At 42.1% G+C, this 288358-nt stretch overlaps 2 protein-coding genes across 3 annotated transcripts in view; both read right to left on the bottom strand.

Moving 5' to 3' along the window:
* LOC126175793 (NADH dehydrogenase [ubiquinone] 1 alpha subcomplex subunit 6) overlaps window positions 1–5406 on the bottom strand; it is a 6471-nt gene extending 1065 nt beyond the window's left edge. Inside the window, exons 1-2 of the mRNA XM_049922777.1 lie at window positions 5246–5406; window positions 4973–5088 (exon numbers count right to left, since the gene is read on the bottom strand). Of these exons, the coding sequence (XP_049778734.1) occupies window positions 4973–5088; window positions 5246–5375 (246 nt within the window). The 5' untranslated portion in view covers window positions 5376–5406. The remainder of the gene's footprint in view (window positions 1–4972; window positions 5089–5245) is intronic.
* Window positions 5407–89650: 84244 nt separating this feature from the next.
* LOC126175765 (DNA oxidative demethylase ALKBH2-like) lies at window positions 89651–249715 on the bottom strand. Of its 2 annotated transcripts, none has more exons than XM_049922737.1 (5): window positions 249588–249715; window positions 141207–141408; window positions 123988–124130; window positions 102898–103061; window positions 89651–90051 (listed from the first exon to the last, which is right to left on the bottom strand). In XM_049922737.1, the coding sequence occupies exons 1-5, from the start codon at window positions 249653–249655 to the stop codon at window positions 89870–89872; spliced, it is 759 nt and encodes a 252-aa protein (XP_049778694.1). In that variant the 5' UTR covers window positions 249656–249715; the 3' UTR covers window positions 89651–89869. The 2 variants fall into 2 exon arrangements, with proteins under 2 accessions (XP_049778694.1, XP_049778703.1); XM_049922746.1 differs by lacking the exon at window positions 249588–249715 and adding an exon at window positions 236000–236101.
* Between the last annotated feature and the right edge of the window lie 38643 nt (window positions 249716–288358).

The raw sequence follows: 288358 nt of genomic DNA, 5'->3' as shown, positions 1-288358 counted from the left end.
ACCAGGAATGTGGGGAGAACATGATAGGGCTGCTAGGTGCAGACTCTGAACAGTGTGTTGGATGTTGGAGGGGCAGATGGAGGGGTGGGGTAGGGTGGGGGGGGGGGGGAGGAGAGTTCAGTTCAGAAAAGTGGGTGTTTGTAGGAAGGGTCCAGGTGGTGTAGCCTAGCCATTCATGTTCATCACATCCATAGTGAGAACAGTTCAAATATGTCAAGGGTCTCTATGAGGCCTTCACAGACCAAAATTACTTTCCCTAACTTGTCCAGAAACAGATCCCTGTGCTTTGTCTCTCCAGTCTGCTACCATCTATCCATACCTGCCATCCAGCTACAGAAGAATATATCTTTAAACTCAGTAGCACGCAGTGCTGCAGCAGCTGACCACATTTTTCATCATACCTTGATGTGAGGAATGTTCTACCCACTACCTTCCCCACCCCTTTCCAGAGTGGTAATTTGATGATCACTGACTGTATGATATCCTTGTCCATCCCTACTCCTAACCTTTTGCCTCATATCCCAGCAACACACCCATATGCAAGACCTGTCCTCCCACCACCACCACCACACCACCACCACCACCACCACCTACCCCATTAAAGGCCGCAGTATTTGTGAAAGCAGCCAATTGATCTAAGCCATAACCACTGCGCTGCTTTCTACATGTGCAAGACAACTAAGAAGCTCTGTCCACACGAAAGGCCCCTGCCAAATAGTAGCCAAGAGACAGCTGGACCACACTGTTGCTGGACACACTGCCCAACATGAAGTGTTTCACTTCAGTGACTGCTTTACAGCCTGCACCACATGGATCCTTTCTACCAACACCAGCTTTTTCTCAATTGTGCAGTTGGTAACTCTCTCTACAACAAATTCTTCATTCCTGTAACACCCTGGCCTCAGTCTACACTCAGTCCTCCAGCTACCTATTCCCTTTACCTGCTCCCATTCCAGCACTAGACATGCCTCCATCCTGCCAATGCAACCAAGAGCCTTCTTCCAAATCTCTCATTTCCCCCCACCCAATACAGCACCCAGACTCTACACCTAGAAGCAGCCATATCCTGTGCCCAACATGTCCCTGCAAACTCGCAGGCAGCACACCACCTTCCCCCACCACTAGCAAGCTATCGTTCCCCTCCTCCTTATCCCCATAATGATATACTGTTTACATCATCAGACAGTTCCAGCCCACAGTCAGGCCAGATTGGGTGCACGGAGTGGCCATGCATGTGCATTTTTTCCTGAAGAAGGCCTTTTGACCCAGAAGCTTAAATGTTTAGTAGTCTTTACAGTGCTTGTCTGCAACTCAATGCCTCTTCTATGCAGGGAGTAATAATCTATCCTTTTCATTAAGCTGTTATTACATCATGGACTTAGATTTTTCCAGAAAATATAATGCTTATTACACAGCAAATTAGAATTGAAGGTAAGAAAATGACTGGTTAAATGCTTCATGATTTTCAGTAGGGCTGAGACTGTAGCATTCATTCAAGATGTGGATTTGGAGGAGAATGGAGAAAAGAAAATGGGCAGATAAAAATGAACAGCATAGTGCTGACAAGGGTAAACGAACAAGAAAGTCTCTTAAATTTAGTTAAGAAAATGAAAGCAGATTGTGTGTGACACATACTGCAGGGAACACTATTTCCAACAGTTACAGAAGGTACAGTGAAATGATGGAATAAAACTGGAAGGACAAGAATAAAAATGCTATATGGAATGAAAAGGGGGAAGATACCAGACTACAAAGCAGTTAACCTGAAACACCATCAGATGGAGACATTAATGGTGTCAGGAACCTATCAATAGGCAGAACACCTGATAATAATGCAGTGCTAAATACATTGTTTATTGCATTTCAATAATTCATGGCTGCTGACAAATTTCAGCGAGGTGAGAAGTGACACTGATAATGGATTTCACAAGTTCATGTTCAGGTCTCTCACCATTCCTCTTGATGTATGAGCATCATAAATTCATAAAATTAGTGCACTACAGACAAATGGAGTGGTAATGGTGTTGGCTCCTCTACTGCAAATCCTACATCCATTCACTTTCCATTGAGTTATGGGACAGTTATTTAGGTTTTCCCCATTTTTCTCTGTCTTGGTGGTGTGCACCAGCTTTGTGGGGAGCCGAGACCAAGCCACTGTAATACTTTACAATCCATTACTATGCTGTGCTTCCATTTGCTTTGTTGGCTTTCAATTCTTTTCTCTTAGAGGGAGAAGAGAGGCACATAGAGGAGGGGTCTCAAATTATGAATTCTGGGCAATTAAATTGTATTTGGTCACTAAATTAACTCCTCAACAAGTCTTCCCATTGATGTTGCAATGGAACTCATCATAATTGCCAGGATTTGCAGGGAAGCCACTGCCACTTCCCCCTCATCTGTTTTGTTCGTCTGTTTGGAGAACCGTAAAAGCTCAAGCCTGCAATGGCTTAAAAGCTTTAGTAACCAATGCTTAACTGTTTATCATTCCATTCACCTCATTAGTTAAGTATTTGCTATAAATATATACACAGCAAATAATTGCTGTGTATTATGCAAATGACAGCACCACTGGGTGAATAATTGTTACTGCATCTTTGGGTATATTTGAAAAATAACTACTAAAAACATACATAAAATTATGGGTAAGTGAAGAATAAGTGTGTCTGCATATGCTTCAAAAATGCATTCATTCAATTAGTTTGAGTAGAGTACTACGATTGGTTCTTATATGAACTTATTCACTTTGCATACACAATGACTTAAATATCGTGCCAGCAACTTGTGGAGATCTGGCAATTTTACAAAAATATTATGCAAGAAACAGAATGGCTTACGTGGAAAAATTTGGTGAGCTAGGTACTAATCACAGAAGCCTTCTATTCAGGGCTGGTTCAAGAACATTTTTCTACACAGTCAACATTGATCTGCATGTGCACAACTATAACAGCTTGATTGAAGACTATCAAAACTGAAAATAATAATAATAATAATAATATGTATGTATGTGTGTGTGTGTGTGTGTGTGTACATTAGCAAAACATGTACAATGAAGAGGATGATTAAACTATTTAACATCTACTGCTGGATAAAGGTATCCTCCAAGAAAAAGGCTTCCTCCGAACTCCATGCAATTCAGTGTGCAGCTGTATGCACCCATATTGCTCCTGTACCTTTTCTATCATTTAACTACCTTCAATGGGTTATGTCTTTTTGTATCTCTTGGAACCCAACTTAGTCCAGTATCCATTCATTTTTCTGGCTACATTTCCATTTCATTTTCAGGGTAGTCACAATTTCATTGTTCATTCCAGTCTACTTCCTGGCCAATTTGTTTGTGCCTGGCATATACATCCACCATTGTTCACGCAGTCCCTTCAACACCTCTAAATACTACTGCTTGTCAGTTCTATGATTTTGTTAAATCTCAACTTTCTCCTCACTGTGTCAGTTTCATTATTTTAGTCTTATTTTATTGATTTTTGACCTCACTTTCAACAGGCTTTATCAAGATGAGCCTGTAACTGCAATTTCTTTACTTGAAGTGAATAATGCAGTCAGCAAAATGAACATTTATTCCTTCTTAGTTTTCTCTAAGCATTTGAAAACTACCTCAAAGGCCCTGTAGGAAAGAGGTATGTGTTCTTCAGCTGACTAAAGGAAAAAATCTTTACATTTAATGCTCTGTTAAACATGCCATCTGAGACAGAGCACATGCTCAGGATGTGGACAGAAACTTCAATGACTAATTTAAAAAAACCCAGGCTTGCTCCTTAAGAAAAAAAATATAGGCTAGGCACAAATTAAGTATTATTAAGACAGGGAAACAAATGAAACTGGGAACAGACTACAGTGAAAATGTAATTATGGTTGCAATAAAAATAAACGGAGGTTCACAAGGTATATGAAATGGATAACACATGGGTGAGGAAGTACTCTGCTGGACTCTTAGGGCATAAGAATGACGAGCACAACCTAACAGAAGGTGAGCCAAATGGGTTTAAAACACGCAGAGCAGTATGAATTGGTATAGCTGAAGAATATGTAGAGGAACCTAAGTAGCCAACAGTGAATGAAAGGATTAACGATTAATATTTAAAGGGAAAAAGTCCCTCTAGGTTTTGCACACGGTCACACGATTAAAAAAAAAAAAGAACAGAGCCAAAAATCTTGTGAATGTCGCAATTACCTGCTGTTTTTCTTCTTGATGAAAACAGTTTTCTTCAACCAAATGACAAAAATCAGAGTTATGGTAACATAAAATGGCCAAGACAGAAATGTTATGAACTTCACAGCAATCTGATTCTAATAATGTCAAAGGTATTTCTAACAACACAAAACCCCTCTAGAAAAACTTCAATGGCACAAAAAGCACGTTATCACAATAGAAATAGTTCCTGTTACTCAAAGCACAAAACTTAGCAATTACACATGTCCTTTTTTGTAGCTGGAGGGGATGGGGGAGTGGTGTTAGAGTATATGGTGGCCTTTACAGAAACTATTTTGTTTTGCTTAAATTTATTTGACAAGATTTTTGGAGAAATACTTCCGATCAAAACCAGACAGCTGAGCAAACAGTATACCACTCCATAATTGCTCTTTGTATTCACACGGCTTTTGAGGGCGCCCTAGCTGTCTGAATTTCTCTAAGGTAAATAACGCAATGAAATACAATAGTTATGTGAATTGAGCACATCCCCCTACTGCCATTCTTGTGTAGGTAGGCTGATTTGACAGGCATTAAGTATTCAAAAATGCAATGAACTGATCACCTTCCAAGCTAGAAGCAAATGGTCATTATGAGAGTTTGACAGTGACTGTGAAGTACCAAACACTTCTGTGAAGTGAGTAGGTTCTCCCAAATCAGGGTTGCTGACTTTTAACATCAATTAATCTACCTGTGTAATCAATTTCTTTTGTAGTTCTTGCGATAATGTGTTATACTAGCACTATGAGAGAATACATACGTCAGTACCTTAATGACGAGCATGTCTATCACACGGATGTCGGTAACATGTCTATTTTTCTCAAATTCCTCTCTTAATTTAGCCCTGCACTGCGCAACAGACTTGGGAATATCGTAGTCCATAACTGGAAGGATAAATACATACGTAAATGCGTGCGCAAATTATATAAAAACAGTGGCACAACACGGAAATACCAATTTATGAAGGCTTCTCAAAATTTATTGAAATATGTTGCAGTCAATTAAATGACAAGCTAATGAACTTATGGTTCCGCAACTCACCGACGTAAGGGATTTGTCTGTACCATGCTTTATATAAATTCAACACTCTTTTCCGTGCTTCTGTTCTGTCAACAGACAATATAGGCCTAACTTGCCTAGCAGCAGACTTCACCGCCTCCCGTGCCGCCATACTGTGACTGGCTGACTGCCTATTCAAGGGTATTAACTATTAAGTATTAACAAACATGAAACGAAATTTACATCGAAATTCGAGAGTATCGATGTAGGGAGTGTTTAAAGTTGAGTGGAACTAAACAATAAACTCTTTCGAATTTTTTAGGCGGCAAAAATTTTGCTTTTCGTTCATAGAATATTTATTTGGCTGTTCTCGCCACGAGTATGATTCTAAAGGCCCGATCACACGCAACGAACTGTCTGCGCAAATGTCTGCGCACATCACATTTGCGCAGACAGATCGTTGCATGTGGACAGAAGATTTGCACCAACCTGAGGTTTGTGCAAACCTGGAAGTTGGAGGTTTGAGCGAAACCCCTCAAATCTGTGGGTTCAAACCACATCTGCGCAGAAAAGTTGGAGCGTGTGGACAGGAGATCGCCGCAAATCTGGCGCGAAACAGCTGCTTGCTCAGTCTAGTGTTTGCATTTGTGCGCACAGGGCATTAAAATGGCTGATACCCGTCAGTGTTCTCGAGAGTTTGTAAGTGAATTCATTGAAATATATAGAAACCGCTCATGTTTGTGGAAGATTAAACTAAAGAATATAGTGACCGAGACAAAAAGACAGCAGCATACAATGCTCTAATTGAAAAATTGCGGGTATCATTTCACTCGACTCTTGTTTCGATATTGCAGCTGAAAATTCCAAGTCCTTGTAGCTCCTTCCTGTTGCTAGGAATCTTAATGTTACCGCCAGCCGTTCAAGAGGAGAAATTGCCCTTCTCTATACAATTATTTTTTCTCATAATATGAGGGGTTACAAGCTTTAAGAGATAATTATAAGTTTCGACATCCATCCACAAATAATTTCGCCAGTCGTTAGGTTAGCCCTGCAACTCTCGCAGTAAATTTACGTGAGAAAACTGCTTTCGCTTTAGCAGACACTGTCTGCACCATTTTGACCGCTTTCTCTGTTTCCTGCAGTTGGTCTGAATGTTTTTTGCAACACAAGTTGCGAACACAGACCACAACAGAACTTCCTCCAATTTCTATATTTCAAAATAACTGAATAAAATTTTTGACGTTTACGGGGAGTGTAGTCGCTTGCCACTGATATTTCTTTTCTACACCGACAGATAGCGGGCGAGTAGTAGGTTGGGGTTTGTGTCGTGTGAACACACCACATTTGCAGCGATCTTTTGCGCCGATGTCAGCGCAGACAGATCGTTGCGTGTGGACCGGGCTTAATTCAACAACAGCATTGCCCACAGTTCCAAATTATTCACTTTTAATGAAAGGCACTCAAACAGATTTATGCTCTCTCATGGGTATACCTACTACATCATACTGGTAGTTTATATTTAGTCTAGAAGACGAATAGCCACTTCTATCAGGGCCGGCTGTACAATCGCTGATAGCAGGCGTTTTAAGCTCTGTTCTCGTAAAAGCGCGAGAAAAGCATTATACGAACCCGGAAGAACACCTAACCGGAGAATAAAGTCGGGATAACTTACGCGACGATTTCTGGCCGGTTAGCGAACATAAATGGGGACTAAATTTTCAAGATGGCAGGAATAGTGACAGATGTAGACAGCGATTGACTAGATTTTGGATGAACTGTTCATGAGAATGAGAACGAGAAAGGTGAAGAAAATGAAGCAAATTCCGAATTTATGTCAATATTTCGCTTATCATAGAATGCTGTATTTCATCTTTTCAATCTTGTACGTGAGAAACTGGAGCATATGACAGGTGAGACTGTTTGTCTGTTTTCTTAAGTAATACAGTTTATTTGCAATAATCTGCGTTTGATTTCAGTATTTTCGTGTTATGTGACATTAGAATGACGATTCGTGCAAAAAAGAATCTTGTTTATCTTACGTGTGTTACAAATGCTGTAATAGTGGAAACGACTGTGTCGCAGTGTTTAGCAGTGCCTTATCAGACTGAACCAAATCGAGAAACACGCTAGTTGTGTGTACTGTTTGTGTTAAGAGGTTTTTGTTTTAGGCAAAGCATCTATTTTTCATATTGCAAAACATTTTGATAAAACGGTAGTTTCCCAGTTTCACTCAGCCACATTACGTCAAAAGCAGAAAATATTGTTTAATGGGAATGCCACTGTCTGTAAGCCCAACAGCAGTGTCAGAACAACTTTCCACTTTTGTGAAAATATCAGGATCACAGGCCCATTAATGCTTCAGAGCAACACCATTGTCTTCCACCTACCATTATTCACTGAAAAAACACAGTAAGATGAAGAACAAAGTTAGCATAGCCCCCCCCCCCCCTCTCTCTCTCTTCTCTCTCTCTCTCTCTCTCTCTCTGTTTTTTAAAGGTGATGTTTCTCCAGGTATATAATATAGCTGTGGTGTTTCTCAGTTATTATTATTATCCCCATAAGCCTACCAGTATTTATCACAAATTATAATAGCTATATATGTATATTATCAGGGCAGAAAAGGAGTCTAGTTATTGAATCTGCATAGTTGTACAATGTGGAAGGAGTGCCTGGAATGGTGTGTTTTTAACTTTCCTTGAATATCAAATTATTTTCAGTGTCCTTTATGTCAAACTGTAGCTAGTTGAAGATAACTTAAACTGAAATATCTTATATTGGGATTAAAGAAGTGTCCGATTACACCCATCTTTTTTTACCCATGGCGTCAACAAACACGAAAATACGTTTAAATAAGACAATAACATCTCCCTCCAAAAATATAGTCAAATCAATGGGACAACCATGGGAAATTTTGGTGTTTTAGTGAGGGGACAAGCTAACTATAATAGTAAACAAAACACACCACAATACCAAAACACACAAAATTACGAAAAAAAAATCTAAAGGAATTGGACACTTCCCTTGACCTATATAGCTCAACTGCAGCCGACGATACCATAACACCAACACCAGCAAAAACTACAAATATTGGAATCAGACATTTCCCTTGACCACAGCTGACGAAACCAAAACACCAATATCTGCATATAAAACTATGGAAACTGGAATAGGCCATTTCCCTTTACCTGTATAGGTCAACCATAACTACTGATACTGAAAAACCAACACCTACAACTACAAAAAACAAAACCAAAACCACAACACCTCAAAAATCCAAAAGTATAACATAATTACATAAATTAAAAAACATTCAATACACAATATATACACAAAACATTACAACTCGAAAAAAATAGACCCAAAAAACAATTACTTACCACCAACAAATTTCGCCGCTGCGAACACACACACACACACACACACACACACACACACACACACACACATTCACTCAGAGGTCGCCATCAAACACAACAAGACGACATCTGCAAACACAACCAACTCATAAACTCCACGTCCTAATGACGTCACACACCACAACACCTTTACGTCATGGGTCAAAGCAGACTGGTGGAATTGTACTCCTCCATTTCCCCTTATATTGTACTTGTATGAAGTGCCATTGCTCAGAAATTAATGGCGTATTATAATGGTTTAATGTAACAAAAAGTTTGATAGTGCATTAATGCCCTGAGTTTACTCAGCCATATCCTTATCAGAAAATTTTGTTAACTCTTATCTCCCACTGGGACAACAACCTTCCATCTTTTAGTGAGTGCTTCAGAGCAACCAAACAAATCGTCCACCACCTAACATTATTCCCATCTTTCTTTCTTTTGTTGTTGTCTTGTCCCACAGTTGCGCAGGGTCGGCATGGTTAGGATGGAGTTGGCAAGGTTAATTTTAAGCGATGGCCGGATTCCCTTCCTGCCGCCACCCCATACCCCCTGGAACGGAATTAGTGTACCCCAGCTGTCTGCATCTAGTGTAATCCATGGAATTGTGCGAACATGGTCAGATGTATGCGAGTCGTGTAACTGAGGTGGAGTATGGAGACCAGCCAGTATTCACCCTGTGGGATGTGGAAAACTACCTAAATACCACAGCCAGGCTGGCCAGCACATTGGCCGATGTCAGTAATCCGCTGGGCAGATTCGATCCAGGGCCAGTGCGCCTACACGAGTCCACGATGCAGCGCATTAGCGCTCTTGGCTAACTTGGCGGGTAGCTAGTATTATTCCCTCAAACATATAAATTATTTGTGCTTATTCAAGCTAAGTTTACCACAGCGAAATTAACAGGAAAATCTGTTTTTTTCTTTTTATAGCAAGCTATAGCAGATAGCTGTTGTGTCTCTCAGTTATTAGTATTACTACATAACCACACCCATATTTATCATAAAGTAATTGTTATTGTCGTGTTACAAGAAGACAGGTACTTATCATTCAGCTAATAGGAATACTTAGTTACTGAATCTACTAATCATAGCAGTGGCTGGCAAGTTAAGTTTTTAAATTTCGATTGACTTGTCTCATGTCATTCTTTTTTTTCTTTCAGAAATGATTCTGCGCCACCAATGAACGATCTACAACAGATGCACAAATATCTTGCCTCTGGTGATTTCATTCTGTCCATTGGAGATTTCATTGGTATTGGCAAGGAGAGAGTCAGCAGGATTATTAAAAGCATGTATATGACATTGGTCAACATTCACAAGAGACAGTTTTGCTAAGTATCTCAGTTCACTAATTAATTAAATGAAAATAAAATAAACAAATGTGTATAGATTAATGTAATTTTATTTTGAAATAATTTGTTTTAATTTTTATTTTCTGATACTAATTTTGAGATTTATGCTATTTTTTAACCAGTGCCATTCTTTCTCCCTTCTCTGGTTCTTGTGAAGCTATTTTCGAAGCAGTGCCATCTGCAACTCTGCTAATTCTTTCAATGTGAGAAAAGGTATTCTTATTCTGAAAACAAAACTGACACTTCTCAGCTGAGATGACTGCAGGAAAGAAGGAAGAACTCGGCAAAGGTGTCAGGCCTCCAGTTACTTCCCCTTCTCTCTCACATTACTTATAGCTGCTAGAGATTATTGCACAAGCATAAAATTATTTATGAAACAGTTACTGTTCCTCAAACATTTGTCCTGAGATACATTACCAGCCTCCAGTTTACCATGTGCCATAGTACATTTCTACCCCAGGATTATAAAAACAATAATGGTGGCTTCTTGTAAATGTTGGCATCTTATTTCCCATATATATAATCAATATGATTAATAATCACAATATAGAAACAGGATTTATACATGCATAATAACTGGAAATGTTAATGCACAAATAGTGTGCAATAATTAAGCCAGCTTATTTTCTGTAAAACACCTGTCACAAAGTCGTGAATACAGCAAGCTAGCCAGTAAGACCTTTTAGCATTTTCAGTCAAATCATTCTCTAAGATGTCTGTGGTGTTGCCACAGTTTGTTGGAGAGACTGACAAGACCAACTATTTCACAAAGGAGACCACATTTCAGTTGCTTCTATATTATGTGCCTACTTACAGTTCATATACGTACAACTACATTTGATAGAATGCTATCACGTGTAGAAATGTTGCATCTGATTCGAACTGTCTGTCACATGCTTCTGTTGACAATTTATCAAATCGTGTATTTCATGGTACACAATTTGGAATGTGCATTCTATCCAAGGGTTGCCATCAATCTATAGCCTTTGCTGCTTTTTCTGGGCATTAATATTCGTTTCTTTCTGAAGAAAAAAGGGTATGTCTGTTGTAGTTCTTTTGTCAATCTGTGTCAAGTTGTTTGTGAATTGAAGCTGTTGCATATTTTACCCAGAAATTTGTTTGGAAATTTAGAAAGATCTCTTACTGGTCAAACAACAAATATATAATACTTTAATTTCAAGTTAAATCGTTATATATGTGTACCGTACCAATTTAGTTAAATGATTTGTACTAATATTTTCATTAAATGAGACTGCAGCAGTTTTTGTCTTTTCTACTACACTCTTGAACTCCTTTACAGTATCTACCAGCGCTGAAGTGTTTTCAAGCAAATAGGTTTGCAATCTGGAAATCTTTATCACTAGTATTTGACATGTTATTTCTGCAGATGACGACTATGTAAACATGAAATGACATATACGAAGATACCCAGAGAGCTTTTGAGTTGTTGCCAACTTAATTCGTCATGAATGTTATTCTGGGAATAACTAACTGGGGAATAAAATGGCGTCATACAATGTGCACTCCAAGTTAACCTGTGGTGAGCCTATTCCTCAGTTAGCTGCCCCTGGGTTTATGCTGAGATTGTGCATTGGGACCTCAGAAATTGAAATGTGAATTCAACTAGCAATGTATTCTTTGTGTTGCAATTAGGTTTAGTTATAGCAGTACTCTCCGTATGGCATACAGTGCAGTAAGATATTGCCTTTACATGAAAATGTGACAGCGAGTTTTTCGTCTGTCTTCTAAAGAAACACCAAATGTGATATGTATCGTTTGCAACCTGGAGTTAGTACATTCTTAATGATGTTTTGAATGACTAATAACTTACTCTGACTATTCAACACTTTATTTGCTGTACATAAGCTATGCAGACCAAATTTGTGCTTATGTAATGTACATACTTAACAGAACGAAGAAAGGTTGCAAAACGGGACTACAGCTTGAGTCATATATAATAAAACTGAAAAATGAATTTTTAGTTACATGAGCTGATTTACAACGTTTATAGTTCAAAACAATGACCCACATGTTTGGTTTAAAAAGGTTTATTTAAATCAAACCATTGTTTTATTTTAATAAGTATCTTCAAACTGTGCTTGTGGATGGGTATTGTCCAAATTATAAACTATACAACTATACTGCAGTCACAGTTCTCATAGTGAATATTTTTCACAAAATAGTGAGAAGCTGATTTCGTGTAGCCTACTCAGTAGATGTGGAGAATTCAATGGAATTTAAGGCTCTATTCACAAAATACAGTAATTCCTTCATTTCACTCCTAATACTAAATTAAAAGACAATCTAATTAAGAAGATACTTTTCCTAGTCTACAAGACCGGTCTATATTATCATACATAAGGCGAGAGATATCTTAGACCTTTAAGTTTAATGATACATGACTTTTTTGTATGCATTAGGTACTTCAGATTCGATTGTGTTACTCCATATGTTTGCATTATGCAATGCTATGCTCTCTTGTCATGGTTGTTCATATGCTAGGTAAGACACACTGTATAAACTGCTGCCATAATCGGTTGTTTCTTATGACAGAAATGAATAACTTCAACAATGTCAAAAAAAACTTCCAGTGCATCTTAGCAATTAAAATTTTGATAGTGCACTTCTTTTGTTGTACTCTTCCTGCATACAGATGTCAGGGTGGGTTTCGATATGTCGGATTAGGCCATTCTCTTCAAGTCTTCAAGTGAGATGATCATCTCTAGAGGAAAGGCTGCCACTGATGACAATCCTGCGTGGACAACAGGTACCTAAATTTCAGGACTCGCATTGATGTCATCATTACAACTAACCTGTACACGCGATAGTCTCTTTCCTTTAATCTCAGATGCTTATCATCATCAGCTAAAGAAAATGCAAAAGTGATTGTGCTGAAAATCGCAAATGAAAAGTATGTTCATCCATTAGGAATTTGTATTTCAAAAACAACAATCAGTGACAAACCACAGCTTTTCAAATCTGTCATTTTAGCAGAATATAGCCATAGTATTATTACTGGAGGGGACTTGTTGCAGGAATTACAAGGAGTCATAAACTGTGAAAGATCAGTGCTCCAGACTAACAAAGCTGTTCCAGCAAGCATAAAAGACAACGATTGCTCTGGGCAGTTGTTTCCCACTGTGATGGGGAAACACCAGTGCACGAGAGTCACCAATAAGCATTTTAGTGGAAGGACTGGACATTTGGGTTTTGGATTGTCATTCACCATTTCTTGCCCCCAAAATGAGTCATTCATAAAAAATTGAAGAATTAAAACAAACAATGAATTTCACACAAAAATATGAGGGTTCTGTAAACCCAAAGAAGGTTTACCATTTTAATACAACAGTTTGACCATATAAAGCTTTGAGGAAGCAATGCAATATTTTAATCTAAAGGAACTTCATAATTTGTTTAAATGACTATAACAACAACACCTTAGTGGATGAGAGGTCAGTAAGTAACACTTCGTTTTGCATTAAGCAATTAATAACAATTTAGCAACTAACAAAGGGTCAAACGAACAATGACAATTCTCAAAATTTATTTCCAAGAAGATGACAAGCCCTAAGGGGCAGCAGTCATGCTAATAACAATTTGCCACTAGAAAGAACAAGACGATAGCAATAAAAGTAGAATCATTTAGTAGGTTCCAGCTCACTTTTCATTTTCTACTGAAAATCATTCATTTCACATGTTCTTTTCACGAAAACTTACCTAGAACCTACTAAATGGATTTAATATAATCCATTCTTCTGGTCTAAATCAGAAAAATTAATAACAATGAGTATTTTTAGTGTCACATTCACCAATTTTCAAAAATAGTAGTTTTCATTCAAAAGGTGAATGTAAGAAAATAAATAAAAGAATTATGGTGACTGTAAGAAGTCTATTCTTTACCTAAAATTTTCCCAGCAATAAGCTCTTATGATCTGTTGTTTGTATATGTTTTTTGAGGCATGGCTTTTGCTTACAGTTTTACCACAGTCACATGTAACTTCAATTTTCTGATTTCTCGATAGACTTTCTTTAGAAATCCAACGATATCCGTCTTTTCGTTATTTATCTTCATAAAATTCATTAATATTCTTTTTCTCTAGACAGTGACCACACTGTTTTAGCTGTTTGACATTTTCCATTTAAAGATCATAAAATTTAATAGGAAAACTAAAATCATGAAGTTCACTCAAAAAGTTAACATTCTAATTTTTTCAGTTTTTATTTTCTCTTTATTTCTGAAAATGCTTCTAAATGAAATGCAAACAAGTTGTTAAGATTTCTTTAACGTTTTCAAATTTTTTATTCGTTTATATATTTAAAATTTTTCAGTAAGTATTCTGTGCTGTGCACCATAAGTTAAATTTTTCTTGCCATATATTGTTACATATGCTAAAGTACCTGTAGGAATATTTTCATTTAGGGTTGCACAAAGTTTTGTAGTCGTTTTCTGTGAAGATGCAGTATTCTTTGTGTGACTCGTGTTAATCACAGAGACATGATAGCTCATTATGAAATTACATGGAGTTATGTTAGTGTCTGATATGAGAAGGTGACACGTTTACAATTGAGAAATGTGTCAGTTGCTTTGAGAAAATTATTTGGAGAATTAATATTCCACATATCTCGTGGGGAAAATTTCGTTTCTTCTATTCTTCAAGTATAAATTCTGTAGATTAACGTGGCCGAATAATGAAGAGTCAAGTAACTGATTATTTTTACGATTTGTGTGAAGTGTAACAAATATGAACTATGGCATATCAAATTTCACTAAGTTATATGTGATATCTAGTTCGAAATTTTTCTTGCCATTCAATCCTGCAACTTCTACAGTTTGTAGTTCATAAAAAGATATTGGAATTTTGGATTTTTCGAAATATTTTCTCGTTGTTCTAACTCATAATTTGGTTCATATTTAACAATTTGTACACGAAGTCCATTGATTCTATTACAGTTTCTCCTTCCTTAGGAAGTGCGTATTAATTGCATCTCCAGCATCATTATAATCAGGCCCTCTAAGAATTGCACCTCCAAGACTAGAAGACCTAGTAAAAATTACTATTAAATCTGCTTCCCACATAATTCCTTTATAATCTTTAAAAAAATCTGTCAGGCATTGATAATGGATGAAGTACTTCGTTTTTCTTACTTCTTATTTTTCCATTATTAAGACTGTGTCCTTCCAAGCTTATTTTGTCAGTAACAGAGGAAGAAAAATATAACATAGCAATTGATGAAATAAAAGGATGTTCGATTCTGGATATTATTTCCTTTCTTTATGGTTACAAAATCAAACGGTTTTACTACATATTAATCAATTAATTTTTTATCGAATTTTCCATCATATGTTGGATAATCTGATTCTGATCCGTCTAAATTAGCTGCAACAGTTCTAAAATTCATGTATAATTTTGAATGATTCGGATGAAGCCAACGATCTCCAATATTTACTTCAATTACAGTACATTTAAATTATTTTGTGTTTTCCCATTAACAAGGAATGAGTAAAACCGATAACTCCCGATTTTGTTCATGATTTATTAAGGATAAAACTTATTAAGACATTTTTAAAACAACTGTTACATAAGCACAATTAAAGTAAATCAGAGTATCATTTTCATTGGTTACAGTAATTTTTATATTTTGAATAGAATCAGAAATACTATCTACAGGATAATGTGGTTAATAAATTATTGGTCTTCCAAATTCAGCATTTGGCTTAAATCAAGCAATAACATTAGAGTCCCAATGAAAATGATCAGTATGTTTAACAAACATTCCATTAGCCAAATTAAAATTTATATTAATTAATTCGAATGCAATAATTTTAGGAACATCTTTCATAACAGTTGTTATTAGCTTCAATAATTTCGTTATTAAATCCTAATATACTACAAGTACTATCTTTTACATCCACATATAATTTTACAACACTTTCAATAACAACTCTATCTAAAATTTCATCTACTTTAATATGTATATTTTGACTTTTCGAATGAATAAATTTTTCTAAGGTTTTAAACTATGCTGTCCAACAGGAATTTCTATTCTTTCTACAACAATGTAAAGTTTATTATTTTTCGATACAATATTTGTAGTTAAAACATTGAATAAAACGAATGAGTGAAACACTATTATAAGTTTCTCTTATTGGACCGGTTAATCTTTTTTTTAAGAACAGCTGACTTATCACTTACCTGATATAATATACCACATCCCATTTTCTGTTAACGAAATTTATTAAATAAATGGCAGTTTGGGAGCGAAAAATAAGAATTCCAGAAAATAAGCTGGTCAGAGTGGCCGAGTGGTTCTAGGAGCTTCAGTCTGGAACCACGCAAACGCTACGGTCGCAGGTTCGAATCCTGCCTCAGGCATGGATGTGTGTGATGTCCTTAGGTTAGTTAGGTTTAAGTAGTTCTAAGTTCTGGGGGACTGATGAACTCAGATGTTAGGTCCCATAGTGCTCAGAGCCATTTGAACCAGAAAATAAATAAAAAATAACATATTTGATGTGCAACTCTAGGAAATTATTGTGGAAAAACAAGTTTTTGATGGACAACTATATTCTATCTCCAGGGGGATCGATTTGGAATACAATTAATCATTTGTATGTTTATTCAAAAAGTTTATATCATCCAAAATATCAAAAATTTATAAAAAGATGTGAAAAAATTGAAGATAAAATTTAAAAAAATTATTAGTTTAACCGAAATTAATGATGAAATTATTCAATTAGATCTATGTCTAGATAATTCACTAGTAGTATTTTATCATTTCATTCTCTAAAATCAAGGTATTTTTAGAGAATATTTTGCTAGAGGAAGATATAAAGGAATAGATTGTTTCTATTTGACTCAAACTTATTTAAAAATACCGAAACAGTCAGAGATAATCGTATTTCTTGAAATATTTTCAGACAAGATGACACAAATTTAAATAATATTTATCATGAGTTCTTGTTGGCAGTTTAAAGTTTCATGATTTTAAAGAAATTTTGAAGTAAATGTTAGAATGATCAATTTGGATTTTTTATGATATACATGACTAGAGAACCGACTGAAGGTAAGTTCAGAAATAAAGTACACAATTTCATAACAACATAAATGTTAAACGTAATCATAGATGCTAAACATAAACAAAACATTAGTCATTAACAATGATTTATTAATGTTTTTCATCACTAAGAAATGTTCGCAAAATATGATGCAGAAGTTGCTAAAAAACTTAACGAAATAAAAAGAAAGCTGAAGAATTGAAAGAACAGTTCAAGCTTTGGAAAAAAAACTATGAACGGAATATGAAAAATATAAAAAAGAACAAGAAGTTACTGATGATGCTAATTAACAAGTAAAACAAGGTATAGAAGGATTAGGTGATAATGTGTTAAAAGCTATTGAAGAAAATAGAGATATTGAGAAACAAATGATGACCAGTCTGAATATGACATTGGCGAATATGACTATACAAACATTTAGTGAATCAGAAATATGAGGTGCGCTGAATAAATATGAATTAAAAGAGGTGCTGTTAAAAAGTAAATTATACACAGTCTAAAGACAGCAGTAAAAGGTAAGAGAATGATGCTAAAAAATAAATTATAGTGAAAAAACGTTAAAGTATATTAATCATAGTAAAGATGAAGTTTTTAGAACGAGAACTGCTGGTATATATAATTATGCTTATTAACTACCAGTTGAATTCATTGGAGATAAATTAATTATTGGCGAAAAGACATATGAAGATGGATTAATGAGTCTTTTAACTGAAAAACAAATTACTATAGATGATATGGACGAAACATTTGATGGTGTTGATTTATCTAATTATGCAGATATATCAATAAGGAGTAATATATTCTGACAGTAACCCAAATAAAATAAAACCGAGTAGAGTTAAAAAATATAAATATTTGATAAAAAGAATTATTGATGACTATTTTCCAAACTTGAGAAGATCAACCATTCATTCTTCAGATTATTCAGAAATAACTTCACCTGATAAAATGGGTAAAGGTTTAGTAAAAAAAATATTCTGAAAAACCAGTTGAATATATTTGGATGAATGATGTTAGAGATTTAATTTACAGGTTAACAGTAATTCATGGGGAAGAATTAGCTGGAAATAAAAATTATCATAATGAAAAAGTTATTTTATATTTAACAATCCCAAAGGAATTCTATATTTGATTAGATTTTTGAATTATTTACCACACACTTTTTAGAAAAGTGAAAAACATGGTAAAAGATTAGTAAAGGTTAATTTAAATAATTTACTAATGCCAGACATGCTTCTACCAGGATATTCATACTGCAGACCTTTTACTAAATTAGAAGCAAGAGTAGCATGTTATGATCCAGGAAAAAATAACTTAGATGAAGCTTATAAGAAACATTATATTGCTTCTCATGATCATAAAGATTTAGAATCTAGACATCAAGTGATAAAGAACTTCAATTACCTACAAAAGAAAGAGTGCATACAAATGATCCTTCATTAGGAGAAAAATAGCTGCAACTGCAGTTAGAGGAATAATGTATGGAAAACGAAAATTAGTATGGGTACTGAACTAGACGAAAATGGATGGGGATTAACAAATTATTGATCCTTATAAATTTTTATCTACATAAAAGAAGAACATTTCAGTTGATTGTATTTTGCTACCAAGTGTCAAGACTAAACTAAAGTCAATTAAAGTTGAATTAAATGATGAACAGGTACATAGTATTGAACCATTTTTATCTGATGCATAAAAAAGGAAGAAAGAGAAAAAAACTGGCGGAAATTTACTTATTACATTAGGTATTCTTGTTGTGAAAAAGATAATTTAATATCTAACGAAAAAGAAAGAAGGAAAAGTACTAACAGAATACATAGCCAGATTTCTTTGTTTACTATTTGCTGCATTCCTATATCTCTATATCTAGCAACTATTGGTTAACTTGCTGGTGGTTCTGCAACTGTCGCAAATATGGTAATAAACAAGAAAAATGCCAATGCAGAATTGGAAGAACAGAAAAGACATAATGAAGCAATGGAGAAAAAAGTGGGTTTCGGACTAAAAAAGCAAATAAGTTCCGAAAAAATAATCAAAAACTATAATAATACTTTATCTAATATTGACTTTGAAGAGTTAGTTAAACAATTAAAAATTAATCATTTTTATGGCATTTTTATTATTGATGAATTACCTAACGAAGCAAAGGATTTAGAATGTTAATAGTTAATTTACATACCTCTGATCATCAAGTGAGATGTACTATAATGGACAACAAATTCAGAATTCTGATGAAGTAAGATGTGGTGTGGGGATTTGTGTTTTAAAGTTATTATGCATGAATTATAAGTTTAATGTTTTTTTGACTTTCATAATTGGACATTTTTGGAAATAAGTTGCAGCATAAAGGTCAAGCACTTAGTGGACAAGTCATAAAAGATGTATTAGAAACATAATAGAAATTTTAACTAAACAATTCTATAAAGGATTACTTGTTATTTTTTAAGTATCTAAAGGATACACTAATTTTAAGGATAGAAAAACTGTGAATATAAATGAGTAAGTGAATGGTTCCGATTCTAAATAAAACTTAGAAAAGAAGCATGATACAAAACCTGAATATACAACTATTTTAATGCAGTTGAATAATTATGTCAGTAAAACTAATCTAATTACTTTAATAAGTAAATACAAGAAGATTTTGCAGATTATTTCTCAAAAACGGATCTAACTCCATACTTCAACGATTTAAGTAAGCTTGAAGAAAAAGTATATGGTAAATAAATGACTGAATTTAATTTTATGACTGGAGGTGAACAATAAATATACAATTACGAGTACATGTTTAATTTTTTAAAAAATGTTGTTATTGGTCGAAATATAAATGAAGAATTATCTTTTAATGATTCTGATATTACAGTAAGTGTTTATAATAATCTGCATGAAACAGCTCCTACTAATGAGACAATAATAGTAAATAAATAAATTTTTCTAACTGCAAAATTAAAAGATTCTGTTAAAACTGTTCTGTATTTAGTGAAATAATTTAAATCTTAATAAATTTTTTGTCTCTTTGAATGGAGAATCACAATCACATTTGCTATTTGAAGTGGAAAAAGTTTGCTGAAACACACAATACTCACAGAGTAACAACTAAAATAACAATCAAAGAATTGAAGGTCTTTGTTCGATTTGTGAAACATATGAACGTTTTTACTTTTAGGAATATAAAGTAACAGCAAACAATATACCAATCTCAATATGCACCCCGAAGATGTGGTAATATACTTGTACAAAATCGAATTCTTTAACATAGAACTTAGTGACCACTTGGAGAGCACAAGCCATTAATGTGAACACTTCGTAATTGTGTCAAAAATTTTGAGGGATAGTTCACAACAAATACAACTTATCTTGTAAATGAATTCTGTGCATAGAGTGGGCTCCAATAACATCATCACACACAAAAGCCATAGTTAATGCCTCACTAGCATGACCACTCGACAGTCGTCACGGGGTCAAACAGTGCACCAACAGACCCCTGGTGTGCAAAGCAAGGATCACAAGACCCAGCCAGACTGAAACTTATGCAAGTGCATAGCAGTACAATGCCTACAAGAAATCAAGTTTCGCATAGATACCTGGAGCACAGAACATGCATTAGTTGATATTGGAGACACCCCAACCATGTGCACACCAAATCAGTTCAACTGACTAAGCCCAGAATACCTGACGCCACCACTATCCAAGCACACAATTTCAACTGAGTGTACAAAACATAAATTACGAACTCATAGGGCGCTACATCCAAATCAAGTGAACAAGAAATTTAAATCTTAAAACACTTGGATCTAAACCACTTCAAAACTGCCATGTAACTAGTTCACCAAATATGCAATTATGAATATGCCTTAAAGTCAATGCTTATGTGGTGCACAGGCAACACCCAAAATTCCCCAAAAAATACTTGGTGGAATAAAAAGGCTGTTGAAAATGACCTCCGCTCGGCCATAGACAGTTCTGTGTGAAACAGACCAAATGCCAGTACTGAGAAAGGCTAAAAAAGCAAATACCCACAATGATCACAGATTTTCAGGTAGTAATGTCAGTGAAAAAACTCAAATCCTAGTACATATAACCTGAATTGCTATTCAGCATCTCAACTTAACAGATTGTAGCACCAACCAGTCCAATAAATCGTGAATATGAATTCAGAGTTCAGGAGCAAACCGCAAACTCCACTTAAAACAACTTCATTGTAAACACACCAGTAGATATGGAGACCAGAGAACATTTTAAAATAAAACGACGTAAGCACAGGAAAATCACCTTAAAACATTCCCAAAATTTCATGCCTGACAGCATAAATTCTCTGATTGGTAGGTAAGTGAACCAGGTCAACATAACAACAACTGTTGGCAGTCCTCAAGAGCCCAGGCTCTCCAGCTAGAGCAGAACACACTGCAAGTACTGCTGATGAATACTTTGCAAGACACTTGCTGGGCTCATGATGCCCTCACCTCTCTCCACTGGCCTCTTTTCTCTATGTCAGAGTGCGCCATCTAGACCTCGAGTTGCAACCAATAATCAAAGATTAAATCGGAGAGCAGGGGTCTATATCCAGAGAGCCACGACCCATCAGCCCCTGAAGATCTTGTTATCCTGCAGTCATCAGTAACAAGACTTCCAATCGTCAATCTAGATGTTCATTTAAACTGTGAAATGTTTTGTCTACTGCAAAAAGCTATTTAGCCTCAAGAAATAAATCTGCATGACAGTGACGATCAAAAGGATTATGCGTGGTCAAGAACAACTTATACAACTAATTGTCATGAGTGTACCACCTCGTCTTTAAAGGTAAGTGGATAAGAACAGCCAACCCAGTCCAGAAAGGGCAGATTAGTATTATAGATGAAGAATCGTGCTCCAGAACCACAACAGACAGCTCAGCGGAGGATGCTAATATCGAATTGGCAATAGGATTTGACCTGAGTGGGGAAGAATGGCGCGGGATTAGCCGAGTGGTCTAAGGCGCTGCAGTCATGGACTGTGCGGCTGGTCCTGGTGGAGGTTCGAGTCCTCCATCGGGCGTGGGTGTGTGTGTTTTTCCTTAGGATAATTTAGGTTAAGTACTGTGTAAGCTTAGGGAATGATGTCCTTAGCAGTTAAGTCCCCTAAGATTTCACACACATTTGAACATTTTTGAGGAAGAATGTCGTTGAATGATAGCAGTTCTGCATCAGTTTTCAGAAGATTTCAGACCAGGAATGGAGAAAAGACAGACCAGCCGGCCTGTGGTGAAACACCTTGTGAATACTAGGGCCATCAACAAATGATCCAATACTCACATGCTATGTCGCCAGCTGAATGACAGATAGTCTGGGACAAGGTACTGAAGATCCTGGAAAATTATATCACTGAACCTTCAAAGAATCCTTAGTCCTCTTTGTGGTCCTTGTGAAAAAGGAGGATGGGACAGGGCGTTTCTGTGTCAACTACTAACAACTGAAGAAAATCACAAAGAAAGACGTCTATCCATTACTGCACATTGATGACACCCCAAAGTAAGGTATTTCTTAACTATGGACATGCAGGTATGCTACTGGAAAATCGAGGTTGATGTGTCTGACCAAGAAAAGACTGCTTTCATAAACCCTGACAACCTATATGAGTTCAAAATTATGCTGTTTGTAATGTCTCTAATGCTCCAGCCACCTTGAAATGTGTGATGGACAACTTGCTTCGACAGCTTAAATGGCCACTTTGTCTTTGCTATCTGGATGACACTGTGGTTTTTTGAAGACATTTGAAGAACATCGAAGCCACGAGACAACTGTGTTGAAATGTGTTCACAAAAGTGCCTCTTCATCATACAAAAATAAAACTCTGGGAGCATGAAACGAATGCTAGCAGAGTCCATTCCAAGCCAGAGAAAATAAAGACAGTTGCAGTTTTTTGACTCCTTGGAACATTCGTGGTGTGGGAACTTTTCTTGTAATGTCCCCATTTTTACCAGCGATTCTTAAAGGACCGCTGCACCAAGGCATATCCCTTGCAAGAACTATTGTGGGTAGATGCCAAATTTTCCTAGAACAAGGTGCAAGAAGAATCGTTGCTTTTCCTTTTTGAGGAGCTATCATCTTCACCAGATCTACCACTGCATGATGAGAATGCCAAGAATTTCACACCCAGGATAGTGGTTTTGGAACAGACGCAGATTTAGTGCAAATATGGGTACTGAGAAGGTGACAGCTTGTTCTTCCAGAGTAGTCTCCAAGTCCAAGGTGAACTACTCTACAAATGAAAAGAGTGCTTTCAGTTGTTAGGGCCATCAGCAAGCTCTGACTGTGTTTATTTGGCAAACCAATCAACGCTGTAATGGTCCACCATTCTCTCTATTGGTTGACTAATGTGAATATTCCATTCAGTTGATTGCCAAGATGGGCACTGTGGCTTCTGAAGTGTGATCTCACAGTGGTATACAAAAGTGGACACATGGACATCGACTGGCTTTCAAGGAATCCTTTGGCAGAACACTACCATTTGGATAAAATTTCAGTCACTGCTGCTGAACAGAGGTAAGATCCAGAGTGAGAAGAGTGCAACTGTATGAAAGACGCTCAAAAACAAAGCGCATAAACATACAAAACCTAGCTGCCAAGTGTTATGTGTGTGTGTGTGGTCCAATTAATTAACAACCATTGTGTAAGAGGAACTATGGGCCAATGGAGTGGAAATGTTTGTTTGTCATCTCATTTAATCTCATCTATGGCCAGCTATCCTGGAGCTTTTCAATGACACTACAGTATCTAGTCATCATGGATTCATGAAGACTCTAGACAGAATCACTGATCAGGTCTCTACCGATCAGTTAGACACTATATGAGACACTGTAAGGAATGGCAATGATGGAAGCATGTGCTGCAATTACTTCTCATACCAATCACGCCTGTACCTGCACCATTCTGTCGAATTGGAATCGACTTCTTGCGGAGGTTACCAATGTTAGGAACTGATGTACAACAGTTTACACTGACTATCTTACCCATTATGCTTGAAAAAAGCTGTTGTGACAACTAAAATTCTGGAAATTGCGAAGTTCCTTGGGAAAGACATCATCTGGTCATGGAATAGTTTTTCAGTCGAGAGTAATGTCAGAGGTAATTTCATGTTGCTATGTCATGCAGAGGATAACACATGCCTACCATCCACAAACGAATGGCAGAACAGAAACGTTTCATAAGTCGCTGACAGACTCCTTTAAATATAAATAATAAACAAATCTAAGGTAGCCCCACAATTGCAGTAAGGTTAAATAACTTTCTTTCTGTCAGTAGCAGACGACTTCAGTTTGAACACTCCTCCGGTTGACAGGCCAAAGTTTCTAAGAAAAGGTTTTGGGAAGTTGAATATAATGCAGCTTTATCATCTACCATCAGCTCTCTTAAAAATTAATCTTCAAGTGACTGTGAAGAAATGATGAATAGTGGTATATGGGGGCAGGGGGACAAATTAATCTAATGGAAACTGATTACTAATTACTTATTGAATAATTTAAAAAATTGGAAAGAATAATTCAAAGAAATTAGAAGGCACACGAATCCTGGGTGATTTTTAACTGGCACTAATATCAACAGAACTTGAATGTCAATACAGTTTAGGTCAACATTTATTATTTCCATTGTGCATAGAGCTGATTATGAAAATACTGTTACCAGGTCACCCCTCTGCTGATCACACAAATTCCTCTAGATTCGTTTTGATCCTCTTTGTGCAGGATTCTTGGTGTGGACAAAATGATGAACAGACTTTTTTTATATAAATATATATCTATACAAACTTAGACTTCCTAATCACTTTTATAACAGTTTTTAATGTGTGGTTGGAATACACATTTTTGAACAATAATGGCGTGTTGGAGCTCGTCACATGTCTGAGTCCTACCACTTATAGAGACAAACAGGTAAAGATACAGAAATTAATCAATTGAAGAGCGCATCTCGTCTTTTTTCTGTTTTGTATCACGACATTATTGCTGGCACAAAATAACTTATTACTTTACTGTTGGTTATATATGGCTTGTATAAAAAGAAAAGAACGAAGGAAAAGAAGAAAAAATAATATGATCCATTAAAATTACCTCTCCCCTCCCACTGCGCACTGATGTCATGTGGAGGTGCACAGTGACTGAGCTTGTTTCCCATTTTGATGGTTGATAACCATAGCTGGTATGGCCAATGGCCATAGGCTTCGTTTTCGGCCATTGGAGTTATCCTGTATGGTTGTCAATTTATAGGGGCATGTCAGCATCCTTTAACACACAAATACTTAAGTTCTCCTTCACGACAAATGCTTGCTGTAATCGCACAGTCCTATTGTTGACAGTCAGTATCTGCACAGTCTTTAGCTTGCGAAGCATGCCCACGCAGCTCAATGACTATTACCATCCCAGCTTGCTCTCCCATGTTTAATAAAGAGCCAGAGTGTTTGTGTCATGCGTTCACAGTAGCTTTCCTGCACCAATTCGTGAAACTCGTGTTGAGTGGCGTGATCCTTTGTGAAATCTTCGATGCGGTGACAACTGGTTTCCATATCACCAGTCCAAGAAATTCATTTCACCTCGTTGCTCTCAGTTATTCAATGGGGACACCAGCCGTACATCCAACATCTGTCAACAAGGTAAGTTTCTTGCCGCTTTTACGACGGTGTCGAGCACAGAAAATTCATGTTAGACGAAGAATTGACATCTTTAGTTTATCACGTGCACACCCACGTATATCACACGCACACTTAACACTTTGCAGCCAGGTTTCGCATGTTTTTGCGCTTTGTTTTTGAGCGTCTTTCACGCAGTTGCACTACATACAGTTGCTGTAGTGTCATTTCCACATGCTATACACATAACATAAAAAATACAAATACCATTACAAAGATAAACTTATTCTATTCATTTGCTGTTATGCCATTATCGTCGCTCATGTACGTTATAGCCCGCTTGTGGTTATGTTTTAGTACATTTTGCTAAATTACAGTTTTGTTACATTGTTCAATTCCAGTTAAATGCGTACACTTTTTACTGTCATTTGGTTTTATATTCTTTACGTAACATTCATACAATAATAGATTCTATTTTCCTTTATGACATAAATTGCCATACATTTCATTTCAGATCATAGTTATCAATTCCAAAGAATTAAAGAAGAAAACAATAGTCACTACAATAGATTCTACATGCTGCCAAATAACTACACGTGGCCTCACCTCTCTAGTAATCTCCAGGAAGAATCTACACACTACAGGGTTGGGGAAATCCTGCGGAAAAGCATTTATGTGCTCAGTTACGTCTCGCTACTGGTCTTAACTATGTATCCAAGAACAAAATAGTTTGTTGTTTACAAACACAACTCAAATCTGACGATACTAATCGTATCGAATACTTCTTGAGTGTTTAAAAGTGCAGTTCAGTGGTTACTTGTATAAAAGATAACCAGAGTTGTATCATCAATACGATACATTATGTGCAATGAGTGTAAAACAGTGTTTACATATGTAACAAATGTGCATAAAAATTTCAGTGTAAATCAGGTGCTTGACGCTTTCATGGTAGTCGATACTCACAATAGTTTGGTTTCAGTCCCTTGATTATTTGGTAGTGCTCAACCTTAGTTCATCATCGTGATATGTGACATATTGCAACTGTTTTCCTCTTCATATACTTCCACACTATCACATTCATACATACCCTCAACTTATAACTATATTTGTCTTGCAGTGTGGCCCTTCTTATTTTTATATGGTACCTAACAATCTATAAGCATTCACAAAACTTATTTAACTCACATGTGCGTCTCTACTTACCTTATAAATCTGGAAGATAAAGTGTATTAAAGGCATGGTGCGACCTCTTTGACAGTTTGCCACTTATACTGTACTCGCTTGTTTACCTGCAGCAAGACTTTTCTGGTCCTTCAAATATAATTAGCACATGTAGTTTCAATACTTAAATTTGTAAATATTGTTCATACATAGGTATAGAAGCGTAACATAAGTAAATATCTCGTAGTCTAGGGTCCCTTTCTGTGTATATAATCCCTTAGCTTATCTTTGTACGTGTGTAGTGTGTAGATAGTCATACTATAGACTCCCTTAATTTTCTATGTCCCTGATTATGCAGTAGGCTTTACATGTGCTTGTGCAGGCTGTAGCTCGTAGTGTTTGTTCGTTTTGGGTGCTCATACACTCCCAACTCTTGCCTGTCTGGAGCACACACACTTGAAGTTTGTAGACTAGCTTGCTCCCCACTGTGATGCCACTAACGTTGCAGCGAGGTGTATATTGCATTGTGCGCTACCATGCATTTCACAAGTTCGTTTATTCATAAACAACTGGGCTATGTGAAAGGCGAAGTGTTGTGTTTAAAGTATCATCGTCTTTAGACAAAAGTAAAAAGTAAAATTCTTTCTTGTTACATCAACTCATTTACATATTTGACATATAAGCAGAAAAACACTAACAAAAATTTTCTTTATCAATTAACAAATTAAATTCTGGAATATGATTTTCCAGCCTCCTAAATCTTATATTATTGTACATGTATTCAACTTAGAGACCATCTTCAGTATATAAACGTTCTCAAGTCTTTGTGAGTGTAAAGGCCCTTGTCTTTACATGTGTTCTTGTGTACTAACTGAACATCAGCTCATATGGTGTAAATCCAGCTCATGTATGGGGAAGGTTGTTAACAGCTTGTAAGAAAGGAGTGACATATTCAATCCCCTTGGTATGTTTACGAGGTATTTAGATCCTCACAAACCTTGATTTCCTTAAACACTCTTTCTATGGGGGTGGTTCAGGATGAAATTTGGATTCTAAAATGTGTTTGATCTGGTTGGAATATACAAACTCTTTCCAATAAAATATGAGGCACTATGACTTCTGGTTTTCCTACTCTTGCACTATAATCCTCTTTAATTCACCTTATAATTGAACTGGCTCTAACTTTCTGTACAGCATACAGTTTAACGTATTTTGTAAAAATATAGTACAGGCATACTACATATTCCCCCTTAACTCTGCGGTATGGTCCAGCCACATCTAACGATACCGTTTCTAGAGGTATATTAGCCACAATAGGATGTAGTTCTATCTGTTTGGAGATGTTAGAATGTTTTGCTTTCTGACAAACAACACACATTCTTACGATTTGTGGTACTCTTCGTCTAAAGTTGGGGAAATAACGATATTTACCAATTTTTTTCAGTCCATTTTGCAGTGCCATAATAGCACAAGTATTGTGTTTTTATAAGATAAAATCATCCACATATCCATATGACGAACACGCACCATTGTTCTTGTTTGGTATGGTTTCCATGGAAGAGGACACTTTTGTCAATAGAGAAAAACCTTTGTAACTTTTCATCATCGTTGTGTGTAAGTTTTGCTCTTACCTTATTCCAGCATATGTCTTCCTGCTGCAATTGTTCCATGTGTTTACACATGTGAGCATAGTATGGTTGGAGTTTTTTTGTCCTCCATCAATATAGCTCTCATTTCACCTTCCTGCTCTAAAATATGTTTGAATTCCTCTAAGCCTTGTGGTAATCGAGAAAGAGCATCAGCTATTATGTTTTGATTTCCTTTTATGTATACTCTTTCAAAGTCGAATTCTTGAAGATACAGATACCACCTGGCTATCCATCACTGTAGCAATTTACATGTTAACAAAAACGATACAGTATACTTTTGTGTGTTTACCCTAAAGGAAATATGCAACCTTTTTGAATGACCAAATTACAGCCAAACCCTCCAACTCCATGACTTGTAAACGTCCAGCTATGGATAAGGTGCGACTGGCAAAGCTAATTACTTTAGTGATGAGATTTCCCTCTTCTTCTACCATATGCAAAAGGCATGCAACCAGACTGTGAGAGACACATTGGTGCACAAACAAAAATATTTTTCATATCTGGTTGAGATAAAATATTAGCATTTAATAAGGCTTGCTTGATGTTCTCGAAATCGGTTTGACATTGCTTGTCCCATAACCACAGTCTGTTTTTCCAGAGAAGATTGAGTAAACCATCACTGTTCATAAGTTGGTGAGGGATGAATTTCCTGAAAAATGAGACTGGGTCTAAGTATGCCTTTAATTGTCTCTTGTTTTGAGGAACACAGCAATTCCTAATGTCATTAAGTTTTTTAGGATCTGGCAGTATGTCTTCCAAAGAGATTATGTGTCCTAAAAATTTTACCTTTTTTTTGTCCAGAATTCGATTTCTGGAGATTTGCTATTACTCCATATTCGGAAAAGTGGCTCAATACTTGTTCAATTAATTTTAAATGTACTACCCAAGTGGTTGTAGCGACTAAAAGGTCATCCACTTATACTATACCTTACCCAAATATTCAGGCCCTAGCACTCTGTCTAGTACAGAGATAAATACACCTGCACTTATGTTCAATTTGATCGTAATGCTCGAAATTTAAGGCTCCTACCCCCACATAAGAATGGCAATACTTTAAATTCGAATTTCCAGCCCCCACAAATGAAGGCAGTATACTTCTGACTTTCTTGATGTAGTTTTATGTGCCAATATTAAGACTGGAGGTCGATTATAGTAAGAAATATAGCATTGTGGAATTTCATCACCTGTTCCTCAAAACTGTCTGGACATGTTCAGACTGGTACAATAATCATATTAATGTCACATGCATCAAGGGCCAAGCACACCTTTCTGTATGGCTTATTCATGGCCAAAATAGAACTACAATAAGGGACTATTTCATTGGATGATCATACAGGCAACAATGGACTTTGTAAGTGCTTAGGACAGGAAAAAATGTACTCATTGACAAACCGTTTGATTTAAAAAAGGGCTATCAACTGAATGGGATATATTTACATTGACAGATTATGTACAAGTATTCATGTGCGAAATGAGCCTGGCTAGTGAAGTCAAGGTGAGCATCTGACAGGAGTTCTAAATTAGAGCTTGAAGATTCCCATATTTCACATAAAAGTTTATTTTCTGTTTGTGATATAGTTACATGTTCCCAATATGGTTTGTAAAGGTTGCCAGATAGTCTTAGTGGGGTCGAGAGGTGATCACCCTATGTAAAATAATTTCATTTTGGACCTAGATCCATAAATGGGTGGGGACGTGTACACATCTTTAATAGCTGGGAGCTAGTGGGAGTGTGTGCTTGGAGCCCACACTTCACGGTAGTGCCTGTGGTCAACAAATGTCTTGTTTCTGATGTGTGCTATTGGTTATTACAAGGGAAGAGTAGAGAGGTAGATTCATTATCAACAGTTTGGAGGAACAAACGATCTCTGGTGAGGTGATGACTCAACCAGGAATTGAATTAAGTTTGAGCAACACAAGGATAAAAAATATTTGTGATGAATAATGGAAAGAATGATGGGGCAACATATATACAGAATAGATGTGAGAAATTACAACCAGTGGGAATATTATGTGGCTGGAGTGTGGGGACCATTATATCCCCACTTAAATTAAAAATAATGTGGAACAGTAGACATGGCAGGTTTTGGTTTTTACCTTATTATTAATTACAGAAAGGAAAGGGTTTCAGTTTGAATGACAATCTGATAACAATAGGCACTCAGAATTTGAGAAAAAGATTCAGATGTCACAGGGTCCTCTGCTATTTCTCATATTCACAAATGAAGAAGGTGCAGATTTTGTTCTTTTGATAAAATATATGAATGTAGGAATAAAAATTAGTGCCAGCTCCATTACTGACATAACAACTGAAATTAACACTGAACTTTTAAGAGACTCAGTACATGCAATTGAATGTGCAGATCATACAGTTCAGTACTTCTCGTAGAACGTCACTAGTTGCAGTAATAGGTTTCTTAAACAATTAAATACAAATAGTAGAAAGTATTTAGTTGTTGGGACTGCAGATAAATCTCAAACATAATCAGAAAGTTCAATGCCTAGAATTAATGAAGCGCCTTAGTTCAGATGTGTTTGCAGTATACTTGATTACTATTAAATGATATTTGAAAATGAATGTTTATGGGATATATTTTTGGTAAATTCATCTTACAGGAACAATACTCTCAGGATAAAGAAGTGTGTCATTATAATAATTATATCTGGTATTAATTCTGCATAGACCTCTTCAAAAATCTTGATTTCTGACAGTTACTTCACAACATATGTATTTATTTATGTCCTTTGTCATTAGATATACATCTCTTTTCTCGAAAAATGATAAAAGACACAAATATACCACTAGGTCAAAAAACAACCTCCATAAGGACTTCGAGGTATTAACAGACAAAAATAGTCAGAGATGTAAGTACACAATTTATGTTGGACAACTCTTTTTCCTCCACTGAAGATTTCTTCTCAGAAGCTACTAAATTTTGTGCTTTAGACTATTTCGTCATTATAACTGGCACTGCAATACAAGAGCCTTTCATAATGACATGTCATTTCATTGCAATACAGTTACATTAAATAAAATGTATATCTTTATTTCTTTCTGCATCCCACAGACCATTATCAATAGGATCTACCAAATGTGACTTACGTAATACATTGTAATTTAATACAGAATTATGGGAATTTGTTGCATTTCTTCACCAACGTTTCTGAATTGTAGCTTGCTCAAAAACCTCTACTATCTCTTGGCAGCTGCATTGAGGGTGTGTACATTTTTCCTGTACCTGTGAAACAGTTATTTATGCACATTTCTAAATTGACATGGAGATGTACAATCAAGTCATCATTATCACTGTAGACTAAACGAAAAATATCATAGTTGAGTATCATAGCATGACCCAGACGTCATTGCAACGTTGCCATATCTATCGCCGCCATCTTGAATAAATTTGGCAACAATACAGAGTGGGGTGATGTGCAGGTTGTCCTACTATTAACGTCTTCACTATACATTGTGATTCTATCTTTCAATTCCTGTGGAAGTATTGTATTATGGCTCAAATGAATGCAGCAGAAGAAATCATAAGTCCAAATGATAATTTACAGAACCAGTAACAATTGCCAAAGCAAGGGAATGCTGTTTACTTTCTGCAGTTAGGATGCAGCTGAATCTGCCAAAAACCAAATTTGAGATCTAAACTCGAATATACAGAGGTACCATGAAATTTCCACAGAAGTTCTTCTAATGTCTATGGACGATCAGTTTCAATGATGATGGTATCATTAACTTGGCTTGAATCCAGAAAAAGTCGTAATGAACCATCTTTTTCATTAACAATGTGTAACAGGTTGATGTACTGGCTAACAGCTGGCTTGGTAATGCCATGTTTAAGCATCGCTTTATGCTTTTCCTTAAGCTGTTGTCTGTATAGGAAAGGACTGGAATGATGCTTAGCTTTACATGCGTCATGAGGCTTTACTTGAAATTCATATACAAATCCATGTAGTATATATATAACCTATAAGTGTGTTTGTTGTTGAATGGAATGTGAATGTGGGGTTTTATTATTTTATTTAATTTATATTTTATTTTTATTTTGAATTTGATTTTGGTTTCACTGCAAAGACATGTGATGGTATGGATCATTCTTAGAATTCTCAAACTTTTCAGGAAAATGACTGGGTGAACCGATTTCTTTTCGTTGTTAAAAATTTGGAATTGCCTATGCTTAACCTCAAACCGACACATCGGTCTGAGAGACCACCAGTGTTTCTTAAAAGTGTACTGTGGCAACACTGATCTGTTCTCCGGTTTCCCCTCCACAGTACCTTCACATTTTTACATCATATATGTAGCAAAGGCATTGTAGTTTGGCCTATGGCTTCTGACTGTCAGCTACGCTGCAATTTCGTAAACCCTGCAGGTCTTCTCAGTCTGGGTGTGTCGAATTAGTAGGTATGAAATCTATTGGTCTGTTAGACCACATGTTTCGTATTATGTGTAATTTATTTTTTAGACTACTTCTTACTTTTGTGATTTGTCCTCTTTTGTGTGTTTTAGAAGACTCCATGATAGCTAGTACTTTGGGGTGTGTTCGTAAACCAACTAGAGGACCAAGAAATGAGAGAATATGGTCCAGTGATGCCAATTTTGAGAAAAAAATATCCGAGTGGCTACAGGAAAGCAGTGATGAATTTGAGGTGAAAAGTGAATATTCTGATTCTGATTTCACAATTACCGATGAGAGATATGATTATCAGAGAAGCAAAAATAATTGCAGTAGGTTGATTTTAAGTGAGAGTAGTTATGATGATGACGATGACGTCGACGATTGTGACAATGTACTTGAAGACATGCAGGATATTTTTACAGACAATATGCATGGAGAACAAAGTAATATGCCAGATATTTTTCACGTAAAAAGAAACAATAAAAGATTTTGTATGGAATAGAGGGAACCAACAAGAGCAGTCAGAACAATGAGTAATAACATTGTGATACAATTACCAGGACTGACTAGGACAGCTACTAACTTAGGCAGTCCTGACATTCATGCAATCTAGGAGTGTTTGTTTGACCAAGCAATGATTGACAGTATCGTTTTTCATACAAATAGGTAAATTTTTTCAGTGCGGAACAATTTGAAAGACACAACAAACCAATCTAACTACCGCAAAACTGATTCTGTAGAAATTCATGCCTTGATTGGTTTGCTAATGTTCACATCCATTTTCAAATCTGCCCAAGAAAATGTCATCTCTCTTCACCAAGGACCTTACTGGGAGACCAATATTTAGTACAACGTTGTCTGTCAAACTGTTTGAAATACTGATCAATTGCGTACAGTTTGATGATTCTACAACACATGAGGTGAGGAAAAAATGTGACCATGCCGCTGCCATCTCTGAAATATTCAACAAGTTCATATACAATTTCCAGAAAATGTATTGCATTCTGTGAGGATGTGATGGTTCAGAGGAAGGTGCGGATTTCGCATTTATATGCCAAAAACCCCGCCAAGTATGGCATGAAGATACTGTGCATGGCTGACTCATTTACTTTCTACATTTCCAATGCTTACATTTGTACTGGAAAGGACAGTGATGGCACTGGACTAAGTGAACAAGCAAAGAAACTTTCTAAACCTACACAATCAACAGTGCGACTATGCAAACCAATTGAAGGTTCAAACAGTAACGTCACTTTGAAAAGCGAGTAATATTGTTCTATTGTCAAATACGCTCGCATGGATGACACTTTCTATCTCATATCTACAGAAAAACATACTATGGAAAACACTTCTTTAGTACTATAAACATGAAAAATACATCAAAAGCTGAATGAAAATCTTATATCTACATTGTCATTATGAATCTTTTATATACAGTTAATGTCTTCATAAGGGTATAGTCGTTTAATCTTGTCTCTGTCTATGTTAGACAAGAGAAAGCTACAATTATGTGGTATCATTTGTAACCGCCTCTTTCTTTGACCACGGTACAGAATATGTGGCATGACAGAAGGTTTCATGGGCAACACCTTAATGTTGTATTCGTAACCCTTCACTCCAGGTTTCTCCGAGAAAACATTTAAATGATTTGACATCAAATGAGTAAGCTCATGTTGCTGGCTACTGTTCAAATAATCTGATTCCATAACCTTTTTGTGAATGATTTTCTGTATTTCTGTAGTGTTCTCTATTCCCTTTTCATGATAATAGTATTCCTTCTCTTTTAAATCAGTTAACTTGTAAAATATTTAATCTGCAGCATTTGATATTAATACTCTGGCAATACTTGTCACGTACGTGTTTCGTTCTGACCATATCCAGTACAACTCTCCTCCCACCATACAATATTTGCCTTTCTGCTATTCAGGAAGTCTCAGCCCAGGATACAAGCTACTGATAAACCTTTTCCTACTAGGAAAGTGCATATGACGCTCTTTCCCTAAATTTCAAGTCAACCTGCACCTGGAATTTAACTATTTATGCCTGTGCCCCAATAGCTCCAGATACCCAACAGTTTTCCCCAACAGCTCCAGATACCTGACAGTTTTGTACTGGATAGGTCGGTATTTTATTTGTCATACGTAATGCCTTTTACAGTTCTAAACTCTGAACACTACTAGTCGCTCCAGTATCAATGTACGCGTTGAGTGGAATATCTTCTATCTGCATTTTAATCACAGCCTATATCTGTTCTAGGTTGCTGGTGTTGCACTTACTAGGTTCGTTTAGTAATTCATCCTGCATTGCGATATCATCATTATACTGCAGCAGGTCAATGGTTTCTGGGGTCAGTTTTCGTGTGGCCCCACTTCACCCACCCATCAACAATAGGGAGCTTATTGCGGTTCGAACTAGTTTGTTGTCTGGGAGGGGCCTGGACGGTTGCCGTCTGACACGTCCAGTATCCTAACACTGTAACACTGGATTACTGTGCTGGCCAATGTTGCTGATTTTCATTTCCTCCGTGATTTTCATTTCTTTGTCCCCTCTTCGGTCCTGATGGCACACCTGTGTTTGGATTCCACAGTGGCAAGAAATTACTCTGCCACTGGTTTCGGTTGTTACTATTGCTATTTCGCCACTTCGAATTGCTTTGGTATCGTTTGTAGGGCCTGTCCTCCCACTTCCTTTTCTATTCGGTTGTGGAAAACCAGCACCATTCGCTTGCCTTCCATTACTGGTTGGCTGATCATAACCTTTCCCATTGTTATTATTGTGGCCTTATTTGTTATTTCTATTGCCATTTTCCTGAGGAGAAGACGAATGATTTGTATCATTTTCTTCTGCCTTGTCTAATACTGATTTGTGTAAATCTTCCTCATCATCATTAATTAACTGATATTTGATATGTCTGGGCAGCCACAACTTTAACAGCCGGATCACATCTTTACTAGCCATTGGCTCATCCCAGTGCCTGGTCTTACTAATGTATTTCTCAAAATACTTCCTTAGACTACCGTGTCTGGGTTAATCTCTCCTGAATATTCGGTGACCAATGCTTGCCTAAAAGAACCCTTTGAAATTGCTCAGTATTGTGACACCTATCCATTGCCTCATTTGCCCAAAGTCCAGCATCTCCCTGTATATAAGATACAATAAACTGATCTCTTTGTCTTTCTGTCCACATGTTTTATCTTTGTATTTTTTCCTGCAAGTCATGGAGAAAAAAATATTAGTTCATAAAAGGAATTATTTGTGCACCATTTTGTTTGTTTTATATTCCAGCGTTTCTGTCTTAGTTACTTATTTTCATTGATGCGGCGATCCATGCGTGAATTTAGCGCTTATAAAGGCATAATATCTCAGTTGCTATATTTACACAACACATCAAAGTCTAGAACAAGAATGATGAGGATGAGTGTACAGCATTAATAAAAATTACAATGTGATAAATGGTCTTAAACGCACATAAAATAATGTAAGTAAAGGCATAGTACATACCAAAAGGACACAGAAAATGGATAATACATGTTAATGGCATAAGACATAGTGCAAAAAATATTAAGGTAGAAAATTTATGTAAGTGTCAAAAATATTATGTTGTTTTGTGACACTTATGCTAACTAGTGCATCATAATAGGGAGAAAAGATGGAGTTTGCTCAAAGAATTTTTTTACATTAGAAACATAATGGTTGTCTGTGGACTTCCTTGTTTGTAACGTTTCAATACAAACATTTGCGTGTAGTAAACTACGAATTCTGTAATGTCCTCAACAAAGAAGTTCAAATTTGTTTTTACCTTTAGTCGACAAAAAATATAACAAAATCCTCTGTTCGTCCTTGGACTGGATCCAAAAATATCAACAGCGGCAATGTGGCGTAATTTAATGGGAACAATAGGATACAGTGGAGCAATCTGAGATGTAGTGGATGATTTTGCTTTTTGACAAATTTTACATATTGCCAAAACTCGACGTATGTGTTTCTCCATGTTACTGAAATAGCAGTTCTGCCTGAGAATAAGAAACCATTTTCGGGAACCAGCTTAGCTTAGATGCATATACCAAATTAATTTATCAACCAACTCTTCTGGGATGCATAATAACGATTTCTCGCTGTCAGGGCGACAACGGCGAAAGAGAATACTATTACAAATTATGTAGTTGTAGCTGATTCTTGCATTATTTCTGTTGTACCAAAGGAATTAGATCTCTTTCCAAATACAGTATAGGTCCTGTTCCTTGGCTATATCCTGCAATGAAGAAGAGATAAAATTTTGAAATGTTACCTTTTGCACATATAAGAAGCTGAAATTCGTTTGACAAAAGTTTACTGTGATGTCTTGCTGTCTGTTGGAAAGAGAACAGGATAATGCATCGGCTACAATATTCTGTGCCAGGAATATGTATAACGGTGAAGTCAAATTCATGGAAGTACAATTTCCGTCTCCTTAGGAGATTGTACGTGAATTTAGCTGGAAGTAAGAACTGAATCGCTCTGTGGTCTTTGTAAACAGTTGCGTCTGCTGTTTAGAAAGTGTCGAAATTTTGTAAAGGCCCAGACAACACATAACGTCTCTAATTCAGTGATGGAGTAGTTACGTTCTGCTGGAGATAAAATGCGACTAGCAAACACAGTATTCTTCATTGCTGTCTTACCTTCTTTTTTTATTTCTTGAAAAATATGTTCACCAGTTGCTGTGTTGGAACTATTTGTGGCAATTGAAAAATTCTTGGTAGGGTCTGCATGTGATAAACCAATGCTGTAAGTGAAGCATGTTTAAGATTCAGGGAATTCAGAAAGTGTTTGCTCGTCCCATTACCAAACAGTGTTTTTACCAGTCAACTGTCAGAATCTTGGAGTATCCAAAGCAGAATTTACAAATAAATTTATAAGATCGAGAAAACTGCGAAGTTGTTTTTTATTAGCAGGTACCGTGATGTTATGTATAGCCTGAAGTTTTTCGGAATCGGGCGCAATGCCGTCAGCTGCAATAGCATGTCAAAGAAAGTTGTTTGATGCTTGACTGAAATGAGATTTTCTAAGATTGCTTGTTAAACCCTATTTGAAAAATGTTTGCAGTAATACATGAAGAATATTGTGTTCAGGCCAACTGGGTTCAGTGATGAGAATGTCATCACTATACTTTGTGATTCTATCTTTCAGTTCTTGTGGAAGTATTGTATTATAGTTCAAATGAAGGCAGCGGAAGAAATTGTCAATCGAATTGGTAATTTACAGAGCTGGTAACAATTGCCAAAGCAAAGGAATGCCATGTACTTTCTGTAGTTAGTGTGCAACTGAATCTGTCAAAAGCCATATCTGAGCTCTAAACTCGAATATATAGAGGTACCATGAAATTTCTGCAGAAGTTCTTCTAATGTCTATGGATAATCAGTTTCAGTGATGATGATATCATTAACTAGGCGCGAGTCCAGAACAAGTTGTAGTGAGCCATCTTTTTTATTAACAACGTGTAATGGATTAATGTATTGACTAACAGCTGGCTCGATAATGCCATGTTTAAGCATTGCTTGAAGCTCTTCCTTTACCTGATATCTGTATATGAAAGGAATGAATAATGCTTAGCTTTACATGTGTCATGAGGCTTTACGTGAAATTCATATACAAATCCAGTCATTGTTCTGGGAAAGTTATCGAATACCTGAGAGTGTTGCAGTAAGGTAATTGTTATCTGTCATCATCTGTAGTAGCTTAGCTTTGACTTACATTATCATTTATTGTTTGTGTTCCATCGTATTGGAAATCAGCTGGTAGATCATTATTACTGTGAAAATATGTATCCGTAAAAAATGTTGTTTGCCAAATGGTGTTTTTGGATGATAAATGAGCTCAAGACGGTCAATGTCTTGATATTCTGATGAATGCGAGTTTTTAAACTCTAGAGCGAGTTGTTTGCCATTCTTAACCCTTTCAGATCCTCTGGCTATAATTGTGTACATTAACATTTAGCGTGTATTAGCTGCAAAAGAAATATTTTTCCTGAATGGAAACCTCATGAGACAGCTATGAATATTCAATCTTTTCACCATGCGCTTGTGCTCCCGCCTGTTGGGTATCACTGCAAAAATATCAACAAGTGAATGTAGTAGTCCACATCATCTTGTGATCATCAGAATTCAAGAAAGTTGTTCGTTAATTATACTCCAATGTATAATTAAATACTATGAGTGTTATTTTGCATGGTAATTCTTCAATTATCAATTTATTTATTACAACAGTGAATATTTCAAAATTATTTATGTTTGTCCATAAAAAGAAGCTACATGTTCGGATCAAGTATTGGAAACGAGTTCATATATTTGTATCAAAACATGCATCTAAAATCATTAAAAAATCACTTAAGAATATTAGAGCACAAAGAAAAATTTTTCTTCCTCCAGAAAAAATTCAGGCCTGAAAGATACGAGTTCTTAAAATCAATAATCACACCATGATTAACTAGGAAACCCATTCATATTACTACATCAGTGGTGAGGAGGGGAACAATCCAGAAGTTTGAATAGAATGTGACATCTGCAATTGAAATGATAAGAGTGTTTGTTGTTTGACATCAACTCCTTTGCCAGAAACAGCTCCTCTTACTTTAGTTTTGCTTAGCAGAAATGTTGCACAAGAATTGTGGTTGCCTTTATTAATGGCAGTTTTATCAATCACTGAGACAGGTGTACCAGAATCAATAACTGCTGTAAGCAGTTGTGTTTCCATTAGATTCTCGATTACAGGATGAGAAATGGTTTTCTGCATTTGGTGTTTCTCCTGTAACAACGTGTCTCTTATGCCGCCAATGTTATTACCTTTTCACTAAATGTATGAAGAGGTTGTGAATTGTGTCTTACGTTGCTGGCAGAAGCAACAGGTGTATTTTCTAGTCATGTTCTGCTTGGCTGTAAATTACAGTTGGGATCCTGTTGCAGTATCTCAACTATCTGTACTGTTCTGTAGTATGAGGTGCGTTCAAGTTCTAAGGCCTCCTTTTTTTTCTAATTAACTACTCACCCGAAATCGATGAAACTGGCGTTACTTCTCGACGTAATCTCCCTGCAGACGTACACATTTTTCACAATGCTGACGCCATGATTGAATGGCAGCGGCGAAGGCTTCTGTAGGAGTCTGTTTTGACCACTGGAAAATTGCTGAGGCAATAGCAGCACGGCTGGTGAATGTGCGGCCACGGAGAGTGTCTTTCATTGTTGGAAAAAGCCAAAAGTCACTAGGAGCCAGGTCAGGTGAGTAGGGAGTATGAGGAATCACTTAAAAGTTGTTATCACGAAGAAACTGTTGCGTAACGTTAGCTCGATGTGCGGGTGCGTTGTCTTGGTGAAACAGCACACACGAAGCCCTTCCCAGACGTTTTTGTTGCAGTACAGGAAGGAATTTGTTCTTCAAAACATTTTCGTAGGATGCACCTGTTACCGTAGTGCCCTTTGGAACGCAATGGGTAAGGATTACGCCCTCGCTGTCCCAGAACTTGGACACCATCATTTTTTCAGCACTGGCAGTTACCCGAAATTTTTTTGGTGGCGGTGAATCTGTGTGCTTCCATTGAGCTGACTGGCGCTTTGTTTCTGGATTGAAAAATGGCATCCACGTCTCATCCATTGTCACAACCGACGAAAAGAAAGTCCCATTCATGCTGTCGTTGTCTCGAAAACATATCGTGTGCTTGTGGAACAAAGTGCAATTGTTATCTAAATGCGACTGGAATGTATCGTGAAAATCGCGAAACCAATGTATTAGAAACACTGCAGAAAGAACTTCAAGCCACAATACAACATGCTCTGCTACTGGAAAGCATGATCAAAACCCTTTCTGAACCGCCACATAAGGAAAAAGTTCGAAATTTGTACAGTGATGTTGTTTTAAATATTTGTACTAACAAAAGAAATGACGATCCATTGAAGAAGAGTGAACATGAAAAATGTGAAACAGTAAACAAAGGTAAGAGTGAACATGAAATATGTGAAACACTAAATACAGGTAACCTACAAAGTGCTTCTGAACACTTCTCGTGTAATTTAAAAATGGTTAAGAAAAATGACCGCAGTAAGTTGACAACAAACACGAACATGAGTCAGCTTACAAATAACAAAAAACAGGTTCTGTTACTTTCAGATAGTTATGGTAGGAACTGTGCAAAAGTACTGAACGAAATTTCAACAACCAGCTATAAATTTACATCTTTGAAAAAGCCAAATGCTATATTCAAAGAAAGCCCGCATCTCGTGGTCGTGCGGTAGCGTTCTCGCTTCCCACGCCCGGGTTCCCGGGTTCGATTCCCGGCGGGGTCAGGGATTTTCTCTGCCTCGTGATGACTGGGTGTTGTGTGCTGTCCTTAGGTTAGTTAGGTTTAAGTAGTTCTAAGTTCTAGGGGACTGATGACCACAGATGTTAAGTCCCATAGTGCTCAGAGCCATATTCAAAGAAACAACATGCAATATAAAAAACAAAACGTCCAGCCTAGGACAAAATGATTATGTTGTCGTCTTAGCTGGTGCAAACGATATTAATGGATCAAAACGTGGTTTTATGATATCACTAGATGAAACGATCGCAAAAACTAGGAACACACAACTAATTATATGTACAATACCGTATAGATATGACATGCCAAATTAAAACTGCAAAATCTACCAAATGAATAGTTACTTGATGCAGAAGGCATCTTACAGTGAACACATCAGAGTTTTAGATGTAAATAGCTTCCTCCAACGGAAAGACTTCACCAGGCATGGGTTTCACTTACATAAAAATGGGAAAAAGAAACTGTGTGTTAATCTGCTGAATGCCATCAAAAGTCCACTGGTAACAAGAAGTGCCATAAAACGTGTTACACCAGAACATCAAACATATTTGTGGTCCAATGAAGCTCATTTGGTGCACAATCTCAGAAGAATGAGCAATACTGCAGCTGAACCAACAGTAACACCACGAGCTGAAGAGCCATCAGTAACAACAACAAAAGTGAATATGCAGTCAGCGTCATCAAGGAAAACACCAGAAACAGTTTTAGAAAAGAAGAAGAAGGTATCCACAGTCAACACTAAGTCACCACCAACATCCTATGCAAATATCTTGTCAAGTGCCACAAATCAGTCAGCTCACGACATCCAAGTGGAAACAGCAAAAAATGTGCAGCCACACTCCAAATCAGTACCACTGGAAACTGTGAGAAGATCTTCAACACGAAAACGCAGACCTCCAGACTATAGCCAGGATTTTTTATGGGCAAGAACACCAGTAGCTCCCTGCTAGCAGCAAACCAAAGGAAAACAGGTGCAGAGCAAAATCTTCATGAACCAAAACTACAAGAAAACCCGGTGAGTGGTGTCAAAAATCATTCCATTGGGAAACAGTCACTATTATCCTTTAAAATATTACACCATAATGTGCAGTCAATGTTTAATAAGTTGCTAGAAATAGATCTCTTCCTAAAAACAAAGCCACACTTAGATGTTCTCTGTATTACTGAACACTGGTTAACAGAAGACAAAATTAATAAAACGCCACTTGGCGAATTTACTCTAGCTGGTTATTCTTGTCGGAACAAAAGTAAGGGAGGTGGTACAGCAATCTACGTCAAAAAATATTTAAGATACAAAAGCCTCACAAAGTACAATAATATGCAAATAGAAACAGACTTTGAATTCCCCTTAATTATCTTAACAGACTATAACCTATTGATACTGAATGTATATAGAGCCCCTGATGGGAACATCCAAACCTTCAAACACTCCCTCGAAGCACTACTCACAAAAATTCACTCACTAAACAAAAATCTATTAATAAGTGGAGACTTTAATATTGACTTCCTCACACCAGGAAAAAACAAATATGAATTGTTGAATATTACAAATTCATTCAACCTATCCCCAACTGTAAACACACCAACCAGGATCACAAAAAATTCAAAAACAGCTCTAGATCAGATTTTCATAAATGCAGACAAACTACACCACTCAATCGAAGTCATCAGCACAGGTTACAGTGGCCATGATTCCCAAATACTAACAGCGAATTTAAATTACATAGGACAATATCCCACAATAACCAAAATGCAAAGGCAATTTAATGATGATAGTATAAGGCTTTTTAACTATCTGTTAATGGCTGAAAACTGGGCAGAGGTCTATAAAGAAAATTATGTAAACTACATATTTAATTCCTTCCATGAAACATTTCTCCACCACTTCAATACTTCATTTCCACTGAAATCCAGGAAAATCGGAAACAAACACACAAACTCTTGGGTAACAAAAGGGATAAGGATTTCCAGCCAAAAAAAGCGTGACTTAAAAAATCACATGAAACACCATGACGTCGATGATCAGTTTAGGTCATATTGTAAGACCTATTTTGCAATCTACAGAAAAGTTATCCAACAAGCAAAAAAATTATACAATGATAAATTTATAAAGGAATCTAACAATAAAATGAAAGGTTTGTGGACAGTTGTAAAAAATGAAACAAACAGTAAGCAGCAGGTTATAAACAAAACATTAAAACTAAACCTAAATGATGAAGTCACATCAGATCTTCAAAAAATAGTAAATGGTTTTAATGACTATTTTAGCAAAATAGCAGAAAACCTGATAAAGTACAACTGCCACAGACCAAATACTCAACACCAAACACTAATAGAAACCATACCAGTACAGGCATCAATGTTTCTCCACAAAGCCTCCAATACTGAAGTACTTACAGCTATAAAAGGACTAAAGAATAAGTACTCCAATGGTAGTGACAACATTCCTGATTTAATTGTAAAGAAATGTGGAGAATCCATTGTAGAATCCCTAACCCACGTAATAAATGGATCCTTTACAAATGGAGTTTTTCCTGACCTACTAAAGACTTCTAAAATTACCCCACTTCACAAAAAGGGCTCTAAAAATGATGTAGCCAATTACAGGTCCATAGCACAACTCAGCTCTTTCTCAAAAATATTTGAAAAATTATTTTACACCAGATTGGAAGACTTTACTAATAAACTATCCTTATTGACAAAACACCAGCATGGTTTTAGAAAGCAAAAGACAAGTACCACAGCTATTTATGAGTATCTCAACAAAACCTTAAAAGCACTGGATAATAAGGAAATCACTACTGGTATCTTTTTAGATTTATCCAAAGCCTTTGATGTAATTGACCATGCCATACTCCTTAAGAAGTTAGCAAATAAAGGTATAAGAGGAATTGCAAACAAATGGTTAGAATCTTACCTGTCAAACAGATTTCAAAAAGTTGAAATTAATTTTGAAAAAAAGAATACAACCACCCATAGATCTACTGTCCACTCCTCTGACACAATGCCCATTAGATATGGTGAGCCACAAGGCCTTATCCTGGGACCCATACTGTTTCTGCTATACATTGATGATATAAGCACAAAGCTTGCTACAGGACATACCACACTATTTGCCGATGACACAATTATACTAATAACGGGTACTGATACAGAGGACCACAAGCAAAAAATTAAACCGCTTATGTCGTCACTCAGCAAATGGTTCAACGAGAACAAACTGATTATAAACATACAGAAAACAATGTACATCAACTTCAAACTCTCATCCCAAAAACAAGAAATGCCTGATGTGATTCTAAATAACCAACAGCTTATGTGTGTGGACTCTATCAAGTTTCTTGGCATATGGCTTGAAGGAAATCTTAAGTGGGAGACTCACACAAATTATATCTCAAAAAAGCTCTCAACTGTGTGTTACATTTTAAGGATACTCAAAAAATCAGTTCCAAAATCTGTTCTCATACATGTATATTATGCTTATTTCCATTCTACATTACAGTATGGAATCATATTTTGGGGAAACTCACCTAGAGGTAGATATATTTTCAAAATGCAAAAAAAGGCAATACGCATAATATGTAATCTAAGACATAACGAATCATGCAGACAACATTTCAAAACAAATGACATTATGACACTGCCCTCTGCTTACATTTATAATATCATCTCATTTGTCAAGTCATACCTGTTAAACTAGAGTAGCATGGAGAGCTGCATCAAACCAGTCTCAGGACTGAAGACCACAACAACAACACCTGTTAAACAGTGACTGCACACTAAAATTCAATGGAGAAATTCATAACTATGCAACAAGGCAGCAATCTGACCTACATATGATTCAGTCCAGAACTACCTGCTACCAAAAAAGTGTTTTAAATGTTGGGATACAAATGTATAATAATTTACCCAATGAAATCAAAGCAACAAAGAACCCAAGAGCGTTCACACATTGCTTTTATGCAGTTGATAATTTTTTTAAAAGGGGTTAAAAATGTAAACAATATGATAAATGTTCAATTAGGTCTGAAAATTATATACTGTGCATGTCTATGAAATACACTGGACTACTTTACTATTACATTTGTATTGGCTGTTTGTATTTTACCATACAACATTTGTATTTACTGTTTTGTTAAAGATAGCTAACTTCCTCATTGCAAAATAATGTAAAATCAATTTATTAAATATTACTTGCAAATATGTTCCCTTGACCTGTCCAATATCGTATGTACAACCTTACAATTCTATGATTTGTATTAACTGTTTTGTTTAAGATAGATAATTTCCTTGCTACAAAATAATGTAAAAATCAATTTGTAAAAATTACTTGTAAATAGCTCTCTTGACCTATCCAATATCATATGTACAGCTGTACAATACTATGATTGCCTGGATCAATAAAAATACAATACAATACAATACAATGGCATCGATGTGCCTTCGAAAAAAGGTCAACAAATACGGATATAGTCCACAAGCCAATGCACAATTCATGGTGGAGGGTACATGTTCTTTCGTCCTCTATTTTGGAGGGAAATATGAGCTCTATATGCCTCTGCCTGTGATCACATGTATGATATCAGCATAATGGTTCTATACTCTTCTACGAAAAGAGGTTCTCTAACTTTGCTCTACATGGTTTCGTGACAACTACATCGTCTTTCTTCCAAGGTTTCCCACTGAAGTTGCCCGAACATTTCTGCTACACTTCCATATTGACTATACCGAACTGTCTGAATTCATTCCATGTTCACTTGCTAAAGACTTCAAACACTATAACAATAGGATTCGACACACTGGCGTCGTTTGTGTGACTCCCTTTACAGATGCAGTACCTTTTACCACAAACCTGCCAACAAATCTAAATCTTCCATTTGCCACCCCTGATACTGATTTTACATGATCATCCCTCTTGATATTGCTTCTTATTATTATCCATAAACACTTATATGATGTGATGTACTCAAGATGTCCGCCACTAATTACGTATTGAGATACTATCAGCTTCTTTCTCTTCATAGAGCCACTATCTTACATCAGTCCACATTTAAAGACAGCTGCCATTCATTGCAACAGATGGGATTTTTGTCCAAGTATTTCTGCAATTGCTTACGTCCATCCAACGACGACACTTCCCTGTGCAAAACAGCATCATCCCCATAGAAACTTACAGAGCTGCTGATTGTGTGCGATTGATCGTTTCTGTATGCTGATAACGTTAGAGATTCTACAGGGTGACCAAAAAGTCAGTATAAATTTGAAAACTTAAAAAACCACGGAATAATGTACATAGAGAGGTAAAAATTGACATACATGCTTCGAATGACATGCGGTTTTATTAGAACAAAAAAAAAAAAAAAAAAAACGAAGTTTACAAAATGTCCGACAGATGGCGCGTGAAAGATCTCTTGCGCGCGTCGTTTGGTGGTGATCGTGTGCTCAGCCGCCACTTTCGTCATGCTTGGCCTCCCAGGTCCCCAGATCTCAGTCCGTGCGATTATTGGCTTTGGGGTTACCTGAAGTCACAAGTGTATCGTGATCGACCGACATCTCTAGGTATGCTGAAAGACAACATCCGACGCCAATGCCCCCACCATAACTCCAGACATGCTTTACAGTGCTGTTCACTACATTATTCCTCGACTACAGCTATTGTTGAGGAATGATGGTGGATATATTGAGTATTTCCTGTAAAGAACATCATCTTTGCTTTGTCTTACTCTGTTATGCTAATTATTGCTATTCTGATCAGATGAAGCGCCATCTGTTGGACATTTTTTGTACTTTTGTATTTTTTGGTTCTAATAAAACTCCATGTCATTCCAAGCATGTGTGTCAATTTGTACCTCTCTATCTACATTATTCCGTGATTTATTCAGTTTTCAAATTTATACTGACTTTTTGATCACCTGGTACATGGTTCAGTCACATTAATGCGACCACTGCCTGTGTTCGACGTCAAAGTGTAATGATGCAAACTGTTTGTGTGCTGCTGTGGTTGAAGTATACCATGCATAGCAAAATGGCGCTATCCAAAACAAGGCTATTAATGACAGGGATGAAAGACAGCTATGGAGATGTGTAGGGGCAAATAGATGTGCAACTATTTGAGCAACTGATCACCCAGATGAAACGAAAGACTACCAACAGTGTCTCCTTAAAGATGTTTAGCGAATGTTGCTGTGTATGGGCCTCCATAGCAGGTGGTTGGTTCATGCACTCATGCTGACTGCTGTTCATTGGCGACATAGGCTGGAATTTGTATACCAGTACCACGAATGTACGTCCACTGAGTGGCGACATGTGGCCTTTTCAGATGAATCACGTTTTATGTGACCAGAAGTCACAACAAACACCCTGGGCACCAAGCCTTGCCCCCCCCCTCTCCAATTTAAGTTGAATCGAGAATCTGTGTGACCACCTCAATTGAGCTGTTCACGCCACAGTTACTATACCACGAAACCTACGCAACTGGTCACTAGAGTCACCAAGGCTCTACATCGCTGTTGGTACCTACAGGGATGAAAGACAGCTATGGAGATGTGATCACTCTTCACTCTTTTCCTGCACATCTGCACTGCGAAAGGTGTTTATTCAGGCTTTTAACAGGTGGTCAGATTAATTTGACTAGACCTTGCATATTTGTCCTTGTCACTGTTTGTAATGTTATAATAATATTGGGGAAATACTAAAGTAAAACATCGTCCAGGCGGCGTGCGGCGTGAACCAATCAACAGACTTCTCAGTGAGCTACTGCAGGAGACTTTCGCCGCAGTTCAGGAATAGAGGTCACAGACAGAGCCATCCTTCCACAAGTGATTCACTGTCATGCCGCTACTTAGATGCTACTGATCACAAGAAGAAACGCAGGATATCGTCGAGACTGGCGCAAACAGAGCCATTGTTCATCTGCAAAACATCAGAAGGATGTTCGATGGAATGATGAGTTACAATATTAGATAGGTGCTTGTGGATTTGGTTGATGCGTACCAATCAGCGTTCACCTTATTGTGTTGTAACAATATTGCACTTCTTTGGAGGGGGTGTGATGACTGCTTTTGGCTCTGAGTATTAATTTGACAAAATGAGCACATATCCTTGCGATGATATTTTGTGCACCAGTATGCATCTGTGCTATGCTGGGCACAGCACCGTAAACTTGAATTTCTTGGCAGTGCTACGAAGTGAGGCAATTATGTGATATACAGGGCACTGTTGTCCAAGTATTGCCAAGTTGAGTGGATACACACATACTGCCTGTGGAGTCTTCTATGGCAACTCAACGGATGGCAACCAACAGACTGGTGTGCGACCCAGGGGATGATTATATTGATGTAAGGGGCACTAGTATTAAGGCAAAGGGGGCCCTCATGAATTTTGTAAGTGCTGGTTGCATACATTAAGGGACATACCTATTGTTCTGTTAACTGATTTATGTTCGCCTGGGGATAATCTTTCATCCTGTGAAACCCCCTCCCCTCCCTTCCCCTCCAGCTCCTCATGTATCCCTCTGGAAAATCCCCAACCCCTCCCCCTTGGTGATACAAGCACACTTTCTATTAATTGAATAATTAATTAAATCGATGAATTAATTAACCCCTCTCCCTATGGAAAATCCTCTCAGCCCTTTCTTCCCTTCCTCCACTTCTCCATTCCCCTCCTCCATCTGGAAATTGGTGGAAAGTCGCTCAGTCTGTACAGCACTGTTGGTGTGGAAGGTGCAAGTATTACCCTGTCCAGCAACTACAGGTCCTCATAAAGGACATGAAATTCAAATCATTGTCATTAACGTATTGATGCATATTCTTTATTTAACCAATTTGCAGGAGACAGGGCTCACTCACTTGGGTAAAGCTCATAGCTGTACCCCCCACCCCACTTCCCATGATGTAATAACTGTAAGCACCATAGAATGGAATGAATTGTGGTATATTAGACGCTGATTTGGGTCGTCCATGTGTGTCTGTCGTCCAGGCCCTGATATTGGCCTCCTTTGATGTCACAAAGCATCGGATGGTGGCATCCCTCTGATATTTGATACCTGGGAAAATCCCAGCAAACCACCATCGCTTACTCTCAGGTGGCCACTTTCTATTTGTGCATGAACCAATGTGTCTGCTTAGCTGGGTGGTAACGTGCTCTCCTCCAATGCAGGTGGGCCTGTGTTCGATTCCCAGGCAGGTTGGAGATTTTCTCCACTCGGGGACTGGGTGTTGTGTTCTCCTCATCATCATTTCATCCTCATCACCAGTGCGCAAGTCGCCCTATGTGGCGTCGACTGAAATAAGACTTGCATTTGGCGGCCGAACTTCCCGGATTGGGCCTCCCGGCCAACAATGCCATTCGCTCATTTCCATTTTTTCCAAAAATGCTGGTAGAGGTTTTCATACCTACCCATAGACTACTGTGTACCTATTGGCTAATGCCAGGAACACAGGGAGAGCTCGCGCAATTGCGATATAAAAAATGGCGGGAAATAGCCAATTTGCACTACCCTATTAAATTAATTGCTTAACAATGTACAGGAATCAAATAGATCGTTTAAAACACTCACCACCACCTTATGATGATCCTTCCTTGTAATAATGTCAACGTTTGAGATTCACACGCAAACATTACGGAAATCAACTAAATTTCCGCCAGAAACAGATCATAGCACTAAATATATCCGGGATCTTGAATGCACAGACGTTTGAAAACACAAGCACCCTTCTTCACCACAACGTTTCACTAAACGTATCTGGTGAAAAAATGTTTCTGAAGCACAAACCGACCTCTGAGTCTCACCACGCACCATCCGCCGCCGGGATCGTGACCACACCGCCAAGAAACAACTGCGCCTCGCGGTCGACCGCACTGATAACTAACCGCCGATCTCCCATTATCCGCACGCCTGCCACACCAGATGCTCAGGAGCTGGACAGGCTATCACCATGGGCGCCCAGCCATCAACTGGTCAATTTACACGACGGGGCTCTCGACATACTAAATCTTCTGATGCAACACAAGCGTTCGCTTCTGCTGCCACTCTACCATGGTATTGGCTGGTTCGCTATTCAGCTATCAAGAGGACGCTTGTCACTGTGGCAGCAGGCAAGATCAACTACCTGGTAGCTGGAATCTTTTCTTTGTACTCGCCGGTTGCGCGAGGCTAAGCCTCTGCTTCCGGTAGGCCGCTGGCTGTAGACACTGCAAGACAAGCAGGTGCAGCTTGGACTGTAATTCCACCTCGGCACAGGCTCCCCAGTTTGATAAACGAGGATGTTGTTGTCCATTCACTTCGAAATTCTCATGTGAAATGTAGATTCCCACCTCTTATACGAGTTATTTTCGGAGACAGAAGAAACCAGATCATACACGGTTTTCACATCTCTAAAGTATCGTTATTTGTTGTGAAAATCGAGTATAACAGTATGGCGTTGGCTATATTTCCTCTAAAAATTTTCTTATCCAGTAAAAAAATCTGTTCTTATCAATTTAATATCTTTTAGGCCCTGCTTCAATAGGACAATAATATTAAATTCATTTTTGACTCATGAGGAAGGGTTAAGAGAATGCTCTGCTATCAGGTTAATACTACGTATCACTTTATAAACAGAGTAATATAGCCGATTTTATTGCGATGGTCATTTCTCCCTGTGTAGGTAAAATATCTTTCTACAACGAGAAAACGCCTGACTACCGCTTCAATTCGCAAATTATATCGGTGCTACTCTCACGTCACTGAAATCAATTGATTGACTAATTAATTAAATTGATCATGAGATCCCGTTTGCATGGAGAGTAGTTTTTTTCCTGCAGTCAAATTACGCTCACCAGGTAACTATTACACATGCTTCTGTGAGGTCTCTGAAGGCTTCCCACAGGGTAGGTAGTCACTTCCTCTGATACCAAAGTTGGTGGTAATTGTCGTCAAATAGCTAAAGACACCCAACGCTAATTGCGTTCTGTCTCCCAGTTGCCTTGTCACGGTAGGATAGGGTTCGAAAACGAATCCACCCGCGATATGTCTGGGGCGGTAGGTTTGGAGTAGGGCCTCGGGCCTCCCACGTGAAACTGATACTTTACCTCACACACACACACACACACACACACACACACGCACACACACACACATTATATATCAAATGGCTCTGAGCACTATGGGACTTAACTTCTGAGGTCATCAGTCCCCTAGAACTTAGAACTACTTAAACCTAACTAACCTAAGGACATCACACACATCCATGTCCGAGGCAGGATTCGAACCTGCGACCGTAGCGGTCGCGCGGTTCCAGACTGTAGCGCCTAGGACCGCTCGGCCACTACGGCCGGTCCATTATATATCACCCTGTATTTATATATACACAGGGTGAGTCACTAAACATTGCCACCAAGAAAAGCTCTGGAAGTATGATAAGAGCTGAAAAGTTTGTGGGACAAAAGTTGCATTGGATGACGGGGGCCATAACATGACGTTGGTATTTCGTTCCTAGGAGGGGTCGCGTCACAGATATGAAGGTCAACTTTGTTTTTTTTTTTAATGGGATGCTATAGTTTGGTACTTATTTTCTGATAGCGGCTATCGAGACGAATCCAATGATGTGTAACAGTACTGTCTTTAAAGGTGAATGAAGGCCAAAAAGGTGACATGAACGTCCGTTTACAGACGGTGTTCGAACTGATGATCATTGGTATCAATGTAGTGTTGCAACCTTCTTATCATGGACTGAGTGTGTAACACGCCCGGGGGTACAAATGGGGGTGGTGAACCCTTAAACTGGTTGTCGTTTCGACCGTGCGCCCTGTCCACACCACGCACCTGCTAATCCCGCGGCGCTCGTACTGTTCTGCTCCACACTGCTGCTGGCTTGCCTGTAATAATCTATCGAAATATACAGGCGGGTTTAGGGGAGCCACTCAACGTTAAAACACAACACGGTCCTACGTCTGCTATGAACATCTGTATTCTGAGACGATAAGAAATCACAGGTTACACTGTTTACACTCTAATTCATAAGTGTTTATTCCAATTAATGGATGATTACCGACACGACGCGGGTGGTTGCTGATGATGCAGAATCCGAATGATCGCACGAAAGTTCTCACGCTCGTTACACATACACAGATTCCTTTTGGTACCAGTCGTCCTTGGCACTAGTAATGATATAACACTGACCGTAAAGTTAATTTTTCAGTTCTCACTTCCACGAGCGTGAGCGTAACCGTCGCGGCGCGGCTGATTGTTGATAATGCGGAAACGCGATGATCGAACGCACGTTCTCACGCTCGCTACAAGACACTGGCACTTCACTGCACTCTTTTATGGTAACTAATTTCTACTGATCCACATCAGTTCATTCTGGGATACCGAACACGGCGCGGATGATTGATGCTGTGCGACACGCAACGACAGGCTGCACAAATACGTTATCGGCAGCACTGCTCATTTTCAATTACGTCTTGACGCACTTTCCTCTGTATCACTTCCATATTCCATCACTTTACTGTAATAACACTTGCAGCAACACTTAAACTTCCATAATAACAATGCTTCTTACATGCAGAGCTACCCACATCACAACATACAAGTTCCGTATCCCGCGCTCGATTCGACAGACGTGGCTGCTCGCAAAGTTACCCCGCAACCAAGCCAGCGATATGAGAGTACGCTTACAAGTGGTATTCCTTATGACATCGGCACGTATCGAAGCACATGCTCTCACAATGCTCTCTCGCATATCTTCAGGTGTAGTTGAAACGTCTTTATAAACAATGTCTTTTACGAATCCCCACAAGAAAAAATCCAGAGGCGTCAAGTCTCGCGAACGAGCTGGCCACGACACATCTCCGTGTCCAATCCAACGATTGTATCTGCAACTCATTTCTAGCCATCAGTGAAAAATGTGGCGGACACCCATCTTGTTGATACCACATTATGTTCCTTACTCCTAAAGGTATTTCTTCCAATAACAGACCTAACGTTTCTTGCAGGAATGTGGTGCACTTCCTACCATTAAGATTTCCTTCGATGAAATAGGGACCTATAATTCTGTCCTCCAGAATCCCACACCATACATTCACCAACCATGGTATTTGGTGTGCAACTTGCCGCAGCCAACATGAATTTTCAGTCGCACAATAATGCATGTTATGCAAATTAACATTTCCATGGTTCGTGAATGTAGCTTCGTCAGTATATAAAATCAAATTTATAAATGTGTCATCCCGCTGAATCTGAAGTTGAGTCCATCGGCAGAATTCAGTGCGATGCATACTATCCGTAACAGTTAATTCTTGGTGGAGACTGATATGATAAGGATGATATTTATGGCGATGCAGAACACAAACAACACTACTCTGGTTCATGCCAGATTCCCTTGCGATTTGACGCAAACCAACACAAGGATCTCGAACCACAGTGGCAAGAGTACCAATTTCCGTTTCCTTGTTTGTTACTTTCCTTTGCCGGATATGTTTCTATTGCGTTAAAGATCCAATTGTTCTCAATTTATCATACACATATTTAAATGTACGACGTGTAGGATGAGTACGTTGAGGATATCTTTCAGAGCATAAGTCTCTAGCTGTTACTGAATTTCGTTGGCTTATCCGTAAATGAGAAGCATATCGACTTGTTCTTCGAAGGAATACATCATTCACAATCGCTTGATTCGACGATACTAGTCTTACCGTTCCTATTAGTGTTGTATTTCGAAACCATCGAATGGTGTTTACATGTCAGTGGCACGTTAGGTGGCTACACCGTATTCGGAGAATATTTACTATTTGCACGTTATACGAGAGACAATTGTTAGAGCATGTGCTTCGATAAGTGCCGAAGTGATAAGGAATATCACTCAATCCATGATAAGAAGATTGCAGCATTGCATTGATACCAATGGTCACCAGTTCGAACACCTGTAAACGGACGTTCATGTCACCTTGTTGATCTTCAAAGACGTTACTGTTACGCATCACTGGATTCGTCTCCATAGCCGCTATCAGAAAGTAAGTACCAAACTATAGCATCCCATTAAAAGAAAACAAAACAAAAAAAACAAAACACAAAGTTGACCTTCTTATCTGTGACGCGACCTCACCTAACAACAGCGAACCAACGTCATATTGTGGCCCCCGTTGTCCCATGCCACATTTGCCCCACAAACGTTTCAGCTACTATCATACTTTCGGAGTTATTCTAGGTGACAACAGTTAGTGACATCGAAGAAAAGAGCAGTCCTGTAACGTGTTGACAGCTATACTACAGTTACAAGCAATTTTACAATACATGGCCGGAAATGGAGTCGTGATCATATGAGCGGAAGTGGCATAAAATCGGTAAAATTACGAAAATTGATGGAAAATGAGAATAAATTGAGGGAAAATACGACAAAATGCGAGAAAACTGAGGGAGGATGAGGAAGTACTTACATGTCTGCGTGGTGTAGGAAAAGCCTTGTACATGGGAAAGAGCGTGTAACAGCAAGAGGAATACGAGAAAAAGTTGACATGGAAGCACTAGGAACCAGAGAGACAGTAGCCTCTAGTGGACAGCGATAAGAGGGCTCGAACAGATTTTTTGAACGTGGATGATCACCAAATGTGGAATAATAAATTTATATATGTCGGATCACGAACCCAGGTGTAACCCAGAGCTACTGTCAATCACCTCTTATAGCTATAGAGCATTGTATTACCACTTTCGGGACTGCAACTCACGAGTACAGAGTGGATCGTGTGTTCAATCCTGTGCAAGATTGTTTAAGTGTTTTAAACTCAAACAGCAAAAAATGAAATGAGCGTATGGCATTTCTGGCCAGGAGGCCCCGTCCGGGGAAGTTCAGCCGCCAAGTGAGAGTTTTATTTCAGTCGACGCCACACTGGGCGATTCGCGTGCCGCAGAGAGGATGAAATGATGATGAGGACAACACGACACCCACTCAACGAGCGGAGAAAATCTCCAACCCGGCCGTGAAGCGAACCCGGGCCCGCTCGTATTGGAGGCAAGCACATAACCACGCAGCTAAGCAGGCGGACACTCAGTGAGTATTTACAGTGTTCAGACATGTGACTATGATAACTTTTACGTCTTCTTGAGCTAATGAGCAATGTATTACCTTTTTGAGGATTTCAGTATACAACTACTGAATGAATGGTGTGTTTGACTCAGTGGAAGACTGTGTAAGTGTTTTAAACTTTAACAGATAGTATTTACAATGTGCTTCCCTGTACTCTCTGCCAATCACAACAATGCGATGTCAGGTAACAAACAACTTACAGAACAGTTGCATCATGGTTTTTAACAACATTCTGCTGTATGTCTACTGAGGAAATAGGAATATATGCAAGTTGGCTGCTGTCTTGGATGCTTTCCTAGAAAAGAGAACCATCTGCCTCTAGACGACATGGACCTGCGTTAAAGTATGATAGAAAGTAGATGGAATAATCGGATGAGAGAGTTGTAACGAGGTATGATAAATGGTAGACTGATGATGCATTATAAAGAGCGGGAAATACTGAGACAGATCATTTTTCGCACATTTCACCATTCTTTCCATGGTTCTCTTGAGCTGTATCAGTTGTATGGAATAACCTGCGTTCGACTCATATCCAACTGCATGTTCTGTGTGTTATTTAGAGTGCTATCTACCTGCAACTGTTAACAGCAAACCTCAGTATAACAGTCAGCAGAGGGTTTACAATGTGTGAAGAATCATATTCCCCAAAGCGATGGAAAAAAATATTTTGACATTCTCTTCCAGACGAACGAAGATATATGCATAGTACTCCATTCCTCTGCCAAATTGTAGTAGCAGTGATTCGAAGTCAGTGACAGGGGTTTGTGAGGTACGGCAATCCCTCTCTACCAGAGAGATTGTGTTCTGCTCACGGAGTTGGTGCAGCACAGCGTGTAATTTAACATGGCAAACACCGCTGCTCTGCAGTTGTTTATTTCCTCTTCAGATGTCGTTGTTTCATGCCTTTTCCTTTGCTGACTGTAATTTTATACGACTAATGCGAGCATAGCATAATTTCCAAACGTTAATTGGACACGAACAGTGGCGCCATGCTCTTCTGGAAAGCTATATAGTGCATGTGTCACAAAGAATCTATGTTTTACTTTTCTTTGGTGTAGAAGACAGTAATTTTATGATCTTAAAGTTTCTCATCATAGTGAGTGGATAGAAAAGTTAGAGGGTGAATGAATGTCAGGTGTTGGAAATGTATTTCCTGCATTGCAGTATTAACAGCTTTTCAATCCACATGATTAATATACTAATATATCAGAAACCATACTGCTTTAACATTATAGCATGCTTAAGTGAAGAACCCTGTAGACTTGAGAGTGTGTTTTTATGTTCTGTGATCATTTATTTCTTCCAGTACTTTCGTGGAATCCAAACACTACAAAAATACTAGAGAATTGACCACCTCAAAATGCATACATCTACAGAGACTGTGTCTAATTGGATATGTGACGTGAGTAAGATTGGTACGGAACAGTTTTCGCAGAACGGCAGTTGCAGTATTGGAATGACATTACCAGTCTATATCTCTAGTGTCGGCTGGTTGTACAAGTTTGGAACACGAGCTATACTCTTTCCGAAAGCAAAATATCTTAGAGCATTGACTACATGGAACTCAGCTCGTTCTGTTCCTTCACGAGACATCAAATGTAGTGGGTATAATGCCCTCCTACTTCTGGTAAGTTCCAAATTAAATCGGAGACATTGTTGCAGGAAGGGTTGGTTAAAGACAGACGAGTCGTTACAAGTTGCATAAAGAGACCATCTAGAGTTTTGCTCAGGATCCTTAGGCAATATGTTCAACAAAGGAGCAGCCCGTTTCGAAATAGAGGACAGAGTGGTGCTATGGATATGATTCGTTTCTTGGGGTGGTAATTATCAACTATGTTGAGATCTTTCAATCTCCAGCTGTATCCTACGAACGCGAGAATACTTTGTGATGCCCATCCACATAGGGGGAGATCACAAATCATCATAAAATCTTATCGAATTTGTAAAGTGTTTCGGCTAAGGAACGTAGTTTTTGAGACTCCTCTCTGCTGATGTCTATTCCCTACACTAAGAAATAATACTTCTGTTCTGTGATGCAAGCAGTGTAACAGGGTTCACAATGTGTCCACATGTATATGGCACTCGCAAGATAATGGAGGGATGGTACAGTGGTACAGAAATTGAGGTCCATGCTGCAATCTCATTGGCTGATGGCATCGTGAGATCGACGTGATGAGACGTTTGGTTGACGTGTCAAGTCGTCGACAGTGGTGGTTTGGACCTCGAGTAATTGGGTAAAATGCTTTGAAATTTCGGGAAATCTGGTAAAATTTACGAAGATTGATGGAAAGTACGTAATGTTAATGGAAGTATGACAAGGATGTGGAGGAATGAGGATATTACATGCGCGCCTGGATGTATGAAAATCATTCCATTCCTCGACCAGTGGGATTGCCAACTGATTGTGCATACTACCCATGCTCTATTGATTTACGTCCTACAGAATACTCCCTTGTTCCACATGCGGTTATGCGTTGTAAGCCATAAAAGTGAAAGACGCAGTGTCCAAAGAAACAGCGATCATATACCTGGATGCAATATGCACCTCAATATGAAGACTAAGTGCTCTTGGCCTCCTGGAAAATGGAACACCGAAACATCTGCTAACCCAGCACCGTTGAAGATGAGATTAAATGTAGGGGTCATCAGCTTCGGACAGCTGTTTGGAAACACCCACAATGCCGCGAACTATTCCAGTTTCCAAATGCTGCATTGTCTTCCACATTTTTGTCGACGATAAACATCGTCTCTGTCTTTCATTTCAAGCATCCTGTGTGTTGTGAGAGCAGCGTAGTTTGCACCATGCGACAGTACGAGACCCAATGGATCGAAATGTGTTAATGTCAGTTTAGCACCTAACTGAGACCTCAGAGTCATGGTACAAAAACAAAATGTATGGCTGTGTATACAGCTGAAGTCATACACTATTTCGATATGTTACAGCAAAAAACCGCTGTATCAAACTGCTTATGAAATAACAACACAGGAAGCCTCTATAGTGACTGATAGTCTGCGGAATATGGTCTTCCTCCATACATATGACAAGACTTTACACATATCTGTGGAAGCGACTTTGATCACTGACTGCCTGTTCCAGTGCACCGGTACGTGTCTATATAATGAGATCAGCACATATGGTCGATGTTAACAAGTAGAGCTTATTTTTTTTCGATAGAGAGAGAGATGCTGTAAAATTTTATCGACTTCTCTAACAGGTGACATTAGGGAAGATTTTATAGGTCATAGCTTTACAGGATTGGATGTCATAAAAAATAATGAGAGAGGGAGAGAGAGAGAGAGAGAGAGAGAGAGAGAGAGAGAGAGAGAGAGAGAAAGAGAGTGCTGTCATACTCTGACACCATTACACTGTCGTATTTCTAGCATACTAATCATAGTACTATGATAAAGAAGATTAGGTAATGTACGGGGAGATATTTATAGACAGTCATTCGCTATCGCTGAGTGATAGGTGTTATGCAAGATATAAAATACATTATGTATAGAATGTTGTTGCATTTCTCCTATGGCAGTTACACATGTTTTGGAGCGTTTATTGTTTGAAGCAGTCCTGTTGACTGAATCATTTCCATTGTGTCACCACAGTCACCATTCATTTTGCCCTACAAAATGCACCCAGATGATCAAGGGGAGGTTCAATAAACTCTTTGGCCGAATTCTGGAACCTACCCTGCTGGGAGAAGAGCTGAGGGCTCGTCAGTGGTGTTTCATTATACAATAACGTTTGATAGAGAGGACTGGAGGTGGTCAAAAGAGAACTACAAAGCTAAAAGTATTACAATCGGAACGATGATGTTTATTTCACTTTCTGTCTCTCACAATCACAAAATTTTTCAGATGTCCATTAGGTTTCACCCGTGTTGTACAATGTGCTCTTTGTTGTTTGCTGTTGGAGACATGAGTGAAAATCTCATTCTGGAAACATCCCCCAGGCTGTGGCTAAGCCATGTCTCCGCTATATCCTTTCTTTCAGGAGTGCTAGTTCTGCAAGGTTCGCAGGAGAGCTTCTGTAAAGTTTGGAAGGTAGGAGACGAGATACTGTGCATGGGGGCTTATTTATAATAAAGATATAAGAATGCAATGCAAATACTTTTTTATTTTCTGTCGCTGTATGTCCGATTACGCTGTTTCGTAAACGGCTGGCCCTGACAACTAATTGTTACGCTATCTGACTGCATAGAATGACAACAAAGAATGTAAGAAAATTTCTGTTAACACAATTAACTAATTAAGCCCCCAGCAACTATAAAATCTACGAAGCCAACAAAGTACAAGTGTAGCTGTTCTGTATGTGGTAGTATGACTCAACGCACATCTGGCACGGTTCTTCTTCAACAAGACAAGAATTTTTAAATATCATTTATACTGACGTGATAAAAGAAAATTAGAAATACTATAATTGTGCAAGAAACCCAGAATTACACTCTAACACAAGAACACACGCCAGATGCTTTGTTGACTGAACCTGTAATGAAGCATTATTCAGGACACACAAATAATAAGAAAATAAAGAACAGTAGTTAGTTACCTTAATTTATATTGACGAAAAGCACTCAGATCATTACAATATCTCCATTGGAACAACATCTGCTATCTCTCCCATCAAATAGCTGCATAAAACATGGAACAAATACTCACTACTACCCCATCTCACTCCAACTTCAGCTACAAGCAGTGTCCACCACAACTTCTCGGCATGAACTGCTTGCCGCTACGTCTCAATAATTACTGCCAGTGGAGGCGGCGGAACAATACTCTCTGGCGCGATTTCTGGCGCTGTGGCTCAGTGTAGCCACCTTTCATATGCCCTTCCTCCACGGGCTAGAATTTGATGGTATTTTTGCCAGCATTGGTGGTGAAAATACCACCAAATTCGTCAAAAAAATACAGACAAAAATAAAAGATAATATTAATACGTAAGTATCATATAACTAGATAAAATTTTGGCTTTGCACTGACCTTACAATAGCCTAATATATAAATTACACTAAGCAATACAAATTCTTTCATACATGTGACTTTACATAATAGTTTACACAAGTTTTATGTGGTTAAACAGTTCAATCAATAGCGTCAGCAATGACGAATATGTACAGGTAAGAGTCTCATAACTTTTCACAAACAGTAATACACAAAAAATCAGTTTATACAAATATTCACATAAAATGTTTTCACAACAAGTGGTTGACAGTTCCAGCAGTAGCACCCAGCAATGTTGAGTAGGTGCAGACACCATCAGGTTACATCATTTCAGTAGAAGCAGTCCATCAGTGGCACCAAGCAATGTTGAGTAGGTGCAGACACCATCAGGTGACATCATTTTAGTAGAAGCAGTCCATCAGTGGCACCCAGCAATGTTGAAGAGGTACAGACAGCAAGAAGTAACATCATTTCAGTAGAAGCAGTTCCATTTGTGGTACCCAGCAATGTTGAAGAGGTACAGACAGCAAGAAGTAACATCATTTCAGTAGAAGCAGTTCCATTTGTGGTACCCAGCAATGTTGAAGAGGTACACACAGCAACAAGTCACATTTCTCAGTAGAAGCAGTTCATCAATGGCACCCAGCATTGTTGAGTAGGTGCAGACACCGACAGATGACATCATTTCCATAGAAGTAGCTCCATCTGTGGCACCCAGCATTGTGGAGTAGGTGCAGACTCCAACAGGTGACATCATTTCAGTAGAAGCAGTCCATCAGTGGCACCCAGCAATGTTGAGTAGGTGCAGACAGCAGTCCATAATATTCACTATCACTAATCACACAGTTCATCAGCAGAAATTAAACATGTCCTAGTGGCACCAATCATGTAGAAAAAGTACAAGTAACAGTCCATAATTTCACCATCACTAATCAGACAGTTCAAGCATGAACAATAGTTTGAATGCACATACAAATGCTTTTACAATGCTCTTACACTAAACATACAAATCATAACAAACACACAAATGATATCAGATAATTGTCATATTACTATTACAAATACACAAACATCAGTAAACCTATAATATTTATGGGTGTCAGTGCAAGCCACTACAAACAAATAAAATAATATTTAGGAGATAGGTGGGTAGGATTAGGAAAGGAAAACACACAAAACACACTCACTCATCTTTCATCCACATTAAGTACTACTGTGTAATTGAATAGTGTTAACTGTGTGAATCCACTTCTGTCAAAATTTCATGTTCATCATGTGTATCAAGTAGTAGTGACAGCAATGTATAACAGTCAATAATAGTTAAGTCAACGTCATAGTCATCATGTCAAGACCAATGTTTGCCAAGCCAGATCAAAATGTACGGTTGCTGAACAACTGTCAGTGTGCCAAGATATGCAACTTCCTCTCTCCAAAAAAAAAGTACATACTGCTTAGTGATTTAACAAAGTGTGTGTAGACAATCTTCCTTCCATTTTAGTGTTCTAGTCTGCTATCTTCATCCTCCTTGTTCCATATAGACCAACAAAAAAAAAAAAAAAAAAAAAAAAAAAAATATGCACCTCACTTATTTTACCTCTTATACACCATAACTCCAATCAACCTCATATAATCTCAATACCTCCATAATACCTCTTCAATACGTCGATACATATAAACCTTATTGCCAGTATCATTTCACTTCCATAACAACTCTTTCCTCTAGTTAGTCTCCTCGATCGAGTACAGACAAAATCCTAATGCAAACCTCCTCATCCCATACAATCCGAAGACACACTGTCAACACACAACCTCTGTGTAATCCATCTGACCAAAATCTTCTACTCATTATGAATTATAAACAAAGAATGCATACATGACCTCTAACAGACTTAGTTCGAATAACTCTCAGTAATTAAGTACGATCACGGAGTGTGAATGATCCTAATATTTCACAGTGTGTACACCACTTCAAGAATTATGGCAAACAGAAGCAAACATGTGGAGTATTTCTTGTGTCAAGTGTCACTTCCTATTTCAATTGCTCACGAAAAATGCAGTGTAATAACTGTGTTGGTATGTCATGTCGTTAGCTTCCTTCCTATTGGCATACATTTATACAGCTTTCATAAAACCTCCAGCTCATGTGACTTCTATGAAGTTTCTTGTACTAATGTCGTTCGTCGAATTATAGCAGTTCATTTTCTTATCTTAAAATATAAAGCACTGAGCGTAAGCAAAACAAGCAACAGCGAGTAAATATACCAGTAGTGAACAGAATGTCAACAAGTGGATGCAGCACAATTTCTATAACGAGGCTTCGCCAAGCGAACAATCCGTAACCCATACCACATCGTAACCCACACTCCATGTCTGTACACTGTACATCAGCATTGCTATATACCAAATTAAAGTATAGTTATGACAACAAGCAGAAATGTGTAAATGTGCAATCCATACGCATAGCAGTAAACATATATCTTACGTACTAAACAGGTCATTAGCATCGTATCTTAATAAGTAAACATGAAGGCGCAAGCAGATAAATCACAAAGTATAACTTACATACCTAACCACATCAGCACAATTAATCAGGTGACAATTATAATTTAAATAAATAGGCACAGCAGGCACATAATTAAAAATATGACATCAGTGAAAAAGCAGTGCAGTCAAGCGATGCATAATATACACAAGTTACAACCCAGTTCATTAATAATCATTGTCAAAATCAGTTAACGTACGCAAGCACGTCGCTTCACAAGTAATTTCATAGAACATGAAATTTAGCACAAAGTATGAATCACGTAATCGCGAGCAGCAAATTACGTCTAAAGTACGTACCTAAGTGGAAATATGTTACCTGAAAAATAAACTCAATTAATAATTACCTTTTTAGTTTATTACTTTCTTCTTCGAAATGACATTTTTCCTGAAATTTTCTCGATAGCAAGTCGTCTTAACGTCGGACACGCACAGAATTTACCTGAAGTTCTTAAATATTTTATAGAACCGTATCCTGAAAAATACTGAATGTTAATAACAGAATTCATCAAGTCACTATAGCTTTATACTGAATTTAGTCGGAGAAATTAGACTGTGTATTTATTTACGGCTGTCAGTGCATTCGCACTGAGCGCTCGATCAGCTGTAGGCGCGTGACGTAGGAAGTGATTGTTTGCGGTCAACGACTGCCTTGTGCGGCGCGCAGACTTGACTGTTGCTTTGAGTATATGCCGCCGCCAAAACACAGCGCAGTATCCTTGTACTCTCCGTGTGTTTACATACAACTGTTAGTTTCTCAAAAGTATGTCATTCTACAAAAATGTTTCAAAAGTATATCATTCCACAAAAATTTTAACGTTAGATATATGATGTATTCCCTTAGAGCGTCGTGATTTAAGAGTTTCTACTTCGACAGTGTTATCATGAATAATTTTGCGAATTCTATATGGACCGTTATAAAGCAGAAAAAATTTGCGACACAAGCCTTTTCCTTTGTGAGACAAACGATGAGACTTAATTAACACTTTCTGACCAACTGACAAGATTTTTAAACGACCAGGACGCTTAGCTGATTTCTCTCTTCTAGCAGCCGCAGATGTAATATTTAGTAGAGCCAGATTCACAACTTCAGAATGCCGCAGTTTCCGTGAAGGCGGAAAAGGAACGATTTCAGAAATGCGATTTGTCGGTGCTTTGTTTTTTAATATCAGTATAGGCAGTAAAGAAGTTGAATCATTAGGGAGTTCATTCAGAATGTTTTGAAAAATATGAAGATACGGATCCCACGTTCTGTGATTCTGATGACAATAAAGACGACACAATTTATTGATTTCCTTCATCCATCTCTCTGAAGTGTTAGATTGAGGGTGAAAAAGTGAAATGAAAATTGGTTTAATTTTACGACGCCGTAGAGTACGAAGCCAAATTTTAGAACGAAACTGTGATCCATTATCTGATATAACCTTATCAACATGACCCACTTCTTTAAGAAAATGTTTGATGAAAGCGTTAGATACTGAACGAGCTGTTGCTTTGCGTAACGGTGTAAAACACACATATTTTGATGTCAACTCCACTGCTACGAAAATGTACGCAAAACCATTAGTAGATCGACCCACTGGACCGAACAAATCAACTGCAGCCATGTCCTTTAATTTCGCTGGAATGATAGGAAACAACGGTGCTCTGTGAGATACTGTTGGCGGCTTAGCCTTTTGACATAATTTGCATTTGGCAAGAACAAATCGAATACGTTTTTCCATATTATTGAAGTAGCAATTTTCTCGTAATTTATGAAAGCATTTTCTGGGACCAAAGTGTGCATAACTGAAATGCGTATACCAAATCAGCTTATTAACCCACTCATCAGGAATACAAACTAACCAAACAGAGTTGTCGACCGATTTTCGTTTAAAAAGAATGTCATTGCGAACTAAATAATGCTGTCTAATCGCTACGCTTTCCTTTCTCTTCCACTTCTCCTTAATGTCCTTCCAGATTGGATCCTTATTTTGCTCCTTAGCAATGTCCTGGAGCGAAGACGAAATAAAGTTCTCAAACGCAACACCTTGAATATACGTTAAACAATAATTGTTTTCCTTGCAGTCCTCTTCAGCACTTTGTATCAAACCCATAGGTGCACGTGATAAAGCATCAGCAACAATATTTGAAGAACCCTGTATGTAAACAATACTAAAATCAAATTCCTGTAGGTACAACGCCCATCGTGACAATCTGCCATGAGTTAATTTTGTCGACATAAGAAACTCCAGAGCTCGATGATCGGTGTAAACCTTAGTATGTCTGCGAAACAAAAATGTGCGAAATTTTGTAAAAGCCCAAACAACAGCCAAAGATTCAAGTTCCGTAATCGAATAATTCTTTTCTGATTTAGAGAGAACACGACTTCCAAATGCAATAGTCTTTTGTACTACAACGCCGTCTTCTTCTATCTCTTGAAATAAATGTGCACCTAGGCCTTTGTATGATGAGTCCGTCGCCAAACAAAAATCTTTAGATAAATTCGGGTGTGAAAGAAGTGAAGCAGCAACTAAAGCATCACGGAGTTGTTCAAATTCTGACTGAGCTTCCTCATCCCAACACCAATTAGATTTCTTTCCAGATAGTTCACATAAACGAGGTGTGGCCAAATCGTCCAATCTAACAAAGCGTCTAAGAAAATTACAGACACCAAGAAAACTACGAACATCACGTTTTGTAGTAGGAACAGCATAATTACGAATAGCGTCTAATTTTTCTGGATCAGGAAGAATACCTTCTGTAGAAATAATGTGACCGAGAAATTTCACCTGAGAACGACCAAATTCAGATTTTTCTAAGTTCACCGTAATGCCAACTCTTGCAAAGATACGTAATAATGAATCCAAAATTTTGTTGTGCTCACTCCAAGAACGTTTAGCAATAAGAATGTCGTCAACATATGAAGTAATATTGTCACGAAGATAAACAGGTAAAATTTCGTTTAAACTACGAATGAATGCTGCTGAAGGTAAAGTCCAAACGGTAATTTACGAAATCACTTTTGGGTAAAATAGTCATATCCGGTTATTTTTTACACGCTCTCTAGATAGATTGATAGTTGAAGAGTTGTTTTTGACAGATGCAAAGAATAGTGAAAGAGTAGGCAGCAGTGCAGAAAACTAAAAGAGAAATAGCACCACTACAGCTCGGGGCCCTATGCTCGCTACGGCACATATTCACTTAAGAGTAGTGAATCCCCTGAGGACTTTAATAGCTGCACATAAATTTCAGTTTATGACTTCCGGTTATTTTTTACACGCTCTCTAGATAGATTGATAGTTGAAGAGTTGTTTTTGACAGATGCAAAGAATAGTGAAAGAGTAGGCAGCAGTGCAGAAAACTAAAAGAGAAATAGCACCACTACAGCTCGGGGCCCTATGCTCGCTACGGCACATATTCACTTAAGAGTAGTGAATCCCCTGAGGACTTTAATAGCTGCACATAAATTTCAGTTTGTGACTTAGTGGCAAATTTGGCGGAAGTGCGTACGTAAATTGATCTAACCATGAACATGGATGTATGTCATTGTTAGAATTACGAAAGATCTTAAATTTCCGAACAGTTAAAAAGTGTTTATAGTCAAAGTTTTCGCCTCGTGACGACAAAGACCTACCGCGTCTGTCCCAGTCCGAATGTCGATTATTGTCAAGTTCGCGCGCCTGGCGCTCTCTTGTTGCATCCCGTAAATGAAACAAACTATTTTCTTCAAATCCCTCTGGTATCTGTGATTCTAAATTTCTTTTGCCGTCTTTTCCTACGATTTCGCCTTCAATTTGTTTGACTTGCTTTTTTAATGCCTCAAATTCCCTTTTCACGCGTTCATTAAATTTTCCCTGATTTTCAACATGTTTATTTATGCTCTGGTACTCTTCGGTTCCTGAAAATGGCAATGGAGCTGTGGCATCTGAATCTCTGTCCCCATTTAAACTAAGATTTGACAATTTATCTGAAATCTCCTCCACTCTTTCCGATAAGTTTACGTCTTCCGTAAGTGTCACGACTCGGGTTTCGGTATTGTCACATTTAGTAGTTAACTGTTCACACTGTTGCGTTAAGTTATTTATTCTGTCATTTGGTACGGATTCCTCGGTTCTTTCAATTATTTCTTCCTTATCGTGTGCACGATGTAAATTTAACTCTGAAAAATTTTGTACTATCACGCGATCTTTTTCTTCCTGTTCTCTGTCCTGTTCCTCTTGTCTAATTTCTGTTGAAATTAAACTATTATTGTGAGCATTCAAAATTGGTTGCACTTCTTCTCTAATTTCTTTGTTTGATTCATCTTTCATGTTGAAATATGTCCCTATTCGTGAACTTAACCGTGTTTCCATTGTTCCCATCTGTGTTTTTAATTCAGATCTACACTGTGTTTCCATTGTTCCCATATCATTTTTTAATTCAGATCCCAAAGTTCCCATCTCAGTTTTAATTGTTCCTATCTCTGTTTTTAATTCAGATCGAAACTGCTCCATTGTTCCCCTATCTGTTTTTAATTCAGATCGTAAATTTAATATTGCACTCATCAACTGCTCCAGATTAACTTGTTCGAAATTCTTTTCGCCCCTAACATTTCCCGTAAAACTAACTTCCTTCGTCATAGCAGTAAAGCTATCTGAGTTCGATACTATTCCAGAATTTTCTGTCGTTAATCTCGGATTCTGTGAATTTTCTGATTGAGAAAAATTTTGAAATGGTTCCGGACTATTTTCCCGACTTATTACATTGTTTTCCACTTCATTATCCATCATACTGTTTTCCTCTGTTGGCGAGTTCGCCATGTTAACAATTTCGTCATTCTCACTATTCATCATTTTTGCCTTTTTCATCGATCGCGTAATCATTTACAAAACATACAAAACTCGTCACTATATGAAAATTACACACAATGACTCTTTATCTTCAACAATACCATTCACACGAAATATTTCCCTCAAACACGATTAATCGAACAATTGAAATAATTGCACCAAATCGTCAAACGCGTATACAAGGCAATAAAAATTAAATTTTGAAAAATACCATTAGAAGAATGCCAATTACCAAATCTACACATGCAAAATAGACTACAATTACTAAACTACAAATTACTACAACAATACTACTGTCTACTATTTTTACAATCAGAAGAATTCCAAGGGACGATCCGAAGCAGCGGTCGCCACGTGCATGGGGGCTTTATAATAAAGATATAAGAATGCAATGCAAATACTTTTTTATTTTCTGTCGCTGTATGTCCGATTACGCTGTTTCGTAAACGGCTGGCCCTGACAACTAATTGTTACGCTATCTGACTGCATAGAATGACAACAAAGAATGTAAGAAAATTTCTGTTAACACAATTAACTAATTAAGCCCCCAGCAACTATAAAATCTACGAAGCCAACAAAGTACAAGTGTAGCTGTTCTGTATGTGGTAGTATGACTCAACGCACATCTGGCACGGTTCTTCTTCAACAAGACAAGAATTTTTAAATATCATTTATACTGACGTGATAAAAGAAAATTAGAAATACTATAATTGTGCAAGAAACCCAGAATTACACTCTAATACAAGAACACACGCCAGATGCTTTGTTGACTGAACCTGTAATGAAGCATTATTCAGGACACACAAATAATAAGAACATAAAGAACAGTAGTTAGTTACCTTAATTTATATTGACGAAAAGCACTCAGATCATTACAATATCTCCATTGGAACAACATCTGCTATCTCTCCCATCAAATAGCTGCATAAAACATGGAACAAATACTCACTACTACCCCATCTCACTCCAACTTCAGCTACAAGCAGTGTCCACCACAACTTCTCGGCACGAACTGCTTGCCGCTACGTCTCAATAATCACTGCCAGTGGAGGCGGCGGAACAATACTCTCTGGCGCGATTTCTGGCGCTGTGGCTCAGTGTAGCCACCTTTCAACTGGCAGAAGTAAAGCTGTGAGTACCGGGCGTGAGTGGTGCTTCGGTAGCTCAGATGGTAGAGCACTTGCCCGCGAAAGGCAAAGGTCCCGAGTTCGAGTCTCGGTCGGGCACACAGCTTTAATCTGCCATGAAGTTTCATATCAGCGCACACTCCGCTGCAGAGTGAAAATCTCATTCTGGTATAATCGGTGTGTATAGTGTGTGGTGGTGTCATGTTAGCATTGTATGATGATGTGAGAAAGGAAAGGATGAAACCCAGTGGCGGCATATAGCCTATGCCTCGAGTGTGCTGGTTACTTAAGTCTTTGGAGTATGTTTTATAAATCAGAGTCTCTTCCTCTTGTGCTCTCTTCTTTGCCTGATTCATAGTCGTATGTACTTCTGAGTGAACATCATCTAGAGCACAACACTGATGCTCGTTTGAACTAAGCACCTTACTATCTATGGTTTTAATCTTTCCCCGTCAGTATGGTAATTTTTCATTGTGAACAGCGCCAAATCACAGATTCGTCTACTTTGGGTCTTTTTGTGATGTATGGGTGGTCACATAGTGGGTAACACACAGAGAGAGCACATTAATTGATCAGTAAGAGAGTCAAAATCGTGCGTAGGGTGATTGTTCAAGCAGTCATCCAGTGGGGTGGATGAGGACTTTCAGAGTGCCGACAGGTCAGCTGACAGGGAGTTTTGCAGGTGGACGATTCCTAGGGTTCAGGCACGCCAAGACGTAGTTATCAGGTAGTGTCTAGGAATACTGGGCGCAGATTCTGCAGATTTTTGTATGGGCCCAGATTTCGCTGGACGCAGTTTTCCTACATCTATCATTTACAATGCAGCCTTAAGTACTGGTTCCTTGCAGTGATATCATGTTAGATGAATGTTGTTCCCGTCTTTGGTGATTGATTGACTATAGTGCGGCTTGAAGACCCCAAGATGTAGTTTCAGCCACCTAGTTGGGAAGATTTCTTTTTCTTTTGTGAGATGTGAGAGTTGCATGTTAAGTGTGTCATCGAGTGTAGGTAACTATAATCGGTGTGTATAGTGTGTGGTGGTGTCATGTTAGCATTGTATGATGATGTGAGAAAGGAAAGGATGAAACCCAGTGGCGGCATATAGCCTATGCCACTGAAATAGCACCAAGGGGGCTGCTGGGCTTAACATCCTCATCCAATAGACAGATTGCCGTCAACCATGTCACATGCTCTCACTTCTAGAGACAAAGTGGACACGTTTGGAAACGAATCCAGGATGTTATCGCGAAGTTTGCTCACCAGCAAGTCTACATCACCACCTCTCCTCAGTTTGCTGGTGAAATACTGGCTGCGGAAATTTCTTCCAACACCAGGATTCGAACCAGCTTACCTCCAAGTCTAGCGCTACCACACAAGCATGCGTTAGGGGCCTCAACTTCGGTGAGTTGACTTTTTTATAACTTTGGTAATCAAGCTGTTGCCCTAACTTATCTAGTGCTTTACGATATTAATTGGAGTCACTAGTTAGTAAGGAAAGTCGTCATCTTTAAGGCAGTGATATGATTCTGCATTTTTAAATTATGCAAAATACGTTTTTGATTACCAAAATAGTTTTGGTGTTACAAAAATGGTTTAAATGGCTCTGAGCACTATGGGACATAACTTTTGGGTTATCAGTCCCCTGGAACTTAGAACTACTTCAACCTAACTAACCTAAGGACATCACACACATCCATGCCGGAGACAGGATTCGTTCCTGCGACCGTAGCGGTCGCGCGGTTTCAGACTGTAGCGCCTAGAACCGCTCGGCCACCTCGGCCGGTGGTGTCACAGAGTTCATTATTGGTAAATGAAATTTGGTGACTGTCTAAAGGTAGCATATTTTAAATTTTTTGAAGGCTGAATTCTCAATTTTGAGCAAACAAGGCCAGTTGGCGAAATATTTCAATTATCTTTACTAATATTTAATAAGTCAGTTGTAAATTATTGTAAAATATATTGCACACAATCATCCCATTCCTCTCAATCCTTCTCGCTATCAGCTTCCCACTCTAGGCCAGCTTTCTGGAACTGAACCCAATTCTATATCAGCAGGATAAAGGAACACTCATTATTTTCACTGTCAGTCAATTGTCCTAGCACAACCCATGACCATAAACCGTCCTGATGCTATCTGTGGTCATAAACAACCAAGTGTCAAAGTTCACAAGACACCACAAGATTACCCAATTTCCAAGTAGTTTTGTAGACAGTTGGCTCCGGATTCTGGCCTCATCATATGTAATTATCTTAAAATATGTTTATATTTAGCAAATTAAAACATATTTATTGTTTGAACTATTACAGCACCTCCACCACATTCATATCCACCCAATTGTTCTAACATCCCTGCAGCAGTAAACTCGTAAGCAACCGAAAGTTATCCGTTGTAATACTTAATCTATAAACACAACTGTGGAAAGGATTGTATGTGTGTATATAAACCCCTACAGTTATCCATACTTCTAGTTCATTTCAGAATGCTGCTGTTTAGCAGTACATTAATTACAGCATGTGGGTCGAAAGTGTAAATGTTGGTAGAGTGCCAGATAGTGACTGGAAAGTAATAATGGAATTCAAGAATGTTTGATATAATACTGAAATGCAGTTTACTGAGATGGAGTGGGACCATCTGTGTAGCAAGATGAAGCACATCGATGGGCTGATGCCGAGTGAGTGTGATTCATCTCATTTTCCTGCAGACATCAATGTCTTTAGCAACACAGCACCCATTATCACCATGTATAGAGCTCCTACATTGAAGTTGCATCTGATGACCCCTTGCAGCACATTTGTTTACATCATTCATGTGTATTTAACTTCTATTGGCTATACAGTATACAGCATGGACTGCAACAGACAAATTCGATGTAAACTGTATGTGAAGGCACTATGTGATGATGTTGTAAGTTATGTACATGAACATAGTATACCAGAGGATTTTGAACAATGTATGAATGTATATATGCTTGCATTACTGAAGTCTGCTACTATCGCGGAGATGAAGCACTGGGTGCTGGTGCCATATGCGATTAGCTGGATATTGAGGCAGGAGGACGAGCTGCCATTAGCAATGGTGAGCTGCCAGGCAGCAGAGATGAAACGTCATGCGATGGTGTCAGCTGTGAATAGCCAATGACCATGCCAGCAGGAATTGTGGAGCATACATGGGCTGTGGAGCCATCATCTATTGCAAAGGTTGTTAGTGCAGTTGGTGTGGTATCGAAAAGTCATGAGCTAGAACAAGCAGAGAAACACATTCACTGAAGTATCATATCATGCATTAAAAAAATGTTGGCTACTATTATAACTTACAGTCTGATACTTATCCAGAAATTCATTATGAGATGCCAGCAGTTGCAGAGCAGACGCTGGCCATGCTGACGAAGAGCCAGGCTGTAATGACGTTGTTAGCAACAATTGTAATGACACTAGTGGCAACAGTTATGGGATAGGTATGACCTGTGATAACGAAAAGCCAGGCTGCAGCGATTTCAAAATTTCTACAACAACAAACATATAAGCATCATGTTATACAATAATAAAATGTTTTACAAAAGGACAAATACTTAGTCATACACGTGAAGGTTTTTTTTTTTTTTTAAGCATTAGTCTTTTGACTGGTTTCATGTGGTCTGCGGCGAATTCCTCTCCTCTGTAACCTTTTCATCTCAGAGTGGCAACTGCAACCCATGTCCTCAATTATTTGCTGGGTGTATTCCAATCTCTGTCTTTCTCTATGGTTTTTACTCTCTAAATTTCCCTCTAGTACCATGGAAGTTATTCCCTGCTGCCTTAACACAGGTCCTATCATCTTGCCCCTTGTTTTTGTGAGCGATTCTGCAGAGAATTTCCGCTTTCCTTGCCTCATCAGTTCATTAATTTTCAACATTCACCTGTAGCACCACATCTCAAACGGTTTGATCCTCTTGTGTTCCATTTTTCTCACAGTCTATACTTCACTACTATAAAATGCTGTGCTCCAAACGTACATTCTCGGAACACACCTCTTCAACCATACAAATCACAGGTTTCAGTTTTCGAATACTTGTGATAAAACTCGCAATGATAAATCATTTTTTACAAAGTACCGTTCTGAAATTCAAGTTTTTAAAAGACAACTTTCTTATAACCAAAACAATAAAACCACGAGACTTAATACAAAAAATAAGGTCGATCATCTGTTCCTATTGCAGTGTCAGTTTGCTCCCTACTTCTGATCGATACATATCGCCACAAGTCGGTAATCTTCGTGACTATGACATCATGTTTTTAACTGCTACCTGCCATAGCATTCAAATGTCCCACTGTGTGTGAATTCCTAAGGGTCCAAACTGCTAAGGTCATCGGTCCCTAGACTTACACACTACTTAAACCATCTTACGCTAAGAAAAACACACACATCCATGCCCGAGGGAGGACTCGAACTCCGGCGGGAGGGGCCGTGCACTCCGTGACATGGCGCCTCAAACCACGCGGCCACTTCGCGCGGGATAGCAGTCAAACAGCTGCTTGTAGCTGTTTGTTGAATGTGTTTTCAGTATTAATGAAAAAGGCATTTCGTGCTGAATGATGAAGAAGATATTCCTAGTGCATTGGGGTGGAATTAGACGTTTATTAAATGCTTCTTTAATGGTCATATGTCTTGTACTCATTGAGTTGTATTACAAATTGATTGGTTTGAGTTCATATTCATCTCTACAAGTAAGCAATACATCTGAACATGAAAGTTCCTTTAATAATTCCTCACAAAACATTAATTCCGTGTGCCATTTGTACCATAGCAGCTGATCGATGTATGGCACCTAAGTTAGTAGCAATGCAAAATAAAGCGAAAAACCTTTCACCCACTCGTTCCTCCTCATCTCGTGACTGCCGTGATATTCCTCTTACCCTCTCCGCATCATGTGACGCTGCTATGGGATAGACTGTACGTAATATTCTTCAGTCAGATTTTGTCGTAACTTCACAACGGAGCTTACCTTATCTTGGTTATATTGTAGATCTCTGTGGTTGCTGGCAGTCGTAAACGCAAGATTGCCGGTCATAAATTCTGAAGGAAGCTCCACATATCTTGGATATAAGGCACGCCACACACACACGCACACACACACACACACACACACACACACACACACACCACAGTATCTCACCCCATGCCTCTGCCCATCGCATCAAGTTAGTCACTCACTGTTACGTTAACTGATGCCAGCCAGTGGCGAATTATAGTTACGTTGTGATAAAATAGACGTTCCCTATTTTTAATTTCCGGTACTGACCTGTTGCAGCCAGTTAAAAAAATCTTACGGGGTGCCAGAACAACGTTCTGACGGAATTCGGCCGAAATTGAGCCCTATTCATACACACAGTCGGAAAAAGTCGCAACAGCAAACAGTAATTAATGTAAAATAATGAAATTTCGAGAATACATATGCGTAGGTAACATATGTAAGTGACTGACATTGTGAGATCACAGGTTAATCTAATCGCGAGATAAGCTACTGCAAATGTGAAATGCTTTATAACTGGTGTAATAGAGAGAATGTTGGACGAAACCAGGCAAATGTGCATACTTGTGTTGTACAGATGCCGGATGTCAATTTGTGGGATGAAGTTCCATGCCGTTGCACTTGGTCGGACAATACATGGAGAGTTAATGCTACTTGTGAATGATGTTGGAGTTGTCGTCCAATGATGTCCCATACGTTCACGGCTGGGGACAGGTCTGGTAATTGAGGAGGCCAAGGCAACATGTCAACACTCTGTAGAGCATATTGGGTTACAACAGCAGTATGAGGGCGAGCGTTATCCTGTTGGAAAGCACCCCCTGGAATGCTGTTGACGAATAGCAGCATAGCAGGTGGAACCACCAAATCGAGGTACAAATCTGCAGTCAGTGTGCATGGGATAACCTCGAGAGTGCTGCTGCAAACATACGAAATCGAACCCCAGATGTGTCTAGGACACAGACAGGTTGGTTGCAGGCCCTCAACTGGCCTCCTCCTAACCAACACACGGCCATGACAGGCATCGAGGCAGAAACAACTTTCATCAGAAAATACAATATACCTTCTTCCTGTCTATGGAATGCACGCTAAGGGCCTCTGGCTCGCAGATGTCCAAATAGTCAATTTGTGGCAGTTTATGACCCCATTGTGGTGCCAGCTGCTGTTCAAACTGCTGCTGCAGATGCAATATGATGTACCAGAACCATACACTAAACATTATGGTTTTCCACTTACTTAGTGCCACACAGCTATCCAGAGTCTGGTCTTCCTGGGATCATACATTCTCGTGACCACTACTGCCAGCGATTGTGTTCAGTGGCTACATTCCTTCCAAGTCCTTCTGCAGTATCGCAGAAGGAACATCCACCCTCAAATAGGCCCCTGAGACGACCTAGATCAAACTATATATATGAAGATAGTAACTGTTCTCGAAAGAACAGATACCATTGATGACAGTGCAGCTTCTCTAGAATAAATGATAAATTAATTGAAACCTTCAGCTGCCGACAGGTGTTGTTGATATACCTCGATGGGGACAGCTGAAAATGTATGCCCCAACCGAGACTCGAACCCAGGATCTCCTGCTTACATGGCAGACGCTCTATCCACCTGAGCCACCGAGGACACAGATGAATAGCGCGACTGCAGGAATTTATCCCCTGCACGCTTCCCGTGAGACCCACATTCCCAGCTGTCCACAATCTACATACGTAATAAAACCTAACAGATATTTGCCCATCCACTCATTACTCGCGCACACTAAGGTGACGATTAGGTACATTACATATGTAGATTGTGGACATCTGGGAATGTGTGTCTCACGGGAAGCGTGCAAGGGATAAGTCCCTGTAGTTGCGCTATTTATCAGTGTCCTCGGTGGCTCAGATGGACAGAGCGTCTTCCATGTGAGCAGAAGATACGGGGTTCGAGTCCCGGTCGGAGCACACATTTTCAGCTGTCCCCATAGAGCTATATCAACAACACCTGTCGGCAGCTGAGGGTTTCAATTAATTATTATTTATTCTAGATCAAACTCAGTGAGGTGCTGATATTGACGTCTTTGTCACTACAAAGGCGTTTGGACTAACATCAACTCACCACGTCCAATCTGAAAGGTAAATAACACTCACGACAGCTACAGCATGTGTTTGAAGCAAATTTGTTTTTCATGCTCACAGTGGCTCTACTAACGTTATTCCTATGCGACTGGCGCAAAATTTGAATAGGCATCATCTTTCATATGTAGAAACACACCTACCAACTTTCGTTTATGTTGCACAATTCCTTCTTGGTGCAGTGATTCTTTTTCTGTCAGTATATATAATATAACACAAGTGAAGAATAATGTATTAGTACTTAGTGAATAATGAATCAATCATTCATTATTAGCTACCCCACGCGGCTTATTTTTCAGTTGTAATTTCATGTACCGACACATTCTACGAACATGGAGATTTGCTCCTCAGACTGTGGAACTAGACGTGTAAAACCAAAATTATATATGATATGTAGGTTTAATAATATTTATATGTTTAGTGGGTGGTTACATCTGAAGTACACCTATTCACGAAGGTCCAGTGTGGGCTGTAATTATCGTATGACAACGAAACGTGGTAGATATTTTAATGCATTAATGAGAAATTGACTTTTGCCACTATTTGCAAATCTCGCACTGTGAATGCAAGGAAGACGTACTGAAATGTTTCCATATGTAATGGGTTAGGAACGGTATATAGGCAGCAACAGTCAGACAAGTAAATGGCTCTGAGCACTATGGGACTTAACTTCTGAGGTCATCAGTCCCCTAGAACTTAGAACTACTTAAACCTAACTAACCTAAGGACATCACACACATCCGTGCCTGAGGCAGGATTCGAACCTGTGACCGTAGCGGTCGCACGGTTCCAGACTTTAGCGCCTAGAACCGCTCGGCCACCCCGGCCAGCTCAGACAAGTAAGAAAGGCATAATGTTGATTTTATTATTAACCACACTTACACATTTTGTTTAGTATGAGCACTGGAGACGTCGACAAGACGCTGCATGCATAAAATGAGGCGGTGAACAGTTGCTCGCTGAAGTTCTGGTGGAATCTGAGCAACACGTTTCTTTTACTGGCCTTCAGATCACGTAGAAAACGAATGTGTCCCTGATAAATATGTTCGTTTGGATATTCCTAGGGCCAAAAGTCACATGGATTCAGAACGGATGATCCTGCAACCTGGAAAAAATCTGCAGATAACACATTCATGGTAGACTGCATTAAGTAGATCTTTACTGGGTGAGCGACATAAGGTGTTGCTCCATCGTACCTGAAAATAGTGGTTTCCACACAGTTCCGCTCATCCAAAGAAGAAATCACGTGCTGTACAAGGAGGCCTCGATAACGTGCAGACATCTCGGAACATCTGACACTCCCTCTGTGTGTATTCTCTCCCAGGAAGAACGGACCGAGAATAAAGGAGCTTCTGAATCCACACGACACAGTCTCTCATACGGCGAGTGCAATGGCTCTTCATGCACAACACAAGATTTTTGCAGCACCCGAAATTCGGTAGTTCTGTATATTCACTATGCTCAGTAGAGTAAAATTGCCTCATCACCTCATAGAATATTGCGCAGCCAGATGTCATCAACTTCGCTCCATGTATGTCTGTGTGAATTCCTAAGGGACAAACTGCTGAGGTCATCGGACCCTAGACTTACACACTATTTAAAAGAACTTATGCTAAGAACCACACACACACATCCATGCTCATGACATGGCGCCTCTAACCGCGCGGCCACTCCGCGGTGCTTCGATCCATCCGAAGAGCTGATTCTGAACGTTGCTGTGGATCATGAGATTTCAGTTGCTGCACCATGTGGATCTTGTACAGAAACCGTTGTAAAACAGACTGTAATATATTTCGTACTGTTGGCCATGGAGTGGACGATTGTCGTGACACTACACAAGTATTGGCATTACCTGTGGCATGTGTTGCATGGTCACTTACAGCAACCTCATCAATAACTTCCACCGGGACACGATGCCTTCCTCTTCCAGGTGTCATACGAAGCTCATGCATGTTGTCGAATTGCATTATCATCATCTTTAATCCAGTCAATGACATTGGGCCTCTCCTCAGAACTTTCAGTTGCCAATACTCTTTGAATGCGACACTGTAATTGCTGCTGTCCACATAAAACAGTTTCACTAACAGCACGCGGTCTATCTTCTCGATAGCCGTACTGTTCACTCTCATTATGGCTTGTCAAATGACAGCCTGGGTGTCATACTATCACACAAACAGTATACAGTGCCAGATTTGCACCTGGTGGCCAAAATTGGAACCAATTTCTTTCCTGCGCAAGTCGTTTCTACATTAACACATTAGCGTATCTACCAGGTTTCGCTGACATACGATAAGTACAGGTCGCACTAAATCTCTATGAGTAGCTGCACTTTAATTATAATCTATCACTATTACTATGATTGTTTATTATACCACAATTGCTTTTCTTGAGTCATCCACAGTATTTCTACCAAAGTCTTTACATCTTATATGGTAAGTTCAAAGTCTTTTTTGAGTATATTAGGTTTAATAAACCGGATGTTGAAGTAAATTCTCTCTCCTCAATATGTGTTATTTTATAACCACCTAAACTATATGACCACGCACTGATGGCACCATATGTTTTGTCTCTGTATTAACAAACTCATCAATTATATCAACGTCCTCTTAGTCATCTGTTTTATTTTATGCTTGTGAGACTCGTTCAGTGTTTTCAGTAACAGGTTTCAGTTTTTCTTTGAGATGTTCTTACCTACTCAGCTGTCCTGCTCTCAACAATAGTAATTTTTGACGAATGGCCTTATGTGCTACAATAATTTTCTGTTTTGTCAGAACGCTGATGTGCAATAAACGGACTTTGAGGCTGCATGCAGCTTATACACGCTTTTTCAAAGTAGTTGTGCCTTTTTCCCCTCACCATGGTTTCATGTGTGATGGTATCCCTTGGAGCTAACAGATCGATTGCCCTCCATAATTTTTCGAATTTTTCCTTCACCAGACCGTCAGCTTTATCAACTTTTATGTTAAGTACTTTCTGCATGGTAACTGTCAGAGTGCTAAGATCCTTAACATGCTCATCAGTCATTACAAGTTTTATGTCAACATACAAACACAAATTTTGTTTCTGCATCCTCTTGGGCTGTATATGTGAACTTTATTCATGCTTTGACTTATCGATGCCTGTTTCTCCGTTTGTATATGTGAAGCCAGAGCACGTTATTCTATATATTCTTAACACATTTCTGAAAATTTCTTCTATCATTCAGTTTTTGTGTTTGTCTGTAAGTAGAAGATCATACTTACTACAGTGCAATCTGCACAAATGCTCTTGACATTTGAAAGTTATATCTGTACTGACATGGCCTTCGCAAACGTGTTTCATGTTTGTGTTACCCTGTTTGAAAGTGTTAAGATTTGCATAGTCATGAATCAGCTGTTTATTACTCTTGAATATGTCTGAGAAATCTTTAGTGACATATCTAGCAAAGCAATAGTAATCTATCTGCCCCTGCTTCTCGCAAGCTATGTTTTCAGAAATGGAAACAATGTTTGATTTTACTTCATCAGGTGATGTTACAGTCATGTTATCGCTATATCCATTGCATTTTATATCTTCAGTTTCTGTCGCTACCTGTTTTCATAGCTGATATTCGCATTGGAATAATATTTTCAAAACTACTTATACATTTTGAAATGGCGTCTATGTGTGTGGATTAACAGTGTCATAACAACATTTCTCTTACCATAATCTGAAGGACCAACAATTATTGAGTGTGGGTAGCTGGGTAGAAATGCACCATTTCTGTTTGACTTCTTTTTCTTAGTAGTATCTCATAAGTAGTCATTTACAATAAACTCTTTGCACAGAGGATGCTTAATCAGTGTTGACATGTTGAAAGATACATGTTTACATTACTATGTAAGGATTTTTTATGGAGAAAACATTCACATGGTTCATACTTTTTATGTATGTATTTCGAAATCTGATATTTATGGCTGGAAAGATAAACTGTCCCAGTGTACTGTATATTGGTTTCAGGTACAGTAACACACATTAAAGTACAACAGCTACTGAAATATGTGGATATAGATTTCTCTGTCTGTTAAAATTCAAAACTTACAAGTTCAGTCATGTTTTCCATCAAATTTTCACATGTAATATCCATATACAGCTGTCTATTGTTTCTTTGACACTGGTTCTTTGAACAGTATTAACTACAACAGGTCAGGTTTTTAGAAGTATCCTTCTGCACATGAATAATCTCATTCTTATTATAACATTTTACAGAATGTGGAAAATCACCACCTCACACAACATGGTTTTCTAAATTCACTGTAGAATTTTGTGTATTTTGACTAAATATAACCGATATTTACAAGGAATTTTCACAAAACTAATTCTACTCTTAACTCGTTACTGTCTCTTTGCTTTTAAAATGTTGATTTTCAAATGCAATCACTGGTTTAAAATTGAGGTCTAAGCACATTCCTACAACAAGTAGTTTTGTGTCACTATTATTCAAACTATACATGGTGGCATATAATAGTATTAGTGCAAGTGGTGGATCAGATACTTTTGTCAACATATATACCATAGCCTCACCTGCAAGAGCAATATCAGTTACGAGTTATCATTCCACATTCACATGAAATAGTAGTAGATTGTATACACTCCACTACGGATCGTTTCATATTAATGGCTCAGCATTTCCTCTCCTACTGAATAGATTTTTAGTTGCTGTAAATAATTATTTATCATATTAACTTCGGTGATCTGACGGAAACCGGTGTTACTACTGCAGCAAGGTCATTGGCACATACATCTGCTGGATGTCTATTAATACCTCCTTTGTGTTGTACGTTTATTTAAGTATAGATATGCAACGTAACTTCCTGCTTTGTTCTATATAGTTTTGAGGAAGCATTCGTTGCAAAGACATACACACGAAGCTGCTGCAGGAATGAGTTCTGTAAAATTATTTAATTTGTTAGATCGCTATTTCATTGAACGTGATAGCAATTTGAACTGACGTCACGGAGGCCAATGAGGCTTGTCTAATTGTTTATGGAGGAACGTAAAGTATTTGTTGCAACGATTACAGGTGCATATCATCGAACCCTACCGTTATGTCTGTGTTCGTCGTATGTCATTGGCATTGGGGGAGAATGACGGCAGGTATGGTGGCGGCAGCGGCGGCAGCAGCAACAGCAACAGCAGTGTTTAATTGAGGTGTTGGTAATATCCGAACATAATTCTTTTATGTCTATTTTATGTCGATGATTCCTAAGGTGGGCCTGAGATGGTGCTAAATGCTGTTGTAATATAATCTTCGACTGCAGTAGGGCTGCTTATGAGAGTTATAGGGTTAGAACAATTGGCTGGATGTGAAAATGAGGGTGATGTCGAAATAGTTTAAACAATGTGTTGAAATTTGTTGAAAATAAATGAATATTAACAAATTACACACGATAGGAGTCGAACCCAGAGCCGTAACACTCAAAGCTGTTTGGCAATTATGCAGTCTTGCGATTTTCTATAAACCTGGAGCAATTAGGCTTGTTTATGACCACGGAATGCAATAGGACAGTGAACTGATAATGAAATTGGGTTAGGGTAATAAGGTTATAGCTTAGAATTGGGCCAGAACATATAGTTACCTCTGCTTATTGTTAAAAAAAAAATGGTTCAAATGGCTCTGAGCACTATGGGACTTAACATCTATGGTCATCAGTCCCCTAGAACTTAGAACTAATTAAACCTAACTAACCTAAGGACATCACACAACACCCAGTCATCACGAGGCAGAGAAAATCCCTGACCCCGCCGCGAATCGAACCCGGGAACCCGGGCGTGGGAAGCGAGAACGCTACCGCACGAGCTTATGGTTCAAGTTCAGGATGAACTAGAACACTGATTTCTGGGCTTCTGCTAGCAGGATGGCCGTGAGATATTTCTCAGACGGTCGTTCTCTCACTGATCTCTACACAAGCGTTACAAAGAAGGCCATCTGCGATGTTTCACTATGGGTTCGCACAGAGCGCTACATAGCTCTGCAGTCCCTACAGATTACTTTATTATTCCTCATGTGACACACACAGCTCTCATTGTTAGGTTCCAGGACTTTTGACCACACGGAATGCACGAAGTGCCGTAGCTGGGGCGACGCAGTGAAATACTGGAATGAAGAAATTTCCGTTTGCGTCCATTTCAGTGTTAATAATTTTGAATAAAATAAATATTCAGAACATAGAAGGTTGTTCCTGTAAGTATACCTTAAATACTTAGAGGGAAGAAATCTTGTGCTTAGACGGTGACATGCGAGATGCACAAGATTTTTGTAGAAAGACGATTCTCCCCCACCCCCTGAAAACGAGTTCTCTAGAACCACAAATGGGTTAAATCCTGTTTGACGAACAATGCAAACTATAAACAGGCCACTGTGATGTAGTAGGCCAGACGAAATACGTAATGGATATTTAAATAATTGTTGTTCGAGTGCAAACAATATCACGTCTCTCGATTCTTACAGTAAAAACAACCAAGCTGGGAGAAGTTCAGAGAAACCATATGGCAAGAACCTCTGCCTTTCAGATAAATTAACGAACACAGCTGGAGGGTTAGGGGCCCTTCTCTCACAGTACTCATGAGTTCTCGAATACCGCAGCATAGGAAAACAGCATACTAATATCCAGTTCTTAATGAAACTTCGCCAAGCAGTGGTGGTTCCACAAGGAGGAGGAGAAGGAGGCGAAATGTACCCGTAGTGAAACAGTATTCTCAAGATTCGTAGCATCGTCAGTGGTACTTGGACACTTTTAAGGCTTGAAAGTCGACCAGATCACCTTTCCTGTACCGGCGGCTGGGCAGAAAGTGGTTAAAGACGATGCTTATTTCTTTAAATGAACTAAAATTAAAAAGAAAGGGGAAAGGGTTCATTTTCAGCCTGAAGTTGACGGGATGGGGTTTCCTAACTGTCCTAAATACACTCCTGGAAATGGAAAAAAGAACACATTGACACCGGTGTGTCAGACCCACCATACTTGCTCCGGACACTGCGAGAGGGCTGTACAAGCAATGATCACACGCACCGCACAGCGGACACACCAGGAACCGCGGTGTTGGCCGTCGAATGGCGCTAGCTGCGCAGCATTTGTGCACCGCCGCCGTCAGTGTCAGCCAGTTTGCCGTGGCATACGGAGCTCCATCGCAGTCTTTAACACTGGTAGCATGCCGCGACAGCGTGGACGTGAACCGTATGTGCAGTTGACGGACTTTGAGCGAGGGCGTATAGTGGGCATGCGGGAGGCCGGGTGGACGTACCGCCGAATTGCTCAACACGTGGGGCGTGAGGTCTCCACAGTACATCGATGTTGTCGCCAGTGGTCGGCGGAAGGTGCACGTGCCCGTCGACCTGGGACCGGACCGCAGCGACGCACGGATGCACGCCAAGACCGTAGGATCCTACGCAGTGCCGTAGGGGACCGCACCGCCACTTCCCAGCAAATTAGGGACACTGTTGCTCCTGGGGTATCGGCGAGGACCATTCGCAACCGTCTCCATGAAGCTGGGCTACGGTCCCGCACACCGTTAGGCCGTCTTCCGCTCACGCCCCAACATCGTGCAGCCCGCCTCCAGTGGTGTCGCGACAGCCGTGAATGGAGGGACGAATGGAGACGTGTCGTCTTCAGCGATGAGAGTCGCTTCTGCCTTGGTGCCAATGATGGTGGTATGCGTGTTTGGCGCCGTGCAGGTGAGCGCCACAATCAGGACTGCATACGACCGAGGCACACATGGTCAACACCCGGCATCATGGTGTGGGGAGCGATCTCCTACACTGGCCGTACACCACTGGTGATCGTCGAGGGGACACTGAATAGTGCACGGTACATCCAAACCGTCATCGAACCCATCGTTCTACCATTCCTAGACCGGCAAGGGAACTTGCTGTTCCAACAGGACAATGCACGTCCGCATGTATCCCGTGCCACCCAACGTGCTCTAGAAGGTGTAAGTCAACTACCCTGGCCAGCAAGATCTCCGGATCTGTCCCCCATTGAGCATGTTTGGGACTGGATGAAGCGTCGTCTCACGCGGTCTGCACGTCCAGCACGAACGCTGGTACAACTGAGGCGCCAGGTGGAAATGGCATGGCAAGCCGTTCGACAGGACTACATCCAGCACCTCTACGATCGTCTCCATGGGAGAATAGCAGCCTGCATTGCTGCGAAAGGTGGATATACACTGTACTAGTGCCGACATTGTGCATGCTCTGTTGCCTGTGTGTATGTGCCTGTGGTTCTGTCAGTGTGATCATGTGATGTATCTGACCCCAGGAATGTGTCAATAAAGTTTCCCCTTCCTGGGACAATGAATTCACGGTGTTCTTATTTCAATTTCCAGGAGTGTAGGTTGTGCTCGGAGTTGACTAGGCTTATTTTATGGGCGAGTGACTGGCCCATGGCGGTTGGCCGGCTGGTGTATACGAGGTGCATTCAAGTTCTAAGGCCTTCGATTTTTTTTTCTAATTAACTACTCACCCGAAATCGATGAAACTGGCGTTACTTCTCGACGCAATCGCCCTGCAGACGTACACATTTTTCACAACGCTGATGCCATGATTCCATGGCAGCGGCGAAGGCTTCCTTAGGAGTCCGTTTTGACCAATGGAAAATCGCTGAGGCAATAGCAGCACGGGTGGTGAATGTGCGGCCACGGAGAGTGTCTTTCATTGTCAGAAAAAGCCAGAAGTCACTAGGAGCCAGGTCAGGTGAGTAGGGAGCATGAGGAATCACTTCAAAGTTGTTATCACGAAGAAACTGTTGCGTAACGTTAGCTCGATGTGCGGGTGCGTTGTCTTGGTGAAACAGCACACGCGCAGCCCTTCCCGGACGTTTCTGTTGCAGTGCAGGAAGGAATTTGTTCTTCAAAACATTTTCGTAGGATGCACCTGTTACCGGAGTGCCCTTTGGAACGCAATGGGTAAGGATTACGCCCTCGCTGTCCCAGAACATGGACACCATCATTTTTTCAGCACTGGCGGTTACCCGAAATTTTTTTGGTGGCGGTGAATCTGTGTGCTTCCATTGAGCTGACTGGCGCTTTGTTTCTGGACTGAAAAATGGCATCCACGTCTCATCCATTGTCACAACCGACGAAAAGAAAGTCCCATTCATGCTGTCGTTGCGCGTCAACATTGCTTGGCAACATTCCACACGGGCAGCCATGTGGTCGTCTGTCAGCATTTGTGGCACTCACCTGGATGACACTTTTCGCATTTTCAGGTCGTCATGCAGGATTGTGTGTATAGAACGCACGGAAATGCCAACTCTGGAGGCGATCTATTCAACAGTCATTCGGCGATCCCCCAAAACAATTCTCTCCACTTTCTCGATTATGTCGTCAGACCGGCTTGTGCGAGCCCGAGGTTGTTTCGGTTTGTTGTCGCACGATGTTCTGCCTTCATTAAACTGTCGCACCCACGAACACACTTTCGACACATCCATAACTCCATCACCACATGTCTCCTTCAACTGTCGATGAATTTCAATTGGTTTCACACCACGCAAATTCAGAAAACGAATGATTGCACACTGTTCAAGTAAGGGAAACGTCGCCATTTTAAGTATTTAAAACAGTTCTCATTCTCGCCGCTGGCGGTAAAATTCCATCTGTCGTACGGTGCTGGCATCTCTGGGATGTATCGACAATGAACGCGGCCTCATTTTAAAACAATGCACATTTTTATATCTCTTTCCAGTCCAGAGAAAAAAAAATCGGAAGCCTTAGAACTTTAATGCACCTCGTACAACATCTGATACTGGAAAAGTTCTTAAAGTCTTGTCAGTAGGCAGCACCTTGCAGAAGTGCTGTCTTCGGAGGCAGGAAACAGTCACTGTGAACTCGTACATTTTGCTCCTGATTCTGATTGGCTGAAAGGTCTATCAAATAATTTCGTGGAATGGTTCGGAGCTCACGAAATAAAGGAATCACCCATCAGCACCCATGAGGTAGAAGTGACAAATTGTTGGCCTTCTTGGTCATAGTTTGTGTTTCTAAGATGTTACTGTTTTGGAAGTCGGGAGTTAGTGATACTTCATGATCAATGAGGTTTCTTTTCCGGCAAAGCATTGCAAACGGCGGTCTTGTGCGTAGATGTCCAATTCTGCTTCTCGTCTAGTGTTTCGGATTAGTGAGCATGGACTTGCTCGGATAAATAGAGGCCTCGGAGCAGACTGCGGAGCCATTCGCTAGCTGGAGATTGTGTTACATAAAAGAAATGGACTTGGTTAGGTTTAATTGGTACCAAATAAATTTCATGTGTTCCCATTCAATTTTGAGGGTGTGTTTTGGTGTCACTTTTCCCTATTGACTTTGGACTGTATTGCAGATTTTCTTTGTGGAAATTGTCAACTGGAGTTTTTAGGCGACAGTTGGAGGCTGTGTACGAGTCCTTGAAAATAGTTAGATAGCTATAAGCCTTTTGATTATTGACTTTGGAGGAGAGAAGCTTAACCATGACTCGTGGGCCAAAGCGAGGCTGACGACCATAATTTAGAGTGATTTTATAGTGTGGCAGAGAAAAGAATTAATCCAGGTTCCATCAAAAAACGTTTCCGATTAAATTAAATTAAACAGCAATACATCGTATAATTTGTCTCGCGCGACACACATCGCCAAGAATGCTTGTAACTTTGCACAACGCGCTACGAGGAAATAAAAAGGTAAAGATAATGATGAACGGAGATGTAATTATTAGAAAATGTGCGAAAATTTGAAATCCTGGACAGTGAGGTAGAAACCGACTGCAAGGGCAGCACAGAAATTACAGCCAGAATAGCAATGGCGGAAGTGACATTGTATAGAAAAGGAGACACTTCTGCATCTGTATGAAGAATTATTTGAGGAATAAAATGTTTTGTATCTAGTGTCCTACTGTGTGGTGTTGAAATGTGGACACTGAGGAAGAAAGGAAGAACAAAGCTGGATGCCCTTGACAAGTGTACTTGGTGGAGGATGTAAAGAACACTTTGGATGGATAGAGTGCAAAAGAAGAGATACTGAGAAGAGTGGAAGAGCAAAGACAATTACTAGATGTAATAAAAAGAAGGAAACGAAATAGGATTGGAGACATATTAAGAAGGAGGAGGAGCTATTAAAAGCAGTCTTACATGGGTATGTGGCACGAAAGAGGAGGCAAGGCTGGAAGATATTCCAGGTCCTCGCTGATGTGATGGATAGCAGCACTTACAGCAACATTGGAAAGGAAGCAATGGATCGCAAAAAACGAAGACGCATAGGACCTGCTAATAAGCAGAAAACTGAAGATGACGATGATGATGGTGAAAAGCTCTGAGATACAGACGTCAGGGACGTTTCATATGTACTGGATGTTGTTCGTCTTCAGTGAAACCGATTTGGAATGCTATTCTTGCCGTTTAATCCATTTTGTAGACAGTATTGCTGTAGATTCTACATTTGAATTAATTCTGATGGTTTTTTCATGGTTGTCACTTTTTCGGAAATGGGGATGTAAGCACCCTAGGTAACAGGATTGATCACCCCCAGGAGACATGGAGCTAATACCATGGAACATCACTTCTAGCCTTCGGAAAGCCTCAGTTCAACAAGCAACAGAGTCTACAAGTTTCTCCTTTCGCCATATCCACATGAAATCATTCATTTATCCTTATATCCCATAGGGGTACCAAATTTCGGCGATGTTGGCTGCTTTGTTCCACATGCAGTTGCAAATAGTCCCAGCGTGCACTCCTGTGAACAGAGCTGTTGTCATCCGGGAAAACGGGAGTATCCATAGCACATGCACTTTATGGGGATATAGAAGAAAAGGTAACTCTTGGTAACGGAGAATATAGAAAAAAAAATTCTCATCCCTGTTCACTGTAACCTGGATTATTGAGCTCAAGTCATGGTTCGAAAAACAGACCCAAAACGACAAAGAAGAACCTTCAGCCTGAACTATACGCTACACACAACGCAGGTTGAATGCCTCGTTAGGCATTCGATAAACTCGACGCCATTTGGGAAAAAACGACTCGTCGACCACGCTTCAAGCCTCTAGTCGTCTACTAACTAGTTTCTGTTATATTTGGTCCACTGAAGACGTACATCTTTATGTGTCACTATGGGCAATGGCCTCTTGCACGAAATCATACTACAAATCTCCACTACACACAGTTCCCTTAGCAATGTTTTCTTGGAAACCACTTGAGGTGAACTTGCATTCGCCATAGTAGCAAATCTTGAAGTATTTCTGGATTTGAAATGAACTATCATTGACAAGGTGTGTCACTTGTCTCTGGTCCCTGTCAGACAGTACCTTATTACGAGCACTTATTGCACTGTGCTGCATGGAAGCCAGTACTACACCATTCCTTCATACAAATTGGACAGTCCACTTTGATACCCTGACAAATCAGCTAATTTCACTCAGGATGAGTCAAGGGTACACAAGAGGCGATTGTCATGTACTTCTTGAATTTAATGAAAGCCTTTAACACTGCAGACTTTGATATTTTACTTGCCAAACTTAGCAGCCTATATCTCTCGCAAAGTACAGTGCAATGGTTTCACTTATACCTGACGCCTCGCCAGCAATGCGTGATGTCCGTCACTACAAAGTTACAATGGAGGCAGATAGTGTCAGGCGTCCCCCAGGATTCGGTACTAGGTCCTATTCTCTTTTCATTGTATGTCAATGATGTGTTACTAGTTTTATCCTACTGCAAAACCACATGTGCACTGATGACCTCCAGTTATATCTAAGAGCAAATCCAATGAATCTGAAGAAAGCTGTGTGCACCATTAAAATGGGTGCATGATATAGAATTAAAGCTCAATCCATCTAAAACCCAAGCGGTACTTAATGGTCATTCTAGGTTCATTAACCAAAATATCAGGAATTCCTACCATCTTTAATCCTGAATGGGACAATCAACTTCTCTCCCTCATCAAAGAGTCTAGAAGTAATAACAAACAAAAATCTAAGGTGGACTGAGCACATAACTGGAACATGCAAGATGGCATCAGAATCTTTCCATGCTGTACAAAATATAAAAAGCTATTTGCTCTTGACCTGAAGAAGAAACTTCTACAAACAGTAATACATCGAGTTATAAGTTACACATGATGTTATCCTGCAAGGCCTTTTTTAGGAAATCTCACGGTGCCTGGAACTGGTTGTAAATAGCTGTGTTCGTTATATCTGTGATGTTTGACTATTTGATCATATTTTACCATCATATGCACAGCTATCCTGGCTGCGTGCAGACAAGTGCAGAGATTTACATTCCTTCTGTCTCTCTACCGTGTTATCAGTGTACACTGTCCCTCACATCTCTCCTCGACCTGTAGTAGTAACCCGACTCTGGAATAACCTCCCGCATTATATTAGAGAACTGAACATCTCCAGATTCAGAAGGCAGGTAATGACATATCTACTAAAGCAATATTATTATTATTATTATTATTATTATTATTATTATTATTTATTATTACATTTACCACTATTATTGGCAGCAGCTGTAGTAGAAGTACTGCCAGTATTAATGTAGTTAGTTCATAGTCAGTATTATTTACTCACATTGTCACTATAGACACTCAGGTCATGTTAATACTATTTGTCATATTAAAATTTTTATGTATTAGGTAACTGTGATGTAAAAAAGGTACTGTATTTGTGGAGCCCTGGTCTAGTGTAAGAGATGGCCTGATGACCCTAATTAGATCAGGCTAAACAAATAAGGTCATGTACAAACATTATGGCTTCTTCCTGTCATGCTGTGAAGTCTGCACATCGACCTACATTACTGTTATACAAAGCGTGGCACATACACACTATTTCTTGCTTTGACTTACGACAGCAGCCGAGGATCACATGATTGTCTGGTAACATTTATACACATTCTATAGCAGGATAAACTTATTTTAGGAATGTCAGCAAATGGTTATGTGCATCATACCGTTTTTATTTTGAACAGTGCAGTTTTACACAATGATGAATTGGTATAGTAATGCAAACTTCGTGCATTTTCCATTTCGTTTTCTGTATTTCTTTGCATCAATTAACACTTACTTCTTTGGATCAATAAATACATAAACTAGCAACTGCGCTTCAGTGTCCATAGGTTCGGTGACAGCAGTAACAGGAAATAGAAGTACACCGGTCAGCGAGTGGTGGGAGCAGACCTCTTGCGCTGTGCAGGCTGTGGTTGTGGCAGCATCTTCCGGAAGGTGAGGTTGATGCGCGGCTGCTGGCAGGACTTGCGCCGCGGCAGCGCGTGGAACCACAGCCGGTTGGTTGGCGGGTTCATCATCAGCAGGCTGCCGTGCTCCAGCAGCAGCTTCACTGCAACACGTTCAATGCTTCAGTCCCAAAATACTTAATTCTGCAAATGTTGTGCACTAGCTGCAGTTAAAAACTCCCAGGGCCTTCATGAAATGACAGCTCTCTACCTGATACTTTTGTCTTTGTATCTAAACAATTATTTACCTTACTCACTTAGAGCAACACACACGGAGCATTAGATTTTGAGCCAGGGAGTAGGGTTGGGGTGTTCAGCCCAGGTCGGCTGAAAGATAGGGTGTTAAAAAAAAGTACACAATATCTTGAGATGGTAGAGCCAAAAACAAGACATGGGCTCTAAAACTGATGTTCCAGTGTTAAGAACTAAGGGCACTTGTTCATCTTAGCTGCTGTCAAACATAGAGCATCTACTGTTAGCTCTTCGTTAGTGTTAACGATGTACAGAATGCAGTCAACAAATGAGGACACATTCCTTTGTTATTGTACACGATATAGCCTGCAGTAAACATCTATTACGTTTGCTACTGTAAACTGTATTCACAGTCCTGGATAAGTGCAGTGTTGACATTAGTTCTAATGGAATCAGTTTCTGTTTTTATAAGTTTGTGAAATGCTTTCACAGTGTAGTTTTATCTTCAAACTTATCAGCACAATGGAAGCCTATTATTCGGCACAGGAAATGGCAGACATGATGATCTATTATGGTCTGGCAAATGGAAGCATCTGTCGAACCTGTCTCCCGTACACTGAAAAATATCCAGATGTGCACTGTTATTCAGTCACCTTACCTCCAACTAGCAGACTTTGTTTCCATAGCGCCAACAATGGTGGATTGCGGCAGATCTCACACCGTTTCTACTCCTGTTGTAGAGGAGTGAGCATTTCAGTAACTGGAAGAAGATCCTGGTACTAGTGTACATAGAATGTCAGGATATATTGACAGTTCACACCCTCTAGTCTGGGCGATCCTGCACGAACAGTTCTTGTCCCATATGAAGTACAACATGTCGAAGTCCTTTGGCTACAAGATCATCTTGCTGCGCTACTCGCTGTGACACACACTGGGCAATGACATCAAGCTAGTTTGTGTTTGGAACAGCAGCATTCGCTGGCCATCTTGAAACATTGGCTGCTTCAAGTCCACTTCAGCAGGACGATATGCGAACAGCTGCTGCATAATTACTCTCGACGAACACCAAGGTTGCAGTGTAAATGTAACAAGGCTTCCAATGAGCAGCGAGGTGCAATGTGCCAACAGTGAACCCTTAGGGATATGTTTATAACTGCAGCGTCGTTACTTGCACACCTCGCTGCTCCTTGGGAGACTCATTACATTTACGTTGCAGCCTCGTTGCTCTCTGCTCGACAGAAGTAATTACTTTGGAAATGTTCACATAGCTAAATGAATGCTAGCAGAATCAAACATAGCACTGCTAGAGTGATACTCAAGCAACCAATGACATCTCAAGTTTCAGGACATGTGGCGATGGTCAAAGCACAAAACACTAACTAGCGTGATATCATTGCCTCACGAGGATTGACCACTAGCGACCGAACTGCACAATAACCCTGGGTTTGGTGTGAGGTGGCGGAGGGGTGGGTGGTCTGCTGTGGGTTTGTGAACCACTGAGGGCTACGGCGGGAGGCAGCCTCTCCATCGTTTCTAGGTCCCCAGTTTAATACATACATAACTTTATATAGAACTAATAACCTCAAAATCTGTGAACACGGTACTCCCACACATCAACGTTATTGTGCAATATACTACTCCTCCATGGGTGTCTTTTCGGGGGTGCATTCGGCTCTGACGTTATTTTTATGAAAGGCACTGCATGACTGCATCGAACAGTGCAGATGGACGAGCTCTTGGAACAACTGGATATTTGACAAACGGATTGGCCTGCCCATTCCTCTGACTTAAATCTCATTGATTACATTTGTAATGCATTGGGGAGACATATTGCAATATGTCCACATGCACGAACGACCATCCAGCAGTTGTCAACATGCTGGTGTAGGAAGAAACTGTACCACCACAAGAATTCCTTACCAACTTCATGGCTATCTTTGGAACACACTGCACAGTATGCAGTGCCACCGTGATGATCACTCACACTATTGAGAACCATGTCCCATCGTCCACAATGTCCATGGAATTGTGGTGAATTCAGTGTAATTATTGGCTTTGAACAAAGTGTCATTCCTGTTCGTTTCATTGCGCATTTCTGTCAGTCGCCTTTCGTACAATATTGCAACAATTCTTTCTATGTATGATACAAGTTCCGTCGGTTGTGTTACTTGGCAGTGTTCAATCATCTGAAAGCTACTTTTGTCTTCAAGTTTTGTAGATCAGTGTGTTTATGCACTAAATGCACTATTTTCGCACATTCTGGCATTCATCACAAATGATAATTTTTTTTTGTTTCTGATACATATAATTTTCTTTTCTACTAATAGGGGAAGACTCTGCATGGCATATGGATTCAATGATGCTAATAATGCCTATGAGCTCAGAACTACTGTTGGATACAACTGAGGTGTTTCGTTAATTTCTTTGAGAGCTCTGTGGGTGCCATCTACTATAAGTTACGCATCTGATACTTTAACAAGCCAGTCTTAGTGCGGTTTTTAGGCTGTTCTAGGATGTCCAACTCAGAAAATATGATACACAAATAGTCAAAACGCGGTAGCACATAGAAAAAGTTTACACAGTTCATAGACGAGTGGAGGAAACAAGTTTCCTCTCTTATGTTACCTCGCCACTGCAGCAATACTAGTGGAACCCAGCCAAAGGGCTAAAACAAAAGTAAATTTGCAAATCATGAAAACAGCACATCCCAAGGAAGGGATGAGGACAACAGGAGCAAAGGAACACCACAAAACTGATCAACACCACCATAAAGCTATTTCCAAGTTTAACGGTAGACACACGTAGTTACACTTACAAAGCCCTTTGAAATTTACCACGTACACTATGTGATCAAAAGTATCCGGACATCTGGCTGAAAGTGACTTACAAATTTGTGGCGCCCGCCATCGGCAATGCTGGAATTCAGTATGTTGTTGGCCCACCCTTAGCCTTGATGACAGCTTCCACTCTCGCAGGCATACGTTCAATCAGGTGCTGGAAGGTTTCTTGGGGAATAGCAGCCCATTCTTCAAGGAGTGCTGCACTGGGGAGAGGTATCGATGTCAGTCGGTGAGGCCTGGCACAAAGTCGGCGTTCCAAAACATCCTAGAGGTGTTCTATAGGATTCAGGTCAGGACTCTGTGCAGGCCAGTCCATTACAGGGATGTGATTCTCGTGTAACCACTCCGCCACTGGCCATGCATTATGGACAGGTGCTCGATCGTGTTGAAAGACGCAATCGCCATCCCCGAATTGCTCTTCAACAGTGGGAAGCAGGAAGGTGTTTAAACCATCAATGTAGGCCTGTGCTGTGATAGTGCCACGCAAAACAACAAGGGGTGCAAGCCCCCTCCATGAAAAACACGACCACATCACAACACCACCGCCTCCGAATTTTACTGTTGGCACTACACACGCTGGCAGATGACATTTACCGGGCATTCGCCATACCCACACCCTGCCATCGGATTGCCACATTGTGTACCGTGATACGTCACTCCACATTACTTTTTTCCACTGTTCAGTCGTCCAATGTTTACGCTCCTTACACCAAGCGAAGCGTCGTTTGGCATTTACCGGCGTGATATGTGGCTTATGAGTAGCCGCTCGACCATGAAATCCAGGTTTTGCTCAACCCCCGCTAATTGTCACAGTACTTGCAGTGGATCCTGATGCAGTTTGGATTTCCTGTGTGATGGTCTGGATAGATATATGCCTATTACACATTACGACCCCCTTCAACTGTCGGCGGTCTCTGTCAGGCAACAGATGAGGTCAGCCTGTACGCTTTTGTGCTGTACGTGTCCCTTCACGTTTCCACTTCACTATCACAACAAAAATTGTGGACCTAGGGACGTTTAGGAGTGTGAAAACATCGCGTACAGACGTATGACAAGTGACACACAATCACCTGACCACGTTCGAAGTCCGTGAGTTCAACGGAGCGCACCATTCTGCTCTCTCACGATGTCTAATGACTACCGAGGTCGCTGATATGGAGTATCTGGCAGTAGGTGGCAGCACAGTGCACCTAATATGAGAAACGTATGTTTTGGGGTGTGTCCGCATACTTTTGATCACATAGTGTATAGTCTGTTGCTGGGGATTACGTCAAGCGTGACTCATAGGGCAAATATTACGTCCAAACATTAGACGAAAAAAGAAATGAGAGCATATTTTCTCAACAGGACGTCCGAAAGATAACAGGACACTTTATGCAGGCGATGTTTGGAACATGACAGGCTGGCCGGTGTGGCCGTGCGGTTCTAGGCGCTTCAGTCTGGAACCGCGGGACCGCTACGGTCGCAGGTTCGAATCCTGCCTCGGGCATGGATGTGTGTGATGTCCTTATGTTAGTTAGGTTTAGATAGTTCTAAGTTCTAGGGGAGTGATGACCATAGATGTTACGTCCCATAGTGCTCAGAGCCATTTGAGCCATTTTTTTTAACATGAGTGTCAAAAAAATTTAATTAGAAATTTTTTGAAAAAGAAGGAAGATGAAAATCAGATGATTTCTCCACAACAGTAAAGCAGTTGAAGGAGGATGTGGTTAACACTAGCTGGTAGCGTGATGACAAGCTGTCGACCTAGTTGCTCAAGGTGGTTTTTGCAAACGTGTTCAAAAGTACTTCGGAAGACTAACTGCATATAGCCCCAGCTCTTGCAGACTGGCTGTCGAAGGGCGAGTGTCCATTGGAATACTTCTAACTACTGCTGAATCTAAAGACACCCATGTGCACTCCACAAGTACTCTGCTACCCGAGTACCTGCTTACTAGACGCTTCAGTCTGGAACCGCGTGACCGCTACGGTCGCAGGTTCGAATCCTGCCTCGGGCATGGATGTGTGTGATGTCCATAGGTTAGTTAGGTTTAAGTAGTTCTAAGTTCTAGGGGACTGATGACCACAGATGTTAAGTCCCATAGTGCTCAGAGCCATTTTTGAACCTGCTTACTTTGTGAAGTATCAAGAGGAATTCTACAACTCTGTCGTCTAAGATAAGTCAGTATTCCTTTGCGTGTTCCTACGTTTTTCCAGAACCAAACTGCTCTTCCTCGTCATTCTCTACCAGTTTTTCCATTCTTCTGTAGGTTATTTGCGTCAGTATTTTGCTAAAATGAATTATTAAAGTTATAGCTTGATAATATTCACCCCTGTCAGCACCTGTCTTTTTCAGAAATATAATTATTCCATTCTTCTTAAAGTGTGGGACACTTTGCCATTTTCCTATATCTTGTACACAAGGTGGGACGGTTTTTTCATGGCTGACCGTTCCAAGGATCTCGGTGATTCTGAGGGTATGTCACCTACTCCAGGGAATTTGTTCCGACTTGGCTCATTCGGTGCTCCGTCAAACCCATTGCAGGTATGCGAATAACCCGTCTTCCCGCTAATTTTATCGCAAATGCGCTGACGTTTACGCACTGAACTACTTGTTGAGGCACTTACTGTTCATCCTCTGTATTCATGACATGACAGAACACATTAATTGTAACCTCAGTCTTTTTGCAGATAATTTTGCTATTTTCAATGAAGTTAAAGAAAAGCTAAAGCTTTAATCTACTCCAGGGTTGGTTTGAGCACCATGGTGCTTTACTAGACTTTTTTGTATTAAGGTTATAATGCCGTTGCCTTCCTCCGACGTTTGAGCTCATTTACCCATTCACTTATTGGAGGACCTACAGTTTAACGTTGATTAGAATAACTGTCCAACCTGAAACTTTCTACATTGCCAGAGGTGGAGTGAGTGAGAAGTGACAGATAAAAATTCTAGGTTTGACCTTGAGTAAGCGTTAGCAGTACATGAATGGGGCCCAGAGTACATAACATGAAAAACACTAAAAGGGGAATATACAGTAGAGTTTTTAAGTTAAAAGAGGAAAGAGGAAAATGGAAAGCGAGAAGGTGAGTTTCAAAATTTCTCAATGAACGGTAATAGTTAAATCTATATCGGATACTCCAAAGTAGACAGGTGTGAATATCACTAAACCATGATTTTAATAAGTCACGCTTGCAAAATACCAACACAAGTCATGTATAGAAGAATGGAAAAACTGGCAGAACCTGACATCGGGGAAGATCAGTATGAATTCCGGACAAATGTAGGAACACGCGAGGCCATACTGACGGTACGACTTGAGTTATAAATACGCCTGTGAATAGGAATACAAAGAAATGTAGGGAGGTATTTCTGCTTAGCGAGTGTGACAAGAAACTTATTTCAGATTACCTCTGCGTTCAGCGTGAAAATCTCAGCTCCAGCACTACCAAATTTGAATGTCAATGGACAAAGTTCAAGAGCCTTGAGCAGTATGCTTTCGACAGGTATGGGCTGAATAAAGCTGTAAGAATGGAAAAGACCTGAGGTGGTTCTAAAGCTGCATTATAAAGCTACTCCCGGAAGCAGAGACAGCTTCACTGCAAATCCAAACGTAGCCAAAGCTTCTCAAACAAAAGTGAAGGAAGCCAAAATTAAACTGAGGATAGCCATCTGTAGTGTGTTCAACCAATTCGAAAGTACAGTTCTACCTGCCGGCAAAAAATGCTAAGAAAATTTGGTCTTACGTTATATCAGTAATGGGATCGAAACCATCTTTCCTATTCTGTGATCATAAAGGCACTGAAACGGAGGATGAAAAAGAAAAGACCAAAGTACTAAATCGCTTTTTCCAAAAGCATTCCACAGAGAAGGGTCGTACTTCAGTAGCTCCTTTAATTTGTCGCACGAACGACAAAATGACAGAGATCGAAGTAAGTTACCATTGGATGGAAAAGTTACTTAGTCGCTCAACAGAGTAGGGTCACGATATTGCGTAAAATTTCGCGATACTACACAAAGTGCGTGAAAGAACTTGCGCCTATACTAGAAAGTGTACCGTAGTTCTCTTGAGGAGCGAAGAGTTCCCAATAACATGTCGTTCTCGTTTTCAAGAAGGGTTGTCGAACAGATTCTGGGCAGCCTAGTCCATTCCACGAATATTATTCTTCACAAACCACTGCCTCACAGACGCTACTTTATTGCATGGTGCATTATCGTGATCATACAATTAGTCATTGTCTATGAACTCTCCACTATTGGACGTACTACAGAATTCCGCAAAATGTGTTTGCATCCTTCCCCTCTTAAAAGCAATAAGAGAACCACACCCTAACAACGAAAAGCACTCCCAAACTGTAGCACCAACTCCTCCGTACACCACTGTTGCCACAACACATGAAGGCAGACAATGTTGTCCAGGTCTGTGTGGAATCCACATTCGGTTTTACAAAGAGTACTTTACGACATTCGCCTCTTATTTAGCTCGCATTTATCGCAAATCTGGAGCACAGCACAAAGACCCAATCGATTGGAAAATAGCGCAGCTGAGTCCTATGTATAAGAAGCGCAAAAGAACTGGCCATCAAAAGTAAACAACAGTTTGCCGCAGAATTCTTGAACATATTCTCAGTTCGAATATAATAAAGTTCCTTGAGACGGAAAATCTTCTGTCCAGAAATCAACATGGTTTTAGAAAGTTTCACTCGTGTGAAACTCAGCTTGCCCTTTCCTGACACGATATCCTGCGAACTACGGAGAAGTGGTTCCATACCCCTAGATTTCGGAAAAGCGTTTGAGTCGGCGGTCCTTTGCAGCCCATTAACGAAGCTATGAGCTTATGGAATAGCTAACCAGATATCAGAGTGGCTCGAAGACTTCTTAAGTAACAAGACTTCTTACTTTGTCCTCGACGGCGAGTGTTAATCAGAGACAAGTTTATTGTCAGGAGTGTACCAGTGAAGTGTGATAAGACCGCTGTTACTCTATATAAATAAATGATCTGACGGATATGTGAGCAACAATCTGCAGCTGTTTGCTGTGGCGTGCGGGAAGGTGTCGAAGTTGAGTGATTGTTTGAGGGTACAGGATCATTTAAACACAATATCTATTTGGTGCGACGAATGGCAGTTTGCTCTAAATGTAGAAAAACATAAGTTAATGTAGATGACTAGGAAAAATAGTCCCGTAACATTCTAATACAGCATTACTAGTATGCTACTTGACAGACATATCGATTAAGTGTCTACACGTAACGTTGCAAAGCAAATGTGAAGTGGAACGAGCATGTAAGGATTGTAGTGGGGAGAGTTTTAGGGAAGTGTGGTATACGAGGTGTGGCTAGAAAAAAAACCGGACTAGTACTGGTGAAACAATAAAACGAATGCAATAAGGCTGAAAGTCGCGTGGCCTGTCACGTGACTCTCGCTCCGCCTACTGCTCGAGTTTCATCTGCCTCCAAGCACTCTGCCCGTGGCGTCTGTTTTAAGTAGTTGACGTTTTGTCTGTGCGTCGGAAAATGTTGAGTGTACAGAAAGAACAGCGTGTTAACATCAAATTTTGTTTCAAACTAGGAAAATCTGCAAGTGAAACGTTTGTAATGTTACAACAAGTGTACGGCGATGATTGTTTATCGCGAACACAAGTGTTTGAGTGGTTTAAACGATTTAAAGATGGCCGCGAAGACACCAGTGATGACACTCGCACTGGCAGACCATTGTCAGCAAAAACTGATGCAAACATTGAAAAAATCGGTAAACTTGTTCGACAAGATCGCCGTTTAACAATCAGAGCAGTGTCTGAGTTACCAGGAGTTGACAAGGAAAGTGTTAGGCAGATTCTTCATGAAAGTTTCAACATGAACAAAGTGTGTTCAAAAATGGTTCCAAAGTGTCTCACAATTGAACAGAAGGAACGACGAAGAATGATTTGTTCTGACGTCCTGGAAAACATTGAAAGTGATCCCACCTTCTTACAAAATGTTATTACTTGCGATGAATCGTGGTTTTTTACTTACGATCCCGAAACTAAACGCCAATCGATTCATTGGAAAACTCCTGGTTCTCCACGACAAAAAAAAGCACGAATGTCAAAATCGAAATTCAAGGCAATGATGATTGTTTTTTTTTTTATATCAAAGGGATTGTGCACATTGACTGGGTACCAGAGGGACAAACAGTGAATCAGCATTACTACATTAGCGTCCTGGCTACCCTACGTGAGCGAGTACGGAGAAAACGGAACGATTTGTGGAGAAAAAAGTCATGGATCCTTCACCAAGACAATGCCCCAGCTCACAGTGCGTTGTCAGTGAAGACGTTTTTGGCAAAACACAACATTCCCATCTTAGATCATCCACCCTGCTCACCTGATTTGGCCCCCTGTGACTTTTTTCTTTTCCCTAAAGTCAAGTCAGCTTTGAAAGGAACTAGATTTGAGACTGTTGAAGCAGTAAAAGAAAAAGCGACGGAAGTAATGTATGGACTTACCGAAAATGATCTGCAGCATTGCTATGAACACTGGAAAATTCGTATGGAGCGGTGTAGAGACCGAGGAGGAGAGTACATTGAAGGAGATAACATGAAATTGTAAATAATTGTAAATAAATGTTTTTTCCAGCATCAGTCCGGTTTTTTTCTAGCCGCACCTCGTATATGCATAAGTGACCGCATATAGAACATTAGAGCGACCCTTTCTTGAGTACTGCTAAGTGCTAGGGATCGCCAATAGGGTTAATGGACGACATCGAAGCACTACAGAGGCGGGCTGCTGGATTGTTTAACGGTATGTGCGATCAACACGTGATTCAGAGATGCTTCAGGAACTCGAATGGGAATCCCTGAAGGGAACGCGACGTTCTTTTTGAGAACGCTATTGAGATAATTTAAAGACCGGCATTTGAAGCTGACTTCAGGACGATATTACTGCCGCCAATGTACATTTCCAGAAAGGATCACGAACAAAAGATAGAGGAATTTGGGCTCGTGCGGAGGCAGGTAGACAGTCATTTTTGCCTAGTTCCATTTGCGAGTGGAACAGGAATGGAAATGACTAGCAGTGGTAAAACTTACCCTCCACCACGTACGATACGATGGCTTGCGGAATATGCATGTAGATATAACCTTAGATAGGTGAAAGGAATGCAAACTTACGTTCATAGTGTTTGTAGATTCACGGATACCAAAAGATAGCGTTGACTGGAATACACACTTTGAAGATAGCAGGGATAAAATAACGGGGATACACACTTTGAAGCTCTGAAGATAGCAAGGATAAAATACACTGAGCGACTTCTAGAGAAACCATAATGCAATGATAACAGGCGAAGTACATGGAAGAGAAGCGGTGACTGAGAAGAGAATGAGATAGGATTGTAGTCTATCACCAATGTCATTGAAGCTGAAGATTGACCAAGCTGTGAAAAAAAAACAATAAGAAATTTGGAAAGGGCATTTAAGTTGATGGAGAAGAACTGAAAACTTTGAAGTTTGCCATAATTCTCTTAAAGGCAAAGGACTTGGAAGAGTAGTTGAATGGAATGGACAGAGTCTTGAAATTTAAATCAGGCGATGCTGAGGAAATTAGATTAAGAATTGAGACATTAGAAACTGTAGCTGAGTTATAGTATTTGAGTAGCAAAATAACCGAGCCCAAGTAGAGAAGATATAAAATGCAGACTGGCATTTTTTCTGAAAACCTAAATTATTTAGCATCGAATGTAAATTTAAGCATTAGGAGCTCTTTTCTTCTGATAGTATGTGTCTAGAGTCTAGCTTTGTACTGAAGTGAAACGCGGATGATGATTAGTTCATAGAATAAGATAATAGAAATTTTTCAAATGTGGTGCTAAAAAGAAACGAAGAAAATTAGAGGTAATTATGAAAAATTCGCCTCGATTGCACAAACTACCTGGTGTTTACCTAGGTTTCAACGTGGGTAACCACGCCTTCTTCAGAACAAATATAAAACAGCTTGCCTGAATAGGCATAGTCAAAGGCTAAAATCAACACCTACAGCGGCCATTTTAGCCTTTGACTCTGCCTATTTAGGCAAGCTGTTTTATATTTGTTCTGAAGAAGGCGTGGTTATCCACGCTGAAACCTAGGTAAACACCAGGTAGTTTGTAAAGTCGAGGCGGATTTTTCATAATTATTTCGATACTTACGATTGCTGACCCGCTGCAATGCTGGAAGTTCAAAAATTAGAGGTGTAGATCAAGTAACAAAGAGGTATTGAATCGATTGGGGATAAAAAAGAAATTTATGGCACAACCTGAATCAAAGGAGGGATCGGCTGATAGAACATATCGCGAGGGTACTGGTACTGGAGAGAAATGTGGGAGGTAAAGACAGGAAGGAGATAAAGGCCCGAATACTGAAAAAGGTTCAAATAGATGTGAGATGCAGTAGTAAAGTAGAGGTTGAGAGACTTGCACAGGATAGACTAGCGTGGAGAGCTGCATCACACCAGCAGCAGCACGACCACCACCACCACCACCACCACCACCACCACCACCAACAACAACAACAACAACACCGAATTACATAGGATGAGCCATGGTAAGGGATTAGATGGTCAGCACGCTTCGGAAATCGAGAAACAATGTTTAGGCGAAGAAGTACGGGCGGATGTGACACTTTGGAAGATAATGCAAGCGCTAGTAGACAAAATAAATCCTATGGCATTTCCCATGGAAGGTACCAGAGTCAGCCATGGATTTGTGTTTCCTGTCCTTAATTGTCTTGTACACAAGTACACAGCATGTAATCTTCCCTAAAAGACATCACGATAATACCTCGTAACACCGTCGTTAGCCTTCATAAAGGTTTCGCTATTCCACGTTCTTCCAGACATTTTCTAAGCGATTACGGGTGGATGACGCTTTGAGCTTCGTCACACTGGCAATGTGTGCTCGCGGCTCTGCGAATACGTCTGTTGTCACATTGGAAGACGGGAGTATCCACAGCATACTCATCAAGGAGATGTACGAGAAAGGGCAACACTTGGTCACCGATAGTGTTTAAATAAATGTCCTGGTTTATGTTGAAGGGAACCAGAATGTGTGCTACCAAGTCGTAATGGGAAAAAACACCCCGAAAACATCACGTAACTACCTCCGGACTGGACTACTCTACACAGCTTATTACACACTTCATAGAGCTGCTCGTTCACTCGACGCCTTGCAGCGTTTGAAAAGAGGCAACGTCGCTACTAGTCGGATCACACGATATGCCTCCAGTCATCTACTGCCCTGTTCCTGTGTTGTTTGCCCCGCTGAAGATGCATAGCTTCATCTGGCACTGTGAGCAATGGCCTTCAGCGAGGTAACTGACTATAAATATCGATAGCATGCAGTTCCCTTCGCTATGTTCGCTAGGAAACTTGTTGAGATGGACCTGCATTCAGTGTCAGTAGCAACTCTTACCGGGTTTGAAACTGACTGACACTGGTCGTCGGTTAGGACTTTTTTACGAACAGCGTTCTTAAGCAGTTCTATATGTTTGCGAGTGGTACACCATTCTTTGTAGAGAGGTTGGAAAATTCGTATTGATAATCGACAAATCTGACACCTTCATTCACGGTGTGGTCATGGGAACGTGCAAGCACGACAGCTCCTTTCTGCCTTTCTGTTACGTTACGTCTCCGCATCGGCCCATGTCAGTGCGCTGATTCATTACAACCTACTGTCACACTGACATCTCTTCAATCACTTTTGTCAGCGGTGGAGGGTGACGTGGCCTCCTGGTACCAGTTGCGCGCCCTCTACAGCGCGCCAAAGCCACCAGTGCGCTCTTTTGAGGCGGCGAGTAACATTTTCTACCGTCAGCTACTCCCGCTACCACTTGAAACAATCGCCGAAAGCTCCCAACAGCTTCAGAGAGATTCAGGAACACCGAGGGAAGGCCGAGAGCCAAAGCAGACAGGGTGCAGCAGCGGCCGCTGACCTGGTGGGACGTCCCTGTGCTGCGGCCCGCGGCGGCGCGCGTCGCGGTGCTTGAAGACGAACGGCCGCTCGGCGCCCAGCGACAGCGACGCGATGGGCGCCCCGGCGTCCAGGTCCGCCTCGTCGTCCCGGTGCTCGCCCATGTGGTCGTTGCCGTCTCGGTACCTGCCGACACACACACGGCCACATTTAGTTATTTGGGTTGGGTTGTTTGGGCGAAGAGACCAAACTGCGAGGTCATCGGTCTCATCGGATTAGGGAAGGACGGGAAAGGAAGCTGGCCGTGCGTTTTCAAAGGAACCATCCCGGCATTTGCCTGGAGCGATTTAGGGACATCACGGAAAACCTAAATCAGGATGGTCGGACGCGGGATTGAACCGTCGTCCTCCCGAATGCGAGTCCAGTGTGCTAACCACCGCACCACCTCGCTCGGTTTTAGTTATTTGTTTATTTATTATTGACACTAGCAGTTGCCTGCAACGGGTCTTACAAACACATGTTGTAACGGTATTTCGAAAGGGTCACGGTAACCTCTCCATTAACACAATATTTCGGACTACTCCCCGTTCGCATCTCCTGGAGGCGACTACCAAAGGGGAGGTGACCACGAGAAAAAGATTGAATAACTAAGGAAGGATCATGTTCTTCGAATCGCTGCGTGGAATGTCAGACGTTTGAACGTGGCAAGGAAGCTAGAAAATCTGAAAAGGGAAATGCAGAGGCTCAATCTATAGTCGGGGGTCAGTCAGGAAAACTGAAAAAAGACAAGAATTTCTGGGGAGACGAGTGTAGGATGCTATCAACAACAGCAGAAAATAGTGTAACGTTAGTGGGATTCGTTATGAATACGAACATAGGACAGAGAGTGAGTTACTCTGAATCGAAAGCAAACCAACACCGACAACAATAGTTCAGGTATACATGCCGACGTCGCAAGCAGTGGATGAAGACAGAGGTAATTCAGCACGTAAATGAAGAAGAAAATTGGATTATGGGGAACTGGAATGCGCATCTAGGGAAGGCAGTAGCAGAAACGCTTACAGGAGAACACAGACATGGCAGCAGGAATGACCGAGGAGAAAGAAATTGAGTTCTGCAACAAATATCAGTTAGTAATAGGGAATACTCTATTCAAGAATCAAAAGAGAAGGACATATTCTCGGAAAAGGCCGGGAGTTCCGGGAAAATCTCAGTTTACATCACGGTCAGACAGAGATTCCGAAATCAGATATTGGATTCTAAAGCGTATCCAGGAGAAGATAATGACTCAGATCACAATTTAGTAATGGTGAAAAGTAGGCTAAAGTTTAAGAGACTAGTGATAAAAAATCATTGCTCCAACAAGTGGCACATGAAAGTACTAAGAAATGAAGAGATACGCTCGAAGTTTTCTGAGGCTATCGATACTGCGATAACGTATAGGTCAGTAGGCAGTTCCGTTGAAGAGGAATGGTTATCTCTGAAAAGGGTAATCACAGAAGTTGGAAAAGAAAACTTAGCTATCAGGAAGGCGATTGCAAAGGAACCATGGGCGACAAGAAATACTCCAGCTGATTGATGAAAGAAGGAAGCACAAAAATTTTCATACAAAAATGTTCATGGAAATCCAGCAATACCGAAATACAAACCACTTAGGAATGAAATAAAAAGGACGTTCAGGGAAGCTAAGGCTAAACGGCTGCATGGAGAAAGTGAAGAAATCGAAAAAGAAATGGTTGTTGGAAGGACTAGAGCAGCACACAGAAAAATCAAAACGATTTTCGGTGAAATTAAAAGCAAGAGTGATAACACTAAGAGTGGAATGGGAATGCCACTGTTGAACGCAGAGGAGAGAGCGCATAGGCAGAAAGAGTACAGGCAAGTCCTCTATGAAGGGAAAGACGTATTTGAAGTGATAGAAGAAGAAACGGATCGATTTCGAGGAGGTAGGGTTCCAGTATTAGAAGCAGAATTTAAAAGAGCTTTGGAGGACTGGGATCAAATAAGGCAGAGGCGATAGATAACATTCCATCGGAATATCTAAAATAATTGCGGCAAGTGGCAGCAAAACGACTATTCACTTTGGTGTAGAATGTACGAGTCTGGCGATGTACCAACTGACTTTCGGAAAAACATCATCCACACAGTTCTGAACATTGCAAGAGCTGAAAAGTGCAGAATTACACATTTATCAGCTTAAAAAATTCGTGCATCCAAGTTGCCGACAGGAATAATGTACAGAAGAATGGAAAAGAAAACTGAGAATATGTTACATGAAGATCAGGTTGTTTTTAAGAAAGGTAAAGGCACCGGAAAGAGAGGCCTGACGTTACACTTGATACTGGAAGCGAGGCCAAAGAAAAATCAAGACACGTTCATAGGATTCGTCGACTTGAATAAAATGTTCGACAATGTAAAATGGTGTAAGATGTTCGAAATTCTGAGAAAAGTACGAATAAGCTATGGGGACAGAATGGTGATTTACAATATTTACAAGAACCAGGAAAGAACAATAACGCTGGAAGACCAAGAACGAAGTGCTCGGATTAAGGAGAGTGTGAGACAAGGCCCCTACTGTTCAAACTATACATCGAAGAAGCAATTATGGAAATCAAAGAAAAATTCAAGGCCGGGATTAAAATTCAGGATGAAAAGATATCAATGAAACGATTCGCTGATAACAGTGCTATCCTCAGTGAAACTGAAGAGGAATCACAGGGTCTCCTGATTGGAATGAACAGTCTAATGCGTAAGGAGTATGTACTGAGAGTAAATCGAAGAAACACGAAAGTAATGAGAAGCAACAGAAATGAGAACAGCGAGAAACTTAACACCAGAATTGGGGATCACGAAGTAGACGAAGTTAAGGAATTCTGCTGTCCATAATGGACGGAGAGAGGACGACATAAAAAGCAGACCAGTAGTGGCAAAAACGGGTTTCACGGCCAGGAGTCTACTAGTATCAAATATAGACCGTAATTTGAGGAAGAAATTTCTGAAATATACGTCTTGAGCACGCCAGTGTATGGTTGTGAAACATTGTTGTTGTTGTCTTCAGTCCTGAGACTGGTTTGATGCAGCTCTCCATGCTACTCTATCCTGTGCAAGCTTCTTCATCTCCCAGTACTTACTGCAACCTACATCCTTCTGAATCTGCTTACTGTATTCATCTCTTGGTCTCCCTCTACGATTTTTACCCTCCACGCTGCCCTCCAATGCTAAATTTGTGATCCCTTGATGCCTCAGAACATGTCCTAACAACCGGTCCCTTCTTCTTGTCAAGTTGTGCCACAAACTGCTCTTCTCCCCACTTCTATTCAATACCTCCTCATTAGTTATGTGATCTACCCATCTAATCTTCAGCATTCTTCTTTAGCACCACATTTCGAAAGCTTCTATTCTCTTCTTGTCCAAACTAGTTATCGTCCACGTTTCACTTCCATACATGGCTACGCTCCATGCAAATACTTTCAGAAACGAATTCCTGACACTTAAATCTATACTCGATGTTAACAAATTTCTCTTCTTCAGAAACGCTTTCCTTGCCATTGCCAACCTACATTTCATATCCTCTCTACTTCGACCATCATCAGTTATTTTGCTCCCCAAATAGGAAAACTCCTTTACTACTTTAAATGTCTCATTTCCTAATCTAATTCCCGCAGCATCACCCGACTTAATTCGACTACATTCCATTATCCTCGTTTTGCTTTTGTTGATTTTCATCTTATATCCTCCTTTCAAGACACTGTCCATTCCATTCAACTGGTCTTCCAAGTCCTTTGCTGTCTCTGACAGAATTACAATGCCATCGGCGAACCTCAACGTTTTTATTTCTTCTCCATGGACTTTAATACCTACTCCGAATTTTTCTTTTGTTTATTTAACTGCTTGCTCAATATACAGATTAAATAACATCGGGGAGAGGCTACAACCCTGTCTCACTCCCTTCCCAACCAATGCTTCCGTTTCATGCACCTCGACTCTTATAACTGCCATCCGGTTTCTGTACAAATTGTAAATAGCCTTTCGCTCCCTGTATTTTACCCCTGCCACCTTTAGTATTTGAAAGAGAGTATTCCAGTCAACATTGTCAAAAGCTTTCTCTAAATCCACAAATGCTAGAAATGTAGGTTTGCCTTTCCTTAATCTATTTTCTAAGATGAGTCGTAGGGTCAGTATTGCCTCACGTGTTCCAACATTTCTGCGGAATCCAAACTGATCTTCGCCGAGGTCGGCTTCTACCAATTTTTCCATTCGTCTGTAAAGAATTCGCGTTAGTATTTTGCAGCTGTGACTTATCAAACTGATAGTTCGGTAATTTTCACATCTGTCAACACCTACTTTCTTTGGGATTGGAATTATTATATTCTTCTTGAAGTCTGAGGGTATTTCGCCTGTCTCATACATCTTACTCACCAGATGGTAGAGTTTTGTCAGTACTGGCTCTCCCAACGCCGTCCGTAGTTCCAATGGAATGTTGTCTACTCCCGGGGCCTTGTTTCGACTCAGGTCTTTCAGTGCTCTGTCAAACTCTTCACGCAGTATCGTATCTCCCATTTCATCTTCATCTACATCCTCTTCCATTTCCATAATATTGTCCTCAAGTACATCGCCCTTGTATAGACCCTCTATGTACTCCTTCCACCTTTCTGCTTTCCCTTCTTTGCTTAGAACTGGGTTTCCATCTGAGGTCTTGATATTCATACAAGTGGCTCTCTTTTCTCCAAAGGTATCTTTAATTTTCCTGTAGGCAGTATCTATCTTACCCCTAGTGAGATAAGCCTCTACATCCTTACATTTGTCCTCTAGCCATCCCTGCTTAGCCATTTTGCACTTCCTGTCGATCTCATTTTTGAGACATTTGTATTCCTTTTTGCCTGCTTCATTTACTGCGGTTTTATATTTTCTCCTTTCATGAATTAAATTCAATATTTCTTCTGTTACCCAAGGATTTCTACTAGCCCTCGTGTTTTTACTTGATCCTCTGCTGCCTTCACTACTTCATCGCTCAGAGCTATCCATTCTTCTTCTATAGTATTTCTTTCGCCCATTCCTGCAGTTGTTTCCTTATGCTCTCCCTGAAACTCTGTACAACCTCTGGTTTAGTCAGTTTATCCAGGTCCCATCTCCTTAAATTCCCACCTTTTGCAGTTTCTCCAGTTTTAATTTACAGTTCATAACCAATAGATTGTGGTCAGAGTCCACATCTGCCCCTGGAAATGTCTTTCAATTTAAAACGTGGTTCCTAAATCTCTGTCTTACCATTACATAATCTGATTCCTTCTAGTATCTCCAGGATTCTTCCATGTATACAACCTTCTTTTATGATTCTTGAACCAAGTGTTAGCTATGATTAAGTTATGCTCTGTGCAAAATTCTACCAGACGGCTTCCTCCCATATTCATCTACTATGTTTCCTTCTCTCCCTTTTCCTACTCTCGAATTCCAGTCACCCATGACTATAAAATTTTCGTCACCCTTCACTACCGGAATAATTTCTTTATCTCATCATACATTTCATCAATTTCTTCATCATCTGCAGAGCTAGTTGGCATATAAACTTGTACTACTGTAGTAGGCATGGGCTTCGTGTCTATCTTGGCCACAATAATGCGTTCACTATGCTTTTTGTAGTAGCTTACCCGCAGTCCAATTTTTTAATTCATTATTAAACCTACTCCTGCATTACCCCTATTTGATTTTGTATTTATAACCCTGTATTCACCTGACCAAAAGTCTTGTTCCTCCTGCCACCGAACTTCACTAATTCCCACTATATCTAACTTCAACCTATCCATTTCCCTTTTTAAATTTTCTAACCTACCTGCCCGATTAAGTGATCTGACATTCCACGCTCCGAAACTTGGACTGTGGAAAAACCAGAACAGAAGAGAATAGAAGCATCTGAGATGTGATGCTACAGAAGCATGTTGAAAATTAGGGGGACTGATAATGTAAGAAATAAGGTGGTTCTCTACAGAATGAGCAAGGAAGAATCGTTGAGGATAGCACTGCAAGATGCACCTCCAAAACCTCGCAGACTGTATATCTCAACGTTTCTGGCAGGTCGCCGAGGATATGGTAGCTATTATCATCACATCGTGTGCTTCCACATAACGTTTCGCCATTCAGTGTATTTTCTGTGCATATTTTCTCGGAGATGTCGACGTGAGAGTGCTGTCAACGTGTGAGAATACACCTAAGACGTGTGTAGCGAATTGCGCTTCTAAGTGGTACGGGAGCATTTGACACAACACCAATAGAAGCATTGCTATTAATTTTGAGAATATATTCTGCCGATACCATCGTCTGGTACAGAACTACCTGTACTTGCTGTTGGCTGCGGAAGCACAGCATTGAGAAGGTGAGGCAGGTAACTGGAGAAAAAAAAATCACGAATAAAGTGCAGCTTAAGTGCTGGAGAACCTGTACGTGGCAGAGGCACTGGGGCAATAAGGACACTGGTCGTCGTGTTTACCAATTCGAGAGAAGACGAAATTCCAGTATGTGAACCCAAGTAGAGGCATGTTCCTTTCATAACGACACGTGGATAGTACCTTGTATATCTACACAAAAACGGCAAAAGTGAGACAGACAGCTGTGAATGTGACGAGTTCGGTACACCTGATCATGTCGTATCACAGTGTTCTCTAGAAAGCGATTTCAGTGGTATCGTCCGTCTAGATGTGGACCTTCAACTTGCATAAAGAAACTCTGACTTCGGGGCAACTAATAACGACATTCTGGAGTGCATTTTCACTTTGTAGCGGAGTGTGCGCTGATGAGAAACTTCCCGGCACCTTAAAACTGTGTTCCAAGCCGGATACGAACGTGGGACTTCTGCCGTTCACGAGCAAGTGGTCTACCGACTGAGCTACCCGAGCACGACTAACGACCCGGCCTCACAACTTCGCTTCCGCTACAACCTCATCTCCTACCCTCCAAACTTCACCGAAGCCCGCCTGAAGGTAAGGAGAGAGGGACTGACGGAAGTAAAGTTGTGAGGGTGGGCCGTGATTCGTGCTTAAATAGATCAGCTGGCAGAGAACATTCCAGTGAACGGCAATGGTCCCAAATTCGAATGTTGGTCCAGCACACTGTTGTAATCTGCCAGGAATTTTCAAAAATTACGGTGCTAACCAAATTTCCCGTAAAGGAACTTCTAAGGTTCCGGGCACAAAGGAACTTAAACAGCAGAAGCGTCAACCAAATTAAAAGCTACTGTTGTCACAATTTCTGATAACAGTTAGAACAATTATTATTGCCTAATATATTAAACACATATATTAAGTGTCCTTTGTACCTTCTATTAATTATTGTAATTTGAAGATGTATGTTACTTATTGTTTCTGTTTATAGGAATTAAGTTGTGTGTACTGTGTAATTCTCGTTCATGTTGCGGATCATATATCCGAAAACCGGCCAACTCACTTGAGACACGGCGGCTCGGCTTCTACCAAGTCTCACCCAAGAATATGGCTCTACCTGGACAACTGTAATACTTAAAAGGTGCAGACAGTGCGGTAACTCGAGTTTTACGGAAACCAGCACTGATCCAACGTATAACAGAATTCAAAAGAGAATTAAAAGTAAATATTTGGAGTATCATTGTAGGATTTTAACTTTATTCCCTTTTTTATTATTAATAACACACGACGTACAAAGTGTCAAATTTCTAAACATACCATTTATACCCAACAAAAGTTCCACGTTCTGGGCCTAGACGGGCCAATGGGCCCCGGCGGACCGCCGCGTCGTCCTCTGCCAGTGGCGTCACCGGATATGGCATGGAATGGCATGTGGTCAGCACACCGCTCTCCCGGCCGCTGTCGGATTTCTCGATCTTGGAACTTCTGCTAATCTGTCGAGTAGCTCCTCAGTTGGCTTCACGAGGCTGATTGAATTCCGTACCAGTCCTCTCACCAAGGAAAAACACTGGTTGTACAGGGAATAGAAACCGGGTCCCCTGCATGACAGTTAGCCGCGCTGACCACTTAGCTACGGAAGCGGACATGTATACTTGCACTTCTTTTTAGTCATCATTCTTCTGATTGGTTTTGATCCGACCAACCAATAATTCTTCTCCTGTGCGAACCTTTTCGTCTCAGATTAGTACTTGCAACGATCGATGTACATCGGCATATATCAATCTCCGTTTTCTTCTAGAGTTGTTACACTCTGCGGCTCCCTCTAGCACAATAAAAGTTATTTCCTGATGTCTTAGCAGATCTCTGTCATCCTGTGTCTTGTCCTTGTTTCGACACCACGCAACAATTGCTCGATTCTGTTAAAGATAGAACGATGTGTATGTCCCAAGCCATGGTCGTGAACGCACTGGAGTGTTCTACAAGCCAATTGTGTGCAACCAAAGAACGATGACACATTACATTGTCCCGCTGAAACAAGCCATTTCGATCAGGGATGAAGACAGTCTTCTAGAAAGTCCACATCAGGTTCACCTGTAATCAGTCCCGGCAGCCGGACAACAGCGTCTACTTGTGAGCATGCAAACACAGCCCAGACCGTTATTGTGCTACCTCCTTCCTGGACATTCAGGGTCCACAGCTTCAAGGAGCATGCGCAAGCTCTCACTCGCCCATCAACTAGATGCAAATCAAATCGGGATTCCTACACTCCGCCACTGTTCCATTTTCCAGGGACGATGGTGGAAGGCTATGCCAGCCGTTGAGCTCTCCGTCGAGGTGTCAGCAATTGGACGCGAGTCGGTCGTCGACGGTTGAAGTCAGTGCGAGCATTCGTCTCTGTACAGTCGTTGTAGAAATGGGATCCTGACGCCGTCCGTTCAAATCGGCTGACATCTGATGATCACCTCATACGGCTCTGCGGAGGCAAAGTGACATCATCTCGACATACAGTTTCATTGGAATTTACCTGTATGGTGAAGTTGTCACTGAAGATCCACCGTAGACGCTGTTGACCTCGGAAACACGATTTATTGTGTGATGCTGCAACCCATGCATCTTCGAGGGATTATCACGATCTTTCTCGTGATTGAACAAAAATAACGAATGAACTAATCAAGTACTAGAATGAAATTTTCACTCTGCAGCGGAGTGTGCACTAATGCGAAACTTTCTGGCAGATTAAAACAGCGTGTCGGACCGAGACTCTAACTTGCCTTTTGCGGGCAAGTGCTCTACCATCTTTTTTTTTAGTTGCAAATCTAGCCATTCACATACCTCCCGATGGTGTGTGAGTGTACGAAGTTACATTCACATCCGACCATGTGTTCTGGGTGCTTAAGATTTTGTCTCAGACTGTGTATATCCGGAGCAGCAAATTCTCTGGTAACATTTGCAGCAAAACCACAAGTGAGGTTGTAAAATTCGTGGCTCGCATAAAGGAATTATTTATTTTGGTCGCGTCTACTTCTTCTAATGAAGTATTCCAATACGGTGCTTATCTGATAGTTCCCTGTTTCAGAAACCATTACAGTAAATGACGTAGTCTCACAATCAGAAAAACGGCATGCATGTGGACGATATTTTCATAGTGAGGCCTCATGGAGATGATAAATTTTTGTTTTTACTTCAACTCAATTCCATAAGAACATTCAATTCACTATGTAGTATAGAGTGTAACCTGCCTTCCTGTAAGTTCTGCCTCGGCGGAAGAATGAGGATGGCTCTTTGGGGCATTCAGTTTATCGTAAGCCCACACACATTGATTTGTATTTACAACCGTTGAGATTCCATGAACCGTCGGAAACTATGAGTGTGCTTAAAATACTTGCACGCAGAGCTTACATGGTCTCAAATCCAGATAATTTGCCCAAAGTGCTCGGACACCTAAAGACAGTGTTCAGAAAGAAATGGACATTCTACCCAGCAGATTAACAGGGCTTCATTAGTCAGACTCTAAAACCAGGAAGTGCATACTAATGAGACCATGCCGCCAAAATACCTAGCTTTTCTTCCATTTGTCGGGAATACTTCATTCAAGATAGCCAGTATCCTCCAGAAATTCAAGTTAAAGTGGTTTTCAGCCCATCATCTACGACAAAAAAACCGCCTGGGATCAGCGAAGGACAGTTTGGTATTGCGGAGGGCTGATATTTACAAAGAACCTTGCCAGTGAAGTCTGTTTACATATGGCAGACGACGCGTCCCACAGAAGAACGCTGCCCCGAAATTCAACTCTGCTCTCGCCTTTTGCAATGAACCATATCTGCTGTTGCTGAACATTTTATCCACACCGCACTTTCAGTGGAGTAGGATTAAATAATATTATTGAACACAGGAACATCTTTCTGGGACTCCATTATTAAACAACGTATGGAAGTATGCGTAGGGGAAAATGAGATGAACCGTGGAAATGGAAATGGCTACGGCCTTCCATCGGGTAGACGGTTCACCTGGCGCAAGTTGCAAGTCTTTTTAGTTGACGTCACTTCGACGACTTGCTTGTCGATTAGTATGAAATGATGATGAAGACAACACAACACACAGTCCCTGAGTGGAGAATATCTACTATCCAGCCGGGAATCGAACCCGGGCCCTTCGTATGGCATTGTGCTATGCTGACCATTCAGCGGCGTGCGTGACGAATCGTGATAATGGGTAACTGTTGCATAATGCGTGGCACTCCATCATTTCAACGATTTATTCCAAACGAAGAAGACAGAGTTCGCCGACGGCCACGGCAAACGACAATCCAAGACAGCTGATTTCTGCAGCTGGGCCACTGGCCTTCGGGTAGTATGGTCAGTGGTCATCATAATCTGATCTTACAACGTGCGTGGATAATTCACAGGGCGCTAATAAACATCGGGACAGGATAAGTCTTTTTTCAGTCTTCGATGGTTCCGCTTAAGATGACTGGCAGGTTCTTAGTCGAAAGATCTTGGAGGGTAGCAAACGACGAACGGCAGCAAATCCGAAAGTTCCTTGAATAACTAACCTTTAATTATACACAGGGTGATGCCAACATTTTGCCTTAGTACAGCCTGGCGGACGATGCAGACGACAGGAGTCCAGAGTCGCGCTGCAATTCTATATTCAGAGACCAGAGTTCAGCATGCAGGTAGCTCGGAGATCACTGGCGACGAGCGCCAGCAGGCCTCATAACATCAGCCGCTTAGTGTGACCACCCAAAGATGTTCGCCGGCATCGCTATCTCGGAGGTATCGATCACATGCGAGTTACTGTCACCCACTAACCCAGTTGTCAACTATTTTTTCTCAAGAACCAATACTGACACTGTAAGGTGCGACATAACGTCGCGCAGGAGGCCTGCGATTATGATGTAGTTGAGTACTGATGCTAACGGCTGGCACATGTGACTCCACTTGTATGAAGACTTTTCTTTCTGATGCTCTGACGATAGTCTGTGCCCGAAACGCGTCTCTAAATAAGAATGTTTTGAACAAGTGACCACTTATTCTAGCAGTGGCGTAAGTTTCAAATACTGACGTTGGGAAGGGTGTGGGGGTGGTGAGCTGTATCACAGACGGCAAATGTACCGATCTTCTTATTTGTTGGTATCATATATAAATTAGTACGGTATGGGCCCCTCAATAGAACAGCCACAGCAAGGGCGCTATGAGTTGGCCGTCGGCCACCAAGTACTGATCGTTAAATGTCGGTTCCGCTCAAAACACTTTGTGTTGGCTGTTTGTTTTTGGCCAAAATGGCTGCCGGCTTTACAGTGGCTTGATATCGGCTCCGCGGTAAAGTGTCGTTTCGGCGTGATAGAAGTAGTATTTAAGAGCTGATACTCTCACAAGTGGCAGAAATGATATTTGACATAGAGCGCGATATTTGAAGACGGTATAAGGTTTAAATAAGGCGGTACGAGTGATCGAAGTTTTGGAGTGCAACCGGTCGCCGCTGGCGTGGGGGTGTCGCCGTCCTCCCGCGGTGCTGAGCACCAGCCGGCTCGTGCTACGTCACGCGTCGCGCATCGGCAGCCGAGCTGACTAAATACGCCAGTTGCCGCAGTAGGTCGCTCGAGGTTCTGCGCCGTCTACAACACGAACTTTTCGTGTTTTAAGACCTAAGGTATGTCCGCTGGATTAATAACTGAGAATCTGACTGAACCTTACAGTCATGCAGCTAGGTCGAGATGGTTCTGGGACGCCGACCACAGAACAACATGTGCAGTCAGACGCACTAATTCGTTAGAAGATCTACTACCAAAAAGTGCCAGCATGGAGGCTAAAATGGTACGAGTAGGCTATGACATCTTGGGAGAATTGCAGGAAAAGCTCAAAAAAAAGTTTCGACTACAGTCGGAGCGTCTTTTAGGAGCAAGATATGATCCTTGGCAATGGGAAAAGCGAAAATGTTTGGACAAAACGAAGAGCTTCCAATTGACAACCACAGACTGCCAAGGGACCTGGCAGTAGCGAGCGACCCAGACGCTCTCGACAAAATGAGACGTCTGGAAAACGAAATTGCTGAATTCAAGTCAGAAAACAAAAAACTGAGAAATGAGTGCAAAGCTACTCCAGAGTCATTCCACGCAGTAGCAGCATCAGGTCAGAAGGTAAAGCCAAAGAAAAGGATAGAAGAAAGTATGAAAAGGCAAAGGTGAAACAGACAAGTGTACTACTTTTTAAGTCAGAAATAAATAAAAATGCCACACTTGTTCGAGATACTATTACAAAAACTATAAATCCAAGGCAGTAGAAGATAAAGATCAAGCCGGTCAGAAGAACAGAAAGCACTGTGATTCTGGAAATAGAAACTTTGGCAGACAAAAGGAAGATTATTGCCAAAACTGCACAATTAAAAGACATTCGATGCGAAGAGTTACGAAAACTAAGGCCACTAATAACAGTAAATCATGGTCCTGCGTCACTAACTGATGAATCCCTTGACAATCTTTATGAAATAAACCTCAGTGAGCATATTACAAGAGAAGAATTTCAAGACAGGGCCTAGAGCCAAAAGAACTGTGAACAATTTACTTGAGGTACACCAGGGGTCAGATTTTTGCTTTTATAATGCGAGAGAGCGTACATACAATTTGAGTCATTTAGCAGCAGAGACTTTGTAGCAGTCCAAAAATGTTTTAAATGTTGGGGATATGATTACTCGACCAAACGTTGTGATAAAGAGCCAGTTTGAGGTAGATGTGTCAAACCAGACCACAAGAAACCAGAATGTCGCCAGGAAAAAGCTGTGGGCCGCACCCCTTGCAAATATAAAAATAGAACTTGCGCTAAGGCCGGGGGTCCGAAGTACCCGACCTATAAAGAACTATATAAAAGGCAGATAAACCGTACTGAATATGACGTTTCCAATAATGTCTGCTAAGCAGTACAGCAACGACAGACAACTACACTCATCCCCTACAAATATCAGCAGTAACTATCTAGAGTACAATCCGGAAATAAGAACAAAACACATATACAAATCTCATCCAAGCGAACAAGGGCCTGGCGGTGAGCAGGGGTATGGAGGAAACAGCTAGGGCTACTATAAAATGACACATTATCACACCTCAGACCGAATGAAGAATTATAAGATCTAGGAAACACAATAAGAGATCAGGACAAATGTTACATCCTGAACAAACTAGCAGATGACGTATGTCAAACTCTTCATGAAGCTTACAGACAAACTAGACCATACTTCCGAACACTATAAAACGCAACACAAGCACGACAACAAAACATGTGGCACGAAACAGACACTGACACTGAATCGAATGAAACAATAGATACAGCAAGTGAACGTGACATTCAAAAATTGATGTAATTGTCCATACAAGGTCGAAAGGCGAATGTGATACAACAGAACCTAACAATAGAACAAGTAAAATAGTATACAAAATTGTGTAATTGACATTAGATTACGATGAATTCGTAACAATTAATGAAAACTATTATGTAGAGCAAAAGATATCAGTTGTAAAACCAAATACTTGTAAAGCTATTTCAGTGAGGACAGGCTCGAAGTTTTCCCGAGCCCTCATCACTGAAACAGCTACGATTTCAGCGACAAATTTTCTCTTTCACTAACTTCCCACACACCTTTCTTTACTATTTGTATTCTGTTTCAGGATTATTTATTTATGTTTTCCAATATTTGTATTTTATTTTATAATCCGTATTTCTGATAAAGAACCAAAAGGAAATTCCAATTGTTAACACACTGTGACAATAGTGTGATTGTGTTAGTAGAACTGTATTAGTAATAATACTGCCCACAGACTGTTACATAGATAGTGAGGTAACTGTAGCAAATAAATAAATAAATAAAATGTTCTCTGTTTCAGATTGCTCCCACCCTCAGCGACCCCAAAATCGAAAGACTGTAATTGCCTGGTGAAGCGGTTTTGTTTTGCCTGTGTGAGCGGATACTAAACTGATATAATAATTTATTCAAATCAGTGTTGCAGTTCAGAGACACAGCTAATTTGAAAAGTATTTATCTGATAATTTGAGCTTTACATGTGTCATGCAATTGATTTAAGAACTACAATAGCAACACACTCATAAAACTTTGACAACTTTATAATTTTGCACGATATGAAATGTAAGTGTGCACTCACTGTTATCATTATTTTACTTCTCTCAAGAGCTGTGGACGCAGGTCCTCAGACAACGGCTATGCTGCTTCTTTCAGACGTTGTTCCCGACTACTTTCGAGGAAGTTAGTCTTTCTGTTTTTCCCTTTTTCGTTCTGGATGGTCTTCCCCACACTCAGCTTACTGTGGTTTGGCGGTTCTGTCGGCGTACCCATTTCTTGTGGGCAGCACGTTCTGTAACCTGTGAATGGCTGACTTTAGCGGCCTGGAACGCCTCAGCAGCTGGGTAAGCCGAAAGCCACGTGGGCTAGCGACTCAGAAGTACCCCATGTTGAGCATGACTTATCACTTTCTAGAATTCTTCCCATTTTAGACATACTAACTTTTCATGTGACTCCACTCTTCGGAAATTACCTGGCCTATATCTTTTTGCGAATACTGATGACGAAAAATTGTCATCAGTCAGAAGTGAGGCGCCAGAAAACACTTTCTTAGAGTTCTCACTTTGATAAAGGGGGTGGATAAAACCATGTAAGTGTTACAGGGATGTATCACAAAAATGTTTGACATGTATGGAGCAAAGGAAGATACCAAGCTCTGAACTTTTTGCGTAGCTTAGGCATACACTTTTCCAAGATTACTTTTCTGTTCATCAAACGACTTAATGGTTCGGTTGGGTAGCTCTGGAGTCATATCAGTGCACATTTGAGAAATTTAACTGTGTCTTTTCTACCGGTGTCAAACAGCGGCTGTGTCACCTCGTAAGAAGCAATAATAGTCGATCTGCAGCATGCGTTTGATATAACTTCTCTACTGCTCCTGGCCGGCATTTTTTCCCGTTCAGTTCCATTCACATGGAAGAACCAGCTATTAAGAATTTGTTTTTGACATCTAGAGGTATTTCTATTCCTTCGAGACACTAATTAAAAGCCTTACAGCCCCCCGCCAAAACTTAACGTCTCCCCTGTTATCAATGAACTTATTGCAAACGTACCCGTTTTAATATACTCTTACAGGTTTCAACGGAAGACGGTATCAGCAGCAGGACATCACGTTTCAGGTGCCATGCCGAGACCGGAGTGCAGCTCGTGTATGAAGTGACGGGCGCAGCAGAGCGGCTGCCCTGACGAGGACGCGCTGTAACTGTTCAGCGCCGCGCCGGCGACGACACGCCAAGCAATCTACAGGCGAATTGCTCCATCAGCTGCCGATAATTTAACTGCGCCCATAAAATGAGTAACAGCCGGCTCGCGAATGTATCGCCCCGTTAACAATAAATGGAAAACGGTACACCGCCGGCTACCGCCTTTTCGCGGCAGAGGAGAGAAGCAGGCAGGTATAACGGGCTGCCTACGACAACGGCGTTCAACAGCATACGTAGAAGCCGCAAACAGCGCGGAAGTGACTGCGGGAATGTAAGAAGGGAAGCTTTCACTTACACCCCGCATTTAATTATCTGAAAATGGTACGTCAAAGAAAGAGACAAGCTAATAACAGCAACCAGCCACTGTTCATAATGACTTTTTTTTTCAACTGCATCGTCACCGTTTTCGAATCGAAAGATTCGTCATCAGACGACTTTTCACGATTGAAACTGCTTATAGACTACGTCACCCATGTTCTGTTCTCATATTCCGCACGCTCATATTTTATTCATTAGGCGACAGTGCGGAAGTACATCGAACGGCCTCTCCAAGTCAAAGCACACGGCATCAACCTGGACGCAGATATTTGCGCCCTTCTTTGTGTCGTGTATGAACATGAAGAGCTTTTTTTTATTTCTTACAAGATCATTGTTTGCGGAGTCCATGTGGATTTCTGATCTCCAGAAAGGCCATAAGACGCGAGCATAAAACATGATCAGCGCCAATGATGCGTGTGCTACTTGAACTACAAACGCACATATCATCAGTGTTGTAAGTAGGCTGTTTAAGTTTTCTTATTGGTAACGCCACGTAGCGCTCTGTATGAAAATCACTGGCTGTGCTGTGTGCAGTCTGTGGCTAGTTTGCATTGTTGTAATACTCGCCATTGTAGTGTTGGGCAGCTGGATGTTAACAGCGCGTAGCGTTGCGCAGTTGGAGGCGAGCCGCCAGCAGTGGTGGATGTGAGGAGAGAAATGGCGGAGTTTTGAAATTTGTAAGACTGGATGTCATGAACTGCTATGTATATTATGACTTTTGAACACTATTAAGGTAAATACATTGTTTGTTCTCTATCAAAATCTTTCATTTGCTAACTATGCCTGTCAGTAGTTGGTGCCTTCAGTAGTTTGAATCTTTTATTTAGCTGGCAGTAGTGGCGTCATAATATATATAGCAGTTCATGACATCCATTCTTACAAATGTACTGTTTCTGATGGACACACGTCCAGATCATCCGCTCTCAAAAATCCGCCATCTCACTTCCCCACATCCACCACTGCTGGCGGCTCACCTCCAACTGCGCAACGCTACGCGCTGTTGACATCGAGCTGCCCAACACTACAATGGCAGACAACAATGCAAACTAGCCACAAACTGCACACAGCACAGCCACTGATTTTCATACAGAGCGCTACGTGGCGTTACCAATAAGAAAACCTAAACAGCCTACTTACAACACTGATGATATGTGCGTTTGTAGTTCAAGTAGCACACGCATCATTGGCGCTGATCATGTTTTATGCTCGCGTCTTATGGCCTTTCTGGAGATCAGAAATGCACATAGACTCAGCAAACAATGATCTTGTAAGAACGAAAAAAAAAAGCTCTTCATGTTCATACACGACACAAAGAAGGGCGCAAATATCTGCGTCCAGGTTGATGCCGTGTGCTTTGACTTGGAGAGGCCGTTCGATGTACTTCCGCACTATCGCCTAATGAATAAAATATGAGCGTGCGGAATATGAGACCAGGTTGTGATTGGTTGAAGAGTTCCTACCAAGTAGAACACAGCATGTCTTAATGGAGAGATAAGCAGCTCCAGGCGTACCTCGAATGACTGTTATAGAACCGTAGCAGATACGTATAAATGACATAGTGGATCACGTTGGAATTTTCATAAGGCTATTTGAGGATGATATCGTTGCATACAGAGGAGCTTCAAAGCTAGATAATTGTAGTGAAATGCGGAAAATCGCCTCGTTCTGAGACCTTTACCATGCAGGATTGACAGATTAAATGGAGAAGATCCAAAGAATAGCAATACACTGTGATCGACAGTGGAGAATGGCAGCCCGTTCTCCTTCAATGGCTGAATCTAGCGAAGGTACTCATATAGGACGCTGGAGTACGTGTTACGCATAGTTCAGGTCGAGATTCTGAGCCGGCCAGTAGATTTCAAGAATGTTATTATCCACAAACCATTGCCTCACACGTGCTACTTAATGGCAGGGTGCTTCGTCACTGTGATACAATGAGTCATCGTCTCCGAACTGTTCCTCAGCTAGATGCAGTGCACAATGCTACAAAATGTGTTTCTGTCCTTCCGCATTTAACGTTCTCTTAAGCGCAATACATGGACCACTCCCTAACCACGGAAAACGCTCCCATACAGTAGCACCGCCTACTCCGTACTTGACTGTTGGCACTATACATGACGTCAGGTAAAGTTCTTCAGACATTCGCCAAACCCCTTCCATCGGTTTGCTACAGGATAGAGTACGATTCATTCAAATCACTCTTTTCCAGTCATTCACCGCGCAGAGGCGTGGCGCATAGCATTGCCTATATGAGGCTGTTCGACCATTGTTCCTCGTTCTTTGCAACTCCCTAAGCACAGTCACGGTGCTGACTGGACTGCTGGTACCACTTTGTGACTCACGAATGTTTGCTTCCGCTGATTTCATGCTATTTTTACAACAACCACACAAAGTGTTCGACGGTCGTCCGTCAGAGCAGCCTGGTCTTACTTTAGATGTGGGTTGTTCTTTCGTGTTTTCAGTTCACCGTCACATGTCCAACAGTCGACTTTGGCAGCATTAGAAGGGTTGAAATGTCCCTGATTTATTTGTTACTCAGGTGACATCCAACTACTAATCTGCATTCGAAGTCACTGAGCTCTCCTGATCGACTGACTGGGCTGTTGCCGCTTCTCTACTCACAACACAATACTCCCCGCCTCTTTTTATATACTGGCGGATCTGCAACTCTCAACAGAATGATCAATTCTGGATTACATAGGGGTGTTCGGATACTTTTGATCAGATAGTGTGCCTAGCGCAAAGACATGAAGGTGAAATGAGAGCTCACACGAAGACTTGCCGCCGCTTTTCCCGCGTACCGTTCGCAGCTGGAAAACGAAAGGGGGGAAGTGTCAGTGGTGTTGGAAGTACCCTAGGCCACACAACGTGAAGTGACTTGCGGATTACAAATGTGGATGTTGCAGCGGAAGTGCCCGACTAAGCCCAGTTCACCTGGCAGTGAAAGGAATGTTTGTAATTAGTATTTGGTCAGCAAGAAGAGAAGGTTTCAAAGTTTGTGATCGCCACTTTTTGCGCCAACATACAGGGCTACATTCCAAAGTTCCACATGACACTGATATTGGTGAGACTCATCTTAATAATAATAATAATAATAATAATAATAATAATAATAGTCAACATCAAAATCAACAACAGCAAACACTTGACGCTACACACTACCACGCACTCTGCACAGTTACCGAAGTTACGCATGTACACATCTCAAAAGCCAGAGATTCAAACTGAAAAATGGCGCCCTGTAGTAAAGTTTGCATAGGACAATGTGTCACAACGAAAGCAAATAGATACCAATGATGACGCTTTCTTAAAATAAATGCAAAATGCGTCTAGCGTAAAGAGCCAGGTACTATTTCTTTACAGCGCTATCACATACCGCAGGCTCCGCTCTTGCCGAGTCATTTTCTGCCCATCGTCGACTTCACACTTGGGCCTCTGACTGCAACCCCTAAGTTAAGTCCGACGTCACTGTAAGGGGAGACTACGAAGTCAAGTTGTTGAAACTCTGTTGCTCGTCCTCTTAACTGCCTTCGTACAATGTCCCTGTGACGGAAGTGGGAAAACGAGTCGGCGGCCACTCAAGCCACCGATGGCTATTAATCCGACGGATTCGATCCAAGTCTGGCGCACCCGCCAGCCTCGCAAATTAGAGTCCTCAACGTTACAATAGTACGGTAGATCTCGAAAGAAACGTACAGCAATTACTTAAGAGACTCTCGTATTCAAGATTTTTGTTGTTATAAAGTGCTATTGAATATGTTCATACACAGGAAGTTAAATACTGAAATTGTTGGCAGCTACATACATGTGTCACCGTTAAACTGGAATACTAGCATTTCGACTGACATACGTAGCACCGATTCCTACAGTGTAACGCGTTTCGCTCTTACTTGTGTGGAATAGTGCTGAGCATGGCTCTGATGGGATACAAGCTGCAGATTAAGGAGCTGGATATAGTTTTTACTCGTGGTTGCGGTCTGTAGTTGGATTTTCTCAAGGCCTTTAGGCGAATGTCGGACTCTTTTTTTCCAAACCTGGTGCAGAAACACAACACACAAACTATCAAAACATGAAAGACATATGACATGGTTTAAAACACTTCTGCCTCAGGTGTGCACTACACTCTCCTTCCCTAGTAGGGGAAAACTGTGGCTTCAAAAGTAGGGCATTCGGCGGCAGAAACCAGTGTCATATCGACGAGAGCACAGAGACATATATCTTGAAGACAACACATTAAATGATATAAAATTGAAAAATAAAGTATAATATACGTCTCATGACATCGTGAGTTAGCGCTTGGAGCTAGGAAGACCCCAATATCTTTTTCACTGAGTTTTTTGATGACAATGATCTGTTGTGCCGGCTATTGTGATCTGCAATGAAACATCCTCTTACTTTGTCTTTTTCACTGTTGCACAGTTTTAGTTGTGTAGCTATTTTCATGGTATAACTCCTCAAAGTTGCCTTCATGAAAGCCGTCATTTAATTCTGCTGGTGAGAAAGCCAACTGTTAGCTCCCTCATCTTCTTTTAATTCACTGTTTTGCCCGAAACATTCACAAAATCATTTCAAAATGTAGTAGTTAATACTTACGTTAACTTTGTAATGGGAGCATTACGTCGTCGCTTACAGCCTGTGCCTATGTCAAATGGCTGGCCGAGACCAGTAACCTCTGTGATTTTTGTCGCAAGAAAAGATGGTCAATTACATACTCTCCATCAACTAGTACCATTTTCCTGTAAGTTCCTGCTATGTCAGAAGCGCTAGTTCCTACAGTATATAACTGCACCTATTTCATGGGTTAGAGTCAAAACCTTTAAAAAAATCAACTGTATTGCTATATTAAACTGCGTCCTACACATTAGAAAAGATTTCGACGGAATTATTTGCTGCCATCCTCAGGGGGTATTCATTGGACAATACGGATCCTCTCGAACGGCCTCTGGATGGAGGGTGCTCACATGTATTATTGCTGAAATAGGGAATGTGATAGCGCATCGCGTTTAATTACTGTCCAAAACAACATAAAACTCACATCACTTAACATCACAGGCTCGAGGATATTTCATAGTATCACCTTGCTAACCACATTTCAGCCTTTCCTCGCACAGAGCCGAGATGTGAGCCCTGTGTTACAGCGACGGCACCTACCTGTTGACCAGGACGAAGTTGAAGCGCACGCCGGTGAGGGCGCTGAGGGCATCGCGCATGCCCAGCAGCAGCGGCGGCCAGGGGCTGGCGGGCAGCGTCTGCCCGGAGAACTTGTAGCTCAGGCCCGCATCTCCGAACGCCACCTGCAATCACCGTCCGCGCTGCTAGCAACGGTTATTCGAAACGGCGCTAAAGGACACATTAAGTGTGAGTAACGCTGGCGATAAAAATCCTATGAACTACGGGCAGAGTAGTATCAACAGTTCCCATAAACCTGGGGAAAATCTGAGAGACAACAACAAAATGAACAAGTGTCGATTTGAATACGATGAAAATTTTCCGCAGAGTAGAATTCATGGAATGTCATGCAAAAAACGAATAGAAAACAGTTCCGCCCAAAAAAATATATTCGGAACGAATATATTATTACTTAATTCATAGCTGTTATTTTTCAGCAACTGTATTATATATTTCAAAATGAAATTCAGTCGTCAGTTTTATATATATATTTATTTCCCTTTATCGGTTTCGACAAATTAATTTGTCGTCTTCAGGATCTTTTAGACTTTGGCCATGTATTTATGTAAAGTATGAGAAGGGTATTACAGAAAGTAACTTACTATTGGTTAGCAAATGTCAATACCTTCTCCACAGAAGCATAATGCTTTGAAATGTCCAAAAATGTTCATATTCTATGTGACTACTGTAAATACAGATTAAGAGAGTGATAATTTACGGTAACTGAATCATATCTATGAACATGTCAGGCTGTGGTACCAGCAGCAAGGAACATACACAAAAGCATATAAAGAGTGTAACTAAGGTATGTGAGGAAGTTATATATAATACTTTTGGAAAAAACGTGGCTCATAGTTACAATATATAAAACAATGGACTAATTTTCACATTTTGTAAGAAATGCTATGCAATCAAAATAGTGTCATTTTTAATGCAACTTGATCATTCAACAATTCAACAGATGCGTATAATTAAGTATTTCAAATTCTTGTAAAAGGTTCATTTTGTAGTCCTTGTCATCTCTCTGCAAAACTTCCATGTTAAGCAAGGATGTGTGTGTGTGTGTGTGTGTGTGCGTGTGCGTGTGCGTGTGTGTGTGTGTGTGTGTGTGTGTCGATTTTGAGCTGTTCTGCAGAAGTTGATTTACATGAATTCTACCCGTCTTTGTTGGGCGAGTGCTCACGAAAGCGGGTTTTAAGTACCCTCCCTGTCTGTCCTACATATATGCAACTGACGAATGAATTTTATTCTGGAGCGAATATTTTACTTCGCAGCACAGTGTGCGCTGTTTTGAAACTTCCTGGCAGCTTACAATTGTGCAGGACCGGGACTCTAGTCGGGAACCTTGCCTTCCGCAGCCAAAGCTCCTTCCATCCGAGGTAACCAGTCACGACTCACGACCCGTCCTCAAAGCTTGAATTCTGCCAGTCCCTCTCCCCTACTTTACATACTTTACAGACTTCACAGAAGCTCTCCTACGCGTTCTGCTCCGCTACTACTTCCGGAAGAAAAGATGTAGCGGGGAAACGAATTTCCCCACAGACCAAGTGTGTGCGAACTTTGGCAGTGTAGTCTTACTACCTTCAGTCGCCCCTAAATCGCACGGCGTCGCTCCAACAGTCCCGACGCAAGCATAGCACTGGAAGCGGTAACACTGTAAGCAAATCAGTCGTACGACTTATAACACTCCCTCTCTGCTACTACTGTACCATAACCTCTATGCTAGAAGCAGGTTGTAACAAAGCAATTTTGTAAAAGCAACTATGGCACAAAGCAACAGAGCAGTGTTACCCTCTGAGAGGAATTTTGTTAATTTGACCGTATTGTTCCTAATGGAAGTGGCTTATCGGACATGAAAGTCAGAATTACGTTAATATTGGAATAGTGACAAACAAAATTTTGCCTAGCTATACTGTTTATAGAATAAGGGAAACGGTCGCCAGCCTAATTAGGCAAGAGAAAGATTAACATTCTCGTTTATGAAAGTAGGTATAAGTAACTATAATGGACAACACAACAGACACAACCTAGACTTAGCAACACGCGAATGCAATGAACTCTAACACACATATGTTTTAAGATTGAAGCTAACAGTTAGAGCAGCAGGAACTATTTTCAAAATTATAACAGGTACAGAAAAACACTATCACTTTCAGGGTTTACACAAACTGAGTGGTCTTTATACTGTTAATATGCACACAAGAGAGACAAACACTTGGCATACATGAGAATGTAACGTTTCACAACTGCAGCTTTCTCACTTTCACTACAACGAAACACAGTGTTGACAAAATTGCAAGAACTGACTCACCTTTTAGAATTTACCACAGACAACAACGTGATCATTTACTTTATAAGACTCAGCCTAAAGTTTGAAGTTGGTAACAGCACTTTAAATAGCAGTTTCAATAGGAAAATTATTATTGGACAAATAACATTTGCTTTAACTCACTCTGTTACCACATTAGCTTTAACTATCTTTTTAATAAGTTCAAAAGGCATTATTTAACAAAGCTCTAGGCTTCAACGTACTTTCAGTAAGGACACTCGGTAATCACTTTACTTCAAACGGAGAGGACCCTGAGAGGTGTTATGATGAGGAGTAAAATCAAGGTAGGTAAATAAATTCCGATATGAATTACCTTATATTTCAGCACACTAACAAATCCATTAGGCTGATCCTTCACTGTACATCAATATAGTATTACGTTACAGTGATTGCGCAATGTGGTGGCAACTGCATGTTGGTAGGTGGAATTGCAGGTAGAATTGCCGGACTTTATCGTATCTTCATGGCGATGATTCATACAAATTCCAGAATAGTTCCAGCTATTTATCAACCCATCCGAGGCATTGGAAAGAAGCAGGAAAAGCCTCTCTCTGAATCATCACAATATGCACCGTTATACTAGCAGTGCACAGACTCGTAGCTCCTTTCCGACTGCTGGCTCATCTCCGACTGACTATCAGTTCCACCTTTTCCACCTATGCCAACCACAATTTGCGCGCGCTACATATTTCCGTTCCAGAGGGGAACCACTACACCATTTACATACAAACTAAATAAGAACCCTAAGTGAGGATCAGCAATTTACATAACAGCAAACAAATACATTAAATAAAACAGAACATTTTCACATATCGACACTCTACAAAAAATTATTCACACAAAATTACAATTACATACAATAAGTTCTGTTCCCTCCAAATGGGACAAAGAATATAAATTGCAGATACACTACTTTGCATAGAATCAAATCACGACATCAAAGTTTTTAACAAAGAAAAGAGTACACAATTTTATGTTATCGATTCAAACACATTTACAGATGATCAAGAATGTAACATTAAATAAAGCAAAAGCAAAATAAATTCATACAGCATAAGAGCTGTGGTGTTACAGACTGTTTCCGTAAACACGTGACAGCGACCAGATCCCACCTAGTTAACATTTTAGAAGCGGTGTCATACCACCAGCCTGTTACGAAAGATGGATACTGAAAAGTTTATTCGTATAATTTATGAATGCAAGTCGTTATGGGACCAAAGTGATGAAAACTGCCACTGTCGTGACCGTCAAAGAACTGTGTGGGTGGGGTTTCCTCAGAAATGAACCTAACTAGTAAGTGACTTTAATTAGAGAAAACTTTACAAGATGAGTCATTATCAGAAAAAAACATTAGATTAAGTGTGTAGACACGCTTGTATTAACTATTAGTATGTTGCAGAATAGTAAATCCTTATAGAAGTTTTCAGTTTGTTTTAGTTGACGAAGTGAAAAAAGGAAGGCAATAAGAGACGTTTTAAGACTTATGAGTACGATGACGCAGCAAATGCTGGGACTGATGACAAGTAGCCTATTTTTTAAAGATATTGTTCTTGTAAGATAGCTTAACACTGATGGAACTCAAAGGCTAACGTACCAAATACTTGAGAATATGACGGCACAGAATATGAAGCTGCTTTACAGCAAACGCCAGAGTCACCTCTAGCTTGGATTGTGAAAAAATAAACGCACGATCTCCTTCATCACAAGAACAACGTCAAGTACCAACTCACAAATCAAGTATCCTAAAAGGAGACGTAAAAAAGATAAGACGAATCCTTGGATGGAAGGCCACTGCAAATAGAAGAAAAAACTAAAAAGCTTCGAAAAACAATCAGAAGATTCCAATGTGAAATTTCTGCGTTTCTACGACACGTACCAAAACTTAGGAAGTTAGCAGTGCGTGCTACGTTGCCGGGAGTTCTGACGAGAATGCAAGAACACGAAGCTGCTTATACTTTATCACGAGTCAGCGGTGAAAGCCAAACGTGCATTTCATTTAACAACGAACATTCTCATGTACGTGTTGGGGTGCTTCAGCCTGAACGGGAGATTATGATTTTTGATCCGAATGATTTACCTGAAGTATACTCTGCCGTGGCCTATTTTACAGGATTTGTGTCACATAAGTACGAAAAATACGGCACAAATAAGCTAAGGATATATGATATTTAGCAACAATATTTATTGATTTCAGTGGTTTGTTTACGAATATATGAACATGATGGTGACGACTAGACGTCCACATACTACTCTACATGTACTCTAATGTACAAGATATTCTCTTGTCTTTGCTTCAGCTTCAGTGAATTGTTTTAGAGGAAGGAATCCAAAAGATACGCCAATTGCTGAAAACGCGACAGTCTGACGAATACGCGTGCAATGTGCGAGCTCATGTCGTAGACTCTGGTTGTATGAAGTCATGTGACGCTTTAGCAGTATGGCTTCGCTTGCAGTATGCGCTTAACTCGAAAGGGTTGTTTTCTCAACGAATGATTTCATGACTCCCAGCGCTAGGCTACCGGGTCACGCGAGAAATATGGACAACTCGCGGGCGGCGTAATAATCGTCTCCGATTTGTTTCACACCATTTTCCAACGCCTTGGGTGCGCCCGTTACAAATTTACCAATGAAAGAGAGACGAAGGAAGATGAGGAGGAGCAGGAAAACTCTAGAAGGAAGTTCCCTTTGCATAAATATAAGCGGTTTCACAGATATGTAATTTCCTGAATGTAAATTTTCCCGACGTATAGCATCGTTGAAAAGCTCTGCGGACAATTCCGAACTACTGCCTCATACTAATTAACAGCTTTTTACAAACTCGACGGATCCTGGTCAAAAGTGACAGACAACGGTCAAGCTACAAACTACTCCAGGACGGACTCCCACAAGGACCGTTTTTATCGTCGACACTCTTCACCGTACATGTAAAAGATTTACAAGTGCTGCCACAAGTCGTCCTCGCGCAATTTGCGGACGACGCCGCCCTAGTGACGAGCAGCCGAAGAATCACCGCCGCCACAGGGCGATTAAAACGTCAGCTCACTTTATCGAAAGAATGAGCAACACCGAACCAAATTAGGCTCAACGCTGAAAAAACTAAGGCGATCATTTTCACTTGCCGACGTCCAGACCTGCGTGACAGACTTTTCCTCCACAACCAAGAAATCACCTGGGCCAATAAAATATCTAGGTGCATCTTTGAACAGCAAATTACTTTTCAGACTTCACATCTAGTCTAAGAGGAAGCTGTTATTAGATGTCCTGCACCAACCAGCTGCTCAATGTGGTGGATCACTAGCATCACGAATCTCAAGCTACTACAGGTGACGCAGAACAGGTGTTTCAGATTCGTACTTGGTGCCCCTAGATGGGTCCGAGTCAACGACTTACGCCAACAACTCCAGGTGCCACCTATCTACGACCAAACCAGGATAAAACCTAAACACTACTGGACAAGATTGACGCGCTACAGCCAAACACCGGACACCTGGAAAACACAGGCTCAATCGCTCCAGAACAATGACATCGGGTAAAAGTGCTTGGCGCAGTTGTGGAGGCACCCCCAATAAACGTACAAACTAATCACAGAAACCAACACAGCAATAGGGCTTACGGACCACGACCCTAAGCCCTTGCCCATGCCCATGCCTAAATAAAGTCAGAATCGAATCATAAACTTCCCGCACACTAGAAGTCCAGTCTCAAATGGTTCAAATGGCTCTGAGCACTATGGGACTTAACATCTGAGGTCATCAGTCCCCTAGAACTTAGAACTACTTAAACCTAACTAACCTAAGGACATAACACACATCCATGCCCGAAGCAGGATTCGAACCTGCGACCGTAGCGGTCGGGCGGTTCCAGACTGAAGCGCCTAGAACCGCTCGGCCACAGGAGTCGGCAGTGCAGTCTCAATAGAAGATAGTAGTTTGGATCCACCACACATTAGCCTGTTGTCAGTGTTACCAAAGATCAAAATTACCTAAACTTTTTCGCTATGTCGATGATGCAATCGTGGTGTGTACTGAGAATAGACAAGCGCTGTAGGAGTTTTTCGATCATCTACACAGGGTCCGCACAACGTTACATTTACGATGAATGCATTACTTCCTTGGATATCCTGATCAGGAGAAAGGCTCGTTGTACGGTAAACCATGCAGCTTATACAGTGATAATCATTAAAACTGCAGCACAATGAAGGCGGTATGTAACAAATGTGAAATTGTCATCAAGTGTACTATGTGTTTGGATATGGAAACGATTAGCATTTCAGCGCATCCGCTCAAACTAGGAAAGCTATCAAAATTGTATATACAAGCAAAGATTACGTAGCACGTTTCTCTGAAATCACGTTGGAATGTTGGTTCTATGTTACGCCTCTTCCAAGAAAGATAAACGCCTACGAGCACGTGTAGGAATTCGACAGCGGCAGGATCGTGGCCTATCCAGAATGCGGCTTATCACTCCGTGATATCACTGTCCGCGCTGGTGACACTATAGAATCGTAGCTTCAGAGGGCCGTACTCAACGCTGTGGAAGATATCAGTGACCCAACTCCTCCCGAGTAGACAGACATGTTGTGCAGAACGCACAGCTACGTCACACAGCTTGACTCAGGAAATGGCCTTGTCTGTAGCAAGACAGGTGTCCACAAGGAGAGCGCGACGACCCGCGCAACGCCACGGACTGTCAGTACGGAGACCGCTGTTGCGGCTTCCCTTCAGGACGTTCATCCTGACGACAGCGCTGGACACGGGGGCGGCACTGCGTCGCCCTTTTGGACGAATCCCAGTTCTGCGTACAGCACCACAGTGAACGTATCATGTGTGGAGGTTTCGAAAGAAAGCGAGCGGTGCCAGATTGCGTTCGTCATTGTCATATTGGCCCAGCACCTGGCGTGCACACTGAGTACACAAAAAGATCAATCTTGGTTCGCACAGCTGGAAGATGGCGATATCTGTTATACTTAACAACGCGAAGTTTCGTTTGCTACACGTCCAGTCCAATTCATTGAATATGGAACTTCTGAAACCTGTAATACCTGTATTATTTAACATACCCCATCAGCCACCACACCTGTAGCTGAAGGGAAAACCGACAGACGTCGAAATGAAACGTCAAAAAAGCAATAAAAATCATTCGCAACAGGGAAGCAACCAATTCCGCAACTGTTACTTCACGTTAGCCACGAACGGCGGCAATCTCCTACATATCTGCTTTTGCAGCAAAAGTAATTACATGCATAAGAAAATTCGTCTATCAGAAAGTCGAGTGAACTATAGGAATGGGCGAATCGTTAGATTCTATTTTTTCTTTTTTTTCTTTTTTTTTTACGTGTCAAGGTAAGTGCCTATCACAATTAGAGACCAAAATAGAAATATATGTTGTGCATGCACGAAATATATTCTTATTTTACCTCGCTATCAGCGAAGTAAGCTGTAGTTCTGCACGTATTCGAAAGCAATAATATTATCTTGGAACTCTTCCATTAGGTCCGTGTCTGCATAGAAAAACAGTAATATCTGAAATTGAGTCCGCCTTGATGCAAAACACCTTGTTATTAATTTATTTCTTTATTATCCCATACTAGTTTCGGCGACAAATATCACCATCATCAGTGGGGTTTTTTAATCTAAAACATGCAGAAAATTGCATGGTTGTACAAACACAGTAAAACATTATTACATTTTTACAACTCATCTTTTGAAATATAGTTTTCTATTGATACTTTCATACTACCTTATTTATTGTATGTTACAGCATGTTTTAAGCAATTATTGGCGCTGTTTGCGACATATTTTCTGTGCGATATGGTTGCAGATGACATGATGTTCGCTAAGTAAAAAGACGGCTACAGAAAAAAAGCGCACAGAAAGGTGATAGCAAAGTACAATAACACAACATCTACATGTAATACGAGCGTTCAGATGCCGCACATTAGCAACCAGTGACAATAATAATGTTCATATTAATAACCGCATGACCTTCACAACAGTATGTTGTCCTCAGAAAAACAGATGCTCAAAGTGACTTCCCTGCAACAATGTCCAAACATTACGCAACCTGCCGGATCATACAGCTCTGTACCCTTCACAGCAAAGCTGCGTCCACAGTAACAAGAGCAGCATGAAAACACGCTACCAATTCTTCCACATTCGTCGGCAGAGTAGAGTGTACACGAGCTCTTTCAGGTGTCCCTACAGGAAGAAATCCAGGGAACTTAGGCCAGGTGAACGCAGTGGCCATACAACTGGACCTCCACGCCCGAGCCATTTCTCTGGAAATGTCCTGTCCAAATACTGTCGCACATTAATTCCAGAGTGTGGAGGTGCACCATCATGTAGGAAGCATATCCTTTGCCGAACATGTAGCGGAACATCTTCCAGCGCATCAGGCAGATAGTTTGAGAGGAACGCATGATACCTGGCGATGGCGATCAGCAGGATGCACGTGTTGCGTGAAAGCATAATGATAGGCGTGCAGCCCGTGCTTGTGAAGCACGTTAACGACCGTGCGTTGCGAGACACGCAGCTGCCCTGCTACGCTGCGTGTACTACGCTGATGTTCTTGGTGTATGTCCTCCAGAATAGCTTCCTCAGTAGCTGGAGTACGGCGAGTCCGTGGACGACCTCCGTCACGCGATAGTGACTTTCGAAGGCGCAGCTCCAGGTGACGAAACATTTTTATCTGGATGGCGTTGACGATGATGTCTAGCACCAAATTCACGAGCGGCGACACCAGTCCGGTTATAAGATGTACCAAGGACTAGAAACATATATACATATTCATCGTTTGTGAGTGCCATCCTTCTGCCACACTGGTATAGAGGTTTACAATGAGAAAATTCGATACGTATACACATGTACATTGGAGTCCGTCACGGGCGCGTTATTCCGCTAGAAACTAGTCCCTGTCTGGTGGAGAGCGCATACAGTATAAACATGCCGTCAGTCATGCGCGCTGTTCCACTTATGGTGCATTACCCCTCTGGCAGATATTGTTCTGCATGATTCATCCCGACACCGCTAATTTTGAAATGTGCAGTTTCGAATTACAAATGGTTCAAATGGCTCTAAGCACAATGGGACTTAACATCTGAGGTCCCCTTTCGAATTACACTGTTTCACTAACAGTAATAGAAGTGATGTTTTCACAATCTCATCGACAGAATAATAATAATAATAATAATAATCTACTAAACAGCATGCTGTCACCAGACTCACTGTTGAAAGACATAATTAGTGGGACCATGGTGATAACACATACAAATAGTAACCGAGTTTGGACATTATTCGCGAAGTACGTTGCTAGTCCCACTGGTAACTTAACGCCCTAATGAAATGTAATGGACCTGAACGAGGCAAGAATACTAGTTGGTACTAATCTATGGGACCATTGGAGGAGGGTGCAAAGAAAACAGGTTTCGCATCTGATAGACGAAGTGGTGCGAATACATTCACGCCCTCGAGGTGAAAACGGCTTCTTTCAAAGCTGACCAATCTTTCATTTCTACGAATGTAATATGTAAGTGCAAATGTTTTCTAGAGGACCCACTGGAATCGTCGTTGACGATTAAGAGGCCAGATACTGTACCACCTGGAGTACATTTGCCAAATAAAAACACATATGTCTCAACCCAGGATCGAGCCATCGACCTCCTGCATGCTAACCCAAAACTATACGCACTGCACCAACTTTACAGCTCAGCTGATGTTTGCTGACAGTGGTAGTTAACATACTTGTGGTTACAGTGTTGTCAGATTGCCACTCGTTAACGACCTTTTTCTGCCGGTTGTTCTCGCCCTCGCCGGACGAAATTCTGTGAGAGACATTTTTTTATCAACACGGAGTTCCGTTCGCTACACATCCAGCCCTACATAACTGTTAAAGGTGAGGTCTTCTGGACTTTATGCCAATTTTTTTGTCATTAAAGGAAAATGACATGCTTCAGTAAGCATCCATATGTTACAAGAGAACAATAAATAAACTGTCCCTTAATCTACAGTTTCATGCAACGTCATTTTTCAGTACGTGCGGACAGTATTCTCGTACATCCGATAACGTACCCAGAAGTGTCGTTTGGTGCGCCGCTATTCCTATGTGTAACAAAAACCAGACGGAGTGTCCCGACTGTTATGTTACACTGTGCTACAGTGATTTCGGATAAACATTTCTCTTATTCTTAGCGACTACGATCCTCTTCATAATTTAGCACACTTTCGTCAATCACTTCGCTCATTCTTCTTTCGCATTATTGAGTGTGTGAAATCTTATGGGACTTAACTGCTAAGGTCATCAGCCCCAAAGCTTACACACTACTTAACCTAAATTATCCTAAGGACAAAACCACACACACACACACACACACACACACACACACACACACACACGCACGCACACACACACATGCCCGAGGGAGGACTCGAACCTCCGCCGGGACCAGCCGCACAGTCCACGACTGCAGCGCCTTAGACCGTCGCATCATTACTCGAGAGTAGAATCCGTATCGTACTTCTATTAGCTGCTGTGGAAGATTAGATATTACTCTTTACGTAATTTCATTTCCAGACAAAACGTCAAAGGACAAAACTGTGTTCACACACTCTTATGTGAAAACTTGCTCGAAGGAATGAAACACAAGAGGAAAGAGGAGTCATGCCATATATTCTGACCCGAGCAATGCCTGGTTTCTCGGCTAGAGTGTTGTATAAAGTTGTAATGACAACAGCTCGACTCTATGCCCAGCCGTGTTAGAGCTACCATTGTTACTAAAGGTAATAGCTCTGTATACTAAATTTCGCACAGATCACCTTCAAATATAATAATGTACTCTTCCTACTATACTCTAAATGCACTGTAGGTAAAATGTCGTTATTTGCTATCCTCCCTGGGTCGCAGTTTTAATGGCTGACAGTGCAGGAATAAGACCTGCTCTGACCCCTATCTGTAAAGGTCGAGTCGCAGAGCCTTACAGTGCTAACCACCCAATCGACAGGGCGCGCGTTGCTTGCAACGAGGAAAGCCCTCCAGCTGACGCACCCCACTTGCAGAAAGTGTTCGTTCAAATCTAGTGCAGTGAGGTCCAGCTTAAGAGTGCGATGAAAAAAGAAAAGGTGCTGCGCACCAGTACGAATAAGGAGGAGACAAAAGATCCGCTATTTTTCCTACAGGGGACAATTCTCACAAGGGCACCTCACCTACTGCTCCCCTCCAATTTGCTTCATACTTATAGGGTTTGAAGCACACTGTCCGGATTCTGATTTCATAAAACAGTACGACGCAATTATCAGAGAAACTCTAATAAATCCTCTTTTAACATTAGAATATTTCCGATCTCTGTTTCTCATTTCTACATATTGAGTGATGTGTAGTCTCTAGGATCTAGATTCAGCACCTATTATTTCTGAAATGAATAATTCGATGGTAAATCTAGGTATAGAGCTCAGTCGAAAAATGAAAGTACATTCTACACAGGTTGATAAAACCCAACGGAAAGATGCATCTTGTTTTTCACGGTGAGTCAGCGTTCGCGAGAAATCGCAGCTATTCTGTGACTGCCCACCACCTTCCACGCCTATCTATCGACCCTTTGCACTCGCATCAAACGTTAGTTGCGTGGAGGGGATCCTGACGCGCAGCTCATACTGGTTGAAGACCCAATTATCGATATGTCTCCCAGTGAAAGTGATGTTGTTGATAAGACCACTGTTCACAGAGCAATGTTGATCAGTTTGCTATCTGAATACACGATTATGTTACAAAAATCTAAAATACCGAAGGTAGTGCCACAAAAGAAGAACGGATGAAATACTATTGCTCAGGAATACTACTACAGAACTGGAAAACAGTACAGTGTTGCACAGCTTAATAAACTCTTCAGTAATATTAAGAGTCAAATAAAAAAGAAAAACGACCTGACGGAAACAGAAATAAACCAAATAAATTTATAAACACTGAGAAAAGCGTTTACTGGTATTGCCCTCCCAGGAAGACAATACTGTTTTTAGAAAGATTTCAGGAGCTATTACGGTTGGTGTCAAGCACGTATTAAATGCTGCTCAAGACTGCGATAGAAATGAAGATCAGAGGGAAACGTCAATACGTAGGTACGTGGCCAGTTGTTGCTCCTGCGACAACAACACTGGCACCCTCAACATATATTCTACCTGGAGTGAAAGCCCTTGCTGCATACGAAAGTGCAGAAACAGGTAACTTGTCTTTACCCATACTTCAGAGATTTGTGTTTTTGAAACAGTTGGAGAAACAGAACCTTCACACAGAGAGGGAAAAGAAAAAGCTAGAAAAAATTGCACAGGACAAATCTTCTCAAACTAATTAGTGTGAGACGTAAACATTGTGCTGTTACTCTTTCGTATTACCATATCCTTTCCATTTCTTTCTTTATTGTCTAAAATAAGTAACTAAACATACTACTTTACATTTTTCCTTGCTTTTTTTTGTAATTAGGTAACTTACTTATAACTACATTGCTTACAAGTTGCTTATATGGCACACAATTAAGCCAATAAAAAAACCTTAAAAAATCAGAGCATTTGCTGCCGCTTCTGTTCACCACGAACCTTGCTTCCATTGCTTTACAGCTGTCTGTCGGTAGACTCGTCTTCATCAGAACTATCACTTTCCTGTCCTCCAAATGATACTGAAATTGATCATTCAGGTGCTTAGACATGCTGTGAAGTACACCACACGTTACTATTAGTTTGTGGACTCTCTCCAAAGAAACTCTTACTCAGTCGCCGATGATTGAGAACCGTTTCTTCAGTTGACCAAAGGCTCTCTCCACTATTGCTCTTTCTCTGGCATGGACCAAATTCAATCGACGCTGATCGGCATTTCGCGCTGGTTTAATTTCTTGCTTGCTCAAAATGAGAGACTAACCATGGAAATATTCGATACCCTAAGTCACCAAGTGTGCAGGCATCCCAGTTGTACCCTGAAATTTTATTTCTAATTGGGCTACGCCTCCATATTACAGCACCACGCACTCTACCAGGTCGTTCTGCACTTAAGGTACTGCATTTCTCACCAGCATAACCTTTGCGATTCAAGTGTTCATCGTCTTGTAATGCTGGTTTTATAATTTCTATTTGGGTGCAATCAAATGCCCCCTTTAACAGTTGGCAGTCGAAATATTTTTTTGCCGTTCTAGCTTAGCTGTATTGGTTTCCTGTATTTTAGACGGAAATCTAATCCAGTCGTGAGCTGTTAAAAGGAAACTATCTGATCCATAACATCGTTTACTGTTTCACATGCTCCAAAACCCTCGGTCACACCAGTCAGAAATCCAGGACCGCCCACACAACGAAGAAGTATGTCCATTCGTTTTCGTGAAGTCAAGGCTCCTCCACGTATTTCATCACGTACAGGTATTAATTCCACAGTTAAAAAGTCCACGTTTTCAGTTTTAAACCGTAACAGCTCTTTACATCTACTAACATCCCTTCGAATCGATAACTTTTCTCATGTGTGACCGGCAGGAACGTTGCCATGACGCAGGCTGGCGGACTGTGTTCAAGAACTAGCATGCCCCACCACCGTGTTACGAACAACCTGGATGTACCTTGGTGTGAAAAATAGATTCTGCTCTTTGTTTACAGCTTACATGCATCCCGTCCGGTAAAGCCAAGATACATCTTGGCATCTTAGAACCTAAAAGTTAATTCACATACAACTTTGATAAGTCTTAAAATTGTGCAAGACTTGGCTACAACTCGTTTTTATTCACATGACTCACTGTCAGCGATAGCTGAGAGTTTAGGGTGAAAATCTTGTAAATGTGAAGTAGGTGGTTCCAATCTCGTCAGCAGCAACTTATTTTTACGCTTATTTAAATTCTGTATTTATCAACAAATAGAAATTATAATTAACAAATATTAAATTACAATTTTTTACAAAAATAATATCCTATTTTTACTTACTAATCGTTAGAAAATGAGAGTATTGACAATAAACTAAAATTTCCTAAACATGTGTAACATCAAATAGAAAATGAAGTACTCTTTTGTTTCTACATACTGAACAGTATCACTTATGTAGAATTTTTTTTTATTTAACCATAAACGCACTTCTCATGTATGAATGAAAAGACGGTATTTTTATTTAAAAAGTTATGATTTAATATTTGCTTAACATTTGTAATTAATGATGAATATAGAATTTAAATAAAAGTGAAATTGGGCTGCAGCTAACGAGAATCGAACTAGAGATTTCATAGCAAAATTAAGCTGCAGCTAAGGAGAATCGAACCGGAGATTTCATTATTACGAAACTTGTACCCTGCACCCTCTGCTTCTGGCGTCTATTTTGCAAAATTAAATGTTTTGTACTTCACAGCATTCGGAAATCTTACTTTCAAAGACCTCGTTTTAAAGTTCCTTTTTTGAAGATAGTACTGTAAGCCTTAGGAATTTGATTTCCTGGCACTGAATTCCAAATGCTGCATCCGGAAGATCCAAGAGCGCCAGTCCGTCAGCAGAAATCGCACGGATTCTCGGAAAATGAGACACTTACACTATCATTGATCACCACCGAGGAAAAAAGGCATTCTTGGATATGTGAAGGGCTCACTAAAAGTATCATACGTGAATGTGGGCGCCAACACACAGGGGAAACCCGATTCTGTATCTCGAAACGCTGCGAGGAACACATAAGGCGTTTACATCTGGCGCACACACAGATAAATCAGTAGTGATAATACAAAATTGTTCTGGCCGACAAACCATATTAAAGGAATCTATAGAAATAAGGATAGAAGAGAATCTTGTCGATAGGGACGAAGGTTGTCAACTATGGCGTGGAATCGCGCGTTAGCGGGCTGAACACCGAGAAGGCGGCCAGCAGGGGACAGTACGCGGAGCGGGTGAAGCATGCCAACTCGGAAATTCGGATCCAGCTTCCGGTCGAACAATCCGCCCTTCTACTCACTGCATCCGCCGACATCAGAAGACCACGTCGCCTACAGTCATATCAGCAATATTTCGACATTTCTTTGAAAGGTGTTGACTATGACACTCGTCGAACCGTCGCGGTGTCTCAGCGTTGTAATACGACTGGAAAATCAAGACATTTTCATCATTTAGTTTCCTGTCAGTGTATCAGACTGGCATTTACTCCAAGGAAATTAGGCCAGTACAGGGAAAGTGTATGTGTACTGACAGACAAAGTAGCAAAAAGGTCTACGGGGCATCATGTCCTTCCGACTTCTAGCTATGCTACAGAAGATGCGAAAAATGAGATGCATGAACTGTGTATCCTATTACTGTTGGAGTAGTATGTAAACGTGTGAGTGCTCACAAAGTATTGTGCGAGGGTCATCTGTAAATGTTTATGAAACGAATTTGGTGGTTTTTGGCCTAATGAACTTACGGGGTTGAGTGATGAAGTAATAGTTGTAATAGTTTACGTACAGAAAGTTCATCGATTTTCACCGTATGTTTTGATTGGTTTGATAGGTTGGAGCACTATGGTACTTAACATCTGAGGTCATCAGTCCCCTTGATAGGTTGTCCCAAGTGCTATCTGATGCGTGTGTTGAGAGTGTACTTTGGAGTGCCTTTTATTAACTCGTAATGCTTCGTTGCAAACAGTCTGCAGTCCTTTCAAGTGTGTGTCGGCGTTCATTGACCACGCTTCCGAACCATACGTGATGGCCAGAAGTACGCCTGCACCTCCAGATAGTCAATTTCAAGTTGTTGATAAAGCGTTACTCCTGAAGATGGGGTACAACTGGTAATATAGGTCCCAACCCTTATTGGCCACAATGCTTATGTGCCACCTCCAATTCAATCTCTTGGGTGCGGTAAGACCAAGGTAACGGCCCGAGTCATACTATGTGAAGTCTATGCCACCAACGGTGAGTTGTTAGTTTGAGATTGGAGGTGAATGTAATTGTTTGGGTCTTCTTAGGAGTCCTTTTCACCTTCCAGACAGTGTACCACTGCCTGATTTTGTCCAGATGTCTCTGTAGATAAAGTTTAGGTTGTCTCAGTCTTTGAGTAGCACAGTGTCATCAGTACACAGTGTGATTTCCCTTCCCGCCTGCTTGGGAATGTCGTTGGTGTTCACTGAACACTGCACAGGTCCCAGAACAGAGCCCTGCAGGACTCCAGCCAACACTGGCTTTAAACTGCTGCAATGATTGCCATTTCTGACGAAAAACTTTCTGCCCCCTTCCTTCCTCCCTCCCACAGAACGAATCAACCATTCTGAGCATAGCTGATGCGAATCATTTTTTCTGTTCTCCATTTCTAGGAGTCAAGTGGGCTGTTCGAGATCCAGCCCATTGGAGAGTCGTGGTTCTATTCAGCCGAGCTGTTAATGGGGCAGATAGGGGATCCCAATTGGAAGCCAGCCGGTGTGGCCGTGCGGTTCTAGGCGCTTCAGTCTGGAACCGCGTGACCGCTACGGTCGCAGGTTCGAATCCTGCCTCGGGCATGGATGTTTGTGATGTCCTTAGTTTAGTTAGGTTTAAGTAGTTCTAAGTTCTAGGGGACTGATGACCACAGGTGTTAAGTCCCATAGTGCTCAGAGCCATTTGAACCAATTGGAAATAAATGAAAGGGCTTACCAGATCTGGCATACGCCCTGCAACCAAGGGAAACCTCCCGAAAACCTTGTTCGGGACTAGGGGATAGGAACCATATAAATTTATTTCTGGGGCAACATCCTTTGATGAGAACATTGTCCCAGCCAAAAATTGATATGTTGTGTATGTGTGAAGTAAGTATATGTTTAATAAATGCGCATGGATTACTAGAGGAAGTGAAGTGTTGATCAAACAAAACATGTACTATGAATAGCATATCACCAGTATGCGCCTGAGAACGATGGCAACTGCCGTGCAATGCGGTACCTGCTGTCGCGGGATGGGATGCCAGCGGCCGAAGACGCGCACGCGCGCCAGGTCTCCTGTGAAGTAAGTGAGTCCAGCCTCCAGCTCGTGCAGTACGGCATCAGCCAGCGCAGGTGTCAGCAGCCGCGTGTAGTCCACATCCAGGCCCTCCGCAGTCACCTTGCGCCACGAGGGCCGCGCACCGGCCAGCTGCTCCAACTCCCTGCCGACAACATCAACAGCCAGTAAGGCGTCAGCGCTCACTCGCTTAACACAGCTCTACATCACTCAACACAGGAAAGCCCATTGGACCTGACGGGATACCAATTCGATTCTACACAGAGTACGCGAAAGAACTTGCCCCCCTTCTAACAGCCGTGTACCGCAAGTCTATAGAGGAACGGAAGGTTCCAAATGATTGGAAAAGAGCACAGGTAGTTCCAGTTTTCAAGAAGGGTCGTCGAGCAGATGCGCAAAACTATAGGCCTATATCTCTGACATCGATCTGTTGTAGAATTTTAGAACATGTTTTTTGCTCGCGTATCATGTCATTTCTGGAAACCCAGAATCTACTCTGTAGGAATCAACAGGGATTCCGGACAGAGCGATCGTGTGAGACCCAACTCGCTTTATTTGTTCATGAGACCCAGAAAATATTAGATACAGGCTCCCAGGTATATGCCATTTTCCTTGACTTCCAAGAAAGCGTTCGATACAGTTCCGCACTGTCGACTGATAACCTAAGTAAGAGCCTACGGAATATCAGACTAGCTGTGTGGCTGGATTGAAGAGTTTTTAGCAAACAGAACGCAGCATGTTGTTCTTAATGAAGAGACGTCTACAGACAAAGTAACCTCTGTCGTACCACAGGGGAGTGTTATGGGACCATTGCTTTTCACAATATATATGTAAATAACCTAGTAGATAGTGCAAGTTCCATGCGGCTTTTCGCGGATGATGCTGTAGTATACAGAGACGTTGCAGCATTAGAAAATTGCAGCGAAATGCATGGAGATCTGCAGTGGATAGGCACTTGGTGCAGGGAGTGGCAACTGAGCCTTAACATAGACAAATGTAATGTATTGCGAATGCATAGAAAGAAGGATCCTTTATTGTATGATTATATGATAACGGAACAAACACTGGTAGCAGTTACTTCTGTAAAATATCTGGGAGTATGCGTACGGAACGATTTGAAGTGGAATGATCATGTAAAATTAATTGTTGGTAAGGCGGGTGCCAGGTTGAGATTCATTGGGAGAGTCCTTAGAAAATGTAGTCGATCAACAAAGGAGGTGGCTTACAAAACACTCGTTCGACCTATACTTGAGTATTGCTCATCAGTGTGGGATCCGTACCAGGTCGGGTTGACGGAGGAGATAGAGAAGATGCAAAGAAGAGCGCCACGTTTCGTCACAGGGTTATTTGGTAACCGTGATAGCGTTACGGAGATGTTTAACAAACTCAAGTGGCAGACTCTGCAAGAGAGGCGCTCTGCAGCGTGGTGTAGGTTGCTGTCCAGGTTTCGAGAGGGTGCGTTTCTAGATGAGGTATCGAATATATTGCTTGCCCCTACTTATACCTCCCGAGGAGATCACGAATGTAAAATTAGAGAGATTCGAGCGCGCACGGAGGTTTTCTGTCATTCGTTCTTCCCGCGAACCATACGCGACTGGAACAGGAAAGGGAGGTAATGACAGTGGCACGTTAAATGCCCTCCGACACACACTGTTGGATGGCTTGCGGAGTGTAAATGTAAATGTAGATGTAGATCTACATAGATACTCTCCGTAAGGTGAGTGGCGGACGATACTCTGTACCACTATTTGTCATTTCCTCTCCTGATCCATTCGAGGGGGAAAAGTGACTGTATGCCACTCTGATTTCTCGTATACTCATTCGGTACTCAGCTTCAAATGCCGGTTCTCTAAATTCTCGCAATAGTGTTTCCCAAAAGGAACGCCGCCTTCCCTCCAGGGATTCCCATTTAAGTTCCCGAAGCATCTCCATAACATTTACGTTTTGTTCGAATCTACCGGTAACAAATTTAGCAGCCCTCCTCTGAACTGCTTCGATGTCTTCCTCCAATCCGACCTGGTACGGATACCAAACACTCGAGCAGTACTCAAGAATAGGTCGCACCAGCATACTATATGCGGTCTCCTTTACAGATGAACCACTCTTTCCTAAAATTCTCCCAATACACCGAAGTCGACCATTTGCCTTCCCTACCACAGTTTTCACATGCTCGTTCCACCTCGTGTCACTCGCAACGTTACGCCCTGGTATGGAAATGGCTTGGCTGTATCAAGCTGGACACTAGTAATACTGTATCCGAACCTTGCAGTTTTGTTCTTCCTACTCATACGCATTAAATTATATTTTTCCACATTTAAGTTTAGCTAACATTCGTCACACCGATTGGAAATTTTGTCTAGGTCGTCTTGTATCTTCCTACAGTCACTCAACTTCGACACATTACTGTACACCACACCATCAACAGCAAACAACCGCAGACTGCTGCCCACCCTGTCTGTCAAATCATTTATGTATACAGAGAACAACAGCGGTCCTACCACACTTCCATCGGGCACTCCTGACGATATCTTTGTCTCTGATGAACACTCGCCATGGATGGCAACACACTGCACACTGGATTCTATTATTTAAGTCTTCCAGCCACTCACATATCTGTGAAGTTATTGCACATGCTCGTACCTTCGTTAACAGCCTGCAATGGGGCACAGTGTCAAATGCTTTCCGGAAACCTAAAAATATGGAACCTGCCTGCTGCTCTTCTTCCATAGTTCTCAGTATGTCATGTGAGAAGAGTGAGTTTCGTACGAGCGATGCTTTCTAAAACCTTACTGATTCGTGGACATAAGCTTTTTAGCCTCAAGAAAATTTATTATATTCGAACTGAGAATGTGTTTAAGGATTCTGCAGCAAACTTAAGTAAGGGATATTGCTACATGTAATTTTGCGGGTCCGTTCTTTTACCTTTCCTAAATACTGGAGTCACCTGCGCTTTTTTCCAGTCGCTTCGGACTTTGTGTTGAGCAAGAAATTCAAGATAAATGCAAGCTAGGTAAGCGGCTAATGCCGTAGAGCATTCTTTGTAAAATCCGGACCTGGTGATTTCTATGTTTTCAAATCTTTCAGTTGCTTCTCCACGCCAGGTATGCTTATTATACGTCGTCCATACGGGAGTTCGTCCGATGCTCAAATGACGGTATGTTTCTTCGGTTCTCCCGCGTGAACGATTTCTTAAACGTGAAATTTAAAACGTCGGCTTCCGCTTTACTATCGTCAACTGCCACACCAGACTGGTCAACAAGGAACTGAATGGAAGCCTTAGACCCGCTTAGCGATTTTCTCGGGTTCTATGCCAGAACTTTTGCTAAGGTGTGACGGTGGTAGCTGTTGTATGCTTCGAGCATAGATCTTTTCACAAACGTATGAGTCTCAACTAACCTTTACTTGTCGTCGTTTGTGCGTCCCCTTTTGAACCTAGAGTGCAACAGCTCTGCTTCCTCAGCATCTAACAAATTTCGTTACTAAATTACTGTGGGTCTTTCCATCCTTCATCCACTTACTAGGAACATAACTGTCCAGACCACGACTTACAATATGCTTAAACTTTTCCCATTATTTCTCTACATCTGTCTTGCTTGAACTCAATGATGTCAATTTACTGTGTAAATGAGATGTTAACAACTGCTTATCTTCCATATCTAGCAGAAATAATCTCCGAGCCTTCTTGACTGATCTATTAACTTTTATAATCATAGTTGCTATAATGACATCATGTTCGCTAATCCCCAGTTCTATACTGATATTGTAGATAAGAGCTGGCCTACTTGTTTGTAAAGATGCCGCCCAAGGTCACTGCATGGACAGAAAAAGTTGCTGCAACGCAAACGGTCGATAGAGGCCCATTCCGCGTAGATAGATATTGGTCAAGACAAACACACAGCGAGGCGTGTCAGCCGGCTGCCGCCTGCGCCATCTCAAGAGGGTTGTACGAAACCAAAGGAAAATGAAACTAAGCAAAGTAAATGGCCACCCGGAAGAGCAAAGAATCAATGTAAGGTCACGACGAGTAAGAGCAACCTGTCTCCAGCCCCGGAGGGCTCTGAAGAAATAAGAATCGGGCCGCGAGAAGAAAGATTTATAAAAGTTCGCGTGACAAGAAAACTAGGGAGTGAAGCAGTCTATATACCAGAAGCCATAGTGACTATCCGAGACGGGATGTGCATAACAAATGTGATGAACACCAGGGAACAAGACGTCCATTTTATTGCGCTGGAGGTATTAGTGGAACGAATTTCGCCACCGAGCAGTTGTAAAATTCGACGTGCGCCGCAGGGGAAGAAAGACGGGAGAAAACTACGGCAGAACTTTTTGAAAGAAAACCTGCGTATAGAGCACTTAAACCAAGAAGAGCAAGAAGGCATACAGGAGTTGTGTTTGGCGTATAATGATGTCTTTACCGGGAGACGCGCTCACCTACACCACTGTAGTGAAGCACCAGATTTCACTAGTACCTGAAGCAGAAGGGACGGTCATAAATCAGAGGCCTTACCGAATCCCCCAAACACAACAGGAAGCACTGAAAAAGGAGATAGATGGCATGCTGGATGACGGCATAATATCACCGAGTACCAGTCCATTTAACTTCCCTCTGTTATTACTACCGAAGAATCTTGATGCCAGCGGCACACAAAAGTGGAGAGCGGTTGTCGATTATCCGAAATTAAATGATATGTCGTTGAATATGGTTTACCCACTGCCCAGAATTGATGAAATACTAGATAGCCTAGGGAAGGCAAAGTATTTCTCAAGCCTATGTCTTGCGAAAGGATACTATCAAGTCCTGATAGACGAAAGGGATCGAGAAAAGAAGGCATTTAGCACACCTACAGGCCATTATGAATATAATAGAATGGCGATGGGCCTGAAGACGGCTCCATCCACATTTCAACAGTTAATGAATACTGTACTGACGGGTGTACAGGAAAATAAAGTGCTCATTTACCTTGACGGCATTGTTGCCGTGGGTGCGTCACTTGAGGGCCAATAAAGCGTGACTTGAGGAAGTATTTGATCGCTAACGGAAAGCAAGCCTAAAATTGCAAGTCGACAAAAGTGAATTCCAAAGGGCGAAAGTAACATTTTTGCGGCACGTTTTGACAGCGGAAGGTCTGAAACCTGATCCCACTGAAGTAGCAGCAATAGAAAAGTATCCGCAGCCACGGACAACTGCTGACTTAAAAAGTTGTCTGGGCATGATCGGATACAACCGAAGATTTTTGAGCAACTTTAGCAAAATTTCTAAACCCCTAAACGAACTATTAAAGAAAGGAGTTCTGTATGTTTGGGCGGAAGCACAGGAAGAGGCGTTTCAAACATTGAAAGAGAACTTAACCAAGCCATCGATACTACAGTATCCAGACTTTACTAAAGAGTTTTAATTAACAACTGTCGCCAGTAAGTACGCGTTAGGGGCATATTTGAGTCAAGGTCCAATGGGGAAGGATTTACCAATTGCATACATATCACATACTCTCAACAAAGCGGAGTTGAATTACAGTAGAATAGAGCGAGAGTTGCCTGCCATAGTGTGGGCAGTCAAATACTTCCGACCGCATTCCTTTGGAAGGAAGTTCAAGATACTCACGGACCATAAACCACTGATGTGGTTAGGTAGCATTACGGATCCATCGCCAAGATTAATGAAGCTTCGGTTAAAGTTGGAAGAATACGATTACCAAACCATATATAAGGAAGGAAAACAAAATCTCGTGGCCAACGCACTATCACGCATTCGGAGTGTACAAGACGGCGACAAACACACACAGCAGGTTACAAAGAGGGGTACAAATGAGACTGACAGGCACAAAGATAAACGAGAGGACGTCGCCACTAAGACCGCAGTTAAGGAATCGAATAGCGACGAGATAGTGGAGACGGAGGTGACAGATGAGATAGAAGACCCCAAAGAGACAGCTGACGCAACCGAGATAAGCAGAGGCAGTAACACATCCCAGATAAACAAAGATGATGTTCTGAGTGCAGAGGATAAATTGGCATTTCTAAAGAAGATGCACGTATCTCCCATAGGAGGCCATCATGGAATGGGAACGATGTATGAACGAATAAGACAGTCCTATACATGGCCGGGTATGAAAGCTGACATAGAGAAGTTCATAAGGCCATGCAAAAGTTGCCAAAAGAACAAGATCACACAAGCTAAGACTAAGCAACCACTAGAGCTAACTCCGACCCCAGAATTTATATTTGAGCGCTGTGATATTAATACAGTAGGTTCATTACCCATTACCCAGTCTGGGCACAAATATATTTTGACTTTTCAAGACTCTCTCACGAATTTTGTAATAGCCGAACCGATAGCTCGGCAAGACACTGATACGGTTGCACGAAAATTGGTGGAAAGCATTATTTTAAAATTTGGGATCCCGACAGCTCTGTTCAGCGACATGGGAAGCAATTTCATAGGCGACACCATCAAACGAGTCTGCAAATTACTGAGAATAGAGAAAATACATACGACAGCGTACCATCCGCAGTCCAATGGAGCGCTAGAACGTACACACTGTTCCCTGACGGAGATGCTGCGACGCTATGTGAACCAGGACCAGGCAGATTGGGACGGATGGGTTGCATTCGCATGTTTTGTGTACAATACTACTACTCATAGTACCACGGAATACACACCATTCGAATTGTTCTTCGGCAGGAAGTGCAATTTGCCGGGATGGCTTCAAAAGAAACCAGCAAACGTAATCTACAATTATGATGATTACGTGACGGAGATTCGACAGTGACTACAAATGTTACACCAAGATGCCCGTGAGGCAACACAAGTGAGCAAAGAAAAAAACAAGAATAACTATGACAAAACACAAAACCCGAGGGAATTCAGAAAGACAGATCGCGTATTGCTGTATGACGAGAGCGTGCGTCGGGGACGATCGAAGAAATTAGATAGCCAATGGCGAGGGCCATTTACTGTGGTTGATGTGCAAGAACCTAACGTAGTAATTAGGCTAAAAGGGAAGAAATGTATAAAAGTGCATGCTAATAGGCTGAAGGAATTTTACTGAACGGAAATGTGGACATTCTATTAGAAGACGTGATGTAAAAGGAAGAAGGACCGCAGGCGCCAAAGGAGCAGAAGAGTGACAAGTACTGTTCTATTACAGATGCCAAGGATGAAGGCACTGTGGGTGACAGTGATAGTCGGGGGTGTCTTGCAGATCAGCCTCGTGGGACGAGAAGCGCCACCGCAAGACGTACGAGTGCAAAAATTTCAGTCAGAGCCTGGGATTTTCTAAAAAAAAATCAGGGCAGCACGAGTTTGCACAGTACAATATGGAGAGTGGTGAGCTATTTTAACTTCAAGGAACTGCATGATAAATTTGAGGACACGCAAGTGGTTGCCAATAGAGAGGTAACACATTGCATGGGTAAGCTGAGTCGGGCAAAGTTAAGCACTGGATAGTGCGCGAATGTACAGCAAACGGTGAAACAGCATCTGAGTAAAATTTCTAGATCGAAAGAGTTGATTGATCAGCTGGATAGGCGTGAACGACCGAGGGTCAAAAGAGGAATATTAAATTTTATAGGGGAGGCAAGTAAGGTATTGTTTGGCATATTAGACGAAGATGCGGCATTCTTCAAAGCCAAGATAGACGTACTCGAGGAACAGCAGAGAGAGCTGTTACGATTGTCCAAAGAACAAGTGACCATTGTGAGAGCGTCACTGACAGGGGTGAATTGCAGAAGGAATAAGAAAACTGAGTACGCATATAGAGGATTATGAGAATAGCACTAATAGGAAGGTACAACATGCCCTGATTCTCTTAACTATTACAGAGCAAACAATGCGGATTACTGGTATGTTCAGTGAAGTCGGGAGGAATACGACTTATTAGTCTCTGCAATAGTGAACGCGTAGAAAGGTCTATTAGGCCCACACTTGATTAATCCCGTAGAGGTGATCAAGTATTTAGAACTGATAAAAGAAGATTTAACAGACAATAAGTTCCCCGTTGATCTCACGAAGGACCAAGGGTATCTGTCACTTCATATAATAGATATAGACGTGTTCTTGCCGGCACAACGTTAAGTTGTGTGGTAAATGTACCTTTAGTGGATAGTAACGTATATACGTTATATAGAATATTGCCATTACCCGCGGAGTATGATCATGCAAAGAAATCGTTCGCTTATATAGAGCCTGAGAAAAACTGCTTGTTGACTGATGATGCGAAATAACAGTACGCCCTTCTGTCCCGTGACCAGTTACACTGTAAAACGGCCACGCTGAGAAGTCATATTTGCGAGCAGAGGCTTGTTTTAATCTCCACCTATGACCACGAGCTATGTGAAGCTCGTATGCTACAGCCTATAAGAGAAGTTCCAAAAGATTGCAATCAAAAGTGTTCAAATGTGTGTGAAATCTTATGGGACTTAACTGCTAAGGTCATCAGTCCCTAAGCTTACACACTACTTAACCTAAATTACCCTAAGGAAAAACACACACCCTTACCCCAGGGAGGACTCGAACCTCCCCCGGGACCAGGCGCACAGTCCATGACTGCAGCGCCCCAGACCGCTCGGCTAATCCTGTGCAGCAATCAAAAGTGTATCATATTGAATGAAAGTATTTGGACGCAGGTACTGTCTCTGGCTGAGCCAGATGCAGCTGCCTGCCCTGTTTCAGAGGATGATTCTCAGCCTTCAAGGTCCGGGCAATCGCAGAGGGTGGGCTTATTGGTAGTTGGGAGCTCCAATGTTAGGCGCGTAATGGGGCCCCTTAGGGATATGGCGGCTAAGGAGGGGAAGAAATCCAGTGTGCACTCCGTGTGCATTTCGGGTGGAGTCATTCCTGATGTGGAAAGGGTCCTTCCGGATGCCATGAAGAGCACAGGGTGCAGCCAGCTGCAGGTGGTGGCACATGTCGGCACTGATGACGTGTGTCGCTTTGGATCTGAGGAAATTCTCTCTGGATTCCAGCGGCTATCTGATTTGGTAAAGGCTGCCGGTCTTGCTTACGAGATGAAGGCAGAGCTCACCATCTGCAGCATCGTTGACAGAACCGACTGCGGACCTTTGGTGCAGAGCCGGGTGGAGGGTCTGAATCAGAGGCTCAGACGGTTTTGCTACCGTGTTGGCTGCAGATTCCTTGACTTGCGCCATAGGGTGGTGGGGTTTCGGGTTCCGCTGAATAGGTCAGGAGTTCACTACACTCAGCTGGCGGCTACACGGGTAGCGGAGGCTGTGTGGCGTGGACCGGGTTTTTTTAGGTTAGAAGGCCTCGGGAAAGTACGGGGTGGGCTGCAATCTCAAAGGGTGCATGGCAAATACAGGACGTGCTTGGATCAAGGATCAGTCGGAATTGTAAATTGTTGTAGTTGTGCTGGGAAAGTCCCTGAGCTTCAATCGCTAATAGAAAGCACAGAAGCTGAAATCGTTATAGGTACAGAAAGCTGGCTAAAGCCTGAAGTAAGTTCTGCAGAAATTTTTACGAAGTCTCAGACGGTGTTCAGGAAAGATAGATTAGGCAGAATTGGTGGTGGAGTGTTTGTGTCTGTCAGTAGTGGTTTATCTTGTAGTGAAGTCGAAGTAGATACTCCGTGCGAATTGGTATGGGTGGAGGTTATACTTAACAGCCGAACTAAGTTAATCATTGGCTCCTTCTATCGACCCCAAGACTCTGATGATATAGTTGCTGAACAGTTCAGAGAAACTTTGAGTCTCGTAACAAATAAATACACCACTCATACGGTTATAGTTGGTGGGGACTTCAACCTTCCCTCGATATGTTGGCAAAAATACTTGTTCAAAACCGGTGGTAGGCAGAAAACATCTTCCGAGATTGTCCTAAATGCTTTCTCTGAAAATTATTTCGAGCAGTTAGTCCACGAACCCACGCGAATTGTAAATGGTTGCGAAAACACACTTGACCTCTTACCCACAAACAATCCAGAGCTAATGGAGAGCATCATGACTGATACAGGGATTAGTGATCACAAGGTCGTTGTAGCTAGGCTCAATACCGTTTCTTCAAAATCCACCAGAAACAAATGAAAAATAATTTTATTTAAAAAAGCTGATAATGTCTCAATAGAAGCCTTCCTAAGAGACAATCTCCATTCCTTCCGAACTGACTATGTAAATGTAGACGAGATGTGGCTCAAATTCAAAGATATAGTAGCAACAGCAATTGAGAGATTCATACCTCATAAACTGGTAAGAGATTGAACTGATCCCCCATGGCACACAAAACAGGTCCGAACGCTGTTGCAGAGGCAACGGAAAAAGCATGCGAAGTTCAGAGGAACGCGAAATCCCGAAGATTGGCTAAAATTTACAGACGCGCGAAATTTGGCACGGACTTCAATGCGAGATGCCTTTAATAGGTTCCACAACGAAACATTGTCTCGAAATTTGGTAGAAAATCCGAAGAAATTCTGGTCATATGTAAAGTATACAAGCGGCAAGACGCAGTCAATACCTTCGCTGCGCAGAGCCGATGTCCTGTTACCGACGACTGTGCCGCTAAAGCGGAGTTGATGATGATGTTTGGTTTGTGGGGCGCTCAACAGCGTGGTTATCAGCGCCCGTACAATTACCCAATCTTTGCTCAGTCCAATTGCGCCACTTTCCTGGATGATGATGAAATGATGAGGACAACACAAACACCCAGTCATCTCGAGGCAGGTGAAAATCCCTGACCCCGCCGGGAATCGAACACGGGACCCCGTGCACGGGAAGCGAGAATGCTACCGCGAGACCACGAGCGGCGGACTAAAGCGGAGTTATTGAACGCAGTTTTCTGAAATTCCTTCACCAGGGAAGGCGAATTTCCAGAATTTCAAACACTAACAGCTGCTAGCATGAGTTTCTTAGAAGTAGATACCTTAGGGGTTGCTAAGCAACTCAAATCGCTTGATACGGGCAAGTCTTCAGGTCCAGATTGTATACCGATCAGGTTCCTTACAGATTACGCTGATACAATAGCTCCCTACTTAGCAATCATACGCAACCGCTCGCTCATCGACAGATCTGTACCTACAGATTGGAAAATTGCGCAGGTCGCACCAGTGTTTAAGAAGGGTAGTAGGAGTAATCCATCCAACTACAGACCTATATCATTGACGTCGGTTTGCAGTAGGGTTTTGGAGCAAATACTGTATTCAAACATTATGAATCACCTCGAAGGGAACGATCTATTGCTACGTAATCAGCATGGCTTCAGAAAGCATCGTTCTTGTGCAACGCAGCTAGCTCTTTATTCGCACGAAGTAATGGCCGCTATCGACAGGGGATCTCAAGTTGATTCCGTATTTCTAGATTTCCGGAAAGCTTTTGACACCGTTCCTCACAAGCGACTTCTAATCAAGCTGCGGGCCTACGTGGTATCGTCTCAGTTGTGCGACTGGTTTCGTGATTTCCTGTCAGGAACGTCGAAGTTCATAGTAATAGACGGCAAATCATCGAGTAAAACTGAAGTGATATCAGGTGTTCCCCAGGGAAGCGTCCTGGGACCTCTGCTGTTCCTGATCTGTATAAATGACCTGGGTGACAATCTGAGCAGTTCTCTTAGGTTGTTCGCAGATGATGTAATTTACCGTCTAGCAAGGTCATCCGAAGACCAGTATCAGCTGCAAAGCGATTTAGAAAAGATTGCTGTATGGTGTGGCAGGTGGCAGTTGACGCTAAATAACGAAAAGTGTGAGGTGATCCACATGAGTTCCAGAAGAAATCCGTTGGAATTCGATTACTCGATAAAAAGTACAAATCTCAAGGCTGTCAATTCAACTAACTACCTGGGTGTTAAAATTACGAACAACTTCAGTTGGAAAGACCACATAGATAATATTGTGGGGAAGGCGAGCCAAAGGTTGCGTTTCATTGGCAGGACACTTAGAAGATGCAACAAGTCCACTAAAGAGACAGCTTACACTACACTCGTTCGTCCTCTGTTAGAATATTGCTGCGCGGTGTGGGATCCTTACCAGATGGGATTGACGGAGGACATCGAAAGAGTACAAAAAAGGGCAGCTCGTTTTGTTTTATCACGTAATAGGGGAGAGAGTGTGGCAGATATGATACGCGAGTTGGGATGGAAGTCATTAAAGCAAAGACGTTTTTCGTCGCGGCGAGATCTATTTACGAAATTTCAGTCACCAACTTTCTCTTCCGAATGCGAAAATATTTTGTTGAGCCCAACCTACATAGGTAGGGATGATCATCAAAATAAAATAAGAGAAATCAGAGCTCTATCAGAAAGGTTTAGGTGTTCGTTTTTCCCACGCGCTGTTCGGGAGTGGAATGGTAGAGATGATTGTGGTTCGATGAACCCTCTGCCAAGCACTTAAATGTGAATTGCAGAGTAATCATGTAGATGTTGATGTAGAATGGCTGTATGTCGCAATCAGGGACGAGGGTTTAACGATATTGCGCAATGAGTTACTCCCTAATGATCTTATCATAAGAGGTACTGATAAATTAACATTTACAAGCCAGTGCAAAGGATACGGTGCGCAAGTCACTTTACAAGTTGGCCATGTAATTGGTACTAACGTAAGCAAGGATGACATAGTACCTATGTTATAAATTTAGATATAGACTGTTGTATGATAAATGAGGAGAAGCAGGAGGTCACAAAAATACCTGTATCGTTACCCTTGGAACATATTGTAAGACACTTGGATGACCTAAATATAGCAAGTCACAAAATAGATGAACTACAAAGCGAAATAGAATACCATCAGCGAACGACCTTCCGAGGATGGTCACAAAGTATGTATTACGTGTGGGGATACACAGGTTCAGTAACCCAAGTTGTAATTATTATAATATGTTGCTCATGTATCTATTGTAAGTGTTGTCGAGGGTGTGGCAGAAGATTGTGTGAAGTAGGAGGAAACTGTTGTACTAAAGTGTGTGTGACAAATACGGTGGTAACAGATATCAGCCGTGAAAGAAGTGTCCGATACGCTCCTTCCCTCCATTCTGTACAGTGTGGAGAGGAGGAAGATGGTGGAGAGTATGAATTAAAGTATACACGACGTACTCCTCTCCCCGATCGAGTGAAGTGGAGAGAGCAAAGTCAAACGCCACGACTCACTAAACAAATCGAAGCACGTTCAAATACAGTGGAGTCGTTGGTACCCAAAACAGATAGGAGATGAAAGTACAACTTAAAAATTATGTGCAAGTGTAATTTGACGTTGAATGATAAAACTATGTTGTATAATATTCTATCTAACCTATTTCCTTTTCTTTTATTTTGTGTTGTGTATTGCAAACTGTGTGTGAAATTTTAAAGTGATCATACATTAAAAAAGAGGCCTGTACTATGTGTAATATTATGTGAAACCTTGGTAATATTAGGTAAAGCTCTGGACTATGAATTGTGTAATCCAAAACTTTGTATTGTTGTGTGAACTACGAACACTAGAAAGAGTGATATAGAAGTGTAATGTGGAAGTCGGGTGATGCTGAGGGAATTAGATTAGGAAATGAGACACTTAAAGTAGTAAATGAGTTTTGCTATTTGGGGAGCAAAATAACTGATGATGGTCGAAGTAGAGAGGATATAAAATGTAGACTGGCAATGGCAAGGAAAGCGTTTCTGAAGAAGAGAAATTTGTTAACATCGAGTATAGATTTAAGTGTCAGGAAGTCATTTCTGAAAGTATTTGTATGGAGTGTAGCCATGTATGGAAGTGAAACATGGACGGTAAATAGTTTGGACAAGAAGAGAATAGAAGCTTTCGAAATATAGTGCTACAGAAGCATGCTGAAGATTAGATGGGTAGATCACATAACTAATGAGGAAGTATTGAATAGGATTGGGGAGAAGAGAAGTTTGTGGCACAACTTGACCAGAAGAAGGGATCGGTTTGTAGAACATGTTCTGAGGCATCAAAGGATCACCAATTTAGTATTGGAGGGCAGCGTGGAGGGTAAAAATCGTAGGGGGAGACCAAGAGATGAATACACTAAGCAGATTCAGAAGGATGTAGGTTGCAGTAGGTACTTGGAGATGAAGAAGCTTGCACAGGATAGAGTAGCATGGAGAGCTGCATCAAACCAGTCTCAGGACTGAAGACCACAACAACAACAACAACCACCACGACAAGTCTGTGTGGACAACAAACAACCAAATGTCAGTCGTACTTACATTGTGCTTTCTATTTTTATGACAATGTACTTGTATTAGAGTGTATGATGTGAAACCATGTTTTAAAATAAAGTCTGGCAAGTATCACTGGCACCGCACGTAGAGATTGAAAATTTTGTAACCTCGGGAGTCCGAGCTTACAAAATTTTCCTCTGTGGAAGGGAGGTGTCGCGAATGATAGAAAACAGGGTTAAAAATCAAGTAAGATGTAGGTTTGGAAATTCTTGCTACCAGCGAGTCGGGCGTGATCGGACGTAGCTTATGTGTAATGTTTACTCTGCTAACAAGAGCGGACTATGCCGAATCACGAGGCTCGAGAGCCGTTACAAGCCGTGGTGAAGTATAGCACGCATGGCAAAATGACGCTATCCAAAACTGGCGCCAAGGCGACTCACCACGGGCCGTGACAAGGTATACGATGGATGTGGAGAAGTGTGCAGGCGAATAGACGTGCAACTGTTGAGCAGCTGACTGTTCAGATGAAGCAAGGAGCTACCAGCTATATGTCCTCAGCGAACGTTGCACTGTACAGGCTTCCGCGGCAGGCACTTGGTTCAATGCACCCATGCTGACTGTTGTTTGTTGACGACGAAGACTGGAATTTACACGCCACCACCACAAATGGACATCCACTGAGTGGCGACAGGTGGCCTTTTCGATTAATCTCGTTTTATGCTCTACCAGACAGATGGCCATTGGCATGTATGGTGTGGAACGCCGGGAAGCAACCACCCTACTACAATCGTCAAAAGGGTCTGGGCTACCCGATTCATTCCCTGCATGATCTCGTCATTCTGGAAGGCACAATTGATCAAAGTAAGTATGCATTTATCCTGGGGGACCTTGACCTCCCCTACATGCAGTTTGTTTTCCTTGGCACAATGGCGTCCACCAGCAGCACAGTTCAAGCTTTCGCACAGCTCACAGTGTAGATGTGTGGTTCGAAGAGCACCAGGACGAGTTTACATACTCCCCTGGCCACCAGACTCCCCGGATTTAAACGCAATAGAGAATCTGTGAGTCCACCTGGACTGGGCTGTTCGCGCCATCAATCCTCAACTGATAAATCAACTGGCCACGGCACTGGAGTCAGCATGGCTCCACATCCCTGCAGGTACCTTCCAGAACCTTACTGTCAGTTTACAGAATATTAAGATCAGATAAGAAGTTGAACCTTTCGCTTATCCCGTAAAAACAATGCTTACAGGTTTCCTGAAATTTTCTCCTGAGGAGTACCTATCCTCAATGAAGCAGAAAGATTTGTAAGGATACACGTTCATGTCACCATAGACAGAAGGTAATAAACTCAAATTTCCAACTGCATAATGTCATAGTTGTGACCTCTGCATTAGACAAGGACAATAACTTTGATATGTACCCGCCAGCGTATCCGAGAGCGCTAACGCGCTGCTTCCTGAACTCGGGTGGGCGCGCCAGCCCCGGATCGAATCCGCCCGGTGGATTAACGACGAAGAGCCGGAGTGTCGGCCAGCCTGGATGTGGTTTTTAGGCGGTTTTCCATATCCCGCTAGGTGAATACCGTGCTGGTCCCCACGTTCCGCCTCAGTTACACGACTCGCAGACATTTGCAACACATTCTCACTATTCCATGGCTTACATTAGACACAGACAGCTGGGGTACACTCATTCCTTCCTGGGGGGTACGGGGTGGCGGCAGGAAGGGCATCCGGCCACCCCTTAAACTTAACATGCCACATCCGATTAACCATGGCCGACCCTCCGTAACTGTGGGACAAGGCTTCGACAAAGAAAGATTGACTTTGATACGTAGAATGTTAGCGATGTGAAATGTAGAACTAATCTGTGCAAATTTTCTGACGCTACTGAAAATCATAGGTTTTTCGAAGTCATTTTCCTTACGTAATTTGACTTACAGGAAGACACATACCGCGCTACGTTTCTCGTGAAATGTATCAAAAAATCCCAAGACGGTAGTTCACTATTCGGCTTTTATGAAATGAGAATAGAAAATAAGCGATGCATTCGAATCCCTCCTTCATGATATAGAAATATTTTAGTGTATCTGGCTCATGTTTGGCGTTAAAGAGATACATACATTACAGGCACCCCTACTTCATCTAAGTAAACATATTGTTCTCGTTTTTAAGAGATGGACTCAAATGTCATGCTGCATCGAAATTGTTGCTCGTCTGTCGGAAGAGGTGCAATGAAACGTTGCTAGCCTACCACAGAGCTACAGCGCACTAAAATAATTCCTTCTGTATGTCAAATATACACTGAATGATCACTTAATGATGGTGATCTCATATTGCAGCAAAATTAACAATGTGGCCACATGACGTTGGTTATGAATCGTTGAACTACTCTATTAATTACATCCCGAGTCGTTCTGTAGGAAAGATTCCTTTGTTATGAATATGATCGTAATTAGTGATCGGCAAATGCAGTTATTGTAGATACCCTAACATTCATTTAAGGAAGATGTCACAAGTCAATAACCACGTTTTGTGTGCATTTTTTGCAAAAGAGGCACTGCTGTTAGGTTCACTGTTGTTCACGACTGTCTCGTTAATTCTTCGTCGAGAGAAATAAGGCTCCTGGTTTATCTCGAAATGCCTGATTTCTACCACGGAACCCACTTCGTTCGCCTGCCAAACACAGTGGCGACCGAAGAACAATAATGATCACGAGGCCATTCTGATCTAGAACAAATCTCGATGACGCAGCGATAAAAGTCGCTCTTTGTGCTCAACAATGAATTTGTTAACAATACGCTTCGTTACAAGACCGGTCAGTGACCGTCGTCGGGATGAGATTCACAGGAGGAACGTGCCAACGCCATTCTGGCCATCAATTCGAGGCAGTGACTTGCCGTTTCAGTGTCTACGCCTCTGAGAAGCGTCGACGTCGCAGCATTGTGCTTTCGCCAGGTGGGACTCCTTTTCTTCGCAACAGCAGGATACCCCAGCAGATGCAAATACCAGCTCATCGTCGGCGCGTCGGCATTCTTTCCCTAGCGTGTCAACCTGAGACGTGGATTAGATTCTGCTGTCAGTAGTATCCTGTAGCTAAGTCCAGCTCCGGGTCTTACTGCGCCCTAGTCTCCGACCCTCAACCTCCTCTCCCCTTCCCGCCCCCTCCCCCCCATGGCCAATCCCTCCATTGATTCCTACAGCTTCTCCCAAATAACTACTCTAAATTGTAATATTTCGTTGTTTACATGAGTTTTATAACAACTGTAAACGTCTCCAGAAAGAATCTATCACTTTGCAACCAAATGTGTGTTGCACTAAAATTTCATGGCGGACTGAAGCTGCGTGCCAGACTAGGATTTGAACATCAGACGTCGTTTATCGCGATCGATGACCTTATCGACTGAGCTATCCAGGCTCGGCTAATGACTTGCCCATACAGCTCCATTTATGGCGATCCATCTCACCTGTTTTCCAAATTCCATAAAAACACTCCCGGGTCTAGCACTCTTGGGAGAATCTCAGTAGAACACACCACTGTAAAAGAACGCAGTTTACTGTCAGTGCACATGTTAAATGACAACAGATGTATCTTATTCAGATATTTACTTGTGTTTCCATATACACTTAGTTTCTTATGAGAATGGGCACATCCAGAGCTAAAAGTCTGCATACTCCCACAACAATCTCGTTACAGACTGCTGATTATTTTTGTAGTCACATGTTCGTCTATGTACGATATTATCGTGTCTCTTTATGTCAGTGTGTGAGAAACAGCGTGCTGTAATCGAGTTTCTAATTCGAAGAGTTCGTCCGCACATTGAGCACTATCTCCTCAGCGTGACCATGGCAGACCACACACGAGCACTGCGGCACCTGCACTAATACGACGCTTTGGGTTCACTGTCATCGATCATCCACCAAACATCCCCGACGTAAGCAAAATGTTTAATAAACAACAACATTTATATTACCTTTATTAAGATAACTTTCAGCCTCTCGGGTACCTTTACCTATTCTAAAGCCAAACTCATTGTCCTGTAACAAATCATTAGTTTTCTTTCCCATTCTTCTTTATATTATTTTTGTCAGCAACTTGGATGCATACGCTGTTATGCTGATTGAGGTCCATTCCATTTTCATCAGTTTCCAAAACTTAAAGAACACCTTCGAAGCCGTGCAAACACAGGTGAGGTTGGGCTTCGTCAAAAAAGTCAGTCATCCTACACTGACGGCATTAAGAAACTAGTCTCTCTTTGGGAGAAACGGTCCGTCGCCTGGATGATTATATTGAGAAATAAATATATAATACGAATAATACAGATGTAGATTGTTAATAACGCTTGTTTCATTTACAAAGCCGCAAGAGTTTTCACATAAAAAAGCATTACTTTTCAGCACGCCCTCGTATGGTTCAGGGAACATGTAACTAACTAAAAACAGTGGCCTTTTCTGGTCTCAAGAAACACACCGCACTTTTATAAAGTACAGAAAACTACCAACAAATATTTAAGGAAGTTATGACTAAATAAATGAGACAGAAAGCATACCTTGCACCACACAAATTCATTAACTTCTGTTTCATGCACCCAGTCACACAACTGTATCTGCATGTATGAACACAGTTGTCCACAAAAGTAAATAAATGGCTGGACGGCACACGATTCACTTTTGTCACTAGGCGAACAATGCATGTAAAGGTGGGATATTAGTTGATTGTTGACTCTTGACTAACGTGCGTTACTGTCGAGCAGCGTCGCCAATAGCCAGTGCTTTTGTAGCAACAAACTTATATTTACTCTTTCACAATCCAAAACCGCAAGGCCGGCCGCTTTGACCGAGCAGTTCTAGGCGCTTCAGTCTGGAACCGCGCGACCGCTACGTCGCAGGTTCGAATCCTGCCTCGGGCATGGATGTGAGTGATGTCCTTAGGTTAGTTAGGTTTAAGTAGCTCTAAGTTCTAGGGGGCTGGTGACCTCAAATGTTAAGGCCCATAGTGCTCAGAGCCATCTGAACCATTTTTTAATAAAAAACTAGAGAAAAGCTGAGATTGTGGTTCAATAGAGCCATGTTTTCCAAAGCCGCAAGAATGTAAACAGGCAGAAAATTTAGTTTTTGAGTCTCTAAAAATTGTTGCGTCTCTAATTTCCCAGCAGTCAATGATATAGTGGCCAGAAGACAATGTAGTGTTACTAATAGAAGAACATAGATGTCACAGGTACTTGTGGGATCTGGAAGATCCACAGGACAGAATGTTTGTAGTCAATGCTTGGTAGAAAATTAGTAAGGCTTAACATTCCAAATGACGTTTCCGCTCGCATTACCAGCGAGTTTCAGAAAAATTACTGAAAATCTTAATATATATATTAAAAAAAATATTCACATGTACCTGAACGTCACCTGCCTGACGTTAAATGTTATGTATGTATCTTTTACTAACTACACTCATTAGGTACGCCGTACATACCTATTATAAAGTGGTAGTATTAGTATATTTGGCGATTAATAAAGAAAATTTTTCAAAAGTTGTGAGTTTTTATTTTACAAGTAATCGTGTGTCGTTTCCTCCAACTCTCCTATTTGCATGAAATTAATATGAGTTTCTGACAGAATTTCCATCCGTTACTTTTCTTTCTTTCTGTCATTATTACCATCTAAGCTATACGTAGATTTATAAATAAAATATTGTATATGTATATATATTGTGTTGTATAAGTGTAACGCCCAGGCGAATTGTCCGAGCTCAGAGGAACTGGAAGATGACTGCTGAAAGACAGTGTGTTCCAAGAGAAGAGTATTCGCGCGTGTTGGACTGATTGTTGCACATAGTAATGGACAATGAAAATTTGTTATAGGTGTGGGAGGTGGCGTGAAGTGAGCACCGAACGTCAGAACTGCTACGCACCGTGTGTCCGGTGTATTACACTTAAACAGAGAAATAACATTACGATTTCAAAGATTCTCGATATAACAGTTCTGTGGAAGGTAGAATATACGTATGCAAGTCGAGACATTGTGCTTAATTTTTAATAAATGATCGCCTATTTGTCAAATTAATTCGGGAGTGCGGCCATACATGACTGAAATCAGTGTTCGAGTGTATTTAATATCCATCTCTTAAGAATTTCTGCCATAAACTATTTCACATATATTTAAATTCAAGAAACTCCTACTTTACAGGAATCCATCACTGACTGAGAAGCATTAATAACCTCAACGTCGAATTCCGCAATATTCAAGACACAATCTAGCTGCTGTTCTCCATCTCGTAAGAATAACTTCCTTTCATTCACCTTGGGTCGAAAAATACTCACAGCATACAGCCTTTTGAACAAAATAAACTGACATGTCTCAGTTCAAAGTATAGTAACTGGGTAGATTTTGTGTAGAAGCCTTTCTTTGACAAACTGCCTGTTTTTCGCAGGCGAAATTAAATTTAGTTGGTCGTCCTAGAGAGAGAGTTGTGTACTAAAGGTAAAATATATAAAACAAATGAACATTACTAGATTTCGTAGCTGGTAATATGTTATCGATAAATTTTTTGCTTCAAGCTCATTAATGAAATGTGGCATTAAAACCTTTACTCGCAGAAATTGTTCGTGAATTCTCATTCGATGAACTTCATTACCGTGCAAACAAATAATAAGCAGAGCAACGAAATATAACTTAAATACTGTGATAATCCTGCAGTGGAACTAACCAACCTACTTTGTTTCCTATTATGTAAATTATGTGTGTCAATATTCTCTCTCTCGTGTGTGTGTGTGTGTGTGTGTGTGTGTGTGTGTGTGTGTGTGTGTGCGCGCGCGCGCGCGCGCGCGCGCGCGCGTGGGTGCGGGCGTACTGCCTTTACAATAATAAAGAACACAATGTACAATCATAAAACGCCCCCATCCTGTGTAGTAATACGGAACAAAGGCATATGTTGCCCCTCCCCCTGTCAGGTCCTAGAAAAGCTCTCGGGTACCAGCATATCTTCAGCTGGCATTGTTAATCGATAGTGTCCTACTTTACAATTCTCCTCCCAACTGTAAGAAATATGCAACGAAAATTATCTACTAACATATTCGCAAAGTTTTGGAACAAAGATGTTCGAAAGGCTGGAGCTGCAATTCCGTGCACCAACAAAGCGGAATTAACGCGTGCGCAAAATTGCAGACCTCAACCTGCTCTTTCACTGCGTCGATTTGCTTGCAACCTCACCAACAATATGTTAGGCATGCAAAGATATCCTACCTGGATAGCTTAGTAGCGCATCGCGACTAGAACTACAATTGTACTCAATGAAACCTACATCCTGAGTTTTTAACGCCATATAAACAATAACGATGTACTCGTAGCATTGAGAGCACTTCTCATGTCAATGCTAAATGGGTCGCTAAAAATGAGCTGGTCACTAATTGTTCAAATTTTTTGTACTGAAGCGTTTCGGGCTCAGCCCATCTTCAAAATGTCTGCCAAATGAAACACAAAATAATAAGTACAAGCGTAATTTACGAAAACTACAAGTGTAGCTTACGAAAGTCATTAAGAGTGAAGCTACTGAAGGTATTAAGATATATTAAAAAAAAACAAAAAAAAGCAACGGTAAACATATCAAATAAAATGACTTCATACAACGTATGGCGTCAATGCGTATGTACTCGCATCAGTGCTCAACTGATTTGGGGTCGCTGCTTGACGGAGTAACATTACAATCACAATACAAAATTCACACAAAAGCCAAAATACGTAAAGCAACAAAATCATCCTGATTGCTGGATGACATAATACGCAAGCGGGGTGATGGGTACGGGAAGACTTCAGAGATGGGGAGAAGCATCTTTATTACATAAATGGTGCCACTGCACCAACAGAAAAGTTCATACATCACTGAGTTACCTGGTAATCTAGGAATCGGTAAGCAGTGTTTGCTTTTTCAAAGCACACTAAATGTCATATCAACGAAATGAAAAAACATAAACATTAAAAATTATGTTTTCTAAAACCTTCTGCTAAGGACTATATGAATGTATGAATGTGGGGGTAAGTATATACAGGGTGGTCAACTGATCGTGACCGGGCCAAACATCTCACGAAATAAGCGTCAAACGAAAAAACTGCAAAGAACGAAACTTGTCTAGTTTGAAGGGGGAAACCAGATGGCGCTATGGTTGGCCCGCTAGATGGCGCTGCCATAGGTCAAACGGATATCAACTGCGTTTTTTTTAAATAGGAACCCCCATTTTTATTACATATTCGTGTAGTAAGTAAAGAAATATGAATGTTTTAGTTGGACCACTTTTTTCGCTTTGTGATAGATGGCGCTGTAATAGTCACAAACATATGGCTCACAATTTCAGACGAACACTTGGTAACAGGTAGGTTTTTTAAATTAAAATACAGAACGCAGGTACGTTTGAACATTTTATTTCGGTTGTTCCAATGTGATGCATGTACCTTTGTGAACTTATTTCTGAGAACGCATGCTGTTACAGCGTGATTACCTGTAAATACAACATTAATGCAATAAATGCTCAAAATGATGTACGTCAACCTCAATGCATTTGGCAATGCGTGTAACGACATTCCTCTCGACAGCGAGTAGTTCGCCTTCCATAATGTTCGCACATGCATTGACAATGCGCTGACACATGTTGTCAAGCGTTGTCGGTGGATCACGATGGCAAATATTCTTCAACTTCCCCCACAGAAAGAAATCCGGGGACATCAGATCCGGTGAACGTGCGGTCCATGGTATGGTGCTTCGACGACCAATCCACCTGTCATGAAATATGCTATTCAATACCGCTTCAATCGCACGCGAGCTATGTACCGCACATCCATCATGTTGGAAGTACATCGCCATTCTGTCATGCAGTGAAACATCTTGTAGTAACATCGGTAGAACATTATGTAGGAAATCAGAATACAATGCACTTTTTAGACTGCCATCGATAAAATGGGGGCCAATTATCCTTCCTCCCATAATGCCGCACCACACATTAACCCGCCAAGGTCGCTGATGCTCCACTTGTCGCAGCCATCGTGGATTTTCCGTTGCCCAATAGTGTGTATTATGCCGGCTTACGTTACCGCTGTTGGTGAATGACGCTTCGTCGCTAAATAGAACGCGTGCAAAAAAACTGTCATGGTCCCAAATTTCTCTTGTGCCCAGTGGCAGAACTGTACACGACGTTCAAAGTCGTCGCCATGCAATTCCTGGTGCATAGAAATATGGCACGGGTGCAATCGATGTTGATGTAGCATTCTCAACACAGACGTTTTTGAGATTCCCGATTCTCGCGCAATTTGTCTGCTGCTGATGTGCGAATTAGGCGCGACAGCAGCTAAAACACCTACCTACTTGGGCATCATCATTTGATGCAGGTCGTGATTGACGTTTCACACGTGGCTGAACACTTCCTGTTTCCTTAAATAACGTAACTATCCGGCGAACGGTCCGGACACTTGGATGATGTCCAGGATACCGAGCAGCACACATAGCACACGCCCGTTGGGCATTTTGGTCACAACAGCCATACATCAACACGATATCGACCTTTTCCGCAATTGGTAAACGGTCCATTTTAAAACGGGTAATGCATCACGAAGAAAATACCGTCCGCACTGGCGGAATGTTACGTGATACCACGTACTTACACGTTTGTGACTATTACAGCGCCATCTATCACAAAGCGAAAACATTCATATTTCTTTAGGTATTACACGAATATGTAATAAAAAATGGGGGTTCCTATTGAAAAAAGGTTGACATCCGTTTGACCTATGGCAGCGCCATCTAGCGGGCCAACCATAGCGCCATCTGGTAGATGGCTAGACAAGTTTCGTTCTTTGTAGTTCTTTCGTTTGATGCTTATTTCGTGAGATATTTGGCCCGATCAGTATCAGTGGACCACTCTGTATACTTGTGATACAACTCTGTATCGTTAAGAGCCTAACCAGGTTTAACAAGGACGGGATGTAATGCTAATACAACAGAACTAAGAGACGAAGAGTTATTCCTACACGTGTTTGAACATTACGTTATACGTAGCACCATTCGTCTCTTTGTGCTGTTGAATTATTAACATTGTATGCCGTGCATGTTCTTTGTTAAGCATGGTTAGATTCTCGACATAAGAAAGTTATTTGAGCTTCACAAGTACATACAGGATGCCCCAGGAAGAATTGTCAACATTCAGGAATATGACAGGAACGCTCTTTTGTCTTACCGCACAACTTCTGATGTTTTACTAAAGCCTAACCCACTTCTTTGCTTTCAACTTCTTTATTCGGAATGTCATTCTGTCATTAAATTATACCGTCGTACGCGCAATTACCCGCAGTGTGTTGTGAGCGAAGTAGTGTGATGGATTGAGAGCGGATCAGAGAGAAGCATCCGTTAGCTGTGTTTGTACAGGCGCTGGCTAAAATGCCACACATCTACACTAAACACGAATATGCACATGTGGCATGTATTTACGCTTCTGCGATGGTAGTGCTCCTACTGCTGTCTGAGAGTACTGTCGGCGCTTTTCCACACGTCGAATTCCTGATCGTAGAGTGTTTACCAGAGTTTTCAGCACATTGCGTGAAACAGGCATTCTTCCAGTTTCCCATGTTTCTTCTGAACGTGTAGCTAAACAACCTGTGCAGGAACAGCCACATTTTTCTTAAAACGGTGCAGCGTAGTCCTGATACCAGCACGCGACGAATTTCTGCACCTACTAGTGTCTCACGAACACGTGTATGCGAACATTACTTGCGGAAAATTAGTATCCTTTTCATATACAGTCTTTGTATCTTTACATTGGCAACGATGCCACACGACTTAAATTTTATCACTGGTTAAATGACAATCGTCATTTGCTTCATTATATATTTTTAGCTGATAAAGCAACGTTTACTTCGAGGGGAATAAACAACACACGCAATAATCGCTGATGGTCGCGGGAATATCCACAAACTACAGTAAAAACTATTTTGAAATTCAGTTTTTCGGTCAATGTTTAGTGAGGCATGGTGAGTAACACGTCGATACGTTCAGCCACTTTAAAATAACGAATGACGGGGCAGAATTTTTACTTGCTTTTTTGTAAACATTCGTTTGTTGAACACCTTGAACATGCCACGTGGACTGCAGTGTACTTTCAGTATGATGGAGCCCCTCCTCATGTTACCAGAAATGTAAGGGAATATCACAACCTTTCTTATGCTAATCGCTGGACTGGCGTGGTAGGGCGATTAATGGCCACCACAGTCGCCATAGCCTACGTCAATGGATTTTTGTTTATGGATTTGGATGAAGCCTGGGGTGCACAAACGAAAGGAGAATACGCCAGATGAACTAATTGGCCGCATTATGGATGATGTTGCCCTCATTTGGGAATGAACAGAGGCACTCAGGCAAGCAACGCAATGTGATCACCCAAGAGTGCACAAATAAACTGAAGTCGAGGCAGGATATTCCAACATTTATTATGTTCAACAGCTGTAACATGACGTGTACGAAATGCTTGTTAGTGAATGTGTTACAAATGTGTACACATAACAATGCACATCAAATATGTCGTATCACGGGGCCCATTCGGGATCTGTGCACACGAAGCTTTTTGCTTCATGTGATCATTCCTGCCATATCCCTGAATACTGATAATTCCTCCTGGGACACCCTATATACTACCCTCATATGCAAATAGTCCTTAAGCGTAAAGCTTTATAAAAATATGGTTTTTCATTATTTTCTGGTCTTTTGCTAACCTATTTGTAAATATAAAATTACAATTAAATCAATACCATTAGCTGCTGGCGGGCGTTGATATACATCAACGGGGACAGTTGAAAATGTGTACTCCGACCGGGACTCGAATCCGGGATCTCCTGCTTATATGGCAGACGCTCTACCCATCTGAGCCACCGAGGGCACAGAGGATAGTGCGACTGCAGGGATTTATCGCCGGCACTATCCCTGTGAGACCCACATTCTCAACTTCACACACTACATTCGTAGTGCCCCTGCCATTACACCCATTACTCGCGCCAGACAATCCACGGAGTCCCGTAAGAGTACAGGCAAATCGTGTGCATCCGCACTGTAGGAGGTCACCAGCCGGTTAGCCTTAAACGTTATGAAGATAACGTTTGTAAATACTCTCAAATTTATGTTTTCTGTATTTACTTCGCTGATGTAACGATGTTTACACTGAGGTGACAAAAAGCCATGGACTATGGTTACGCACATATTCTGATGGTGATAGTACCGCGTACACAAGGTCTAAAAGGGCAGTTCATTCGTGGAGCTGTCATTTGTATTCAAGTGATTCATGTGAAAAGCTTTCCGACGTATTTACGGACGCACGACGGTAATTAATAGACTTTCAACGCGGAGTGGTAGTTGGAAATAGAGGAATGGGACTTTCCATTTTGGAAATCATTAGGGAGTTCAATATTATAAGATCCACAGTGTCAAGAGTGTACCGAGAACAGAACATTTCAGGCATTACCTCTCACCACAGGCTACGCAGCGGACGACCGCTTTCACTTAACGACTGAGAGCAGCGGGGTTTGCGTAGAATTGTCAGTGCTAACTAACAAACAAGCAACGGTGAGTGAAATAATCGCAGAAACTGATGTGGGACGTGCGACGAACGTATCCGTTAGGATAGTGCGGCGAAATCTTCCGTTAATGGGCCATGGTAGCAGACGATCGACGCGAGTGCCTATGCTTACAGCACGACATCGCCTGCAGCGCCTATCCCAGGCTCGTGATTGGACCGTAGACGACTTGTCAGATAAGTCCCGATTTTAGTTGGTAAGAGCTGATGGTAGGGTTCGAGTGTGACGCAGACTCAACGAAGCCGTCGACCTACGTTGTAAACAAGGCACTGTGCAACTTGGTGGTGACTCCTTAATAGTGTGGGCTGTGTTTACGTGCAACCGACTGGGTTCTCTGGTCCTACTGAACCGATCGTTGACTGGAAGTGGTTATACTCGGCTACATGGGGACCATTTGCAATCATCCATGGACTTCATATTCCCAAACAACGATGTCATGTCACCGGACCACAACTGTTTGACATTGGTTTGAAGAGCGTTCTAGACAATTTAAGCGAATGATTTGACCACTCAGATCACCCGACTTGAGTCCCATTGAACATTTATGGGAGATAATCGAGAGGTCAGTTCGTCCATAGCATCCTCCATCGGCAAGGCTTTCGCAATTGTTGGCGATAATAGAGGCAGAACGACTCAATATTTCTGCAGGGAACTTCCAACGACTTCTTGAGACCATGACACGCCTAGTTGCTGCACAACGCCGGGCAAAAGGAGGTCCAACAAGATATTGGGAGGTTCCCATGACTTTTGTCACCTCCATGTAGTCTTACTTGTAAAAACATACACTGCTTACAAATTCCTAGAGTATCGGATAACTCACTGATGTGTGAAATATTCTGTCGGCGCGGTGGCACCATTTATGTATTACAGTTGCTCCTCCCTGTCTCTGATGTCTTCCCTTATCTACCAGCACACTTGGTGGTAATGTCATCTAGTAATTAGTATATTTTGTTACTTAACATAGTTTTGTTCTTTGTATGAACTTTGTATTATGATTTACTCCCTCAGTATTCTGCTTTCCTAACCCCGCATTTCCCTCTCCTGCCATCGTATCTTCCCTTTTCCTATTGGCTACAAACTGAATCATGTAATGCGTTAACGTACTGTTGCCTCTAATTCTTTGAATTTTTGTACTTAGTTTTACATGTACACCTTTGTTTCTCTTTCTGTAAAAATTTTCGATACTACTTCGTTACCAATTTGTTGATTTATTTTTGTGGGCACTAGTACCACGGATGTACCCATACAGCCACGCCACCTGATGGCATATTCTGATGTCATGGCTGTCAAATGTTATTCATATAAAATGTGGGATGGATGCGAAGAAAGGAGAGAAGCCTTAATATTCAAACGACACACAACGCGCGATGCCAGGTGGGCATCCGGAAGGGGGCCAGAGCCACGAATGAAGGAAGACTTATTGACTGTACTGCTGATGCCATGACCGTGCTACGAGGGTTACCGAGGACAACACCCTCGAGTACCAAGCTCAACAGCGAAAGCGGGCACACAGCCGGGATGCTCGAAAAACTTCTCGAAGGTTCTGGAAATATTTCGGTCATTAGGAAGTTCTTGTAGCTTCAAAGGAAAGCAACGCTGCTAGAGAAACTCATCCCAAAGTCCCTGAAAAATAAGTGTATAAGCAACTAGGGCACAGGATCAAGGCAGTAGCAGTCAGTACCATGAGACAGAAGGAATTATTATCAGGAGACAGCTAGCAGCAGTACCACAGCAGAGTCGTTGGGCCCAGTTACTTGAGGATCACACTTTGATGCTGACGATGTGAAAGATACGAGAAATCTGTACACATTCAAGGGAGCACAAATGAGTTACCGGTAAGTATCCAGCGACAGTTATCAACCTGAGATTTTTGCCTGTTAGAAAAGAACACGTCCTAAAGAGACTGTCTGTAGTAGTAGTAGTAGTAGTAGTAGTATTAGTAGCAGCGAGTAATACTTGATACTCTTTGTGTGTTAGAATATAATGAGGATCATGTACTGTCTCGCACTTGCCTGCTATTGTGAATGACTGTATAGTCACAACGAATAATATTCGATATTTTCCGAGCCAGACAGCTTCGTTGGAAGACTCCTCAGGAAATTTAGTCCATCAACAAAGAAAGTAGCTTGAAAAACATCGTTCGATCAATACTTGAATACTGCTCATCAGTCTGGGATCTGGACCAGATAGGATTGCTAGAGAGAATAGCGAAGATTCAAGGAAGAGCAGCAGTTTCTTGAAGGGCTCATTTAGTAAGTGCAGACGCGTCAAGGAGATGCTCAGTCAACTCCAGCGGCAAACGCTGCAATGCTCCGTATTACTGTATTGTATACTGTTCGAGCTCCGAGTGTGTACGAACGTACAAGAGTCAGCCAATATATTGTTTCCTCCTACGTATACCTCCTGAGAAGATCGTGAAAATGAAATAAGAGAGATTCGAGTCCCAATAGAGCCTTATCAGTAGGCCTTCTTCCCGCGAACTATAAGTGACTAAAGCAGGAAAAGGGGGAAACTGAAAATGATGCACAAAGTATCCTACGTCACACAACGCAAGATGTCTTGCACAGTATAGATGTAGACGAAGATAACATCCTAGGGGATGTTTTGATTCAGCACATTATGTTCGGCCTCACACGAATTTGAGGACTTCTGAACACACTACGAGACGGGGTTGGACACCATTAACCCATCCACCCTACACGTCTGCCCCAGCTATCTCGGACTTACAGTTGTTTTAGCCATTAAGGGTAGTATTTATTGAAGGCATTTTGAGGACGACGACGAGGTGATTGTGCAGTGAAGAAACGGCCAGAACAAGGACTGGTAATGACAAGGCGAGCACGCCGTTGTTTCTCGCTGGAAGGCTACTGAACTGGAAGGAGATTACATAGAAAAATAGGTTGCGTAGGTAAAACATTATTCCTTCTTGTGTGTTATTTTCATTGTGTGGAACAAACAGTAGCTGAAGAAAAGAATGTGGTCATTACTTTCTGGACGACCCTCGACTACACGCAAGAGTTCATCAATCGTTGTGGTTGGCGAATGGTGGTGTATCAGTATCTCAGTCCATGGCCATTTTCTCCAGTGGGTGACCAGAGGATTAGTCAGACATCCTGTTTAAGGAGGTAGATCATTACAGCTCAGGCAACAAGCAGTCTAACTATCTTCTTGAAAGATAGTGTCAGAGACAGATCTCAAAAATGGCTCTAAGCACTATGGGACTTAACATCTGTGGTCATCAGTCCCCTAGAACTTAGAACTACTTAAACCTAACTAACCTAAGGACATCACCCACATCCATGCCCGAGGCAGGATTCGAACCTGCGACCGTAGCGGTCACGCAGTTCCAGACTGAAGCGCCTAGAACCGCACGGCCACACCGGCCGGCGACAGATCTCACAGATAATGTACAGCCAGTGGTTTCAACACGTCAGGAACATAGCAGGTGCTGTCGAAATTATAGATTATGTGAAACAGGAGTAACTGTGTTGTCTACCCTTACCATTACGTCTGTATGACATTCATTCCCCTCGGAGCCTTCACACACGTATTCGTTCATCGTGATGCTGTACGCAAGGTCTGAGAAGACGATGATGTAGTGCTACCCCTGTGCCGAATGTTGTTGGGGAGACCACTGTCGGCGCCCTTCTCTCTCCTGACGCTTTAAGGAAAGCCGCAACAATGGTCGTCGTGCAGACAGTCCGCTGTGCTCAAGACGCCCTCGCAGTGGCCGTATGCACAGCTGTCTTGCTGCAAAAAACACCCATTTGCTAACTCTAGTTACACGACTGTACGATCCCGTACACTGTCTATTGAACAATTTCTCTCTCCTTAGATTAGATTCAGTTTTCGTTCCATAGACCCACGCTTATATGGGCAGCGTGTTTGACTAGTAATCAGTATGTAATGGGTCCCAGGTTCGAGTCCAGCCACTGTTAAGGAATAAAAGTCATCAGCGATGGCGGCTGTCAAAGACTTCCGATACAATGGCCTGCTCAAAAGCGACACGGTTTCAGGGTAATTTCTTGCCCTTCGTCGTGAAACTGCCCATAAAAGACGGAACAATCAGCAATGATCGAAGGAACAAGAATTCGTAAGACAGTGGAAACCACTACATTAAAAAAACATAATGTGTATCAACAGCGCATGTTTGGTGTAAATGAAAAAGTTTCGTGATCATCTCACCATAGGCAAAGATTCCAGTTTAGTTCCCCTTTCGGAGTGCTGGAAGGGGACTGAGGGACTGCTGAGGGGAAGGTAATCATGAGCAAGATATTGAATAACAAACGACAGCGTAACAGTCTACGGTAGGAGCATGGAATGTGAGAAATTTACACATGAGAGGGAACCTAGAATTTTGGAAAAGGGAAGTACAAAGGCTAGTGACCAAGTGGTTCTAGGCGCATTAGTCCGGAACCGCGCTGCTGCTACGGTCGCAGGTTCGAATCCTGCCTCGGGCATGGATGTGGGTGATGTCCTTAGGTTCGTTAGGTTTAAGTAGTTCTAAGTCTAGGGGACTGATGACCTCAGATGTTAAGTCCCATAGTGCATAGAGACTTTTTTTTAATTTTTTTAAGGTTAGACTTAGGAAATGGAGATCAATCTAGTGAAAAGAAACTAAGATAAGAATTTCCGGTCAGGTGAATATAATGTCATCAGCAATAGATAGTAGTATAACTTGAGTAGAATTCGTTATGAATAGGAAGGCAGGGCAGAGAGTGAGTTCCTGTGAACTGTTCAGTACATGGGTTGTTCTCAAAAAACAACAATAGTTCAGTTGCAAATGCTGACATCAGAAACAGTTGAGAGAGAGGGAAATTCAATATTGTGCTGTGAACTGAATTTCGTGCCAAGCTTCTCTTCTCGTAGGCCCAGTTGGTCGTGCTTGAGCAAGTCTGGTGTTCACGAGCCTCGTGAAAGAGCACATTTCGTGGCATGTTGCCAGTAGCAGTACCACTCCGAACTTCCCTGCGGCAACATGACTCTGAGATGGGCAGCAGGTTGCTGTACAGAGTATCACGGTCAAAGTCATCTCTATGTCAGCATCTTGACAGCTGCGGAAGCAGCTGACAATCCTGTGATGCATCGATGGGGAGCAGGTATTGGCGCGATGGCTGGGTTATCGGATGTTTGGCTCGTCCTAGATGTGTGAGTTAGCTGGATAGAGCAGATATGGCGGTAACTTGAGCCAAAACCACATGCTGCGGTGTCCAGAGGCTGACAAGTCGTGGGGTAGTGCCAGGTTGTGTTGGGGTGCTGGCCATATTTGGTTTTGGTTCAGCGTTGTTAGCCAAAGCAGTCACCGTGGGCTGCAGTTCAGAAGAGAATCAGTTAGTTGGGGCAAGCAAGCGCCGCGCGGGATTAGCCGAGCGGTCTTGGGCGCTGCAGTCATGGACTGTGCGGCTGGTCCTGGCGGAGGTTCAAGTCCTCCCTCGGGCATGGGTGTGTGTGCTTGTCTTTAGGATAATTTAGGTTAAGTAGTGTGTAAGCTTAGGGACTGAGACCTTAGCAGTTAAGTCCCATAAGATTTCACACACATTTGAACTTTTTTTTTTTTTTTTTTCACGCAAGCGAGACAAACAAGAACAATCAGGAACATGTAGTGACATGGAGACGGGAAGCATGTGGACACACAATGGTCAACATGGAGTGTGACTAAGCTGAACGTGGACATTGCTCACTTGGAAAGCGGAAGTTATCACCTGGTGTCCAGAAGAAAACAACAGCCACAGCCATATACATGTTCACTCACCATATGTTAAAAACATTATACAATGAAATAGCGCCGGTTGGCAGTTTATGTGACCTGTTTAAGGTATTTGACTGTGTGAATGACAATATTCTCCTAGATAAATTGAATTTTATGGGATTGAGGGTATAGCCAACCAATGGATGTCATATCTAACCAAAAGAATGCCGAAGGTTGTGCTTGGTAATGCAACCAACGTAGTCTGGGGACATTATTCTGACTGGCGAGAAATCACATATGGAGTCCCCAAGGTTCAGTCTTAGGTTCAATCTTAAGTCCACTATTGCTCCTCACATCTTCTAACATACAACAAGCAGAATTAGTTCTTTTTGAAGATGCCACTAGTATCTTAATCAGTCCAAGCTTATAAACCGAAACAGAGCAAATGGTAAACAGTGTTCCTAAAAGTATCATTGACTGTCTGCGGATGGTTACACCCTCAGATTTAAAAAGACGCAACATGTTCAGTTCGGCCATCTAGGGTTATTACACCAATGACAAGTGTAACACACAAAAATTCTTAGACGTCCATACTGGTGAGAATTTAAACTGAAGAAAGAAAATTTTAGAATTTCTAAAACAATTTAGTTCAACTACATTTGCACTTAGATCAGAGCAAATTCTGAGGAGAGGCAAATTGGTAAGTTGACGTATTTTATAGATTTTCATTCAATAATGTCATATGGAATAATGTTCTGGGCAAGTCATCTTTCAGCAAGAAAGTAGTCATTGCTCAAAAACAAACTGTAAGAATATTATGTGGGGCTCACCAACGATCATCTTATAGACATCTGTTTAACGAGTTGCACAGTCTGACTTCTGCTTCTCATTAAATTTATTCCCTCATGTTGGGTAGCTTATAGCTGTCGTTAGGGTGAAGTTACTGCGTGGTGGGTAGTGAGAGTAGTGAGTCAGAACCTGTTGTTCCATTTTCGAAAATAGTGTAGCAGTCAGGGCGTGGCCGTTATTTAGGCGTAAGAGTGATTTCTGTATTGTTTTTTTGTTTTCACACAGAGGTCGTATTTTAGTCATTGTACATATCCATAAATTTTCTGTGTTACACTGCTGTCTATTCTCAGCATATTCGGTGGCTCTGTGTAACGATGTTGCTGTTGTATTGGTGAATAACTGGTGGCGTTTCGTAGTAGTAGAGTGTAAGTTCTTGTTCCAGCATTTGCTCATTACCACATTGTGTTGTTCTGATTGGCCACTTATAATGTTTCTACAGGGAAGTATTGCACATACTATGATTTCTGTTAATTTGTTTTGAGTCGGTGCTTCCTTGTATGTCAATGGGGCTCAATAAGATTAATGATTGAAAACATTTTATCTGCTGAGTATAAGTATTTATTATTATTATTATTTCTGTCCTTTCAGACGTTATGTCTGGTTAAAAATGGAAAGTGACGCGGACTTTGATCCAGCGTGACTTCCTTTTAACTGTGCGGTATATGTTACATTGCATTTAGGAACTTTCGGGTAATTGAACATGTATCAATAATTACAGATTTCTGTAATTGTATATATATGTTTGGATGAAGCTGTGTTGCGTTGATGTACTGGTGGATACTGTGTGGTATGACTCCTGTAGTTGACAGTATAATTGGTATAATGTCGCCTTTATCCTGATGCCACATGTCCTTGACTTCCTCAGCCAGTTGGATGTATTTTTCAATTTTTTTTCCTGTTTTCTTTTGTATATTTGTTGTATTGGGTATGGATATTTCGATCAGTTGTGTTAATTTCTTCTTTTTATTGGTGAGTATGATGTCAGGTTTGTTATGTGGTGTTGTTTTATCTGTTATAATGGTTCTGTTCCAGTATAATTTGTATTCATCATTCTACAGTACATTTTGTGGTGCATACTTGTATGTGGGAATGTGCTGTTTTATTAGTTTATGTTGTAAGGCAAGCTGTTGATGTATTATTTTTGCTACATTGTCATGTCTCCTGGTGTATCCTGTATTTGCTAGTATTGTACATACGCTTGTGATGTGATCTACTGTTTGTATTTGTTGTTTGCAAAGTCTGCATTTATCTGTTGTGGTATTGGGATCTTTAATAATATGCTTGCTGTAATATCTGGTGTTTATTGTTTGATCATGTATTGCAATCATGAATCCTGCCGTGTCACTGTATGTATTGCCTTTTCTTAGCCATGTGTTGGATGCGTCTTGATCGATGTGTGGCTGTGTTAGATGATACGGGTGCTTGCCATGTAGTATTTTCTTTTTCCAATTTACTTTCTTCATATCTGTTGATGTTATGTGATCTAATGGATTGTAGAAGTGGTTATGAAATTGCAGTGGTGTAGCCGATGTATTTATATGAGTGATTGCTTTGTGTATTTTGCTAGTTTCTGCTCGTTCTAGAAAGAAGTTTCTTAAATTGTCTACCTGTCCATAATGTAGGTTTTTTATGTCGATAAATCACCTTCCTCCTTCCTTTCTGCTTAATGTGAATCTTTCTGTTGCTGAATGTATGTGATGTATTCTATATCTGTGGCATTGTGATCGTGTAAGTGTATTGAGTGCTTCTAGGTCTGTGTTACTCCATTTCACTACTCCAAATGAGTAGGTCAATATTGGTATAGCAAAAGTATTTATAGCTTTTGTCTTGTTTCTTGCTGTCAATTCTGTTTTCAGTATTTTTGTTAGTGTTTGTCTATATTTTTCTTTTAGTTCTTCTTTAATATTTGTATTATCTATTCCTATTTTTTGTCTGTATCCTAGATATTTATAGGCATCTGTTTTTTCCATCGCTTCTATGCAGTCGCTGTGGTTATCCAATATGTAATCTTCTTGTTTAGTGTGTTTTCCCTTGACTATGCTATTTTTCTTACATTTGTCTGTTCCAAAAGCTATATTTATATCATTGCTGAATACTTCTGTTATCTTGTAATTGGCTGAGTTGTTGATTTGTTGCTGCCAATAGTTTTAGATTATCCATGTACAGCAAATGTGTGATTTTGTGTTGGTATGTTCCAGTAATATTGTATCCATGATTTGTATTATTTAGCATGTTGGATAGTGGGTTCAGAGCAAGGCAGTACCAGAAAGGACTTAATGAGTATCCTTGGTATATTCCACGCTTAATCTGTATTGGCTGTGATGTGATATTATTTGAATTTGTTTGGATATTAAGTGTGGTTTTCCAGTTTTTCATTACTATGTCTAGGAACTGTATCAATTTAGGATCTACTCTGTATATTTCCAATATTTGTAGTAACCATGAGTGGGGTACACTATCAAAAGCTTTTTGGTAATCAATGTATGCATAGTGTAGTGTCCTTTGTTTAGTTTTAGCCTGATATGTCACCTCTGTATCTATTATCAGTTGCTCTTTACATCCTCGTGCTCCTTTGCAGCAGCCTTTTTGTTCTTCATTTATAATTTTGTTCTGTGTTGTATGTGTCATTAATTTCTGTGTAATGACTGAAGTTAATATTTTGTATATTGTTGGTAGGCATGTTATGGGGCGATATTTAGCTGGGTTTGCTGTGTCTGCTTGATCTTTAGGTTTCAGATAGGTTATTCCATGTGTAAGTGTATCAGGGAATGTGTATGGGTCTGCAATGTAACTGTTAAATAATTTAGTTAGATGTGAATGTGCTGAGGTGAACTTCTTTAGCCAGAAATTTGCTATTTTATCTTTTCCAGGGGCTTTCCAATTGTGCATTATTATTATTATTATTATTATTATTTGTACTATGCCTCTTTCTAAGTAAGAATTATTTCTGGGCAGGATGCTGTTTATTTTGACGTTAAATGCTAAAGGCTTCTATTGATGTCATTTGAGTTTTACGGTATACTGTATGGTGGTTGATAATGCTATTTTAATGCTTTCAGAACCCCAGTCAGAATCGCCCTTCAGTTGCATCCTGCACTATTGATTGTGACAATCTAATAAGGGTTGGGATTGGAACGCAGTGTTTGGGGAAGGAATAAAAGACAGAGTTACGGGAGAACATGGGCTTAGTTGTATAAAGATAGAGGAGAAAGACTAATGAGTTCTGCAATAAATTTCAGCTAGTTATAGCAAAGACATTGTTCAAAAACGACAAGTGGAGGAGGTGAACAAGGAAGGGCACAGAGGTACTGCAAGAGTACAGCTGAGCTACATCACGGCCAGTCAAAGATTCTGAAATCAGATAAATGATTGTGAGGGGTACTCAGAAGAAGATACTGCAAATAGCCTGTTTGTGTGTCTGTATGTTGGCAGCGCGATAGACTGCATTAATAACTCTGTAAGAGACTGTGTGGCTGGTCGGACTTACAGTTGGAGGTGAACAGCCAGCAGTGATGGAAGTTGGGAGTGAGTAGTCAACAGTGATGGAGGTTAGAGGTTAATAATTAGCAGTGCTGGAGGTTTGTACTATTAGCGCGAGTGGACGATCTGGAGGTGTCCGACTTGGAGATTGAGTATTATTCATGATTATATAATTTTGGGAACTGGATGTCACGGACGATTATATACTTTTTTTTAACTTAATGTCACATTATTAAGGTAAAAATACATTGTATGCTTTGCAACAAAATCTTTCCTTTGCTAACCACATGCTTATCAGTAGTCAGAGCCATCAATAGTTAGAGTCTTTTATTTAACTGGCTATGTTGGTGCTTGCTGTATCGCTGTAGTTCGTGTAATGAAGATTTTTGTGAAGTAAGTGTCTTACGAAACGTATAGGTTAGTGTTAGTAGTTCTTCTTATTCAGGGCCATTCTTCCGAGTTAATTTGAAAGCAGTCAGATCGCGTTACCGTTGAATATTCTGGGTAATTAATGAATAGGAAAAATTTGAGTTCCGTTTGCTAGGGCAAATTCTGTTAGGTCAGTGTTGAAATGATAAAATAGCAAAGAGAGAGTCTAGTCAGTTTCACTCAGCACTTTAAACAGGTTCACTTACGTTCAGTTTCACTCAGCAGTTTCAGAATCAAATGATGAGTTTCACCCTCTCCCAGTTATAGCAACATAAGCAGAAAGCTAAATAAAGAAGATTCAATATAGACTCTGATAACAATTTAGTAATGATGGAGTATTGACTGAAGTTAAGAGAAAGTGCAATAAAGCGGGATACTGGAGAGTGAAGAATAATGAGATGCATTTGAAATTCGCTACAGCTGTAGATACTGCATTATAAAGTTTATCGTTTATGACTTGCAACACCAGTTGTCCTTCAAATTGTGCTCCAGCTACTTCTACTACTTGAGTCTGAAATGTCCTTAGTGGAGCATGTACATTAAGTAATCTCCCACAGTTTACTTTACGTTTTCATCTGCAGATCATCTTTCACAATGCTGTGCACCTGTTCCTATCAGGAACCCCTGCGTCCGAACTCCACAGTCGGAAACATTGCATCTGCACACTATCAGAACAGCTGAATCGGAATTCGACTGTCAGAACCCCTGTGTCCAAATTCGACTGCTGGAGCATCTGTGAGCGAATTCCACTGTCGCAACCCAAAAGTGCCAATTTCATGGTCACAACCGCAGTGTCCAAATTCCATCTTCACAATCTCAATGACCCAATTCCAATGTCTCAGGTCAAGCTTCCCAGTCCCAATGTCCAAATTACATCTTCCACATACCAGCATTTGAACTCTTAGTTCCTAACTCTGGTGAACAAGCCTTACTGAACTAACCCTAGAGAACCCAACTAAGAGCTGTCTTCTATAGATGTACCCTAAGACACATAATAATAATAATAATAATAATAATAATAATAATAATACTGAAAACTCTCTATTCTTTTATTATCCTTCTGTGTTGATACTGTACGTAGTTTTATTAGTTTTCTTGAACTTCCCTAAGTCCTGCTTCTCTTCATTGGGCGGTAGCTGGCAATTCTAATTTTGGTAGCTCTAAGTAGTGATTCTTCGTAGATGTTATAATTTCAGATAGGTCTACTGTTCTATTAAATTATGTCATTTGTGAGACTGATAAAAAATTCTGATTGATTGACAGTTCTTTTAAGAACTATCACTTAACTAGTCAACAGCGTACTGCAACTGTTGTACTTAATGTTGACACCTGTTTTATTGATTTATGTACTATCTAGCAGCACGCTCTGAATGACCCCGTATCCTCGACCTAGGATCGGTCGGTCCACCCTCTTCAGCACCTGTACGGATTCTGAGCCTATCGATGGAGGTAGTTCCCGGGGCCGCTGTATAAATAGCGCGGCCAATCTGGCGCCGAGGAGAGAAGCAAAAAGGCGCCACAAAGAGCGGCGCAGCGGCTGCTGTGCAAACACGGAGGAGGCGGCCGCGGGTCATTGCCAGGGCCGGCTTCTTGCTGCTGCAGCAGCCACGCCGTGAAATCAGCGGCTCGCTACAGCCAGCCACCAGCACGTAACCATCTGACGACCGGTAAATACTCCGCCACGCCACTCTACTATTATCTAGCAGCAGTGTTTGTCCGAGGCTACGAAATGAGCGGCAACCGCGAGGGAATACCGGAATTAATGCACCGTGCACTGCAACAAACTGTGGGCGTCTTATGCGCTTGTTATCTCGCCGCAGTGAAGCAGTAATAGCACGGAACTGGCACAACGGGGAAACGATTCTGCTAGCGGCAACGATATTTAACTATTCTTCTCACCTAAATGCAGCGATACGTTAGCTGGTCGTCGATTTTTCTTGTGTCAACAGTAACCCCCAATGTCGTCGCTGGAAAAAGAACCAGTCTCTGTGTGGTCGTCTTCAAGACAGATTACCTGTTGGGTTACGAAAAAAGGGAGGAAGATTCGGTTTTAAAGTCTCGTCGATGACGAGGCCATTAGAGACGGATCGAAACTTCAGTTGGGAAAGAGTGGGGTAGAAAATCAGCAAGACCCTCACAAAGGAACTGTGGTATCATCCAGACATCGCATCGCGGTGTCGCATCAAAGTTGGCAACGTACATCGATACCAGAAACATTAGCGAGGACTTGCTGCAATCCGCAACAACCGATCGGAGATACTCCTGAAGACCGTGCAGCCGCTCTCAGCATAGCAGCACCTCTCGATGTTGTTAGTATAGTGTCGAGCATGCAAAAGTTAGCCCAGTCAACATCATCAGCGTATGCCCAACGAGTAGTTAAAGTTTCAGATGAACTTGTACTGTTCTCACAGTCAAACAGTGTACACCAAGAGAACAGTTTGTTAGCTCATGCATCAAGTACGCAGCTCGCAGTCGCGTTCTCGCTTCCCAAGCACGGGGTCCCGGGTTCGATTCCCGGCGGGATCAGGGATTTTCACCTGCCTCGAGATGACTGGGTGTTTGTGTTGTCCTCATTTCATCTTCATTCATGAAAGTGGCGATATTGGAACTGAGCAAAGATTGGGAATTTGTCCGGGCGCTGATAACCGCGCAGTTGAGCGCCCTACAAATCAAACATCATCATTCATCAAGTGATTATTTCATAGTCAATGACAGCTGTAAATCATCTAGAACTCCTGTGCAAAGAAATGTGTCAAAGTTAAGTAGATCTTTTATTCATGTGCGTAATAAAGTTAACTAATATTTCATGTGTACTAGTTTAATGAGCCTTTTTCCAGAGCAATAAAAAAAACACACGGTTATGGCCAGGCGACATTTTTCGTTTGGTTACAACAGGAACCGTTCCCCAAGTTTTACGTTATGAGGTTTATTGATACCACAGAGAACACAAATCTAGACGCCTGGACAGGTATTTGAACCGCCGTCCTACACAATACGTCTTACCACTGAGCCACCTGCCTTGGTGTGTTTAGCTATGGAAACACCGGACAAGAAACCAGCAGGTTCTTAAAAATCACATCTCAACATTTGGAAACATTTACTTCTCCAACAAGGGGCCCCTATTGAAATTAAAATCGAGCGCAATATCTGTTCCTAATTGGGAGAATCTTTATATAGAAGAAAGGAAACTTTTCAATGTACTCTTCGTATTCGATTGTGGGCCACAGTCAGCAAAATTTAGACGTCAATAAGGCGCGGATCCAGAGTTCGGTTCTCGTGAGAGGAAGGGTGGAAGGAGGGGAGGGGGGTGGGAGAGGCAGAGGGGGCGGGCGGGCGCAGGTGGATATTTTACAGACTAATATAATCATTAATTTGATTACATTAGTGGGGGGAGTGTCATGAACTCTTCACACCTCCCTTGGACCCGCACCTGATGTCACGTTAGTAAGTGCTGACTCAGCATACAGCCTGGTATAATGGCATTCTTCGCTGAATTCTTGTTCCCGCTTTCTTCTGTTATTCCTCTTGTTCATCAGTGTCTTGAATAACAATTACAATTCCTTAGCACACTGATAAGGAGATAGGACAGGATGATAGGATATCTGTTAAGACATGAGGGAATGACTTCCATGGTACTAGAGGGAGCTGTAGAGGGCAAAAACTGTAGAGGACAGAGATTGGAATACATCCAGCAAATAACTGAGGACGCAGGTTGCAAGAGCTATTCTGAGATGAAGAGGTTAGCACAGGAGAGGAAAATTCGTGGCGGACCGCATCAAACCAGTCAGAAGACTGATGACAAAAAAAAAAGCTTCACGTGGAAAATACAGGAAAAGAAAACGAAGAAAGAGAGAGAGTGCAGAGTTCTGTCCCCGGCGACTTCATAACAACCAAAGCTAATGAACTGACTTTGAAAGTGGTAAGGGTTGAGAGCGCCGGAAAAAAACCGGCCACAATTAAGGAATTGTACCAGCATTTTGCCTCGCAGCCCCCGACGTACACGACGTAGATAGCGGATCGCGCGCTTCTCCATAATTTCTGATAGTTCCTGGTCCGCCTGCAGCGTTATATCCTTGTGAAAAATTTGGTCCTGAATTACGTCCAGACTCTTAATAAGTATTGCAGTGACACGTATGTGACCAAATTCATTGCGAGAGAGTAACGCTCAAGAGTGAGTAGGAGCCGATGTTATAGTTGAGACAGAACCATTTCGTAGTTTACCCGCCCTGATAACTGTGCGTGTTAAATCGCCTCTTCCGGAATAGGAAGGTGGGCCGGCCGTACCGAATACTCCCGGCGGATTAACGACGAGGGGCGGTGTGCAGGCCGAGCCTGGAGTGTTTTTTAGTACAGGGTAACGTCTTTGCGGTTTTAGGTTAACATGGTAAATATTGGGTGGGTATCCAAGTCCCACCTCAGTTACACAATTTGCAAACATTTAGAAAATTTTCGCTTACTTTCACATGACTAACGCTATACGCAGACTGTTGGGATACACTATTATGTCCTGGGGGGGGGGGGGGGGGGAAGAGAAACGGCGTTGAATCCAGCCACCCCTTAAATTAGCCATGTCGACCCTGTGCCGATGCGGAATAAAGGCACAAGAGAAAGAAGAGTTTCGTAGTTTACTGAGGGGTTGGATTTCTCTATCTAGCAGGTTTAGCACATACAAAGAACCCTCCATCAGCCGTCTGGGTGCAAAATAGTAACTGGGGGAAGTGAGTTCGTGTAGTTCGCTAGATTTTGCTTTTCGTTCAAGGCGTGGCTAAAGAAGGGAAGCTCTTTGGGTCTTGACGCTTCGCCCTGAAATATTGTGGTTTATCTATAAAGACTGCCAGAGCCTTACGGTCAGTGACTTTTTACTGTACAGGAAATTCGCCATGATGCTGCCTGCTCTGGTCGAAGGCACTCCCAACGGTTGCCACCAGCCAGAATAAGGGCCCCTAACCTGACCTGAAGGCCATTGCAAGGAGTCGCGGTGCCGGTCGGCATTAATCGTGAGAATGGTGTGTTAACAACGTGCTAGTACCACGCAACCACGCCTCAGACAAAGTATGAACTAGCTCATTTTAAAGGAAGACAAACGCACCTGCGGCCAGTATTACGTGGCGTGCGCAGGTTGTAGTGTAGTCGGGTGGACAGGAATTCCGCAATAGGCGCTTCCTATAGAGGAGCGCGGACATATTTAGGCAGGCGAGTGCTGTACACTTGGGAGAACGACAAATGCGTGCGAGAGTTTTCATTGTAGCTTAAATCTTTGTTTGAATCAACTCATTCTTACAGGTGCATTCATGTGAGTGACTTGAGAAGATTACAGACACCTATATCCGACTAAATAGTGTCGCCTCTGGGTCCGTACCGAAAACTGACATGAAAATCAAAGAAAGACAAGCATTCAGCCAGGACAAAACTTTATAATGGCGAGACACTGAAATGGTTAGATGATTATTATTATTATTATTATTATTATTATTATTATTATTATTATTATTATTATTATTATTGACTGTTTTTTTCTCAGACTTAAGTCTGGTTAAAAATGGAACGTGACGCGGACCTCGGTCAAGCGTGACTTCCTTGTAACTGTATGGTATATGTTATATTGCATTTAGGAACTTTCGGGTAATTGAACATGTATCAATAATTACAGATTTTTGTAGTTGTATATATATGTTTGGATGTAGCTGTATTGCATTGATGTACTGGTGAATATTGTGAGGTATGACTCCTGTAGTTGATAGTATAATTGGGATAATGTCGACTTTATCCTGATGCCACATGTCCTTGACTTCCTCAGCCAGTTGGATGTATTTTTCAATTTTTTCTCTTGTTTTCTTCTGTATATTTGTTGTGTTGGGTATAGATATTTCAATTAGTTGTGTTAATTTCTTCTTTTTATTGGTGAGTATGATGTCAGGTTTGTTATGTGGTGGTGTTTTATCTGTTATAATCGTTCTGTTCCAGTATAATTTGTATTCATCATTCTCCAGTACATTTTGTGGTGCATACTTGTATGTGGGAACGTGATGTTTTATTAGTTTATGTTTTATGGCAAGTTGTTGATGTATTATTTTTGCTACATGTCATGTCTTCTGGGGTATTCTGTATTTGCTAGTATTGTACATCCGCTTGTGATGTGATCTACTGTTTCTATTTGTTGTTTGCAAAGTCTGCATTTATCTGTTGTGGTATTGGGATCTTTAATAATATGCTTGCTGTAATATCTGGTGTTTATTGTTTGATCCTGTATTGCGATCATGAATCCTTCCGTCTCACTGTATATATTGCCTTTTCTTAGCCAAGTGTTGGATGCGTCTTGATCGATGTGTTTCTGTGTTAGATGATACGGGTACTTGCCGTGTAGTGTTTTCTTTTTCCAATTTACTTTCTTTGTATCTGTTGATGTTATGTGATCTAATGGATTGTAGAAGTGGTTATGAAATTGCAATGGTGTAGCTGATGTATTTATATGAGTGATTGCTTTGTGTACTTTGCTAGTTTCTGCTCGTTCTAGAAAGAATTTTCTTAAATTGTCTACCTGTCCATAATGTAGGTTTTTTATATCTATAAATCCCCTTCCACCTTCCTTTCTGCTTAATGTGAATCTTTCTGTTGCTGAATGTATGTGATGTATTCTATATTTGTGGCATTGTGATCGTGTAAGTGTATTGAGTGCTTCTAGGTCTGTGTTACTCCCTTTCACTACTCCAAATGAGTAGGTCAATACTGGTATAGCATAAGTATTTATAGCTTTTGTCTTGTTTCTTGCTGTCAATTCTGTTTTCAGTATTTTTGTTAGTCTTTGTCTATATTTTTCTTTTAGTTCTTCTTTAATATTTGTATTATCTATTCCTATTTTTTGTCTGTATCCTAGGTATTTATAGGCATCTGTTTTTTCCATCGCTTCTATGCAGTCGCTGTGGTTATCCAATATGTAATCTTCTTGTTTAGTGTGTTTGCCCTTGACTATGCTATTTTTCTTACATTTGTCTGTTCCAAAAGCCATATTTATATCATTGCTGAATACTTCTGTTATCTTTAGTAATTGGTTGAGTTGTTGATTTGTTGCTGCCAGTAGTTTTAGATCATCCATGTATAGCAAATGTGTGATTTTGTGTGGGTATGTTCCAGTAATATTGTATCCATAATTTGTATTATTTAGCATGTTGGATAGTGGGTTCAGAGCAAGACAGAACCAGAAAGGACTTAATGAGTCTCCTTGGTATATTCCACGCTTAATCTGTATTGGCTGTGATGTGATGTTATCTGAATTTGTTTGGATATTAAGTGTGGTTTTCCAGTTTTTCATTACTGTGTTTAGAAACTGTATCAATTTAGGATCTACTTTGTATATTTCCAATATCTGTAGTAACCATGAGTGGGGTACACTATCAAAGGCTTTTTGGTAATCAATGTATGCGTAGTGTAGGGACTTTTGTTTAGTTTTAGCTTGATATGTCACCTCTGTATCAATTATCAGTTGCTCTTTACATCCTCGTGCTCCTTTGCAGCAGCCTTTTTGTTCTTCATTTATAATTTTGTTCTGTGTTGTATGTGTCAATTTCTGTGTGATGACTGAAGTTAATATTTTGTATATTGTTGGTAGGCATGTTATGGGGGCGATATTTAGCTGGGTTTGCTGTGTCTGCTTGATCTTTAGGTTTCAGATAGGTTATTCCATGTGCAAGTGTATCAGGGAATGTGTATGGGTCTGCAATGTAACTGTTAAATAACTTAGTTAGATGTGAATGTGTTGAGGTGAACTTCTTTAGCCAGTAATTTGCTATTTTATCATTTCCAGGGGCTTTCCAATTGTGTGTAGAATTAATTGCTCGGGTGACTTCATGTTGCAAAATTATCACTTCAGGCATTTGTGGTATCATCTTGTATGTGTCTGTTTCTGCTTGTATCCACCGTGCATGCCTGTTATGTTGTACCGTGTTTGACCATATGCTGCTCCAGAAGTGTTCCATGTCTGTTATGTTTGGTGGATTGTCTATTTTAATGTGTGTGTTATCCATTGTTTGGTAAAATCTTTTTTGGTTTGTGTTGAATGTTTGGTTTTGTTTCCTTCTATTTTCACTTTTTTTGTATCTTCTAAGTCGTTTGGCCAATGCTTGCAATTTCTGCTTTTTTTCATCTAATTGCTGTATTATTATTATTATTATTATTATTATTATTATTGGTTTGCGGGGCGCCCAACTGCGCGTTTATCAGCGCCCATACAAATTCTCAACCTTTGCTCAGTCCAATCTCGGCACTTTTTCATGAATGATGATGAAATGATGAGGACAGCACAAACACCCAGTCATGTCGAGGCAGGTGAAAATCCCTGACCCCAATGGGAATCGAACCCAGGACCCCGTGGGAATGGATGACACCATTTATTGAAGATAAATGTTACCATTGCCTTAAAAATACCTTCTAAATAAAAATAATTACAACTGAACGTCGTTATTACACAGTTTCTTTTCTTTAAGCGCATTTTCGTCATAATTGTTTCAGTTATCGGATCTGAGATGATAATTTACTTTTTTGAAAAATTTTGTAGTAAATATGCAATAGTACTATCATGACTTGCTGAAGAGCTGCCACAGACCTCCCTCCCCCTTTCTTCAGGAACGGTAGTGACGGAACATATGAGGGATAAGTTAGAGCCGGCCGGAGTGGCCGAGAGGTTCTAGGCGCTACAGTCTCGAACCGCACGACCGCTACGGTAGCAGGTTCGAATCCTGCCTCGGGCATGGATGTGTGTGATGTACTTAGGTTAGTTAGGTTTAAGTAGTTCTAAATTCTAGGGGACTGATGACCTCAGAAGTTAAGTCCCATAGTGCTCAGAGTCATTTTCGATAACTTAGAGAACCACGTATGTAAATTTATTGGTCATGTTGTAGCACTTGGAGAAGAATTCAGCTTACCAGCTGCAGATTGGGAGAGAAGTGATCAATGTGGGTGCCAACTCATGATGGTAAGTATATTAGACCTGTTGGTTACAAATAGGCCCGAACTTTTCGACTCAGTTAACGTAGGACAGGGAACCAGCGACCATAGTGGCGTTACAGCATCACTGAATATGTCAAGTAAATACGAATGTAAAGAAATGTAAGAAGATATTTCTGGTTAATAAGAGCGACAAGAAACAGATTTCAGATTACTTGAGCGGTCAACATGAAACATTCGTATCTGAGACCGAAAATCTTGTGAATGAATGGATGAAGTTCACGAATATAGTATGCTACACTATGCCTTAGACATGTAACTTCCGATAGAAATTATGACAGATAGGAAAGATAGACGCCGAGCAACGTTTTTAAGGATAGGAAAGACCTGTCGGTCGTTGTGCCAATGCTTTACGGCCTCTTGGCCATCGACCGGGCGCGCACGGAGCAAGTCAACAGGGAGATTTACAGTCGTAGCGGATGCGTTGGGGTGCTATAGCGACGCCTACCGACGACCACCGACGCCCTCAAAGTGGCGTCTCGGATACAACGGCGGGAAGTCACACGCACTAATTGTCGCAAGGCCTCACTACCGACACGACGCGCCCACAGTGTCAGTGCGGCGAGTCCCGGTACCTTGGAGTGGGACTGCGAAATACCTGGGCGTCACGCTGGACCGCCAACTACGTAGCGACCACACACAACGATCCAGAATGAGATTTTCACTCTGCAGCGGAGTGTGCTCTGATATGAAACTTCCTGGCAGATTAAAACTGTGTGCCCGACCGAGACTCGAACTCGGGATCTTTGCCTTTCGCGGGCAAGTGCTCTACCATCTGAGCTACCCGGGCGTGAGTCGTGCTTCGGTAGCTCAGATGGTAGAGCACTTGCCCGCGAAAGGCCAAGATCCCGAGTTCTAGTTTCGGTCAGGCACACAGTTTTAATCTGCCAGGAAGTTTCACACACAACGATATCGCCAGGGGCGAGGCACTGGGTAGACTCAGACTGGTCTACCTGCTGTTGACTGCTGAACACCTTCTCGACGCCTCCCAGGAAGAAAAAGCCGTTATTCGTCCTCCGCTCGAATACGCGGCCGTAATGTAGGACAACACGGAACACATCAAACCTCCAGCGCCTGCAGACAATTCAGATCCGGGCGCTCAGGACAGGGCTTCACCTCCTGCGCGACTTCCCAACGGAGGACACCCATATGGTCGTAGACGTCCAGCCACTGCGCGGGAGATTCAAGCAGCCGGCCATCGCCTTCTACAAGAAAGCCGAGGACTCTCCGAGTCCACTCATTCCAGACCTCGACCACCCTCCGCACTGGTAAGTGTCATTGCACTGGCCGGGTTTACTGCATCTACCCACTGATAATACAGAGCCTCAGTAACGAAGAATCAAGCTATCTACACACTGTAGCAGCACAGGAAAATTTCTGCTGCACTCCGGAGGAAAAGAAAAAAAAGAAAAACCAGGCAGCAACAGCAAGCGTTACTTCATGATTCTGCCCACGATGCTGGGTTGTACGGACAACCGCAAGTATAGAAAAACTAAAACATCATGAAGGAAAGGAAGAGAAAGTCTTCCAGCAAGAGCCACAAAAACAGAAGAGTCCACTTCCTCAGAACACTTCAACATCATGCTGCAGTAGAAAAGACCTGTCGCCGTTCGTTCGACAGCCTTAACAAAAAGGTTGCTCCGAAAGCAATGACCTTCTACGCAGACTGAAAACCAGTCAAAGCATCATAGACAAACAAAAGCTGAACGAAGCGATAATTAGCCTAAGAAGAGATAGGCATGAAGTCTTCACGAATTCAAACGTAAAGTTCTATCTACTAGTCTGACAGAAAATCCTAAGGAGTTTTGGTCTTATGTAAGATCAGTAACTGGTTTAGAGCCATTTGTCTACAAACTCTTTGATTATAATGGTATCGAAGCGGAGGATAATAGAAGGCCGAAATATTAATTTCCATTTTTCAAAATTGTTTCACCGAGGAAATTAAACAGCGGTTCCACGTTTAAACGAAAGGTCAGAAATCGGTAGAAGAGAACGCGCAATATAAAATCAACTGAAATTATTCGATAGAGTAAAGGTCACTGGACTCTATGGGTAATTTACACATTTCTACATAGAGTATGCGAAAGAGCTCGCTCCTCTTCTTGCAGCAATGGGCCGTAAGTTACTGGAGGAGCGAAGCGATCCCCGCGACTGGATAATTATGCAGGTCGTTCCTGTTTTCAAGAAAAATCTTCTAACATTTTATGCTCGCTTGTTATGAAATTTCTCGAGACCGAAATGTCCTCTGTAGGAATTAACGTGGGTACTGCAAACAACGGTATGGTGAAACCTAGGACGCTGTGCTCGTCCACGAGATCCACAAAGCAGTAGACACCGGCGCTCAGGTTGACCCCGTATTCCTTGACTTGCTGAAGGCGTTCCACACAGTTCTGCACTGTCGCCTAGTAAATAAAATACGAACGTCGCCTTGAGCATCGGGATTGGGCTACTGCAGGAACACATTGATCCTTACGCTTCAGTGATACTGTCCGCTGCTTGGGCTTAGATTTCATGAATGACATGCGACGCGCGACGACGCTCAATTATCGACGCCTTCCTAATCAAATTCGGGCCGGAATTGCAAATCAGCGCTTGCGATCCCTCAACATCGTTCAGCGGGCGCATTATGCCAATGTGTAACTTGCGTCCCGTATACCGCATGTCGCATAAAACTCTACCGATTCCGAACCCCTTGGCGCGTAGCATTATGGCAGCGCTGGGATACTTCGTCACCGCTGATATGTAACTGAAGATCTGATACGTATCTCTTACCCTCCCCAAGGAAAAAGGTGGCCTCGGCCTTCGTCCATGACAGGTACAAGTTTGCTTCTGACAGCGCTACGACCAGCTTCACTAAGAGCGCCGGTGCCGCTACAGGACATCCCAGCGCCCCTCTTTTATACAGGGTGTTACAAAAAGGTACGGCCGAACTTTCAGGAAACATTCCTCACACACAAAGAAAAAAAGTATGTTATGTGGACATGTGTCCAGAAACGCTTACTTTCCATGTTAGAGCTCATTTTATTACTTCTCTTCAAATCACATTAATCATGGAATGGAAACACACAGCAACATAACGTACCAGCGTGACTTCAAACACTTTGTTACAGGAAATGTTCAAAATGTCCTCCGTTAGCGAGGATACATGCAGCCACCCTCCGTCGCATGGAATCCCTGATGCGCTGATGCAGTCCTGGAGAATGGCGTATTGTATCACAGCCGTCCACAATACGAGCACGAAGAGTCTCTACATTTGGTACCGGGGTTGCGTAGACAAGAGCTTTCAAATGCCCCCATAAATGAAAGTCAAGAGGGTTGAGTTCAGGAGAGGGTGGAGGCCATGGAATTGGTCCGCCCCTACCAATCCATCGGTCACCGATTCTGTTGTTGAGAAGCGTACGAACACTTCGACTGAAATGTGCAGGAGCTCCATCGTGCATGAACCACATGTTGTGTTGTACTTGTAAAGGAACATGTTCTAGCAGCACAGGTAGAGTATCCCGTATGAAATCATGATAACGTGCTCCATTGAGCGTAGGTGGAAGAACATGGGGCCCAATCAAGACATCACCAACAATGCCTGCCCAAAGGTTCACAGAAAATCTGTGTTGATGACGTGATTGCACAATTGCGTGCGGATTCTCGTCAGCCCACAAATGTTGATTGTGAAAATTTACAATTTGATCACGTTGGAATGAAGCCTCATCCGTAAAGAGAACATTTGTACTGAAATGAGGATTGACACATTGTTGGATGAACCATTCGCAGAAGTGTACCCGTGGAGGCCAATCACCTGCTGATAGTGCCTGCACACGCTGTACATGGTACGGAAACAACTGGTTCTCCCGTAGCACTCTCCATACAGTGACGTGGTCAACGTTACCTTGTACAGCAGCAACTTCTCTGGCGCTGACATTAGGGTTATCGTCAACTGCACGAAGAATTGCTTCGTCCATTGCAGGTGTCCTCGTCGTTCCAGGTCTTCCCCAGTCGCGAGTCATAGGCTGGAATGTTCCGTGCTCCCTAAGACGCCGATCAATTGCTTCGAACGTCTTCCTGTCGGGACACCTTCGTTCTGGAAATCTGTCTCGATACAAAAGTACCGCGCCACGGCTATTGCCCCGTGCTAATCCAAACATCAAATGGGCATCTGCAAACTCCGCATTCGTTAACATTGCACTGACTGCAAAACCACGTTCGTGATGAACACTAACCTGTTGATGCTACGTACTGATGTGCTTGATGCTAGTACTGTAGAGCAATGAGTCGCATGTCAACACAAGCACCGAAGTCAACATTACCTTCCTTCAATTGGGCCAACTGGCGGTGAATCGATGAAGTACAGTACATACTAACGAAACTAAAATGAGCTCTAACATGGAAATTAAGCGTTTCCGGACACGTGTCCACATAACATCTTTTCTTTATTTGTGTGTAAGGACTGTTTCCTGAAAGTTTGGCCGTACCTTTTTGTAACACCCTGTATAGGATGTTTCTATTTAGAACAAAGTTATTCCAGTGTAGCGCTGACGACACCACGAATGGCCACAACTCGATGCCTATATCACGACATGCTGCAACGCCGCCCCCTAAATGTGGTCGGACTAAAATATCCTGATGCACGGTGGCGCGTGGTGTGGAAGACTGTACACGATGCCATGCTTGATTCCGATGTTGTTTCCCAATGGTACGTAGTCGTTAATGGGAAGCTGGTGACGCAAGAACATCTCTACAATATCCACATGGCAGAATCTCCTAATTGGTTGACTGGTTTGTGGGATGAAAGGGACCAGACTGCTACGGTCATCGGTCGCATCTCTCAATTGTGTAGGTTGTAATACAGTAGATTCTGACGAACACCGCCTCAGCTGTGGAGAGGCGGAACCGGTTTGGCACCTAGTGCGGCAGATGCTGGCTTATCTCTTGCGAGTTACGCCGGAGCATATATCTGCACGCACGTTATTGTTTCCCGATGAGACATTTTACCCCAAGACTCGGACCAACTCCCTCACCTGGATACGTAGACATGCGGTCCATTACCTCTGTCGTGACGGACACAAGAATTTACTTGACTTCTGGCTCTATTTGCAAGAAAGACATCATGCTATTTCCGGGCATACCAGATATCGACAAAGCTTCGCAAACTACCTATGGTGCGCCTTTCATAGCCCGCCGCGTAGCTGGAATGTTCCAGGCAGTGGTAGATGAGGTCAGAACGAACTGCAAACTATCGTATCCTGAACTATCTTTATCAGTGGTAGCAGTCGCTGGGAAGCCAAACTACGAAGTGGTAGCTTTATTTTCATGTTATTTATGTTTACTATCTTCGATGGTGTCTTCATTCTGTTTTAGTTTTCCAGGCTTGATTAACTATGACTGTTCGCACATTGATATCTATATAAATAAATAAATAAATAAAAATGAAAAAACGTACGGAATATTAGATTCGTTGTGTCTTTTTTGACTGACGAGTTCCTAACAGCCTGAACACAACATATTAATTTTAGCGCAGAAAAACGTTCACGCCTAAAAGTAACTCCGGGTGTACCCAGAAGAAGCGTTGTAGGACCGTTACTTTCACTTTATGCAGGGTGGTTATAATGAAACTTTCGCCGCTTGAGAGCGCCCCCATGAGAAACGAGTAACCACAGGACTTTGTGGGAGAATTTGTAAGGACATGCGCTAAGGAAATAAAGAGCGACCACGTTTATGTCCTAGGTTTAAAAGTTGCTCAGTGTGATGACCGTCTTCGTCCACGACAGCCCGTAATCGCATTACAGAAACCATTTCGCAGCTGTTCTCAGCAATTTTCGAACGGTGGACCATGGAATATGCAGTTGTCGTGACAGCTCGTGCGCTGCTTGAAGATCACTCATTGTATCTAGTATTCTCACTCATCGGAACAGTAACTGTTTCAAAAATTTCTGGCGCCGTTGGGCGTCAGCCTCTCCCAGGAGCAATTCCCAAAAGCCAGTTAATTCGAACTTCCAAATTATACATGTACATCAACTCTCCATATTCCTTTAATGTGTGTATACTCACGAACAGCAGCAACCCCATGTTGACTGTCTGCAAGTGTAGCGCACTCTGATGCTTGTGGTCAACCCTCCGTCGCCGTACCAGCACCGGCGCCTATCGGCAGGTCATGACGCTAACACTACTAACAACGCAAGTCCTACAGCGCACAGTCTGGTCACCAGTCCTATAACCATTGGTACCCAGACGGTAAATAGTTTACCATCAGTAATGGCTCAAGTAGTGAAAGTTTAACTATAATCACAGTGTATACATATGACCTAGAGGAAATTCCACGAGGCTTTTCGCAGATGGTGATGTACGCAGAGAAGTCGCAATGCTAGGAAATTGCGTCGAAATGCAGGAAGACCTGCAGAGAATTGAACCGTGGTGCAGGGATTGACGGCTGACCCTCAACATAAACAAACGCGACACAGGCGGAAAGACTCTTTGTATGATTACACAATTGCAGAACAATAACAGGAAGCAGTCAGCTCAATTGAATATCTGGGAGAATGCATACGAAGCGATTGCAAGTGGAACGACGACATGAAACTAATCACCGGTAAGGCAGACACCAGACAGTTTCATTGGAAGGATCCTCGCGAAATGCACTCCGACCACGAAGGAGATAGCTTACAAAAACCTCATTCTACCTATAATTTAGCATTATTCGGCAGCTGGGACAGTTACCAGGTATAACTGACAGAGGAAATAGAGAAGATTAAAACAAGACAAGGGCGGCCAAGATTTCGGCCCGCACCCCGTCCCCGGGCGCGAGTGCAAAAGCGTTCAGCGTGGTTACGGATTTCCCCCACCGCCACGCCACGCCATGTGAGCTGTCACGCTGTCTGAGCCCCGTATTTAAATGGGAGTGCATTCGCAGTGCACACGAGTTGGTTTTATATGGCGCATTTCTCTACAACATAAATGACAAACAAAAGTAACTTTCAGTATTTAATTATTTTTGACAGATTGAAGCCGAAATATTTTTATATGGTACACACATACATACATACATACATACATACAGAAAGACACAGAAAATGTGAAAGAGTTTCGCACTCAAGTTGCCTCGTAATCGTGACCTATTTAGTTTCATAACCAAAAAAGTCTTTGACACAAATATATGAATCAAAATATTGTAGCACTTTTGCAACCTCATTATGGAGGCACCTGGGTTCGGTGTGGGGCGGCGGTGGGGTGAGTGGACTGATGTAGCCTGTTGTGGGGTTGTGTACCACTGAGGGCTACGGCGGGGACGAAGCCTCTCCATTTCTGGGTCCCCAATTCCATACAATACAATACACGGATGTGGCTCGACTAAGATGACAGAAGGCACAAGGTTGTATTGAACAATTCTGCAATGGCACCTGTCTGCTCTGACTGAGACACAGTAAAATGTGGAGTGCCGCAGGGGTCAGCACTTGGCCCCTTACTTTTCCTCATCTTTTTCAATGACCTGCCATGCTGTATGACACAAAAGCACACTTCACCCTCTTTGCTGCTGACACAACCATTATGACAGACAAAAAAAAAAAAACAACTGCTCTCTAGAGAACACTGCAACCACTGTATTCAAAGAGGCTCTACATTGGTTCAGTTTAAATGGTCTGTCACTCAATGTTAACAAGAATCAGTTTCAAAAAGCAAATAAAAAACAGGAAAATACTGAAATAAAATGTGGTGACAAAGTGATATTGAGAGCTGAATCTCCTAAATTCCTTGGATTACACATAAACAACAATCTAAACTGGTCAGTTCACATCAACGACCCATGTAAAAGACTGAATTCAGCAGCATTTGCCATTTGCTTGGAAACAATTAAAGCATACCTAGGATATTTCCGTCCGCTTATGACACATGGGATAATATTTTAGGGTAACCAGTCATGAGCAAACAAAGTCTTTATTGTGCAGAAAAGAGTCTTCAGAATTATGGCTAAAGTGCACTGTAGGTGCTCTTACAGAAACTTATTCAAACAGCTCGGGATCCTCACCATGCAATCTCAGCACATTTTTTCACTACTGTGCTTTGAGAACAATAACCATACAATTTACAAAACAAACAGTGAATATAATGATCATGATACAAGAAGCACGATTTTCACAAAGATATAAAATATCTCAGCATGGTGCAGAAAGGAGTAGATTATTCAAGCATAAAAGTATATAATTAACTTCCATTTCATGTTAAATCAGTCATTGGGGATATTAATAAATTTAAAAAAAACAGCTAGAACTTTTTTTGAATAGTTCTTTCAATTCTTTACAGGAATTTGGATAGTACATAACAATTAGTACAATGTTATAATTTTAAGCATTCCTATAAGAATTGACTACATAACACTGGCATATCAATTGATGACAGAATGCTTTTTATATGTATGAGAATGTAAGACTTATAATTTTTTGTGTAATCATTTTTACTGCTATAATCTGTGTTGTTTAAACATTTGAACCTCACGTATCTGTTTACATCTAATTTAGTTTGTAGGCTTCATGACCATTTAGATATGGTTATTACTGTAATAATCTGACATGTTCTACATCCTAGTGATACACTCGCATCAATGATCTATGGAACTCAGAAATAAATACAATACAATACAATACAATACATGGAGACTTGGTAACTCTACCTGAGGAAAGCAATGTAGACGTCCTGCTCAGTCTTAAGGTAGAAAGATTTGCCATTAAAACTGGGATTACCTTGCACGTCAGTTAGTTATACCAGTTTACACACAGCGGTGCTTTCATCTGAAACCCAGTGCAGAAATTGTATCCTATTGTTGGAATGTCCCACCCAATATCCGGAGGGACACTGCTGCAGACAATGAGAGAAAAAAGCCGGAGAATGACCGCCGATATCCTCTGTATGGTCATCAGGCAGCAAGATCCCGCCTTAAATCCCGCAGGAGTTTCCTTGTTAGGACTGGAGGGAACACCAGAGGCAATTCGTCTTGCAACATGGAAGAGCTCACTGCCCGTAGACGTATCACCAAAAGAAGAACTAGCTCCTGGCGCAAACCTTACAGTACTCTGTATGGAGGTCCCTCAGTCGCCTAAGAGTGGGCGTCCCCCGATGCAAGACCAACCTGAAGAAATGGGGAATCCTTCAAGCGAGTGTAGACACCTCTTGCGACTGCGGGGCTGTAGAAGATCCAAGCTACCTACTTGTATCCCCCTTCTGGACAACCGTGCACAAAACAAGATGTTTATGAAGGAAATGACAAAGCTATTGCAGCTGCTATGTTTTGGAAATATTGACCGGACACGGAAATGAATGAATAAATCTGAAACGGCAAACGATCTCAGAAACAGCAAGGAAACAGATGTAACATTGACACTGTCATCAAACTCTTTATGAAACTATCCTTGTAATTCTTTCAAGGCCAGAATGAATTCTTCAAATCATGAGCTTTCTTTAACGGTAGTGAGCTTAGGGAAGTGGACTATCTTTGTCAGAATGTGTCCCTTCCATAACGTATTTTTTTTTAAATGCATCCCCATCGAACCAGAAAGAAGTTATGTAACAATGTCTTACGGTGGGCTATGCGCAGTCAAGTTCACTTCAAATGCGAAGTCTGCAATTCTAATTTTCGTTCCTCCTCTCCTTCTTCCTTCATACATTCAACGATAGCGAGTTTTAAAACGAAAAATTATTCCAGGCATGCCCCGTGACTTAACCAACGTACTGTACTTTGCAGTAACACATGAAGTCTCCTTACTCTCTGCACAGCTCCCCTGAAGACGGTTGCAAGTGAGAATGGAATAATGCGTATGACTTCAGAAATTTCACTATTCGTACAACAGAACAATGAATCCTGTCTGCCGATAGTTATAATATGTTGCTCTCAGTGTCAACTAGATCTTTAAATTCTTTATTCATGGCACTGTATAGTCGTTTAATAGCAAATATGCAGTATCTGTCGCTATGCGAACTGAGAATTCTCAACCCTCCCTTCCGTAATTCCCATTCATTTCAAAGGACCGTGACGACATATCGCTAGACTGCCTCTTTTTGTGGAAACAGCAATTGTGCGTGTGAACGTCCTTCATACCATGAACAAATAGCGAATGTTAAACGACGCTGGCAACATGATTCTGCCCAACTCAGAGTTGTGCCCAACGCAATACGCCGTACCGCAGTGCTAAATGAAACGTCGTGCTGTTCCGAGAAGGACCGATGCCGCGTCTAATTTTTTGCGAGCGGATCGTGAATGAGGGAGCTTCATGTTTAGTTTCCAGAAGCAACTCATGGTTCTCTGGAGATACAGCTGCAAGTTGAAAAGATTTCAGACCAGGGAACTCAGCACGCAAAGGAAACATACGAGGGTGAGTCGAATGAAAACCTTAAATATTTTTTAAAATATTATTATTGTGCAGAAGTGGTACAAAGCTGTATCACTTTTCAACGTAATCTCCCCCACGCTCAATGCAAGTCCTCCAGCGCTTACAAAGTGCATAAATACCTTTAGAAAAAAATTCTTTTGGTAGTCCACACAACCACTCATGCACCGCGTGGCGTACCTCTTCATCAGAACGGAACTTCTTTGCTCCCACTGCGGTTTTGAGTGATCCAAACATATGGAAATCACTTGGGGCAAGGTCTGGTGAGTATGGTGGATGAGGAAGACACTCAAATCTTAGGTCTGTGATTGTTGCAACTGCTGTACAGGCAGTGTGGGGCCTTGCATTGTCATGTCGCAAAAGGACATCTGCTGACAGCAATCCACGTCGCCTTGATCTGATTGCAGGACGCAGAAGATTTTTTAGGAGATTGTGTATTATGCACTAGTGACAGGCCTACAAGGACTTGTAGGCCTGTAATGCTCCAAAATGACGCCTTTTTCGTCCCAAAAGAGAGTCAGCATAACCTTCCCTGCTGATGGTTCTGTTCGAAACTTCTTTGGTTTTGGTGATGAGGAATGGCGCCATTTCTTGCTCGCTCTCTTCATTTCCGGTTGGTGGAAGTGAACCCACGTTTCGTCCCCAGTGACGATTCTTGCAAGGAAGCCATCACCTTCTCGTTCAAATCGCCGAAGAAGTTCTTCACAAGCATCAACACGTCGTTCTCTCATTTCAGGAGTCAGCTGCTGTGGCACCCATCTTGCAGACACTTTGTGAAACTGGAGCACATCACGCACAATGTGGTGTGCTGACCAATGGCTAATCTGTAAACACGCTGCAATGTCAATCAGTGTCACTCGGCGGTTTTCCGTCACTATGGCTTTAACTGCTGCAATGTTCTGTGGAGTCACAACTCGTTGTGCCTGACCTGGACTAGGAGAATCTTCCACTGAAGTCACACCATTTGCGAATTTCTACTCCATTCGTAGACTTGCTGCTGTGACAAACATTCATCACCGTACTGAACTTTCATTCGTCGATTAATTTCAATAGGTTTCACACCTTCACTACGCAAAAACCGAACAACAGAACGCTGTTCTTCTCTGGCGCAAGTCGCGAGTGGGGCGGCCATCTTTATACCGATACTGCGACGGTATGTGGACATCTGCACAATGCTGCCACCTACAGGCCATTCTGCATGCTGTTTGTAGCACTCTTACCAACTTACAGGATAATGGCGCGAAATTTCGATTTGTTATTACAAATTTAAAGTTTTCATTTGACTCACCCTCTTATCTCTAAAAAGGAAGTACAAAGGGAGGATTATGAAGATGCAGGCATACGAGGTGCTGAGAATATAACTGGGACTCTGAGAAAACAGAGAGAGGCTTAGCTACCCTGTGCAACTGGGTGCCGCGAAGATCTGTCTAGCCCCGAGCGCAGACGACGACGTCGAAGGCGATGTCTAAAGTGGAATCCCTGTAGCCGATTAAGCTGTCGTTTATATACGCTACTGCGACGTTTCCACAACATCTGGGGAAACTCTTGTTAAACAGGATGCCTTCCCAACCTTTATGCTTTCACGTAGCTCCTCGGTATAGAAGCTTCCCACTTATCACATACTACGCAAAAATGGTTCAAATGGCTCTGAGCACTATGGGACTCAACATCTGAGATCATCAGTCCCCGAGAACTTAGAACTACTTAAACCTAACTAACCTAAGGACATCACACACATCCATGCCCGAGGCAGGATTCGAACCTGCGACCGTAGCAGTCACGCGGTTCCGGACTGAAGTGCCTAGAACCGCACGGCCACCGCGGCCGGCCATGCTACGCAGCTCTGTTTTCTTTCGATCAGGTATTTGTGTAACCGGTCTGTGTGTGAAGGCTTTCCAGGCCTCAAAAGACATGAATCTAACCAGCGGCAACTTCCCTAACTATGTTACAATACCACAGCTCTCTGTAGCACAACGACAGCTTAACGAGTAACCTACTGCAATTTATTCGCGACACCGAGCAAAGTTCATCATGGCACTCATAATGAAACTGTTGACTGCCTCGCCAAGAGGGCAGTTACACCCAACGCCAGTCCCTTGTACGTATCTCACATCGACGACACGAAAGGCTGCTTGGAACTGTGAATGGCATGTCTCTCAGCACTCTAAGGGCGGCGAGCTGGCGGCCAAACAACCTAAGTTCTCGCCACGGTTCCCCTCGTTGCAGCTTCGCAGACGTCATGTGATTTCTACCATTTGCTGGGGGCTAGGACACGGGTGTTATCCCGCGGACCTTCAGGGGATAGGCAAAATAATGTGAACCGTGGCGGTAATGGGATGGTTGCGTTTGAAGATCAACAACGTAGGAAAGGCACGTGTCGCCCTAGACTGTGCGTGTTCAGTACGGACTAGGCATCAGTGCAGGTTGTTTATCGACTAGTACAGACTTCGTATTTGCATTCAGAGGCCGAGGTCTACATGCAATAAAACACCCAACGTAGTTCCAAAGAGGATAGATTTTGGGGGCCCGATTAGCTGGAGCATCAGTAACCAAGACAGCCAATTATTGAATGTTTCAAGAGCAACTGTTTCAACAATCATGACAGCCTACACAAAACATGGAAAGACGTCATCGTGTAAACGTAATAGTGGGCGCTCATCAAAACTAAATTGACAGAGATCTTCGTGATCTAACGCGAATTGTGTCAGAACAAGACAAAAGTGACTGCAGAGCTCAATAGCCGTCTTCGAGACCCCATATCTATCAACACTGTTCGCCGAGAATTCCATAAAGTGAATATTCATAGACGAGCTGCTATACCAAAACCATTAATGACGACAATCAAGGCAAAGAAGCATCAAATATGGTGTCAGGAGCATAAATCCTGGACGGCTGATCAGTGGAAACGTTTTCGTAATTTCCAACATCGGGCCGGGCTTACTTCTGGAGAATGCCAAAAGAAGATTACAAATCCTGATTGCGTGATTCCAACAGTTAAGCATGGAGGTGGATTTGTGATGTGGGCAGCCATATCATGGTATTCTGCTGGTACCATCATTATTCTCAAACGCCGTGTTACAGCCAACGACTATGTGAACATTTTAGGTGATCAGGTGCACCCCATGATTCAAATGTTTTTCCCCAACAATTATGCCATATTTCAGGACGATAATACACCCATTCACAAATCCAAGATAGTACAATAGTGATATGAGGAGCATGCAACTAAACTGCAGCGTCTTCCCTGGCCAATACAGTTCCCGGACTTGAACCTTATCGAACCCTTGTGGCCGGCCGCAGTGACCGAGCGGTTCTAGGCGCTTCAGTCCGGAACCGCGCGACTGCTACGGTCGCAGGTTCGAATCCTGCCTCGGACATGGATGTGTGTGATGTCCTTAGGTTAGTTAGGTTTAAGTAGTTCTAAGTTCTAGGGGACTGATGAAAAATGAAATGTCGTGTGGCTAGGGCCTCCCGTCGGGTAGACCGTTCGCCTGGTGCAGGTCTTTCGATTTGACGCCACTTAGGCGACCTGCGCGTCGATGGGGACGAAAGGGGACTGATGACCTCTGAATTAAGTCCCATAGTGCTCAGAGCCATTTGAATTTGAACCCCTGTGAGCGGTATTGGAACGCAGACTCCGGAGCATATTGCCGCCTCCCTCGTCACTACAGGAGTTAGAAGAGGTTCTGATCGAAGTGTGGCATAACATTCCACTGGAGGCTATACAATCGTTATATGCCAGTATTCTAAGAAGAATCGGAGCTATATTACGGGCAAATGGGGGTAACCCCTTATTAATAAATTTTGTGTATACCCTGTATCTCGGTTGAAGATTATAACGTCTGGACACTTCGACAACGCCCCAACGGCACTAGCGGATCTTAACCACAACATATTGATATGTTACATTACACGATTGCACAATCAAGCTTGCGTAAGAAATTGGTTGCGAGAGGTTACCCCCTCCCCACCAGTATTCTTGTTTTACTCCATCGTTTTTATAAATGTAACTTGCTCACAGACTGTTTGAAAGCAACTGGCATCCAAATTTAATTTACGATTTTCCGTGGTCTTCATTTTCTCATGGCATAAGCCCGGTTCGTAATCGGGTGCGTAATTTTGTGTTTTAATTTGCGTGCAGACCTCCATTTGTAGATTAAATGTTCATTATCGCTCTCTTGTGCATTTTATGTCACTGTCCTACTAGCACTATTGTACATATCGTTGGTTGTGCTGTGCTGTGTTTATCATTTTGGGTTTTCCTTTTACTTTAAGTACGTCTGTCTGTATGCTACATTTCTCTGTACTTATTGTATGATGTACAGTGTTGCCCTTTCATGCTTTGTATTTTACTATAAGAGCATATGCACGTTTGTCACAATGTTGCTGTATAGTGCTGTTTGTAATTCTGCTCCAATTTCATTGTCATCACTGCCGCTGGCTGCCTGGTATTTGTCTAACTGTGGTTTTATTCTACTTTAACAGTGTGTTTGCATGTTAATTTCGTAATATTGTGCTATTTCGCTTTTTTACGATTATATTTCTGTACCACTTTATAAGCGTTTTTGGCTGTATGGTCCTTGTAACCCAAAGCCAAAATAAAGAAATTACGATTATAATTATAGCGAGCAAAGTCGACTGACAAACTGGGTCAGAACACGCTGCACGCGTGACGTTTGGCACGATATGGCCGCCCCTGAAATAACAGCAATGTGTTCCTCGTAGGTTCCTTTAGTTAGTGCGAAAGATTCACCGAAATGCTCATTCAACTCCAGTTGCAGAGGCTGTAAGAGTGTCGTTGTACATCACGGGAAGTTTTCTGTTAACATTTGGAGAGCATAGACACATAGAGAAAGGCAACTTAAGCTACGACAGACAGTACGTACTCCCATACGAAATGGGCGGCGAGATGCGTGACTTTATGGAGACAATGCTGCAATCTTTACCCAAGCTGAGGCTTTATAATTGCAATATTATTTATTAAGAATTAGCTTTCGAAAGACAAAAAATGAATTACATTAACATAACGAATATTGGGCGGAGAAGGCCGAGCCATCACGAGAATAGACCCTGTGCTGGAAAGCTCGGAACTGTTAGTAGTACTCATCACTGAGTGTATGTAGGTCGGTAACTGGTGATGTGAACACTCAACTGGTGATCGAATGGACGAGCTATATTTCTGTAAGTTCGATTTGATATTGGAAGCCTTGGAAGAAGAGACAGTGAAATTGTGTAGAAAATTTGCGGTGCTCGATATTATGAGATAATGTGTTCTTATATTAATGTAGGATTTTCTACTGGCTTTCTCGCAGCGTTGATTTTATCATATAGACAAAGTCTATCCTTATTTCATTTGAGCAAATAAATGAGGTTTGATAAAGACTTTGAACAGTATTGTAGTGACATAATTAGTGAACCCAACGACCACACTGAATTTTCACTGAAGACAGTACGAGCTCGTAGCCGCATTCTACAGAGAACAGTTCCAATGGGGACGAGGCGTCTGTAGAAGATATGAGGTAAGTAGGCCTCTGCTGAAGCAATCAGCGAACCACTAAGTGCAGATTGATAAGATGTACTTCTGAGTTTGTTAAATATACAGTGGGACGACAAAATATGGAAACACCAAAAACACAACACATTACCATGTGCAATACGGTGAAGGAAAACCATTGGCATTAAAAACAGTTTCCCATCGTCTCGCAACGGAGAAATACAGACCATATGTGGGCCAGTGGAGATGCGAAAATTCAGACTTGGGTTCACAAAACCAGTCCTGCACGATGCGAGCTGTGGGAACACAATATCATCATTTAGAAACAAACATTGGACCATGGGATGGCCCAAATGGTCACATAATACTTCGCAGTAAAGCCACATTACAGAGAAACCTGAGGTGTCTTGGAACACCATGATACGCTGCCCAAATCATTACTGATCTCCCACCATCTTCTACTCTTGTGATGTGAACTTTGACAGAAACTGTTAAGAGTGTTGAACAAGACTCATCCTGCCAAACGACTTAATTCCATTGCTCCTTAGTCCAGGTTCTTTGGCTTCGACATCACATTTTCCTGTTAAGGGCATTTTCCATCAGTCACGTGAGCCATTGGAATTCCCTGCTTCTGCAACTCCCTTCGTATCGCGATGGTACTGAAAGGGTTCGCAAGTGTGGCTTTGAGCTCTGGTGTGACTTTTGCGGCTGTTCTCTTACTTTTCGTCGTAATCCTCTTCAATGACCAACGTCATGATCACTCGACACTCACGTTCGTCGGCGTTTTGACTTAGCAAATTATCTATTTTTACTTTCCTTGTATGTGTTATGAATCTTCGATACAATACCTCTTGAAAAACCGAACTGTTCGACTATGTTACAGCAGTAGTCACAGTCCTACAATTTACCCTTGTCTGAATGCACTTAGCTCCTACATAATGCGTTCGCAGCTACTTAGAACGCTGTTCTGACCACGGCTGACGCTTGCAGAATACTGTAGGTGCCGTTCGTGACCAAATACAGCAGCGTATTTATGCCCAGGCATTTACTGCGGTGTTTGGTTCTTTTAGTACAACCCTTGAAGCCCTCCACACGCAACGTCATTTAAGGGACAACTTGCAGTGTTAGCACACTGAGATGCGGTAATGTATCGCGGCAGGAATATTCCTTGTGTAAGTAAGCTGTTTAGGTTTTTATGTTGGTAACGCCACGTAGTGCTCTGCATGAAAATCACTGACTGTGCTGTGTGCAGTCTGTGGCTGGTTGGACTCATTGTTGGAATATTCGCTTGTGTAGTGTTGAGCAGTTGGATGTGAACAGCGCGTAGCGTTGTGCAGTTGGAGGTGAGCCGTCAGCAGTGGTGAATATGGAGAGAGGGAGAGAGAGAGAGAGAGAGAGACAGAGAGAGAGAGAGAGAGAGAGAGATGCCAGACTTTTGGGAGGTCACTATAAGCCGACGATCTGGACGTGTGTCCGCCAGAAAAAGGAAATTTGTAAAGATGGATGTCATGAATTGAGATATATATATATATATATGATAGCTTTTGAACATTACTAAGGTAAATACATTGTATTTCATTTGCTAACTATGCCTATCAGTAGTTAGTGCCTTCAGTAATTAGAATCTTTTATTTAGCTGGCAGTATTGGCGCTCTCTGTATTGCAGTAGTTCGAGTAACGAAGATTTTTGTGAGGTAAGTGATTCATGAAAGGCATAGGTTATTGTTACTCAGGGCCATTCTTTTGTAGGGTTATTGAAAGTCAGATTGCGTTGCGCTAAAAAAATACTGTGTGTCAGTTTAGTGATGATCAGAATAAGTAAAGAGAGAACTGTCTGAGTACGTTCAGTTTTGCTCAGCTGTCTTTGTATCAAATAACGTGGACGTCTACCAGCACCATCATTCATAATTTTTGCTAAGGGGACGTTACACTTGTTGGACTCTTTCAATAACAGACGAGATGGATCTAGGAATGAGGAGGAGGAGGAGGAGGAGGAGGAGGAGGAGGGAAGGAGAGCAGTATTTAGTGTCCCGTCGACAACGAGGTCATGAGAGACGGAGCATAAGCTCGGATTAGGGAAGGATGGGGAAGGAAATCGGTCGTGCCCTTGAGAAGGAACCATCCTGGTATTTGCCTGAAGCGATTTAGGGAAATGGCAGAAAACCTAAAATAGGATAGCCGGGCGCAGGTTCGAACCGTCGCCCTCCCGAATGCGAGTGTGCTAACCCCAGCGCCACTTCGCACGGTACTTGAGATGGAATCGTTACACTGCAAGCCACTGGTGACTGCAACAGGAAAATGGGGAAGTGAGAATGGTACACAAAGCACAAAGTGACTTGTGCAGTACAGATGTAGACAAATCATATGCCAGCTACTAATTTCGGAGATCGGATACAGGTGGTAAAGGACAGTTTTGGTCAAGTTGCGACATTGGTGCGTGCTTATACACGGTGTTACAAAAAGGTACGCCCAAATTTTCAGGAAACATTCCTCACACACAAAAGAAAGAAAATATGTTATGTAGACATGTTTCCGGAAACGCTTACTTTCCATGTTAGAGCTAATTTTATTACTTCTCTTCAAATCATATTAATCATGGAATGGAAACACACAGCAACAGAACGTACCAGCGTAACTTCAAACACTTTGTTACAGGAAATGTTCAAAATGTCCTCCGTTAGCGAGGATACATGCATCCACCCTCCGTCGCATGGAATCCCTGATGCGCTGATGCAGCCCTGGAGAAGTGCGTATTGTATCACAGCCGTCCACAATACGAGCACGAAGAGTCTCTACATTTGGTACCGGGGTTGCGTAGACAAGAGCTTTCAAATGCCCCCATAAATGAAAGTCAAGAGGTTTGAGGTCAGGAGAGCGTGGAGGCCATGGAATTGGTCCGCCTCTACCAATCCATCGGTCACCGAATCTGTTGTTGAGAAGCGTACGAACACTTCGACTGAAATGTGCAAGAGCTCCATCGTGCATGAACCACATGTTGTGTCGTACTTGTAAAGGCACATATTCTAGCAGCACAGGTAGAGTATCCCGTATGAAATCATGGCGGTGAATCGAGGAAGTACAGTACATACTGACGAAACTAAAATGAGCTCTAACATGGAAATTAAGCGTTTCCGGACACATGTCCACATAACATCTTCTCTTTATTTGTGTGTGAGGAATGTTTCCTGAAAGTTTGGCCGTACCTTTTTGTAACACCCTGTATATGGAAAACACTCAGCAGTAGAATCCTCTCGCCGATCTCGCATTTATCGGAACAAGTCACGTCGCAATTCTGCGGCTAGCGAGTGGTGTGCGACTAACTAGCACATCGTTAGGAGGCGAAGTGTTGGATGTACCACAGGATCAAAATGGATTTCCCTTGTCTCGCCACCAGAGAAAGAAACCATCCGGAGAGGCAGCCATAAGAGCGGTGATTATCCCGCGCCTTGTTAGAGGCCAGGCGAGCCACCTGGGCGCTCCGTTGTTTACGCGTCCGCACGGCCGGCTCGCAAGAACGGGGGTTGCATTCCGTCATGCGGACACACACACACACACACACACACACACACACACACACACACACACGTTACACTCACATACCGCCGGCGGCTCACATAAATTATCGCCGGCGAGGCTTGTAATAAGGAAGCGCGTGCAGCGGATGATTGGCTGGCCGGCGGCAAAAAGCCGCGGGCAGCGCCGCGTCTACCTGCCGCCAGCGCAGGCTGCCGGGGTAGCGGCAGGGGCGGCCGATGACCGCGACCGCGCCCGCCCGCGGTCAACGACTGCCGCCACCACCTCGGCCGCCGCCCAGTCCAGCGCGCCTACACACGCATACACACACACACACACACACACACACACACACACACACACACAGCGTAAAGCGGCGCCCCGCCATTGGCTCGGCGCGCTCCACCTCGCACGGCCTCGTCACAAACAGCGTAATTAGGCCGCTAAAAAACGTCTCCCGCGACAGCCGAGTGGCCACGACCGAGGGAAGGGGGAGAAAGGCGGAGAGAGTATTCGGCAGAGAGCGATTAGCAACTGCGGCGTAACTTCTTGTGTACGTAATTACTTCCAGGAATAGATCGACACCGTATACGTGGTGTATTTTAAGCGTATCGTGTCTGAATTAAGGAAGATCAATTCTCACTATACTCGACATAATCGTCTTGAGAGATTCAGCAACTGTATTGATATTTAAGATAATTCTCATTTATTGTTCCGTCTTAGTTTCATATTTTTTAATTAGATTATGTGTTTCGATCACTGTGGTTCGTCTTCAGATCTAAGCACTCTGTGTTTCTAACTAGAGAACATGGGTTGCTGAGCAACGACTTATGTCTGAAGATATTCCAGAGTGATCGAAACACGTAATCTAATTTAAAAAATATGCAACTGAGACGCGACAATAAATGAGAATTGCCTAAACCGAAGAAGAATTCGTTACTTTTTTCAATACATTGTTACGTACATATTACGTTAAGTGACACATGGGCCCGCCGCCCCACGACGCAACAATTCCAGATTGTTTTTCTTTTCACAGTCTTGGGTAAAACTATTGTTTTGGTGGGAACCTTTGGGGAAACCGAAACGTTGGGAAAATTTTTGGGAAAGAAAATTTCGGCAAAGGGTAAATCGGGGAAGTATTTAATCTGCCTATCTTTCCTACTAATGCCGTCTCTGATATTTTAGTTCAAACAACGCATAGTTTTATAGATATTCACTACCGTCACTCTTTCTTCAACTCAGCCGATGCACCTTTCCTTTTATCGTTTCTTTATTTGTAACACGTTCCATTACAATACTTGTAAGTTGTGTTTGTGTGTGTGTGTGTGTGTGTGTGTGTGTGTGTGTGTGTGTGTTTTACACTATGATGTTGACGATGACGACTAGAGAAGGGAGAGGGTGAAACCCGGCGCCGGGATTTAACTAGTCCTCGCGGATAGCCAAGGGAGCCAAGCTTAACATCCCCATCTCACGGACGCAGCACCAACAGTATCACATGCCCTCATTTCACGAGACACTGCGGAGAGGTTTGGTATTTAAGCCAGGACACTAAAGTAATGCCTCGTCTTCAAGAACTTTACTTCCTCACCCCTACTCCCCCTTCCGGCTAAAAACTGGCAGTGAAGTAAAGTACACGCAGGCGGAAGCTAAATTGTAAACAGAACAATGAAAAAAGCGTGAAGGAAGCAAACGTGGCACTCCTAGAGCAGGTTTATTTTATTTTTCTGGTAAGGAATTGTTTTTATGTACAAACAAAGTTTTAGTTTATGTAATATAATTTTTTGATGTATATCAATTTTACAGCTCTCAACAAGTTCCACATATTCAAGGTACCAACACTAATAGAAAATAGTTTAAAGCAACAGGTAGGTTTAAGATATTTGGGTAACGTTGCTGAAATGATATCATTGGGGAATTTTTATGTCTGCTGTAGGGGAATTTCGAAAACTCAATCTGGAAACGCGACTGCAACGAGAATTTCACGAACAGCTAAGCTGGTCCGCTGTTCACGTGCTACTGTCGTAGGCATCTATGGAAAGTGGTTGAAGGGCGATGAAATTATTAGTGGACGAAGAGGTGTCGGACGTCCATGCCTCATCACATAAGTGCGTGCTTTGTAATGCAACACATTGGGCGATCTGTGGCAGACACAACGACAGAGTACAATGGCGACACAGGAACTAATGTTTCAGAACACTTCATTCGGCGCAGTATACAACTCTTACGTATACCCCTGTTGAGCCAACATCATATATACGACTGCAGGTACCGGTATTGGACCCTGCATCAATGGGAATGTGTCGTCTGGTCTGGTAATCAAGTTTTCTTACATCAGGTCGACGGTCGTGCCCATATATGCTGTCACTCGGGCGAACAGCTACTCAAAACATGATTGATTGATTGATTGAGGGGGTTTATGGAACTAAACAGCGAGGTCATCAGTTTCGAAAGTTACTTGCGTAAGATAGAGGCGTCTGCTAGAAGTGGGCGGATCCAGTCAGAGGGGGAAACAACTCCTTACCAGCTAAAAACACACACACAGTACAAGGCATAGAAGGTTAGGCCAACTCTCAAACTGGAAGAAGACGGGTAAAAGAGCGTTCTTTGCATGAGGGAGTGGCCATGGGTCCCAGGCACAGAAAACATGAAGAGAGGCACTGGCCACCCAACCACAACCACAACCACACTGCCCCTGCTCCAGGGGGAAAGTATAACTTCATAACTGAAAATAAAAACCACTTTCACAAAGAAACAGAGGACTCGTTCAACCATTTGTGAATCGTCTGCTGATATTAAAGACAAGGAATCTCGAATGCTATACCTAGTACGAAGGGCCAAAAGAAGAAGAAATTCCACAAATATATGATATATCATCAGTCTGGCTCCACAATCACATTGTGGGAGTGGCTCATTATCAAAGAGAAAACAATGGCTGAGCTGAGTACGACCATTGTATACAGGCATAAGACAGTGGACGCCTTCTGATATAAGCAGAAGGAAGGGCACCAAACTGCAGTAGTGCATCAGATGTCATTCCACATTTGGGCAAAGAGAGATTTGATGTGTATCTGCTTATATGCACCTGGAATCATGAAAGGGAATAGGGGGTACGTATATGCCTCTCTAGCCAAATGGTTAGCCAGTTCATTTGCTGGGATGTCCACATGACTAGCGACCCAGAGAACGACAACTGAGCAGGCGACATGGCCAAGAGCAGGGAGAAGGTCATGTATAGCAGAGACCAAAGGGTGATGAGAGTAGCATCGTTCTATAGCTTGCTGGCTGCTCATTGAGCCAGTATATACTGATAGAGGCCTCAGCAACAAAATAGACGGCCCTGTTAATGGCTAGCAGCTCTGCTGTGAACACACTACATGATCCCAGCTGTAAATGGTGTTCTATGCCAGTAGGAGACGTAAAACCATACCCCGCCTTTATTATCATTTTAGAACCATCAGTGAAGAACGTGGTATTGGTCTGAAACCCATCAAGGATGGAACATACAAAACGCTGGAATATCATATGGTTGACAGAGACCTTAGGACCCTGGAATGGGTCAGCCCTAATTCTTGGTTGAGGCACCATCCAAGGGAGGGGGGGGAGAGGGTATGGGAGGAAATACACAGGGCACTTTCCAGTGAATGGAGGTGGAGATGGATATCCATTACAACTGGTAATCCCACCCAAAGGTGGGTATCAGGAGGGAGACTCGTTTGCAAAGAGGACAGGGTACACGGGATGGTCAGGGAATCATTGAATGGACAATCTAGTCTGAACAAAACCAGTGAACAGTACAGATGGAGAAGAGAGCATGGTCTGCACCACAAGATGTGTGGGCCAGGAGGCTGAAAGCATTAAGCTTCTGCATGCAGGTAGTCTTCAGGTGGAAATATGAGGCAGCCACATCTGCTTTTTATCAAAAATCAGACCCAAGAAATGAGAATGTGCAACAACTTCTAGGCACTGGTCGGGGTCTACTGTGGGGTTGACAGAAAAAATTCATAACCCGCGTTTTGGAGGAGAGAACAGGAAGCCATGGGAGAGGGCTCACAGATACCTGATGGATGGCACCTTGGAGCTGGTCTTCAGCAGACCCTACCAAGAGGGAGCTGCACCAAGTGCAAAAATTGTCTACATATAACGCCAGTGTAATCACTGGCCCAACAGAGGTTACAAGCACTTTGAAGCTTGCTGTTTCCAATCTGGGTAAATGGTCAGTTGTACATCGTCCTTCACGGAAGCCACACTGATACAAGGACAAAAGACCTGAAGATTTGAGTATACTGAACATAATTTGAAGGTAACTATCCTCTCAGCACTTCACAAAGTATATTGGTCAGACTAGATGGGCGGTAGCTGTCGAAAGACGTTGGGTTCTTCCCAGGCTTAAGGACAGGTATCATTGCGAGGGGAAGGCACCTGTGAGCCAAATGCAGTTGAAGCTCCTGTGGAGATTTTGCCTCTGTGTAATGTCCAAGTGTTGGATCGTCTCATTGTGGATGGAATCCAGGTTTGGGGCTGTGTCATGTGCAGAGGCAAGAGCCTGGAAGATTTCCCACTCAGTAAAGCTTCAGCTTAGCGGAGATTGAAACAGGGGGGTTCCTTCAACTCACCAGAAAGAAAAAGGACGCTGATGCTGGAGCTACGATGTGTTCTGCAAGTACTGATGGATCAGTACACAGAGCACCCTGTAAGATAAGACCCTGGACAGTTTATTGTCGCTGGCAGCCCAGAAGGCAGCTATGAATAGGCATACACCAAACCTGCTATGAATAGGCATACACCCCCAGGGAGAAAACACAGCGCTCCCAGCTTTCTTGTCTACTTTGCTTAATAAGGCAGTGAACTTTAGGCTGGAGATGCTTACAAGCTATAAGGCTGGTCTGTGAAGGGTATTGTTGTAGCTCCCATCAGCAGTCCTGGATAATGACTGTTAGAGCCTTGGTTCACCATGGTACAGGTCGAAGACGAGGGGGACCTGTGGATAGGGGGATAGCAGTGCCAGCAGCATGAAGAACAGTGTCAGACTTCTTCCATGACTCATCAATGCATTCCGAGAGACAGGTGTCGAAGCGCACAGCAGATGTATATGAAGGCCAGTTGGTTCTGCAGAATGCCCAAAGTGGAGGCCTGTCTGCCTGGCAGCGGCAGGGGAACAACAGGATCACCAGAAAGTGGTCACTGTCACAAAGATCACCAGGGAAGCCATGAGAGCGGGAAGGAGCATGTGAGATCGATATCAAAAATAGTGCCGAGAGCAGCACTGAAGTGGTTAAGGGAACCGTTGTTGAGGGGAGACATATCAAAGTTTGTAATAAGTTGGTTAATTAGAAGACTCCCACCTATTGAAGTGGCTCTCCCCCATATGGGGTGCTGTGAATTGAAGACCACAAAGAGGAGATATGGGGGTGAGAGTTGCTGTATTAAGGTAGGCAGGTCAACATAAGGAATCACCTACCTGGAGGGAGGCTGACATTGTGATAGGTGATTGCTGGGGTCGTTTGCACTCGTACTTCTATTGCTTCTAGGTTGCTCCGAAGGGGGATTCACTCACTAATGACATTGGTGCGAACTGAAGTGCAGATCCCTCCAGATGCTATCTTGTGATTGGCATGGTTCTGACAGAATGCTCGATAATCATGAAATGTTGGAGAGTGGTCATCACAGAAGTGCATTTTCTGAAGAGCAAGACAGAGTGCAGAATAAGAGGATATGTGTTGCAATTCCACTGGATTATCATTTGGATAGAGTCCATGCTGGACATAAAGAAGCTGAAGGGAGATCATGTCACTGTGTCAGAGGTTGCAGGGTGACATCTATAAATAAGATGTCAGACTCAGGTTACAAGGGGAGATATGGCACTCCTAAGGGCACCAGAGCAGCTTTATCCTGGGGTTTATGTTTCTTCTCTTTCAGAGTGAAGGGCACGGAGGGAGAACAGGCTTCTGCGAGATCTGGAACCAAAAGAGAGTGGGTGACCATGGCGTTCAGAGACAGTGCATCCTGTGACCGAGTCGTGGTAGCAGGCCTCTGGCCTGATAAATGAGGGGAGGGGGAGGGGGGGGGGCAAGCCCCATCACTGGCATGCGCCGAAGAACAGGGGGCATTTCTTTGGCTGGGCAGAGGGAAGGGAGGGCGATGGAACTGCACGGGGGGGAGGGGGGGAGAGAAGAGGGGACACGACTGAGCTAAGGAAGAGGGAGGAGGGGGGGAAAGGAGGTAACAGAAGTAGAAGAACATCAACATTAGGTGCAATCGGTCATGATTTTGGATAGCCTCAGTGTAAGACGGACGATCCACGGATTTATACTCTTGGGTCTTCTTTCCTTTCTTGGATCTTCTTTTCTTCTTTCATCTCTGATTAGTAATCAAAACGCCCTCGGTCCCGGGTTCGAATCCTACCACTGCTTCAATTTTGATTAATAATCAGCATTGGCGAGCAAAGCCTTCCGGCATAAGAAGTCACTCTCGTTCTGCCAACGGCCTTGTCAAAGAGGACGGAGGAACGGACAAATGCTCAGAGCACTCTCTTGTCCTACAGGTGGGTAACTTCCCCTAAAGGCGGAAGAATCAACAGTGATCAATGGCATGAGGGTGCAGAAGGCAATGGATACCACTGCATTAAAGACATGTAACGTGTGTCCGCAGGAAATGTGGCATGTAATTGAAAAGTGCCATCATGATCTCTCCATTGGCAAAAGATTCTGAAATAGTCTCCCATTCGGATCTCTGGGAGGGGACTGCCAAGGGGAGGTGACCATGAGCAACAGACTGCAAAATGGTTCAAATGGCTCTGAGCACTATGGGACTTCACATCTGAGGTCATCAGTCCCCTAGAACTTAGAACTACTTAAACCTAACTAACCTAAGGACATGACACACATCCATGCCCGAGGCAGGATTCGAACCTGCCACCGTAGCGGTCGCGCGGTTCCAGACTGAAGCGCCTAGAACCGCTCGGCCACACCGGCCGGCAACAGACTGCATAATCAACGAAAGAATAACATTTTACAAATCGGGGTGTGGATTGTCAGAAGCTTGAACCTGGTAGGGAAACTAGAAAATCTGTAAAGGGAAATGCAAAGGCTCATTGTAGATATAGTAGGGGACAGTGTAGTGAAGTGGAAGGAAGATAAGCATTTCTGGTCAGATGAGTATAGGGTAATATCAACAGTAGCAGGAAATGGTATAACAGTAGAAGGATTCGTTATGAATAAGAAGGTAGGGCAGAGAGTGTGTTACTGTGAACAGTGCAGTGATAGGGTTGTTCTTATCAGAAACGACAGGAAACCAACACCGACAACGGTAGTTCAGGTATATATGCAAGCTAAAGATAAGGAGATAGAGAAAGTATATGAGGGTATTGGGAGGGCAGACGAAAATCTAATAGTTATGGGAGGCTGGAATGCAGTTGTAGGGGAAAGAGTAGAAGAAAAGTTTACAGGAGAATGTGGGCTTGGGTCAAGGAATGAGAAAGGAGAGAGACTATTTGAGTTCTGTAACAAGTTTCAGCCAGTAATAGCGAATACTCTGTTCAAGAATCACAAGAGGAGGTGGTATACTTGGAAAACGGCGGTCGATAAGGTAAGATTTCAGTTAGATTACATCATGGTGATACAGATTCAGAAATCAGGTACTGGATTGTAAGGTGTACTCAGGAGCAGATATAGTCTCAGATCACAATGTAGTAGTGATGAAGAGTAGGCTGAAATTTAAGACATTAGGCAGGAAGAATCATTACGCAAAGAAGTGGAGTACAGAAGAACTAAAGAATGACGAGACACGCTTAAAGTTCTGTAAGGGTACAGATGCAGCAGTAAGGAATAGCTTAGTGGGCAGTACAGATGAAGAGGAATTGACGTCTCTAAAATGGGCAATCACAGAAGCTGGAAAGAAAAACATAGGTACAAAGAAGGTAACTGTGAAGAAACCATGGGTAACAGAAGAAATACTACATTTGATTGATGAAAGGAGGAAGTACAAAAGCGTTCCGGGAAACCAGGAATACAGAAATACAAGTCGCTGAGGAATGAAATAAACAGGAAGTGCAGGGAACCTAAGATGAAATGGCTGCAGGAAAAATGTGAAGAAATCGAAAAAGAAATGATTGTCGGAAGGACAAACTCTGCATACCGGAAAGTCAAAACAACCTTCCGTTAAAAGCAAGGGTGGTAGCATTAAGAGTGCAACGGTAAATCCACTGCTAAATGCAGAGGAGAGAGCGGATAGGTGGAAAGAATACAATGAGAGCCTCTATGAGGGGGAAGATTTCCATGATGTGATAAAAGAGGAAATAGGAGTCGATTTAGAAGAGATAGGGAATCCAGTATTAAAATCAGAATTTAAAAGAGCTTTGGAGGACATAGGGTCAAACAAGACAGAAGGGACAGGTAACATTCCATCAGAATTTCTAAAATCGTTGGACAAAACTACTGTTCACGTTGATGTGTAGAATGTATTCGTCTGGCGGCATACCATCTGACTTCCGGAACAATATCATACACACAATTCCGAAGACTGCAAGAACTGACAAGTGCGAGAATTATCGCACAATCAGCTTAACAGCTCATGCATCCACGTTGCTGACAAGAATAATATACAGAAGAATGGAAAAGAAAAATTCGGATGCGCTATATGACTATCAATTTGGGTTTAGAAAAGGTAAAGGCAAGAGAGAGGCAATTCTGATGTTGCGTTGATAATGGAAGCAAGACTAAAGAAAAATCAAGACACGTTCATAGGATTTGTTGAACTGGAAAAAGAATTCGAAAAGATGTTCGAAATTCTGAGAAAAATAGGGGTAAGCTATAGGGAGAGACGGGTAATATACAATATGTACAAGATTCACGTGGGAATAATAAGAACGAAGTGCTCGGATTAAAAAAGGGTGTAAGACAGATATGTAGTCTTTCCCCCCCCCCTACATTTCAATATGTACATCGAAGAAGCAATGACGGAAATAAAAGAAAGGTTCAGGAGCGGAATTAAAATTCAAGGTGAAAGGATATCAAAGATACGATTCGCTGATGACATTGCTATCCTGAGTGAAAGTGAAGACGAATCACATGATCTGCTGAACGGAATGAACAGTCTAATGAGTATACAGTATGGATTGAGAGTAAATTGAAGAAAGACGAAGGTAATGAGAAGTAGTCGAAATGAGAACAGCGAGAAACTTAACATCAGGATTGATGGTCGCGAAGTAGATGAAGTTAAGGAATTCTGCTACCTAGCCAGTAAAATAAGCAATGACGGATGAAGCAAGGACATCAAAAGCAGATTAGTAATGGCAAAAAGGGCATTCCTGGCCAAGAGAAGTCTACTAGTATCAAACATAGGCCTTAATTTGAGGAAGAAATTTCTGAGAACCTAAGTCTGAAGTACAGCATTGTATGATAGTGAAACAAGGACTGTGAGAAAACCGGAACAGAAGAGAATCGAAGCATTTGAGATTTGGTGTAACAGACGAATGTTTAAAATTAGGTGGACTGATAAGGTGAGGAATGAGGAGGTTCTCCACAAAATCGGAGAGGAAAAGAATAAGTGGAAAACACCGATAAGGAGAAGGGACAGGATGATAGGACATCTGTTAAGATATGATGGCATGACTTCCATGGTACTAGAGGGAACTGTAGAGAGCAAAATCTGTAGAGGAAGGCAGAGATTAGAATGTTGTTGTTGTTGTGGTCTTCAGTCCTGACACTGGTTTGATGCAGCTCTCCATGCTACTCTATCCTGTGCAAGCTTCTTCATCTCCCAGTACCTACTGCAACCTACATCCTTCTGAATCTGCTTAGTGTATTCATCTCTTGGTCTCCCCCTACGATTTTTACCCTCCACGCTGCCCTCCAATACTAAACTGGTGATCCCTTGATGCCTCAGAACATGTTCTACCAACCGATCCCTTCTTCTGGTCAAGTTGTGCCACAAACTTCTCTTCTCCCCAATCCTATTCAATACCTCCTCATTAGTTATGTGATCTACCCATCCAATCTTCAGCACCACATTTCGAAAGCTTCTATTCTCTTCTTGTCCAAACTATTTACCGTCCATGTTTCACTTCCATACATGGCTACACTCCATACAAATACTTTCAGAAATGACTTCCTGACACTTAAATCTATACTCGATGTTAACAAATTGCTCTTCTTCAGAAACGCTTTCCTTGCCATTGCCAGTCTACATTTAATATCCTCTCTACTTCGACCATCATCAGTTATTTTGCTCCCCAAATAGCAGAACTCCTTTACTACTTTAAGTGTCTCATTTCCTAATCTAATACCCTCAACATCACCCGACTTAATTCGACTACATTCCATTATCCTCGTTTTGTTTTTGTTAATGGTCAAATAGCTCTGAGCACTATCTTAGGTCATCATCTTAGGTCGTAAGTCCCCTAGAACTTAGAACTACTTAAACCTAACTAACCTAAGGACATCACACACACCCATGCCCGAGGCAGGATTCGAACCTGCGACCGTAGCAGTCCCGCGGTTCCGGACTGCAGCGCCAGAACCGCTAGACCATGTTTTTGTTAATGTTCATCTTATATCCTCCCTTCAAGACACCATCCATTCCGTTCAACTGCTCTTCCAAGTCCTTTGCTGTCTCTGACAGAATTACAATGTCATCGGCGAACCTCAGAGTTTTTATTTCTTCTCCATGGATTTTAATACCTACTCCGTATTTTTCTTTTGTTTCCTTTACTGCTTGCTCAATATACAGATTGAATAACATCGGGGAGAGACTACAACCCTGTCTCACTCCGTTCCCAACCACTGCTTGCCTTTCATGCCCCTCGACTCTTATAACTGCCATCTGGTTTCTGTACAAATTGTAAATAGCCTTTCGCTCCCTGTATTTTACCCCTGCCACCTTTAGAATTTGAAAGAGAGTATTCCAGTCAACATTGTCAAAAGCTTTCTCTAAGTCTACAAATGCTAGAAACGTAGGTTTGCCTTTCCTTATCTTTCTTCTAAGAAAAGTCGTAAGGTCAGTATTGCCTCACGTGTTCCAGTATTTCTACGGAATCCAAACTGATCTTCCCTGAGGTCGGCTTCTACTAGTTTTTCCATTCGTCTGTAAAGAATTCGTGTTAGTATTTTGCAGCTGTGGCTTATTAAACTGATTGTTCGGTAATTTCCACATGTTAACACCTGCTCTCTTTGGGACTAGGATTATTATATTCTTCTTGAAGTCTGAGGGTATTTCGCCTGTTTCATACATCTTGCTCACCAGATGGTCGAGTTTTGTCAGGACTGGCTCTCCCAAGGCCGTCAGTAGTTCCAATGGAATGTTGTCTACTCCGGGGGTCTTGTTTCGACTCATGTCTTTCAGTGCTCTATCAAACTCTTCACGCAGTATCGTATCTCCCATTTCATCTTCATCTACATCCTCTTCCATTTCCATAATATTGTCCTCAAGTGCATCGCCCTTGTATAGACCCTCTATATACTCCTTCCACCTTTCTGCTTTCCCTTCTTTGCTTAGAACTGGGTTTCCATCTGAGCTCTTGATGTTCATACAAGTGGTTCTCTTATCTCCAAAGGTCTCTTTAATTTTCCTGTAGGCAGTATCTATCTTATCCCTGGTGAGATAAGCCTCTACATCCTTACATTTGTCCTCTAGCCATCCCTGCTTAGCCATTTTGCACTTCCTGTCGATCTCATTTTTTGAGACGTTTGTATTCCTTTTTGCCTGCTTCATTTACTGCATTTTTATATTTTCTCCTTTCATCAATTAAATTCAATATTTCTTCTGTTACCCAAGGATTTCTACTAGCCCTCGTCTTTTTACCTACTTGATCCTCTGCTGCCTTCACTACTTCATCCCTCAAAGCTACCCATTCTTCTTCTACTGTATTTCTTTCCCCCATTCCTGTCAATTGTTCCCTTATGCTCTCCCTGAAACTCTGTACAACCTCTGGTTCTTTCAGTTTATCCAGGTCCCATCTCCTTAAATTCCCACCTTTTTGCAGTTTCTTCAGTTTTAATCAGATTAGAATACATACAGCAAATAATTGAGGACGTAGGTTGCAAGTGATACTCTGACATGAAGAAGTTCGCACAGGAGAGGAATTCGTGGTGGGCCGCATCAAACCAGTCAGAATACGGATGCCTCCTCCCCCCCCCCCCCAAAAAAAAGCTGTACGAACTGGTAAGTGTAGACGGTAGTGGTGATGACAATTTACACACAGAGGTGCCGAAACGCAGGGTGTTTTCCTCATGGAATGGGTGTCCACATTCACCACAGGGTCTTGAGCCGTGCTGCGGCTCGCGTTGGTGATGTTTGTAGATTTCCGCCCTCTTTTGGAGGCCAGACCGTATCGTTTCGTTGCAGTTGTTTGTCTTCTTATCGTGTTGACTGGCGCCACTCGGTTTCGCAAGCGTGTCCTGTCCGCTAGTGGCAGCAGCGGCGGTTATCGGTATGTAGTAACTGTGTGTGTGTGTGTGTGTGTGTGTGTGTGTGTGTGTGTGTGTTCCAGAACACGCCGGGACCGCTGACAGCACGCATGAAGTGCCGGGTGGAAGGGCTGTGGTCACGAGGGTGCACGAACTCGTCGTAAACCGGATTCAGCCGGCTTTAAGATGAGTGCATTTCAATCCAAGTAGAGAAACCTCCAGTATTGTGATATCTCGCGATTCTCCAGTGACTTAGGTTCGTGTTGCTGCTCGTAGTGTCGCCGAGGCGAAGAACAAAGAGCAAAGAGTGGAGTGCTTGGGGAAGGCGGATCTGATTAGCTTTCCTCGACTTCTTATTACTATTTACTGCGTTCAACTTGTTACAATTTGTTAAGTTCAACCAGCGGTAATTTGTCTTACCTGGGGGCAGCTAACGCTCCAGTTACCTGCCCTGGGGGCCGGTTGGTGTTTCTTCTGCTCTGATAGTAGTGATGCCTTTCTCGTTCCAGGCACTCTAAGCACAGTATTCTGAGGATGTAGTGCAGATCGCTGGTTCCGGCTTTGGCTTATTGTTCCATCGTTGCATTTGGCTTATCGGACGTCAGGTAGCTTCAGCAAGAATATAATTAGTCATTCGTTAGACTACCACTAGTCTGCAGTAGTAGTAGAAGGGTTTTGGGGGCGCACGACAGCAAGGTCTTCAGCGCCCGTTCAGTATCATAGTGAGACGGGTGTCAAGAGAGAAAAAAAAAAAAAAAAAAAAATACTCAGAACATTTACATCAAACGGAACATAAAACACAGGGAACAATCATAAAAAATATGTGCTCACCCACACCGAAGCGTGGGATGAAGCAGGACGTCAGCAGTAAAACATGGACAACACAGGAAGAAAAAGGTAGAGGGAGCTAAAACAATGGAGCAGATGGAAGTGGCTGGCTGACCGCAAGGAAAAAAGGGAGGAGTCAGCCACTCTGCAATACACTAAAACCGCCAGCCTAAAAGTTTAGGCCAGAGTCCAGACACATCACAAAACTTAAAAACTCTAGACACACACGTCTCATCGTTAGCTAAAACACAGGGCAGATCCCCATCAACTTGTGCTTCTGCCCTTGCATCACGGTATAAAACGCAGTCTGTTAAAATGTGCCGGACAGAGATGTGCACACCACAAGCATCACAAAACGGAGGATCCTCCCGGCGTAATAAATAGCTATGTGTCAGAGGACAGTGCCCGATCCGAAGACGTGTGAGCGCCACCTCTTCCCGCCTGAGCAGCCGGCAGGAGGAACGCCACGGCCGAGTGGTTGACTTTACCGACCGCAGTTTATTGGCCGTCACCGCCAGCCATTCGTCCTCCCACAACTCCATGCACTTCCTGTGGAGTGCAGCGATGACTGACTGCAAGGGGATAGGACACTGGACCACATCCTGCTCTCTGCAGGCCTCCTTGGCAGCCCGATCAGCCTGTTCATTGCCTCATATGCCGACATGACCAGGCACCCAGCAGAAGGATACCTCTTTACCCCGCCGTTGGAGCAAGTACAGTTGGTCATGTATCAGCTGGACCATCTCTTCAGTCGGGTATAGGTTCTGCAGTGATTGTAAGGCATTAAGAGAATCGGAGCAGAGAAGAAATCGATCGCCCCGAACACGATGCATCTGCTCCAGTGCCGTCAGGATCGCGTGGAGCTCCGCTGCGAAAACGGTATATTCAGCAGGGAGGCGAATCCGGGTAACATGATCAGGGAACACCACAGAACAGCCAAGGAAAGTCTCCTGTTTGGAGCCATCAGTATAAACGACAGTGAAACCGTGATGCACATCTAAAATGTTAAAAAAAACAGAGATTGGAACGTAAAATCTGGTGTGCCATCTTTCTTAAAATTAGTCAAATCTAAAATAAGTTTGGGTCTCCGGAGGAGCCAAGGTGGAGATCTGCTCCAACCGCGACGTAAAACACGAAGACCAGCCATAGACATCGCACCGAGGCAATCCTGTGCGCGAATCCCATAGGGCTGCGTCGCACGTTGCCGGTTATGAAACAATCGTGCCAGAGGAGGCTGAGCAACGGTATGGTATGCAGGGGTGTAGGGTGTGGACAAAGTTTTATACGCCTGGCGCACTGTAAGTAGCCGTCGCCGCATATGAAGTGGCGGTTCACCAGCCTCTGCACAGAGGCTGGGTATGGGGCTAGTTCGGAATGCCCCAGTGGCCAACCGAAGCCCTTCATGGTGCACAACGTCCAACATTTTTAAGTAGGAAGGCCTCGCAGACCCATACACCGTGCACCCATAATCGAGCCGAGACCGCACAAATGCCCTGTAAAACTGGAGCAGATAAGTCCTGTCAGCTCCCCATGTACTGTGGCTAAGACATTTTAAAATACTTAAAGCCTGAAGCGACCGCCGTTTCAGGTCTTTAAGATGAGGTAACCACGTGAGCCTCGAGTCAAAAATGAGCCCCAGAAATCTCACCGTGTCTTTAAAAGTAAGAATAGTGTCCCTCAAGCGCAACTCAGGAAAGGTTAAAATCGAACGAGAACGGTTAAACAGAACACAAACAGACTTCTCGGTGGAAAACTGAAAACCACTCTTCTTCGCCCAGTCATCCAAACGCCTAATCGTAAGTTGCAACTGACGGGTTGTCGTTGCAAGGCTTGAAGAAGAGCAGAACAAAGAGAAATCATCCACAAACAAAGAACACTGGACAGGACTTTTCACTATGGACGTAATGCTATTAATAGCGATGGCAAACAGAGTCACACTTAAAACGCTACCCTGAGGGACACCATTCTCCTGCTCAAAGCGATCAGACAGGACGTCACCAATTCGGTATCTAAAATATCGTGGCGAGAGGAAATACTGAATAAAAAGAGGAAGACAACCACGAAAACCCCATTCGTGAAGCTGCTCCAGGATGAGACGCCTCCAAGTAGTATCGTAGGCCTTCTCGATGTCGAAAAATACACCTAGAAGGTGATGACGGCGTAGGAAAGCCTGTTGGATAGCCGCCTCCAGGAGGGCAAGGTTATCGAAGGTGGAACGAAACCTCCTGAACCCACACAAAGCGACTAAGGAGTTGCCGGGATTCTAACATCCAGACAAGGCGGCGGTTGACCATCCGCTCCAAGGTCTTCCCTATGCAACTAGTGAGGGCAATACTACGGTAGCTACTTGGGCTCGTGCGGTATTTCCCGGGTTTTAAAAAAGGGATTAAAACTGCCTCACGCCACGCATCAGGAAAGTGACCCGACGCCCAAATGGCATTAAAAAGTGCGAGGAGGATTTCTTTGTTGCGCATTGTGAGGTGCCATAGCATACTGTAATGGATCCTGTCGTGGCCAGGGGATGTGTCACGAGCGCCAGGCAATGCAGAATCCAGCTCCCACATAGAAAATTGGCAGTTGTAAACTTCATGAGAGGTGGAATGGAAGTCCAGACTACATCTCTCAGCATCGGCTCTATGGCGCTGGAAACCTGGATCCTGACTGGTTGTTGCAGTAACTGTGGCGAAATACGCTGCCATAGTCTGGGCAATGTCTCGCGGATCCGTGTGGAGAGTGCCATTACTCATTACAGCAGCTATGGGGCACCTCCCTCTGCCAGAAATTCTCCTGATGGTCTCCCACACAATGGAACTTTTGGTGGAACGATTAATGGTGTTCAGGAACGTTTGCCATGACCTCTTCTTGCTCTCACGAATAATGCGGCGACATCTTGCCCTCGCCACCCGAAAGGCTGCAAGATTCTCAGCAGTCGGCCGACACTTGAACCGACGCAGAGCCGCACGCCTGGTCCTGATCGCAGAGCGGCATTCGGCACTCCACCAAGGCACAGGTGGCCTCTTCCGGTGGCCTGTGGACTGTCGAATGGATGCTGCAGCGGCGTGGTGGACCGTTTTGGTAATACGATCCACCCACACCTCAACATTCGCACAGTGGTCGAATTGGGCCAACTGGCTATAAAGTGTCCAGTCAGCTCCACTGAGCACCCATCGTGGTGGTCTCCTTTCGGGGCCCACGCCATCTGGCAGATGAATCCAGATTGGGAAATGATAACTGCCGTGCAAGTCAGCGACCACTTCCCAGTGAGCACTGGCGGCAAGAGCCGGAGAGCAAAGCGAGAGATCAATGGCAGAGAACGACCCAGTCGCTGTGGAGAAATGAGTACTCTGTCCTCCATTGAGCAAGTAGGCACAGGATGACAGGAGAAGCCTCTCAATTGCTCTACCCCTGGGGCAGGTAATTGCAGAGCCCCAAAGCACATTGTGGGCATTAAAATCACCACAAATAATTAATGGCTGGGGGAGCTGGGTAAGAAGGTCGGTGAGGGCTGCTTCATCAAGAGCATCATTTGGGGGCAAGTAAAGTGAACATACCGTCAATGGATGACACACGTGCACGGACACAGCGACGGCCTGTAGAGTCGTCGTAAGTGAGAGAGGCGAGGAGTGGTAGTCCGTCCTGACGAAAATACCTACGCCTCCTCTAGCTCTCTCTCCACGCAGGTCGTCCTTTTTGTGGAGTGTGTAGCCTCGTATCTCAGGGGAGTAAGATGGATGGAAATACGTCTCCTGGAGACAGAGACACAGTGGTCTACCCTGAGAGAGTAGACGAAGTTCCTCCACATGCGTCCTGAACCCTTGCAAGTTCCACTGGAGTATGGGAGCCATCTATGTTGGGGGTAGCACCTTCATCCTGTCTCTCCGACGGGGCGGGGACACCGCAGCAGGTGGAGGGGCAGGCGTGGGACGAGATGATTGCCCCACACATACATCGTACTCCATCAACTCTGGGGAAGAGTCAGATGAAGCCTCACGTAAAACAACATCCGCATGGTCAGATGGTTTACCACGGGATTTGACGCGCTGTTGCTGCTGTACAGTAGCTTTCTGTAGTTTGGTGGAGTTTGGGGGAGCTGATGTGGGAGTGGTAATTGGCGCACTGGGCTTGGGAACAACCTCAGCTGTTGGAGGCGCGAGGGGCTGGACCAAGTTCGCCACTGTACCCGTGTCTGCCGTTCGAGTAGGGGCTACTGGCTCTGAAACACTGGCTGCGTTGCAAGAGCACTGACAGCTGCAGGTGTTAGTGCCAACACTCACCACCTCAGTCTGCGTTGAGGCATCGACTTTTGGAGTAGGCTTCTGTACCAGGGATGCAAAAGATGTAGCAAATGTGGGAGGTTGTATGGCCTCACCATACGCTTGGTTGTTTTTATTTCCTGGACCTTGCGTTCCTCTAAAAATATGCGGCAGTCCCTACTCCAAACAGGGTGGTTCCCAGAGCAATTAATACATTTAGCCGGAGACGAGCAACCAACTCCTTCATGAGCAGCCTGACCACAGTTTCCACAAGTCGCTTCGCCTTTACGGCCTAAGGTGGTATGCCCAAAACGCTGGCATTTGAAACAGCGCATTGGGGCCGGGAAATAAGGCCTCAAACTAAGGCGAAGGAAGCCGGCTTTAACATGTTCAGGAAGTTTTGTGCTACTGAAGGTCAGAATAAAGGAGTCGGATTTGACAAGAGTGCCATCAACCCTCTTCATGATGTGTTGGACATCAACGATACCTTCTGGAGCCCACTCACGTTGCAGTTCTTCCTTGGGAATATCAGCTAGATCTCGGCATGTCACAACACCTTTGCTGTAGTTCAAGGTGCTGTGCAGTTCAGTGTCTATGGCATACTCTCCAAGGCATTTAGCAGATTGGAGGTTAGTTGCTTGCTGGGAAGTGGAAGTTTCCACTAGCAAGGTCCCATTACGTAAGCGCTTCACCGATTTTAAGGAGCCACAGATTCCCTCCAATCCCTTTTGTATATAGAAGGGCGAAACCTTCTCAAAACTACCCTCCTTCCGTTTCACAATGAGAAACACATTCGGATTACCAGAATGCATTCTGTTACCTAAGACTGGACTTTTTAAAGAAGCGCCGGAGTCAGGGGGACTGACTGCACGGGCCCTCTTAAGAGACTGGGTGTTAGAACCTTCCAGTGGCCCACCCTTTCCGCTGGGAGGAAGAAAAGAGGATTTCGAAGGATCCATCGTGGTCCCACGAGCAGCTAGGGAACTAGAAGTCCACCTAGACAGAGCCCCGCGTGCCTAGGTAAGCCTTATACAACTGAGGTGCGGCAGGTTCCCCAGAGGTTGCCCGCTATCGACTGTTCCACCTCAACAGCCATGCATCTCATCAGCGCGCAGCACACCTTGAGATTGAGGGGTTGTTTAGAGAGGTTTATTCCATCCTCGCGATCCGGGCGGTCAAGCCAAGATCCCCATTCCCTGAGACACACAACGTTCCACCGCCGCGCCGCACGGTGGTCGCTGAAGTATGCTCAGAGTTTACGGTGACAGGGGACTGGTGGCGCTTACCAGTCCCCAGCTCAGGAACCCCGGGGTCGCCAAGCCCGTACCCAGCAAATGAATGCTGAGCCCATGGGGGGCACTAGTCTGAGTTACCATCTTGGGAAGTTAATGCAACTCTTGGCTGCCTCTCTCATCACTCGCGAAACCAAAAAGGATGAAAGAGATCAAGCAGGAGGAACAAAATTGCATGGGATACAAGGACCCAGGTGGATACCCTGATCAATATAAATAAGAACACTAAGAGAGGGGAAGGAGGGGGCAGTGGGGAAGGAGCAAGGATGGTGAGGGAGGGATATGGTGAAGGAAATGCAGCCTGGGAAGGAAGAATGGTCTGCAATAGCTCGGAGCCCTGTGTGCAGCACGCAAGGGCGCACGAAAAAGCCGCGAGTCCCCTGGGTGGACTTGAAAGATGCACTGTCACAGAGACAGACCAGCAGAGACAGTACAGAGTGAGTCAAAACAGGACTTTACATCTTTGGAATGATTCACAAATTTATTGAGGTAACTTACAGAATCGGTAGATATGTCTTTTGTAGCAATCTGCCTCAAGTGTCAAGAGTCGTTTTGGTTCGATGTGACTACCATTTGTGATGTGGCAAACATCCCACCGTTTATCGCCACACTCACTGCAGCAAATCGGTCTAAACTTGCACAACAGTAGCGTAGATTCAATTTTTCAGATCAGCTAAATTATTTGATAGGGGTGGAACATACACACGGTCTTTAATGAAACCCCTGAGAAAGAAATCCAGTGGTGTCGAGTCTGGAGAGCGTGGTGGCCCTGCAATTGGACCTTCATGGCCAATCCATCGACATAGGAAACAATTATCTAGGAAACCTCGAACTCCCGTGAGAAACTGAGGCGGTGCACCGTCTTGCTAGTAATAAACCACCCCATCTCGATCATCTTAATCGATCTGAGGAATTAAAGTTTTCCAGCATATCCAGATACATAGTCATCAACACGTGGGCAAACTGGGGATTTATCATGTCCAGTTCTTGTGTAAAGAGTAACTTGCAGGCCTGCTTGCACACAGCGAGCATACTCTGCACCAGTGAAAGTAGCCATTTTAACTGTGCAGTACATTGGCGCTCATGGTGGCGGAGTGGGATACTGGTGCATTACGTGAATCAAACTAGAGGTTTCTTGCTACAAAACGATCTATTTACCGATTCTGTAATTTATCTCAGAAAATTTTTATATCATTCCAAAGTTGTAAAGTCCTTTTTGACTCAACCAGTATTATGCTGTGGGAGGCATTAGCTTGAACTTCCACGGGACTTGTCATAGCAATCGAAAGTACCATGAGAGCTGTGGGTTAGATGAACATTATTGTGGACCACCTGCTTCTCTTCATGCCTGATGTAGTATCCGATGAGGACGGCGTCTTCCAGTAGGATACTGACCGTGTTACATAGGCGGAACTGTGTTACAATGGCTCGAAGAGCATGACAGTGATATCACGTTGATGTCTTGATCATAAAACTAACATGATCTGAACCTCAAGGAGTACATTTGGGACGCTATCCTGCACCAGCTCCGCGCCCAGACACCACCGGCCCGTACTTTATTGGAGTTATGTGCGTTGACGATATCTGGCCCAACATACCTCCGCAAATCTACCAAGGACTTGTCGAATCGATGTCACGCACAACCGCTGTTGTCTTGTGTTACGAAGTTGGATTAACAGGTGATAATTTAAAATTGGAACGACCATGTGAGACTAATCGACAGAAGGCCGATATACTGATTTCGGTCTTCTTAAACTGTTTCATAACGGAAGATTGTAATACAGTCTCTCCTTTCAATATTCGCCCGAACCTCGAAATGGCAGATATTGAGATAACTATCGCGGCAAAGAAAAACAACTACGATAGCTTTTTAGTGGAAAGGCATCACGACCTGATGAGATACCTGTAAGATTCTACAGAGATTATGTGAAAGAATCTGCTCCCTTTCCAGCAACATTTATTGCAGGTCACTGGAGCAACGAAGGATACCTAGCGTCTAGAAAAACGTGGCGGTCATTCCCGTCTTTAAGAAGGGTCCTAGGACAGATACACATAATTATACCCTTTTATCGCTGACATCAGTCTGTTGCAAATTTATGGAACATGTTTTACGAACACATCTTAGGACGTTTTTGGAGAACTAAAATCTTCTGTGTCAAGTCTACATGGATTCCGCAAAAAGAGAGATCTTGCGAAACTCTACTCGGCTCTGTTCCTCCACGAAATCCAGAGCGCGACAGACATCGGCACTCTGGTGCCTTGTTGCAGGAAGCATTTGACACTGTCCCAAAGTGTGACGCGCTTACCGAATGTTTGTGACTGGATTCAAGATTTCCATGCACATAGAACTCAGCATGTCGCTCTTAATACAATAAAATCGACAGATGTAAAGATAACTTCAGTAGTACTCTACGGAAGTGTAATAGAACCGTTACTGTTTTCTTATATGATCCAGGGGATAGCGTCGGGAGTTATATGAGGCAGCCTGCAGATTATGATTGTGTAATAAGGTAGAACCGTCACAAGACTGTAGCGAATTACAAGAATACTTGCTGAAGATTGATTAATGGTGCAGGCACTGCCAGTTGACCCTGAACGTAAATAAATGTAATATAGTGCGTATACATAGCAGAAGAAATTCACAACCGTACAATTACACTACCGGTGATAAACTGTTGAAATCAGTAACTATCGTAAACTAGCTAGAAGTAGCCATTCTGAACGACCTAAAGAGCAATATTGGCATAAAACTAATTGTAGGAAGAAGCAGATGCAAGACTAAGATTTATAGGAAGAATCTTCAGGAAATGTAATTCATCCATAAGAGAAGTGGCTTACAAAACTCTTGTTCGACTGACTCTTGAGGAATCCTTATCAGTCTGGGACCAGTACAAGGTTGGATTAGTAGTAGAAATAAATTAGATCTGCCGAAGAGCGGCGCGTTTCGACACAGGATTATGTAGCCGGCGCGAGAGCCTTACGAAGATACTGAAGAACCTCCAGTGGCACAAGCTACAAGAGAGGCGTTATTCATACGCCGAGATTTACTACTGAAATTCCGACAGTACGTGGCAGGAAGAGATGGACAGCATATTACTTCCTCCTGCATACTGCTTATGCTTGACAGCAACGAGAAAATCCGAAGGGTGTTCACATAGCGCTACCAGAAGTACCCTCCATCATTCACTATAGATCAGTGATCGTCAGGTACGGCCCATATCAAGTATTCGAGCGGCTCGTGGTTCTCAGCCGCATTTTATAATAACACGCTTCTCCAAATTAACAGCAGAATCCAAAAACGTCAACTGACATTAACAGCTTCTTACGACTATACTTTCCTTGTTCAACAACAACTAAATATACTTTAAGAGACAGTAAGGTTTTAAGACGTGCTTAATTTTAATTGATGCAGGTGAATACAGCTTCGAATTAAGTTTGTCGCTTACCTCAAGTTCAGAGTGGTGAGTAGCCCGGCCACTGCGGTGTTAGTAGAAGAGAGAGGGGGAATATTTTATTCTTTGTCTTCCAATGCTGACAACCCACGAGCGTGCGCAACTCGCATTAGGTATATGCTGTGACACAAATGTCAAACGGAAGTACCATGCTCTCGTGAATGCAGCTATATAGAGACAGTGATCTTCAAATGTGGTACATCACTATATGTTTGTAGCGGATAATATGAAGTCAAATCAAGGCTGTTGCGTAACAACGCAAAGAGTAGAAGAAAAACAACATTCAACACATTTAGTAAACATCTGGGGCCATGTCTCATATTGAAGTTACTGTTATTAATTAATATGAGGTAGTAATTTATGTACGTATGCTAGCAATTAATAGTAAGATCGGGAGCGGAAGGTGTGATAAAGTGAGTGGACGGGAAAAGTGGCCACCGCATATTTTTTGCCCAGAGTAGCTCCGTCGAGTGACGAGAAGTGATCAGACTAGTTCTAATATACATCGCATTGTTGTAAGTGAGACTACAGAGGAAGCTTGTTCCGTTGTCTTTTAGTAATTTTCTTTTTAAATTTTGAGTCGTTTGATGTGTGGTAAGTCATTTACTGTATACTATTCTTGTTACATTTCCTGTATATATATATACTATGTAATCAAAAGTATCCGGACAACTGACTGAAAATGACTTACAAATTCGTGGCGCCCTCCATTGGTAATGCTGAAATTCAGTATGGTGTTGGCCCATCCTTAGCCTTGATGACAGCTTCCATTCTCGCAGGCATACGTTCAATCCGGTGCTGGAAGGTTTCTTGGGGAATGGCAGCCCATTCTTGAGGAGTACTGCACTGAGGAGAGGTATCGATGTCGGTCGGTGAGACCTGGCACGAAGTCGGCGTTCCAAAACATCCCAAACATGTTTTGCAGGATTCAGGTCAGGACACTGTGCAGGGCAGTCCATTACAGCGATGATACTGTCGTGTAACCACTCCGCCACAGGTCGTGCATTATGAACAGGTGCTCGATCGTGTTGAAAGATGCGATCGCCATCCCCAAATTGCTCTTCAACAGTGGCAAACAAGAAGGTGCTTCAATCATCATTGTAGGTCTTTGTTGTGATAGTGCCACGCCAAACAACAAGGGGTGCAAGCCCCCTCCATGAAAAAAAAAAAACAACCACACCGTAACACCATCTCCTCCGAATTTTGCTGTTGGCACTTCACACGCTGACAGATGACGTTCACCGGACATTCGCCACACCCACACCCTGCCATCGGATTGCCACATTGTGTACCGTGATTCGTCACTCCACATTACTTTTTTCCACTGTTCAATCGTCCAATGTTACGCTTCTTACACCAAGCGAGGTGTCGTTTGGCACTTACCGGCGTGATGTATGGCTTATGAGCAGCCGCTCGACCATGAAATCCAAGTTCTCACCTCCCGCCTAACTCAAAAATGGTGCAAATGCCTCTGAGCACTATGGGACTTAACTTCTAAGGTCATCAGTCCCTAGAACTTAGAACTATGTAAGCCTAACTAACCTAAGGACATAACACACATCCATGCCCGAGGCAGGATTCGAAGATGCGACGTAGCGGTCGCGCGGTTCCAGACTGTAGCGCCTAGAACCGCTCGGCCACCCGGGCCGGCCGGCCGCCTAACTGTCATTTGCAGTCGATCCTGATGCAGTTTGGAATTCCTGCGCGGAAATCTTGCGTACAGACGTATGACAAGTGACACCCAATCACCTGACCACATTCGATGTCTTAGAGTTCCGCGTAGCGCCCCATTCTGCTCTCTCATGATGTCTAATGACTACCGAGGTCGCTAATGTGGAGTACCTGACAGCATAACGCACCTAGCATCAGAAACGTATGTTTTTGATGGTGTCCGGATATTGTTGATCTCACAGTGTACATGTACCCGCTGATTTTATAAAAGAAGTGAGCTCTTATCTATCTCTACATGTACATGGATGCTGCAGTTTGTTTTTATAATTCATTATACGGTATTAGCGTTAGTTTTGCGTTTCGGTGTATCGGCTTCTGCTGTGGTATTTTGTGGATATTGTGTCGTGTTAGTATTCGATTATTTTATTTGTCATTCTCTTGCAATGTTCATAATTATTTATTGTGTGTTGGATTGTAGGTATATTGTTATGTGCCCAGCTTCTTATTGTAAAGCTGAAGATATTCTGCAGGGCCAAGTATTTTACTGTTTGTTCTGTTGTACTACATATTAAATTTTGGATACTTGTGCATTGAGTACTGGCATTTTAGTTATGTTTGACCTTATTCATCCACTCTTTTGTTGAGTTTAATTGCTAATAAATGTGTTTATAGAGAGATTTACGCTGACTCAACCCCGAGTCACTTTCGATTCCCACAGCTTCCTGAGCAGCACTATTATACAGTGAGGTGACAGAAGTCACGGGATACCTCCCAATATCGTGTCGGACGTCTCTTGCCCGACGTAGTGCAGCAACTTGATGTGACATTCACTCAAATATTTGGAAGTCCCTGAAGAAATATTGAGCCATGTTGCCACTATAACCGTCCATAATTTCGAAAGTGTTGCGTGTGCTAGATTTTGTGAACTGACCGACCTCTCGATTTTGTCCCGTAAATGTTTGATGGGATTCATATGGGGCGATCAGGGTGGCTCAATTATTCGTGAGAATGGTCCAAAATATACTTTAAATCAGCTGCTAATAATTGTAGCCCGGTGGCATGGTACATTGTCATCCATAAAAATTACATAGTTGTTTGGGAACTTTAAGTCCATGAACGGCTTCAAATGATGTGCAAGTAGCCGAACATAACCATTTTCAGTCAACGATCGGTTCATTTGGACCAGGGGACCCTGTCCATTCCGTGTAAACATGGCCCACACCACTATGGAGACACCAGTAGTTTGCACAGTGCCTTGTTGACAACCTGGGTCCGTGGCTTCGTGGGGTCTGCGCCATACCTGAACCCTACCATCAGCTCTTAGTAACTGAAATCGCGATCTGTCTCACCAGGCCACGATTTTTCAGTCGTCTAGTGTCCAACCGATGTGGCCACGAGCCCAGGAGAGGCGCTGCAAGTGATGTCTTACTGTTAGCAAAGACTTTCACGTCGATCTTCTGCTGCCTTAGACCATAACGCCAAATTTCACCTACCGAATACGTTCGTCATCCGTACCCTACATTGATTTCTATGGTTATTTCTCGCAGAGACTTAATTTCCGTCGTGCGGTTATAATCACGTCCGAAACATGTTCGCATGGGTGACCTGAATACAATTGACAGCTCCGCCAATGCACTGCATTTTTATACCTTGTGTATGCGGCACTATCGCCACCTGTATATGTGCATATTGCTATCCCATGAGTTTTGTCACCAAAGTGTATTGTCTGCTTCATCACGAAAATACAGCAAACACCAAGATTCCCACAACACCTCCCTTGGACACGCCTGAAATTACTTTTACTTTATGTATCAGGTGCCCCTTCCGAAACTTACGCACATTTACAATTTTAAATAATGACAGTATTTGGAGTTAGTGAAACTGATGAGATAATGACAGTTGGTGACAATGACAAATATGTCTGTCGTTTCGGAACTTACATTCGTTTAGAAACGTCAACTTGTACAACTGGCAAATATAGTGGACTTCTGCATTGGTCACTGGTATTATCTGTGAGAAAACTGTATATAAATTATCCACTTAGTATATACTTTAGAACAAATAAAATGGTATTTGTAAAAGGATAATATGAAAAGAGAGCCTCCCGTTCGCGATTAATACGTCAGCTTCGTAAAATACAGGTATGAACCTGTGTATGCATGATGCCTCTTTACCTATGATAGTTAAAGACTCTTTCACGTTAAAATTTTTCACGAATATTTTTAGCGCAAAATCGGCATGCCATGACAGCAGCCGGTTGAAAAACCTTTCTTATGATGCCTCATTCATCCCTGCATGATTAGTATGTGCTGATAAAAAGGGTGCTGACTTGAGAAATAATATATATATGATAATTGTTACGATGGAACATAAGCTCCAACGCTAACCTTTCAAAACAGGGAAAAAAGGAAGCATTTTATCAGTTACTGCAATAGAGTACGTAGTTCCTGTAGCGACAGCGAGCTAAAATACATAGTGTTTTCGTAAGGATACTTTAAGCCGATTAGCTCGAATCCTCAAAAACAACAACAACAACAGCAGCAGCAGCAGGAAAAGCTAACCAATATTAGGGCGTAAAGTGTCATTTTTACAGGAATCAGAGTTGCGGGCGAACAGTCTTCGTTACCGAAGTCTAAAATAAATCAGCTTAAACAAACCATTTTCTAGTACAGAAACCATGCTTGTCCAGCAGCAACGTTTATTTTAGAGAACAGATTAAAAGTTTTCTCTTGCGCTGTAATCTTCAGAAGCAGCTTGAAATGTTCCTTTTGTTCCCCCTCGGAGAGTCCGTCGTGTCTTGTTAAGTCCTCCTCGTGGCCACCGCTAAAGGGCAGGTTCTTTCAGCAGTGTGCTGCGGACGAGACCAATTACGCTCAGCTGATTCACTCGGAAACGTTTTTCTGAGGATCCAGATTGTTTCTCCATTCTGCTACACTTGTGACATTATTGTAAATAATGGGATCGCCAGCCTCGGTTTGATCCGCGAAACAAGGGTAAACTTCTGATTATTGCACAAGTCAGTAATTCAAAGCCATGTAGCTGTGTAACAACTGTCAGGTAGATTCTGAGATCCGACCACTGGCCTGGACCACGTACAGTGCTGGCGGTTCACACACTGCCTCCAGATGGCTCCGCCGATAACCTCCTCAACAACAAAACATAAACACAGTACAAAGTTAATAGGGAAACAGTCACATATGAACACCACACTCAAGCTTCCATGGAAACAAGTAGAATTTGCTTCTCCTTTCTATAATATTTACTTTACGCACTGATGCTTTCTATCGTCTGATTACCGTCTCATTCTGCATTTCGATTCTGGTAAAACACGGGATAAATATTTCGCCATACATCGTAGACTTTACGAAGACACTGTGCTTCTTATCATGAGCAGGAAATACCACTCTGTTTTTAAGTTCCACTGAGTCTGAAGTCATTAAGAGAATTTGATGGAATTTGGGCGTATGATTTCTCTCTAGTGCGACATGGAATCTAAGCGAATTCAGCACGACTGATCTGGGAATGAATTTCATTAATTGTTTAGAAAGACGTTTCTCAAGTAGGACAGCTATTGTCAATAACCGCAGGAGGTGGAAGGGCGTTGTGGAATGCTCGTGGGGGAGACGACTAACGAATTGTATTATAAGAATGAGGATGTCTTATCAAGGAGTTCCTTTCTGGTGATGGGTTTTTAACAAACTCTGGTGACAATTCTCTCAGCAAAGGATGCGACACAGCGCTCTTAAGAAAGCAATGAAGCTCAACCACTCGCTACACGTTGGAAAGAAAGCCACTAGAAGATAAGTTCACCATATCAAAGAAAATCCTAGTAATTCGTACGAATTGAGAGCCCTTGCCGTCAAACCTGTCTCGTGACGATTCATTCTGACTAGGAAATTATGTAGCGCACGATGGAAAAATCCTAACCTGGGTGGATAGTAAAATCTAGCCGTCCCTCCAAAAATGAATTTGAAATCTGTGAAACTTGCAAAATTTAGCTACGTAAATCCCTTGATAACTGAATTTAATTACTGCAGGGATAACTTATATTATGAGACGCAACGACTAACCGGAATCCCAACCAAAATGTTTCATCCTAAGTGCGCTCAAAAGCAGAACGACTTAAAATATTGCCAGAACTCGACTAAGAAAGTTTCTAAAATTTTCCAGAAGCTGCGGTCTGGTGCAACATCCCAATCGTCACGAAAGACACGCGGCACCAGACACTTCGTCCAGTCGGTTGGATGCTAAAAGCGCCAGTGCCCGTTGCTCAAGCCTCCAACCAGTTCACTGTGCAAAATTTGAACAAAGTTTCGGTGGAAATTTTCACTGTTTCCGCACTAGCCTGCCTGCCCAGTCACAACCGCACATGCATTTTCAATCATCCACACATACATTCATACATCACAGAGCTATCCATGGTTAGGATTATGAATAAGGGGTGATATAGGATGCTGACATGAAATAAAAAGGAAATAAAATCAATAATGTTGGTTTCCTACGCAGTCTTTCGCCCAGGTATGACCGTATACTAAGCAAGTAGCGGAAGAGCAACCTGCTGAACTACATGAAGCCAAGTTAATAGTTATAAATAATGATTTTATGAAAGTTTACTGAAACAGGTACCATTCACCATCTCATTCATTCACTAGACACCATCGCTGCGCAAGCTGCTTGCCTCCACGCTCTACTATGACGTCTCTTCCTACGCAGCTGCACGTACCCTTTGAATAAAAACCACGTTCGCCAATAACACCGAGAAACAGATTCCCACCACTGAGCACCGGAACGGAAGTGTGATTCTAGTAGTCTTTGCGTGTTTGAAAAGCAAATTTGTTGATCATGAAAGATCACAACATCGCATTCAGAAGGAAACACTTTTCCTACTCTATCCACAAGGTCCATTACTTACCTCCTACCACTCCCAGTTTTGCGAGCATCTAATCGTTCCTCGAAATTTAGTATTTATCCCTTTCAGCCAATCAGTCTCCACAGCAAAATTAGGCATTTTCACTGGCCAGTTCCTGTTCCTGCTGATAGAAAATTTCTAGAAGTTGCTGCCTCCTTACACAACCTTCAGAAGTTTATTTCCATCAGATGCCGGAATAGAATGGTTGTTAAGGGAAAATTACTCGCCCTTGAAAACAGCTTAGTACGCACAGACCACTACCGTTTTAGGACTGTTATGGAAACACGGACTCATCAACATTAGGCTGAGCAGAAACTTCTGCCACTGCTAGCAAAAACTGGCCCCGGGCGAACATAGTAGCGAACAGTACGAGCACTATGACATGATCATGATTTATGTCAAAAGGTGCACCTACCTCGATGTATAGGTTATTTCACAATTCATCTAGAGGTTGCAGAGGGGACGAACTAGATCAAGTTTCACATACGAACCCAAGTCCGGAAACGTCATCCAACGATGCTGCAGGGTGCCAAAGTTAAAGGCGCCGGTGCCTGTAAATGTAAGTATATAAATCGTGATTCCATGATATTACAAACTTTCTATGAAGATGGATAAATGCATCAATTTGAGGTAAGGGTCCCTGTATCGGAAACAAACTAGTCGAAAGTTGCAAGCCAAAACCGTTCCGATACCTCTGACAGCAGAGTACATGGCAGTCATGATGATGATGATGATGATGATGATGATGAGTTGGGTTGAGGGGGCGCTCGTCATCACGGTCATCAGCGCCCTGACGAAAAAATCAACATGAATTCTCATGGGTGGGGACTAAGGCTGTCCCCACATGCAGGCGCTACGGTCTGGAACCGCGCGACCGCTACGCTCGCAGGTTCGAATCCTGCCTCGGGCATGGATGTGTGTGATGTCTTTAGGTTAGCTAGGTTTAAGTAGTTCTAAGTTCTACGGGACTGATGACCTCAGAAGTTAAGTCTCATAGTGCTCAGAGCCAACCCACATGCAGAGCAGTTTATAACGTACTGAAGTCTGCTGCCCTTCCCCACCAATTTAGGGATGAGGCCTGATAGTTCACAAAATTTCACCACTCTTAACACTGGTATCGGAATCTGCGAGGACGGTGGGCAGCTCTCCAGCGAGACCAAGGACTGCCCTATTATCAGTATACAGTACACACGTAGCCACAGTGTGCTGAACTGAAAGCGGCACGCCACAAACTTCACAGGGACGTGGATCCTCCTCCCGGAGGAGGAAGCTGTGTGTGAAAGGGCTGTGCCCGATGCGCAGTCTGGTAAGCAAAACCGTCTTTCAGCGGCGAGGCTGACACGAAGTCCGCCAAGCTTTTGTAGTCGGTTTGAGTGACCGCAGTTTGTTGTCCGACACCTGCAACCATTCAGTCTCCCACTGACGCGTGATGCATCTGTCAGAAAATGAAATAATGGCTTGCAATTGGAGGGGACATTGATGGACAGCACCATCCCAACATGCTTCCTTGGCAGCTTTATCAGCTATGTCGTTACCCTGTATCCCAAAGTGGCTAGGTACCCAGCAAGAGATCACCTCCTTGCCACGGCGCTGGAGCCGCTCTAAGCAGTCATGGATGAGCTGAATCAGCGGGTCTACCGGATACATTTGGTGAAGCGCTTGCAGTGCACTAAGAGTCGGAACAGACAAGAACACTCGTACGGTGATGTCTGTGAACCTGTACTGATACTGTTGTTGCTTAGATTGTAGGGTATACAGCTTTCAGTAGTGGTAGCATGGACCAAAAGAAGAAAAAATATCTAGTAAACATGGGCTCTATAATGGAGCCTTAAGAGCTGTGAGCACTTTTTCAGTAGGTGATATCAACAAGAGCTAATAGCTTGTGAGCCATGCATTTTACAGACCATGTTTACTAGGCATTTATACATTTTTTCGTTCATACTGCCACCTCTGAAAGTTGCATGTCCTACATTCATAGCAACAACAGTACCTGTACATGTATTCCACTGTCAGAGGTATGAGACCGGTTCTCTCTTACACCTTTCGATTCGTTCGCTTCCGATATAGGGACTCTTACCTCAGACTGATGGATTTATCCTTCTCCATCATCCTTGGAAGTCTGTAATATCATCATGGAATCACCGTGAATATAAATACTTTTATATGCACCGGCGCCTATAACTTTGACACACTATAAGATCGTTGGATGACGTTTCCGGACATGGGTTTCTATGTAAAATTTGATCTACTAAGTCCCCTCTACAACTTTTAGAAGTGTGAAACATGAATTGCGAAACACCCTGTATAATAAAAATCACTGATGTATACAGGGTGGGCAGAAACAGTATAAAAAACTGTAAGGATATCGCAGGGTACATTGGTTGTGCTGAGAGATAATCGGCACGTTGCGCCATTTACGAGTTAATTAGCATTGAAGTTAGCCAATCAGTCTGTTGCTCGCGTGAATTCAAACGGTCTGACAGATACAATTAGTGTCAGTTATTTTAATAGCATAAATGATAGCGCACGAGACTGTTCATGCTTTGGCTCGAATTCGACCCTTACCACGGTCCCACATCCAATTTTTGCACCGCTCTTTTGTTCGATTTTAGAAAACCAAATAAACACGTTTGTCAACGCCGTCTCTGACGGGCGCTTGAATTTGCGTGCGTAACAGTATGACTAGGTAAATTCAGTGTCAATTGACTTGGAAACGGCAAAACGTATCTAATATTTGTTTCACAAATTCTCAGCACCAGCCTACCCCTCAACACCCTTACAAGACTTACAGACTGTTTCTGACACTTTGTATGCAAAGGGTTGACGAAAATATGGAAACACCAAAAGTCACAACATACTATACTAATACAGTGTAATAAAACAGTTGACTGACTCAAAACAGCTTCCAGTCGTCTTGTAATGGATAAATACAGGTCCGTCCTGTTTGGTTTTCATGGGAATCTTATGTCATTCTCCCTCCAAAATAGTAGCAAGTTCAAATAGCGATGATGGTGATGCAAAGCCATCACGCACACTTCTCTCAAAAGTAGATCACAAAGGGTCATTAATGTTGGGATCTGGAGACTATTGTTATTGTGGTCAGCGGAGCTGCCACAATTCGCCCTCGTGTTCACAAAACCAGTCCTGGACGTCTCGTATATCAGCATCACCACTGGGGAACGAACATTATACCATGGGATGAACCTGATCAGCCAACATGGTCACTTAATGCTTGGCAGTAATGCGACCTTGCAGAGTAACCGTGGGGCCCAAGGAATACCACGATATGGCTGCCAAAATCATCACTGAACCCCACCATGTTTCACTCTTGGGACGTAAACTCAACAGAAGTTAAAAACAGTGTGGAACAAAAATCATCCGACCAAGCGACTTTCTTCAACTGATATATAGTCCTTGGCTTCTGCACCACGTTTTCCTGCTACGGGCATTTGCGCCACTGATAAGTGGTTTTAGAATTCTAGCTCACCCTGCAATTTTGCTGCTTTGGAGCTCCCTTCGTCTCGTTTTGATGCTGACAGGGTTCGCGAGTGCAACATTCAGTTCTGCAGTGACTTTTACTGCTGTCGTCCTCTTATTTTCCGTCGCATTCCTCTTCAATGAGGGTCTCTCTCGATCAACCAACACATTTTCGTGCGCGTTGTGATTTAGCGGATCATGTTTCCCCTTTCGCCTGTATTCAGTATACAGACTTCGATACGGTGCCTCTTGAAACACCAAACACTTAAAGTGACTGGATTGCGGAAGCATCCATCATATGAGCCCCAACAATTCAGCCACGTTCGAATGCACTCACAACTGGATAGAACAGTCTTCTGACCGTGACTGACACTTGCAACATAATGAGGCCGCTTTCGTCGTCAAATACAACAGCGCAACCTGCAGGCTTGGCTAGCATCTGCATTTATGTTCAAGCATGCATTCCTCGCTGAGTTTCCATATTTTTGTCCAACCCTTGTACTGTGTCTAGTATTTGGGTATTGCTTACTGCAGTGTAGAAACAGCTGTAAAATATCGAGGAATAAAAAACAAACCACTGCTACAATCGCAAATGTTCTTTATGCTTTTCTTATATTTAGTCATTTGTTTGCTGTAGCCACATACTAAGCTCAAGTAAAGAAATGGGAACAGTTTGAAACAGTCTTCAAAATTCAACATTGACTGCGAAAAGAAATGACAGGTGTGTGTCTTCTAAGTCACACGGTCTCAGTTCTCCACTGTCTGCGTACAAATAGAGGGATATTATAGAGCAACATACATCACGAATTTGTAGACGTTAAAATACTAACGTTTTATTTCATGACATATTTGTCGTCGAATTTAAGATGATTTACGTTAACGCAGAAAAAATTTTTTCTCGCTGCCTCTCTCTCTCCTCAGTTGGAGTCCTATAACTACCCCCCCCCCTTTTGGACTCTACGGTTGCTGCCGGAAGCACAGTACCGTGGCATTATTTCACTCGATACTTCCGAAAGTCCTCCCCCATGAACCATGGACCTTGCCGTTGGTGGGGAGGCTCGCGTGCCTCAGCGATACAGATGGCCGTAACGTAGGTGCAACCACAACGTAGGGCTATCTGTTGAGAGGCCAGACAAAGGTGTGGTTCCTGAAGAGGGGCAGCAGCCTTTTCAGTAGTTGCAGGGTCAAGAGTCTGGATGATTGACTGATCTGGCCTTGTAACACTAACCAAAACGGCCTTGCTGTGCTGGTACTGCGAACGGCTGAAAGCAAGGGGAAACTACAGCCGTAATTTTTCCCCAGGGCATGCAGCTTTACTCTATGGTTAAATGATGGCGTCCTCTTGGGTAAAATATTCCGGAGGTAAAATAGTCCCCCATTCGGATCTCCTGGCGGGGACTACTCAAGAGGACGTCGTTATCAGGAGAAAGAAAACGGGCGTTCTACGGATCGGAGCGTGGAATGTCAGATCCCTTAATCGGGCAGGTAGGTTAGAAAATTTAAAAAGGGAAATGGATAGGTTAAAGTTAGATATAGTTGGCATTAGTGAAGTTCGGTGGCAGGAGGAACAAGACTTTTGGTCAGGTGAACACAGGATTATAAATACACAATCAAATAGGGGTAATGCAGGAGTAGGTTTAATAATGAATAAAAAATAGGAGTGCGGGTAAGCTACTACAAACAGCATAGTGAGCGCATTATTGTGGCCAACATAGACACGAAGCCCACGCCTACTACAGTAGTACAAGTTTATATGCCAACTAGCTCTGCAGATGATGAAACAATTGATGAAATGTATGATGAGATAAGAGAAATTATTCAGGTAGTGAAGGAAGACGAAAATTTAATAGTCATGGGTGACTGGAATTCGAGTGTAGGAAAAGGGAGAGAAGGAAACATAGTAGGTGAATATGCATTGGGGACAAGAAATGAAAGAGGAAGCCGTCTGGCAGAATTTTGTAAAGAGCATAACTTAATAATAGCTAACACTTGGTTCAAGAATCATAAAAGAAGGTTGTATACATGGAAAAATACTGGAGATACTAGAACGTATCAGACAGATTATATAATGGTAAGACAGATTTAGGAACCAGGTTTTAAATTGTAGGACATTTCCAGGGGCGAGGACTCTAACCACAATCTATTGGTTGTGAACTGCAGATTAAAACTGAAGAAACTGCAAAAAGATGAGAATTTAAGGAGATGGGACCTGGATAAACTGACTAAATCAGAGGTTGTACAGAGTTTCAGGGAGAGCATAAAGGAACAATTGACAGGAATGGGGGAAAGAAATACAGTAGAAGAAGAACGGGTAGCTTTGAGGGATGAAGTAATGAAGGCAGCAGATGATTAAGTAGGTAAAAAGTCAAGGACTAGTAGAAATCCTTGGGTAACAGAAGAAATACTGAATTTAATTGATGAAGGGAGAAAATACAAAAATGCAGTAAATGAAGCAGGCAAAAAGGAATACAAATGTCTCAAAAATGAGATCGACGGGAAGTGCAAAATGGCTAAGCAGGGATGGCTAGAGGACAAATGTAAGGATGTAGAGGCTTATCTCACTAGGGGCAAGATAGATACTGCCTACATGAAAATTAAAGAGACCTTTGGAGAAAAGAGAACCACTTGTATAAATATCAAGAGCTCAGGTGGAAATCCAGTTCTAAGCAAAGAAGGGAAAGCAGAAAGGTGGAAGGAGTGTATAGAGGGTCTATACAAGGGCGATGTACTTGACAATATTATGGAAATGGAAGAGAATGTAGATGAAAATGAAATGGGAGATACGATACTGCTTGAAGAGTTTGACAGAGCACTGATAGACCTGTGTCGAAAGAAGGCCCCGGAGTAGACAACATTCCATTAGAACTACTGACGGCCTTGGGAAAGCCAGTCCTGACAAACCTCTACCATCTGGTGAGCAAAATGTATGACACAGGTGAAATACCCTCAGAATTCAAGAAGAATATAATAATTCCAATCCCAAAGAAAGCAGGTATTGACAGTTGTGAAAATTACAGAACTATCAGTTTAATAAGCCACCGCTGCAAAATACTAACGCGAATTCTTTACAGACGAATGGAAAAAAGTGGTAAAAGCCGACCTTGGGGAAGATCAGTTTGGATTCCGTAGAAATATTGGAACGCGTGAGGCAAACTGACCCTACGACTTATCTTAGAAGAAAGATTAAGGAAAGGCAAACCTACGTTCCTACCATTTGTAGACAGAGAGAAAGCTATTGACAGTGTTGACTGGAATACTCTCAAAGTCTAAAGGTGGCAGGGGTGAAATACAGGAAGCGAAAGGCTATTTACAATTTGTACAGAAACCAGATGGCAGTTATAAGAGGGAGCTAGTGGTTGGGAAGGGAGTGAGACAGGGTTGTAGCCTCTCCCCGATGTTATTCAATCTGTATATTGAGCAAGCAGTAAAGGAAACAAAAGAAAAATTCAGAGTAGGTATTAAAATCCATGGAGAAGAAATAAAAACTTTGAGATTCGACGATGACATTGTAATTCTGTCAGAGAAAGCAAAGGACTTGGAAGAGCAGTTGAACGGAATAGACAGTGTCTTGAAAGGAGGATATAAGATGAACATCAACAAAAGCAAAACGAGGATAATGGAATGTAGTCGAATGAAGTCGGGTGATGCTGAGGGAATTAGATTAGGAAATGAGACACTTAAATTAATAAATGAGTTTTGCTATTTGGGGAGCAAAATAACTGATGATGGTCGAAGTAGAGAAGATATAAAATGTAGACTGCCACGTATGGATTGAAAGATGGAAGATAAATAGTTTGGACAAGAAGAGAATAGAAGCTTTCGAAATGTGGTGCTACAGAAGAATGCTGAAGATTAGATAGGTAGATCACATAACTAATGAGGTATTGAATAGAATTGGGGAGAAGAGGAGTTTGTGGCACAACTTGACAAGATGAAGGGACCGGTTGGTAGGACATGTTCTGAGGCATCGAGGGATCACAAATTTAGCACTGGAGGGCAGCGTGGAGGGTAAAAATCGTAGAGGGAGACCAAGAGATAAATACACTAAGCATATTCAGTAGGATGTAGGTTGCAGTAAGTACTGGGAGATGAACCTTGCACAGGATAGGGTAGCATGGAGAGCTGCATCAAACCAGTCTCAGGACTGAAGACAACAACAACAACAACAACAACAACAACAACAACAACTTCCGAAAGTAGAGCGCAACATGCCCTGAAATGTGCGACGCGATTTCTGTCGATCAAAGCAGACAGCTTAAGCGGCAGGGGGGGGGGGGGGGGGAAGGAGGGAGGAAGTTGGCAGGAAAAGTGTTCCTTATGAGCTATAGTCGCCCTCCCTCGTGTTGTTTAGAGGGTCTCTAAGAAGACTTAACTTCTCGACATGCACATATGTATCAGTAATAAAATTCAGGTATACAGTTTACGACGTATTGAGGAACAAATCAATAACAACCCGCACTGATAAAGTAAAATACGAAACGGAACTAATTATCAGGACCTAATAAAATTTCTATACCAGTTGTTACCGGCAATCTTATACGAATTCCCGAAAGGTTGAATGGTATAATTCTCCCTTTGCTTCCAAAGGATACATGGAGTATCTAACTATGAAAAACTTCAACGAAACGCTACTATTTCCTCCGAAACTGTGAGAAATAAGCCATTACCACCGTAGCCAGCAAACTGTTGGACCAGAACTTTACTGGTCACGCAAACGCAACGAGATCAACCACCGTCGTAGGTTAGCACCTATGATAATTAAGCATACATTGTCAAACTATGATTTTTTTTTATGTGCGGCCATCCTGTTAGGTCTTCGGTGATTTCACGAAATGTCGGGATTGTTCCTCTGAAAGGGAAAGGTCGATTTTCTTCCCCATCCATCCTTAACTCGTGGTTTTGCTCTGTCTCTAATGACCTCGTTTTAGACGGGACGTTAAACTCCAATCTCTTCCTTTTTGACAGGATTTTAAGTAATATAATTCGTTAGAGTTTAACACAGCGTTGGAGAAGCTGCGATCAAATAATGCCGAAGGCCTTCGGATTCTCTAAAATCATTGAGGGAAGTGGCACTCTAACGACTTGAAATTCGTTTGTAGAATGTGTAGAGATTCTCGAACAATTAGCGTAATAGTTCATGCAAGATGCCTACATGAATCATATCCTGAAGAACGGAAAAGAAACGGAGGATCTATTACATGACGATCAATTTGGCTTTTGGAGAGGTAGGTACCAGAACGGTAGTTCTGACGTTGCGCTTGACAATGGAAGCAAGACTTAAAAAATGAGAAACAGCGGAAATTAGAATAGCGATAAACATAGCATCAGAATTAGTCTTAAGGAATTCGGCTACCATGGAAGAAAAGTAACCTATGACGGACGAGCGAAAGACGACATAAAAAACAGAACAGCACTGACAAAGAGGGCATTCCTGGCTAAGAGAAGTCTACCAGAATCAAACACAGGCATTAATTTGAGAAACGAATTTCTGAGAATTTACATTTCGGGCACACCATTCTATAAAAATGAATAATTAACTGTGGGAAAAGCTGAGAGAAAGAATCGAAGCAATTGAGATGTGGTGCTATAGAAAGACGCTGAAAATTATATGGTGTGATAAATGCCGAGGCTCTCAGCAGAATCGGCGAGAAGAGAAACATGTGGAAAACAAAGGCAGGAAGGACCAGAATAACAGGACATCATGTAGTAACCTACATGGTAGTTGAGAAAGCTGTAGAGAGTAAAAACCGTAGGGAAAAACAGAAACTGGAAAACGACATCTAGCATAAAAAACTCAGCACAGAGCGAAAGTGCTACTCCGAGATGAAGAGGCGGGGATAGGAATTCATGGTGCGCCACATCAGACCAGTTAGAAAGCTGTAGAAAGCTGATGGAAAAAATAATTAAAAATTAGATAATCATCAAACATGGTGCGAATAATTTGAACTAGGACTAAAGAAGAAATTTCCATGCTGTTGTTGGAAGAACAATTAGCCGATGGTGATTTTGTCTGAAGCTTCCTGTTGAGTTTCGGCTCTGCACATTGTTCGGGTAGGAATGAACCCTAGTCATGTTGAAGAAACCATGGAAAACTACTCTCAAGATGCGTGTTGGAAGAGCTTAAAGCAGCCTTTTTCGAGCCCTATTCCTTTAAAACATGCCAGCTCTTCTAGCTCACATTTTTGCAAGATGCGGTAGTGGCTGTCAGTGCTGTCTCACTAGTGCGATTGCTTACAGTGAATCGACACGGTCGTGCCATCAAGAAAAAGACTGTGGGGCAACACAGTGTCAGGTCGAGTTAACTGAAGGCGCAGCAGGGCAGTCTGCTCCCATGCTCATCTCGAAAGCAAAAATTTTTTTTGTAAAGATAATACGCCAAAATCTGAGTGGAGTGCTTTTAACAAGATTGAGACCATTAAAAAGTATTGCAGTTTAAGAGAAAAAACAAGATTACGTCTTTAAGAACCTATTTTGAGCATTAAACACGAGGATCCTTAGAAATGAAGTCTATCGACTAAGTAGTGTCGAGAATATGACGCGAGTGGAACGACTGTACGCTAACAGAAGGGATCTGCTTGAAGAGCGGCCTCGGTCTGTAACCAAAGAAAAAGACGAGGACGAACAGAGCAGCTCTGGAAAGAACTGACGTTGGCGAAACTCCGATTACAGGAAAAGCCTTCTAATTAATGAGCGACAAAGGCAGTATTACCTTGATGCTTTGTGCTCTTGATTATTGCAACACTGTTCAAGTACGTCAAGTTGTCAACAAAACTGTAAAAAGATAGAGGCATGGCACAAACTGTGTGTGTGGAGATTAACAAGTAGTGGTATCGTGACAGTTACATAGCTGTTTAGTCAGGTTTCACAAATATTGACGGTCACCAATCCAAGATACGGTACAAGAGGCAGGTATTTCGTACCATGATTACTCGCTTCCCATCCTGTCATTCGCTTATGGGGCGAATGAACAATTATTTTCTGTGCATCTTCGTATGGTCTCCTATTCCTCTTATTATCCATACGTCAAATTTACAGTGGAGCTTTTTTTTTAATCTGTAAGACTAAAATCGTAAACTTTCGTGGAGGGAATTTTGCTTATTATCCAGTGATTCCTACATAATTTTTCCTATAAATCTGCAAACCAACTGGATGGAGCGCTATCTGCGTCAGAACTACTTCCTTCATGCCGGCTTGAATAGCCCACACATTAGAACAGTACTGCATAATACTTACAGCAGGATGTGATGGTGGTTATTGTTATAACAGTATTAGAATATGTTTCATGATAATGCAAAAAAATGCTGTTCTCGTTATTGGTCTGTAATTCTGTCTATTTTTCATTTTATAAACCAGATGCTGAAAAGTAGGAAGGTCATTGTTTCTACCACTGACTTGCAGAAAGTAGGTTCAAGTCGACAATAACCCTCTAGCATGTCAGCATTTACAAAACCTGGAGTTCAGGCAGCAAAAAATCTTCCACGTGGTCTTATCTCTTGGAGACAAACGAAAATTGCAAGTATGATTTGGAAGGATAGACATTTTTCTCCCTAGATGTTCCACTTCTTCGTTAGTAGGGAGAAAGGGAAACGTCTCTGGATGGAAATAACAAGAACGGCATAGTCAGTTACATCAAAACAAATACTTTGGTCTTATCTGGACCAAAATTTTATTTGGTTTAATATAACTTACGTCGTCGTTTCCGCCCATCGCATCCTATAATATAATAGTTATCGACTCTCTCCTCTTACGCAGAACTGTATACAGATCTGCGCCGAAAAGACTCACTGTTAACTTGAGAACGACATGGTCTCTCCGTGTGCCCCTTCCAGGTCAGTCGCCCGTGGAGAAGGCAGGTAACCACGATCTCTCGCTCCCTGCGAGCACTTTGGAAGCCCGCCGGTCCCTCTGGACGCCGACTATTAGCTTCAACGATCACAGAACTATGAGGCCCTATCGCCATCGCTCTGTGAAAGCAGGGCGCTCTCAATTTCCAGAGCTTCACTTGGCGTAAATTCGAATCCGAACACCACCAGGACTAACTAGAGCACTCTATGAAAAAGTTATAATATTTCGTTCTTTAGTCGAATCAGCGTCGTAGCTGCGGTTTGACTCACTCTCGTCTCAATTGCAGGCTTTCTCACTGAATCTGTTCTCAAATACAATCCTCTGTACGCTGCCGTCTCTTGGTTCGATTTTCCGCACTGTCATCAACCACCGAACCACAGTAATGTCCAGAAAAGTTCCACTAACGCCCCAAGGGAAAACAAACGACCAACGACCCAAATCATTAACTCCAACAAACAACTCTCTGTACTCTGGAACATTCTTGTAATCTAATATCTAACCCAACTTACGGAATAACCAAGCTCATTAACTGAACATTGCCGAGAAAGAGACACTTCTTCCAAACTGCGACTGCCCTTAATACTCGCTCGAAATTACAAAACTCGTGAACCAATATTACTGTTACATCGACCAGTCCGGAGACAGTTTTGATACAGTTCTCCATGCTCGTTTATCCTGAGCAAGCTGCTGTTCCTTTATATTGTTACTGCAGTCTACATTCACTTTAACTTCCCTTCTTGCCTATATTGCTTACTGTAGCACCTTAGTCTAGCTGCAATTACTTTAACAACCCCCCTTCCCCCTCACACACTAGATGAATCCTTGCCGATTTCACTGCTTGTCAGGATGTGCCTATATACAACTACCTTGTTTCACCCAAGTTTCGCAGTAATACATCCGGTTCCATCCACTGACAAAACATAACGTATTGATTCACGTATACACGGAGGAAAAGTGTGGATGTGTACCAGAAAGTTCGGCAGCCGCCTCACAGACGTATGATATTAGTTAAGGGTTTGGGCATCATCACTTATTTTGTTGCACAAATGGCAAAAATAGCGTCACTTCCGAAACTAATTCTTCCGACATCAGATGCATTACACTCCTTACCTTTATTTTAATTTTGTTGATATTCATCTTATGACAAACTACCTGCTCCATTCAACTGATCCTCCACATCCTTTGCCGATGTAATTTTCCTTGATCCCCAAAATGAAAACTTGCTAACTTCTGAGGATAAGCTGTATTAGTGCGAGCTGACGTACTTTCCAAAGTAGATAAAAGAGTACTTACGATCCGACAAACAGAGAAGAGGTAATGCGTTAATCGATAGAGTACACAGAAACATTTGTCGTAAAAGGCATCACCTGAATATTTTACAGCCCTATTCAAGGACATTCACAGTTTGTAATACAGTAACTTGCAAATAGCTTCCGACATAATCCAGAGGCCTGTAAGAATTATCGATGTGTATTAAAAACAAGATCTGATGAAATACTACGAATCCAAGATAATGAAAAAAAGAATAGCACAATTTTCGATTGCATTACGATAAACGTGACAATACTGTTCTCCCTCGAATTTATTCTGTTCAAAGAATCTGTTTTTGCTTCTGATCACAAAGCTGTTCTACAGCAGGGGCCATTACTGGAGGTTGGCTCTGCTGACTTAATTTAAAACAAGTTTGCCTCTTTTCTTTTTACTGTATATTATCTGGCATTACGATAATCATAAATATCCACAGAAAGAATAGCTTAACCCATCCCCCCCCCCTTCCCACGTTGTCACCATTACAGCCCCAGTTGGACAAAGAAGAGCAAGAGGATCGTTCGTGACCTTGATTAAAAAGCCTCCCAAACATTCGTCTCAACCGGCCCTGGCGAAACCATAGAAAATCTGAATCAGTCTGCGTGTATTGAGATCACCAGCCCACCTTTGAATATGAACGAGTCAATCTTCACACTGACCCACTTCGCTCGGTTGACCGTGTTATTTTATTTCTAATTTGAGGCGCAGTTTACGGCTGGTACCTTTCAGTACATCTGAGTAACACTAAACAAACAGCACATATTCAAAGCCACTGACAAAAGTTTTGCAGCTTCATAAGAATTTAGGAACAGTGACTGTCAATAAACGAGTAAGTGTCGTAAACTTCCCGTTATTTTCAAAGTGGTTTCTTAAATGCTGTGTAACGAAAATGTTTTGGAACTGCTATACAACGTCATACATCAAACAATGTAGACTAATTACAAGAATCAATGAAGATTTTAATCTGACTCCGCTCAAACGTAAATACAGAAATATATTCCCTTTAAACGTCAGGTTACAATTAAGTTCGGGAACAGCTGAAAACGTGCAGATCTTGAAGGTAAAAATGTAAACAACCATACTATTCATAACTGTAATCGATGGAAATTCACATATGTTTACTAAATTTGAGGAGCAGAGACGTCTTCACCTGCGATTTAAGGAGCCATGAGCTCTTTTTATACCGTATTCATAAATTTCACTGTGACAATACCACATCTCGTAAATTTAACGGCAATGTGGAAAACCAGTAAGAACGTCAGTTAACAGCAGAACGTATAATATACTGTATCTCTTCCATACGGAGGATCGTGATACGCTGGTCGCTGAAGCGATAGTAAACATAAAGAAGAAAAGCCACAGTCCAGCTGTACCTGCACAATTTGCTCGCCTCACAGTCCTCCTGCATAAGCGCCGGGTGTGACGCAGCTGGTGTAGCCATTTGCAGTGCTGCCCACTGGCGGGGAGACGGCTGAACCTCCCCTCCCCTCCCACCGCAGTCCCACGGAAAACCTGTTCCTTCTGCGGCGCAGATTGCCCCACTCAGCTGGAGCCCCCGGGGGAAACACAGACAATAGCCGCGCCGCCTTGCTCTGCCCTTCTGCAGCTACCTGCGATACGACCGCGCAGCCCGAGCTCGGAAACACTTTTCACGTACAGTGCCTGACTGCCTGTTCTGCCAGGAGACTAGGAAGTACGAAATAACAAATAACGGGAAGATATCAGGCGCCACTAATTTCTTCGCGTTTCGTTCGAACAAAATGTAGGGCAGTTCAAAATGAATACAGCGATTACAAACTGCTCTTGAGTATTAGCGGATAGCGATACACCGATAAGGAAGTTTTTCACGTACTTATAGATGTTCCACATATGACTTCTCTCTGTCACGTGGACAATCCATTTCACGCCACACATTCCGATACATACCATAGTTCTGTGTTATCGGCAAAGCAGACACATGCACATAAAAATCTGACACGGAACTTTTCAGTTATTCATTACCGCGATCGGACAGGCTTCCGTTTCATTGCGCTTGCGAACTATTTGATATTTGAGCTTGCTCTTGCGTTCTCCGAAAGTCTTATTGATGTATCGCTATGCGTTAAATAATTAAAGCCGTCTGTAATGGCTATATTCATTATGAACTGTCGCACACAATGAAAAGGCAAAAGAATGTTGCGGGAAGATCACCAGAGTTTACGGTTGCTCACCGGCATTAGAAGCAACGTAAACGATGTCCCAAATTGTAGCTTACCAGACATAATCCAAGTGACAACATGCATTTGTTTACGTATAAGAATACCGATACATACTATTGTTCGGATTTCATGCAGTATAACCGTATGTGAAACTTCAAAACGTGAAGAAATATTTTTTTGTTCTGTGTGCTGAAAGAGATACTTCTACTTTTACTACACGCAAGTGAATTATTTTTACGTAATACAGATTGCTGAAGTAAGTAATTGACATAAAATATTCACTTACACGTTATATATTTCAGAAAGATACGACATTCCTCTAGTAAGTAATATCGGTGCCATGATCTGTAAGAAACTCACATTCCAAAAAAATGTTTTCGCTGACTACACACCAGCAAGAAACAGTACCTCCACTACACGGTAGCATTGGTAATGTTACGGGCGACTGTACCACTAAAACGGAGTACTAAACGCAGTTTTCCTAAATTCTTTCACCGAAGAAGATTCAGTAAATATTCCAGAATCTGAATCAAGAATAGCTAGCGACATGAGTAATTTAGAAGCAGATATCTTCCGTGTAGCAAAGCAACTTAAGTCACTCAATAAAGGCAAGTCTTCCGGTCCAGATTGTCCCAGTTAGGTTTCTTTCAAAGTGTGCTGATGAGATAGCTCCGTTTTAGCAATCATATACAACTGCTCGCTCGACAAAATATCCACAGCTAAAGACTGGAAAGTTGCACAAGTTACACCAATACACAAGAAAGAAAATTACGTAACCTGCTAAATTATAGGCCGCTATCACTGACATTGATTTGTAGTAGATTTGGGAATACATAGAATGTTCGAAAATTATGAAATACCTCGAAGAACAACGAAATTACCTGCCCAGCAGTATTGGCATAGCTATCTGATTCAGAGGTGCCGAATCTAGTTGTAACGTAGTGAATGACGACCATGGTGTTTCTAGTTACCATTCAGAGATAACCATACAAAACAGGGTGCTTCTCTTAACTCGAATAGTACATTTGAAAGAATTCAAGGGCTAATTGTTATCGTGTTTTGATAAGAGTTGACACACCGCTAACGATGACCTTGCTGAGTTGCAAATAATTGAGTTTCATCTCGTGTGGGAGAACGTATTGACTGGGGTGTTGCTAAAGGAACTGTCTCTATGTTCTACGCAAAACCTGAATCATGTCCTAGTCTCTGTTCTCTCACCCTACCACTCTGCTACTTTGATCAGTGAAAGACTAAACGGTGAAATAAAAAGAAAAAAAAAATGATTCAAGTTCTTAGCTACAATCAAATAGTGAGACAGCAATCATTTATCAAAGTTATGAACGAATAGTCTCTTTTGCGATGATCCTAGACGTCGTATTTTATGCAACTTTAAAATATACTCCGCCGCGCGGAATTAGCCGAGCGGTTTAGGGCGCTGCAGTCATGGACTGCGCGGCTGGTCCCGGCGGAGGTTCGAGTCCTCCCTCGGGCATGGGTGTGTGTGTTTGCCTTTAGGATACTTTAGGTTAAGTAGTGTGTAAGCTTAGGGACTGATGACCTTAGCATTTAAGTCCCATAAGATTTCACACACATTTGAACATTTGTAAAATAGACTCCAAATACACATCGTACCAGAGAAACATTCTTCTCAAACCTCAAATCTCAATAAGAGAATAATTTTACTTGCTGATGGATACTATACGTAATCACCAGCTTGTAACTGCATAAATGTTCATTATAGGTGTAGAATTTCGGTGCAATAGGAATTAGTCAAATTTTCTTGAATTACTAACAACACAAAACGTTGTTGAAAGTAATTCTTAACAGCAGTCCATTGATATTTACCTGCTCGTTGTGGCTAAGAATGCAGGAGTTTCTAATGTACGACTGCTTACAATGCAATGGTATAAATTAAGAGCAGTCGACGGCAAGAAATACACGGGTGCATGACGAAATCGGACATTGACATTAACTCTAAGCAGAAGGAAAGTAACCACACTATAATATTCGTTGTACTTTTGTAGTCCCAGCTGTGTGGGCAGGTTTCCGCTTTGGTAACAGGCTTGTAGTAGATATACAATATGAAGCAGTAGAAATAGAAGTAAATATTTTAATTAGACTGCTCACGAAAGACATAGTTAGCAGTATTTAGGTAGCTTGCTCAAGCGTCAGTTTCCTCCGTTTAAATAAACCAATGAATCCTCCCTTACCAATAATATTCTTTGGCAGAAATCACCATGTATTGATAGAAATAAAGGTAAAGACGACAGGTTGCAGTAATTCCAAGAAACCTTCATTCATCACAGTCGAAGTGTTCCTCTTCCATAAAGAATAAAAGTTTTATTTTGTTAGAAATAAAACTGTCAACACTTCGGCAACTGTTCCAGGCCGGTTTCGCCTAAGCATACACTTAGAATCCTCCTTAATTTGTAGTGTTTCTTTCTTCAAATCTATTAAGTCAGTGTAATGCTACCTATAACAGCAAACATAACATAAAAATGCGCTGTTAATTTTCATCAGAACAATAAAATATACACTCCTGGAAATGGAAAAAAGAACACGTTGACACCGGTGTGTCAGACCCACCATACTTGCTCCGGACACTGCGAGAGGGCTGTACAAGCAATGATCACACGCACGGCACAGCGGACACACCAGGAACCGCGGTGTTGGCCGTCGAATGGCGCTAGCTGCGCAGCATTTGTGCACCGCCGCCGTCAGTGTCAGCCACTTTGCCGTGGCATACGGAGCTCCATCGCAGTCTTTAACACTGGTAGCATGCCGCGACAGCGTGGACGTGAACCGTATGTGCAGTTGACGGACTTTGAGCGAGGGTGTATAGTGGGCATGCGGGAGGCCGGGTGGACGTACCGCCGAATTGCTCAACACGTGGGGCGTGAGGTCTCCACAGTACATCGATGTTGTCGCCAGTGGTCGGCGGAAGGTGCACGTGCCCGTCGACCTGGGACCGGACCGCAGCGACGCACGGATGCACGCCTAGACCGTAGGATCCTACGCAGTGCCGTAGGGGACCGCACCGCCACTTCCCAGCAAATTAGGGACACTGTTGCTCCTGGGGTATCGGCGAGGACCATTCGCAACCGTCTCCATGAAGCTGGGCTACGGTCCCGCACACCGTTAGGCCGTCTTCCGCTCACGCCCCAACATCGTGCAGCCCGCCTCCAGTGGTGTCGCGACAGGCGTGAATGGAGGGACGAATGGAGACGTGTCATCTTCAGCGATGAGAGTCGCTTCTGCCTTGGTGCCAATGATGGTCGTATGCGTGTTTGGCGCCGTGCAGGTGAGCGCCACAATCAGGACTGCATACGACCGAGGCACACAGGGCCAACACCCGGCATCATGATGTGGGGAGCGATCTCCTACACTGGCCGTACACCACTGGTGATCGTCGAGGGGACACTGAATAGTGCACGGTACATCCAAACCGTCATCGAACCCATCGTTCTACCATTCCTAGACCGGCAAGGGAACTTGCTGTTCCAACAGGACAATGCACGTCCGCATGTATCCCGTGCCACCCAACGTGCTCTAGAAGGTGTAAGTCAACTACCCTGGCCAGCAAGATCTCCGGATCTGTCCCCCATTGAGCATGTTTGGGACTGGATGAAGCGTCGTCTCACGCGGTCTGCACGTCCAGCACGAACGCTGGTCCAACTGAGGCGCCAGGTGGAAATGGCATGGCAAGCCGTTCCACAGGACTACATCCAGCATCTCTACGATCGTCTCCATGGGAGAATAGCAGCCTGCATTGCTGCGAAAGGTGGATATACACTGTACTAGTGCCGACATTGTGCATGCTCTGTTGCCTGTGTCTATGTGCCTGTGGTTCTGTCAGTGTGATCATGTGATGTATCTGACCCCAGGAATGTGTCAATAAAGTTTCCCCTTCCTGGGACAATGAATTCACGGTGTTCTTATTTCAATTTCCAGGAGTGTATGTTTCGTACTACATCAAATTGAAATACAATTCTAGCATATGTTAAGTGGCAGAAAATGTGTACAGCACTTGTCTACAAGACCACTTATTTCCTGCAAAGAGGAAACGTATACTAAATTCTGTGATGGCAAATTTGATATACCTAAGTTTTTCAGAATGAATCTTCAAGTCATTGCTCTACTCTTTTACTGCCCAGTCTGGATCCGCGCGACCGCTACGGTCGCTGGTTCGAATCCTGCCTCGGGCATGGATGTGTGTGATGTCCTTAGGTTAGTTAGGTTTAAGTAGTTCTAAGTTCTAGGAGACTGATGACCTCTGATGTTAAGTCCCATAGTGCTCAGAGCCATTTGAACAATTTTTTTTATTGCCCAAAAAATATATTCTCCTAGCTGTACGTGTTTAATTACGTATGGTGCAAGTGTTTGCACATTTATATATGCACATGTTGTTAACAAACATTTCGTCAACGAGTTTACGTGACTGTAGCTTATAAATTAGGAATATTTTTGTTAGCAATACGCCTTAATCAGTCACAATATTTTGGATCTACAAGCCCATTTTAAAGACCTGAAAATCTTCAACGTAGTCATTGAAAACTGGTTCTTAGCTCCGAAACGCGTTGGATTACATCAGGAAAAAATTATTGTGACTGTGACAAGTACACACCACACTTTGCTGGATATAAAAAGTAATGAACGGTGATTTTTCTATGCTCTTTTGTTTTGAAAAGACTCCCTTGATGAAATGGGTCATCAGAGATTAACCATACTTATGTTTTATTTTTATTTATTTATTTATTTATTGTTCCGTGGGACCACATTAAGGAGAAGTCTCCATGGTCATGGAACGAGTCAATACATGAAATTATAACACGATTGTAGAAACAGATAAAATGAAATATAAGAAACATATTCAGGCGACACGTCATTAGTTTAAATAAAGAAAATCATGAATGTAACACTGGAATTTGCTTAATTTTTTAGCTCTTCCAGGAGCTCCTCGACAGAATAGAAAGAGTGAGCCATGAGGAAACTCTTCAGTTTAGACTTAAAAGCGTTTGGGCTACTGCTAAGATTTTTGAGTTCTTGTGGTAGCTTATTGAAAATGGATGCAGCAGAATACTGCACTCCTTTCTGCACAAGAGTCAAGGAAGTGCATTCCACATGCAGATTTGATTTCTGTCTAGTATTAACTGAGTGAAAGCTGCTAACACTTGGGAATAAGCTAATATTGCTAACAGCAAACGACATTAAAGAAAATATATACTGTGAGGGCAATGTCAGAATTCCCAGACTATTGAATAGGGATCGACAAGAGGTTCTAGAACTTACACCACACATAGCTCGAACAGCCCGTTTTTGAGCCAAAAATACCCTTTTTGAATCAGAAGAATTACCCCAAAAAATAATACCATATGACATAAGCGTATGAAAATATGCGAAGTAGACTACTTTTCGTGTTGAAATGTCACTTATTTCAGATACTGTTCTAATGGTAAATAAAGCGGCATTTAGTTTCTGAACAAGATCCTTAACATGGGCTTTCCACAACAGCTTACTATCTATCCGTACGCCTAGGAACTTGAACTGTTCCGTCTCGCTTATAACATGCCCATTCTGTTTGATTAAAATATCAGTTCTCGTTGAATTGTGAGTTAGAAACTGTAAAAACTGAGTCTTACTGTGATTTAGCATCAAATTATTTTCCACAAGCCACGAACTTATTTCATGAACTACATTATTTGATAATGTTTCAATATTACACACAAGATCCTTCACTACCAAGCTGCTGTCATCAGCAAACAGAAATATTTTTGAATCACCTGTAATACTAAAAGGCATATCATTTATATAAATAAGAAACAGCAGTGGCCCCAACACCGATCCTTGGGGAACGCCCCATTTAACAGTGTCCCATTGGGACTGAACATCATTACCACTCTCAATATTGCGGAGAATTACCTTCTGTTTCTGTTCTTAAAGTAAGAGGCGAACCAATTGTAAGCTACTCCTCTTACTCCATAATGTTCCAACTTCTGCAGTAATATTTTGTGGTCAACACAGTCAAAAGCCTTCGTTAAATCAAAGAAAACACCTAACGTTCGCAACCTTTTATTTAATCCGTCCAAAACCTCACAGAGAAAAGAGACTATAGCATTTTCAGTTGTTAAGCCATTTCTAAAACCAAACTGTACAGTTGACAGCAAATTATGTGAATTTAAATGCTGCAGTAACCTTGTATATACAACCCTCTCGATAACTTTAGCAAACACCGATGGCATAGAAATAGGTCTATAATTATCAACATTATCCCTGTCTCCCTCTTTATAAAGTGGCTTCACTACCGAGCACTTTAATCGGTCAGGAAACCGACCACTCCTAAAGGAAAAGTTACAGATATGGCTAAGTACTGGGCTAACATACATGGAACAATACTTCAGTATTCTGCTAGATACCCCGTCATATCCATGAGAGTTCTTGGTCTTTAGTGATTTAATTATTAACTCAATCTCCCTCTTATTAGTATTATGGAGGAGCATTTCAGGTAACAGTCTCGGAACACTTTTTTCTACGAGCGCTATATGATTCCCTGTTGGGACTAGGTTTCTATTTAGTTCACCTGCTATATTCAGAAAGTGATTATTAAATACTGTACATATATGCGACTTATCAGTAACACGGACATTCCCACTACGCACTGATTCTATATCCTCGACCTGTCTCTGCAGACCAGCCACTTCCTTTACGACTGACCATATGGTTTTAATTTTATCCTGAGACTTAGCTATTCTATCTGCATACCACATACTTTTTGCCTTCCTAATAACTTTTTTAAGCACCTTACAATACTGTTTGTAATGGGCTACTGCATTTAGATTGTGACTGTTTCTAACGTTTTGATATAATTGCCACTTTGTTCTACAAGATATTCTTATACCTTTAGTCAGCCACCCAGGCTGCCTGTTTGTGCTAGTACCCTGTTTTGAACGTTCTAACGGAAAGCAACTTTCAAAGAGCACGAGAAAAGTCTTGAGGAAAGCATTATATTTATCGTCTACTGTATCAGCACTATAAACATCTTGCCACTCTTGTTCCTTGATAAGGTTTACAAAAGTCTCTACAGCAACTGGATCAGCTTTCCTAAAACGTTGGTAATTATATTTAACCTGCGTTGCAGCACAAAAATCTTTTAGACTTAAAATTTGTGCATCATGATCTGAAAGGCCATTCACCATTCTGCTAACAGAATGCCCTTCTAGTAATGACGAATGAACAAAAATATTGTCTATGGTTGTTCTACTGTTCCCTTGCACTCTCGTTGGAAAGAATACGGTTTGCATAAGATTATATGAATTAAGGAGGTCTACCAGCATCCTTTTCCTTGCACAATCACTTATACAATTTATATTGAAGTCACCACATATAACTAACTTTTTGTATTTCCTATAAAGTGAACCAAGAACCTCCTCTAGCTTTAGCAAAAACGTTGTGAAATCGGAGTCTGGGGATCTATAAATAACAACAGTGCTGCCTGTTACAGGTCAGTTGTCTTGTGAGTCATGCGGTTCTCTGGGAAGAAGACCACGTGAAAGACTAACGGATGAAGCATTGCATTCGACAGCCTTGCTTATCTATCTGCTACATAAAAGAGCAGGGAAAATGAAACTCTATGACACATTAAAAGTGTATACCGGACAAGGTGTCGAAAATCGGCCACTGATTTCGAGTAGTGAGTCCCTGTAAATGGTCAGGATCACAACTTCAGTCGGCCACCATCTCTCTCGCTCTCTCAAAGTTTCACCCTCGATTGCTGGTGGTGGATTGGGTGGGTGAAGCTTTGACAATGCCAGACTCTCGTGCTGGCGAACCTTCGGAAAATCACAAAAAATGTCAGCCGAAGAGCATGAAAAAGAAACCAACAGGCAATTTGTCAACAAGTGGCCACGAAAACCTTAACAACTATCTCTCTCTCTCTCTCTCTCTCTCTCTCTTTCAGTTTCTGTAAAGAAGAACACATGTTTCTGAAGGTTGCTTTTCCGATAGATAACACAGTTTCTAAAAACCCTGTTCATTCACATATGAATAGGTGCATGGCTGTACAATGATTCCTGCATTCAACTTCGCATTAATAACTTTAGACGTTGCAGACTATAAGTGAGTAGATATCTCATTTTCTTCACGTTTCTTTTGCAGGTTTCCTCGTGAACAGCAGAAGAGGACAGGGGCGGATCCAGGTTTCGGTTCTGGTACCTCCCCCACTCCAGTACAGCTTGCAGTCGGAACCAGCTTTTTTTAAAACGCGGCAGAGATACCTAGGATTTCAGTAATTATAAAATATATACAAATTTCAAAATAGTCATTTCGATCTGATTGCATTAGAGCTGAGTACATCGCTCTAGCAGAACTCCAAAGTAACTGCATTTCAGGGAATTACATAATTTGAAAAATATTTGTCCGAACATTTCAAAGGTACATGTCTCTTCCAATTTATTTAAGACTTTTAACAGCAACAAACTCTCACAACTTTGACATTGTCATAATTTCTGTGATATAAAATCAACACGTGCGTTCTCCAATGTCACCAGTTCAATTATCATAACGATTGTGAACACAACTCTGAATACTGTGGCCATGCGTATCGCTGTGTAGATAGGGAAAATGCTGTTAATTCTGTCGTTTCTGCCTACGTCCAGTAAAGTTTTTTGTTACGTTTTATTCTTAGCAGAGGGATTTTCTACTTCTGCCTTGCCTCACTCAACTTCCTATGGTTTTCCCGGACGACGCGTGGGCTCACGATTCGTACCGGGTTTGTTGTTGCCAGCAGGCTTAGTCAGTCTACGAACTGGAGCATTTACCCGCCTAGAATGTTTTGTGTATTTGGTCAGTCGACAGACCCATCCAGGCATGCAGCTGGAAAGTATTCTCTCATAAACACGGTTTATAATTTCAAGAATCTTTTGGCTTTTTAGACGCTTAGAAATTAGGACGTTGATATATGTAACAATATAAACCCATCTCATAATTTTTTTGGGGTGGGGTGGGGATGGAGGGGAGTCATGGCTTTCAGCAACCTCTTCCCTTGCGTCTACACCTGGTAGAGTATATACTGCTCATAAACGAACCACTGGTGGCATGTGGCAAATTGCCCCCACCTTCCCTGGTCCATGAAACATGCTCTGGAAGGGATGGCTTCCGATCCGCAAGGTCATTCACAACGGAGAGGTATTTGTTGAGAGGACAGAGAAGCATTTGGGTCCTATATATAAGAGCGGTAGCTGTCTTTTCAGTAATTGCGGGATCAACAGTTTGAATGATTGACTGATCTGCTCCTGTAACATCAACCAAAATGGCCATGCTCTGATGGTGCTCCTAACGGTTCAAAGCAAGGGGAAACTGTATCGATAATTTTTCTGAGGTAGTGCAGCTCGACTGTAAGGCATCCTCTAGGGTAAGACATTCCGGAGGTACAATATTCCCCCTTTCCTATCTCCGGGACTGCTCAGAAGTATGTCATCACGAGAAACAAAACAAACGTTCTAGGGGTCGGAGCGTGGAATGTTAGGTCCCTTAATCGGGCATGTAAGTTCGAAAATTCAAAAAGAGAAATGGATAGGTTGAAGTTAAATATTGTGGGCATTACTGAAGTTCGGTGGCAGGAGGAACAGGACTCCTGGTCAGATGAATACAGGGTTACAAATACAAAATCAATTAGGGTTAATGCAGGAGTAGGTTTAATAACGAACGACAAATTGGAATGCGGACTAGCTGCTACAACAGCATAGTGAATGTACTATCGTAGCCAAGAAAGATACTAAGCTCACACTCACCATAGTAGTACAAGTTTATACGCCAACTAGATTCAAGAAATATATGATGAGATAAAAGCAATTATTCATAGAGTTAAGGGAGCCGAAAATTTAATTGTAAAGGAGGAGCTGATTTCGATTGTAGGAAGGGGGAGAGAAGGAAACGTAGCTGGTAAATATGAATCTGAGGGGAAGGAATGAAAGAGGAAGACGCCTTGTAGGATTTTACACAGAGCGTAATTTAATCATGGCTTGTACTTTGTTTAAGAATCATGGAAGAGGCTGTATACGTGGAAGACACCTGGACACAACGGAAGGTTTCAGGCTGATTACATAATGGTAAGACAGAGATTTCGGAAACAGATTTTAAATTGTAAGACGCTCCCAGAGACACATGTAGACTCTCTGACCATAATATATGGGTTCTGAACGGCAGATTGATACTGAAGATATTGCAAAAAGGTAGGAAATTAAGAACATGAGAACTTGATAAGTTGAAAGAACGAGAGGTTGTTGAGAGTTTCAGAAGGAGCATTAGGTAACGACTTCCTAGAACAGGGAAAAGGAATACTGTAGAATACGAATGGGTAGCTTTGAGAGATAAAATAATGAAGGCAGCTAAGGATAAAACAGGTAAAAAGGCAAGGCTTAGTAGAAATCCTTATAATATTACGGGAGCTATTGAATTTAATTGACGGAAGGAGTAAATGTAAAAATGAAGCAGCTGAAAAAAATGAGACTGACAGTGGCAAAGTAGGAATGGCTAGAGGACAAATGTAAGGATTTAGAAGCATGTTTCACGATGGGAAAGACAGATACCGCCGACAGGAAAATTAAAGAGGCCTTAGAAGAAAAGAAAAGCAGCTCTATGGATATCAAGAGCTAGGATAGAAAACCAGTACTCAGCAAAGAATGGAAAGCTGAAAGCGGAAGGAGTATACAGAGAGTGCAAACAAGGGGGTTGAACTTAAAGGCAATATTATAGCAGGAAGAGAGGGCGCAGATGAAAATGGGGTGGGAGAAATGATACTGAGAAATGAATCTGACAGAGCACTGAAAGACAATTCGAAACAAGGACCCAAAAATATACATTCCGTCAGACCTACTGATAGCCTTGGGAGAGACAGCCATGACAGTAGTCTTCGATCTGGTGTGCAAGATGTATGACACAGGCGAAATACCCTTAGACGTTGGCTGGCTCTGAGCACTGAGGTCATCAATCCCCTAGAACTTAGAACTACTTAAACTTAACTAACCTAAGGACTTCACACACATCCGTGCCCGAGGCAGGATTCAAACTTGCGATCGTAGCGGTCGCGCGGTTCGAAACTGTAGCGCCTAGAAGCGCTCGGCCACCCCCTCCGGCACCCTTAGACGTCAAGAAGAATATAATAACTGCAACTGCAAAGAAAGCAGGTGCCGACAGTTGTGAATATTATCTAAATATCAGTTTAATAAGTCACGGATGCAAAACACTAACACGAATTCTTTACAGAAGAACGGAAAGAATGGTAGAAGCAGACCTCGGGGAATAGCAGTTTGGATTCCGGAGAAATGTAGCAACACGAGAGGCATTACTGACCCAACGACTTCTCTTAGAAGATGGGATAAGGAAAGGCTAACTTACATTTATAGCATTAGTAAGCTTAGAGACAGATTTTGACAATGTTGACTGGAATATTGTCTTTGAAATTCTGAAGGTCGCAGGGATAAAATACAGGGAGTGAAAGGCTGCTTACAATCTGTACAGAACCCAGCGGCAGTTATAGGGGTCGAGGGGCATGAAAGGAAAGCACTGATTGAGAAGTGAGTGAGACTGGGTTGTAGCCTGTCCGCGCTGTTATTCAATCCGTACATTCAGCAAGCAGTAATGGAAAACAAAGAAAAATTTGCAGTAGGAAATACAATTCAGGGAGAAGAAATAAAAGCTTTGAGGTTTCCTGAAGACATTGTAATTCTGACAGAGACAGCAAAGGACTTCGAACAGCATTTGAACGGAATGTACAGCGTCTTGAAAGGAGGGTGTCAGATGAACACCAACAAGATGACCGAAGACTTTCGGCATAAGAAGTCATCCTCGTTCTACCAACAGCCTTGTCAAAGGGGTGGAGGAGCGGACAAAAGTTCAGGGTACTCTGTTGCTCTTGGACTGAGGAACTGCTCCTAAAAGACAGGAGAATCAGCAATGGTCAACGCCATGAGGATGTAGCAGATAATGGAAATCACTGCATCGAAGACACGTAAGCGTATCCAAGGGACATGCGGTCTGTAACTGAAAAAATCTCGTGATGATCTCTCAATAGGCAGAAGACTCCGGGCTAGTACCCTGTTCAGATCTCCGGGAGGGGAATGCCAAGATGGAGGTGACCACGAGAAAAAAAAAATGAATAACCGACGAAAGTGTAACGTTCGTGTCGGGGCGTCAACAATCAGAAGTTTGAACGTATCAGGGAAGCGAGAAAATCTGAGAACGGAAAAGCTAAAGCTCAATCTAGATTTAGCGACTGTCAGTAAAGTGAAATGGAAAGAAGACTAGGATTTCTGGCCAGACGAGTATAGAGTAATATCAACAGCAGCAGAAAATGGTATAACGTGACTAGGATTCGTTGTGGACGGGAGAATATGGCAAGAGTGAGTTACTGTGAACAATTCAGTGACAGGATTTTTCTTTTCAGAATCACAGCAAACTAACACCTGCAACATGCTGACTCGTAAGCGAAAGATGAAAAAGTATGTAGAGTGTATAGCGATGTTGAACGGGTAATCCAGTACGTAAAGGGAGATGAAAATCTAATAACAATAGGAGATTGGAATGCGGTTGCAATAGAAGCACTAGAAGAACGGGTTACGGGAGTAAATAGTCTTGGTAGTAGGAAAGAGAGACGATAAAGGCTAAGTCTTGCAATAAATTTCAGATGGTAATAGCGAATACTGTATTCACCAATCACAAGAGGAGGAGCTATAATTGTAAAAGGCCAGATGATACGGGAAGATTCCAGGCAGAGATTCCGAAATAAGATATTGGATTGTAAGGCGTACCCAGGAGCGGATATAGACTCAGATCACAATATATTTGGTAATGATGGAGAGTAGGCTGAAGTTTAAGAGACTAGAGTATGGAAGTACTAACGAATGATGAGATACGCTTGAAGTTCTCTGAGGCTGTAGATACTGTAATAATGTATATCATAGTCAGTTGAAGAGGAATGGACATATCTAAAAAGAACCATCGCCGAAGTTGGAAAGCATAGGGACGGTAGCTGCAATGAAACCGTGGGTAACAGGAGAAATATACTGACGAAAAAAGATGCACTTGAAGAAATTATCCAATGGTGACAGAAATTGGTAGATGTGATGTACATGTACAGACAAACGAATTATTACAGTCTGAGAACAGAAAGCTGGCCAGGTGCGAGTAGGAGATGCACACTGAGGGTTCCGTTTCGTACGACTTTATTTACGCATACAGACAGTTCGTTCATTCAAGGACTCGAGAATCTCAACGAATTTTGCTTGTTGTCGAAAATGATACTGGCAAGATACTGGTTCCACGGATGCTAAGACTTTCGAGAATGTTTTTATCCCAAACTGGACGACGGATGACAAGTGCCAAAAGAAACATTTTTGTAGGGATACAGGCGAGGCGCATAACTTTTTCATCTCAAATTTCTTTGGACCCGTTAAAGACTTTGTAATGGTTTTTTTTTTCATCTAGACGAGCAGTGACCAGGGGCTCGTGAGATATACAGCAATACTTTCTCGCAACTTCATTACTAACTGAGATACGGGTATGAACTTTGTTTTCTAAGTGGAACAATTTATGCTATTCTCTACGGACACCTGCGTCGTCGAGACAAGAGAATGTTACTGTTCAGAGCAGTTAACTCAAGTACAGTGGAACCAGTGTCTACGTAAATCAGTTTTCTTATGCGGAATGCTGCAATTCATTTACAGTGTATTGCTTCTAAAACATCCAAACAGTCGAATCATTAATAATGCGTAAACCAATTTCAGAAATACGATGCCATTTACTGATCAAGAATTCATCTATATGGTCTTAATTTATGGTGAACGTCACCAAAGTGCGTCAAGAGCATGCAGAACAATTCCCAGGCGGAGAGCTGTCCAACTCGTTCATACTATCAAAAGAATTCGCGAGGCTGGAAGTTTTGCCCTACGGAAACATATACGTAGGGAGACTACTACCAATTTAAATTGCAGGCGTAGCGGTTATTGAAGCTACAACAATAAATCAGCATGCCTGTTCTCGTGAAATACCAAGAGAGGTTGGTGTCAGCCAAAAAATCGTTTCGCGTGCTGTTGATAGACATATATATCACCCGTTCCATATGTTTCTACAACCAAGAGCTACATAGCAATGATTTTCAACATCGTTTTGAACAATGAATGATGAGATCAAGTTGAACAAATCACGGGAATGCAAATTTGAGAAACAGGCACTACTGGTCAAAGGAAGACGCATGTGTTCAATCAACGATAGTGAGGTGTGAACTGGTGGCGTCGCATTATCGGACGCCACGTAATCGACCATTATTTCGATAATGGCTGATTGAATGGGGGAAAGTATGCACAAATTTTGTTATTAGAAAATGTGTCCTTGAGAAAGCATCAAATGATGTGGTTCCAATATGATAGGTGTCCTCCCCGTAATAATTTGTAGCAAGAGAGACCGGTGGGTAGGAAGAGGCAGTCCTGTTCAGACGTATTCGGGGTTATCGCCCGAGCTGATGCGGTTACAGTACTTCCTATGGAGTCATGCGAGGCGCATGGTCTGCAAGAAGATTCTGTGAGAGCGAATTGGTGAGGTCTGAAGCAGTTACTCCAGATATATTGACAGCAGTGAGCTCGTCAGTCACCCAGCGTCGTGATGCAAATGGTTCCCACTTTGAACGTTGTCTATTAAAAGAAAATCACCAACGGAAATACGATGGGACTTTTTATTTCACGTATTATTTTAATGCACGAGTTCTGCCGGGCGTATAAATGACACAGTATGAAACAAACGGAAGAAATAATTTGAATTTCATTTCAAATAAATTTTATCCTGGAAATTCTAATAACTTTGTACTAACTGCATTCTTTTGCGAACATTAAATTTTCTCAGGCATACCTAACACTGCGTTGAACATTATGAGAGGTAAAAAGTTAACTACCCCATCTTAATGGCGGCTGAATGGCTTGTCAGCGATATATATATATATACAGGGCTATTACAAATGATTGAAGCGATTTCATAAATTCACTGTAGCTGCATTCATTGACATATGGTCACGACACACTACAGACACGTAGAAAAACTCTTAAAGTTTTGTTCGGCTGAAGCCGCACTTCCGGTTTCTTAAACAGGAGATTGGAAAACCGATGGATCGGTCGTGGTGGAGATCATGATCAGCAATTCATGTCATGGCCTCCACGCTCTCCCGACTTAACCCCATGCGATTTCTTTCTGTGGGGTTATGTGAAAGATTCAGTGTTTAAACCTCCATTACCAAGAAACGTGCCAGAACTGCGAGCTCGCATCAACGATGCTTTCGAACTCACTGATGGGGACATGCTGCACCGAGTGTGGGAGGAACTTGATTATCGGCTTGATGTTCTGCCGAATCACTAAAGGGGCACATATCGAACATTTGTGAATGCCTAAAAAAACTTTTTGAGTTTTTGTATGTGTGTGCAAAGCATTGTGAAAATATCTCAAATAATAAAGTTATTGTAGAGCTGTGAAATCGCTTCAATCATTTGTAATAACCCTGTATATATCTGGGCTGAGGCACAAATGCCATGCTTGGGCGTTGGACTCTACGGTGGCGTAAACTTCCGAGTGGTTGGCTACTCAACGACCGCAATAAAAACGCGAAACTCGCTATATTCAATGTACTTTTAGTCCGTGATTTCTTGTTTGAGCTACAAAAGAGATATTACTGATTTTGTCTCAGCTTCAACACAATACCACAGTTCAAGAGTAGTGACTGGCGTATTGTGACGAGCCAGTTGCTCGGCCACCATTGACCACACTTTTTCAGTTGGTGAGAGATCTGCAGAATGTGCTGGCCAGGGCAGCGGTCGAACATTTTCGGTATCCAGAAAGGCCCGTACACGACCTGCAACATGCGGTCGTGCACTATCCTGCTGAAATGTAGGGCTTCGCAGGGATCGAATGAAGGGTAGAGCCAAGGGTCGTAACACATCTGAAATGTAACGTCCACTGTTCAAAGTGCCGTCAATGCGAACAAGAGGTGACAGAGACGTGTAACCAACGGCACCCCATATCATTAGCGCGGGGGGATACGCCAGTATGGCGATGACGAATACACGCTTCCAATGTGCGTTCACCGCGATGTCGCCAAACACGGATGTGGCCATCATGATGCTGTAAACAGAACCTGGATTCATCCGAAAAAATGACGTTTTGCCATTCGTGCACCCAGGTTCGTCGTTGAGTACACCATCACAGGCGCTCCTGTCTGTGATGCAGCGTCAAGGGTAGCCGCAGCCATGGTCTCCGAGCTGATAGTCCATGCTGCTGCAAACGTCGTCGAACTGATCGTGCAGATGGTTGTTGTCTTGCAAACGTCCCCATCTGTTGACTCAGGGATCGAGACGTGGCTGCACGATCCGTTACAGCCATGCAGATAAGATGCCTGTCATCTCGACTGCTAGTGACACGAGGCCGTTGGGATCCAGCACGGCGTTCCGTATTTCAGTATTACCCTCCTGAACCCACCGATTCCATATTCCGCTAACAGTCATTGGTTCTCGACCAACGCGAGCAGCAATGTCGGGATACGATAAACCGCAATCGCGATAGGCTACAATCCGACCTTTATCAAAGTCGGAAACGTGATGGTACGCATCATTTCTCCTCCTTACACGAGGCATCACAACAACGTTTCACCAGGCAACGCCGGTCAACTGCTATTTGTGTATGAGAAATCTGTTGGAAACTTTCCTCATGTCAGTACGTTGTAGGTGTCGCCACCGGCGCCAATCTTGTGTGAATGCTCTGAAAAGCTAATCATTTGCATATCACAGCATATTCTTCCTGTCGGTTAAATTTCGCGTCTGTAGCACGTCATCTTCGTGGTGTAGCAATTTTAATGGCCGGTAGTGTATTTACAAGGTGTACATGACAATGTCAGTCTTCTGTAAATATCCATATATACTATGTACAACCTATCAAATGATACCTAATTCCGGTTGTAAATCACGGCAAAGTATGTAGATGAGTCCTTGTAAGGTGCTAAATTATAGCCACCTTACACTTGTACTTTGTAACCTCGGTTCTTGCTACATTTCTAGAATTTTCACGTCACCAAGTGACTTTAGACCTTAATGTCCGACATAAATTTGATCTCGACAGGTCTACTCGTTCCTGAAACAAAGGGTTCCTGACAGTCGGACAGATGGACAGACAGACGGACAACTTTGTTATCGTATGAGGATTTTTTTTTTTTACAGGTAAGGCACGGAACACTAAAGGTATTAAGTCTGACGAGCCGGACAGAGATTTGAACCCTGCTCCTCGCGAATGCGTGTGCTATGTCTTTAACCACTACGCCAACTTGCTTGAAAAACCAACAGAGGAGAAGAATTACTGTACTACCGGAAATGATCTTTGCGGACAGTAGACATCATTTCACTATATTGTGACATAACTATGAACTTTGCGATAGCTGACGAAGTCATGTGCCCCATAGTTTTCGCCTAAACTAGGGTAAATGACTGAAATTTGTATGTAATTAAATATATGGCTAATGTCCTGCTTTACTCGTAGTAAGTAACACTCGTGAAATGTATAACCTACACCAGGAAGTTGTCAAATGAGTAGATATTACCGTGACAGGAAGAGAAATGTCATTCCGTGGATGAACCAAAGTAAACTGCGTACTTCCATTAACTTAGCATTCGTTGCGCAGTCATTACACCGACAGTGCTGTGAAGGAAATGAATAATGTTGTTTTTCGGATTTGTTGTTAATATTATCTGTGCAGATGAATCATTCCTGCACCGAACTGCTGAAGAGATGTTACATCACCTTTAGTACAGAAGGGGTCACGATGTCTCGAAGGCCGTTGCAGCTCCTTCTGCGGATGCGAATCTGCGTCTGCACTAAACTAAGGGGTAAAATCAAAGGCGTGCACATATTCACAGGAAGCAGTGCCGAACGCTGTCGATAGTTTCCGGATTTCTTTAAAGAAAAGTGAACCTCTCGCGCCTTACGCCTGTTGCATGATGTTACTGTTCTGGAATGTCTTCATCGTGGGTTTTAGTGAGAGCCATAACGTTCAAAACAATTACGGACACTGAAGCAGTTCTTTCTGCCTCGCTTGAAGGACGCAGCGGTCACACGCCGATGAAGACGGATCCCAGGGGCGGTCCTCGCTGACTGGCTGTTCAATTACCGTGAAGTGATCCGCCGCCCGGTATTGAGCAATAGCGGAGTTCAGCACTATCGATTAATGAAACTGGATCTCAACATGGTATGCTGTAGCAAGCGGTCAGGCGTTAAGACTTAATTGGCCCATCACGCAGCGCTCACTCGCATGACCTAACTGCTTTTCTGCAGCACACAGGAACTCGGCTGATTTCAGTCTGCTTCAGCAGAGTCAGGGAATTAGCATCGCTTCGTACAACTTAACAACGATAGTACCAATCCAGCCTAAGCTGCGGATACGTCGAGTACACCGGAGTTAGTTGGGTTGTCTATCGGTGTAGGCGCTATAGGGTTTAACATAAGGCACATGATGGCGTTTTACACGCAAGCGTTGTCCAACGATCACAGCACTGAAGTAATTTTAAATAAAGCTCACAGGATTCCGAGTGGCCTAATACTTGAAGCATATGATGACAACGATGATTACTCAAAATATGTCATACTTTCTAAATGTTGCATTGCGATATTGTGAACATAAGAAAATTGCAGGCTCCCTTATGCAATAACAGATAGATTATCTGTAAATGAGATTACATTTTAGACTTAAGTGGGTGATATTATAGCCTTTTTTTAAGTTGCAGTGGGCAGCGAATCTTCCTGAAAATAATGACTTCCTCCCAAGGACATACGTCATGCTTGAACTTCAAATGAGCTAGCGAAGAAAAAACACAAATTTGGTAAAACGTCCTTCATACGAGGGCTATTGTTTCTTTAAGGTTCATCAGTTGATCAATCGCGGATAGAAAACCACAGTGAAAATCCGAAGAAGCTTTGCACAGATATCTTTTCCAGTGTGTCTACTGTGACCGTCGATTGCGTCATGTCACAATTTTCATTTCCGAGTGCAAAGTTAGCACATAAAAGTGCCTAGAACAGTACAGTCGTTAAGTGTGAAGTGCATGTTGTTATTCGATTCCTTCATGCTTTGGAGTTCTACCTGATTTCACGCAGCCCGCATAACGTGACTCTCATCAAAGCGCGATAATGGCGCAGGAACTTTGAACATGGAGGTACAGACGTTTATGATGCAGGCGGTCGGGAAAGAACGCGAGTATTAAACGACGACCTTGTTCAGCGAGTGCATCAGGCAATGAAGGGCAATTCAGAACGAACGAAGAGGACTGCTGTCATCAGGCACTGTCCTTCATGACACTGCTCTGCCGCGCACTGCAGCTGCAACAAAGACGCTGCCTTTCGATGGGAAGTGTTTGGTCATCCACCATATAAGTCGGATTTGGCGCCCTCTGATTTCCATTTCTTTGTTTGCAAGAACCGCTTGCTTCGAGGACTGCATTTTGTCACAGACCACGAGCTGCAGGCCGGTGTAGAGAACTAGCAGAAAGGGCAGGCGACAGCCTTTATAACGAGGGTACTGGAAAGTTAGTACAACGCTACGACAAATGTTAAGTCGGAGTGGCGACTGCTTAGGAAAGTAGCTGGAATGTGTAGATAGATGATTCAGTTAAAGAATTTTTGATTTTCACTGTGATTTTCATTTCGTGACAGATCGAACCTTGAAAAACAGTCCTCGTAATTTTGAAAACTTCTGCAAACAATGATTTGCATTGTTTAAACTTTTCTTATCTAAAGTCAGTTTTAAATAAGAGGAGGGAATTACATGTGCTAATATCACAATTATGGTCATCAGTATTGCTTCTGAACCATAACGTATTATTTGCAGCAAATTTTGGGAGAAAATAAATGAAGCGCGAAGCTGTACCTAAGAAGTCTAATAGTTTAAGTCTTTCTTCAAGGCAACTGCTGCTGCCCATCACATCGTTTAAATCGTTAGGGGTAATACTAACATCTGTAATGGGACGAGCAGCTAAAATCTGTGGTAGGGAAGGGAATGACCGACGAGTGGAAAAAGTTGTGAGAAAGTGCTTCTGATCAATAAAAGAAGTAGCATTCAAGACTCTAGTGCGACCCATTTTAGAGTACTGCCCCATCGTTTAGTGTCAACTATTTTTGACAGAAGACATGAATGAATTCAGATACGCACTGTTACGATCGTATCAGGTCGGTGTGGCGTCGATGAATGAGTAACGGACATTTCAGGGAACTTAAATGTGAATATTTGGAAGAAAGGCGCTTTGATCATACGAAACCCTGTTTTATAAATTTAGAGAATTCGTGTTCGAGGAAAAATGCTCAAAAATTCTCCAGCCATCGTCGTATTTTTCCCATAGGGTTCTTGGGAATAAGGTAAGGAAGTTAGGACGTGTACAGAATCATGTAGACACATCACTCTCACTGAATACGCAAGACAGAACATCGCTAGTACTGGTCTGCAATGGACAGAGAATTGTATATTGCTTGGTGAGATGCAGATTTATATAGTATGTCACCAATTTTGTTTTGAATTATTCATTGCTAATGGTCTATGAAATCGAAAATCTTTAACAGCTGATTGTTGCAATGATATGAATAGTGGTAATTTTATCCTGACGCTTATATTCACAGCTGATCAAACGATACTTTCTCGCATCGCAGATGCATAACTAGTTTTGTTTCAGTGACAGAAAGTAATATAAATTTAGAACTTCGAAATTTTTGGGTCCACAGAACTCTACGGTACATCGTAAGTCCACTGCTGGTTTCTAATAACAGTCCCACGAGGACCTGCTAAAAAGTAATGCCTCAAAATTACTTACATGAAAACTCTTAAAGCTTTTTAAATAAAACAAATGTTATTAAGAGTCTATATTCATGTTCCTCACGTCTACACATTTATTTCTCAACACAGCCACCCTGGTGACGAACACATTTCTCTCAGCGAGAGATCAGTTTCTTGATACCGTAGCCGGCCTCTGTGGATGAGCGGTTCTAGGCGCTTCAGTCTAGAACCGCGCTGCTGCTACGGTCGCAGGTTCGAATCCTGCCTCGGGCATGGATGTGTGTATGATGTCCTTAGATTAGTTAGGTTTAAGTAGTTCTAAGTCTAGAAGACTGATGACCCCAGATGTTAGGTCCCATAGTGCTTAGAGCCATTTGAACTTGATACCGTCACTGTAGAATGTTTGATTTCGCTGATGGAGCCACGACCTCACCGCTTCATCACTAACAAAGTGAAGTCCTCGAAGATGTTCTTTAAGTTTTGGAAATAGATGAAAATCCGATAGCATCAAGTCGGAACTGTAAACAGTGTGGACTGTGTGGCTAGTTCCGGCGGAGGTTCGAGTCCTCCCTCGGGCATGGGTGTGTGTGTTTGTTCTTAGGATAATTTCTGAAGGGGAGGGTGCTCCATGTGTATACGATATCTTACAAATCGAAACAACGTTACAGCGTTCTGTTTCTCACGCACCGACACAGTTACTTTACACACCGCCATGTTACGCGCTAAAATTCTGAGCCCTCTAGCGAAGAAGGCTGTAAATATGCAGACATGAAGAATAAAGACGTACAATGTTACTAACGTTTATTTTATTTAAAAAACCTTTAAGGGTTTTTCGCATAAAAAATTCGAAAGCATTACTTCCCAGCGTACCCTCTTATAAAAGAAGTTGCCGAGTTGACCTTATTTGTCTCATTTTTTTTGTGAAAGTTGATTCTAAAGCGAATAGAAAAATTTGCCACAGTATTTAGTAACCTAAAAACAAATGAGGACAAAATGACAACGAAATTTTACTAGATTACGCCGGCACGATTAGTCGTGCATATTACTTAATCATATGTTCCCGCTCTTCCCCCCATGACCCATGGACCTTGTCGTCGGCGGGAAGGCTTGCGTGCCTCAGCGATACAGATAGCCGTAGCGTAGGTGCAACTACAACGGAAGGGTATCTGTTGAGAGGCCAGACAAAGGTGTGGTTCCTGAAGAGGGGCAGCAGTCTTTTCAGAAGATGCAGGGGCAACAGTCTGGGAGATTTCCGGATCTGGTCGTGAAACATTAACCAAAGCGGCCTTGCTGTGCTGGTGCTGAAAAAGGCCGAAAGCAAGGGGAAACCACAGCCGTAATCTTTCGCGAGGGCATGTACCTTTACTGTATGGTTAAATGATGATGGCGTCCTCTTGAGTCCGGAGGTGAAATTGTCCCCCATGCGGATCTCCGGGCGAGGACTGCTCATGAGGACGTTGTTACCAGGAAAAACAAAACTGGCGTTCTGCCCTTAATCGGGCAGGTGGATTAGAAAATTTAAAAAGGGAAATGGGTAGATTATAGTTAGATACAGTGGGAATCAGTGAAGATCGGTGGCAGGAGGAACAGACTTTTGGTCAGGTGAATACAGGGTTATAAATACAAAATCAAATAGGTTTAATAATGAATAAAAGAATAGGAGCGCGGGAAAGCTACTACGAACAGCATAGTGAACGCATTATTGTAGCCAAGATAGACACGAAGCCCACGCCTACCACAGTAGTACAAGTATATATGCCAACTAGCTCCGCAGATGACGAAGATATTGCTGAAATGTATGATGAGATAAAATAAATTATTCAGATAGTGAAGGGAGACGAAAATTTAATAGTCATGGGGAACTGGAATTAGATAGTAGGAAAAGGAAGAGAAGTAAAAATAGTAGATGAATATGGACTGGAGGTAAGGAATGAAAGAGGAAACCGCCTGGTAGAATTTTGCACAGAGAATACCTTAATCAGAGCTAACACTTGGTTTAAGAATCATGAAAAAAGGTTGTATACGTGGAAGAGGCTTGGAGACACTGGAAGGTTTCAGACAGATTATACAATGGTAAGACAGAGATTTAGGAACCAGATTTTAAATTGTTAGACATTGCCAGGGGCAGATGTGGACTCTCACCACAATATATTGGTTATGAACTGTAGATTAAAGCTGAAGAAATTGCAAGAAGGTAGTAATCTAAGGACATAGGACCTGCATAAACTGAAAGAACCAGAGGTTGCAGAGGGTTTCAGAGAGCATTAGGGAACGATTGACAAGAATGGTAGAAAGAAATACAGTAGAAGAAGAATGGGTAGTTTTGAGAGATTAAATAGTGAAGATAGCAGAGGTTCAAGTAGGTAAAAAGACGAGGGATAGTAGAAATTCTTGGACAAAAGAAGAGATATTGAATTTAATTGATGAAAGGAGAAAAAATAAAAATGCAGTAAATGAAGCAGGCAGAAAGGAATACAAACGTCTCAAAAATGAGATCGACAGGATGTGCGAAATGGCTTAGCAGGGATGGCTAGAGGACAAATGTAAGGATGTAGAGGCATTTAGCACTAGGAGTAAGATAGACACTGCCTACAGAAAAATTAAAGAGACCTTTGGAGATAAGAGAACCACTTGCATGAACGACAAGAGCTTAGATTGAAGACCGGTTCTAAGTAAAGAAGGGAAAGCAGAAAGGTGGAAGGAGTATATAGAGGGTCTATACAAGGGCGATATACTTGAGGGCAATATTATGGAAATGGAAGAGCACGTAGATGAAGATGAATTGGGAGATATGATATTGCGTGAAAAGTTTGACAGAGCACCGAAAGACCTAAGCTGAAACAAGGTCCCGGGAGTAGACAATATTTCATTGGAACTACTGATAGCCTTGGGAGAGCCAACCATTGCAAAACTCTACCATCTGGTGAGCAAGATGTATGAAACAGGTGAAATACCCTCAGACTTCAAAAAGAATATAATAATTCCAATCCCAGAGAAAGCGGGTTTTGGCAGCTGTGAAAATTACCAAACTATCAGTTTAATAAGACACGGCTGCAAAATACTAACACGAATTCTTTACAGACGACTGGAGAAACTGGTAGAAGCCGACCACGGGGAAGATCAGTTTGGATTGCGTAGAAATGTTGGAACACGTGAGGCAATACTGCCCCTAAGAATTAATTTAGAAGAAAGATTAAGGAAAGGCAAACCTACGTTTCTAGCATTTGTAGACTTAGAGAAAGCTTTTGTCATTGTTGACTGGAATACTCTCTTTCAAATTCTAAAGGTGGCAGGGGTAAAATACAGGGAGCGAAAGGCTATTTACAATTTGTACGGAAACCAGATGGCAGTTATAAGAGTCGAGGAGCATGAAAGGGAAGCAGTGGTTGGGAAGGGGGTGAGACAGGGTTGTAGCTTATCCCCGATGTTATTCAGTATGTATATTATGCAAGCAACAAAGGAAACAAAAGAAAATTAGGAGCAGGAATTAAAGTCCATTGAGAAGAAGATTACATTGTAATTCTAGCGGACACAGCAAAGGACCTGGAAGAGCAGTTGAACAGAATGGAGAGTGTCTTGAAAGGAGGATATAAGACGAACATCAACAAAAGCAAAACGAGTCAAATTAAATCAAGTGATGCAGAGGGATTAGATTAGGAAATGAGACACTTAAAGTAGTAAATGAGTTTTGTTATTTTGGAAGAAAAATAACTGATGGTGGTCGAAGCAGAGACGGTATAAAATATAGATTGGTAATGGCAAGGAAAGTGTTTCTGAAGAAGAGAAATTTGTTAACATCGAATGTGATGCAAATTTGACATCAATGTAGACGAAACGTTATACGCCAACCACCGTTCCAATAAGCAGAATTCGATTTATTGACCAGACTAGCACTGCATTTTAACTGTTTCCTCATATAAATCGTAAGTGTTTTACTTTATTCAGATGAAATATAACATTTACAGCTGATTCCTATCCGCCACTCAACCTAGCGTCCAGGCTAACTGGCAATGAAGAATATATTGGAGCAGCATACAGAGCTGCTTCCAGGCAATACATGATACACTGGTGCAACTATTGTTTCCAGGCATTGAGTTTCCACTATCTCCAACGTATATACCTCTAGCATCACATAATGCACCAATGGATGTGGCGTTACTCTCTGCAATATTAAATGTGTTGTTTTAGGACTGTCATCAGATTGAGAGTTTAGTGCAGTGTTAACATATGAAAAATCCACGATTTGCTAATATGAAAGTAGTGTAATCAGATCATGACCGATATCGGTTATATCAGAGATCAGCACATATAACTGCAGTGTTCAACTCTTAGGTCCTGCTAATGTTACTGGATTGCAGTGAGGAACAACCAGTCAGAAGGGTGAAAATATACATCGACAATGAGAACACCACACAGTGCACTCACTTTCAAAAACCTGATGCACGTCGCCAAAACCATCCAGCGTGCGGTACACTTAAGTACACAGATTTTATGGAATTGTGTGGTGAAGCCTTGTAGCGCTCACCCATCAGAACACTTCAGAAGAAGTCTGCGCTATGCGTTTCTGGTATTTTATTCACGAGTGACGTTTCAACACAGTAAATCACTTAGACAAAGAATGCTAATTGTGGTCTGTTTCCCCCTATACCGCTACCCTGCAGGCAGTAACCAGTATGGACATGTCTAAACCAGAAGGATATTCCATCAACTATTTATAGTTGACCTAGTTCCCCCCAATACTACTTCAAGTCTACAACCATGTTATTCACTCGTCTGGACTGTAAAACAACAAACCACTTAGGAAGGTAACGGTACATGTACTAACCTGCACGGTTCTAAGTTTACATTAAGATGGGGATCCAATATGGTTATACATGATATAAGCGATGACGTCAGAAGCTAAGATGGATGACCTGGGGATTGGGCGCAGTCTGAAATACTTATTCGAATCTGTACAATCAAGAGAACTCATGACTTGTGCTGTGTACACAATGATGAAAGCTTGATCATCATCGTGATGCACCATCAGGAATGTGCCACCTTTAGGCAGAAAAACTGACTCAAACAGGTGTAAGTACCAACTCATTCGATGTTTATTATCATTATCGCTATTATTATAAATATTATTCATTATACATGTTTTCATGGTTTTCTTTGTGTCTTCCTCATTTCGGCAGCCCCATATTGTAGACGATGCAGCGCCTGATACATTTGAGCCACAGCACCAGAAATCAAGTTGGCATGCAGATACGCCCACTGACGGAGCTTTCGACATGTTGGTGCGGAAATCAAGTCAGTGTGTAAAACTGCTTCCAGACTTTGAGTTTCCATTATATCCATCATCTACACCACTAAGTCAGCATGCAGACAAGCTCTCTGATGCAGTGCCTGATATATTGGAGCAGGACACAGAACTGTTTCCATAGTTCGAGTTTCCACTACATCTAGCAGCTGCACCATTCGTCAAGCCTCCGCTATGTCATTTCAGAATGCTGTTGTTCAACACTACATATCAACTGAAGGCCAGTTAAGACATGTCCAAAAGAACAGGCACCACACACATAAATATATGCATTTTTGTCTCTTGCAGGAATCAGTGAGAGAGTGTGAGCAATGAGGGTAATGGACAGAGGATGCTACGTAGGTAATGTGTGACAAGTTCGAAATTTTGGATGGACGTGAAGCGTCCTTGGAATCAGTTAAGACAAGCACGCGCAAAAAGTGGGAAACCCGGGTTCAAATACTTGTCCAGCACACATTTTCGCTTGTCGGCACATAATTTATTCCAGTGCCCCATTGCAGCTGATGTCGGAATTACATTAGGGAAAAAAGCAGTTTTAATTTGTAAGGAAATTTCAAACCAGCGCACACTCTTATGTAGAGTGAAAATTCATTCTTGAGACACTACGAATTTTGCTTTGGTCAATGATAAACTATATTGTCAGTATGAGTTCCTTGACTCTGTTACTATATTTCGACTTTTGTAAGAAGTATTTCCCTCACACCCTCATTTACACTGTTTTGATATCAAACTGCACCGCATATAGCTTACATAACATAAGAAATTTTACCGACGTGTGAATAAAACGATCACTCATTACGAGCAAGAATAAGCAGGAATAGTTTCAATTGCCACGAGTAATCGACTGGGGCAAAGAAACCCTACGGACTGCTCTACCATCGTTGGTCTTCTTCATACTTATAATAGGATTTGGAGGTCAGTGACAGGACATCAGTTTCGTAAAGTATTATGAAGCAATTCAAAGAAAATTGTGAAAACGGGCCTTTAAGGAATGGTAAATTTCTGAGCTCTGTTAAGTTCAAAGCATTTCGAAATTATTAGCGCAAGTGCCGAATATGTAGCATACAAAGCCTGAATACGTAGCGTACAAAGCTGGTACTTGTAAATTCGCTGGCTCGGTTGTCCTTAGTCAACTTAATTTTGTTTCTTTTATGTAAATTTTGTATTTAATTTCAAATGGAAACGTTCGTTAACAAACACTGAAACATAAAAACAACTCGTTTTTATTTTTGGGTACTAGTTGTACTAAAATAAAGTGTGAAACAGATGTTCGAAATGCTTTGTTTTTGAATGAAATAATGCAAGCTCTCTTAATAGTATTCAGTCTCTAGAAATAAAAATATTTCATTTTTTATTTGATATTGCACATATTTGTAGCAAATAATTCACCGTAAATATTCGCATTTTTCATGTATTTAGTAGTTAAAAATAAAAAGATTTTTTAGTTAAAAAAATATGATTCCATATTTGTCTATTAATTTTCTATTTGTTAATAAATATGGAATTTAAATAAAAGTTAGATTACAAAACTTTTAGGTAACACACTCTTTTTTAAAAACAATCCTTTACTAAACTGAAATATCATGAATTACAAGATTTTACAAATGCTGATGCATAGCTTAAAGATTATCAGTATATGTAAATCTGCATTCACATATACATTCTGCAGACGACTGTGAAGTCGATGGCATAAGGTATGTCCTACTACACCAGTTATAAGGGCTTTTTCCCGTTCCATTCACATAGGATTGCGAGATAGTTTACGTTGACCTTCAAGTATCTGCCAGTTCAGTTTTTTCAACATCTCTGTGAGACTCTCCCGCAGGTCTAACAAACCTGTCACCATTCGTGCTGCCCTTGTCTGCATATATTCAATATCCCCTGTTAGTCCTACTTGGTATAGGTCCAAACCAATTGAGTAACATTGTAGGATAGGTCGCACGAGTGATTTGTAAGCATTCTCCTTTGTATACTGATCGTGTTCCCACAGTATTCTACTAATAAACCGAAGTCTACCACCTGCTTTATCTGCGACTGTGAGTACCGTATGTAATCATTCCATTTCATGTCCTTACTAAGTGACACACCCAGGTATTTGTATGAGTTGACCGATTCCAAATGTGACTCACTGATATTGTGGTCATAGGACACTACGTTTTTTCCTATTATGAAGTAACCAATTTCACATTTTCGAAAATTTAAAGCAAGTTGTCTATCTGTGCACAACTTTGAGATCTTTTCAAGATCTGACTGAATATTTTTGCAGCTTCTTGCAGAGTGTACTTCATTGTAGATAATTGCAGCATCTGCGAAAAGTATGAGGTTATTATCAGTTTTGTCTGCAAGGTAATTAATATGAAACATGAATAGTAAAGGACCCAATAAACGTACCTTAGGTAGACTTCAAGTTATTTCTACATCTGTCCATGACTATCCATTCAAGATAACTTGCTGCGCCCTCTCCACAAAAAAACCGTTGATAAAATTACAAATTTCGGTTGACGTCCCATACGATCGACCTTTTAATAATAAGCGTAGGTGTGGTACCGTGTCAATTGCTTTTCGGAAATCTGGAAATACTGCACGTGCCTGACTCCTGCGAGTTTTGTTTCACATGATATACGAGGGCTATCCACAAAGTACATTACGTTTTCGTTTGTGTCCGTTAGGGGCGGGGCTAGCGCGGCCATCTTGGTGTCATGGCATTCCGCCGCTCAGTCGGCATCCTGCCGTGCTAGTGAGAGGTTCGTGCTGTACTCCGTTGAGTTACTGTGACAGTTTGAAATGTCAGCGTTAATTGAAAATGCCGCGAAGTGTGAAGTGCGTGCTGTAATAAGTTTTCTGACCGCAAAAAACTGTACACCGATAGAAATCTATCGGCAGCTTTGTGAAGTGTATGGGGACAACATAATCACTGAAAGTGGAGTGCGTCAATGGGCCATAAAATTTAAAAATGGCCGAACTAACGTTCACGACGAAGAGCGAAGTGGAAGACCCAGCATAGTGACTGCCGAACTTGTCGAAAAAGTCGATGCCGCGGTCTGTGAAAACCGTAATTTCACAATAACGGAACTCTCCATGAGTTTTCCACAAATTTCACGAAGTTTGTTGCACGAAATCATTACCGAAAAGCTTGGTTACCACAAGTTTTGTGCAAGATGGATACCAAAAATCTTGACAGAGATTCACAAAAATCAGCGAATGGCTGCAGCGTTAACGTTTTTGGACGCTTACGAGAAAGATGGCGACTCATTACTCGATCGCATCATTACTGGTGGCGAAATATGGGTTAAGCATGTGAACCGCGAGACAAAATTGCAGTCAATGCAGTGGGGGCACACAAATTCCCCCCCAAAAAACCAAGAAATGCATGCAGACAATGTCGGCAAGGAAGGTGATGGCGACTGTCTTTTGGGACAGAAAAGGTGTGATTTTTGTGGATTTCCTGGAAAGAGGCACTACAATAAACGCTCAAAGGTATTGCCAAACTCTACACAACCTCAGAAGAACAATACAAAACAAACGCAGGGGAAAGTTGGGCTCAAAGATCTTGCTGATTCACGACAACGCCCGGGCTCACACGGCAAATGCCACTCGTGAAGTTCTCGAATCTTTTAAGTGGGAGTTGTTTCCTCATCCGCCGTACAGTCCCGACCTGGCACCGAGCGACTTCCACTTATTCCCAGCAATGAAGAAGTGGTTGGCTATGCAGCGTTTTGATGACGACGCACAGCTTCAAGAAGAGGTAACCACGTAGTTGAAGGCGCATGCGGCCGAATTTTACGACGAAGGAATTTCCAAGCTCGTCCATCGCTACGATAAGTGCCTTAATTTAAATCGCAACTATGTAGAAAAGTAGTATTTAAGTGTGGCTTTCATCTGTATATAATAAAAAATTCCAATTATTTATTTCTAATTCCAAAAAGTAATGTACTTTGTGGATAGCCCTCGTATGTTTTCGAAATCCATGCTGGTTGGCATGACAGTTATCGTTCTGTTCTAAATACAGCGTTATGTTTGAGCTCAGAATATGTTCTAAGATTCTGCCCATTTTCTGCAGTTTCTCCTCAACGACCATTGAGCGAAAGCTGCAGCGCATGGGCCTCTGTAGCAGGTGCGTAGTTCATGCACCCATGCTGACTGTTGTTCGTCGGCTGGAATTCGCACGCCAGTACCGCAACTGGACGTTCACTGGCTAGCGACAGGCGACCTTTTCAGATGAATCACGTTTTATACCTCATCGCAGTACGGCATGGAACGTCTGAAAGGAAACATCCTGCAGGAATCGAGAGAGAGTAATGGTGTTGGGGAATATTTTCATGGCGTCCTCTGGTTGCTATTGTCATTCTGGAAGTCACAATTGATCAACACAAGCATGCAACTGTCTTTGGGTACCATGTCCGTCACTACGGGAATTTTGTTTTTCTTCAGCACAGTGGCATCTACCAGTAGCATAATGCAATGTGTCACACCGCTGACAGTGTACGCTCGTGCTCCTTAGAGCACCACGATGAGTTTACCAAACTCCACCGGCCACCAAACTACCCAGATTAAAACCCGGTCGAGAATCTGTGGGGCCACTTCGTTCGAGCTGTACGCGCTACTCTAGCATAGCTACTGGAGTCTGTGCCTACCAGAACCTCACTGACTGTCTTGCTGCTCGTCTCGCAACGGTCCGGGGCACAGAAGCTGGTTATTCAGGCTTTTGGCAGGTGGTCACGTTAATGTGACCGGACTGTGTAGGCTGGATTTACGACTCTAGTGTCGCAATGACAAACAGTTTAAAAAATCCCAGTCACTTCAATGCGAGATGCCTTTAATAGGTTCCACAACGAAACATTGTCTCGAAATTTGGTAGAAAATCCGAAGAAATTCTGGTCGTATGTAAAGTACACAAGCGGCAAGACGCAGTCAATACCTTCGCTGCGCAGTGCCGATGGTACTGTTACCGACGACTGTGCCGCTAAAGCGGAGTTATTGAACGCAGTTTTCTGAAATTCCTTCGCCAGGGAAGACGAATGGGATATTCCAGAATTTCAAACACGAACAGCTGCTAGCATGAGTTTCTTAGAAGTAGATACCTTAGGGGTTGAGAAGCAACTCAAATCGCTTGATACGGGCAAGTCTTCAGGTCCAGATTGTATACCGATTAGGTTCCTTTCCGATTACGCTGATACAATAGCTCCCTACTTAGCAATCATATACAACCGCTCGCTCACCGATAGATCTGTACCTACAGACTGGAAAATTGCGCAGGTCGCACCAGTGTTTAACAAGGGTAGTAGGAGTAATCCATCGAACTACAGACCTATATCATTGACGTCGTTTTGCAGTAGGGTTTTGGAGCATATACTGTATTCAAACATTATGAATCACCTCGAAGGGAACGATCTATTGATACGTAATCAGCATGGTTTCAGAAAACATCGTTCTTGTGCAACGCAGCTAGCTCTTTATTCGCACGAAGTAATGGCCGCTATCGACAGGGGATCTCAAGTTGATTCCGTATTTCTAGATTTCCAGAAAGCTTTTGACATCGTTCCTCACAAGCGACTTCTAATGAAGCTGCGGGCCTATGGGGTATCGTCTCAGTTGTGCGACTGGATTCGTGATTTCCTGTCAGGAAGGTCGCAGTTCGTAGTAATAGACGGCAAATCATCGAGTAAAACTGAAGTGATATCAGGTGTTCCCCAGAGAAGCGTCCTGCGACCTCTGCTGTTCCTGGTCTATATAAATGACCTGGGTGACAATCTCAGAAGATCTCTTAGGTTGTTCGCAGATTATGCTGTAATTTACCGTCTAGTAAGGTCATCCGAAGACCAGTATCAGTTTCAAAGCGATTTAGAAAAGATTGCTGTATGGTGTGGCGGGTGGTAGTTGACGCTAAATAACGAAAAGTGTGAGGTGATCCACATGAGTACCAAAAGAAATCCGTTGGAATTCGATTACTCGATAAATAGTACAATTCTCTCGGCTGTCAATTCAACTAAGTACCTGGGTGTAAAAATTACGAACAACTTCAGTTGGAAAGACCACATAATAAGGGCGAGCCAAAGGTTGCGTTTCATTGACAGGACACTTAGAAGATGTAACAAGTCCACTAAAGAGACAGCTCACACTACACTCGTTCGTCCTCTGTTAGAATATTGCTGCGCGGTGTGGGATCCTTACCAGGGTGCAAAAAAGGGCAGCTCGTTTTGTATTATCACGTAATAGGGGAGAGAGTGTGGCAGATATGATACGTGAGTTGGGATGGAAGTCATTAAAGCAAAGACGTTTTTCGTCGCGGCGAGATCTGTTTACGAACTTTCAGTCACCAACTTTCTCTTCCGAATGCGAAAATATTTTGTTGAGCCCAACCTACATAGGTAGGGATGATCATCAAAATAAAATAAGAGAAATCAGAGCTCGAACAGAAAGGATTAGGTGTTCATTTTTCCCGCGCGCTGTTCGGGAGTGGAATTGTAGAGAGATAGTATGATTGTGGTTCGACGAACCCTCTGCCAAGCACTTAAATGTGAATTGCAGAGTAATCATGTAGATGTAGATGTAGATGCGGCTGTGTTACTTTTCTGCAGGTATTTTGTACCTAACATGGACTGAAACTATTCTAATCTTCAAAGACGCTTTTATAGGTTTTTTTTTTTTTTTTTTTTTTTTTGAGAATTGTGTCGTGCTGCTTTAGGAAATTTATGAACACGCATTGACCTATAAGTAAAAGGTCCTCCAGTGAGACAAAACAGTCGCTCGGATCGGGCTAATGTTCCCAGTGACGAAACAGAAATGGCGCACTATTGTACGAGCGCCGAGGTCGACGTCTGGACGGCATCTGCGGTGCCCCTTCGTGGAAGCGACGGCCGGTGCTGTCAACGGGGCGGACGGCAGGCGACGCGCAGCTGTCGAGGCGCGTAATCCCTGCAAAACCGAGCGGCAGGCACCGGCGCAGCTTCCGCGGTTGCGGTCGCCTCGCTATAACGGTGCTGCCAACGGGCCGGCGCCGGCGGCGGCGGCGGCTGCGACGCCAGCGCTATCGCGGACGCGCCAGGAACGCCGCACCGCGCCGCGCCGCCGCCAATTACGCCCGCCGGCGTCCCGTCCGGCCCGCGGGAATGCCCGCCCCGACAACAGCTTGTTTTTCAGAGCTGCCAGCTGAGCCTGAAGGATGCCTGCACCATTAGCGGCTTACATGGCTATCCTCCAGCGATGGTGCACAGCGTCTCAACGAGCGTCACCGCAAGAAGTTGAGACTCAAAATGTAGTCCACCGAGTTGTGGAGTCACTCATGCTCGGTAGCATTACCGAAAAAAAAAAATCGCTACGTTCACTCCAGCAGCATGTAACAAGAACATCTGAAGTTACTTTTGTCTCCAAGAATGGCTCTACATCCAGGGTAACATGCTGCGCTCCTTGTGGATGGAACGTCCGCCGCTCGTGGTCTCGCGGTAGCGTTCTTGCTTCCCGAGCACGGGGTCCCGGGTTCGATTCCCGGCGGGGTCAGGGATTTTCCCTGCCTCGAGATGACTGGGTGTTTGTGTTGTCCTCATCATTTCATCATAATCCAGGAAAGTGGCGAAATTGGACTGAGCAAAGATTGGGTAATTGTACGGGCGCTGATAACCACGCAGTTGAGCGCCCCACAAACCAAACATCATCATCATCATCATCATGTGGATGGAACGTCTCCCACTGGAAGCAGTAATTTCAAATCTGTTCCGCGTTTGTGTTACAGCTCCATTACCATACATATTACGTAGGTTGGAACTTAAATAGCGCCAACTATTTATTCACAACCGATAGAAAAGAGTTACATGTTTGCATCTGTTACTGTCCTTCAAAGTAGCCATCAGCGTTGTGTAGAACTCGTTGCCAGCGATGTGGAAGGCGTAGTATACCGTTAGGAGAGCCTGTTCTGTTGATGGTGCGAATGGAGCGGTCTACTGCCTGTCGAATCTCTGGAACGGTTCTGAAGCGAATGCCAAGAAGTGGTTCCTTGATGAAACTTCCTGGCAGATTAAAACTGTGTACCGGACCGAGACTCGAACTCGGGACCTTTGCCTTTCGCGGGTAAGTGCTCTACCATCAGAGCTACCCAAGCACGACTCACGCCCCGTCCTCACAGTTTTACTTCTGCCAGTACCTGGCCTCCTACCTTCCTTCGCAGGAGAGCTTGTGTAATGTTTGGAAAGTGGAGGCGAGGTACTGGCAGAAGTAAAGCTGTGAGGACGGAGCGTGAGTCGCGCTTTGGTATCTCAGATGGCAGAGCACTTACCCGCGAAAGGCAAAACTCCCGAGTTCGAGTCTCTGTCCGGCACACAATTTTAATCTGCCAGGAAGTTTCATATCAGCGCACACTCCGCTGCAGAGTGAAAATCTCATTCCGGTTCCTTGATTTTCGGAATCAAATCAAAGTCACAAGGACCTAAGTCCGGGGAGTATGGTGGAAGGTACAGTACTGCCTGGTCCCATCGACCGAACAGAGCAGCCACAGCTTGCGCTGTATGCGCCCGCGCATTGTCGGGCAAAATGATGGGTGGGTTGCGCAGAAAGTATCGCCGCTTCTTTCGCAAAGCTGATCGTTTAAGGAGCACCATCTGCGACCGGCTCTGCGAAAGAAGCGGCGACACTTTCTGCGCAGCCGGCCGGGATGGCCGAGCGGTTCTAGGCGCTACAGTATGGAACTGCCCGACCGCTACAGTCGCAGGTTCGAATCCTGCTTCGGGCGTGGATGTGTGTGATGTCATTAGGTTAATTAGGTTTAAGTAGTTCTAAGTCCTAGGGGACTGATGACCTCAGAAGTTAAGTCCCGTAGTGCTCAGAGCCTTTCTGCGCAGCCCACCCATCATTTTGGACGACAATGCGCGGGCGCATACAGCGCAAGGTGTGGCTGCTCTCTTCGGTCGATGGGACTGGGAGGTACTATACCATCCACCATACTCCTCGAACTTAAGTCCTTGTGACTTTGATTTGATTCCGAAGATGAAGGAACCACTTCGTGGCATTCGCTTCAGAACTGTTCCAGAGATTCGACAGGCAGTAGACCGTTCCATTCCCACCATCAACAGAACAGGCTCTGCTAACGGTACACTACGCCTTCAATATCGCTGGCGACGGGTTCTACACAACGCTGATGACTACTATGAAGGACAGTAATAGGTGCAAACATGAAACCCTTTTCTATTGGCTGTGAAAAAATGTTGCCAGTATTTAAGTTCCAACCATCGTATATGCAGGGCGGCCAAACTAAGACTCGCTCCGGAGAATATTTCCTTGACAACGTAATGTAAACATCACGGAGAACGTTTGATTAGATTAATACGTTCCAGAATTAAAGGCAAGACTTTTGCATGGGTCGAGTCACATCACATTACAAAATAGAGAATGGGATTAACAAACGTAAGTTCGCACAGGTACTAACATAAATTGAGAGCCGGAAAGTATTAAATAAAGTTTATTTGTGTATGTGTGATGTATGTCGTTTGGGGCAGGGGTAGTGATGATATTTGGTTTGTAGGGCGCTCAACTGCGCGGTCATTTGGGATAGGGGCCGCTACATAAGTAGGGTGGGACAAGATGGAAATTTGAGTCGGAAGAAAAGCTGCTCGGATAGCGATAGCGGTTTTAAGCCGACTGCTCACGTAAAACGGGAAATCAGGGTTCGAGTCCCGGTCCGACACAAATTTTTAACTTGTCGTCACTGAATTTGTTTCAGGGACCAGTTGCAGCTGATGTCAGAATTTATCTCATTTCGGTATTAAATAGGGTATCTGCTAAGGTTCAGTACTCAACCACTCACCAGCTAGAACTACACCACTGGCAAATCAGTCTGCAAACTCAGGCAGTAGAGCAAATAAGCACGTTTCATGATGTTATGTGTATAAGATTAAATATGATGAACTGTAAGAAGACACAGAGCTACATGGCTCTAACACGGCAAGGTATCGAGTGGAACTGAGTCTGGATGACAGACATGGGTTCACTGATACATTCTGCTTCAATTCGATGCCAGAATTTCACTCATAGCGGCTGGTGAGTGGTGGCGTGTCAGTCCCTTGGCAACTCACGACCAGCAGGTTTTCAGCAGGTGAGAGATCTTGAGAATGTGCTAGGATGGCAGTAGTCGAACACCCTCTGTATCGAGGTATGTCACGACACCAGGTCCAACATGCAGTTTCGCGTTACCTTCTTGAAAGATGTCACTGAGACCTGAAAAATAGGTAACAAGCGGCAGGCTTAATACGTGAGGTATGGAACGGCTGTTCCCCTAATTACTGGCTGTGCGTACCACAGGTGACCGTGTTGTCCCACACTACGCCAGCTTCTGAGGCCGTTTGACGATGAATGCAATGTCACAACGTTCGTTGTCCTTGGAGCCTCCACGCACAGATACATCCACCATGATGCTGAATGCAGAATCAGGACTCGCCTTAAAGTTGGCGTCGTGTCACTCTTGTGTCCACGGTCGTCGCTCGGCCCTCCAATGTCAGCGCATCTCTCTCAGCTGCAATAATAGTCTATGGGCTGACAGTCGGTGGCGCTTCAGACGACATGGCATTGGTCGAATGGATACTTGTCTTGCTGCAAACAAGCCCCCTTCTGAGTCATATTAGCCGCCTGCTACAGTCGCAGGTTCGAATACTGCCTCGGGCATGGTTGTGTGTGATGTCCTTAGGTTAGTTGTAAGATGGCAAGAACCATGCCCCTTACATGAAGTCATTAAAGACCACCTAACTCACGTTGAGCGAACAGTAGGGCTGAAAAAAATGACTGACAAGGCACAATGCATCTTGTAGATGGTATAGTATGGACATATTGGAATAATCATTGTCGGGTGATGGTTTTAAAGTAATTCACACTACATGAAAACTTTGTGGAAACACGTCGATTTACTGGAGGCTAGTTTATCCCAGGGAAGTACCCAGAAATGACTGTGGCGCACGGCAGGGGAGCGGCAAAGGGAAGTGACAATAGGCAGCTTGGGGAGGCTCAAGCTCTGAGAAAGCGGTAATGGGGCACGGCCTCCAGCCGCCTTAAGATGAGTGACAGCATGGGTGGTTGGCCCTGACCCCATGCTGGTGTACCGGGAAGCAGACGGAGAACTTGTACGCCTGTTGATAAATGTCCGTCGTCTCATTTTCAGTGAAACATACGAGAAAGCCGCGCAAAGCTATGGTGGATTGGTCAACAGAGGTCAAAACATGCGTGTTCGTGACTATAGCAACTTCACGCTGAATTCACGGTCTGCAGAGTCTGAAGTAAATCAGGTGAAGAGCGACAGAATGAAATACGCCAGCCTCCGATGGGAACATAGGAGCGAGGAATTTTAAGTACTCTCCTGGGAGTCAGAATTCCGGAAAAATTGGTGTTTGTGCAGACGCTAACCTCGATGGGTGGCCTGGGAAGAGCTAAATAGCAGAAGTTGAGAGGAAGGGAAATTTTGTGGGAATTTGTTCACTTCCCAGAGCAGGCATTGGTCAGTGCTGGGAAGCAACGCATAATTAATGTGACTTGCGCTGCAATTGGCGTAAGTGATTTTGCTGGAGGGGAAACCGAGGCGAAGAGCATACTGTGAGAAGTCTCCGTATGGGTCTTCCGTTCCCAGCTTGCCTAGAGTGCGGACGTGGCGTTCTTTACTCAGCTTGCCTGAGAAAGAGTGAGCATCTCAGCAGTTTAGGACCTAGCAAATGGAACGATTGAGCTTGGAGATAGGAAGTTTTGGTTCAGCTATGTACTGAGCAAGATAGCTAGGAGTGAATAGACGAGCGCAGCCTTGCAACACCACGAGGTCGGCTGACGTCTACACAACGACGC

This window comes from Schistocerca cancellata, chromosome 1 (assembly GCF_023864275.1).
Source record: "Schistocerca cancellata isolate TAMUIC-IGC-003103 chromosome 1, iqSchCanc2.1, whole genome shotgun sequence".
Lineage (NCBI taxonomy): Eukaryota > Metazoa > Arthropoda > Insecta > Orthoptera > Acrididae > Schistocerca > Schistocerca cancellata.
The sequence above is the reverse complement of the archived record's forward strand: the minus strand, read 5'-3'. Positions and strand labels throughout refer to the sequence as shown.

Bases quoted from the DNA above. Each gene is read 5' to 3' on its own strand.
- LOC126175765 (XM_049922737.1), bottom strand. From the start codon at position 249,655: ATGGCTACACCAGCTGCGTCACACCCGGCGCTTATGCAGGAGGACTGT. The intron at 124,131-141,206 runs GTACCGCATTGC...CGGTGATTGCAG, and splicing joins ATCCCATCCCGCGACAGCAG to GTGGCGTTCGGAGATGCGGG. The intron at 103,062-123,987 runs GTAGGTGCCGTC...GTGTGTCGGCAG, and splicing joins AACTTCGTCCTGGTCAACAG to GTACCGAGACGGCAACGACC.